Source organism: Phyllobates terribilis, unplaced genomic scaffold, assembly GCF_046119375.1.
Source record: "Phyllobates terribilis strain yellow unplaced genomic scaffold, ASM4611937v1 Scaffold_4__5_contigs__length_816908805, whole genome shotgun sequence".
Taxonomy (NCBI): Eukaryota; Metazoa; Chordata; class Amphibia; order Anura; family Dendrobatidae; genus Phyllobates; species Phyllobates terribilis.
In genome coordinates, this window is record NW_027362764.1 from 467,652,987 (window position 1) to 467,941,344 (window position 288,358).

At 45.0% G+C, this 288,358-nt stretch overlaps 1 protein-coding gene across 1 annotated transcript; it reads left to right on the forward strand.

The window, feature by feature from the left end:
- Positions 1-36,717: 36,717 nt before the first annotated feature.
- Positions 36,718-227,405, forward strand: LOC141264369 (ovalbumin-related protein Y-like). Its single transcript, XM_073676653.1, has 7 exons — positions 36,718-36,820; positions 38,442-38,617; positions 143,427-143,561; positions 147,417-147,534; positions 219,191-219,330; positions 219,702-219,860; positions 225,705-227,405. The coding sequence occupies exons 2-7, from the start codon at positions 38,450-38,452 to the stop codon at positions 226,107-226,109; spliced, it is 1,125 nt and encodes a 374-aa protein (XP_073532754.1). The 5' UTR covers positions 36,718-36,820; positions 38,442-38,449; the 3' UTR covers positions 226,110-227,405.
- The last annotated feature ends 60,953 nt before the right edge of the window (positions 227,406-288,358 follow it).

The following is a 288,358-nucleotide window of genomic DNA, read 5'->3' on the forward strand; positions in this document are numbered from 1 at the left end:
CCATCCCAAGGTCCGACTGGGTCCCGGCTTCCACTATGTTAACCCAGTGTTCCGTCAGCGAGATGTACTGTCCCTGCCCACAAGCACTTGTCCATATGTCCATGGTTAGGTGGACTTTCCCTGAAACTGCATTGTTGAGGACACAGCTAATGTTGTGGGACATGTGCTTGTGTAATGCAGGGATGGCACACCGGAAGAAATAGTGGTGGCTGAGGACCGAGTATCGAGGGATGGCCGCCGCCATCAGGTTACGGAAAGCTTCCATCTCCACGAGCCTAAAAGGCAACATTTCGAGCGCAAGCAGTCGCGAAATGTGGGAATTTAGTAGTGTGGCATGTGGGGTGTTGGCTGCGCATTTGTGCTTGCGTTCTAAGGACTGGGGTATGGACAACTGAATGCTGCACTGGGACAAGGATGTGCTTGCTGATGGTGATAGTTGAGAGTGTGAAATGACAGGTGCAGGGCAGGAGGCATCTTCGCATGCACTATGGACAAGGGATTGGCTTGCACGCACAACAGCGGAAGAAGCAGTGGTGTCACCCGCAGAATGTTCCTGGACCCTGGGGTTCAGACCACAAAGTCGTGTGCTCAGCTACCATTTGCCTGATCATGCTGGTGGTGGTCAGGCTGGTAGTTTTGCTACCCCTACTGATGCTGGCATGGCAGGTGGTGCAAATGGCCTTTTTGGGGTTATCGGCAGAGTCTTTAAAAAACAACCAGACTCGGGATGACCTAACAGTTGTACTGGCAACTTCCGTTGTGTTGGTGTTACGGGGAACGGTTGCCCGCCTTCTGTCTGCAGCCACCACACTGCTTCTTCCTGCCTGTTGGGGTGCTCTGCCTCCCTCCCCCTGTGTGCTGCGGTCCTCGCTCTGCATGTCCTCTTGCCAGGTTGGGTCAGTCGCTATATCATACACCACCTCGTCTGCCACTTCCGCACCCTGGTCCTCCTCCTGAATTTTTGGCAATTGTGTCTCATCATCATCCACCTCTTGTGACACTTTCCCACTGCCGCCTTTGTATAACCGTGGCTGCTCAAATATTTTGTCATCGCTACATGCGATATCCTCGTAAGCCCGCTTCAAGTGGACCAGGCGAGAGACCCGAATCTATAGATGGAAAAGTGAACAGCTCTTCTGAGTTTCCAAGTTTGGGATCAGTTGTCTCTGGGCACTCGCATGGTGGGAGGAAGGAGGATCAGGGTGAGGAATATGCAGTCCAGACTCACAGCTACTGAGACTTGACCATGTGGAAGACAGGATGGTGGTGGTGGTGGCTAAGTGACTGGAAACATTATTTGCTATCCAACCAATAACCATTTCACACTGCTCTGTGTTCAATAGTGGTGTTCTGCTGTCCATAATTAATTGGGACAGGAAGATCGAGCGAGATGTGGGTGTTTGTTGTGGCACAATTTCAGCTTGCCCACAGCCTCGGCCTCTGCATGCACCTTCACAATCACATCCAATTCCTCGTCCCTTGCCACGTGCCTTGCTTATTTTAAATGGAGGACAATATCTTCCACGCTCACTACAAATGGCTGAATTTGGAGTGAACTTATTTGTGATCCATGTGACGGACAAACCACAGTTTTAAATAGCTGGCCTCTATTTCACTATTCTTAACAGCGCTGACCTTGTGTCAATCAGTTCACTGACACACTGCAACAAAATTTCAATGGAGGCCAGAAATCTCTATATTTTTACTTCTTTGCTAATCTTTTGGGTGATTTTTCATATATTTTTTTTAGTTTTTCTTTTGTGTTGTGCATTGAGTTGGGAAATGGCAATCTTTTCAGTGCAATTATATATGATCCGTGTGACGGACAAACAACAGTTTTAAATAGCTGGCCTGTAGGTAACTATCTTTAACAGCAAACTGGTGTCAATAGCATCACTGACACACTGAAACAAAATTTTAATGGAGGCCAGAAATGGCAGAATTTTCAGTGCAATTATATGTGATCCATGTGACGGACAAACCACAGTTTTAAATAGCTGGATTTTTAGCGCTGTAATATGGAAAGGGTCTGGCTGTATTCTGCAGTGCCAGCAAGCAAATGGCGCAGATAAATGGTGTTCTCTGGATTGCTTTTTAAGCAAATAATCAGGATTAAGATAAAAAAAATATATTCCTGGCCCCTGATACCTGGGCCTATTTCTACAAATATCTGTAAAAGCACCAGCAGACAGAACTGGAATGGACCCTCTTGCTATGTGCACTGCAGTCTCCTATATACCCTGCCTGTCTGCCTAGCACTGATATCTCTGCAGCTGGATTAGTCCTCAGAAGGACTGTTAGTTGAGTACCGAGTAGTGGCGAGCACATTCGCTCATCACTAATGACTAACTGAATCCATAAAAAAATTTGAACACTTTTTTGGAGTGTTATATATCACCAAAATTTAACACAAGCACATAATACTCTGAAGATGACTAATTGAATATAGAAAAAAATTATAATGCTTTTTGGAGTGTTAAATACCACTGACATTTATCACAAAGCACATAATAGTCTATGGATGATTAATTTAATTCAGAAAAGTTCTTGAATGCCTTTTTTGAGCGTTATATACCACCGAAATTTGACACAAAACACTCTATGGCTGACTAATTGAATCCAGAAAAAAAATTGAACGCTTTTTTGGAGTGTTATATGACACCAAAATATAACATAAAGCACGCAATACTCTATAGATGACTAGTTGAATCCCCCAAAAAATGTAACACTTTTTTGTAATTTTATATACCACTGAAATTTAACATGAAACATGTAATACTCTATAGATGACTAATTGAATCCAGAAAATGTTTTCAATGCTATTTTGGAATGTTATATACCACCAAAATTTAACACAAAACACGTAATACTCTATGGATGACTAATTCAAACCAGAAACATTTTTGAACTTTTTTTTTGGAGTGTTATATACAACCGAAATGTAACACAAAGCACGTAATACTCTATAGATGACTATTTGATTCCTGAAAAACTTTTTGACGCTTTTTTGGAGTTATATACCACCAAAATTTAACATCAAGCACTTAATACTCTACAGATGATGAATTGAATCCAGAAACATTTTTGGACGCTTTTTTTGAATGTTATATGCCACTGTAATGTCAAACAAAACACGTAATACTCTATGGATGACTAATTGAATCAAGAAAAAAAATTTGAGTGCTAGATACCACTGGAATTTAACACAAGCCACGTAATTCTCTATTGATGACTAATTGATTTCATAAAAAATTTTAAATGCTTTTTTGGAGTATTATATACCACCAAAATTTAGCACAAAACACATAATACTCTATAGATGACTAATTGAATCCAGAAAAATTTTTCAATGCTTTTTTGGAATGTTATATACCACCGAAATGTAACACAAAACATGTAATACTCTATGGATGACTAATTGAATCCAGAAAAAAAATTGAACGCTTTTTTGGATTGTTATATTCCACCAACATTTAACACAAAATGTATAATACTCTGAGGATGACTCATTGAATCCAGAAAAAAATTTGAATGCTGTTTTGGAGTGTTATATGCCACCAAAATTTAACATAAAGCACACAATACTCTATGGATGACTAATTGAATCCAGAAACATTTTTTAATGCTTTTTTGGAGTGTTATATACCACCAAAATTTAACACAAAGCTCGTAATACTCTATGAATGACTAATTGAATCCAGAAAAAAAATATCTCTGTTTTGGAGTGTTATATACCACGGTAATGTACCAAATTTTTTGGACTATAAGACTCACCAGACCATTATTTTTTTATATGTTTTATAAGATAGGGGTCCGTCTAGTCTGAATAGGTATCTTATCTGAGGGGTGGAGGAGTGGGGGTCACAGGAGACAGGGTCCCTCAGGAAGCCGGCAGAAGTGGAGGAATGCTGCAGACCCGGTGTGCTACAGCAGAGGGAAGTTGGGTGGTGATGGAGCAAGATCGTAGGAAGCAGGGCCCTCCATTCCCCTACACAGAAACCCGGCGGCAGCAGCAAAAGAACTGAGATGCTGCGGGGCCGGTGTCTGGCTGTAGGCGGTGAGGCAGAGCGGCGTGCGTTGCGTTTCCGGTGGCCGCGGCCATCTTCCTGAAGCCGTGATCTGCAGGAAAATGGCCACCCGAGCCGGCGCAGACTGGAATCTAGGTGGCCATTTTTCTGTAGATCACGGCTGTAGGAAGATGGCTGCGGCCACTGAAAAAGCACCACTCTGACTCTCCGCCCGACAGCCAGACACCAGCATACATAATACTCTATAAATGACTAATGACTAATTGAATCTTTAAGAATTTTTGAACGCTTTTTTGGAGTTATATACCACCAAAATTTAACACCAAGCACATAATGCTCTGTAAATGACTAATTGAATCCAGAAACATTTTTGGACGCTTTTTTGGAGTGTTAGATACCATCGTAATGTCACACAAAACACATAATACTCTATGGATGACTAATTGAATCCAGAAAAAGATTGAACGCTTTTAGAGTGTTAGACACCACCAGAATTTAACACAAATCACATAATACTCTATGGATAACTAATTGAATCCAGAAAGATTTATGAACACTTTTTTGGAGTGTTATATACCAAAGAAATTTAACACAAAGCACATGATACTCTAGGGATGACTAATAGTAATGGGCGAGCACTAGTGTTGAGCGAGCATGCTCGACACTGCTCGGTACTCGCCCGAGCATCACGCTACTCGGGATGTTCGGCGAGCACCGAGCATTTCCGGATTACTCGGGCGGGAGCTCGGGTCTCCGCCCTGCAAGTTTGGCGCTCTTTACAGAGCCAATGAACATGCAGGGATTGCCAGCCAGTCACTGTAATGCCGCAGCCATGTTGTTTGTGGGCATTACAGTGTTTGGCTGGCCGCACAGTGTCACCTCGAGTATTTAAAACCGGGCGCCGCCATCTTGGACCCAGTCGCTCCAGATTAGACAGTGTAAGGACAGTGCTGCTGAGCTAGGGAGAGATTTATCCTGCGAAATAGTTAGTGTAGGGTCTGTAAAGGCTGCCAGATCAAACAAACAGTCCTTCTCAGGACTAATATCCATCCCAGATATCAGGCAGGCAGGCAGGCAGGCTGTATAGGAGACGCAGTGGTTATACCAGCAAACGCTGCATTACAGTCCTGTGTGCTCCTGTTTCTGAAATTGCTGTACTTAGCTCCAGGTCTCGGGGACCAGTAAAAATCTTTTTTTTTTCATCTAAATCCTCTTTTTTTTTTCCTCCTTCGCACTGTACAAATACCCGTCTTAATAACCTATTGGTGTCCCCCCACCCTCCCCCAAAAAAAAAGTGTGTCTCTGATTTTTCAGACACAAATATATCTGTTGAAAAGAGTCTGGTGTAGGCCCGACAAATCCAAGTGTGGTTTTGCAGTTCCACGGGTCAAATCTCTGTAGCATCCAGTTTTGGGCCTTTTGTATCTAAAAAAAACAGTTTGAGTGTGTCGCTCACTGTTCAGCCGCAAATCTATATTTTTAAAAAAGTCTGGTATACACCAGTAAATTAAAACTGTGGTTTTGCTGTTCCACGGTAAAAAATCTCTATTATCCTGTTTTTCGCATTTTTTGCCTTAAAAAAAAAGCAGTAGTGTCTCCTGACTGTTCAGACACAAAAATATATCTGTTGAAAATAATCTGTTGTAGGCCCGACAAATCCCAGTGTGGTTTTGCAGTTCCACGCGTCAAATCTCTGTAGTATCCAGTTTTTGGCCGTTTGTAGCTAAAAAAAAACAGTTTGAGTGTGTCGCTCACTGTTCAGCCGCAAATCTATATTTTTAAAAAAAGTCTGGTATACACCAGTAAATTAAAACTGTGGTTTTGCTGTTCCACGGTAAAAAATCTCTATTATCCTGTTTTTCGTATTTTTTGCCTTAAAAAAAAACAGTAGTGTCTCCTGACTGTTGTGACACAAAAATATATCTGTTGAAAATAGTCTGGTGTAGGCCCGACAAATCCCAGTGTGGTTTTGCAATTCCACGGGTCAAATCTCTGTATTATCCAGTTTTGGGCTGTTTGTATCTAAAAAAAAAACAGTTTGAGTGTGTCGCTCACTGTTCAGCCGCAAATATATATATTTAAAATTTTATGGCATACCCCAGTAAACAATAACTGTGGTTTTGCCATTCCACGGTAAAAAATCTCTATTATTCAGGTTTTGGTATTTTTTCCGTAAAGAAAAACAGTAATAGTTTCTCTCTGATTGTTCTGATTGTTTAAAAGATTCGGGTGTAGGCCAGAGAAATAGAACTGTGGTTTTCCTCTTCCACGGTTCTAATCTACTTTTTCTTACCCCTTTTCCATTGATAGTGCGAGTGTAAGCTATTTTACTTCCTTTACAATGGGCAAGGCGCGTGGCAAGGGACGTGGAAGTGGACGTTTTGGTGATGGTGCGTGCAGAGGACGGGGCCGTGGCCAAGGTGAAAATGTGCCACAACCAACAGCCACATCTTCTCGCTCCCACTTCTTGACCGAATTACTAGGGAAGCACAGAACAACACCAGTATTGCAAACTGTTCAGTGTGAACAGGTTATTAATTGGATAGCAGATAATACTTCCAGTTACCTGGGCACCACCACCTCCGGTCTGTCTTCCACATGGTCAACTCTTAGTAGCCATGAGTCTCGACCGCATACTCCTCCTCACCCTGATGCTCCTTCCTCCCACCATGCCGAGTGTCGTCAGACAGCAACTGATCCCACACTTGGACACTCTGAAAAGCTGTTCACTGGTCCATTTCCATATTTGTGCCCCTCGCCTGCTCTGCTTGAAGTGGTGGAAGAGGAGATCCCATGTAGCAATGCCCAAATATTTGAACAGCCACGGCCACAGGAAGTCGACGCTGGCAATTTGTCACAAGAGGTGGACGATGACTAGACACAATTGCCAGGAAGTGAGGAGGAGCATTGTGGTGCGCAAGTGGAAGAGGAGGAGGTGGTGGATGATCTAGTAACTGACCTAACGTGGCAGGAGGACATGCAGAGTGAGGCCAGCAGCACACAGGGGGAGGGAGGCAGAGTACCTCAACAGGCAGGAAGAAGCAGTGTGGTGGCCGCAGACAGAAGGCGGGCAACCGTTCCTCGTAACACCAACAAGAGGGACGATGACAGTACAAGCGGTAGGTCTTCCAGAGTCTGGAAATTTTTTAAAGACTCTGCTGATAACCCCAAAAAGGCCATTTGTGCCACCTGCCATGCCAGCATCAGCAGGAGTGACAAAACTACCAGACTGTTCTCCACCAGCATGATCAGGCACATGGCAGCAAAGCACCCGACTTTGCGGGGCGAACCCCAGGGTCCACGACCAGTGTCAGCGGGTGTCACCACTGCTTCTTCCGCTGTTGTGCGTGCAATAGAACCCCCTGTTGTGTGTGCAAGGCAATCCCCTGTCAATACTGCATGTAAAGATGCCCCCTCCTCTCAGTCTTCACTTGTTATGACAGTTTCTCAAGAAACAGCATCAACATCCACGTCCACGTCCCAGCGTTCAATTGTCCATATCCCAGACCTTTGAGCGAAAGCACAAATTCACAGCCAACACCCCACAGGCCACAGTCCTAAATTTGCACATTTCACGACTGCTTGCGTTGGAAATGCTGCCTTTTAGGCTGGTGGAGACGGAATCCTTCCGCAACCTTATGGTGATGGCTGTCCCTCGGTATTCGGTCCCCAGCCGACACTATTTTGCCCAGTGTGCCATCCCCGCACTACACAAGCAAGTGTCCCAAAACATCTGCCATGCCCTCAACAATGCAGTTACTGGGAGAGTCCACCTGACAACGGACTCGTGGACAAGTGCTTGTGGCCAGGGATGGTACATCTCTCTGACGGCAAACTGGGTAAACATAGTGGAAGCCGGTACCCAGTCGGACCTTGGGACAGAACACATCTTCCCCACACCGAGGATTGCGGGCCCTATGTCAGTCAGAGTTGCCCCCACAGTGTAAAGCTCCTGCGCATCATCCTCCTCCTCATGTTCAGCCTCCATCTCAGATAACACCACATCAGTTACAAGCTGGAAGCACTGCAGTACTGCCTCCGCCAAGCGGCAACAGGCTGTGCTGAAACTCATAAGCTTAGGTGATAAACCTCACACTGCTTGTGAGTTGTGGACAGCTGTGAAAGAGCAGGCAGATCTATGGCTGAGACCGCTGAACCTACATCCAGGCATGGTCATGTGTGACAATGGCCGTAACCTGGTGGAGGCTCTGAGGCGAGATCACAAATGTACCATGCCTGGCTCATGTGCTTAACCTCGTGGTTCAGCGGTTTCTTAAGTTGTACCCCGATTTGCCAGATCTGCTTGTGAAAGTACGCCACCTGTCAGCTCATTTTCGCAAGTCGGCTACAGCTTCCACCACCCTTGCTGTGTTGCAGCAGTGTTTGCAGCTTCCGGCACACCGACTGGTGTGTGATGTCCCCACACGTTGGAACTCTACCCTCCACATGTTGCAAAGGATTTGTGAGCAGAAGAGAGCAGTTGTGGAGTACCAGCTGCAACAAGGCTGTCGATATTCAGGTCAGACTCCACACATAAGACCTGAGGAGTGGGCCTGGATGTCTGACATATGTACCATCTTGACAAACTTTGAGGAGGCCACCAAGATGGTGAGTGGCGATGACGCCATCATTAGTGTCAGCATCCCACTTGTCTGTCTTTTGCAACGCTCTCTGCATATAATTAAAGAGGAGGCATTGCAGCCAGAGTATGATGAGATGGATCAAGAAGCCGTAGCGGGGGATTACACACAACCCAGCCTCATCTCATCCCAATGTGCATTGGAGGACAATGAGGGAGAGGAGGAGGAGGAAGAACAGGAGCTGGTGTCATGCGCTGTAGACGGTAGTACCTGAACAACTGTCATACCGTTGGTTCAGCGTGGGTTGCCTGAGGACAGGGGGAAGGAGGAGGAGGAGGAGGAGAGCATGGTCAGTCGTCATCTTGGTGAGGACGCGGAAATCTTGCCCGTTACCAGTCTGGCATGCATGGCTGACTTTAGGTTACGCTGCCTTAACTGTGACCCTCGCGTTGTCAAAATGTTGGGTGACAGTCATTACTGGTTGGTGACACTTGTAGACCCCCACTACAAGGAGAACTTTCACTCTCTTATTCCTGAGGTGGAGAGGTCTACAAAAATGGGGCAGTACCAGAACTGTTAAAAAAATTCCCATCTGAACACGCTAGTGGCAGAGGTCACAGTTCGTTGCCCAACCAAGGCGTACATGCGAGAGAGACGCAACTCCAATCCAGCAGAGGCAGGGGAACACTGTCAACATTCTGGGACAGTTTTCTCAGACCCTCCCTTCGGACAGACCCTGAGGCGCGGGGTACTCTCACAAGGAGTGGAAAGTTTCAAAAGATGGTGAGGGAGTACCTTTCCGACCGTACCAGTGTCCTCTGTGATTCCTCTGTGCCTTTAAATTATTGGGTATCCAAGCTGGACACTTGGAATGAGCTCGCTCTATACACCTTGGAGGTCCTGGCCTGCCCTGCCGCTAGCGTGTTATCGGAGCGTGTTTTTAGTGCCACTAGGGGAATTATAACTGATAAGCGCACTCGCCTGTCAACTGACAATGCTGAAAAGCTGACCCTTATCAAAATGAACAAGGGCTGGATTGGGCCAGACTTCTCATCACCACCAAATGACAGCAGAGTAACATAAAGTCAAATTCACTATGTTATTTCGGGAGGTGTATTCACATGCACAGCTTCACACCCTCACATAGGTATACGCTTCCTCATTCCGGCTGTTTTATGTTCTTCTCCTTATCCTCAGCCTCCACCACCACTATACCACGAGGGTGACCGTGGTCCGTGTTGCCATTATTGAAAGTTCCTCCATCCTGATTTTTGTCAGCTTTTGCTTGGAAGGCAAAAGCAAAGCCTGTGGGAGACCCACTCCCAAATAATGGGAATAATATTTTTAAGATGCTGTACTGTATGGCTCTTCCAAGGGGCATTAAAAGCGTCTTGTTATACCACTCTGACCTCCACGTCTCTTCTGAGGGGCATTAAAAGCGTCTTGTTATACCACTCTGACCTCTACGTCTCTTGTAAGGGGCATTAAAAGCATCTTGTTATACCACTCTGACCTCCTCGTCTCTTGAAAGGGGCATTAAAACCGTCTTGCTATACCACTCTGACCTCCACGTCTCATCTGAGGGACATTAAAAGCATCTTATTATACCACTCTGACCTCCACGTCTCTTCCAAGGGGCATTAAAACCATCTTGTTATACCTCTCTGACCTCCACGTCTCTTCTGAGGGGCATTAAAACTGTCTTGTTATACCACTCTGACTTCCAAATCTCTTCTGAGGGGCATTAAAATCGTCTTGTTATACCACTCTGACCACCACATCTCTTCCTCTGGGCATTAAAACCGCCTTGTTATACCACTCTGACCACCACGTCTCTTCTGGGGGGCATTAAAAGCGTCTTGTTATCCCACTCTGACCTCCACGTCTCTTCTGAGGGGCATTAAAACCATCTTGTTATACCACTCTGACCTCCACGTCTCTTCCAAGGGGCATTAAAACCATCTTGTTATACCACTCTGACCTCCACGTCTCTTCTGAGGGGCATTAAAACCATCTTGTTATACCACTCTGACCTCCACGTCTCTTCTGAGGGGCATTAATAGCGTCTTGTTATACCACTCTGACCTCCACGTCTCTTCCTCTGGGCATTAAAACCGCCTTGTTATACCACTCTGACCTCCACGTCTCTTCCTCTGGTCATTAAAAGCGTCTTGTTATACCACTCTGACCTCCACGTCTCTTCTGAGGGGCATTAAAAGCATCTTGTTATACCACTCTGTCCTCCACGTCTCTTCCAAGGGGCATTAAAACCATCTTGTTATACCACTCTGACCTCCACGTCTCTTCTGAGGGGCATTAAAAGCATCTTGTTATACCACTCTGACCTCCACGTCTCTTCTGAGGGGTATTGAAAGCGTCTTGTTATAGCACTCTGACCTGCAAGTCTCTTGTAAGGGGTATGAAAAACCGTCTTGTTATACCACTCTGACTTCCACGTCTCTTCTGAGGGGCATTAAAAGCATCTTGTTATACCACTCTGACCTCAACATCTCATCTGAGGGGCATTAAAAGCGTCTTGTTATACCACTCTGACCTCCACGTCTCTTCTGATGGGCATTAAAACCGTCTTGTTATACCACTCTGACCTCCACGTCTCTTGTAAGGGGCATTAAAACCATCTTGTTATACCACTCTGACCTCCACGTCTCTTCTGAGGGGCATTAAAAGCGTCTTGTTATACCACTCTGACCTCCACGTCTCTTCTGAGGGGCATTAAAAGCATCTTGTTTAGCTACTGGGACCTCCACGACTCTTCGAACGGGCATTGCATTTCCTCATCATTTTTGGAAGCTTTTGCTTGGAAGGCATAAGCAAATACTATGGGAGACCCACTCCCCAATAATGGGACTTATGTTTGTAATATGCTGTACTGCATGGCTCTTGTAAGGGGCATTGCAAGTTGCTCCGTCCTAATTTTTGGAAGCTTTTCCTTGGAAGGCATAAGCAAATACTATGGGAGACCCACTCCTCAATAATTGGACTAATGTTTGTAATATGCTGTACTGCATGGCTCTTGTAAGAGGCATTGCAAGTTGCTCCGTCCTAATTTTTGGAAGCTTGTGCTTGGAAGGCATAAGCAAATACTATGGGAGACCCACTCCCCAATAATGGGACTAATGTTTGTAATATGCTGTACTGCATGGCTCTTGTAAGAGGCATTGCAAGTTGCTCCGTCCTAATTTTTGGAAGCTTGTGCTTGGAAGGCATAAGCAAATTCTATGGGAGACCCACTCCCCAATAATGGGACTAATGTTTGTAATATGCTGTACTGCATGGCTCTTGTAAGAGGCATTGCAAGTTGCTCCGTCCTAATTTTAGGAAGCTTTTGCTTGGAAGGCATAAGTAAATACTATGGGAGACCCACTCCCCAATAATGGGACCAATGTTTGTAATATGCTGTACTGCATGGCTCTTGTAACAGGCATTGCAAGTTGCTCCGTCCTAATTTTTGGAAGCTTTTGCTTGGAAGGCATAAGCAAATACTATGGGAGACCCACTCCCCAATAATGGGACTAATGTTTGTAATATGCTGTACTGCATGGCTCTTGTAAGAGGCATTGCAAGTTGCTCCGTCCTAATTTTTGGAAGCTTGTGCTTGGAAGGCATAAGCAAATACTATGGGAGTCCCACTCCCCAATAATGGGACTAATGTTTGTAATATGCTGTACTGCATGGCTCTTGTAAGAGGCATTGCAAGTTTCTCCGTCCTAATTTTTGGAAGCTTTTGCTTGGAAGGCATAAGCAAATACTATGGGAGACCCACTCCCCAATAATGGGACTAATGTTTGTAATATGCTGTACTGCATGGCTCTTGTAAGAGGCATTGCAAGTTGCTCCGTGCTAATTTTTGGAAGCTTGTGCTTGGAAGGCATAAGCAAATACTATGGGAGACCCACTCCCCAATAATGGGACTAATGTTTGTAATATGCTGTACTGCATGGCTCTTGTAAGAGGCATTGCAAGTTGCTCCGTCCTAATTTTTGGAAGCTTTTGCTTGGAAGGCATAAGCAAATACTATGGGAGACCCACTCCCCAATAATGGGACTAATGTTTGTAATATGCTGTACTGCATGGCTCTTGTAAGAGGCATTGCAAGTTGCTCCATGCTAATTTTTGGAAGCTTGTGCTTGGAAGGCATAAGCAAATACTATGGGAGACCCACTCCCCAATAATGGGACTAATGTTTGTAATATGCTGTACTGCATGGCTCTTGTAAGAGGCATTGCAAGTTGCTCCGTGCTAATTTTTGGAAGCTTGTGCTTGGAAGGCGTAAGCAAATACTATGGGAGACCCACTCCACAATAATGGGACTAATGTTGTAATATGCTGTACTGCATGGCTCTTGTAAGAGGCAATGCAAGTTGCTCCATCCTAATTTTTGGAAGCTTGTGCTTGGAAGGCATAAGCAAATACTATGGGAGACCCACTCCCCAATAATGGGACTAATGTTTGTAATATGCTGTACTGCATGGCTCTTGTAAGAGGCATTGCAAGTTGCTCCATCCTAATTTTTGGAAGCGTTTGCTTGGAAGGCATACGCAAATACTATGGGAGACCCACTCCCCAATAATGGGACTAATATTTGTAATATGCTGTACTGCATGGCTCTTGTAAGAGGCATTGCAAGTTGCTCCGTCCTAATTTTTGGAAGCTTTTGCTTGGAAGGTATAAGCAAATACTATGGGAGACCCACTCCCCAATAATGGGAATAATGTTTTTAAGATGCTGTACTGCATGGCTCTTGTAAGGGGCATTGCAAGTTGCTCTGTTCTAATTTTTGGAATCTTTTGCTTGAAAAGCATAAGCAAATACTATAGGAGACCCACTCCCCAATAATTGGACTAATGTTTGTAATATGCTGTGCTGCATGGCTCTTGTAAGAGGCATTGCAAGTTGCTCCGTCCTAATTTTTGGAAGCTTTTGCTTGGAAGGCATAAGCAAATACTATGGGAGACCCACTCCCCAATAATGGGAATAATGTTTTTAAGATGCTGTACTGTATGGCTCTTGTAAGGGGCATTAAAACCGTCTTGTTAAGCTACTGTGACCTTCACGTCTCTTGCAAGGGGCATTAAAACCCTCTTGTTAAAACACTCTGAACTCTACAGCTCTTCCAAGGGGCATTAAAATCGTCTTGTTAAGCTACTGTGACCTCTCTTCCACGGGGCATTGATATTGTCTTTTTATTCCACTGCAACCTCCACCACTCCTCCAAGAGGCATTAAAACAGTCTTGTTAAGCTACTGTGACCTCCATGCCTCTTCCAAGGGGCATTGATATTGTCTTTTATTCCACTGCGACCTGCACCACTCTTCCAAGGGGCATTAAAACCGTCTTGTTAAGCTACTGTGACCTCCACGTCTCTTCCAAGGGGCATTGATATTATCTTTTTATTCCACTGCAACCTCCATCACTCTACCAAGGGGCATTAAAACCGTCTTGTTAAGCTACCGTGACCTCCACGTCACTTCCAAGGGGCATTAGCACCGTCTAGTTAAACCACTCTAAACTCCACAGCTCTTCCAAGGGGCATTAAAACCGTCTTGTTAAGCTACTGTGACCTCAACGTCTCTTCAAAGGGGCATTAAAATCGTCTTCTTAAGCCACTCTGAACTCCACAGCATTTCCTCCTAATTTTAGTCAGCTTTTGCTTTTCAATGCAAAGGCGAAAACTAAGGGAGACACACTCCCCAATAATGGGTAGAAGGTTTTTAGTACGCTGTAATCCACGTCTGTTTCAAGGGGCATTGCAGCTCCTCATAATTTTTGGAAAGCCTTCCATTCACTGCTTAAGCCAACAGTGCACAGGAGACCCAGTTGCTATAAATGGAAAAAAAAGTTTAGTTAAGGCCCTCTAACCTCCATGTCATTTCCAAGGGGCATTGGAGTGCCTCAAAATTTTTGGTAGGCATTGCACTCACTGTATGCCCTATAACTGTGTAGCCGAACCGCTCCTTTTGTTACCACATATGTCTTTGCTACCTACAAGACATATGTAGTTGACTGGCCTGATATTGATGTGAATGGTGCCTGTTCCTCCTGCTCTTTCTCCTTTGCCAATACCTCATCCATCATTTATCACCTGAAGCTTTGTTTTAACGGGAGTCATAGAACTTGGATAGTAGCAGGAAAACATCCAGCAATCCTCGGAGGAGGTAGGATATGCGCCAAAACGCTGACCACCTCAGGCCTAGCCGCTACTACATACATGCGCTTGCATTCCTTGAAAGCAAAGCAGATGCTAACTTCTATCATCCTCATCATGCTCCTCACCTTGGCACTCTCAACTCCCCCGATGGAAAAGCCAGGGCCCACCGGAGGAGTCTGGTTCTCTGGTGGGCTCGTCCAATGCTGCCCTAAAGCAGGCCAGTCTAAGAAAAGTGTGTGGGTCAGTAACAGGAGAAATAGGGGCGGCTGGGGACCGTTTATGGACACCCGGCAGCCCCCATTTGGCTGGGGACCGTGTGTGGACACCCGGCCGCCGGGCGGCTGGGGACTGAGTATGGATAAAAGGGCCGCCGACGAAGCCATGACATGGTGGCCGACGTCTGCCTCCACATGCCAAAAGGCCCAATTTCAAGTGCAAGCAAGCTAGCAGTATGGTATTGCAGCCTGGGGTTGGGTGGGTGGCAGGTTGCACACTTACGCTTGCATTCCAACAAAACAAAGCAGATGCTAACTTCTATCATCATCATGCTCCTCACCTAGGAACTCTCAACTCCCCTCATGGAGAAACCAGGGCCCACCGGAGGAGTCGGGTTCTCTGGTGGGCTCGTCCAATGCTGCCCTAAAGCAGGCCAGTCTAAGAAAAGTGTGTGGGTCGGTAACAGGAGAAATAGGGGAGGCTGGGGACCGTTTATGGACACCGGCCGCCCCCATGCGGCTGGGGACCGTGTGTGGACACCCAGCGGCGGGGCGGCTGGGGACCGAGTGTGGACACCCGGCCGCCCCCTGGCGGCTGGGGAACGAGCGTGGGCACCCGGCCGCTGGGCGACTGGGGACTGAGTATGGATAAAAGGGCCGCCGACGCAGCCATGACATGGTGGCCGGCGTCTGCCTCCACATGCCTAAAAGACCCAATTTCAAGACCCAATTGCAAGCAAGCTAGCAGTATGGTATTGCAGCCTGGGGGAGGGTGGGTGGCAGGTTGCACACTTACGCTTGCATTCCAACAAAACAAAGCAGATGCTAACTTCTATCATCATCATCATGCTCCTTACCTTGGCACTCTCAACTCCCCTGATGGAGAAGCCAGGGCCCACCGGAGGAGTCTGGTTCTCTGGTGGGCTCGTCCAATGCTGCCCTAAAGTAGGCCGGGCTAAGAAAAGTCTGTGGGAAAGTACCGCGGCGAAATCAGGGCGGCTGTGGACCGTTTATGGACACCCGGCCTCCCCAAGGCGGCTGGGGACTGTGTGTGGACACCCGGCCACCGGGCGGCTGGGGACCGAGTGTGAACACCCGGCCGCCCCCTGGCGGCTGGGGACCGAGCGTGGACACCCGGCCGCCGGGCGGCTGGGGACTGAGTATGGATACCTTGCTGCCGAAGCAGCCATGAGATAGTGGCCAGCTTCGGCCTCCTCAAAACTAAAAGGCCCCATTTCAAGTGCAAGCTAGCAGTATGGTATTGCTGCCTGCGGGTGGGTGGGTGGTTGGCTGCATATTTGCGCTTGCATTGCAAGGAAAGGGGGAGGTACAATTGAACACTGCCTTGGGACAAGAACTTGCACAGGGATAGTTGCAAGTCTGCATCTTCTGATGCGGCATGGATCACTTCTGATGGGTACACTTTTAGGCAGTGACCTGGGAGTCAGAGATGCTTCCAGGGGTCTTCCCCATGCTGTCCCCATGTCTTTTCAGCACTGTATGCATGTGTCACACAGCACATGGCCAGATAAGGTTGTAAAATGTTAAAATGACATTTCCCGGTGAATGCATTTGTCACTGTTGAAAGCAATACAAAAGTGCAAAAACGCATAAAAAATGCTAGTTGTGAACATAGCCCAAGGTGTGGAGGAGTATTTTTGTTTTTGGTTATTTATTTTACCTTATACACAAGTCTTTGTCCTGGAAAAGAAATTCCTTAACATATTTCACAGGATAAAAGTTTCACTTTCGTTTTTCAACGTTTTATTATGAGCCTGTAAAAGTGGCTTAATACCTCTGAACACGTTGTTGACAACAGTGACCTGGGGGTCACAAATGCTTCCTGGGGCGATCCCCATACTGTCCCCATGTAATTTTAGCACTGTCTCTATCGTTTTGGGCACTTTTAAGGCTTTCTACAGACTGCCGGGGATGCCGCCGCAAAAATGCTCGGGTCTCCCATAGACTAACATTGGGCTCGTTGCTTTGGTCGAGCACCCGAGTATCACGGCGAGCTCGGCCCGAGCTTCGAGCACCCGAGCATTTTAGTGCTCGCTCAACACTAGCGAGCACTAAAATGCTCGGGTGCTCGATGCTCTGGTCGAACAAATTGGAATGCTCGGGTGCTCGAACCGAGCAATGAGCCCAGTGTAAGTCTATGGGAAACGCGAGCATTTTTCAGGCGGCTCCCTACGGCGGTCTGCAGAGGGCCTAAAAATTGCCCAAATCGATGGGAACAGTGCTCAAATGACATGGGTACAGCATGGGGAAGAACCCTGGAAGCATTTATGACTCCCAGGTCACTGCTGTCAACAACGTTGTCAGAGGTCCACTTTTATGGACTCACAATAAAACATACAAAAACGAAACCAAAATGGATTTTCCTGGGAAATATGCTAAGGAACATCCTTTCCAGGGTAATGACTTGTATATAAGGCAAAATAAATAACCAAAACCAAAAATACTCCTCCACACCTTGGGCCATGTTCACACGTAGTGTTTTTGATGTGTTTTTGCACTTTTGCATTGCTTTCAACCAAGACAAATGCATTCACTGGGAAATGTAATTTTAACATTTTACAACCGTATCTGGCCATGTGGTGTGTGACACATCATCAGACACATGCATACAGTGCTGAAAAGACCAGGCAACAGCATGGGGAAGACCCCTGGAAGCATCATTGTCTCCCAGGTCACTGCCTAAAAGTGTACCCATCATAAGTGATCCTTCTCCTCCCGCCATGCACCTGTCGTTGCAGACTTGCAACAATCACCGTCCACAACCTTGTCCCTGTGCAGCATTCAGTTGTCTCTACCCCATTCCTTGGAATGCAAGCGCAAGTATGCAGCCAGCTAGCCACCCATCCACAGGCTGCAATTCTATACTGCCAAATTTTTGACAGCTGCTTGCACTTGAAATGTGGCCTTTTAGGCTCGTGGAGGCGGAAACTGTCAACAACCTTATGGCGGCGGCGACCAGGTATCCATACTCGGTTCCCATCCACCACTATTTGTCCTGGTGTCGTCTCCGCCTTTCACAAGCACGGGTCCTACAACATTACCCGTGTTCTCCCCAGTTTACATAGTTCAAAGGACCACCTAACCACAAACACGTGGACAAGTGAATGTTGCCAGGGACGGTACGGAGCCAGTCCACAGCTTGTCGGTGAGCTGTAATTCACCACAGCCATATTTTTTAACTCAGTGAAAGGACTGACTTTTGGGAAACTGTATCTACTCCAGCTGTTATTTCTCCCAGGAAGTCCTCTAAAACTGCTTGCACTTGAAATGTGGCCTTTTAGACTCGTGGAGGCAGAAGCTTTTCACAACCTCATGCCGGCGGCGGCCGGGTGTCCATACTCGGTCCCCAGCCGCCACTATTTCTCCCGGTATCATCTCCGCCTTCCACAAGCACGGGTGCCACAACATTACCCATGCCCTCCTCAGTGTACTTACTGGGATGGACCGCCTAACCTCAAACACGTGGACAGGTGAATGTGACCAGGGATGGTACGGAGCCAGTCCACAGCTTTTTTAGATGAGAGTTGTATTTCACCACAGCCATATACTTTAGCTTGGTGAAAGGACTTAGGAAACCATATCTACGCCAGCTGTCATTTCTCCCAGGAAGTCCTCTAAAGCTGATTTCACTTGAAATGTGGCCTTTTATGCTTGTGGAGGCGGAAGCTTTCACAATCTCATGCCAGTGGCGGCCGGGTGTCCATACTCTGTCCCCAGACACCACTATTTCTCCCGGTATTGTCTCCGCCTTCTACAAGCGCAGGTCCCTGAACATTACTGCTGGTACTTTTCTGTGGGAATCTGCTTGCCTCCTACCAGCCTGGAATATTTCCAGTAAACTATGGTACTCCGCCATGGTATTAGCACTGCACCCAGTAACAGAAGCAAAGCCATTCCCAATTTCCTTCTCAGGAATTTTATTTGGTAGACTGAGTGGCTGCCAAAATACAGTAGTTTCTAACATAGGAGCTGAAGATAGAGTGGCAGTAGGCGCAAGTTTCTCCAGCCTGTTAGATATCAGAGGATGAACGGCAGCACATTGGATCAGTAATTAGCACTGAAGCCTTGCAGCGCTGGGATCCTGGGTTCAAATCTCAGCAAGGACAGCATCTGCAAGGAGTTTGTATGTTCTCCCCGTGTCTGCGTGGGTTTCCACCTCAGTAAAAAGGCAGCCATAGAGTGTTCGGGAATCTTCCCACACACTTTTCTTAGCCAGGATTGCTTCTCGGCAGGGTTGGATGGTCCCACCAGAGAATCCTCTGGAGTGCCCTGGCTTCTACATCAGGAGAGTTCATGATAGCGCTAACCTTGCAGCTGCTATGGGCTATTGAGCGGGGGAGAAAGGTGAGCACTCAGAATCAAATCCTCTGGTGAACCCAATGTTTTTCAATCTAAAACAGCTTCTCAGTGGGAGTTGTATTATACCACAGCCATATTCTTTAGCTTGGTGAAAGGACTGGCATAGAGGGAAACCGTATTTTCTCTGCCTGTAATTTCTCCGTCACAAGGTTCCGCCCATTGTCACACACGACCATGCCTGGCTGTATGTTCAGCAGTGAGAGACACAGACCAGGCTGCTGTGTTACAGCTTTCAACAACTTTGCAGGGCTGGGCGGTTTGTCATCTAAGCATACAGCATGTTATCTTCAGCACAGCCTGTTGTCGCTTTGCCAAGGCAAAGTGAGTACTGGTGACTTCCATTTTTCCTTCCCATATGTATGACCTTTAACGAGGAGAAATGTAAGGTCATACATATGGGAAGGAAAAATGTAAGTCACCAGTACTCACTGAATGGGAAATCATTGGGGAATTCAGAGATGGAGAAGGACTTGGGCATCTTGATTGATAGCAAACTAAATTGGAGTGCCCAAAGTCAGGCCGCTGCTGTAAGGGCAAACAGGGTAATGGGATGTATCAGAAGAGGTATAGCTGCAAAGGATGAGAACATTGTTCTTCCACTGTACAAAGCACTGGTCAGACCATACTTGGAATACTGTGCTCAGTTATGGGCCCCAATATATAGAAAGGATATAAACGAGCTTGAAAAGGTACAAAGGAGGGCAACAAAATTAATAAAGGGAATGGAGGGACTGCAATACCCAGAGAGGTTGGCAAAACTAGGACTATTCAGCCTGGAAAAGAGAAGGTTGAGGGGGGACATAATAAATGTGTACAAATATGTTAGGGGACAGTATAGAGATCTTGCCCGGGATTTGTTCAAAAGGAGGGATATTACGGTAACAAGAGGGCATTCACTAAGACTGGAAGAGAAAAGGTTTCAGCACCAGCATAGGAAGGGGTTCTTTACGGTAAGAGCAGTGAGAATATGGAATTCACTGAGTGAGGAGACGGTAATGTCAGATTCACTACACCAGTTCAAGCGGGGACTGGATGCATTTCTAGATACCAGGCAGATTTCAGCGTATACTTAAAAATAAAATAAAATAGTAGGTTGATACAGGGATTTATTCTGACTGCTGGTTTCAGAGTCGGGAGGGAATTTTTCCTCAGGTGAAGATTGGCTAAATCATTTGGGGTTTTTGCCCTCCTCTGGATCAACTTTAGCAATTACAGAACTAACAGGTCAAACTTGAAGGACGCAAGTCTTTATTCGGCTTTACAAACTATGTTACTATGTTACTATGCTGCAGTGCTTTCAGCTTATGACTGATGTGGTCATTTCGGAGATGGAAGAGGAGGTGCAGGAGCTGAACAATGTGATTACATTGAGGTTACATTGGCGACTCTGTTTTTTATACTAAAGTTAGATCATACGGTTTTTTGTTTTTTTTCTACGTTATTTTTTAAGACAAATGCATTCACCAGGAAATGTCATTTTAACATTTTACCTTATCTGGCCATGTGGTGTGTGACACATCATCAGACACATCCTGTTTCATTTATGATGGAGGGACTCTGAAAGTAACAATGCCTATTTTTATAGGGCCATCAGGCGGCCCTTACTATTCTTAAAGGCCAGCAGTCAGCCCTCGCTATTGTTAGAGAGCCATAGAATCATAGAATCATAGAATGGTAGAGTTGGAGGGGACCTCCTGGGTCATCTGGTCCAACCCCCTGCTCAAAGCAGGATTCACTAAATCATCTCAGACAGTTGTCTGTCCAGCCTCTGTTTGAAGACGTCCATTGAAGGGGAACTCACCACCTCTCGTGGCAGCCTGTTCCACTCATTGGTCACCCTAACTTTCAAAAAGTTTTTTATAATATCTAATCTGTGTCTCCTCCCATTCAGTTTCATCCCATTGCTTCTAGTCTTTCCTTGTGCAAATGAGAATAAAGATGATCCTTCTTCAATGTGAGAGCCCTTGAGATATTTGTAGACAGCTATTAAGTCTCCTCTCAGTCTTCTTTTTTGCAAGCTAAACATTCCCAAATCCTGTAACCGTTCCTCATAGGACATGGTTTGCAGACCAGTCACCATTCTGGTCATTCTTCTCTGAACTTGCTGCAGTTTGTCGATGTCTTTTTTAAAATGTGGTGCCCAAAACTGGACGCAGTATTCCAGATGAGGTCTGACCAAAGAGGAGTAAAGTCCGATAATGACTTCAAGTGATCTAGACTGTATGCTTCTGTTAATACATCCCAGAATTGTATTTGCCTTTTTTGCTGCTGCATCACAATGTTGACTCATGTTCAGTCTATGATCTATTAGTATACCTAAGTCTTTTTCACATGTAGTGTTGCTTAGCTCTATTCCTCCCATTTTGTATATGCTTTTCTCATTTTTATTGCCCAGATGTAGTACTTTGCATTTTCCCTGTTAAAAAGCATTTTGTTAGATACTGCCCACTGCTCCAGTTTATTTAGGTCTTTTTGAATCCTCCCTCTCTCTTCTCTAGTGTTAGCTATCCCTCCTAGTTTTGTGTCATCAGAAAATGTAATCAGTTTACCCTAAATTCCTTCATCTAAATCATTGACAAATATATACTTTGTTGTTCCCATTATTAACGAGTGGGTCTACTATACTGTTATTGCGTATGCAGTGACTACAAGGGCTGACAAAAATTCGGACGCAACCCTATACCCCTTTGAAGAGAAGTAGTGGAGGGCCTCAGTAAAAAAATGTTCCTATTAAAAGGAGCAGGTCTCCTATAGTGGTAATGCCCATGCTGTGACTGCAAGGGTTGCCAAAATTTGGGAAAAACCCCACAAACAATATAAAGACACATAGAGCAGGGCCACAGTAATGACATGTTTCCATTACAAAGGAGCGGGTGTGCTATAAAGTTATATGGTATGCAGTGAGTCCAGCAGCTGACAAAATTTAGGAAAAACCCCACTAACAATTTAAAGACACATAGAGCAGGTCCACAGTAACAGCAATTTCCCATTAGAGAGGAGAGGGTCTCGCATAGTGTTGGCCTATGCAGTGAATGCAAGGGATGCTACAAATTGGTAGGCACTCCAAATCCCATTGGAAAAGACATAGTGGGCCTCATGAAAAATTGTTCCCATTAGAAAGGAGCGGGTATCCTATATTTGTAATGCCCATGCACTAAGTGTATGGGCTGACAAACATTTATCTCTGGGGGGTATACATGAACATACTGTATACATTTTTTTTACGGGCATCATCATAAAGACCCTTTAAAAAAATTATGTGGGTTTTGCATTACAGACCACGGTCACCCTGGTGATATGGTGGTGGAGGATGAGGATGAGGAGAAGGAGGAGGACAAGAACAGATAGCGAAATAGCCAAAATCAGGAAGCGTACACCCATGTGTGGGTGTGAAAAGGTGCATGGGAATACACCTCCCAAAAAAAGACATTGGATTTGAGTTTATGTTACGCTGCTATGATTCGGTGGTGTTGAGAAGTCTGGCCCAATCCAGCACTTGTTCATTTTTATAAGAGTCAGCCTGTCATCATTTTCAGTTGACAGGCGGATGCTTTTATCAGTTATAATTCCACCAGTGGCACTAAAAACCCGCTCTGATAAAATGCTAGCGGCAGGGCAGGCTAGGACCTGAAAAGCATAGAGAGCCAGTTCATTCCAATAATTATAAGGCACAGAGGAATCATGGAGGATGTTGGTATGGTTGGCAAGGTACTCCCTCAGCATCTTCCCAAACTTTGCACTCCTTGTGAGAGTACCCTGTGCCTCAGAGCCTGTACGATGGGAGGGGCTGAGAAAACTCTCCCAGAACTTTTACAGTGTTTCCCTGCCTTTTCTGGATTTGAGTTGTGTCTCTCTCGCCTGTACTCCTTGGTTGTCCAATGAACTATGACCTCTTCCGCCAGCATTTTCAGATGTGAATTTTTTTAATAGTTCGGCAAAAAGGGCCGTCTGGTACTGCCCCATTTTTGTAGACTTGTCTGCCTCAGGAATAAGAGATATAATGTTCTCCTTGTAGCGTGGGTCTAGAAGTGTCATCAACCAGTAATGACTGTCACCCAAAATTTTGAGAACGCGAGGGTTATGGGAAAGGCAGCGTAACATAAACTCAGCCATGCGTGCCAGACTGCTAACAGGCAAGACTTCCGTGTCCTCACCAAGAGGACAAGTGACCATGCTCTCCTGCTCTTCCTGATCTCTATCCTCAGGCCATCCACGCTGAACAGACAGTATGACAGTTGTGTATGTAGTACCGTCTATAGCGCATGAAACTAGCTCCTGTTCTTCCTCCTCCTCTTCCTCATTGTCACACAATCCACGTTGGGATGAGATAAGGCTGGGCTGTGTATATATTCACCCTGTATGGTTCCTTGCTCCATATCAACGTGCTCCGCCTGCAATGCATCTGTGTCACCCTGGCCTGGATGCCACAAGTGTAATTAAAGCTGTGTCTGAGAGCAAGGGGGAGGTTCTCTAGTCAGGGGAACATTAGCATGCAATGCCTCCTGTCTCAGGCCAGTAGGGGGAGCAGGCTGCCCCTATAAAAGCTGGTACTGAGGGCAGGGTTAGAGAGAACTGGATGGCCTATCTCAGCATTGAGACTTGTCCCAGAGCAGAACAGGGACAGACAGTTGCACTGCACCTAAGAAGAAGTGTGGCAGGAGGAGAGCCACAAGCCAGAGACAAGAGGCGAAGAGAGCCTGTCTTGGCAGAAAGAGGACTTAATTTACCAGACTTTGGTGTCTGAGGCTGGAAGGATTCCACATCCCCCAGCAGATAACCAGTCCGCAAGGGACTGTATATTCCTTGGCCTAAGAAGCCTGGAGGCCCTGCCATAACCGAAGGGACCAGTAAAGCCGTACAAGGCTGGGAGCAGAAAGGAACCCACGTCGCAGGCCATACAGGCGAGAATACACGGAAAGCTCGGAAACGTGGGCTGTTACCCTATAACGAGGAGATAGCCAGAAGGAGCGCAGAAAGCACGGTAGGCCTACACACTCACCCTGACCAGGGCCAATTTCCCCATTGCTCTCAGACATCCAGGTCCCCTCCTAGCTGGGACTGTTTATGGGTCAGTTTACCTGTTTCAGTAAAGACCCTGGACTGCAACCTATTGTCTGTGTGCTCCTTCGCGCCTCCAGCACTACCGGTACTGGGACTCTCACCACCATCACTCCCACCATCCACTACACTGCCCTGGGGCCGCACTCTTCCCGTGGGGAGTCACACCATCCCAGCTGCACATATCATCAGCCCCAGCGGTCTGCCCTGCAGCGGCGGTTCCTAATGACCGCAAATCCACGGGTGGCGTAGTCGGACATAATCAACAACACGTAACGGACTACCACTGGCCTGACCACCCTGAGCCACGGAACCGGGTTGCCACTACTACTCCCATCGTTCCCCCTATTGCCCGGATCCGAGTGCCCCACGGCCCAGGGGGCGAGTCAGCTTTGGCGTAGTCGGCAGGATTTCGTGCCCGCAACCACCGGGTACTGCGTGCCTGAAAAAGACTTTTGTAACTTACCTGTGGCGAAGTTTCCCGCCGTCCAGAGTCGTTTCCCGCCATCCGCAGCTGTTTCCCGCCATCGGACGCCATCTTCAGGACGCCGCGCGGGAAGAAGAGGGGCGTGGACGCCGAAAGCGCGCGAGACCCGAAGCTCCGCCCCACGCACCGACGCTGCGCAAGGTCCTGGAAGGGAGAGAGAGCGACGCTGACGTCATCAGGACGCGACGCCAGGTCCTCGTCCATAGCAGCAGCAGCAGAGCCGCGGCCTACAGAAGAGGATCGTCGGAAGGTAGGCCACGCTTAACTAGGGTGGAGGAAGATGTCGGACACGGAGGCGCCCACTACCACCAATGCAGCTGCAGCAGCGGTGATGCCCTTTTCCCTGCCCTACATCCCTGGAGCGGCCTGGCTGCCCAAATACTCAGGGGAGCCCCATGCCCTAACTGACTTCAAGGAAAGGCTATACAGTTTGTTCCACGTTTACCCCCTGACAGAGGAACAGAAGGTCAGCATATTGACAGGGCAGTTAACTGGCACAGCCCAAAGGGAGGTAAAATCATGGCCCACTGAGGAGAAAAGGACTGTGAAGGGTATTCTGGCCCGGCTGCGGGGTACCTTTGACACACGTACCTCCGCTGAAATTAAAATGAGGTTCTATGGATGTAAGCAGCGGGCACAGGACAGCATCAGAGACTATGCCCTAAATCTGCAGGAAGCCTTGAGGGCTATCCAACAAACTGACCCTGGCAGCGTGCAGAAAACGGATAAGTTACTAACAGAACAATTCATAGAAGGTCTGCTGTCCAGCACCCACAGGGCCCAGCTGCGCCTCATGTTCTTTCAGAACCCCGACCTGACCTTGGCCCAATTTAAGGACAGGGCCATAAGGGTGCTCCGTGAATCTGCAACCAGTAGCGCTATAAACCCCCGGCGCCCTGCTCTCACCTACCACCAGGAGGCGGCGCCCTCCTCTATGGACCTCGTGGGGGCTGATGCACAGGCCCTGAACCAAGCCCCGTCGAAAGACCTGCACCACTAAGTCCAGGAGCTGACCAGGAGCGTCGCGGAGTTGACCAGGACCGTCCAGGCGTTGCAAGTGGACCCGTCAAGACCCATCGAGCTGGCTTCAAGTCCGGAGGATGTCCCGTGGCGTCGACAGAGGAGGATCCCGTCGTTCCGAGGGAGGCCCACAGACCGCTACGCAGAGGATGGACAGCCCATTTGCCGTCGATGCAACCAGCCCGGACACATTTCCAGGTACTGTAATTTAAACGGGTCCAACCTGGGGCAGAGGGCCAACCCCCAGGCATAAGATCACCAGGCCCTTCTAATTGGCGTGATAAGTACGTTGGGGGGCGCCCGGTTTTACCCGTGGTGCTGGACGGTATCCCCATGAGCGCCTTGCTGGATACTGGGTCACAAGTAACCACTATCCCTTATGTACTTTTTAAGCAGTATTGGACTGATGCTGATATCACACGGTATCCAGACAGTAACTTGAGCATCATCGCCAGTAATGGCTTACCCGTGCCGCAGATGGGGTTCAAGGAGATGACCATTAAAATTGGTAAAGTTGAACTGCCGGCACAGGGAGTGATTATTGTGGACATTGACCGTCGTGAAAGTCACCCTAAAATAACTGTGGGTACTAACGTAATTGAAAATTGTCTTTCAGAGGTAATTGTAATTCTACAACAGGTGGCGGTGAATGCTAGTTCCAGCCAACAGAGAGTCCTCAACAAGGAGATAAAAGCCCTGATGAGACGGCAGCAGGTAGAACTGTCTGGTGGTGAGATCGGTAGCGTAAGACTGAGTGACCCATTCCCCATTTCCATGCCTCCCAAAAGTGAAATGATGATCTGGTGTCGGACTGCAATCGGGTTGAGAGGTAGAGACTACCAAGCCATGGTAGAACCCATGTACTCAGACAGCAGGCCCACCATTTTGACAGCCCGGGGGGTGGTTGATGTCAGTCATGGGAGGGTGCCCGTCCGCATCCTCAATATTGGGGAGAGGGAAGTACACTTACCCAGGTACGCTACACTCGCCAAACTGTTTGTTGTCAAACACAAAGCTATCAGGGCTGTGGAACCCTTGCCTCCATCTCCTCAGGCGGAGGGTAATGGCTCCCAGAAACAAAAGGAGGACTGGTGCCAGAAACTCCATGTGGGTGCTGACTCCACTCCCCTGCACCAAAAACAAGGAGTTTACCGGGTGGTACAGGAGTACGAGAGAGTCTTTAGTAAGCACCCGCTAGACTTCGGCAGAGTAAAAGGGATAGAACACCACATCCCCACAGGGAGCCACCCACCAATAAAAGAGAGACACAGGCCTGTACCCCCTGCACATTATCAGAACGCCAAGGGTATGCTGCGGGAAATGAAAGAAGCTGGGGTCATTAGAGATAGCTGTAGCCCCCCTGGTTCTGGTAAAAAAGAAAGACGGCACCATGAGAATGTGCGTGGACTATAGACAAATCAACCGTATCACCCACAAAGACGCATATCCGCTGCCTAGAATAGAGGAGTCTTTAGCCGCACTAAAATCTGCTAACTTCTTTTCTACTTTGGACCTTACTAGCGGGTACTGGCAGGTTCCTGTGGCAGAGGCTGACAAGGAGAAGACCGCCTTCACCACCCCGATGGGACTGAGCGAATTCAACTGCATGCCCTTCGGGCTCTGCAACGCACCAGGGACCTTCCAGCGGCTGATGGAATGCTGTCTAGGGCACCGAAACTTCGAGACGGTCCTCCTTTACCTGGACGACGTGATCGTCTATTCGAAGACCTACGAGGACCATCTCAAACACCTGGCTGAGGTGTTCGAAGCCCTGGCAGGCTATGGCCTGAAGGTGAAACCATCGAAGTGTCACCTGCTGAAACCAAAGGTCCAGTACCTAGGGCACGTGGTAAGCGCGGAAGGAGTGGCCCCCGACCCTGACAAGGTCACGGCAATCAAGAGCTGGCCAAGCCCCTCGAACATCAAAGAGGTGAGACAGTTTCTCGGGTTGGTAGGCTACTACCGAAGGTTCATCCCCGGGTTCACCAAGATGGCAGCTCCTATGCAGGACCTCCTGATCGGACAGTCTAAGTCCAGAAGTCAAAAGCCACCCTTCAAGTGGGATAAACCGGAAGAGGAGTCCTTCCGCCAGCTAAAGATGGCCCTCACCGGGGATGAGATCCTGGCCTACCCTGATTATGGCCAGCCTTTCATTCTCCACACAGACGCCAGTAATGTGGGACTGGGAGCCGTACTATCCCAAAACCAACAGGGCAGAGAACGGGTGATCGCATACGCCAGCCGAAAGCTGAGGCCCACCGAGAGAAACCCGGAGAATTACAGCTCCTTCAAGCTAAAATTCTTGGCGGTGGTGTGGGCCGTGACGGAACGCTTCAAGCATTACCTGGCCTCCGCAAAGTTCACCGTGTACACGGACAACAACCCGTTGACACACCTGGACAATGCAAGACTGGGTGCCCTGGAACAGCGGTGGATGGCCCGTCTCTCCAACTATGACTTCGTGATCAAGTACCGGGCAGGCAAAACCAACGCCAACGCGGACGCCCTATCAAGGATGCCTCACTTACCTGAAGGTGACGAAGACCCAGAAGAGCTGGAGGAGGTAGAACTACCCGCGTTTCACCGGTATGGAGCCGCTCAACACTCTCACCGCGTGAAGGAGGAGGATCTAACAACTGTGATGATGAATCCCCTACCTCACCACAGCTGGGCCGAGACCCAAAATAGTGACCCTGCAGTCCGCCTGGTGAAAGATCTGCTGACCCGGGAAGACGCCCGCCTAGATCCAGATGCCCCAGAGGAAGCCAAGCAGCTATGGAAGGAGAAGAGCAAGCTGTTCCTCTACGAAGGCAAGTTGTGCAGAAGGATTGTTAACCACCGGACGCACGAGCTGACCTGGCAAGTCGTGGTCCCAAGGCAGGATGCAGCTATGGTCCTGGGGGCTTACCATGACAGAGCGGGGCACTTCGGTTGGAAGAAACTGGAGTTCCTACTAAGAGGAAGGTTCTTTTGGGTCGGCATGAGAGGAGCAGTAGAAAAGTGGTGCAGAGACTGTGGCCCTTGTCACCTGAGGAGGAAGGACCGCACCAGCCAGAAGACACCCTTGAGGCCGATCGTCACCACGCAGCCTCTTGAGCTGGTAGCTCTGGACCATGTCAAATTGGCTCCCAGCCAGGTCAGGATACATCTATGCCCTGACAATCGTGGACCACTATTCCCATTTTCTAGTGGTGGTCCCGGTAAAGGACTTGACAGCCCAAACAGCGGCCAGAGCCTTCCAACAATACTTCTGCCGTCCTCACGGGTATCCGGAACAGGTCCTGACAGACCAGGGTCCAGCGTTCGAAGCTGAAATCTTCCAGGAGTTCTGCAACCTCTATGGCTGTAAGAAGATTCGGACAACGCCTTACCACCCCCAAACCAACGGGATGTGTGAGAAGATGAACAATATAGTCATTGATCTCCTGAAGACGTTGCCCCTGGAGGAACGCAGCCTGTGGCCAGAAAAATTGCCGGACCTGGTAGACATGTACAACAATATCCCGGTGAACGCTACAAACTGCACCCCGGCTTACCTGATGCGAGCTAGACCAGGTAAGCTGCCCGTAGACCTGGAGATGGGAGTCCTAATACCTGAGGACACCTCCCCGGATGCGGACTGGGATACGGAAAGGCAACTGCAGTACAAGAAGGTACAGGAGAGTGTGGAGAAGAGCCTGGCCCAGGTGAGAGAGAGGCAAGAAAAACTCTTCAATCAACACGCCCCTGCTGGTCCCCTAGAACCTGGTGAGCAAGTCCTAAAGCGAAAAAGAAGGCTACATAAGTTGGACGACCAGTGGGAAAGGGAACCCTACACCGTACTGCAGTCTGACCACGACAACCCAAAGGTGTGCGTAATCACCAAGGACGGAGGAGAAACCACTAGTGTCGTCTCCAGAGACCACCTCAAAAGATGCCCCGAGCAACTCCGTAGTGCAGAAGAAGATCAGAGTGACCTTGAACCCACAGAGGACAAGGAAGAAATGATCAGCACCGTTCTCGGAGAGTTCCCTCAGTCCTGGACTCGCATAAATGATGCCATAGTGGTACCCGTCCTGCATTTTCTGCAACCGGCACAGCAACAACCAACACCAGAGCTGGAAGGTGAAGAGAAGCAAGCGGTTCCAGAGGCAGAAGAGCCTGTACCAGCAGCCCAGGAGAGTCAACCCTCTGCTGACAGTGAGCCTGCCATGCCTGCGGTAAGTCAAAGGACCTGCAGACAGCTGCCTGCCCTACCTGTACACCCAGCTGGTAGCTGTACCCCTAACGCTAGTGGGGAAAGCCAGGTTGGTCCACCACCAGACAGTGGGCTACGTAGGTCAACCAGGAGCACAAAGGGGCAGATACCCGCTCGCTGGAGAATATAGAGCGCGCTAAGATTGTAAATAACCCTGTTGCCAAATGTTGAATTGTTTGCAAAGTTACATGCTTGTTTGGTAATTCTGTGTTTCAGTTTCTTGCAGTTACCGTAAGGACTCACAGGTTATGGACTTTTTATAACCGGGACCTGGTATGGACTGCGTTCAGAGCCTAACCCAGGAATGAACTAAGACTGTGAAGGACTTGGGGTAGGACAGACCCCCACCTGGTTAAGGCTCCCCGTTGTGTTGGTGATATGGACACCCGGTCACAGACCACACTGTGACCTTAAGAACTCAATCTGTGCGTCGCTTGTATACTAATGTTTTATGGTCATGCATATAATCCTTGTTTACTGTTTAGTCCCGGAGTAGTAAATTTCACTAGGGGGGAATGTGTCACCCTGGCCTGGATGCCACAAGTGTAATTAAAGCTGTGTCTGAGAGCAAGGGGGAGGTTCTCTAGTCAGGGGAACATTAGCATGCAATGCCTCCTGTCTCAGGCCAGTAGGGGGAGCAGGCTGCCCCTATAAAAGCTGGTACTGAGGGCAGGGTTAGAGAGAACTGGATGGCCTGTCTCAGCATTGAGACTTGTCCCAGAGCAGAACAGGGACAGACAGTTGCACTGCACCTAAGAAGAAGTGTGGCAGGAGGAGAGCCACAAGCCAGAGACAAGAGGCGAAGAGAGCCTGTCTTGGCAGAAAGAGGACTTAATTTACCAGACTTTGGTGTCTGAGGCTGGAAGGATTCCACATCCCCCAGCAGATAACCAGTCCGCAAGGGACTGTATATTCCTTGGCCTAAGAAGCCTGGAGGCCCTGCCATAACCGAAGGGACCAGTAAAGCCGTACAAGGCTGGGAGCAGAAAGGAACCCACGTCGCAGGCCATACAGGCGAGAATACACGGAAAGCTCGGAAACGTGGGCTGTTACCCTATAATGAGGAGATAGCCAGAAGGAGCGCAGAAAGCACGGTAGGCCTACACCCTCACCCTGACCAGGGCCAATTTCCCCATTGCTCTCAGACATCCAGGTCCCCTCCTAGCTGGGACTGTTTATGGGTCAGTTTACCTGTTTCAGTAAAGACCCTGGACTGCAACCTATTGTCTGTGTGCTCCTTCACGCCTCCAGCACTACCGGTACTGGGACTCTCACCACCATCACTCCCACCATCCACTACACTGCCCTGGGGCCGCACTCTTCCCGTGGGGAGTCACACCATCCCAGCTGCACATATCATCAGCCCCAGCTGTCTGCCCTGCAGCGGCGGTTCCTAATGACCGCAAATCCACGGGTGGCGTAGTCGGACATAATCAACAACACGTAACGGACTACCACTGGCCTGACCACCCTGAGCCACGGAACCGGGTTGCCACTACTACTCCCATCGTTCCCCCTATTGCCCGGATCCGAGTGCCCCACGGCCCAGGGGGCGAGTCACATCCTCTTTGATTATGAGCAGAGAGTGTTTCAGAAGACAGAGAAGCGGGATGGTGATGCTAATTATGGTGTCATCGCCGCTCATCATCTTGGTGGAGTGCTCAAAGTTTTGGAGGATGGTACATATGTCTGACATCCATGTCCACTCCTGAGGTCTTATGTGTGCAGTCTAAATTGAAAAACTACGGCCTTATTGATGCTGGTACTCAACAACTGCCCTCTTCTGTTCACAAATCCTTCCCAACATCTGCAGTGTAGAGTTCCAATGCGTGGGGACATCACACACCAGTTTGTGAGCCGGAAGCTGCAAACGCTGCTGAAACACGGCAAGGGCGGCAGAAGCTGTAGGTGACTTTCTAAAATGGCCACGCAGGCAGCATACTTTAAACAAGCAGATCCGGCAGCTACCGGTAGGATTTGAGAAATCGCTGAAACACGAGGTTAAGCACATAGGTCAGGCATGGTATGTGTGTGAGCTCGCCTTGCCTCAGAGCCGCCACCAGATTCCGGCCATTGTCACACACGACCATGCCTGGCTGTAGGTTCAGCAGTGTCAGCCACAGATCTGCCTGCTCTTTCCCAAGGTCCGACTGGGTCCCGGCTTCCACTATGTTAACACAGTGTGCAGTCAGCAAGATGTACCATCCCTGCCCACAAGCACTTATCCACTTGTCCGTGGTTAGGTGGACTTTCCTGGTTACTGCGTTGTTGAGGGCACGGCTAATGTTTTGGGACACGTGCTTTTGTAATGCGCGGACCGCACACTGGGAGAAATAGTGGCAACTAGGGACCGAGTACAGAGGAACGGCTGCTGCCATCAGGTTGCGGAATGCTTCCGTCTCCAGGAGCCTAAAAGGCAACATTTTGAGCGCAAGCAGTCGCGAAATGTGGGAATTTAGTAGTGTGGCCTGTGGGGCGTTGGCTGCTTATTTGCGCTTGAGATCCAAGGACTGGGATATGGACAACTTAACGCTACGCTGGGACAAGGACGTGGACGTGCTTCCTGATGCTGCTACTTGAAAGTGTGCAATGACAGGTGCAGGGCAGGAGGCATCTTCGCATGCACCATGGACAGGGGATTGGCTTGCATGCAGGACAGCGAAAGAAGCAGTGGTGCCACCCGCAGAAACTGTTCCTGGACCCGGGGGTTCGGCCCATTTAGTCGGGTGCTTTGCTGCCATGTGCCTGATCATGCTGGTGGTGGTCAGGCTGGTTGTTTTGCCACCCCTGCTGATGCTGGCCTGGCAGGTGGTGCAAATGGCCTTTTTCGGGTTATCAGCAGAGTCTTTAATAAACAACCAGACTCGGGAAAACCTAACAGTTGTACTGGCAACTTCCTTCGTGTTGGTGTTACGGGGAACGGTTGCCTGCCTTCTGTTTGCGGCCACCACACTGCTTCTTCCTGCCTGTTGGGGTGCTCTGCCTCCCTCCACCTGTGTGCTGCTTTCATCGCTCTGCATGTCCTCCTGCCAGGTTGGGTGAGTTACTATATCATCCACCACCTCGTCTTCCACTTCCGCACTCTGGTCCTCCTCCTGACTTTTTAGCAATTGTGTCTCATCATCGTCCACCTCTTGTGACACTTTCCCACCATCGCCTTCGTGTTGCCCTGGCTGCTCAAATATTTTGGCATCGCTACATGCGATCTCCTCTTGTCCCGCTTCAAGTGGCGAGAGGCCAGAATCTACAAATGGAAAAGTGAACAGCTTTTCGGAGTGTCCAAGTGTGGGATCAGTTGTCTCTGGGCACTCGGCATGGTGGGAGGAAGGAGGTTCAGGGTGAGGAATATGCAGTCCAGAGTTACAGCTACTGAGACGTCATCGTGTGGAAGACTGGGTGGTGGTGGTGGTGGCGGCTAAGTGACTGGAAGCATTATCTGCTATCCAACCAATAACCTTTTCACATTGCTCTGTGTTCAATAGTGGTGTTCTGCGGTCCCCTATTAATTGGGACAGGAAGGTCGAGCGAGAAGATGTGGGTGTTTGTTGTGGCACAATTTCAGCTTGCCCACGGCCTCGGCCTCTGCATGCACAATCACCATTATGCCCAATTCCCCGTCCTTTGCCACGTGCCTTGCCCATTTTAAATGGAGGACAATATCTACCATGCTCACTACAAATGACTGAATTTGAAGCGAACTTATATGTGATCCATGTGACGGACAAACCACAATTTTAAATACCTGGCCTGTAGGTAACTATTTTGAACAGTAAACTGGTGTCAATTGCTTCACTGACACACTGAAACAAATTTTAATGGAGATCAGAAATGCAGTATTTTCTGAAAACATATATATGATCTGTTTGACAGACAAACCACAGTTTTAAATACCTGGCCTGTAGGTAACTATTTTGAACAGCAAACTGGTGTCAATTGCTTCACTGACACACTGAAAGAAATTTTTAATGGAGGAAAGAAATGTCAGTATTTTCAGTGCAATTATACAGTGCCTACAAGTAGTATTCAACCCCCTGCAGATTTAGCTGGTTGACACATGCGGAATTAACTTGGCATTGTGACATTTGTACTGTAGATCAGCCTGGAAGTGGGAAATGTACTGCAGCAAATTTTGTTTTTGTTTTTTTTTTTGTTTTTTTTTTAAAACGTAAAAAGTTAATTCAGAGTGTCATTTATTATTCAACCCCTCAAACCACAAGAATTCTGTTTGGTCCCCCTAAAGTATTAAGAAGTAGTTCAGGCACCAAGAATAATGAACTTCACATGTGTGGATTAAAGATCTCTTTTGCCAGCCTTTACTGACTATTTAAGACCCTCCCCAAACTTGTGAACAGCACTCAGACATGGTCAACATGGGAAAGACAAAGGAGCATTCCAAGGCCATCAGAGACAAGATCGTGGAGGGTCACAAGGCTGGCAAGGGGTACAAAACCCTTTCCAAGGAGTTGGGCCTACCTGTCTCCACTGTTGGGAGCATCATCCGTAAGTGGAAGGCTTATGGAACTACTGTTAGCCTTCCACGGCCAGGACAGCCTTTGAAAGTGTCCTCCCGTGCCAAGGCCAGGCTTGTCCGAAGAGTCAAGGCTAACCCAAGGACAACAAGGAAGGAGCTCCGGGAAGATCTCATGGCAGTGGGGACATTGGTTTCAGTCAATATCATAAGTAACGTACTCCACCGCAATGGTCTCCGTTCCAGACGAGCCCGTAAGGTACCTTTACTTTCAAAGCGTCATGTCAAGGCTCGTCTACAGTTTGCTCATGATCACTTGGAGGACTCTGAGACAGACTGGTTCAAGATTCTATGGTCTGATGAGACCAAGATCGAGATCTTTGGTGCCAACCACACACGTGACGTTTGGAGACTGGATGGCACTGCATATGACCCCAAGAATACCATCCCTACAGTCAAGCATGGTGGTGGCAGCATCATGCTGTGGGGCTGTTTCTCTGCCAAGGGGCCTGGCCATCTGGTCCGCATCCATGGGAAGATGGATAGCACGGCCTACCTGGAGATTTTGGCCAAGAACCTCCGCTCCTCCATCAAGGATCTTAAGATGGGTCGTAATTTCATCTTCCAACAAGACAACGACCCAAAGCACACAGCCAAGAAAACCAAGGCCTGGTTCAATAGGGAAAAAGTCAAGGTGTTGGAGTGGCCTAGTCAGTCTCCTGACCTTAACCCAATTGAAAACTTGTGGAAGGAGCTCAAGAATAAAGTCCACATGAGACACCCAAAGAACCTAGATAACTTGGAGAAGATCTGCATGGAGGAATGGGCCAAGATAACTCCACAGACCTGTGCCGGCCTGATCAGGTCTTATAAAAGACGATTATTAGCTGTAATTGCAAACAAGGGTTATTCCGCAAAATATTAAACATAGGGGTTGTATAATAATTGACCCACACTTTTATGTTTAAAATTTAATAAAATTCAACTGAGCAACATAACTTTTTGGTTTGTAAGATTTATGCTTCTGTTCATAAAACCTACTCTCGTTTGCAGTTTGAAGGCTCTAACTTATTTGCATCTTATCAAACCAGCTAAATCTGCAGGGGGTTGAATACTACTTGTAGGCACTGTATGTGTTTGTGTGACGGACAAACCACAGTTTTCAATAGCTGGATTTTTGGCTCTGAAATATGGAAAGGACCTGGCTGTATTCTGCAGTGCCAACAAGCAAATGGTGCAGAAAAACGGTGTTCTCTGGATTGCTTTTTAAGCAAATAATGAGGTTTAAGATCTGCTATATACCCTGCCTGCCTATATACACTGCCTGCCTGATATCGCTGCAGATAGATTAGTCCTCAGAAGGACTGTTTGTTGACATGGATATGTGTCTCTAATATGGTTTGGTACACCTACACTAACTAGAAACAAGTAAATCTCTCCCTAGCTCAGCAGCACCTCTCCCTACACTGTCTGATTCCGGAGTGATTGTGACGAGCATGGCGGCGCCAGGTCTGATATAGACCTGATGATGCTATGCGGCCAGCCAATCTCTGTAATGCCACAACCAACATGGCTGCGGCATTACAGTGAGTGGCAGGCAATCCCTGCATGTTCATTGGCTCTGTAAAGAGCGCCAAACATGCAGGGAGCAGACCCAAGCTCCCGCCGAGCAACCACGGAAATACACGGCGAGTGCCGAGCATCTCGAGCAGTGAGATGGACAGGCGAGCACCAAGCAGTAGCGAACATGCTCACTCATCACTAATGTTTACTAGTTACTTCCCTTGTAACACACATTTGTGAGTTAAAAGAGAAATTTGTAAGTTGGGTGAAGGCAATTTACCAAATAAATGAATATAATTTTATGGATCCTTTTTTAAATAGATCTGAAACTACTGTGTGTATTCTTAAAATAGCACGTATCAAGCAGAAATTATCCACAAAATGTAACTGTCACCATTAGGCGTTTCTTAAGTAAATGTAAAATATGTTACACAATTGAGGGCAGGATGTACTTAATGAATAAGACATTTGATATTTTACAATGTCTTGTGTAAAGCTACCCATATATTGCCAAACCCTGTATAGCACCAGGGTGAGTAGGAGTGGCTGAGGTTTCAAATGTCACCTACAGCTCTGAATCCAAGACTCCTGCTTTGATAATCTAAGACACAAGATGTAAGTATGAGCTACATTTACCATAGTTCTATTCTTTGATTTTAATTTCTATTGTAGAACAGAGATTGATTTCTTGGTGTCGTGTGGAATTTTAGTAAAACGATTTACTCAATTGTAAATTTGACCGCTATTTGGCATTTATCCTCAGTTACATTTATAAAAGCTCCTCTTATTTTTCATATTGAATCTGAAATTTACATAATATAAATAACTTGAAAATCCAATCAGAAATTAGTTTAATCGAAATTCTGCAACTATATGCCACGCTAACGTCATATAAATATAGCAAGCTTCACATTAGTATTAGTGATGTCTAAGATTCACCAAAAATAGAACAGTAAACTTGGACAGCAAGATTTTTGTTTAGTGCTTATATGTAATGATTTCATTTTAAGTCATGGTTATAGCATATCCTCATCCATTTTAGTCTGTTGTAAAGTGCAATTATATTAAATACAGCAAGTAACAGTTTATAGGCGTATACTATTCAACTAATTTAAAATAAATACCATAAAATCTAAAACATTATAGTTACCAATGTGCAATATTTATTGCAATATGTATTCACAAATAAGTATTACAGTTATTCTTTATATTTCTTCCTTTTTGTATCACAGTTTGCTGCAACCTAATGTATTAATTAGTTATAGTAGAGATAGATAGATAAATAGATAGATAGATAGATAGATAGATAGAATGGAAAAGCAAATAAGTATAATTGTTTATTAGCAATACGTATAAAATAATTGCTGCCATAAATGCTTGTCAAATGTTCTCATCAAATACAGGCTGCTGAATTTACACTAACACTTTATTAAAGAGCTACAAGTTTTGACAGGGCGGTATGTAATTTGTTAAATTATTTATTTAGATACTGCCATAATTGCATTTAAATTGTGTTAGAATTGTTAAAGGACTTTCCTAAGTCTAGTGCAAGTTTCAGATAGAAGTGTTGTCAATTATTAGATTTTCCACTTCGATAATCCTATTTGGTAGAGAAGCCCATTGACAATAAACTGATTGCGATGTATGCTTCTGATGGAACTCTCAATAATCTCCTGTAATTTGTGGGGAAACAAAAATAATTTATAATTTGGAAATTAAAGTGATTGTCCAGGCTTGAGGTAGAAGCGGGCGGCCATGTGACCACAAGTATGCGATTTGCGTATTTCTAGCCACATTCTGACGAGATATGAACAGCCGTGCGTGTCTAGTCAGCACATGACTGCATGTATACAAATCACAAACTTAAGGTAACACATCCATCTGCTCCCGGCATCGGAACTGGAGAATCCTGACCTCTCACGCAGTACATGTTGTGAGGAGGATTCACAAGTCTGCAGTCACATATAGTGACTACAGACTTGTACCGCAAGCCTGGATAATTATTTTAAGGATTTACAGAAAAGCATTGGATATCTTGGCGTGCTCCCCTACAGCTAACTCAGCACAAGACTTTAACACTAGACATTTTCAAAGTATGTTTTCATTCTCTCATTGCTTCCATCATATTTTTTAGATCAAATCTTCAGATGCTTCTTTCTATGTTTTTTTTTTCACTGAAATCAACCTTACCATTTAGTAACAAAATTTAAAAACCCAATGTTTCATTTTTTTTTAGATAACGACATGTCCACTTTAGAGGATGTTGTTGCTGTAAATAACTATTTTACTGTGGAGCTAGGAGAAAAAATGAGCAGTGATGAGAATATTGTGATGTCCCCCCTTAGCATGCTAACTGCTCTAGCACTTGTTTGTCTTGCAGCCAAGGGTAAAACTGAAACCCAAATGAAGAAGGTAAACATTTTCCAAAAATACTGTGCATCTTGAGAAATCTATGAATTTCCTATTTCAGACTGGGGTAATGATGATATTTTTTAATATCGAAATGTTTCTGATTATACTACTTTGATTTTAAAGATATGCTCACTTATCTAATAGAGTAGACATATCTACTACACACTATATGAATTAAAAAGCATATCTGCAATCACATTTCTTTGGAATATGCATAACTAGTGACAAGCTTTGTGCATTTTATAAACCATTTAATTACCTTCTTGTGTTAAACCTGCTAAATGAAAAGATGACACTCTTGTATGAAGAAGACAATCGTTGCTGCTATACGGTGCACATTGAAAGGGGACTTTATTAAGGTTGGCCTTATTCCATTACTCCATGGATGATTAATTCATCTGTGCAGAGCTGACTTTCCTAAATGTGTCCTAAATTGCAAACTAGACCGGAGAGAACCAGCCTAAACATTATGAAACCTCTTCACCTACTAGATAATGGGTAGGGTGAGACTGAAAAATTCCAACCTAGGTGCTGCAAATTATGATGCTATGATTTTAAAAATATCAAGGCTGAATGACCTTTCTTTTTGTGATTTTTGATAAGAACAAATTCTTCTTCTCTTCCTAACCAATTATGTTAATAATAATAATTTATTTATATATACAGTACAGACCAAAAGTTTGGACACACCTTCTCATTTAAAGATTTTTCTGTATTTTCTTGACTATGAAAATTGTACATTCACACTGAAGGCATCAAAACTATGAATTAACACATGTGGAATTATATACTTAACAAAAAAGTGTGAAACAACTGAAAATATGTCTTATATTCTAGGTTCTTCAAAGTAGCCACCTTTTGCTTTGATGACTGCTTTGCACACTCTTGGCATTTTCTTGATGAGCTTCAAGAGGTAGTCACCGGAAATGGTCTTCACTTCACAGGTGTGCCCTGTCAGGTTTAGTAAGTGGGATTTCTTGCCTTATAAATGGGGTTGGGACCATCAGTTATGTTGTGCAGAAGTCAGGTGGATACACAGCTGATAGTCCTACTGAATAGACTGTTAGAATTTGTATTATGGCAAGAAAAAAGCAGCTAAGTAAAGAAAAACGAGTGGCCATCATTACTTTAAGAAATGAAGGTCAGTCAGTGCGAAAAATTGGGAAAACTTTGAAAGTGTCCCTAAGTGCAGCTGCAAAAACCATCAAGCGCTACAAAGAAACTGGCTCACATAAGGACCGCCCCAGGAAAGGAAGACCAAGAGTCACCTCTGCTTCTGAGGATAAGTTTATCCGAGTCACCAGCCTCAGAAATCGCAGGTTAATAGCAGCTCAGATTAGAGACCAGGTCAATGCCACACAGAGTTCTAGCAGCAGACACATCTCTACAACAACTGTTAAGAGGAGACTTTATGCAGCAGGCTTTCATGGTAAAATAGCTGCTAGATAACCACTGCTAAGGACAGGCAACAAGCAGAAGAGACTTGTTTGGGCTAAAGAACACAAGGAATGGACATTAGACCAGTGGAAATCTGTGCTTTGGTCTGATGAGTCCAAATTTGAGATCTTTGGTTCCAACCACCGTGTCTTTGTGTGACGCAGAAAAGGTGAACGGATGGACTCTACGTGTCTGGTTCCCACCGTGAAGCATGGAGGAGGAGGTGTGATGGTGTGGGGGTGCTTTGCTGGTGACACTGTTGGGGATTTATTCAAAATTGAAGGCATACTGAACCAGCATGGCTACCACAGCATCTTGCAGCGGCATGCTATTCCATCCGGTTTGCTTTTAGTTGGACCATCATTTATTTTTCAACAGGAGAATGACCCCAAACACACCTCCAGGCTGTGTAAGGGCTATTTGACCAAGAAGGAGAGGGATGGGGTGCTACGCCAGATGACCTGGCCTCCACAGTCACCTGACCTGAACCCAATCGAGATGGTTTGGGGTGAGCTGGACCGCAAAGTGAAGGCAAAAGGGCTAACAAGTGTTAAGCATCTCTGGGAACTCCTTCAAGATTGTTGGAATACAATTTCCGGTGACTACCGCTTGAAGCTCATCAAGAGAATGCCAAGAGTGTGCAAAGCAGTCATCAAAGCAAAAGGTGGCTACTTTGAAGAACCTAGAATATAAGACATATTTTCAGTTGCTTCACACTTTTTTGTTAAGTATATAATTCCACATGTGTTAATTCATAGTTTTGATGCCTTCAGTGTGAATGTACAATTTTCATAGTCATGGAAATACAGAAAAATCTTTAAATGAGAAGGTGTGTCCAAACTTTTGGTCTGTACTGTATATATATATATATATATATATATATATATATATATATATATATATTTATATATAGTGGCAATATATTCCACAGCCCTTTACAATTAAGAGGAGACATGTATAGAGAAAAAAGACATTACAGAGTAACAGATCAATATAGTTACATTCATCAATTAAAGGAGGAATGAGGGTCCCGAGTCGCAAGCTTACAATCTTTGAGGAAATAGGGGGGACACAATAGGTAAAAAGTGCTTGTCATATATGGTCTAGCCATCATTATAATAAATAGAGGTTATGATATGAAGCTGCATGAACCGGTCATAAGCCAGGATCTGTCTAAGTACATTTGCAAAGTTCTATAGGGTGCATGGAGAACGTTGAGACATATAATTAGGAGGGACTAGATTCTGATGAAAATTGGGAAGGGGAAAATAGGGAAGAGTTAGATTAATGAGGTATTGTGATAGACCAGTCTAAAGAGGTGTGTTTTTAGAACATGCTTAAAAATGTTGCAGCTAGGTATTAATCAGATTGTCTGAGGTAGTGCATTCCACAGAACTGATGCAGCACGAGATAATTTTTGGAGAAGGAAGTGGGAGGTTCAGATTATGGAGGATATTAGTCTTAGATCAGTTGTGGAACAAACAGCATGGGTACAGTGATAGACAGAGATCAGGGAGAAGATTAATATTATGCGGTGTAAAACTCAAACCTTGAGGGTTGTCAAACGAAGGCCCCAACTCAGTAAGTGGGATTTTGGTTGTGAAAGACAACATTAATTAATGACTTCAGTGAAACCTCTTACTAAATAAATAGATCACACTATAAAATATAAGTCACAGCTACACAGTTCTCCATTGACCATACATTTTTAAAATAAATCTGTCAATAGGCTTAGCCCTCTAGAGTCATATTTGTGGGCATGCAGGTCATAGAAAGTTAGTTAAAATGATACCCTGATATCTACAATCAGATAACTAATTCCAGAGAAATCAACGTTTTTCTTTAATATGAAAGTAAACCTCAAGATCTTCGGGCCGTACATAGATTTCCCTGAGAATCTACCACCAGAGCTTAATTAAAATGAAAGGGGGTATTAAACTAACACTTATTTATCTTTTATTTTATTTCATTTCAGAGCATTTGTCAATGTGAAATAAAAAAAAAGTTATGGCTCTGTGAAAGACTAGTGATGGGCAAGCACTAAAATGCTCGGGTGCTTGTTGTTCGAGTCGAGCAAATTGGAATACTCGGGTGCTAAATCTGAGCAACGAGCCTATGGGAAGCACGAGCATTTTTCAGGCGGCTCCCCCCAGCAGTCTGCAGATGGCCTAAAAATTGCCCAAAGAGATGGGAACAATGCTCAAATGACATGGAAACAGCATGGGGAAGACCCCTGGAATCATCTCTGACTCCCAGATCACTGCTGTCAACAATGTTGTCAGAGGTATTACGCCACTTTTACGGACTCACAATAAAACATGCAAAAACAAAACCAAAATGGATTTTCCTGGGAGAAATGTTAAGGAACATTCTTACCAGGGTAATGACTTAAGGTAAAATAAACAACCAAAAACAAAAATGCTCCTCCACACCTTGGGCTATGTTCACACATAGCGTTTTGGATGCTTTTTTGCACTTTTGCATTGCTTTCAACAGTGAAAAATGCATTCACTGGGGAATGTAATTTTAATATTTTACTACCCTATCTGGACATGTGGTGTGTGAGACATGATCAGATACATTCATACAGTGCTGAAAAGACATGGGAACAGCATGGGGAAGACCCCTGGAAGCATCTCTGACACCCATTTCACTGCTTAAAGCTGTGGTCATCAGGCGTTATCCTATATTACTGCAACAATAATGTAGACATTTTTGGCAACATGACAAATATTAAACTGCATTTAAAATGGGCAAGGTGTGTGGCAAGGGACGGGGAAGTGGACGTTATGGTGATGGTGATAGTGTACGCAGAGGCCGTGGGCAATATGAAACTATGCCTGCTGAGGGAGCATACAGTCATGGCCAAAAGTTTTGAGAATGACACCAAAATTATATTTTCACATGATCAGCTGGCCTCTGGTTTTTATTAGTATTTGTCTGATGTTTATATCACATACAGAAATATAATTGCAATCATATTATGAGTACCAATAGGTTATATTAACAGTTAGAATGAGTTAATGCAGCAAGTCAATATTTGCAGTGTTGCCCCTTCTTCTTCAAGACCTCTTATTCTCCCTGGCATGCTCTCAATCAACTTTTGGACCAAATCCTGACTGATAGCAGTCCATTCTTGCATAATCAATGCTTGCATTTTGCCAGAATTTATTGGTTTTTGTTTGTCCACCCGTCTCTTGATGATTGACCACAAGTTCTCAATGGGATTAAGATCTGGGGAGTTTCCAGGCCATGGACCCAAAATCTCTATGTTTTGTTCCATGAGCCATTTAGTTATCACCTTTGCTTTATGGCAAGGTGCTCCATCATGCTGGAAAAGGCTTTGTTGGGCGCCAAACTGCTCTTGGACGGTTGGGAGAAGTTGCTCTTGGAGGACATTCTGGTACCATTCTTTACTCATAGGTGTGTTTTTAGGCAAGACTGTGAGTGAGCCAATTCCCTTGGCTGGGAAGCAACCCCACACATGAATGGTTTCAGGATGCTTTACAGTTGGTATGAGACAAGACTGGTGGTAACGCTCACCTCTTCTTCTCCGAATAAGCTGTTTTCCAGATGTCCCAAACAATCGAAAAGGGGATTCATCAGAGAAAATGACTTTGCCCCAGTCCTCAGCAGTCCATTCCCTGTACCTTTTGCAGAATATCAGTCGGTCCCTGATGTTTTTTCTGGAGAGAAGTGGCTTCTTTGCTGCCCTCCTTGAAACCAGCCCTTGCTCAAAGAGTCTCCGCCTGACAGTGCGTGCAGAAGCACTCACACCAGCCTGCTGCCATTCCTGAGCAAGCTCGGCACTGCTTGTAGTCCGATCCCGCAGCTGAAACAGTTTTAAGATACGGTCCTGGCGCTTGCTGGTCTTTCTTAGGCGCCCTGGAGCCTTTTTGACAACAATGGAAGCTCTCTCCTTGAAGCTCTTGATGATGCGATAGATTGTTGACTGAGGTGCAATCTTTGTAGCTGCGATACTCTTCCCTGTTAGGCCATTTTTGTGCAGTGCAATGATGGCTGCACGTGTTTCCTTAGAGATAACCATGGTTAACTGAAGAGAAACAATGATACCAAGAACCAGCCTCCTTTTAAAGTGTCCAGTGATGTCATTCTTACTTAATCATGACTGATTGATCGCCAGCCCTGTCCTCATCAACACCCACACCTGTGTTAATGGATCAATCACTAAAACGATGTTAGCTGCTCCTTTTAAGGCAGGACTGCAATGATGTTGAAATGTGTTTTGGGGGTTAAAGTTCATTTTCTGGGCAAATATTGACTTTGCAAGTACAGTAATTGCTGTTAAGCTGATCACTCTTTGACATTCAGGAGTATATGCAAATTGCCATTACAAAAAATGAAGCAGTAAACTTTGGAAAAATTACTATTTGTCTCATTCTCAATACTTTTGGCCATGACTGTACACACATTATGTTGAACTACCTTCCTGTCCCAATTTATAGGGGGCTGCGGAACACCACTATTGAATCCAGAGCAGTGTGAAAAGGTTGTTGATTGGATAGCAGATAAAGCTTCCAGTCAGTTTGCCACCACCATCCCATGTTCCACATGGTCTAGTCTCAGTAGCTTTCAGTCTGGCCCACATTATTATTATTACTTTATCGCCATTTATTCCATGGCGCTTTACATGTGAAAAAGGGAAATACATTGCAAAAACAATTACAATAGTCATGAACAAAAATGTGACAGCGACTGGTACACAAGAGGAGAGGACTCTGCCCCCGAGGGCTCACAGTCTACAAGAGATAGGTGAGGATACAGTAAGTGAGGATAGAGCTGGTCATGCAAAGGTGTTGTGGAGCGAGGGTTACTGCAGGTTGTGCGCATGTCACAAGAGGTCGGTCTTCAGCTTCCTTTTAAAGGTTTCAACAGTAGACGAATGTCAGAAATAGTGGGGTAGAGAGTTCCAGAGAAGGGGGGATGCACGGGAGAAATCTTGTATGCGATTGTGAGAAGATGAGGGGTAGGGAAGGAGATCTTGTGAGGATCGGAGGCTGCGTGCAGGTAAGTACCGGGAGACTAGGTCACAGATGTATGGAGGAGACAGGTTGTGGATAGCTTTGCTTGCCAAGGTTAGGGTTTTAAACTGGAGTCTCTGTGCAATGCGGAGCCAGTGAAGGGATTGACAGAGAGGAGTGACCAGGGAATAGCGAGGGGACAGGTGGAATAGTAGGGCAACAAGGTTTAGCATAGATTGAAGGAATGCGAGAGTGTTAGAAGGGAGGCCACCGAGCAGGAGGTTGCAGTCGTCGAGACAGGAGGTGATGAGGGCGTGCACTAGTGTTTTTGTAGATTGAGGAATGTGCGGATCCGGGATGTTTTTTTTACTTGGAGTCGGCATCTTCCTCACCCTGATCCTCCTTTCTTACACCATTCCGAGTGCCCTGAGACAACTGATCCCACACTTGGACTCTCCCAAGAGCAGTTTGTTCATTTTTCCATTTATAGATTCTGGCCTCTCGCTCCGTCTTCTCGGAAATGGAAAGAGCTTGGATATGTGGTTTGAAGGAAAGATTAGAGTCCAGGGTTACCCCAAGAGCTGTTCACTTTTCCATCGATAGATTCGGGCCTCTTGGCCGGCCGGCTTTTGAGCAGATCAGCAGAAGATCAAATGTAGCAACTGAGCAGCCATGGTCACCCAAAGGTGACGGTGGGAAAGTCACTGACCCAACCTGGCAAGGGGACATGCAGAACGAGGACAGTAGAACACATGGGGAGGGACGCGTAGCACCACAACAGGTAGGAACAAGCAGTGTGGTGGCCAGAGACACAAGGCGGGCGACTTCTCCCCGGAACACCAACACGATGGACGTAGCCAGTACAACTGTTAGGTCTTCCCAAATCTGGCTCTTTTTTAAAGACTGTTCAGATAACCCTAAAATGGCCATTTGCAACATCTGCCAGGCCAGCATCAGCAAAAGCACCAAAACTACCAGCCTGACCACCACCAGCATGCTCAAGCACATGATAACAAAGCACCTGACTAGCTGGGCCGAACACCAAGGTCCAGAAACAGTGTCTGCAGGTGACACCACTGCCTCTTCCACTGTTGTGCGTGCATGCCAATCCCCTGTCCATGGCGCATGCAAAGATGTCTCCCACCCTGCACCTGTCATTGCTGACTTGCAACCATCTCCGTCACTTCGCAGTGTTCAGTTGTCCTTACCACAGTCCTTGGATTGCAAGCACAAGAATGCAGCCAAAGGGCCACAATACTAAGCTGTCACATTTCTGAACTGCTTGCTTGCACTTGAAATGTTGCCTTTTAGGCTCGTGGAGGCGAAAGCTTCCACAACCTCATGTTAGCGGCGGCCAGGTGTCCATACTTGGTCCCCAGCCACCACTATTTCTCCTGGTATTGTCTCTGCCTTCCACAAGCACGGGTCCCACAACATTACCCGTGCCCTCCCCAGTGCACATAAGTGGGAAGGACCACCTAACCACAAACACGTGGACAAGTGAATGTGGCCAGGGACGGTACATCTCACTGACGCATGTCACTGGATTAATATTGTGGAAGCAGGGACCTAGTGGGACCCTGAGACGTAATACCCGAGTGGGAGTTATTGTGGCACCACCTAAAGGATATTGCAAAGTCAGGTATAAATAGGTTAGTAGAGGAAGGAAACCGAAGGAGTTCATTTTTGGGGATATAAAGTTCAGGCTTTTGTTGAAGAATTATAACAAAAAAAAAACGCTGGCGGCAGAGGTCACAGACAGTTCATTGCACAACCAAGGAGTACAAGCGAGGGAGACACAAACCAAATACTGCAGAGGCAGGAGAATGCTGTAAAAGGTCTGGGACAGTTTTATCAGACCCTCCCAGCACCCAGGCCCTGATAAATGGGGTACTCTGACAAGGCGGGAAAAGTTTGGGAAGATGCTGAAGGACTACCTTGGCGACCATACCAGCGTCCTTCATGATTCCTCTCTGTCTCTGTGCCTTACAACTGTTGGGTATCCAAGCTGAACACGTGGCATGAACTGTCTCTCTACGCCTTGGAGGTCCTGGATGCTAGCATTTTGTCAGAGATGGTTTTTAGTGCCACCAGGGGCATTATAACTGATAGGCGTATCCGCCTGTCAACTGAAAATGCTGACAGGCTAACTCTTATAAAAATGAACAAGGACTGGATTGGGCCCGACTTTTCAACACCACCAGATGATAGCATTAAACATAAACTCAAATCCAGTGGTTATTTTTTGGGGGGTCTATTCCCATGCACCCCTTCACACCCAGACATGGGTATACGCTTCAGGAATTGTTCTATTTTATGTCACACTCCTCCTTCTCCTCATCCTCCACCACCATATCACCATGGTGACCATAATGCAACACCCACATAATTTTTTTGGAAGGGTGTTTATAATGCCCGTAGGACATTTTTTTAGACGCCTACCTCTAACATTCTGTATGTTATATAGTATGTTCATGTATACCATACATGGGTAAATGTAAATATTTTTCAGCCCATGCACTTAGTGCATGGGCATTACCAGTATAGGAGACCCACTCCTTAACAATGGTAACAATCATGCCATGCCCATATAATTTTTTTAAGGGTGTATCTGATTAGAGACGAGCGAATATTTCAATATTCATTTCGGATTACAATTGCTGTTTTTGTAATATTTGCCAATGTAAACGCCACTGGATTCAATGGGTGCAAAACCAAACGCATACACAACACCTTCAAACGGGACCAAAAGCTGCCAAAACACATCAATTTAGTGGCAGACACCAGGAAAGTGCCATCAATTGACCCAGAGTACAAGTAGTATAATTATTATTATTTATTATTATAGCATCATTTATTCTATGGCGCTTTACATGTGAAAAGAGGTCACCGAGTGGTCTAAGAGGAGAGAGGACCCTGCTCATGAGGGCGCACAAACAATCTATAAAGGTATGGGTGAGGAATGAGGATACAGTAGCTGAGGGTACAGCTGTACGTGCAGCGGTATGGTGGAGCGATGGTTACTGCAGGTTGTAGGCTTGTTGGGAGAGATGGGACATCAGCTTTCTTTTAAAGGTTTCAACAGTAGGCAAGAGTCTGATATGTTGGGGTACAGAGTTCAAGAGAAGAAGGGATGCACGGGAGAAATCTTGTATGCGATTGTGGGAAGAGGAGAGAAGAAGGGAGAAGAGAAGGAGATCTTGTGAGGATCGGTGGTTGCATGCAGGAAGACTAGGTCACAGATATATGGAGGAGACAGGTTGTAGATTGGCTTGCATGTCATGGTTAGGGTTTTAAACTGGAGTCTCTGGGCAATTGGGAGCCAGTGAAGGGATCTTATAGATTGCAATCCTATAGATTGCTGGAGCTAGTTCAAAGTAAAAAATCAGATATAAAGTGTCTGGGAACCTTCCCTCAGACTTTTCTTAGCTAGGGCTGCTTCTCGGCAGGTTTGGACGGGCCCACCAGGGAATCGGAGACTCCTCCGGTGAGCCCTGGCTTCTCCTTCAGGAGAGTTTATAGTGCAAACCTTGTAGGTTGTGATGATGATAGAGACCACCATCTCCTTAACTTGCTGCTGGTACTTTTCTGTGGGAATCAGCTTGGCTCCAGCCAGCCTGGAATATTTCCAGTGAATTATGCAATGACGCCATGGTATTAGCAGTGCCCCCATTACCAGTAGCGAAGCCATCCACAATTTTCGTCTCAGGAATTGTATTAGGTAGACTTGGTGGCTGCCCAAATACATTAGTTTCTCACAAAGGAGCTGAATATACTGAGTGGCAGTAGGTGCAAGTTTCACCAGCATATTAGATATCAGAGGGAGATCAGAGAGGGCAGCACAGTGGCTCAGTGGTTAATTTAGCACTGAAGCCTTGCAGCGCAGGGGTCCTGGGTTCAAATCCCACCAAGGACAACATCTGCAAGGATTTTGTATGTTCTCCCGGTGTTTGCGTGGATTTCCCCCTCAGTATAAAAGTAGCCATAGAGTGTCTAGGAACCTTCACACAGACTTTTCTTAGCCAGAGCTGCTTCTCAGCAGGGTTGTACAGACCCACCAGAGAATCCTCCGGTGGTCCCTGGCTTCTCGATCAGGAGAGTTCATGATAGCGCAAACTTTGCAGTTGCTATGGGGCTCTTGAGTGGAGGAGAAAGGTGGACCCTCAGAATCAAATCTTCTGGTGAGCCCAATGTTCTTCAGTCTGACACTGCTTCTCATGAGAGTTGTATTTCACCACAGCCATATTTTTTAGCTCAGTGAAAGGACTGGCATATAGGGAAACCGTATCTACTCCGGTGGTCATTTCTCCGCCACCAGGATCCGGCCATTGGCGGTTTGTCACCTAAGCATTAAGCATATTATCTTCAGCACAGCCTGCTGCCGCTTGGCCAAGGCAGTGCTGCAGTGCTTCCAGCTTGTGACTGATGTGGTCATTTCGGAGATGGAGGCCGAACAGAAGGAGGAGGAAGAGGTGCAGGAGCTGAACAATGTGATGTTTACATTGAGTTTACATTGGCGAGTCTGGTTTTTATACTAAAGAAAGATCCTACTGTGTTTTTATATATTTATTGTTTACGTCTTTTCAAATGTGTATTGGCGTGTGTCCTAATTTTTGGCAGCCATTGAAATTGCTGCATATGCAATAACAGTATAGGAGACCCACTCCTTAATAATGAGAAGGACAATTCAAATTGATTCTATATTCTAAAATATTAACTGGCTTATTTGAAATTCGTTTATGGGTAAGTTATCGCAGTATGGATAGCGTATTATACCGATCCAGCCAGGTATTATTGCCTTATACTGTGTGCTGCTGGTGCTGCCCAAAAAAATTTAAAATCTATTCTATTTCCAACCGATAGCACTGTTAGATGCATTTGCAATAGGGACAGGTGCTGCTAGGTGGTATCATCACCAGCTACAGATGAGTGTTCATTCTGGTGGCATAAATGTCTTCCACAGTCCATAACTTTTTTTTAAAAAAAATCTTTGGCCTTATATACAAGTCATTACCCAGTTACCCAGGAAAGAATGTTTCTTAACTTCTTTTCCATCGTAGCTTTTTTTTTCTATGTTTTTTTTTTTGTCAGTCCGTAAAAGTGGTGTAATATTCTGACAACATTGTTCACAAATATGCTATTTGTCAGCGGCCACCTTTGAATGGGTTTGAACCCACAACTGCAATACTTTAAATGGAGTGTAATATTAGACACACTCACAAAAAAATTGCTGGATTATTAGGGCAGTCATATGGAATAACGTCTGATGGCCACGGTTTCAGGCAGTCGCCTAATAGTATGGTGTTTGTCAGCGACCGAGTGTCAATTGGTTCAACAAAGCACAGTTGGCTGACTTTAAATAGAATTGAATATTTGGTACGCTCCACAAAATTCCTATATTATCACGGCAGTAATGGATCATGTGCGTCTGATCATTGAAAAAAGTTCCTCTCCTTTCACAATACAGTAATGTGAATAAAAGTAAAAAAAATCTGGCTGTATTCTGTGAACAAGCAAATGGACCAGTAAAATGGTGTACACTGACACACTGCTGCAAACTGTAAATGGAGGACAATATTTTCCACGTTCACTACAAATGGCTGGATTTGTACAGAAGTTACAGTGGGGAAAAAAGTATTTAGTCAGCCACCAATTGTGCAAGTTCTCCCACTTAAAAAGATGGGAGAGGCCTGTAATTGACATCATAGGTAGACCTCAACTATGAAAGACAAAATGAGAAAACAAATCCTAAAAATCACATTGTCTGATTTGGAAAGAAATTTTTTTCAAATTTTGGTGGAAAATAAGTATTTGGTCAATTACAAAAGTTCATCTCAATACTTTGTTATATATCCTTTGTTGGAAATGACAGAGGTCAAACGTTTTCTGTAAGTCTTCAAAAGGTTGGCACACACTGTTGCTGGTATGTTGGCCCATTCCTCCATGCAGATCTCCTCTAGAGAAGTGATGTTTTGGGGCTGTCACTAGGCAACTCCCTCCAAAGGTTTTCTATAGGGTTTAGATCTGGAGACTGGGTCGGCAACTCCAGGACCTTGAAATGCTTCTTACAAAGCCACTCCTTCATTGCCCTGGCGGTGTGCTTGGGATCATTGTCATGCTGAAAGACCCAGCCACGTTTCATCTTCAATGCCCTTTCTGATGGAAGGAGGTTTGCACTCAAAATCTCATGATACATGGCCCCATTCATTCTTTCATGTACACGGATCAGTCATCCTGGTCCTTTGGCAGAGAAACAGCCCCAAAGCATGATATTGCCACCTCCATGCTTCACAGTAGGTATGGTGTTCTTTGGATGCAACTCAGCATTATTTCTCCTCCAAACAAACCAAGTTGTCTTTCTACCAAACAGTTCTACTTTGGTTTCATCTGACCATATGACATTCTCCCAATACTCTTCTAGATCATCCAAATGCTCTCTGGCAAACTTCATATGGGCCCGGACATGTAATGGCTTAAACAGGGGGGCACGTCTGGCACTGCAGGATCTGAGTCCCTGGCGGCGTAGTGTGTTACTGATGATAGCCTGTGTAACGTTGGTCCCAGCTCTCTGCAGGTCATTCACTAGGTCCCCTCCCATGTGGTTCTGGGATTTTTGCTCACCGTTCTTAAGATAATTTTGACCCCACGGGGTGAGATCTTGTGTGGAGCCCCAGATCGAGGGAGATTATCAGTGGTCTTGCATGTCTTCCATTTTCTAATTATTGCTCCCACAGTTGATTTCTTCACACCAAGCTGCTTGCCTATTGCAGATTCAGTCTTCCCAGCCTGGTGCAGGGTTACAATTTTGTTACTGGTGTCCTTCGACAGCTCTTTCGTCTTCACCATAGTGGAGTTTGGAGTGTGACTGTTTGAGATTGCGGACAGGTGTCTTTTATACTGATAAAAGGTTCAACAGGTGCCAGTACTACAGGTAATGAGTGGAGGACAGAGGAGCCTGTTAAAGAAGAAGTTACAGGTCTGTGAGAGACAGAAATCTTGCTTGTTTGTAATTGACCAAATACTTATTTTCCACCAAAATTTCAAAAAAATTCTTTGCAGATCAGACAAAGTCATTTTCAGGATTTGTTTTCTCATTTTGTCTCTCATAGTTGAGGTCTACCTATGATGTCAATTACAGCCCTCTCTCATCTTTTTAAGTGGGAGAATTTGCACAATTGGTGGCTGACTAAATACTTTTTTTTCCCCCACTGTATATGTGATACATCTGACAGACAAGCACTGTTTTAAATAGCGGCCCTATAGTTTACTATTCTTCTCAGCGACCGCATGTGAATAGCTTCACACTGCAACAAGCTGTAAATGGAGGCCAGAAATGGCTGAATTTGGACCGCAGTTATATGTGATACGTCTGACGGACAACCATGGTTTTAAATAGCAGCACTGTAGTTTACTATTTTTCACAGCGACCTTGTGTGAATAGTTTCATTGACACACTGCAACAAACTATAAATGGAGGACAGAAATGTCTGGATTTCTACCGCAGATATATGTGATACATCTGATGGACACCCACGGTTTTAGATAGCGATCCTGTAGTTTACTATTCTTCACAGCGAACATGTGTGAATAGCTTCACTGACACACTGCAACAAACTGCATATGGAGGCCAATATTTTCCACGTTCACTACAAATTTCTGAAGTTTTATCGCTGTATGGAAAATATCTGGCTGTATTCTGCAGTGCTAACAAGTAGTGATGAGTGAACGTGCTCGCCACTGCTCGGTACTCACCCGAGCATCACGGTGCTCGACAAGCTCAGTATTTCTGGGTTGCTCGGGCAGGAACTCGGGTCCCTGCCCTGCATGTTTGGCGCTCTTTAGAGAGCCAATGAATATGCAGGAATTGCTTGCCACACACTGTAATGCCGTAGCCATGTTGGTTGTGGGCATTACAGTGATTGGCTGGCCGCACAGCATCATCAGGACTATATAAAACCTAGCGCTGTTATCCTCGTCCCAGTCTACCCCAGAACCAGGCAGATTAGGGAGAGCTGCTGCTGAGTCAGGGAGAGATTTGCTTGTTTATAGTTAGTAAAACTATTCCACAGCATATCTATATATCCATCTGAACTAACAGTCCTTCTGAGGACTAATCCAACTGCATATATTCAGTGGTGATAGCAGGAGTTAGGCAGGCAGGCAGTGTATGTGTCAGACTGCAGTGCATATAGCACAAGAGGGTCCACATTCCTGCTGCTGCTGTTCTTACAGATATTTGTAGACAAAGCCCCATATAACAGGGGCCAGGGCAAATTATTTTTTTTTTATCTTAATCCTGGATATTTGCTTAAAAACCAAGGCAGGCAGGGTATGTGACAGACTGCAGTGCATGATACAGCACAAGAGGCTCCATTGCATGTTAAACTTCTGAGTGATCCTGCTGTGACAAATATTTGTAGACATAACCCCAGGTATCAGGAACCAGGGCAAATTGTTTTTTTTATCTTAATCCTGGTTATTTGCTTAAAAAGCAATTCAGAGTACACCATTTTTCTGCTCCATTTGCTTGTTAGCACTGCAGAATAGAGCAAGATCTTTTCCATATTACAGCGATAAAAATCCAGAAATTTGAACTGAATGTGGAAAATATTGGCCTCCTTTTCCATTTTGTTGCACAGTGGTTCTTTGTCAGATGTACCACATATAACAGCATTCCAAATCAGCCATTTCTGCCTTCTATTTCATTGCAGTGTGTCGGTTAAGCTATTCACACTAGGTCTCTGTGAAAAATAGTATTAGTAAACTACAGGCCTACTATTTAAAACCGTGGTTCTCTGTCAGACGTATCACATATAACTGCGTTCCAAAATCAGTCATTTCTCATGAACGTGGAAAATATTAGCCTCCATTTAAAATGGGCAAGGTGCGTGGCAAGGGATGGGGACGTGGACGTGATGGTGATGGTGCATGCAGAAGCCGAAGCCGAGGACATGACCGTTGGCAAGCTGAAATTGTGCCACAACAAACACCCACATCTTGTCGCTCGACCTTCCTATCCCAATTACTAGTGGACCATAGCACAACACTATTGAACCCTGAGCAGTGTTAAAAGGTTGTTGGTTGGATAGCAGATAATGCTTCAGTGTCTTTGCCAACATCACCACCCTGTCTTCCACATGGTTAAGTCTCAATAGCCGTGAGTCTGGACTGCATATTACTCACCCTGATCCTCCTTCCTCCCACCATGCTGAGAGACAATTGATCCCACTCTTGGACTCTCAGAAGAGCTGTTCACTTTTCCATTTGTAGATTCAGGCCTCTCACCTGGCCAGCTTGAAGCTAGTCAAGAGGAGAATGCGTGTAGCGATGCCCAAATATTTGAGCAGCCACAGTCACACGAAGGCGATGATGAGTGCAATTATTGTCGCAAGAGGTGGATGATGATGATGATGAGACACAATAGCCAGAAAGTCAGGAGGAGGACCAGGGAGCAGAAGTGGAAGACCGGTGGTGGATGATATAGTAACTGATCCAACCTGGCATGGGGACATACAGACCGCAGACAGCAGCACACAGGGGGAGAGCGATATTGCACTACAACAGGCTGGAAGAAACAGTGTGGTGGCTGCAGACACAAGGCGAGAAAGCGCTCCCTGTAACGCCAACACAACAGAAGTTGCCAGTACAACTGTTAGGTCTTCCCGAGTCTGGTTGTTTTTTAAAGACTCTGCAAATAACCCCAAAAAGGCGATATGCACCACCTGCCAGGCCAGCATCATCAGGGGTAGAAAAATTAGCAGCCTGACCACCACCAGCATAATCAGGCACATGGCAGCGAAGCACCCAACTAAGTAGGCCGAACCGGAGGGTCCAGAAAGAGTGTCTGTGGCCCCACAGGCCACACTACTAAATTCACACATTTCGCGACTGCTTGCGCTCTAAATGTTGCCTTTTAGGCTCGTGGAGACGGAAGCTTTCCGCAAACTGATGGCGGCGGTCTTCCCTCAGTACTTGGTCCCCAGCCGCCACTATTTCTCCTGGTGTGCCGTCCCTGCATTACACAAGCACGTGTCCCACAACATTAGCCGTGCCCTCAACAACACCGTTACTGGGAAAGTCCACCTAACCATGGACACGTTGACAACTGCTTGTGGGTAGGGACGGTACATCTGGGTTAATATAGTGGAAGCCGGGACCCAGTCGGACCTTGGGACTAGAGTTGAGCCACCCCCGTAGTGTTCTGGTTCAGTTCGTCGAACACCGGTGTGTTCGCCGAACTGTTCGTCGAACTGTTCGTCGAACACCGTCAAACACCGTTAAAACCAATGGCAGGCAAACAAAAACACATAGAAACACATAGAAAACACCTTCAAAGGTGTCCAAAAGCTGACAAACTGCTCAGAAGAGGCAACTAACACATGGAAAAGTGGCAAGTACATATAGTCATGCGAAAAGAAAAGAGGTGGAGGAGTTAAAGGAGGGGGAGACACAGATATAAGCATGTCATGCCCTTCTAAAATCAAGAAAGGCTGGAGTAAAGATCTAAAATCAGCCTACCAACACCCAGATGTCGTGACAAGAAAATTAAAAAAATAAATATCTTTAGGTAGAATGGCGGTTCCATTCAGAACACTTTCCTTACAAGACGTAGTGGTATCCCCGTTGTGAGTTGTGCCAAAAACGGAACCCAATACATTCGGACTAATCCACCATTTGTCATATCCAAGGGGCAGGTCAGTAAACGACAACATCGACGCGGAACCAAGTACAGTAGTTTATACTGTACATCCTTTGACAAGGCAATCAGGCGGATCAAGAAGTTGGGAAGGGTCACCCTAATGGCCAAAACAGACATTGATGCGGCGTTCCGGTTACTTACTACCTGTGCCTCCGAATAGTGTCCACCTATTGGGCTGCTTCTGGGAAGGATCATACTATATAGATCGCTGTTTGCCCATGGGGTGGTCCAGATCCTGCTCACTATTTGAGGCATTTAGTTGCTTCCTTGAATGGGTTGTAATGGACGTTTCTAAGGGGGCACATATTATCCATTACCTCAACAACTTCTTATGCCTGGGCCCAAAAGATTTGCCACAGCGTGAATACACGCAGTAGTCCTCCTGTGAGCTGGAGAGAGCTGGAGGGAGAGCGGACACCACAGAGCCGAGGGGTTAGATGGAGAACGGAAGAAGGAAAGAGTGAGGTAAGGAAGTACAGTGGAAGGCCGACCAGAGCTCCCCCATGTTCCTGCTGGGCGGGGAACAACCCTGGGAAGAAAAGCCGCTTGCGCATCCCTTTGAGGTTAAGGGCGCGAGCGGGCAGAGGGACTACGCTGGAGTGCGAAGCCGACATGGCCAGTCCGTTCCTGACCGTGCCACCTCCGTGTTGCCGGGTTTGTGCCAGAACCGCGGTGGACCCTGACGGCCAGCCCCCCTCTCCCAATACTGGTGCCTGTCCGCTGGTGGGTCGAGCCCCCCCACGGTGGAGGCAGGTCTAAGCTCTGTAATTTAAATTGGCTCTGTAATTTGAATGAGTACACTTTAAATCCTGTTACAAGGATCTATTGGAGGGCAAGTCTGATGCCAGCAGCCACAGTAATTCCAGCTCCAGTAGCGTCCACTAAAGCTGCTGCAGTTAAAAAACTTTTATAAGGATCGAGCTTGGTGGTCCACTTCAAGGCGTGCTGCCGCCAGTCCCAGCCCCTCTGCCTTGGGGCGCCTCCCCGATGCTCTTCACTGAGTGTCCCGGGGGCTCGAAGCATTTCCTTTGAAAAAATTAAGTGTCCAAACCACAAGTGGTGTAGCTTGCTTAACAGCTGGGATACTCCGCTGACTAGCAGACACTGCTACTAGGCCCAAAGTATTGCCTGGACTAGATGCAGTTAAAAATTTGTAATTAGATCTACAGGCAGTGGCTACTCCGCTGACTAGCAGACACTGAAGCTTTGGATCAGACCTCTGATTCCCAGGCTATAGTATGAGTTAACAGCTCTTCAGACTCAACCATCTGTGTTACCCCAAGCCATAGTGTACAGTATGTAGTTTCTTACGGTTAAAAGGGGGGGGGAGACCCGATCCAGCTGGAATTGACGGTGCCAACGTCATGTAAAACACAGCAAGGGGACTCCAAAAAGAGTCTCCATTTTTTCCAAAAATTGTGGCACAGACACCACTTAAGTGGATTCAATTGTCCCAGAGTTGCTTAAAATGGTTGGTGAGGTGATTTTCCAAAATCCTCAAGCTTTTAGTCTCACCAGGATGACACAGGTGGGGCATATGGTGGTTGGCCCGGCCCGCTAGGCCGCATTGTAGCACAGTGAGCTTCGCACTGCAACTTATGCTTCATATCCATGTGACGGTTCAAGCATAAAGTACTCAAACTATTGTTTTTTTGGACTCTACTTAGCTTTTGGTGACAAATGTTACAGATAACATGAGTTGGGTCATCCTTAGCGATCTCAAAAAATGCCCAGGCTATGCAAGGTTTAGAACCCATGCGACACTGCTACTAGCAATACTAGCATATGAGTGGCTGGGTTAGATGCAGTAAAAAATTGTTATTAGATACACAGGCGGTGCAGCTTGTTTCACAGCTGGGCTACTACGCCCAAAGTATTGCCTGGGCTAGATGCAGTTAAAAATTCTTATTAGATACACAGGCGGTGTAGCTTGCATCACAGCTGGGCTACTACGCCCAAAGTATTGGTAGACTCTATACTAAATAAGGAAGGAGTCACTGACTGTGGTGGCCCCTGGGCTGGCCGTGGCGATTGGTCATCCCCTTTCACTGCCCCTTACTCAACGAATTCACAAACATCTCCCGTTGGTTTGGAGTCCCATTATGCCCAACAAAAACCATAGGCCCCACAACAAAGCTATTGTTCTTAGGCATCGAAATCGACACCACAGCAAGGTTGTTCTGACTCCCATGGGAAAAAATACCAAAACATTACACCTGATCGAGGGTTTTTGCGCAGTATGGAAAGTAACACTACAGCAGATGCAAGTATTACTAGGTCTCCTCGTGTTTGCGAGCCGGGTGATGCCAGTCTGAAGGGTTTTTTCTCATCATTTATCACCCGTAACAAAAGGGACATCAAAACCGAGTCATAGAATCAGAAACAGCAGGCAGCTACGGGCGGACTTAGAGGTGTGGAAAACCTTCTTATAATCATTCAACGGTCACATGTTATTTATGTCAGCAGAACAGTCCAACATTGAACTAAGATTATTCACCGGGGCGGCAGAATCAGGCGGATATGCAGCGATACTTAATAACCAATGGTACACAAGCTTATGGCCTCTGTATTGGGCAGAACAAGTGCTGACAAAAAAACAGACACTCCTGGAACTCTTCCCAATAGTGGTAGCAATAGAAATATGGGGCACGCGCCTGGCTAACAAAAATATACGCTTCATAACAAAAAACACCAGCCTAGCGCACTGCATTAATAAGATGGCATCATCGTCTCTCCCAGTGCTAGGCCTACTACGACGGCTAGCATTCCTGTGCCTAAAACACAATGTATGGGTCCGCGCTAGCCACGATGCTGAGGGGTCTAACGCTGCTGCTAATGCTTTATCACAATTCAAATGGCAGATTTTCACAGAGCTCGTCCCCAACGCCTACCCATCGGGCAACAGTTGCCCACCCTCCCTATGAGATCTAGCGAATAGTTGATGCCATCAATCAGAGCGTCAGTTGCCCCGTCGATGTGGCAAGCATACTGTAAGGCATGGGAAGAGCGGACACGACTAGTAGAAGGCAGACGGGTTGACCAATGTGAACAAGCCAGATTACAAGTCACCAAAGAATTTCTCCACCAGCTAATGATGCATTTCAGGGGCGTCAGCGCAGCGGTGTCTGACCGGAGTAGCATTTCACTTCCAACTACTGAATTGGGGAGATGTGACAAAGAGACTCATCATCAGACAATCCATAAAAGGGTGGAAAAGGGGTCAGCCAAGTCAGGAGTGTAGACGTCCCGTCCCGTGTCACTAAAACTGACTTCTCACATCATATCCCTAACACCATTAACATGACACTCACAATTTGAAGCAACACTACTGTCTACTGCATTTGCGATTGCCTTCTTTGTGGCGATATGCATAAGCGAATTAGTCCCTCAATCCAAAATTACCACCAGTGAAGGCTTATTACACCAGAACGTAGTCATAGCCAATAATGCAATAAGTCTACACATACGCAAATCAAAAACGGTTCCAGCGGGCAGGGACACTTGGGTACTTCTACAACCCACAAACGGTACACTGAGTCGGGTAACAATAGTAAAAACATATATAACCATCAGATCACAAAGTAATTTCTTCCTATCACACATTGATGGAACGTCATTATCAAGATACCAGTTCCAAGCTATATTTAATAAATGTCTAACATCGGCAGGGAACCACCCCAAAGATTACGGGATACACTCATTCCGCATAGGCATTGCCACGGAAGCAGCAAGAGCAGGACGGTCAGAAATAGAGATAAGCGTTGTTCAACTCGAACTGTTCGCCAATCTCAAATTCGAGCTGTTTTCGGCGGTGTTCGAGCCGTTCGGCGAACACGAACGATTTGAAAAAAATTCGGCTGTTCGAGGTTATGTTCGATAACTGTTCGTGCACCAAATCATAACTGGATTTTTTCTCAGTAATGATGAAAATTAATGTTAATACGCAGTTTGAGTGTACAGCGGGGCGGGGGGAGGGGCAGGGGATGGATCTCTGCAGGAATAATTTCTTTCCCGCATTTACAGTGGGGAGGGGCAATCTGTCAGCCTATCAGCAGCGCACACACGGAGCGAAGTGCTTTTTTTCACACAAGCAAGGGCATGTGTCATTGGCAGTGTATGTCACATGTCCTTGCCCTATAAGACCCAGCCATTTTCCCCGTCGCCACCATTTTCTCACTGCTGCAGCTGCATGTTAGACGGCACTGCTGTTGCTGTGTGCACTATACCTTGTTAATTTCAAGCCAATTTTCGCACAAATCTACAGATAGCTTGGGAGTAGGGAATAGTTGTGATTGCAGTCCTTTTAAGGACTAGGTTACAGCATTTCCTACGACTTTTATCAGGCAGGTCTGTGCTCTTAAATAGATAGGTTGGGAGTAAAGACTAATTGTAATTGCAGTCCTTTTCAGGACTAAGTTACATCAGTTCCTATCAGTTTTTGCCAGGCAGGTTTGCGCCAGTGCTGTGCAAGTTTTTTTCACAGCATTTGGCTAAATCTAGCAAAGCTAATCCTTTTTGGCCTATTGCAGAGTGTGTTAGTCAGTGGAGTAGCCTATCTGTGTTGCAAGCTACACCACCTGTGTATAGAATACCAATTTTTTTACTGCACCTAGTGAAGTAAAACCTTTTGGGCATAGCATCATTCTATTAGTCCATCTGTACTGACCTCCATCAGGTTGCAAATTGAATATAATTTTTTTCTGCATCTAGCTCTGAAAAAATATTTGGGCTTATAGCAGTGTGTGGGACTTGTTCTATTAGTCCATCTATACTGACCTCCACCAGGTTGCAAATTGAATATAATTTTTTTCTGCATCTAGCTCTGAAAAAGTATTTGGGCTTCTAGCAGTGTGTGGGACTTGGTCTATTAGTCCATCTATACTGACCTCCATCAGGTTGCAAATTAAAAATAATTTTTATCTGCATCTAGCTCTGAAAAAATATTTGGGCTTCTAGCAGTGTGTGGGACTTGGTCTATTAGTCCATCTATACTGACCTCCATCAGGTTGCAAATTAAAAATAATTTTTATCTGCATCTAGCTCTGAAAAAATATTTGGGCTTCTAGCAGTGTGTGGGACTTGGTCTATAAGTCCATCTATACTGAGCTCGATCAGGTTGCAAATTAAAAATAATTTTTATCTGCATCTAGTTCTGAAAAAATATTTGGGCTTCTAGCAGTGTGTGGGACTTGGTCTATTAGTCCATCTATACTGACCTCCATCAGGTTGCAAATTAAAAATAATTTTTATCTGCATCTAGCTCTGAAAAAATATTTGGGCTTCTAGCAGTGTGTGGGACTTGGTCTATTAGTCCATCTATACTGACCTCCATCAGGTTGCAAATTGAATATAATTTTTTTTTGCATCTAGCTCTGAAAAAATATTTGGGCTTCTAGCAGTGTGTGGAACTTGGTCTATTAGTCCATCTATACTGACCTCCATCAGGTTGCAAATTAAAAATATTTTTTTTCTGCATCTAGCTCTGAAAAAATATTTGGGCTTCTAGCAGTGTGTGGGACTTGGTCTATTAGTCCATCTATACTGACCTCCATCAGGTTGCAAATTGAATAGCATTTTTTTCTGCATCTAGCTCTGAAAAAATATTTGGGCTTCTAGCAGTGTGTGGGACTTGGTCTATTAGTCCATCTATACTGACCTCCATCTGGTTGCAAATTGATTATATTTTTTTTCTGCATCTAGCTCTGAAAAAATATTTGGGCTTCTAGCAGTGTGTGGGACTTGGTCTATTAGTCCATCTATACTGACCTCCATCAGGTTGCAAATTAAAAATAATTTTTATCTCCATCTAGCTCTGAAAAAATATTTGGGCTTCTAGCAGTGTGTGGGACTTGTTCTATTAGTCCATCTATACTGACTTCCGTCAGGTTGCAAATTGAATATAATTTTTTTCTGCGTCTAGCTCTGAAAAATTATTTGGACTTCTAGCAGTGTGTGGGACTTGTTCTATTAGTCCATCTATACTGACCTCCATCAGGTTGCAAATTAAAAACAATTTTTATCTGCATCTAGCTCTGAAAAAATATTTGGGCTTCTAGCAGTGTGTGGGACTTGGTCTATTAGTCCATCTATACTGACCTCCATCAGGTTGCAAATTGAATATAATTTTTTTCTGCATCTAGCTCTGAAAAAATAATTGGGCTTCTAGCAGTGTGTGGGACTTGGTCTATTAGTCCATCTATACTGACCTCCATCAGGTTGCAAATTAAAAATAATTTTTATCTGCATCTAGCTCTGAAAAAATATTTGGGCTTCTAGCAGTGTGTGGGACTTGGTCTATTAGTCCATCTATACTGACCTTCATCAGGTTGCAAATTAAATATAATTTTTTTCTGCATCTAGCTCTGAAAAAATATTTGGGCTTCTAGCAGTGTGTGGGACTTGGTCTATTAGTCCATCTATACTGATCTCCATCAGGTTGCAAATTAAAAATAATTTTTATCTGCATCTAGCTCTGAAAAAATATTTGGGCTTCTAGCAGTGTGTGGGACTTGGTCTACTAGTCCATCTATACTGACCTCCATCAGGTTGCAAATTGAATATAATTTTTTTCTGCATCTAGCCCAGCCAATAGTTTTGGCCTAATACCACAGTTTGGCCACTCAGCTCTGCTCGGTTCCCGTCCATTGTTTTTTTGTGCAAACGACTCCAGAGTTGTGAATTAGTTAACCACCAAAATGAGTGGAAAAAGGCCTGCTGCTGGTGGAAAGGGGAATAGGCGTGTTGGGAAGGGGAAAAAAGGTTGTGTCCATGGGGTAGGTGTTAAAGCAACAGTAACATCTGCAGAAGAAAGACCATCTTTCAGCCAAACTAAAATGTCTACTTCTTTTAGCGGACAATGTGATAAGATCCCTTCCTTACGGCCACGCCAATCACTACAAATTCCAGATAAGGAACAAAAACAGCAGGTGCTTCAACGGATATCAAGTGCTCCTTTAAGTGGGCTCTCCTCCACATCAACTTCAACATCACAAATACTCCAGTCCTCAGAGGTGTCACCCCAAACACACATACTTCCTCACAGCTCTCAAATCTCCAGCTGCCCGTCTGAGTATGGGGTAGAACAAATGGTTGAGTCTGCAGAGCTGTTTACTCATACTATAGCCTGGGAATCAGAGGTCGGCTCCAGCGCTTCTGTGAATCCAGACGAGGAAATGATCTGCACTGATGCCCAGAATCTTTATGAGTCGGATCCAGGACCAGACGCAGAAGGTTCTGACCATAATGTAGACCCTCATTCCCAAACTGTAACTCCTGTTGGTGGAGACAATGAGGAAGACGATGATGAGACTCAAATACCTGATTGGAGGGACAACTTTAGTTTTTTGTCAGGGCAGGAACAGGTTGGTTCTGAGGACGACGGGTGTGATAACACACAGGGTGATGATGATGAGGTTGGAGATCCCACTTACTGTCAACCCACAGTCAGCCAAGAGATGAGGTCAGCAGAGGAGGTGGAGGAGAATGCTAGTGACGACGAGGTCAGGTTGCGCCTTCCTGGACAGAGACGCGTAGTACTGGAAGCACGTCAACAACTGCATCCTCAGACACAACTCTGCTTCTCACCACAAGTCGTGGTGGCTCTTCAGGTCGCATGGGTGCTAAGCCTTGCATAGCCTTGGCATTTTTTCAGATCGATAAAGATGACCCAACTCGTGTTATCTGTAACATTTGTCAGCAAAAGCTAAGTAGAAGCCAAAAAATACATAGTTTGAGTACTTCATGCATGAACCGGCACATGGACATGAAGCATAAGTTGCAGTGGGAAGCTCACTGTGCTACAATGCGGCCTAGCCGGCCGGGCCAACCACCGTTTGCCACATCTTGTGCATCCACGGCTTCTTCATCCTCTGTGACTGGGGGGACAGCAGTCACACCTGTTTTGGGACGCAGACCTGAGATCTCTTTACCCACAACAGCCAGCGTGATTGGCAGGTCATCATTTTCTTTGGAGGTGGTAACACCAGCTGGTGTTGAGCGCTGTCCGACATCGATAGCACCACCTTTGGATCAAGGCAACCTAACATGTCCACCTGCACCTTCCTCACAGACCGGCAGTTTGCCGGGGACACCCTTATCAACCCCGTCTAAGCACAACAGCCAGCCCTCGGTCCCTCAGATGTGGACAAGTAAAAGACCATTTCCTCCTAGCCATGAGAAAGCTAAGAGGTTGAATTTCACGATCTGCAAGCTCTTGGCTACAGAAATGCTGCCTTTCTGCCTGGTGGACACAAAGGATTTTCGAGACCTTATGTCCGTCGCAGTGCCCCAGTACCAGATGCCCAGTCGGCACTACTTCTCAAAGAAAGGTGTGCCTGCGCTCCACCAGCATGTCGCACACAACATCACCGCTTCTTTGAGAAACTCTGTGTGTGACAGGGTGCATTTCATCACAGAAACTTGGACGAGTAGGCATGGACAGGGGCGTTACATGTCGCTGACTGGGCACTGGGCTACTATGGTGACAGCAGGACAAGGGGCTGCTGTCCAAGTCTTGCTGTCCCCACGAGTTGTGCGTCAATCCTCTTCATCTCAAAGTTCCTCCACTGCTTCTGCCTCCTCAACTTCCTCTCGGTCCTCCACCTGCACCCAAAGCCTGTCTGGTCATGTCACAAGCTTTCTAACTGCGCAGAAGGGATCCTGCACACCTCCTTACTATGCTGGCAGTAGGGCTCAACGTCATCAGGCGGTTTTTACTTTGAAATGTCTGGGAAATGTGAGTCACACAGCTGAGGAGTTGTGGTCAGCTCTGGAGAACCAATTTCATGAATGGTTGTCTTCACTGGACCTGAAACCAGGGAAGGCCGTGTGCGACAATGCTGCAAACCTTGGTGCGGCCCTTCGCCGGGGCAATGTCACACACGTGCCTTGTATGGCTCACGTGTTGAACCTGTTTGTCCAGCAATTTTTAGCCCACTAATCCGGACTAGATGGCCTTCTGCAGAGGGCACGGTCGCTGTGTGCTCACTTCCTCCGTTCGCATCCCGCAGCTCAGCGACTTACATCTCTACAGAAGTCGTTGGGCCTGCCACTTCACCAGCTAAAATGCGATGTGCCAACACGGTGGAATTCAACTCTGCACATGTTGCAGCGACTGTGGCAGCACCGACAAGCCCTGGTGCAATACGTTCTGATGTATAGCCTGGGCCAACGAGATCCAGAGGTGGGGCAGATCACGCTGGAGGAGTGGTCTCAGATCAGGGACCTATGCACCCTTCTGCACAGTTTTGAAATGGCGACGAAGATGTTTAGTGCTGACGATGCCATTATCAGCATGACTATTCCGGTGATTTACATGCTGGAGCACATGCTAAACAGAATTCGGAGTCAGGTTGTGGCACAAGAGGAGGTGGAGGAAGTATAGGAGGAGGAGTTGTGTGCGGAAGGGCTAACATCTGCAAGGTCCAGACGGTCGGCAGCACCAAGGCGGCAGGCATGTGTGGGTGGGGGAGATGGTTTTACCAGGGAGCATGGTAGCAGCCAAACTAGTGAGGAAGGTGCAGGAGCCCAGAAACAAGTGGAGGACGAACTGATGGAAGACTCATCAGATGAGGGAGACCTTGATCACATTTCTGTTGTGCGAGGTTGGGGGGAGAGGACAGAGGAAGGAAGCATGATTGTTACCTCGCCACCAACACAACAGGGACTTGGCGCTCCTGGATGCGCAAGACACATGAGTGCCTTCTTGCTGCACTACCTGCAACATGACCCTCGAATTGTGAGAATTAGAAATAATCCTGACTACTGGGTTGCCACACTGTTAGATCCCCGGTACAAAAGTAAATTTGCAGAAATTATTCCTGCCATAGAAAGGGATGCAGGCATGCAGGAGTAACAGCAGAGACTGTTGCAGAATCTTACATGTGCTTGCTGTGGAATACACGGTTCTTCTTCTTGAACCATCGCAGGAAGTGCTGTTTGAGAAACTCCACATACATTATGGAGTTCATCTTTACCCCTTCAGGGATCCTAAAGGGGCCGACAATCTCTCTCCCCATGATTCCAGCCCAAAACATTACTCCACCTCCTCCTTGTTGGCGCTGTAGCCGTGTTTGCGTGGGGTGTCCATCAACCAGCCATCCTCCACTCCATCCATCTGGACCATCGAGCGTTGCATGGCACTCATCCATGAACTAAACAGTTTTGAAATCAGTCTTCATGTATTGTTTGGCCCACTGGAGCGGTTTCTGCTTGTGTGCAGTGGATGGAGGAGGTCGACAGGATGGCGTACGCACAGCTGCAAACCTCTGAAGGACCCTGCATCTTGTTGTTCGGGGGCAATGGAGGCACCAGCAGCTTCAAAAACTTGTCTGCTGCTATGACAAGGCTTTTTTGCCGCTGCTCTTTTAACCTGATGTAATTGCCTGTAGGAAAGAGTCCTCAATTTGCCCTTATCAGCACTCACACGTGTGTACTGTGAATCAGCTACATACTTCTTGATTGCCAAGACACTTCATCCTGATCATCGCACAATGTTGATTGTAGTCATGCCTTGACCTAAACACTCCACAATTTGTTGCTTCTCAGCAGCCGACACATCCTTTTTCTTTCCCATATTGGCAGAAAATGTAGGCTGCTTAATAATGTGGGACAGCCTTCTTAAGTAGTCTTGCCTTTCATTGGACACACCTGCCAAACTAATTAGCACAGGTGTCTGCAATTGTTTACAGTGATACAAAGAGCCCTGACACACATCACCATCAATGAATTTAACTGACAAACAAACAAATTATTCCCTTATCACTCCTAAACACTTTTTGCATAATAATTTGGAACACAGTGTACATGTGCTTTTCCACAAAACACCAGTGGTTCACGTAGTGAATCTTACAGTTCTAACTTGCCAACCGTGGTCTGTATGGAGTTGTTCAATAAAGGGCCCAAAATTAAGATAACATAGATGGGAGAGGTCTCTATGAATAGGAATTCCTAAGTATTTGATACCCTGTGAGGACCAGGCAAAGGGAAAGTTGGACTGTATGGAATCCTGTATGGATTTGGGGAGGGAGACATCGAGGGCCTCAGACTTCGCTGCATTGATTTTAAAATTTGACCATGTAACAAAGTGATCTATTTCAGCCATAACAGCAGGGATGCATATATGAGATTGAGTGATATATACTAGGACATCATCAGCAAATTGAGAGCACTTGTACTCGGTGCCTCCCACCTCAATCCACCTAATATTGGGGTTATGGCGAATTGATGAGAGCAGGTGCTCCGTCACTAGCATGTATAAGAGAGGGGACAGAGGACATCCCTGCCTTGTCCCGTTGGTGATTATGAAAGGTGATGAAAATGTTCTGACGCGCCCCCTGGGCCTTAGGACACCCGGAGCCGGACCCTTTTTGGTGGATGCTGGTGGTTGTAGTCTCCGTGGCGGCGAGCCGGTTCCGTGGCTCAGGGCGGACAAACCAGTGGCGGAACTATTTATGTGGTTTTGATGTTTAAACGTCCGACTACGCCACCCGTGGATTGCGGTCAGAGTGAACCGCCGCTGCAGGGCAGACCGCTGAGGCTGGTGTTGTGGGTGCAGCAGAGCATAGCATAACTCCCCACGGGAGGAGTATAGCCTCAGGGCAGTGTATGCGGAGGATGGGGGTGATGGTGCAGGGCAGCAGCAGTAACGACACGGAGTTAGTGATGCAGTCCAGGGCCTTTACTCACAGTTCTTATTATCCAGACCACTTCTGCAGGTAACGGCTGCCCACGTCGTACTGTGCTCACCAGGTGAGGGGCTCAGACAACTCCCAGATAACTTTGGGGCGCTTCACAGGACCCCCTTTGTGTGTCCTTTGTCTGGTCTTTCTTACCAACCCTTCTGTCTGGCTGCCTCGGGCCTCCTCTTGGTAAACTTGGCGCCAGTTTCCCTGACCTTATGTGGTGCCTTCCTAGCGGGTCTAGCGAGGGGCTGCGCCACATAAAATGTCACAGCCTCCGGTTTCTAGCTGAGGGTCGTTTCCCGCCTCCACTAGTTTCGGGGACCGGTTTCCCCCTTTGGCCTGACCCCTCCACGCAGGTGGATTCGGGCGTGCGGTGGCGACTCGCCCGTCTGCACCCCTGGGATCCCTTCGTTCCTCATTCCTGGAGCCTTCTCCGCTCCTCTTCCTTCCTTCTCCCTCTTCCAGGACTGGGCCTCTGTTACTAGGCCTGCCTCCGGAGGAGAGCTCATGCAGAGCCCCTGCTCCCTGTCACTTATGCTCAGACTTCTCTGCACTGAACTAAGATGGTGCCCACCTTTTATACTCCCTTCTCAATGCACCCAGGAACTGCTTCCTCCCTGCTCCTGCACTACAGGGTTCCCCTTCCTCAGTGTTCCCTCCACCCACTCCAGCCAAGGACAGGGACTGTCGTGCCCATCTCAGGGGCATATTGGTCGCCCTGCCCCACGGCAATGTGGTGTAATGCATGCAGGTGTCGGGTCCTGATCCACACTCCATCCTTACCTGAGAGTGAGATATCACACCTCTGGGTGAGGTGCAATACGTCTTTAGCAACCGAGCCCTCAGGGTGCTACAGTTCCATTTATCTTCAGCCTAGGTGACGTATTGCGATACAGGGCCGTGATTTTGGCTATAAAAGGGTCCCCTAGACCCCTACCCCAAGCTTTTTAAGAGAATCATATATGGCGTGCCAGGAGACTCTATGGAATGCTTTCTCAGCATCCAACGAGAGTATCTAATTCCAAATTTTTAACTGCATCTAGCCCAGGAAATACTTTGTGCCTAGTAGCAGTGTCTGCTAGTAAGCGGATTATCCCGGCTGTTAAGCAAGCTGCACCACCTGTAGTTTAGACACTTAATTTTTTCAAAGGAAATGCTTCGGGACCATGGGATACTTAGTGAAGAGCATCAGGAGGCACCCCAAGGCATAGGGGCTGGGACTGGCAGTAGGATGCCTTGCGGTGGACAGCCGAGCTCGATCCTTATAAAAGCTTTTTAACTGCAGCAGCTTTAGTGGACGCTACTGGAGCTGGAATTACCGCGGCTGCTGGCATGAGACTTGCCCTCCAATAGATCCTTGTAAATGGATTTAAAGTGTATTCATTCAAATTAGAGAGACAATTTAAATTAAAAAGCTTAGAGCTGCCTCCACCACAGGGGGGCTCGCTCGACCCACCAGCGGACAGGCACCAGTATTGGGAGAGGGGGGCTGGCCGTCAGGGTTCACCGCGGCTCTGGCACAAACCCGGCGACACGGAGGTGGCACGGGCAGGAGCGGACTGGCCGTGTCGGCTTCTCACTTTTTGGATTTTAGAAGGGCATGACATGCCTATATCTGTGTCTCCCCCTCCTTTTACTCCTCCACCTCTTTTATTTTCGCATGACTATATGTACTTGTCACTTTTCCATGTGTTAGTTATGTCTTCTGAGCAGTTTGACAGCTTTTGGACACCTTTGAAGGTGTTTTCTATGTGTTTCTATGTGTTTTTGTTTGCCTGCCATTGGTTTTAACGGTGTTCGAAGGTGTTCGACGAACAGTTCGACGAACAGTTCGGCGAACACACGGGTGTTCGACGAACCGAACCGAACTCGAACACTACGGGGGTGGCTCAACACTAGTCCTGATCCACACTCCATCCTTACCTGAGAGTGAGATATCACACCTCTGGGTGAGGTGCAATACCTCTGTAGCAACCGAGCCCTCAGGGTGCTACAGTTCCATTTATCTTCAGCCTAGGTGACGTATTGCGATACAGGGCCGTGATTTTGGCTATAAAAGGGTCCCCTAGACCCCTACCCCAAGCTTTTTAAGAGAATAATATATGGCGTGCCAGAAGACTCTATGGAATGCTTTCTCAGCATCCAACGAGAGTATCTAATTACAAATTTTTAACTGCATCTAGCCCAGGAAATACTTTGTGCCTAGTAGCAGTGTCTGCTAGTCAGCGGATTATCCCGGCTGTTAAGCAAGCTACACCACCTGTAGTTTGGACACTTAATTTTTTCAAAGGAAATGCTTCGGGACCACGGGATACTCAGTGAAGAGCATCAGGAGGCACCCCAAGGCATAGGGGCTGGGACTGGCGGTAAGATGCCTTGCGGTGGACAGCCAAGCTCGATCCAAAGCTTTTTAACTGCAGCAGATTTAGTGGACTCTACTGGAGCTGGAATTACGCGGCTGCTGGCATGAGACTTGCCCTCCAATAGATCCTTGTAAAAGGATTTAAAGTGTATTCATTCAAATTAGAGAGACAATTTAAATTAAAAAGCTTAGAGCTGCCTCCACCACAGGGGGGCTCTCTCGACCCACCAGCGGACAGGCACCAGTATTGGGAGAGGGGGGAACCGGATCGCCGCCACGAAGACTACAACCACCAGCATCCACCAAAAAGGGTCCGGCTCCGGGTGTCCCAAGGCCCAGGGGGTGCGTCAGAACATTTTCATCACCTTTCACAATCCCCAATGGGACAAGGCAGGGATGTCCTCTGTCCCCTCTCTTATACATCCTAGTGACGGAGCACCTGCTCTCATCAATTCGCCATAACCCCAATATTAGGTGGATTGAGGTGGGAGGCACCGAGTACAAGTGCTCTCTATTTACTGATGATGTCCTAGTATATATCACTCAATCACATATATCCATCCCTGCTGTTATGGCTGAAATAGATCACTTTGTTACATGGTAAAATTTTAAAATCAATGCAGCGAAGTCTGAGGCCCTCGATGTCTCCCTCCCTAAATCCATATAGGATTCCATCCAGTCCAACTTTCCCTTTGCCTGGCCCTCACAGGGTATCAAATACTTAGGAATTCCTATTCATAGAGACCTCTCCCATCTATGTTATCTTAATTTTGGGCCCTTTATTGAACAATTCCATACAGACCACGGTTGGCAAGTTGGAACTGTGAGATTCACTACGTGCACCACTGGTATTTTGTGGAAAAGCACATGTAAGATTCTGCAACAGTCTCTGCTGATACTCCTGCATGCGTGCATCCCTTTCTATGGCAGGAATAATTTCTGCAAATTTACTTTTGTACCGGGGATCTAACAGTGTGGCAACCCAGTAGTCAGGATTATTTCTAATTCTCACAATTCGAGGGTCATGTTGCAGGTAGTGCAGCAAGAAGGCACTCATGTGTGTTGCGCATCCAGGAGCACCAAGTCCCTGTTGTGTTGGTGGCGAGGTAACAATCATGCTTCCTTCCTCTGTCCTCTCCCCCCAACCTCGCACAACAGAAATGTGATCAAGGTCTCCCTCATCTGATGAGTCTTCCATCAGTTCGTCCTCCACTTCTTCCTGGGCTCCTGCACCTTCCTCACTAGTTTGGCTGCTACCATGCGCCCTGGTAAAATCATCTCCCCCACCCTCACATGCCTGCCGCCCTGGTGGTGCCGACCGTCTGGACCTTGCAGATGTTAGCCCTTCCGCATACAACTCCTCCTCCTCTACTTCCTCCACCTCCTCTTGTGCCACCACCTGACTCCGAATTCTGTTTAACATGTGCTCCAGCATGTAAATCACCGGAATAGTCATGCTGATAATGGCATCGTCAGCACTAAACATCTTCGTCGCCATTTCAAAACTGTGCAGAAGGGTGCATAGTTCCCTGATCTGAGACCACTCCTCCAGCGTGATTTGCCCCACCTCTGAATCTCGTTGGCCCAGGCTATACGTCAGAACGTATTGCACCAGGGCTTGTCGGTGCTGCCACAGTCGCTGCAACATGTGCAGAGTTGAATTCCACCGGGTAGGCACATCGCATTTTAGCCGGTGAAGTGGCAGGCCCAACGACTTCTGTAGAGATGTAAGTCGCTGAGCTGCGGGATGCGAACGGCGGAAGTGAGCACACAGCGACCGTGCCCACTGCAGAAGGCCATCTAGTCTGGGATAGTGGGCTAAAAATTGCTGGACAACCAGGTTCAACACGTGAGCCATACAAGGCACGTGTGTGACATTGCCCCGGCGAAGGGCCGCACCCAGGTTTGCAGCATTGTCGCACACGGCCTTCCCTGGTTTCAGGTCCAGTGGAGACAACCATTCATGAAATTGGTTCTCCAGAGCTGACCACAACTCCTCAGCTGTGTGACTCACATTTCCCAGACATTTCAATGTAAAAACCGCCTGATGACGTTGAGCCCTACTGCCAGCATAGTAAGGAGGTGTGCAGGATCCCTTCTGCGCAGTTAGAAAGCTTGTGGCATGACCAGACAGGCTTTGGGTGCAGGTGGAAGACCGAGAGGAGGTTGAGGAGGCAGAAGCAGTGGAGGAAAAATGACATAAAGAGGATTGACGCACAACTCGTGGGGACGGCAAGACTTGGACAGCAGCCCCTTGTCCTGCTGTCACCATAGTTACCCAGTGCCCAGTCAGCGACATGTAACGCCCCTGTCCATGCCTACTCGTCCAAGTGTCTGTGGTGAAATGCACCCTGTCACACACAGAGTTTCTCAAAGAAGCGGTGATGTTGTGTGCGACATGCTGGTGGAGCGCAGGCACACCTTTCTTTGAGAAGTAGTGCCGACTGGGCATCTGGTACTGGGGCACTGCGACGGACATAAGGTCTCGAAAATCCTCTGTGTCCACCAGGCGGAAAGGCAGCATTTCTGTAGCCAAGAGCTTGCAGATGGTGAAATTCAACCTCTTAGCTTTCTCATGGCTAGGAGGAAATGGTCTTTTACTTGTCCACATCTGAGGGACCGAGGGCTGGCTATTGTGCTTAGACGGGGTTGATAAGGGTGTCCCCGGCAAACTGCCGGTCTGTGAGGAAGATGCAGGCGGACATGTTAGGTTGCCTTGATCCAAAGGTGGTGCTATCGATGTCGGACAGCGCTCAAGACCAGCTGGTGTTACCACCTCCAAAGAAAATGATGACCTGCCAATCACGCTGGCTGTTGCGGGTAAAGAGGTGGCAGGTCTGCGCCCCAAAACAGGTGTGACTGCTGTCCCCCCAGTCACAGAGGATGAAGAGGCCGCGGATGCACAAGATATGGCAGACGGTGGTTGGCCCGGCCGGCTAGACCGCATTGTAGCACACTGAGCTTCCCACTGCAACTTATGCTTCATGTCCATGTGCCGGTTCATGCATGAAGTACTCAAACTATGTATTTTTTGGCCTCTACTTAGCTTTTGCTGACAAATGTTACAGATAACACGAGTTGGGTCATCTTTATCGATCTGAAAAAATGCCCAGGCTATGCAAGGCTTAGCACCCATGCGACCTGAAGAGCCACCACGACTTGTGGTGAGAGGCAGAGTTGTGTTTGAGGATGCAGTTGTTGACGTGCTTCCAGTACTACGTCTCTGTCCAGGAAGGCGCAACCTGACCTCGTCGTCACTAGCATCTTCCTCCACCTCCTCTGCTGACCTCATCTCTTGGCTGACTGTGGGTTGACAGTAAGTGGGATCTCCGACCTCATCATCATCACCCTGTGCGTTATCACACCCGTCGTCCTCAGAGCCAACCTGTTCCTGCCCTGACAAAAAACTAAAGTTGTCGCTCCAATCAGGTATTTGAGTCTTATCATCGTCTTCCTCATTGTCTCCACCAACAGGAGTTACAGTTTGGGAATGAGGGTCTACATTATGGTCAGAACCTTCTGCGTCTGGTCCTGGATCCGACTCATAAAGATTCTGGGCATCAGTGCAGATCATTTCCTCGTCTGGATTCACAGAAGCGCTGGAGTCGACCTCTGATTCCCAGGCTATAGTATGAGTAAACAGCTCTGCAGACTCAACCATCTGTTCTACCTCATACTCAGACGGGCAGCTGGAGATTTGGGAGCTGTGAGGAAGCAAGTGCGATTTGGGTGACACCTTTGAGGACTGGAGTATTTGTGATGTTGAAGTTGATGTGGAGGAGAGCCCACTTAAAGGAGCACTTGATATCCGTTGAAGCACCTGCTGTTTTTGTGCCTCATCTGGAATTTGTAGCGATTGGCGTGGCCATAAGAAAGGGATCTTATCACATTGTCCGCTAAAAGAAGTAGACATTTTAGTTTGGCTGGAAGATGGTCTTTCTTCTGCACCTACCCCACGGACACAACCTTTTTTCCCCTTCCCAACACGCCTATTCCCCTTTCCACCAGCAGCAGGCCTTTTTCCACTCATTTTGGTGGTTAACTAATTCACAACTCTGGAGTTGTTTGCACAAAAAAACAATGGATGGTAACCGAGCAGAGCTGAGTGGCCAAACTGTGGTATTAGGCCAAAACTATTGGCTGGGTTAGATGCAGAAAAAAATTATTTTTAATTTGCAACCTGATGGAGGTCAGTATAGATGGACTAATAGACCAAGTCCCACACACCGCTAGAAGCCCAAATATTTTTTCAGAGCTAGATGCAGAAAAAAATTATTTTTAATTTGCAACCTGATGGAGGTCAGTAAAGATGGACTAATAGACCAAGTCCCACACACCGCTAGAAGCCCAAATATTTTTTCAGAGCTAGATGCAGAAAAAAATTATATTCAATTTGCAACCTGCTGGACGTCAGTATAGAAGGACTAATAGAACAAGTCCCACACACTGCTAGAAGCCCAAATATTTTTTCAGAGCTAAATGAAGAAAAAAAATATTTTTAATTTGCAACCTGATGGAGGTCAGTATAGATGGACTAATAGACCAAGTCCCACACACTGCTAGAAGCCCAAATATTTTTTCAGAGGTAGATGCAGAAAAAAATTATTTTTAATTTGCAACCTGATGGAGGTCAGTATAGATGGACTAATAGACCAAGTCCCACACACCGCTAGAAGCCCAAATATTTTTTCAGAGCTAGATGCAGAAAATTTTTTTATTCAATTTGCAACCTGATGGAGGTCAGTATAGATGGACTAATAGACCAAGTCCCACACACTGCTAGAAGCCCAAATATTTTTTCAGAGCTAGATGCAGAAAAAAATTATTTTTAATTTGCAACCTGATGGAGGTCAGTATAGATGGACTAATAGACCAAGTCCCACACACTGCTAGAAGCCCAAATATTTTTTCAGAGCTAGATGCAGAAAAAAATTATTTTTAATTTGCAACCTGATGGAGGTCAGTATAGATGGACTAATAGAACAAGTCCCACACGCTGCTAGAAGCCCAAATATTTTTTCAGAGATAAATGAAGAAAAAAATTATTTTTAATTTGCAACCTGATGGAGGTCAGTATAGATGGACTAATAGACCAAGTCCCACACACTGCTAGAAGCCCAAATATTTTTTCAGAGCTAGATACAGAAAAAAATTATTTTTAATTTGCAACCTGATGGAGGTCAGTATAGATGGACTAATAGACCAAGTCCCACACACCGCTAGAAGCCCAAATATTTTTTCAGAGCTAGATGCAGAAAAAAATTATATTCAATTTGCAACCTGCTGGAGGTCAGTATAGAAGGACTAATAGAACAAGTCCCACACACTGCTAGAAGCCCAAATATTTTTTCAGAGCTAAATGAAGAAAAAAATTATTTTTAATTTGCAACCTGATGGAGGTCAGTATAGATGGACTAATAGACCAAGTCCCACACACTGCTAGAAGCCCAAATATTTTTTCAGAGCTAGATGCAGAAAAAAATTATATTCAGTTTGCAACCTGATGGAGGTCAGTATAGATGGACTAATAGAATGATGCTATGCCCAAAAGATTTTACTTCACTAGGTGCAGTAAAAAAATTGGTATTCTATACACAGGTGGTATATCTTGCAACACAGATAGGCTACTCCACTGACTAACACACTCTGCAATAGGCCAAAAAGGATTAGCTTTGCTAGATTCAGCCAAATGCTGTGAAAAAAACTTGCACAGCACTGGCACAGACCTGCCTGGCAAAAACTGATAGGAACTGATGTAACCTAGTCCTGAAAAGGACTCCAATTACAATTAGTCTTTACTCCCACAATCTATCTATTTAAGAGCACAGACCTGCCTGATAAAAGTCGTAGGAAATGCTGTAACCTAGTCCTTAAAAGGACTGCAATCACAACTATTCCCTACTCCCAAGCTATCTGTATATTTGTGCGAAAATTGGCTTGAAATTAACAAGGTATAGCGCACACAGCAACAGCGGTGCCGTCTAACACGCAGCTGCAGCAGTGAGAAAATGGTGGCGACGGGGAAAATGGCTTGGTCTTATAGGGCAAGGACATGTGACATACACTGCCAATCACACATGCCCTTGCTTGTGTGAAAAAAAGCACTTCGCTCCGTGTGTGCGCTGCTGATAGGCTGACAGATTGCACCTCCCCACTGCAAATGCGGGAAAGAGAAAAAAAAATGGAGATCTTCATTGTTCCTGCAGAGATCCATCCCCTGCACCTCCCCCCACCCCGCTGTACACTCAAACTGCGTATTAACATTAATTTTCATCATTACTGAGAAAAAATCCAGTTATGATTTTGGTGCACGAACAGTTATCGAACATAACCTCGAACAGCCGAATTTTTCTCAAATTGTTCGTGTTCGCCGACCGGCTCGAACACCGCCCAAAACAGCTCGAATTTGAGATTGGCGAACAGTTCGAGTAGAACAACGCTCATCTCTACTCAACACTAGTCAGAAACGGAAGTTCAGAGGATAGGGAGATGGCGATTCACGTGTTTGGCGAGATACATAAGACTGGACTCGTTATCCTAACGTGGTTTGTTTGTTTTACAGGTGACACTAAGCCAACAGTGTGGGTGATAGGCCACTCGTATATACAGTACAGACCAAAAGTTTGGACACACCTTCTCATTTAAAGCTTTTTCTGTATTTTCATGACTTTGAAAATTGTACATTCACACTGAAGGCATCAAAACTATGAATTAATACATGTGGAATTATATACTTTAACAAAAAAGTGTGAAACAACTGAAAATATGTCTTATATTCTAGATTCTTCAAAGTAGCCACCTTTGGCTTTGATGACTGCTTTGCACACTCTTGGCATTCTCTTGATGAGCTTCAAGAGGTAGTAACCGGAAATGTGTTTCACTTCACAGGTGTGCCCTGTCAGGTTTAATAAGTGGGATTTCTTGCCTTATAAATGGGGTTGGGACCATCAGTTGTGTTGTGCAGAAGTCTGGTGGATACACAGCTGATAGTCCTACTGAATAGACTGTTAGAATTTGTATTATGCCAAGAAAAAAGCAGCTAAGTAAAGAAAAACGAGTGGCCATCATTACTTTAAGAAATGAAGGTCAGTTAGTCCGAAAAATTGGGCAAACTTTGAAAGTGTCCCCAAGTGCAGTTGCAAAAACCATCAAGCGCTACAAAGAAACTGGCTCACATGAGGACCGCCCCAGGAAAGGAAGACCAAGAGTCACCTCTGCTTCAGAGGATAAGTTTATCCAAGTCACCAGCCTCAGAAATCGCAGGACAGGCAACAAGCAGAAGAGACTTGTTTGGGCTAAAGAACACAAGGAATGGACATTAGACCAGTGGAAATCTGTGCTTTGATCTGATGAGTCCAAATTTGAGATCTTTGGTTCCAACCACCGTGTCTTTGTGCGATGCAGAAAAGGTGAACGGGTGGACTCTACATGCCTGGTTCCCACCGTGAAGCATGGAGGAGGAGGTGTGATGGTGTGGGGGTGCTTTGCTGGTGACATTGTTGGGGATTTATTCAAAATTGAAGGCATACTGAACGAGCATGGCTACCACAGGATCTTGCAGCGGCATGCTATTCCATCCGGTTTGCATTTAGTTGGACCATCATTTATTTTTCAACAGGATAATGACCCCAAACACACCTCCAGGCTGTGTAAGGGCTATTTGACCAAGGAGGAGAGTGATGGGGTGCTACGCCAGATGACCTGGCCTCCACAGTCACCAGACCTGAACCCAATCGAGATGGTTTGGGGTGAGCTGGACCGCAGAGTGAAGGCAAAAGGGCCAATAAGTGCTAAGCATATCTGGGAACTCCTTCAAGATTGATGGAAGACCATTTCCGGTGACTACCTCTTTAAGCTCATCAAGAGAATGTCAAGAGTGTGCAAAGCAGTCATCAAAGCAAAAGATGGCTACTTTGAACAACCTAGAATATAAGACATATTTTCAGTTGTTTCACACTTTTTTAAGTATATAATTCCACATGTGTTAAGTCATACTTGTGATGCCCTCAATGTGAATGTACAATTTTCATAGTCATGAAAATACAGAAAAATCTTTAAATGAGATGATGTGTCCAGACTTTTGGTCTGTACTGTATATTGGGCAGAAAAAAAGGCGAAAGTCCGCCCAGGCGGGAGGAAATTAGAGTTTCATAACACATATTTCAACTGGAGAGGTATTAGAGGCCTGTAATGGCCACAGGTGCTAATGGAGGTAATCAAGGTAGGGAGAGAGGCAAGAGGTCCGGTCATCTTAGTTATACAGGCCGGTGGAAACGACCTAGGTCATCACAAGAGCGCATAACTAATGGCAATAATGAAACTAGACACTGAGCGCTTCAGAGAATTTTTTACAAAACTAACTATAGTATGGTCAGAGATTGTGCTGATAGCGGTATGGCAAGGTGCGTGAGACATCACTGCCATCGAACGGACAAGGCGGGTAATAAATATTCGGATGGCAAAATTTAGAAGAGACAGAGGCGGTGTAGTGATACGACACCGACAACTGGAAGGAGATAAAACAGGCCTCATACGGCCCGACAGTGTTCACTTAATTGATATTGGACTGGACATATTCCTGTCAGGACTCCAGGACGGAGTGGAACAAGCGTTAAGAGTGATGGATGGGGGTCAGAGTCCTGCATACGAGTACGCAGGATCCTCCGTGGCCTGGAAATAGAAAGGACATGTTGGAGAGTTACACTTGTTGGCCAACTTGCCGGTGTGGAGACACAGGGCATGCTGCAACAAGCTGAATTATTTTAGAAATAAAATGCCTTTCTAATGGAATGAGTATAAAGAGTTAATAAAGCTGTGACCGATCCTCACCCATCCAGTTGTAAGAGTTACATTATTGTATTGTCAAGGAAACAGGGGCGGTAGGGGGGCTGAGCGTCTGGATTTGGTTGGGGGTCCCCACAGTCTGCCTAGGCTAGATGCAGTTAAAAATTCTTATTACATACACAGGCGGTGCAGCTTGCTTCGCAGCTGGGCTACTACGCCCAAAGTATTGCCTGGGCTAAATGCAGTTAAATATTCTTATTAGATACATAGGCTGTGCACCTTGCTTCTCAGCTAGACTACTACGCCCAAAGTATTGCCTAGGCTAGATGCAGTTAAAAATTCTAATTAGATACACAGGCGGTGTAGCTTGCTTCAGAGCTGGGCTACTACGCTGACTAGCAGACACTGAAGCTTTGGAGCAGACCTCTAGGTAAACAGCTCTTCAGACTCAACCATCTGTGTTACCCCAAGCCATAGTGTATGTAGTTTCTTACGGTTAAAGGGGGGGGGGCAACCCAACGAACCTGGAATTGACGATGACAATGTCACGTAAAACACAGCAAGGGAACTCCAAAAAGAGTCTCCATTTTTTCCAAAAATTGTGGCACAGACACCACTTAAGTGGCATCAATTGCCCCAGAATTGCTTAAAATGGTTGGTGAGGTGATTTTACCAAATCCTCAAGCTTTTAGTCTCCCCAGGATGACTCAGGGGTAGAAAAGTCTTTGCTGATCCATGATTTGTTCATCTTTATGAACGTGAGTCTGTCTACATTCTCAGTGGACAGCCATGTGCGCTTATCTGTCAGCACACCACCAGCAGTTCTGAACACACGTTCAGAGAGAACGCTGGCTGCAGGGCATGACAAGATCTCCAAGGCGTGAGTGGCGAGCTCCGGACATTTTTCCATATTGGAATCCCAAAATGAGCAAGGGTCCAGTGACACAGTCATGGCTTCGATGTTCACTTGGAGATACTCCTATACCATCCTCTCTAGGTGTTGACTATGTGTCAGACTTCTTGTCTCCTGTGGCCTTGCAAAGGATGGTCTAAAAAGTGGTGAAACGATTCCACAAAATTGCTGTTACCAGCAGATACTGTGTTACTGTTACTGTTTGAATGATGAAGACTCGACAGTCCCACAGTTGGCAAGTTAGAACTGTGAGATTCACTACGTGCACCACTGGTGTTTTGTGGAAAAGCACATGTAAGATTGTGCAACAGCCTTCTGACAATCCGAGGGTCATGTTGCAGGTAGTGCAGCAAGAAGGCACTCATGTGTCTTGCGCACCCAGGAGGACCAAGTCCTTGTTGTGGTGGTAGCGAGGTAAGGATCTTGCTTCCTTCCTCTGCCCTCTCCCCCCAACCTCGCACAACAGAAATGTGATCAAGGTCTCCCTCATCTGATGAGTCTTCCATGCCCATCGCCAGTTCGTCCTCCACTTCTTCCTCAGCTCCTGCACCTTCCTCAACAGTTTGGCTGCTGCCATGCGTCCTGGTTAATCCCTCTCCCCCACCCTCCCATGCCTGCCGCCTTGGTGCTGCCGACCGTCTGGACCTTGGAGATGTTATCCCTTCCGCATACGACTCCTCCTCTACTTCCTCCACCTCCTCTTGTCCCACCACCTGACTCCGAATTCTGTTTAACGTGTGCTCCAGCATGTAAATCACCGGAATAGTCATGCTGATAATGGCATCGTCAGCACTAAACATTTTCGTTGCCATTTCAAAACTGTGCAGAAGGGTGCATAGGTCCCTGATCTGAGACCACTCCTGCAGCGTGATTTGCCCCACCTCTGGATCTCGTTGGCCCAGGCTATACGTCAGAACGTATTGCACCAGGGCTTGTCGGTGCTGCCACAGTCACTGCAACATGTGCAGAGTTGAATTCCACCGTGTTGGCACATCGCATTTCAGCCGGTGAACTGGCAGGCCCAACGACTTCTGTAGAGATGTAAGTCGCTGTGCTGCGGGATGCGAACGGCGGAAGTGAGCACACAGTGACTGTGCCCTCTGCAGAAGGCCATCTAGTCTGGGATAGTGGGCTAAAAATTGCTGAACAACCAGGTTCAACACGTGAGCCATACAAGGCACGTGTGTGACATTGCCCCGGCAAAGGGCCGCACCCAGGTTTGCAGCATTGTCGCACACGGCCTTCCCTGGGTGCAGGTCCAGTGGAGACAACCATTCATGAAACTGGGTCTCCAGAGCTGACCACAACTCCTCAGCTGTGTGACTCACATTTCCCAGACATTTCAAAGTAAACACCGCCTGATGCCGTTGAGCCCTGCTGCCAGCATAGTAAGGAGGTGTGGAGGATTCCTTCTGCACAGTTAGAATGCGGGTGGCATTACCAGACAGGCTTTGGGTGCAAGTGGAGGACCGAGAGGAGGTTGAGGAGGCAAAAGCAGTGGAGGAACTTCTAGATAAAGAGGATTGACCAGTCAGCGACATGTAACACTCCTGTCCATGCCTACTCGTCCAAGTGTCTGTTGTGAAATGCACCTTGTCACACACAGAGTTTCTCAAAGAAGCGGTGATGTTGTGTGCGACATGCTGGTGGAGCGCAGGCACACCTTTCTTTGAGAAGTAGTGCCGACTGGGCATCTGGTACTGGGGCACTGCGACGGATTTAAGGTCTCGAAAATCCTCTGTGTCCACCAGGCGGAAAGGCAGCATTTCTGTAGCCAACAGCTTGCAGATGGTGAAATTCAACTTCTTAGCTTTGTCATGGCTAGGAGGAAATGGTCTTTTACTTCTCCACATCTGACGGACCGAGGGCTGGCTGTTGTGCTTAGACGGGCTTGAGTAGGGAGTCCCCGGCAAACTGCTGGTCTGTGAGGAAGATGCTGGCAGAAAAGTTAGGTTGCCTTGATCCAAAGGTGGTGCTCTCGATGTCGGAGAGCGCTCTACACCAGCTGGTGTTTCCACTTCCAAATGAAATGATGACCTGCCAATCACACTGGCTGAGGCGGATAAAGAGGTGGCAGGTCTGCGTCCAAAAACATGTGTAACTGCTGTCCCCCTAGTCACAGAGGATGAAGAGGCCGTGGATGCACAAGATGGGGCAGACGGTGGTTGGCCCGGCCCGCTAGGCCGCATTGTAGCACAGTGAGCTTCCCACTGCAACTTATGCTTCATATCCATGTGACGGTTCATGCATGAAGTACTCAAACTATGGATTTTTTGGCCTCTACTTAGCTTTTGGTGACAAATATTACAGATAACACGAGTTGGGTCATCCTTATCGATCTGAAAAAATGCCCAGGCTATGCAAGGCTTAGAGCCCATGCAACCTCAAGAGTAGTGTTGAGCCACCCCCGTAGTGTTCGGGTTCGGTTCGGTTCGTCGAACACCGGGATGTTCGAGGAACTGTTCGTCGAACACCTTAGAACACCGTCGAACACCGTTAAAACCAATGGCAGGCAAACAAAAACACCTAGGAACACATAGAAAACACCTTCAAAGGTGTCCAAAAGCTGACAAACTGCTCAGAAGACGCTTTCTTTAAAAAAGCCGGCCGGCAATTCAGCAGCGGCATACACCGGTACCCGACAATTTAGACATGAAGGAATAGAGCATCACACATAGATTAGATAGATAGAAACATGTCAGTCACATATATATGAAGTACAGTGACAGTGTTGCTTACTGTACTTGTCATTTACTGCAAAGGATTTATTAAAAAAAATAATAGTGTTTTCATGCACCGTCTCTTTAAAAAAGCCGGCTGGCAATTCAGCATCTGTACCCGACAATTTTGAATAGAAGGAATAGAGAATCACACATAGATTAGATAGATAGAAACATGTCAGCCACATATATACGAAGTACAGTGACAGTGTTGCTTACTGTACTTGTCATTTAGTGTAAAGGATTTATTAAAAAATATAATAGTGTTTTCGTGCACCGTCTCTTTAAAAAAGCCGGCCGGCAATTCAGCAGCGGTACCCGACAATTTATAACAGACAGAATAGAGCTTCACACATAGATTAGATAGATAGAAACATGTCAGTCACATATATATGAAGTACTGTGACAGTGTTGCTTACTGTACTTGTCATTTACTGCAAAGGATTTATTAAAAAAAATAATAGTGTTTTCATGCACCGTCTCTTTAAAAAAGCCGGCCGGCAATTCAGCATCTGTACCCGACAATTTATAACACACAGAATAGAGCTTCACACATAGATTAGATAGATAGAAACATGTCAGTCACATATATAATAAGTACAGTGACAGTGTTGGTTACTGTACTTGTCATTTAGTACAATAATAAAGGATTTATTATTAAAAAAAATTGGCGTGGGGTTCCCCGTAATTTTAGTCTCTAGCGGAGGTTAAGCAGACAGCTGGGGCAGATGTTTGAAGCCTGGGAAGGGGGTAATACCCTCGGAGCTTCCCAGGCTACTAATATCAGCCCCCAGCTGAATACCTAGCCTTTACTAACTATTAAAATGGAGGACCCCCCCAAAAAAAATGACGTGGGGTCCCCCCTAATTTAATAGCTAGCAAAGGCTAGGCAGACAGCTGGGGGCTGATATTAATAGCCCAGGAAGGGAGCCATGAATATTGGCCCCCTCCCAGGCTAGAAACACCAGCCGTCAGCCGCCCCAGAAATGGCGCATCCATAGGCTTATAATGCCAGCTGACATCAAGCCCAGGTTAGTAATGGAGAGGCGTCTATAAGACACCCCCATTACTAACCCCATAGTCAAAGTTAAAAGAAAACACCCAGGGGGGACCCCACGTCATTTTTTTGGGGGGGGTCCTCCATTTTAATAGCTAGTAAAGGCTAGGTATTCAGCTGGGGGCTGATATTAGTAGCCTGGGAAGCTCCGTGGGTATTACCCCCTTCTCAGGCTTCAAACATCTGCCCCAGCTGTCTGCTTAACCTCCACTAGAGACTAAAATTACGGGGAACCCCACGCCAATTTTTTTTAATAATAAATCCTTTATTTTAATACTAAATGACAAGTACAGTAACCAACACTGTCACTGTACTTATTATATATGTGACTGACATGTTTCTATCTATCTAATCTATGTGTGAAGCTCTATTCTGTCTGTTATAAATTGTCGGGTACAGATGCTGAATTGCCGGCCGGCTTTTTTAAAGAGACGGTGCATGAAAACACTATTATTTTTTTTAATAAATCCTTTGCAGTAAATGACAAGTACAGTAAGCAACACTGTCACAGTACTTCATATATATGTGACTGACATGTTTCTATCTACCTAATCTATGTGTGATTCTCTATTCTTTCTGTTATAAATTGTCGGGTACAGATGCTGAATTGCCGGCCGGCTTTTTTAAAGAGACGGTGCATGAAAACACTATTATTTTTTTTAATAAATCCTTTGCAGTAAATGACAAGTACAGTAAGCAACACTGTCACAGTACTTCATATATATGTGACTGACATGTTTCTATCTATCTAATCTATGTGTGAAGCTCTATTCTGTCTGTTATAAATTGTCGGGTACCGCTGCTGAATTGCCGGCCGGCTTTTTTAAAGAGACGGTGCACGAAAACACTATTATATTTTTTAATAAATCCTTTACACTAAATGACAAGTACAGTAAGCAACACTGTCACTGTACTTCGTATATATGTGGCTGACATGTTTCTATCTATCTAATCTATGTGTGATTCTCTATTCCTTCTATTCTAAATTGTCGGGTACAGATGCTGAATTGCCAGCCGGCTTTTTTAAAGAGACGGTGCATGAAAACACTATTATTTTTTTTGATAAATCCTTTACACTAAATGACAAGTACAGTAAGCAACACTGTCACTGTGCTTCTTATATGTGTGACTGACATGTTTCTATCTATCTAATCTATGTGTGAAGCTCTATTCTTTCGGTTCTAAATTGTCGGGTACCGGTGTATGCCGCTGCTGAATTGCCGGCTTTTCATGTTTCACTGTGAGCACTGTTCCCATCGATTTGGGCAATCACTGTAATGCCACAACCACCATGGCTGTGGCATTACAGTGAGTGGCAGACAATCCCTGCATGATTGGTGCTCTAAATAGCGCCAGACATGCAGGACACGCTTTTGGTGCACGAACAGTTATCGAACATAACCTCGAACAGCCGAATTTTTTGCAAATCGTTCGGGTTCGTCGAACAACTCGAACACCACCCAAAACAGCTCGAATTTGAGATTGGCGAACAGTTCTAGTCGAACACCGCTCATCTCTACTCAAGAGCCACCACGACTGCTGGTCAGAGTCAGAGTTGTGGTTGAGGATGCAGTTGTTGACGTGCTTCCAGTACTCCGTCTCTGTCCAGGAAGGCGCAACCTAACCTCGTCATCAATAGCATCCTCCTCCACCTCCTCTGCTGACCTCATCGACTGGCTGACTGTGGGTTGACAGTAAGTGGGATCTCCAACCTCATCATCACCCTGTGTTTTCTCACACCCGTCGTCCTCAGAGCCAACCTCTTCCTGCCTTGACCGAAAAGTCAAGTTGTTTCTCCACTCAGTATTTGAGTCTCATCATCGTCTTCATCATTGTCTCCACCAACAGGAGTTACTGTTTGGGAGCGAGGGTCTACATTATGCTCAGAACCTTCTTCATCTGGTCCTGGATCCGACTCATAAAGATTCTGGGCATCAGTGCAAATCATTTCCTTGTCTGGATTAACAGAAGCTCTGGAACAGACCTCCGTTTCCCAGGCTATAGTATGAGTAAACAGCTCTGCAGACTCAACCATCTGTGTTACCCCATACTCAGACGGGCAGCTGGAGACTTGGGAGCTGTGAGGAAGCAAGTGCTATTGGGGTGACACCTCTGAGGACTGGAGTATTTGTGATGTTAAAGTTGATGTGGAGGAGAGCCCACTTAAAAGAGCACTTGATATCCGTTGAAGCACCTGCTGTTTTTGTGGCTCATCTGGAATTTGTAGCGATTGGCGTGTCTGTAAGAAAGGGATCATATCACATTGTCCACGAAAAGAAGTAGACATCTTAGTTTGGCTGGAAGATGGTCTTTCTTCTGCAGATGTTACTGTTGCTTTAACACCTACCCCACGGACACAACCTTTTTTTCCCTTTCCAACATGCCTATTCCCCTTTCCACCAGCAGCAGGCCTTTTGCCACTCATTTTGGTGGTTAACTAATTGACAACTCTGTAGTTGTTTGCACAAAAAACAATGGATGGAAACCGAGCAGAGCTGAGTGGCCAAACTGTGGTACTAGCCCAAAAGGATTGGCTGGGTTAGATGCAGTAAAACAATTTTATTAGATACACAGGTGGTGTAGCTTGGTACAGATGGGCAACTCCAATGAGTAAGAGACACTGCTTCAGGCCCAAAAGGTTTTACTTGGCTAGATGCAGTAAAAAATTGTTATTAAATACAAAGGTGGTGTATCTTGGTACAGATGGGCTACTACAATGAGTAACAGACACTGCTACAGGCCCAAAAGTATTTACAGGGCTAGATGCAGTAAAAAATTGTTATTAAATACAAAGGTGGTGTAGCTTGGTACAGATGGGCTACTAAAATGAGTAACAGACACCGCTACAGGCCCAAAAGTTTTTACTGGGCTAGATGCAGTAAAAAATTGTTATTAAATACAAAGGTGGTGTTGCTTGGTACAGATGGGCTACTAAAATGAGTAATAGACACTGCTACTTTGTCCAAAAGGTTTTACTTGGCTAGATGAGGTAAAAATTGTTATTAAATACAAAGGTGGTGTAGCTTGGTACAGATGGGCTACTCCAATGAGTAACAGACACTGCTACATGCCGAAAAGTATTTACAGGGCTAGATGCAGTAAAAAATTGTTATTAAATACAAAGGTGGTGTAGCTTGGTACAGATGGGCTACTACAATGAGTAAGAGACACTGCTACAGGCTCAAAAGTATTTACTGGACTAGATGCAGTAAAAAATTGTTATTAAATACAAAGGTGGTGTAGCTTGGTACAGATGGGCTACTACAATGAGTAACAGACACTGCTACAGGCCCAAAAGTATTTACTGGGCTAGATGCAGTAAAAAAATTTTATTAAATACAAAGGTGGTGTAGTTTGGTACAGATGGGCTACTACAATGAGTAACAGACACTGCTACAGGCCCAAAAGTATTTACTGGGCTAGATGCACTAAAAAATTGTTATTAAATACAAAGGTGGTGTAGCTTGGTACAGATGGGCTACTACAATGAGTAACAGACACTGCTACAGGCCCAAAAGTATTTACTGGGCTAGATGCGGTAAAAAATTGTTATTAAATACAAAGGTGGTATAGCTTGGTACAGATGGGCTACTACAATGAATAAAAGACACTGCTACAGGCCCAAAAGTATTTACTGGGCTAGATGCAGTAAAAAAGTGTTATTAAATACAAAGGTGGTATAGCTTGGTACAGATGGGCTACTCCAATGAGTAACAGACACTGCTTCTATGCCCAAAAGGTTTTACTTGGCTAGGTGCAGTAAAAAATTGGTATTAGATACACAGGTGGTGTAGCTTGCAACACAGATAGGCTACTCCACTGATTAACACACACTGCTAGAGGCCCAAAAGGATTGGCTTAGCTAGATTTAGCAAAATGCTGTGAAAAACACTTGCACAGCACTGGCACAGACCTGCCTGGCAAAAAGTGCTAGGAACTGCTGTAACCTAGCCCTCAAAAGGGCTGCAATTACAACTAGTCCCTACTCCCTAAACCTATCTGTCTATTTAAGAGCAAATTCGCTTGCAATTCACACAGTTACAAAGTATAGCGCCCACAGCAGCAGCGGTGCCGTCTACCACTCAGCTGCAGCAGTGAGAAAATGGTGGCGACAGGGAAAATGGCTGGGTCTTATAGGGCAAGGACATGTGACATACACAGCCAATGACACATGCCCTGGCTTGTGCGCTGCTGATAGGCTGACAGACTGCACCTCCCCACTGTAAATGCGGGAACGAAAAAAAAAATGGAGATCGGCATTATTTCTGCAGAGATTCACCCCTGCCCCTCCCCCCGCCCACTCTACACTGAAACTGTCTATTAACAATGATTAACAGTATTACTGTGAAAAAATCCAGTTACGATTTTGGTGCACGAACAGTTATCGAACATAACCTCGAACAGCCGGATTTTTTGCAAATCGTTCGGGTTCGTCGAACGGTTCGAACACCGCCCAAAACAGCTCGAATTTGAGATTGGCGAACAGTTCGAGTCGAACACCGCTCATCTCTACTTGGGATGGAACACGCCCTTCAGACGCCGAGGATTGCGGGCCCTGGGTCAATCAGGGTTGCCCCCACATTCTACAGCTCCTGCACCTCCTCCTCCTCTTCAGCCTCCATCTCCGAAATGACCACATCAGTCTCAAGCTGGTAGCACTGCAGCACTGCCTAGGCCAAGCGGCAACAGGCTGTGCTGAAGCTAATATGCTTAGGTGACAAACCGCACAATACTGAAGAGTTGTGAACAGCTCTGAAAGAGCAGGCGGATCTGTGGCTGACACCTCTGACCCTGCAGCCAGGCATGTTCGTGTGTGACAATGGCCGGAACCTGGTGGTGGCTCTGAAGTGAGGTGTGCTCACACACGTACCATGCCTGACCCATGTGCTTAACCTCGTTGTTCATAGGTTTCTCAAAACTTACCCAGATCTGCTGGATCTGCTTGTCAAAATACGCCGCGTGTGTGCCCATTTTAAAAAGTCAGCTACAGCTTCTGCCGCCCTTGACGTGCTTCAGCATCCTTTGCAGCTTCCAGCCTGCTGGTGTGCGATGTCCCCACGCATTGGAACTCTACATTGCAGATGTTGGGAGGGATTTGTGAGCAGAAGAGGGCAGTTGTTGACTATCAGCATCAACAAGGCCGTCGGTATTCAGGTCAGACTCCACACATAAGACCTCAGGAGTGTACATGGATGTCAGACACATGTACCATCCTCCAAAACTTTGAGGAATCCACCAAGATGGTGAGCGGCGATGACACCATAATTAGCATCACCATCCCGCTTTTCTGTCTTCTGTAACGCTCCCTGCTCACATTCAAAGAGGATGCATTGCAGGCGGAGCACACTGAGATGGAGCAAGGAACCATACAGGGTGATTCCACACAGCCCAGCCTCATCTCATCCCAACGTGGATTGGGGACAATGAGGAAGAGGGGGAGGAGGAGGATGAACAGGAGCTAGTTTCCTGCACTATAGACAGTACTACCTGCACAACTGTCATACCATCTGTTCAGCCTGGATGGGTTGAGGACAGGAAAGAGGAGGGGGAGGAGGATGAGGGGGAGAGCAAGGTCACTTGTCCTCTTGGTGAGGACATGGAAGTCTTGCCTGTTAGCAGTCTGACACACATGGCTGAGTTTATGTTACGCTGCCTTTCCCGTGACCCTCGGGTTCTCCAAATTTTGGGTGACAGTCATTACGGGTTGGTGACACTTCTAGACCCACGTTACAAGGAGAACTTTCTATCCCTTATTTCCGTGCAGGACAGGCCTAATAAAATGGGGCAGTACGAGAAGGCCCTTGTTGTGGAACTATTTAAAAAATTCTCATCTGAAAGCCCTGGCGGCAGAGGTCATAGTTTGTTGGACAACAAAGGAGTACAGCCATTGCATTCACTGCATAGGCAACCAGTATGGGAGACCCACCTATTAATAATGGGAACATTGTTTTCAGGAGGCCCTCCGACCTCTACGTCTCTTGCAAGGGACATTGAAGTACCTCCAAATTTGTGACAGCTGTTGCATTCACTTCATAAGCATACAGTATGGGAGACCCACTTCCTAATAATGGGAACATTGCTTTCAGGAGGCCCTCCGACCTCTACTTCTCTTGCAAGGGACATTGGAGTTCGTCCAAATTTTTGGCAGCCATTGCATTCACTGCATGGGAAACAGTATGGGAGACCCACTTCCTAATAATGGGAGCATTGTTTTCAGGAGGCCCTCTGACCTCTACATCTCTTGCAAGGGACATTGGTGTGCCTCCAAATATTTGGCAGCCGTTGTATTCACTGCATAAGCAAACAGTAAGGGAGACCCACTTCTTAATATTGCGAACATTGTTTTCAGGAGGCCCTCCGACCTCTACATCTCTTGCAAGAGACATTGGAATTCCTCTAAATTTTTGGCTGTTGTTGCATTCACTGCATAGGCAAATAGTAGGGGAGACACACTTCCTTATAATGGAAACATTGTTTTCAGGAGGCCCTCCGACCTCTATGTCTCTTGCAAGGGGCATTGAAGTTCCTCCAAACTTTTGGCAGCCATTGCATTCACTGCATACCATATAGCTGTATAGCAGACCTTCTCATTTCTAATGGGAACATGTCGTTACTGTGGCCCAGCTCTATGTGTCTTAAGATTGTTAGTAGGGTTTTTCCTAAACTTTGGGAGCCGTTGGACTAAGGGCATACCCTATAACTGTATAGCAGACCCTATCCTTTCTAATAGGAACATGTCGTTACTGTGGCCCAGCTCTATGTGTCTTTAAATTGTTAGTATATTTTTCCTAAATTTTGGCAGCCCTTGCAGTCACTGCATGGGGATTACCACTATAGGAGACCCACTCCTTTATAATGGGAATATTTTTTTACTGAGGCCCTCCTCTGTCTTTTCAAAGGGGTATTGTGATGCTTCCAAATTTTTGACAGCCCTTGCAGTCACTGCATATGCAATAACAGTATAGGAGACCCACTCATTAATAATGGTAACAACAAAGTATAGCCGGCTGATGGCCCTATAACAATAGTGAGGGCCAACTGCTGGCCCTTTAAGAATAGTAAAGGCAGTCTGATGGCCCTATAAAAATAGTGTTTGTCACTTTCAGAGTCCCTCCTTCATAAATGAAACAGGATGTGTCTAACACACCACATGGCCAGATAACATTGTAAAATTTTAAAACTACATTTACTGGTGAATGTATTTTTCACCGTTGAAAGCAATGCAAAAACACATCAAAAACGCTACATATGAACATAGCCCATGTTGTGGAGAATCATTTTTGTTTTTGTTTATTTTGCCTTATATACAAGTCATTACTCTGGAAAGGATGTTCCTTAACATTTCTCACAGGAAAATCCATTTTGGTTTTGTTTTTGTATGTTTTATTGTGAGTCCGTAAAAGTGGCGTAATACCTCTGACAACATTGTTGACAGCAGTAACCTGGCAGTCAGAGATGCTTCCAGGGTTCTTCCCCATGCTGTTCCCATGTCATTTGAGCACTGTTCCCATCGATTTGGGCAATTTTAGGCCCTCTGCAGACTGCTGGGGGGGCTGCCAGAAAAATACTTGAGTTTCCCATAGACTTACATTGGGCTCGTTACTCAAACCGAGCACTCGAGCATTTCAATTTGCTCGACCCAAGCAACGAGTAGAGATGAGCGGTGCTCGACTAGAACTGTTTGCCAATCTCAAATTCGAGCTGTTTTGGGCGGTGTTCGAGTCTTTCGATTTGCAAAAAATTCGGCTGTTCGAGATTATGTTCGATAACTGTTCCTGCACCAAAAGCGTTTCCTGCATGTCTGGCGCTATTTAGAGCAACAATCATGCAGGAATTGTCTGCCACTCACTGTAATGCCACAGCCATGGTGGTTGTGGCATTACAGTGGTTGCTCAAATCGATGGGAACAGTGCTCACAGTGAAACATGAAAAGCCGGCAATTCAGCAGCGGCATACACCGGTACCCGACAATTTAGAACAGAAAGAATAGAGCATCACACATAGATTAGATAGATAGAAACATGTCAGTCATATATATAAGAAGTACAGTGATAGTGTTGATTACTGTACTTGTCATTTAGTGTTAAAATAAAGGATTTATTAAAAAAAAAAATTGGCGTGGGGTTCCCCGTAATTTTAGTCTCTAGCGGAGGTTAAGCAGACGGCTGTGGCAGATATTTGAAGCCTGGGAAGGGGGTAATACCCACGGAGCTTCCCAGGCTACTAATATCAACCCCCAGCTGAATTCCTAGCCTTTACTAGCTATTAAAATGGGGGACCCCAAAAAAAATGACGTGGGGGTCCCCCCTATTTTAATAGCTAGCAAAGGCTAGGCAGACAGCTGGGGGCTGATATTAATAGCCCAGGAAGGGTGCCATGAATATTGACCCCTCCCAGGCTAGAAACACCAGCCGTCAGCCGCCCCAGAAATGGCGGCACTTAGCCTCGCTCTTCCCACTGCCCTGTAGCGGTGTCAGTGGGGTAATAGGGCTGGGGTTGATGTCAGCTTATAATGCCAGCTGACATCAAGCCCAGGTTAGTAATGGAGAGGCGTCTATAAGACACCCCCATTACTAACCCCATAGTCAAAGTTAAAAAAAAACCACAAACACACAGAATAAAGTCCTTTAATTGAAATAAAGACACAATTCTTTATTGTTCTAAATTAAACCATACTTACCATCACGCCCATTGCAGCTGAAGCCAACGATCTCCTGCAATAAAAGTAAAATAGTGAAGCAACATCATCCTTACCTTTCCATGGTTCCCAGGACAGCTTCAGCTCTGCTACATTCCAATGACAGGCTGGACCGCAGCAGAACGCTGCCATCCAGCTTGCCATGCCGCAGAGACTGAGAAGCGCAGGCATGCTTGCGCTCCTCAGTGTCTGGCTGTGACGGCATAAAGATGAGCCGAGGTCATGTCCAATGAACTCAGCTCACCTCATGCATGTCACTGACAGCGTGGGAATATTCTCCTGCACATGCGGTGAGTGCAGGAGAATTTTCCCACGCTGTCAGTGACGTGCATGAGGTGAGCTCATGTCCAATGAACTCAGCTCACCTCATGCACGTCACTGACAGCGTGGGAAAATTCTCAGCGCTCAGCGCTTGAGCAGGAGAATTCTCCCACGCTGGGATGGCATTGAGATGACAGGCTGGATCACAGCTGAGCGCTGCCATCCAGCTTGTCATCCTTCAGAGACACTGCAGAGCACAAGCATGCCTGCGCTCTGCAGTGTCTATGAATGATGGCATGCTGGTTGGCAGCGCTCTGCTGCAATCCAGCCTGTCATCTCAATGCCATCCCAGCGTGGGAGAATTCTCCTGCTCAAGCGCTGAGCGCTGAGAATTTTCCCACGCTGTCAGTGACGTGCATGAGGTGAGCTGAGTTCATTGGACATGAACTCGGCTCATCTTTATGCCGTCACAGCCAGACACTGATGAGCGCAAGCATGCCTGCGCTTCTCAGTGTCTGCCGCATGGCAAGCTGGATGGCAGCGTTCTGCTGTGGTCCAGCCTGTCATGTGAATGTAGCAGAGCTGAAGCTGTCGTGGGAACCATGGAAAGGTAAGGATGATGTTGCTTTATTATTTTACTTTTATTGCAGGAGATCGTTGGCTTCAGCAGGAATGGGCGTGATGGTAAGTATGGTTTAATTTAGAACAATAAAGAATTGTGTGTTTATTTCAATTAAAGGACTTTATTCTGGGTGCTTGTGTTTTTTTTGTAACTTTGACTATGGGGTTAGTAATGGGGGTGTCTTATAGACGCCTCTCCATTACTTACCTGGGCTTGATGTCAGCTGGCATTATAAGCTGACATCAACCCCAGCCCTATTACCCCACTGACACCGCTACAGGGCAGTGGGAAGAGCGAGGCTAAGTGCCAGAATTGGCGCATCCTATGGATGCGCCATTTCTGGGGCGGCTGACGGCTGGTGTTTCTAGCCTGGGAGGGGGCAATATTCATGGCACCCTTCCTGGGCTATTAATATCAGCCCCCAGCTGTCTGCCTAGCCTTTGCTAGCTATTAAAATAGGGGAGACCCCATGTCATTTTTTTGGGGGTCCCCCATTTTAGTAGCTAGTAAAGGCTAGGTATTCAGCTGGGGGCTGATATTAGTAGCCTGGGAAGCTCCGTGGGTATTACCCCTTTCCCAGGCTTCAAACATCTGCCCCAGCTGTCTGTTTAACCTCCGATAGAGACTAAAATTACGGGGAACCCCACGCCAATTTTTTTTTTAATAAATCCTTTATTTTAACACTAAATGACAAGTACAGTAATCAACACTATCACTGTACTTCTTATATATGTGACTGACATGCTTCTATCTATCTAATCTATGTGTGATGCTCTATTCTTTCTGTTATAAATTGTCCGATACCGATGCTAAATTGTCTGCCAGCTTTTTTAAAGAGACGGTGCATGAAAACACTAATATTTTTTTTAATAAATCCTTTAACACTAAATGACAAGTACAGTAACCAACACTGTCACTGTACTTCTTATATATGTGACTGACATGTTTCTATCTATCTAATCTATGTGTGTGTGTGATGCTCTATTCCTTCTTGTCTAAATTGTCGGGTACCGGTGTATGCCGCTGCTGAATAGCCAGCCAACTGTTTTAAAGAGAGTGCCTTCTGAGCAGTTTGTCAGCTTTTGGACACCTTTGAAGGTGTTTTCTATGTGTTTCTATGTGTTTTTGTTTGCCTGCCATTGGTTTTAACGGTGTTCGACGGTGTTCGACGGTGTTCTAAAGTGTTCGACGAACAGTTCCATGAACATCCCGGTGTTCGACGAATCCGAACCGAACCCGAACACTACGGGGGTGGCTCAACCCTAGCAACGAGTACCCGAGCATTTTAGTGCTCGCTCATCACTACTAATAAGCAAATGGAGCAGTAAAATGGTTTACTCTGGATTGCTTTTTAAGCAAATAATCGGGATTAAGATCAAAAATAAAATTAGCCCTGGCCCCTGATATTTGGGGCTATGTCTACAAATTTCTGCAACAGCAGCAGCAACAGACAGAACGTGCAATGGACCCTGTTGTGCTGTATACACTGTCTGCCACAAACACTGTCTGCCTGCCTAACTCCTGCTATCACCACTGAATATATGCAGCTGGATTAGTCCTCAGAAGGACTGTTAGTTCTGATGGATATATAGATATGCTCTGGAATATCTATACTAACTATAAACAAGCAAATCTCTCCCTCATGCAACAGCATCTCTCCCTACTCTGCCTGTTTCCGGGGAAGACTGTGACAAAAACACTATTATTTTTTTTTTTTAATAAATCCTTTATTTTAACACTAAATAACAAGTACAGTAACCAACACTGTCACTGTACTCATTATATATGTGACTGACATATTTCTATCTATCTAATATATGTGTGATGCTCTATTCTTTATGTTCTAAATTGTCGGGTACCGATGTATGCCACTTATGAATTGCCGGCCGGCTTTTTTAAAGAGACGGGTGCATGAAAATCGGAGGGCACTAGTGTGTTCCAAGTGCCCTGCTATGTTTTTCATGCACCCTCCTATATACCCTGCCTGCCTGTCTGCCTATATATTCTGCCTGCCTGACGTTTAATTGAGCACTGTTCCCATCGATTTGGCCAATTTTTGACCTTCTGCAGACAGCCGGGAGGACCGGGAGAAAAATGCTCGAGTTTCCCATAGACTTACATTGGGCTCGTTGCTCGCGTCCAGCACCCAAGTATTCCAATGTGCTTGACCCGAGCTTCGAGCACCCGAGCATTTTAGTGCTTGCTCATCACTACTCATCACTACTGAAGACCTAACACAGAGACATACCACCACATGGCCACCATGGTTACTGTGAGTCGGGGGACCAGCTCCGAGCTCCCCTCCTCCACCTGGCATCGCACTTTCAACTTTGTCTGTATTTTGGATACAGTTGAAAGCAATGACGAAAGAAGTAGCTGTCTGTTCCTTCCTCCATCATTCTTCATTCTCCCTCTGCGTCTGAGCTCTAATCTCTCAGCGCAGCGGCGCAATAAAGTCACTTCATCACGCCCACTGTTCTGAGTGGTGAAGAGCTTCAGAACACATGCCGCGGAGACAGGAGAGGCGGGGGAACAAGGAGAGGTATTTTTTTAATCAATGAGCATATTGTGGGATCCATTATACTGTTTAGAGTGCCATAGGAGTGAATTTTAATGTTTGGAAGGCAAGGTAGGGCCCAATATACTGTATAGAATGCAATGTGGGGCCCATTATACTATATGGAAGCCAATGTTAGGCCCATTATACTTTATAAAAGGCAATGTGGAGCCCATTATACTATATGGAAGGCTATGTGGGTCTCAATATACTATATGGAAAGCTATGTGGGTCTTATACTTTATGGAGGACTATATGGGGCCCTTCATATCATTTGGAAGGCTATGTGGGGGCCATTATAATATTTGGAGGGCTATATGGGGCCATTTTAATATTTGGAGGGCTATGTGGAATCCATTATACTATTTGGAGGGCTATGGGGGCATTATAATATTTGGAGGGCTATGTGGGGGCCATTATACTATATGGAGGGCTGTGTGGGTGCCTTTATACTTTATTTTGGGCTATGTGGGGGCCATTATACTGTATGCAACCAATTATGCAGTGTGAAGGTATGTGTGGGGTCCACCATACTGCATGGAGGGCTGTGTGTGGGCCATTATACTGTTTGGAGGGCTAGTGGGGGCCATTATACCGTTTGTAGGCTCATTAAACTATTTGGAGGGCTGTGTGGGGATCACAGTTGCGGGATAATACTGTGCTGGGGTCGCCATACTTTGCCAGGGGAGTTTAGATTATTCATACTGTAGGTGTGGAGGGTACTGTTGGAGATTTTACTTTGGGGGTATCATACTGTGTTTGGGGGGAGCTTTTGTTGGCATCATACTTTATAGGTGCAATGAATGGGGAATCTAGGGGATTCAATATGAGGAAAATTAGTTTGCAAGATGAATCAGGAAAAGGGTAAATTAGGCACAATCAAGGTTGGAACCCATAGGAGCATTGTGATACGTGAAACGTCCATCATCCATAATGCACCACGCTTCCTCCTGTTTATATTTATAATGTCACAAAAATAAAGGAAGATATTACAGATGGTGAGTGCCACTTGATTTTTCTCACATTTCCTAATCGCTTTGTAAGTGCTACAAAGTTGAGAGATATGCTTTTCTGTGACCACGCCGAATAATTTTTTTTGGAGGAGGGGGTGAGAGCGGGGCAATTCGAGCTTCTGCTATGAGGCCCCATGATTTCTATGTATGCCCCTGGCCTACGATTAACTCACAATATTTGCATGACACTGTATGGTGGGCTGCTAAAGTCACTTCTACTGATAGGATCCAGGCACCACAGTTTAACCCTGATTGAGGTAGTTCAATGCTACATTTTCATATAGGCATGGTTGGTAGTTTGGGGCATTCACAAGTTTGGATGCTGAAGGACCCCAATAGGTTACTTCTTCCAGAAGAAGTCTCCATTACATTAGCTCATTGCATCATCTAGGACTATTTTTTGACCATGGCTTGTTTTTGCTGGCTGGCACTTAAACTACAATGATACACACTATGAGGTTGATTCATTAAGAGTGATGTAGTGCACATACGTCTTAATGAAGAGCGCACTGGAGTATTCTGATTCATTAAATAGCATGTGCCGCTTAATGAATCAGGCTTATCTGATTCATGATTACATGAACACCAGAAATATAGCTTATGATGAATTTGGCAGGCAGGCATGAAGATGTGCCACCCCGAGGGTTCGGTTGCCACAGGGGTATTGCACCTCAACCAGAGGTGAGATATTCCACTCCCAGGTAAGGATGGAGTGTGGACCAGGGCTCAGTTAGCTGCATACACACACTCACCCCATTTCCGGGGGACAGCTCAACGGTGCTCCCATTTATGAAAGCACGACTGACTAGGCTCGACGGTGCTCCCATTTATGCAGGCACAACTGACCATGTCCCTGGCTGGAGTGGGGAGGGGGGAAAGAACACAGTGATGTAGGAGCTGTAGGGGATGGTTTCTGAAGCATAGGAAGGAGCTCATTGGGTGCAGGTCACCTGAGCTCAGACACAGAGAAGCATATAAAAGGTGGGAGCCATCTTAGGAGGGAGTTCAGTCAGTCAGAGCAGCAGAGAGAGAGAGCTGACAGGGAGCTGTGGCTCAGCCTGAGCTTAGCTCCACGAGGCAGGCCTGGAGAGAAGGCTGGGGCCAGAGAGGAGAAGAGGAGAAGGAGAAGGAAAGAAAGAGGAGAGACAGAGGAGTAGAAAGGCTCCAGAAACAAGAAGGCAGAAGGGACCCTAAGAGAGCAGAACGGACAGCAACCGTTGCAAGCCCGCGTGATATCGGGTGAAGGGTCAGGCCGTAGAAGGGTACCGGATTCCCAAGTTGGTGGAGGTAAATCATCCCTCAGCCAAAAAACGGAGGTCGTGATCATTTATTGGTGCGACCCCTTGCTACACCCACTAGGAAGGCACCACATAGGGTCAGGGAAACTGGCGCCAAGTTTTACCAGAGAAGGCCCGAGGCAGCCGGACAGAAGCATGGTCACTGGTGGGGCACGCAAGGCCAGAGAAAGGATAGAAGGGGGTCCTGTGCCACACTCCTGAGTTGCCTGGGGGTTGACCGAGCCCCTCACCTGGTGGACGCAGCACGGCTTGGGCAGTCATTGCTGACAGAAGTGACTTGGATATCAACTGTGAGTAAAAGGCCTGAACTGCACCATTGGACTCTGTGTGATTTATCCTGCGCCTGCACCATCGCCCCCAGCATCCACCTACATTGCCCTGAGGCTACATTCTTCCCATGGGGAGTTATCCTATCCCTGTGCTGCACACCAACACCAGCCTCAGCGGTCTGCCTTGCAGCGGCAGTCATCCCTGACCGCAATCCACGGGTGGCGTAGTCAGACATTAACAAAACACTGATAAATAGACTGCCACCGCATTTGGTCTGACCACCCTGAGCCACGGGATCGGGTTGCCACTACTACCCCCAGCATCGCATAGAAGCCCGGTTCCGGGTGCCCCACGGCCCAGGGGGCGGGTCAATGACACCCTCTCTCCCCCATGTCCCACCAATGATACTCCTTTATTGGCATTGCTAGCTGGAATTGGTGAATAAACTGACAAGTTTCACAAAAATATTGTGACTTATTAAGATGTTTATGCCAGATATCTGGTGTAAACACCTTAAAGGGGTTGTCCACTATGATGCTAGTAAATGTAACTTCTCACAGACAAGCCATGAGGCAGGAAAGTCAAGAAGTCTAGCGTCAATTACCAAGAGAGTATGTCATAAACAGAGGAGCAAGACAAAAAAATAAACAGGTCAAAGTCCGAGGTCAGAATTCTGGGGAGGTCCAAGGGCAGGCAGAAAGAGATCAGAATAACAGAGCACTAGTGAACAAGGCACACACACCACCAAGTTAAAACTTTGTCTGGCAATCGTCTAACCATTGTCAGCCAGCTAAATAGCTAAGCAATCACACTGAAAGGTGTCAACTGGAGGAAACCCAGCAGACCATGCCTGGTTGAGCTGCTGGGCAATCCTATTAACAATGCTGACTGCCCAGCATGCCCCTGCATACTATAGGGTGGCTGAGCTGTCACTCACACTACTGGCAGTCAAGCACGTCCCTGCTATCCATACGGCAGCTGAGCTGTCACTCACTGCGTCCCTAGGATGCAGAGAATGTCGGGATTGTGACCTCCACCTTTGGGAACATTTTTTTCTTACTTAAAAGCATGCAATTGGGGCTAAAATCATTTTTCTAAACTGGTTTAATTAAAAATATTGCACCATGTGCCTCTTGTAGCCGCTGTCTTACACTTTCTATTGCTGGTTGCAGAATGAATTAATGGGGTTTGCCACATTATCTTTATTTTGTCAGATTTGTTGAGGACATGATTTTGTGGCACTTACTATTACTTAAGTATGACAGGTTCTACCCCCTGCTCTTGTTAGTGTAGCTTTCCTCACAGACTGCACAGCTCTCCACCATTTCAGAGTAAGGGCTCGCTCACACGAGTGTATAACACGACCGAGTGATAGCACTCGGCTCGATCTGAGGTCGAGTGCTAACAGGCGCTTTTTTCTCATCAGCATGAGAAAACAATCTCAGCATGCTGCAAGTGCATCCAATAATCGGATCACGTGCACCCAAACAAATCTATGGGTGCATGTGAAACATCAAACTGTACTCGGATGTTATTGCGGACACAGAGAATGGAGAAGATGGTGAAATTAAGTTCTCCATCTTCTTCGCACCTGTGCTCTGATTCTCTCATGCCAGGAAATTGGATCACACTAAGGTGTCACTCGGATCAAACTGACAGAGTTTGATTCGAGTGACATTAGCATAATTGGTCAGGTTCTCTTGCATAATAGACCCCAGCCATAAACATTCACTGCTGCAATAATGAAGACTGTGTCTGATTCATGCTGCCCTTGGTCCAGGCAGCATGCATCTCTTGTAAGGTTCCCTTTATGCCAAATAGTGTTAGCAACCTACAACAGTTGCTCAGAAACAACAACTTCTAGCAAGCTGTGCGTTAGGAGCGAAATGTTGAAGCACATACAGGATGCACATTGTTTGCCCTCAGTTTCAATATACCATAAGGCTATCTGCACACGGTGCGTTTTTTATGTATTTTTGATGCGGCAAATCCGAGTGGATTTGGCCCCAAAAACGCATTGCAAACCTTATACCAGCATTTCCTATGAGATTTGGCAAGATCTGTGCACATGATCAGAAATTTTCCTTACCGAATTTCATGTACGGAAAAAAAAGCAGCATGTCCATTCTTTGTGCGTTTTTGCCTGTGTTTTTCCTATACAGTGCATTGGAAAAAATGCATCTCAAATCCGCAGGCAAAAAACACACAAAAAATGCATGCAAATGCAAAAAAATGCATCAAAAACACGCAGAATCTTGCGTTTTTGCTGCCAAGAGGTGCAGAACTTTGCAGAAATGCTGCAGAAATTTCTGAAAGCAATTCATGATTGTACGCACATAACTTAAAGGGCTCGCTCACACCACCATGTACTTTGGACGAGTGCTATCTGATTTTTTATCAGATAGCACTAAAACCAATGTTATTTGACGGGGCAGTACTGATGCCCAATTTTTTTTCACTGACAGAATCTGGTCTATCTGAACACAGTCTGATTTCCTCTGTCTCTCACAGAATGGAGAAGCTGTAGAAATTTTGTTCTCTATCTTCTCCTGGCAGTGTGCTCTGACTCTAATCATCCAATCAAATTGGATCACACTATGCTGACACTTAGATCAAACTCTGATCAGAGTTTGACCAAAGTGTCATTTGTATAATTGACCCAATTCTCTTGGATGAAACAATCTTCTGCCGCCTACCATAGCCAAATGCTGATTATTTGGAAGGATTGAAATTCCTTAATCGTGGTAATTAGAGATGAGCGTTGTTCTACTCGAACTGTTCGCCAATCTCAAATTCGAGCTGTTTTGGGCGGTGTTCGAGCCGGTCGGCGAACACGAACAATTTGAGAAAAATTCGGCTGTTCGAGGTTATGTTCGATAACTGTTCGTGCACCAAAATCATAACTGGATTTTTTCTCAGTAATGATGAAAATTAATGTTAATACGCAGTTTGAGTGTACAGCGGGGCGGGGGGAGGGGCAGGGGATGCATCTCTGCAGGAACAATGAAGATCTCCATTTTTTTTTCTCTTTCCCGCATTTGCAGTGGGGAGGTGCAATCTGTCAGCCTATCAGCAGCGCACACACGGAGCGAAGTGCTTTTTTTCACACAAGCATGGGCATGTGTGATTGGCAGTGTATGTCACATGTCCTTGCCCTATAAGACCAAGCCATTTTCCCCGTCGCCACCATTTTCTCACTGCTGCAGCTGCGTGTTAGACGGCACCGCTGTTGCTGTGTGCGCTATACCTTGTTAATTTCAGGCCAATTTTCGCACAAATATACAGATAGCTTGGGAGTAGGGAATAGTTGTGATTGCAGTCCTTTTAAGGACTAGGTTACAGCATTTCCTACGACTTTTATCAAGCAGGTCTGTGCTCTTAAATAGATAGATTGTGGGAGTAAAGACTAATTGTAATTGGAGTCCTTTTCAGGACTAGGTTACATCAGTTCCTATCAGTTTTTGCCAGGCAGGTCTGTGCCAGTGCTGTGCAAGTTTTTTTCACAGCATTTGGCTGAATCTAGCAAAGCTAATCCTTTTTGGCCTATTGCAGAGTGTGTTAGTCAGTGGAGTAGCCTATCTGTGTTGCAAGATATACCACCTGTGTATAGAATACCAATTTTTTTACTGCACCTAGTGAAGTAAAATCTTTTGGGCATAGCATCATTCTATTAGTCCATCTATACTGACCTCCATCAGGTTGCAAACTGAATATAATTTTTTTCTGCATCTAGCTCTGAAAAAATATTTGGGCTTCTAGCAGTGTGTGGGACTTGGTCTATTAGTCCATCTGTACTGACCTCCATCAGGTTGCAAATTAAAAATAATTTTTTTCTTCATTTAGCTCTGAAAAAATATTTGGGCTTCTAGCAGTGTGTGGGACTTGGTCTATTAGTCCATCTATACTGACCTCCATCAGGTTGCAAATTAAAAATAATTTTTTTCTGCATCTAGCTCTGAAAAAATATTTGGGCTTCTAGCAGTGTGTGGGACTTGGTCTATTAGTCCATCTATACTGACCTCCATCAGGTTGCAAATTAAAAATAATTTTTTTCTGCATCTAGCTCTGAAAAAATATTTGGGCTTCTAGCAGTGTGTGGGACTTGGTCTATTAGTCCATCTATACTGACCTCCATCAGGTTGCAAATTAAAAATAATTTTTTTCTGCATCTAGCTCTGAAAAAATATTTGGGCTTCTAGCAGTGTGTGGGACTTGGTCTATTAGTCCATCTATACTGACCTCCATCAGGTTGCAAATTGAATAAAAAAAATTTCTGCATCTAGCTCTGAAAAAATATTTGGGCTTCTAGCGGTGTGTGGGACTTGGTCTATTAGTCCATCTATACTGACCTCCATCAGGTTGCAAATTAAAAATAATTTTTTTCTGCATCTAGCTCTGAAAAAATATTTGGGCTTCTAGCAGTGTGTGGGACTTGGTCTATTAGTCCATCTATACTGACCTCCATCAGGTTGCAAATTAAAAATAATTTTTTTCTTCATTTAGCTCTGAAAAAATATTTGGGCTTCTAGCAGTGTGTGGGACTTGTTCTATTAGTCCTTCTATACTGACCTCCAGCAGGTTGCAAATTGAATATAATTTTTTTCTGCATCTAGCTCTGAAAAAATATTTGGGCTTCTAGCGGTGTGTGGGACTTGGTCTATTAGTCCATCTATACTGACCTCCATCAGGTTGCAAATTAAAAATATTTTTTTTCTGCATCTAGCTCTGAAAAAATATTTGGGCTTCTAGCAGTGTGTGGGACTTGGTCTATTAGTCCATCTATACTGACCTCCATCAGGTTGCAAATTGAATAAAAAAAATTTCTGCATCTAGCTCTGAAAAAATATTTGGGCTTCTAGCGGTGTGTGGGACTTGGTCTATTAGTCCATCTATACTGACCTCCATCAGGTTGCAAATTAAAAATAATTTTTTTCTGCATCTAACCCAGCCAATAGTTTTGGCCTAATACCACAGTTTGGCCACTCAGCTCTGCTCGGTTACCATCCATTGTTTTTTTGTGCAAACAACTCCAGAGTTGTGAATTAGTTAACCACCAAAATGAGTGGAAAAAGGCCTGCTGCTGGTGGAAAGGGGAATAGGCGTGTTGGGAAGGGGAGAAAAGGTTGTGTCCGTGGGGTAGGTGCAGAAGAAAGACCATCTTCCAGCCAAACTAAAATGTCTACTTCTTTTAGCGGACAATGTGATAAGATCCCTTTCTTACGGCCACGCCAATCGCTACAAATTCCAGATGAGGCACAAAAACAGCAGGTGCTTCAACGGATATCAAGTGCTCCTTTAAGTGGGCTCTCCTCCACATCAACTTCAACATCACAAATACTCCAGTCCTCAAAGGTGTCACCCAAATCGCACTTGCTTCCTCACAGCTCCCAAATCTCCAGCTGCCCGTCTGAGTATGAGGTAGAACAGATGGTTGAGTCTGCAGAGCTGTTTACTCATACTATAGCCTGGGAATCAGAGGTCGACTCCAGCGCTTCTGTGAATCCAGACGAGGAAATGATCTGCACTGATGCCCAGAATCTTTATGAGTCGGATCCAGGACCAGACGCAGAAGGTTCTGACCATAATGTAGACCCTCATTCCCAAACTGTAACTCCTGTTGGTGGAGACAATGAGGAAGACGATGATAAGACTCAAATACCTGATTGGAGCGACAACTTTAGTTTTTTGTCAGGGCAGGAACAGGTTGGCTCTGAGGACGACGGGTGTGATAACGCACAGGGTGATGATGATGAGGTCGGAGATCCCACTTACTGTCAACCCACAGTCAGCCAAGAGATGAGGTCAGCAGAGGAGGTGGAGGAAGATGCTACTGACGACGAGGTCAGGTTGCGCCTTCCTGGACAGAGACGTAGTACTGGAAGCACGTCAACAACTGCATCCTCAAACACAACTCTGCCTCTCACCACAAGTCGTGGTGGCTCTTCAGGTCGCATGGGTGCTTAGCCTTGCATAGCCTGGGCATTTTTTCAGATCGATAAAGATGACCCAACTCGTGTTATCTGTAACATTTGTCAGCAAAAGCTAAGTAGAGGCCAAAAAATACATAGTTTGAGTACTTCATGCATGAACCGGCACATGGACATGAAGCATAAGTTGCAGTGGGAAGCTCAGTGTGCTACAATGCGGCCTAGCCGGCCGGGCCAACCACCGTCTGCCATATCTTGTGCATCCGCGGCCTCTTCATCCTCTGTGACTGAGGGGACAGCAGTCACACCTGTTTTGGGGCGCAGACCTGCCACCTCTTTACCCGCAACAGCCAGCGTGATTGGCAGGTCATCATTTTCTTTGGAGGTGGTAACACCAGCTGGTCTTGAGCGCTGTCCGACATCGATAGCACCACCTTTGGATCAAGGCAACCTAACATGTCCGCCTGCATCTTCCTCACAGACCGGCAGTTTGCCGGGGACACCCTTATCAACCCCGTCTAAGCACAATAGCCAGCCCTCGGTCCCTCAGATGTGGACAAGTAAAAGACCATTTCCTCCTAGCCATGAGAAAGCTAAGAGGTTGAATTTCACCATCTGCAAGCTCTTGGCTACAGAAATGCTGCCTTTCCGCCTGGTGGACACAGAGGATTTTCGAGACCTTATGTCCGTCGCAGTGCCCCAGTACCAGATGCCCAGTCGGCACTACTTCTCAAAGAAAGGTGTGCCTGCGCTCCACCAGCATATCGCACACAACATCACCGCTTCTTTGAGAAACTGTGTGTGTGACAGGGTGCATTTCACCACAGACACTTGGACGAGTAGGCATGGACAGGGGCGTTACATGTCGCTGACTGGGCACTGGGTAACTATGGTGACAGCAGGACAAGGGGCTGCTGTCCAAGTCTTGCCGTCCCCACGAGTTGTGCGTCAATCCTCTTTATGTCAAAGTTCCTCCACTGCTTCTGCCTCCTCAACCTCCTCTCGGTCTTCCACCTGCACCCAAAGCCTGTCTGGTCATGCCACAAGCTTTCTAACTGCGCAGAAGGGATCCTGCACACCTCCTTACTATGCTGGCAGTAGGGCTCAACATCATCAGGCGGTTTTTACATTGAAATGTCTGGGAAATGTGAGTCACACAGCTGAGGAGTTGTGGTCAGCTCTGGAGAACCAATTTCATGAATGGTTGTCTCCACTGGACCTGAAACCAGGGAAGGCCGTGTGCGACAATGCTGCAAACCTGGGTGTGGCCCTTCGCCGGGGCAATGTCACACACGTGCCTTGTATGGCTCACGTGTTGAACCTGGTTGTCCAGCAATTTTTAGCCCACTATCCCAGACTAGATGGCCTTCTGCAGAGGGCACGGTCGCTGTGTGCTCACTTCCGCCGTTCGCATCCCGCAGCTCAGCGACTTACATCTCTACAGAAGTCGTTGGGCCTGCCACTTCACCGGCTAAAATGCGATGTGCCTACCCGGTGGAATTCAACTCTGCACATGTTGCAGCGACTGTGGCAGCACCGACAAGCCCTGGTGCAATACGTTCTGACGTATAGCCTGGGCCAACAAGATTCAGAGGTGGGGCAAATCACGCTGGAGGAGTGGTCTCAGATCAGGGACCTATGCACCCTTCTGCACAGTTTTGAAATGGCGACGAAGATGTTTAGTGCTGACGATGCCATTATCAGCATGACTATTCCGGTGATTTACATGCTGGAGCACATGTTAAACAGAATTCGGAGTCAGGTGGTGGCACAAGAGGAGGTGGAGGAAGTAGAGGAGGAGGAGTTGTATGCGGAAGGGCTAACATCTGCAAGGTCCAGACGGTCGGCAGCACCAAGGCGGCAGGCATGTGAGGGTGGGGGAGATGATTTTACCAGGGCGCATGGTAGCAGCCAAACTAGTGAGGAAGGTGCAGGAGCCCAGGAAGAAGTGGAGGACGAACTGATGGAAGACTCATCAGATGAGGGAGACCTTGATCACATTTCTGTTGTGCGAGGTTGGGGGGAGAGGACAGAGGAAGGAAGCATGATTGTTACCTCGCCACCAACACAACAGGGACTTGGTGCTCCTGGATGCGCAACACACATGAGTGCCTTCTTGCTGCACTACCTGCAACATGACCCTCGAATTGTGAGAATTAGAAATAATCCTGACTACTGGGTTGCCACACTGTTAGATCCCCGGTACAAAAGTAAATTTGCAGAAATTATTCCTGCCATAGAAAGGGATGCACGCATGCAGGAGTATCAGCAGAGACTGTTGCAGAATCTTACATGTGCTTTTCCACAAAATACCAGTGGTGCACGTAGTGAATCTCACAGTTCCAACTTGCCAACCGTGGGACCGTCAAGTGTTCAGCACTCAAACCGTAACAGAACCACAGTATCTGCTGGTAACATCAATTTTGCGGAATCATTTCACCACTTTTTTAGCCCATCCTTTGCAAGGCCACAGGAGACAAGAAGTCTGACACATAGTCAACGCCTAGAGACGATGGTACAGGAGTATCTCCAAGTAAACATTGAAGCCACGACTGTGTCACTGGACCCTTGCTCTTTTTGGGCTTCCAATCTGGATAAATGGCCGGAGCTAGCCACTTACGCCTTGGAGATCTTGTCATGCCCCGCAGCCAACGTTCTGTCTGAACGTGTGTTCAGCGCTGCTGGTGGTGTGCTGACAGATAAGCGCACGCGGCTCTCCACTGATAATGTAGACAGACTCACGTTCATAAAGATGAACAAATCATGGATCCGAAACGACTTTTCTACCCCTGTGTCATCCTGGGGAGAGTAAAAGCTTGATGATTGGTTAAAATCACCCTACCAACCGTTTTAAGCTTTCAAATTACTAATCATGTTTATCTGTATCTTGACTGGAAAATAATTTGGGCTTTGTAGCAGTGTGCAGCACTGATCCTATTAGGCCATCTATAATAAGCTTCACCAGATTTAAAATTAAAAATAATTTTTAGCTGCATCTAGCCCGGAAAATAATTTTGGGGCTCCGAGATGCGCAAGACACATAAGTGCCTTCTTGCTGCACTACCTGCAGCATGACCCTCATATTGTCAGAATTCGAAGTAATCATGACTACTGGGTTGCCACACTCTTAGATCCCCCAAACTTTTCGATCAACCTTTTCATTTTAATAAAGACCAAAAAAATGGTCATTTTTGAAATTATAAGCATTAGCAGGTTGTTAGAAACTGAAATCAAACAGTTTTCAACTCAAAACTTTATTCTAGGTGATGTTACATTTTCACATAGGACCCCTTGTTCGAAAGGAGCTTCTGAACTCTCTCGTCCATTGAATTTGTCAGGTTTTGGATGGTTTCTGCTTCAATTGTTTTGCATGAGGACAGAATACCCTCCCAGAGCTGTTGCTTAGATGTGAACTGCCTCCCGCCATCATAGACACTCCTTTTAATGATGCTCCAAAGGTTCTGAATGGGGTAGAGGTCAGGGGAGCATGGGGGTCACACCATAAGTTTGTCCCCTTTTATGCCCATATCAGCCAGAGATGCAGATGTTTTATGTGCAGCATGAGATGGTGCATTATCATGCAGAAAAATGATCTTGCTGTGAAATACACGGTTCTTCTTCTTGAACCATGGCAGGAAGTGCTGTTTGAGAAAATCCACATACATTATGGAGTTCATCTTTAGCGCCTTCAGGGATCCTAAAGGGGCCGACAATCTCTCTCCCCATGATTCCAGCCCAAAACATTACTCCACCTCCTCCTTGTTGGCGCTGTAGCCGTGTTTGCGTGGGGTGTCCATCAACCAGCCATCCTCCACTCCATTCATCTGGACCATCGAGCGCTGCACGGCACTCATCCGTGAACAAAACAGTTTTGAAATCAGTCTTCATGTAATGTTTGGCCCACTGGAGCCGTTTCTGCTTGTGTGAAGTGGATAGAGGAGGTCGACAGGATGGCGTATGCACAGCTGCAAACCTCTGAAGGACCCTGCATCTTGTTGTTCGGGGGACGTTGGAGGCACAAGCAGCTTCAAAAACTTGTCTGCTGCTATGACAAGGCTTTTTTGCCGCTGCTCTTTCAACCTGACGTAATTGCCTGTAGGAAAGAGTCCTCAATTTGCCCTTATCAGCACGCACACGTGTGTACTGTGAATCAGCTACATACTTCTTGATTGCCAAGACACTTCATCCTGATCATCGCACAATGTTGATTGTAGTCATGCCTTGACCTAAACACTCCACAATTTGTTGCTTCTCAGCAGCCGACACATCCTTTTTCTTTCCCATTTTGGCAGAAAATGTAGGCTGCTTAATAATGTGAGAGAGCCTTCTTAAGTAGTCTTGCCTTTCATTGGACACACCTGCCAAACTAATTAGCACAGGTGTCTGCAATTGCTTACAGTGATATAAAGAGCCCTGACACACATCACCATCAATGAGTTTAACTGACAAACAAACAAATTCTTCCCTTATCACTCCTAAACACTTTTTGCATAATAATTTGGAACGCGGTGTACATGTGCTTTTCCACAAAACACCAGTGGTTCACGTAGTGAATCTTACAGTTCTAACTTGCCAACCGTGGTCTGTATGGAATTGTTCAATAAAGGGCCCAAAATTAAGATAACATAGATGGGAGAGGTCTCTATGAATAGGAATTCCTAAGTATTTGATACCCTGTGAGGGCCAGGCAAAGGGAAAGTTGGACTGGATGGAATCCTATATGGATTTAGGGAGGGAGACATCGAGGGCCTCAGACTTCGCTGCATTGATTTTAAAATTTTACCATGTAACAAAGTGATCTATTTCAGCCATAACAGCAGGGATGGATATATGTGATTGAGTGATATATACTAGGACATCATCAGCAAATAGAGAGCACTTGTACTCGGTGCCTCCCACCTCAATCCACCTAATATTGGGGTTATGGCGAATTGATGAGAGCAGGTGCTCCGTCACTAGGATGTATAAGAGAGGGGACAGAGGACATCCCTGCCTTGTCCCATTGGTGATTGTGAAAGGTGATGAAAATGTTCTGACGCACCCCCTGGGCCTTGGGACACCCGGAGCTGGACCCTTTTTGGTGGATGCTGGTGGTTGTAGTCTTCGTGGCGGCGATCCGGTTCCGTGGCTCAGGGCGGTCAAACCAGTGGCGGAACTATTTATGTGGTTTTGATGTTTAAATGTCCGACTACGCCACCCATGGATTGCGGTCAGAGTGAACCGCCGCTACAGGGCAGACCGCTAAGGCTGGTGTTGTGGGTGCAGCAGAGCGTAGCATAACTCCCCACGGGAGGAGTATAGCCTCAGGGCAGTGTATGCGGAGGATGGGGGTGATGGTGCAGGGCAGCAGCAGTAACGACACGGAGTCAGTGATGCAGTTCAGGGCCTTTACTCACAGTTCTTATTATCCAGACCACGTCTGCAGGTAACGGCTGCCCACGTCGTACTGTGCTCACCAGGTAAGGGGCTCAGACAACTCCCAGATAACTTTGGAGCGCTTCACAGGACCCCCTTTGTGTGTCCTTTGTCTGGCCTTTCTTACCAACACTTCTGTCCGGCTGCCTCGGGCCTCCTCTTGGTAAACTTGGCGCCAGTTTCCCTGACCCTATGTGGTGCCTTCCTAGCGGGTGGAGCAAGGGGCTGCGCCACATAAAATGTCAGAGCCTCCGGTTTCTAGCTGAGGGTCGTTTCCTGCCTCCACTAGTTCGGGGACCGGTCTCCCCCTTTGGCCTGACCCCTCCACGCAGGTGGATTCGGGCGTGCGGTGGCGACTCGCCCGTCCGCACCCCTGGGATCCCTTCATTCCTCGTTCCTGGAGCCTTCTCCGCTCCTCTTCCTTCCTTCTCCCTCTTGCAGGCCTGGGCCTCTGTTATTAGGCCCGCCTCCGGAGCAGAGCTCATGCAGAGCCCCTGCTCCCTGCCACTTCTGCTCAGACTTCTCTGCACTGAACTAAGATGGTGCCCACCTTTTATACTCCCTTCTCAATGCACCCAGGAACTGCTTCCTCCCTGCTCCTGCACTGCAGGGTTCCCCTTCCTCAGTGTTCCCTCCCCCCACTCCAGCCAGGGACAGGGACTGTCGTGCCCATCTCAGGGGCATATTGGTCGCCCTGCCCCACGGCAATGTGGTGTAATGCATGCAGGTGTCGGGTCCTGATCCACACTCCATCCTTATCTGAGAGTGAGATATCACACCTCTGGGTGAGGTGCAATACGTCTGTAGCAACCGAGCCCTCGGTGCTACAGTTCCATTTATCTTCAGCCTAGGTGACGTATTGTGATACAGGGCCGTGATTTTGACTATAAAAGGGTCCCCTATGGCGTGCCAGGAGACTCTATGGAATGCTTTCTCAGCATCCAACGAGAGTATCTACTTACAAATTTTTAACTGCATCTAGCCCAGGAAATACTTTGTGCCTAGTAGCAGTGTCTGCTAGTCAGCGGATTATCCCGGCTGTTAAGCAAGCTACACCACCTGTAGTTTGGACACTTAATTTTTTCAAAGGAAATGCTTCGGGACCACGGGATACTCAGTGAAGAGCATCAGGAGGCACCCCAAGGCATAGGGGCTGGGACTGGCACTAGGATGCCTTGCGGTGGACAGCCGAGCTCGATCCTTATAAAAGCTTTTTAACTGCAGCAGCTTTAGTGGACGCTACTGGAGCTGGAATTACGCGGCTGCTGGCATGAGACTTGCCCTCCAATAGATCCTTGTAAATGGATTTAAAGTGTATTCATTCAAATTAGAGGGACAATTTAAATTAAAAAGCTTAGAGCTGCCTCCACCACAGGGGGGCTCTCTCGACCCACCAGCGGACAGGCACCAGTATTGGGAGAGGGGGGCTGGCCGTCAGGGTTCACCGCGGCTCTGGCACAAACCCGGCGACACGGAGGTGGCACGGGCAGGAGCGGACTGGCCGTCTCGGCTTCTCACTTTTTGGATTTTAGAAGGGCATGACATGCCTATATCTGTGTCTCCCCCTCCTTTTACTCCTCCACCTCTTTTCTTTTCGCATGACTATATGTACTTGTCACTTTTCCATGTGTTAGTTGTGTCTTCTGAGCAGTTTGTCAGCTTTTGGACACCTTTGAAGGTGTTTTCTATGTGTTTCTATGTGTTTTTGTTTGCCTGCCATTGGTTTTAACGGTGTTCGACGAACAGTTCGACGAACAGTTCGGCGAACACACGGGTGTTCGACGAACCGAACCGAACTCGAACACTACGGGGGTGGCTCAACACTAGTGGTAATACACAGATACCTGACATTGTTATGCAAAATAGCTATCATTCCAGTCTGGAGAATTAAATTCCAACGTGTAATTCCAGACAATACTCTTGTATTTGTCCCCGAGTCATGCTCTAGACGCTAGTGTGCAGCACATTTGCAGCAGATTTTATGTTTCTGACACCCCACTTTTTTCCACAGTGGAATTTAATTTCAGTGCACAGCTGTACTCTCCATGGAAATTGTGGATTTCTCTTATGCAAACTTCATCCACATGTCTGACTTAACAGAGATTTAAGTGCAGAATCAGCTCCAAAATCTGACAAGCACTGACATACTCTAATGGTCAGACAAATCTGAATGATTGTTTAGTAGCAACTATAAAGTTTCTTAGAAAAGGGTCAATGACATGGGTGTTTTTTCAATGTCTGGAGCTCGTGCACCTTATTTTGCAGTGTAATCCATTTTGATATTTTCCCAAGACCTTTACATTATCCCTTATCACTCCCTAAATACTCATAAGATCATAAGTAAATAATATCAGATAATATAATATATAGTATTCATAAGGGTAATTAAAAAGTTTTACAAAGTTCATTTGTTAATTGCATTCTTTAGCATTTCAAATGGTTTCCCTATAAAACCTTTATACCTATAAGTTACATTGGATATCCGGGACTTAAAAAAATGTGCCTAAACACTATCAGGAATTTAGTTGCTAACAGAGGCAACAATCTGCTTGTTGTACCTGGCGCCAGTTATTGACCGCTCCTGCCGGAGATTCATTCAGCTGCTCCCTGTTAACAGAGCAGCGGTTTCTCTACCTGTTGACAGGGCGGTGCTACTGTCATCATGCTGACTGACAGCCTGTTCCGAAAAGAAACAGCCGCTCTGTTGATGTGACATCAGCGGATGTCTGTGACTGCTCTGTGCCAGCGTAGGACAGCGCCGGGCACAGCAGGCAGGTAGGTAGCAACTTCCTGTCTGTCAGTGCTTAGGCACAATTTTTTTAAAGTCCCGGATTTCCTCTTTAAGGTTCACACAGAGGTTTTTTTAGGAGGATTTTGAAGCGTGTCTATTCTACAACCTCTCACAAACTACTTTCAATTCTATTTCTATTCAATTAAATGAAAAATTGCTGTTGAGTGTTTTTACCTATTTTCGCCGATGAATCTTGCAGTGGATAAAAAGAAGTGGAATATCAAGTGAAATGTCAATGTCAATATTCCTCTTGGGATCTACTTACAAAGATTGAAAAATACTGTATGGAAAAAAAAACGCTTATAAAAAATCTATGAAACAACTTCAGAAAACACTTTAAGAAAAAATAAAAAGCCTCCAAAAAATGATGTGTTATGAAAAAAATTTGCCTCACCGGACACTTTTGGAAAGTGTTTAGAAAACAGGACTCATACAATGCTCCATATTTTATGATTGCCTGTGAAAAGATAATGAGAATCTGTCAGCACTTTGGACATACCTAAGCTATTAATATGGACATGCAGGTTCTAGAAACACTTAAAATAGTCATACCCGTATGCCTCATATCTGTGGTGTTGTTCTTCAGAACTTATCTTTTAATCCTGCGTTCCTCCAGGCTCTGGGTCGTGCAGTACCTGGAAGGAAACTCGGCTTCTGGTCTTCATTTGCATGCCTGTCGCCTACTATCAGCGTCACAGGGCCCTATGGGCATTGGTTATTTGTTTCTTCTGCCCAGGTGGCGACCAAGAAGCCAATGCCATAGAAGGACGGAAAAGTAATGTGGAATATCACAATTGCAGGGCGCAGACGTAGGAGAACCACTAGATGTCAGAGGGCCCTGTGATGCTGATGGGAGGCATCAGGCACACAAGTGAAGACTGGAGGACGAGTTTCCTTCCAGGCACCGCACGCCCCAGAACCTTAAAGAACTCAGGATTAAAAGATGATTTCTGAAGAACAAGACCAACTGCAGATATGAGGCATACAGGTTTGACTATTTTAAGTATTCTAGAACATATATGCCCATATTAATAGCTTAGGTACTCCCAAGGGCGTGACAGATTCCCTGTAAAAAGAAATACAAAAAATTGTCACACACGCTTCATCGATACAATACATTTGGAGCAGCTTCTTAAGACCGGGGTCAGATGAGAGTATGAAAAATTGTCCTAAATTCATCCATAAAACTCGGATGATATTCATCCTTATTGTCATCTTTGTGCCATCCGTGTGTCCATTTTTATGTCCATGTGGCATCTGATTTTATACATCAGCAGTTTAAAATGTACATGATCAAATACACTTTCCTACGTTAATAAAGGCAATGTAACTGTAAAAACCGGACACTACACAGATGGTCTATATGCGCTCCGCAGTGTCTCTGAAGGATGGCAAGCTGGATGGCAGCGTTCTGCTACCATCCAGCCTGTCATCTCAATGCCAGCGTGAATGCTCAAGCGCTGAGCGCAGGAGAATTCTCCCACGCTGTCAGTGACATGCATGAGGTGAGCTGAGTTCATTGGACATGAACTCGGCTCATCTGGATGCCGTCACAGCGAGACACTGAGGAGCTTCTCAGTGTCTGCGGCATGGCAAGCTGAATGGCAGCGTTTTGCTGCGATCCAGCCTGTTATGTCAATGTAGCAGAGCTGAAGCCGTCCTAGGAACCATGGAAAGGTAAGAATGAGGTTGGTTTATTATTTTACTTTTATTGCAGAAGACATTGGCTTCAGCTGGAATGGGTGATATGGTTAAGTAGAGTTTAATTTAGAACATTAAAGGAATGTGTGTTTATTTAAATTAAAGGATTTTATTCTGGGTGTTGGTGTTTTTTTTAAATACTTTACTAGAAATTCATGACGGTCATGTCTAATATTGGCGTGACCCCATGAATTTTGGGCTTAGAGCCAGCTGATAATACAAAGCTGGCCCTAACCCCTTTATTACCCAGTGAGCCACCGCACCAGGGCCCTGGATGAGCTGGATACAGCGCCAGAAGATGGCGCTTCTATGAAAGCGCAATTTTCTGGGGTGGCTGCGGACTGCAATTCGCAGCGGGGGGGAAGCCCAGAAAGCTTGGGCCTCCCTGCGCTGCGGATTCCAGCCCCCAGCTGCCTAGTTGAACCTGGCTGGACACAAAAATAGGGCGATGCCCCACGTATTTTTTTTTTAATTATTTCATGAAATTCATGAAATAATAAAAAAAAATAAAAAGGGCTTCCCTATATTGTTGTGTCCGGCCAGATTTTCTACCAGAGGTGTAGCTGAGCTGTGCGGCCGTGGGAAAGTTGATGTGAGTTCATGCAGTCAAGCATGAACTCACATGAACCCTCTGAGGGCACCGTGGCTACTTCAAATGAACAGCTGATCAGCATCAGCTGATACCTCAGCTGTTCATTTGAAATAACCAGCGGGAAAGCCGGCAGTGAAAAGACTTCACCGCCAGCTTTCACCTTCAGTTCTGTGCTCCCGCTCCCTGATGTACGCTCCCCGCTCCCCCGTCACCTCCCATCCCGATCCGCAGTTAGGACCGGGCGGAGAGTGAAGCACCAGGGAGCGGGAGCATACATCAGAGAGCTGGGAGCGCAGCACAGAATGGGAAAGCCGGCGGTGAAGTCTTTTCACTGCCGGCTTCCCCGCCCTGGTCCTTCGCTCCCCGCTCACTGGTGCTGCGCTCCCCACCCGGTCCTAACTTAGGATCAGGATGGGAGGCGGCGGGGGGAGCGGAGGATCGGGATGGGAGGCTGTGGAGAAGCCAGTATGGGGCTGAGTGATTGTTTAAAAGGAGGCAGCTTTTTACCTCCGGCTTTTAAACAATCATGCACCCATTTCAGCCTTTTCCTCAGCCCTCAGACTGCTTTATTGGCTCCAGCAGACAATTACTCGGCTTACTCGCATTTCCCATTGACTTACATTATTCTCGCTTCTTGCAACGAGTACCCGAGTATTGGGACCTACTCGTTACAAGTATAGCGAGTCCGATTATTTCACTACTCGCTCATCTCTAATGACACCATATAAACAAAAACCCAGGTTGGCTATTCAGACTCCACCTACTGCATCCCATGCAAACCCTCCTGCACAAGGTACAACTATGGATTTTTCAAATATCCATACAGAGAAACCTCCAATTACTCTATCCCCATCTAAGTTATATATTTGCAACTGCTTCAAATCCACAATATCACAAATGGATGCCAAATTAAACAAAAGATTTGATGCCCTACAAAATTCTATAAGGCTGTGTGCCCTCTATGTGTTTTTTAAGCATTTCCGCAGTGGCAATTCTGCTGCAGAAATGCTTAAAAACCACTTGGTAGAAGGTCTGCTATGTTCCCCAATGATAATCCGCATGTGCTGTGCACATGCCGCGGAAATTTCCGCTGAGGATTATCATTGCGGAAAAATCCACAGCACTACCAATTATTTTGTGGAATCGCTGCTTTGACTTGCATTGGACCGCATGACATCCGCATCACTGCATCTGCAGATGCGGATACCATGCGTTTCAATGTGGGGATGGTACCCGGGTTTGGAGAAGAGGAGACTCTCCTCCGGACCCGGGTACCATAGTACCTGTAAAAAAAAGAATAAAATAAAAAATATACATTATACTTACCTTCTGATGGCCCCCGGTGTCCTTAGCGATGCGTCCTGGCTTGCCGGCAGCTCGCGATGGTCTAAAAAGGACCTGCCATGACATCATTTAGTCATGTGACGGGTCACGCGACCGCCTACATCAGCGGTCGCGTGACCCGTCACATGACTAAATGATGTCATGGCAGGTCATTTTTAGACCATCGCGAGCTGTCGGCAAGCCAGGATGCATCGCTAAGGACATCGGGGGCCATCAGAAGATAAGTATAATGTATATTTTTTATTTTTTGCCATTCTTTTACGGACACACTATATAAATCCATGCTGGTTGCATGGATTTATATAGTGTGACCAAGTTGTCAAGCACTTTCCAAGTGATGCTAAAATCGCTTGGAAAGCGCTTGACAACCCACATGTGAAGAACGCTTCACTTACGCTTGTCCCTGGCAGGAAAAACGCATGTACAATCCAAATGCGTTCTTTCTGCCAGGGACATGCAGAAACGCTCAGGAAAAATTCGGAGCATTTCTGCATCGTGGGCACATAGCCTAACAGACATAAATCATAAAGTGAAAATTACAGAAAAAAGGGTGGATGACATCTTTTTTAGGCAGACAAATCTAGAAGAGACAAACTCTCTTTTAAAGATGGAAATTAAAATATTAAAAACTAAGATCATCGACCAAGAGGATAGAAATAGGAGGAACAACCTAAAATTCAGGGGTATTCCTGAACACATACCACCTGCTGAATTGTCTTCATATATTAAAAGTAGTGTTGAGCCACCCCCGTAGTGTTCGAGTTCGGTTCGGTTCGTCGAACACCCGTGTGTTCGCCGAACTGTTCGTCGAACTGTTCGTCGAACACCTTCGAACACCGTTAAAACCAATGGCAGGCAAACAAAAACACATAGAAACACATAGAAAACACCTTCAAAGGTGTCCAAAAGCTGACAAACTGCTCAGAAGACACAACTAACACATGGAAAAGTGACAAGTACATATAGTCATGCGAAAAGAAAAGAGGTGGAGGAGTAAAAGGAGGGGGAGACACAGATATAGGCATGTCATGCCCTTCTAAAATCCAAAAAGTGAGAAGCCGACACGGCCAGTCCGTTCCTGCCTGTGCCACCTCTGTGTCGCCGGGTTTGTGCCAGAGCCGCGGTGGACCCTGACGGCCAGCCCCCCTATCCCAATACTGGTGCCTGTCCGCCGGTGGGTCGAGGCCCCCCACGGTGGGGGGGGGAGTAACATCTGCAGAAGAAAGACCATCTTCCAGCCAAACTAAGATGTCGACTTCTTTTTGTGGACAATGTGATACGATCCCATTCTTACGGACACGCCCATCGCTACAAATTCTAGATGAGGCACAAAAACAGCAGGTGCTTCAACGGATATCAAGTGCTCCTTCAAGTGGGCTCTCCATCACCTCAATTTCAACATCACAAATACTCCAGTCCTCAGAGGTGTCACCCCAATCGCACTTGCTTCCTCACAGCTCCCAAGTCTCCAGCTGCCCGTCTGAGTATGGGGTAACACAGATGGCTGAGTCTGCCCAGCTGTTTACTCATACTATAGCCTGGGAAACGGAGGTCTGCTCCAGAGCTTTTGTTAATCCAGATGAGGAAATGATCTGATCCGATGCCCAGAATCTTTATAAGTTGGATCCAGGACCAGATGAAGAAGGTTCTGAGCATAATGTAGACCCTTGTTCCCAAACTGTAACTCCTGTTGGTGGAGACAATGATGAAGACGATGATGAGACTCAAATACCTGATTGGAGCGACAACTTGACTTTTCGGTCAGGGCAGGAAGAGGTTGGCTCTGAGGGCGACGGGTGTGATAACACACAGGGTGATGATGACGAGGTTGGAGATCCCACTTACTGTCAACCCACAGTCAGACAGTCGATGAGGTCAGCAGAGGAGGTGGAGGAGGATGTGACTAGCCCTGGGGATGGGGATGACTCGGTACCCGGGCATTTGCCTGGCCTTGGGGATGTCGCGGTGGTCGGCTCCCTGGCCCGTACCCTGGGGTCTCTCTTTAAAAGGGTGGATAATTGTTAATTTTATAAGAGTTCATGACGCCACCTGTGGTATCTGGTGACAAGCACCGGCGCTGCAGCAGTCCACTGAGGCCGGTGATAAGGCAGCTCGATGGTATAGCTCCCCACAGGTGGAGCTAGGTCTCAGGGCAGCGTATGCAGGGGGAATGCAGGACAGGCGAGACCCAGCTGGGTCAGAGCAAGAACGGGAAAGGACACGGTAGTCACTTCAGTACCTTTTACTGGTGGAAATTCAGGCACATCCCGGAGCACTGTAGGGTGAAGGGTGCATATCAGGATCCTCCCCAATGAGCGGGTGTAGGGCCTCCTGTTTCTTGCCTCTGCGTAGTAAGTTTCTGACCTGCCTGGAGCTAGGCCTAACTTTGTCTCTGTCCTGCGCTGGCTGACCTTGTGGTAGGGCCTTCTCTTGGAGTTCACGCTCCCAGTATGCGGGGCCTAAGCGTCTCCTGGCTCTGTTACATATCAGCACCTTAGCAATCCTGGGACTTGTAGTTCTCCAGGGATTCCGGTTATGCCTTACTGGGTCATAGAGATACCGGTAAGCTCGGATCCTGTGTCCGGTAAATGCTTCGGGGTGAGCTGGTTAAGCTCCTCTGCCCCTTATGTACTAACTCGCCACTCGCCTTCGGCCTACTCGGGCCCTCACTAGGCTATACACACTAACGGCAGCTTGCCGCGCTTCACTGATCTTACGGCACCGGCACACCTTAAGCTCTATCTGGGCTCCCTGAATCTAGCAAGCAGGAGCCTCGTGCTCCACTGCTGAACTATTAACTGCGTTCTCTAGACTAGACTGAGCTCCACTGCAGACTGACCTCTCTTAGGCTTCTCTACTGCAGGAACTCTTCAGAGGAACTGAACTGCCTAGCTCCACCTTCCCTATTTATATCCCTAACGGGCTCCCTCTGCTGTTCTGAGGTGGAAGGTGGAGATGTGTGAATGTTTATGGGGGCCTCTTGTGGAGGATTCCATCAATGCACTCTTGTAGGATCTGTGATACCAAGCGCAGCGGGGCATCACAGATGCTATTGACGACGAGGTTAGGTTGCGCCTTCCTGAACAGAGACGGAGTACTGGAAGCACGTCAACAACTGCATCCTCAACCACAACTCTGCCTCTGACCACAAGTCGTAGTGGCTCTTCAGGTCACATGGACTCTAAGCCTTGCATAGCCTGGGCATTTATTCAGATCGATAAGGATGACCCAACTCGTGTTATCTGTAATATTTGTCAGCAAAAGCTAAGTAGAGGCCAAAAAATACATAGTTTGAGTACTTCATGCATGTACCGTCACATGGATATGAAGCATAAGTTGCAGTGGGAAGCTCACTGTGCTACAATGCGGCCTAGCCAGCTGGGCCAACCACCGTCTGCCCCATCTTGTGCATCCGCAGCCTCTTCATCCTCTGTGACTGGGGGGACAGCAGTCACACATGTTTTTGGACGCAGACCTGCCACCTCTTTACCCGCAACAGCCAGTGTGATTGGCAGGTCGTCAGTTCATTGGGAAGTGGAAACACCTGCTAGTGTTGAGCGCTCTCCGACATCGAGAGCACCACCTTTGGATCAAGGCAACCTAACATGTCCGCCTGCATCTTCCTCACAGACCGGCAGTTGCCGGGGACACCCTACTTAACACCGTCTAAGCACAACAGCCAGCCCTCGGTCCCTCAGATGTGGAAAAGTAAAAGACCATTTCCTCCTAGCCATGAGAAAGCTAAGAGGTTGAATTTCACCATCTGCAAGCTGTTGGCTACAGAAATGCTGCCTTTCCACCTGGAGGACACAGAGGATTTTCAAGAGCTTATGTCCGTCACAGTGCCCCAGTACCAGATGCCCAGTCGGCACTACTTCTCAAAGAAAGGTGTGCCTGCGCTCCACTAGCATGTCGCACACAACATCACCGCTTCTTTGAGAAACTCTGTGTGTGACAGGGTGCACTTCACCACAGCCACTTGGACGAGAAGGCATGGACAAGGGCGTTACATGTCGCTGACTGGGCACTGGGTAACTATGGTGACAGCAGGACAAGGGGCTGCTGTCCAAGTCTTACCGTCCCCACGAGTTGTGTGTTAATCCTCTTTATCTCGAACTTCCTCCACTGCTTCTGCCTCCTCAACCTCCTCTCGGTCCTCCACCTGCACCCAAAGCCTGTCTGGTAATGCCACCTGCTTTCTAACTGCGCAGAAGGAATCCTGCACACCTCCTTACTATGCTGGCAGCAGGGCTCAACGCATCAGTGTTTACTTTGAAATGTCTGGGAAATGTGAGTCACACAGCTGAGGAGTTTTGGTCAGCTCTGGAGACCCAGTTTCATGAAAGGTTGTCTCCACTGGACCTGCAACCAGGGAAGGCCATGTGCGACAATGCTGCAAACCTGGGTGCGGCACTTCGCCGGGGCAATGTCACACACGTGCCTTGTATGGCTCACGTGTTGAACCTGGTTGTCCAGCAATTTTTAGCCCACTATCCCGGACTAGATGGCCTTCTGCAGAGTGCACGGTCGCTGTGTGGTCACTTCCGCCATTCGCATCCCGCAGTTCAACGACTTACATCTCTACAGAAGTCGTTGGGCCTGCCAGTTCACCGGCTGAAATGCGATGTGCCGACACGGTGGAATTCAACTCTGCACATGTTGCAGCGACTGTGGCAGCACCGACAAGCCCTGGTGCAATACGTTCTGACGTATAGCCTGGGCCAATGAGATCCAGAGGTGGGGCAAATCACGCTGGAGGAGTGGTCTCAGATCAGGGACCTATGCACCTTTCTGCACAGTCTTGAAATGGCGACGAAGATGTTTAGTGCTGACGATGCCATTATCAGCATGACTATTACGGTGATTTACATGCTGGAGCACATGTTAAACAGAATTCGGAGTCAGGTGGTGGGACAAGAGGAGGTGGAGGAAGTAGAGGAGGAGTCGTATGCGGAAGGGATAACATCTCCAAGGTCCAGACGGTTGGCAGCACCAAGGCGGCAGGCATGGGAGGGTGGGGGAGAGGGATTAACCAGGGCGCATGGTAGCAGCCAAACTGTTGAGGAAGGTGCAGGAGCCGAGGAAGAAGTGGAGGACGAACTGGCAATGGGCATGGAAGACTCATCAGATGAGGGAGACCTTTTCTGTTGTGCGAGGTTGGAGGGAGAGGGCAGAGGAAGGAAGCATGATTCTTACCTCGCTACCAACACAACAAGGACTTGGTCCTTCTGGATGAGCAAGACACATAAGTGCCTTCTTGCTGCACTACCTGCAACATGACCCCCGGATTGTCAGAATTCGAAGTAATCCCGACTACTGGGTTGCCACACTCTTAGATCCCCGGTACAAAAGTATATTTGCCAAAATAATTCCTGCCATAAAAAGGTATTGACGAATGCAGGAGTATCTGTTGCAGAATCTTACATGTGCTTTTCCACAAAACACCAGTGGTGCACGTAGTGAATCTCACAGTTCTAACTTGCCAACGGTGGGACTGTCGAGTCTTCATCACTCAAACAGTAACAGTAACACAGTATCTGCTGGTAACAGCAATTTTGTGGAATCGTTTCACCACTTTTTTAGACCATCCTTTGCAAGGCCACAGGAGACAAGAAGTCTGACACATAGTCAATGCCTAGAGAGGATGGTACAGGAGAATCTCCAAGTGAACATCGAAGCCATGACTGTGTCACTCGACCCTTGCTCATTTTGGTATTCCAATCTTGAAAAATCGCCGGAGCTCGCCACTCACGCCTTGGAGATCTTGTCATGCCATGCAGCCAGCGTTCTCTCTGAACGTGTGTTCAGCGCTGCTGGTGGTCTGCTGACAGATAAGCGCACGCGGCTGTCCACTGAGAATGTAGACAGACTCACGTTCATAAAGATGATCAAATCATGGATTCGCAAGGACATTTCTACCCCCGTGTCATCCTTGGGAGACTAAAAGCTTGGGGATTTGGTAAAATCACCTCACCAACCGTTTTAAGCAACAGTGGGGCAATTGATGACACTTAACCCTAGAACGCATGACCATAAAAATCTACACTTTCACATACCTGGGGCCCTTTAGGCCCGTGTGCAAATAATATGGAATAACTCAAACTCAAATGACAAACAACTATATACATGAAGAATACCTAGAGTTTCAAAATTCTAACTAAAGCAATCTTGCAGAAAATAGAAAACAATTAACTGGGCGGGCCTGCAAGGCCACAGGTATGCGTTCTAGGGTTAAGTGGTGTCTGTGCCACAATTTTTGGAGTCCCCTTGCTGTGTCTTACGTGACGTTGGCATCGTCAATTCCAGGTGGGTTGGGTCGCACCCCCCCCTTTTAACTGTAAGAAACTACATACACTATGGCTTGGGGTAACACAGATGGTTGAGTCTGAAGAGCTGTTTACTCAGAGGTCTGCTCCAAATCTTCAGTGTCTGCTAGTCAGCGTAGAATTTTTAACTGCATCTAGCCTAGGCAATACTTTGGGCGTAGTAGCCCAGCTGCGAAGCAAGCTGCACCGCCTGTGTATCTAATAAGAATTTTTAAATTAATCTAGCCTAGGCAGACTGTGGGGACCCCCAACCAAACCCAGATGCTCAGCCCCCCTACCGCCCCCCTTTCATGGACAACCCAATAATGTAACTCTTACAACTGGATGGGTGAGGATCGGTCACAGCTTTATTAACTCTTTATACTCATTCCATTAGAAAGACATTTTATTTCTAAAATAATTCAGCTTGTTGCAGCATGCCCTGGGTCCCCACTCCGGCAAGTTGGCCAACAAGTGTAACTCTCCAACATGTCCTTTCTATTTCCAGGCCACGGAGGATCCAGCGTACTCGTATGCAGGACTCTGACCCCCACCCATCACTCTTAACGCTTGTTCCACTCCGTCCTGGAGTCCTGACAGGAATATGTCCAGTCCAATATCTATTAAGTGAACACTGTCGGGCCGTATGAGGCCTGCTTTATCTCCTTCCAGTTGTCGGTGTCGTATCACTACACCGCCTCTGTCTCTTCTAAATTTTGCCATCCGAATATTTATTACCCGCCTTGTCCATTCGATGGCCGTGATGTCTCGCGCACCTTGCCATACCACTATCGGCACAATATCTGACCATACTATAGCTAATTTTGTGAAAAATTCTCTGAAGCGCTCAGTGTCTAGTTTCATTATTGCTATTAGTTATGCGCTCTTGTGATGACCTAGGTTGTTTCCCCCGGCCTGTATAACTAAGATGACCGGACCTCTTGCCTCTCTCCCTACCTTGATTACCTCCATTAGTACCTGTGGCCATAGCAGGCCTCTAATACCTCTCCAGTTGAAATATGTGTTATGAAACTCTAATTTCCTCCCGCCTGGGCGGACTTTCGCCCTTTTTTGTGCCCAATATATATACGAGTGGCCTATCACTCACACTGTTGGCTTAGCGTCACCTGTAAAAGAAACAAACCACGTTAGGATAACAAGTCCGGTCTTATGTATCTCGCCAAACACGTGGATCGCCATCTCCCTATCCTCTGAACTTCCGTTTCTGACAGTCCTTCTCTTGCTGCTTCCGTGGCCGCACCTATGCGGAATGAGTGTGTCCCGTAATCTTTGGGGTGGTTCCCTGCCGATGTTATGCATTTATTAAATATAGCTTGGAACAGGTATCTTGATAATGGCGTTCCATAAATGTGTGATACGAAGAAATTACTTTGTGATCTGATGGTTAGATATGTTTTTACTATTGTTACCCGACTCAGTGTACCATTTGTGGGTTGTAGAAGTACCCAAGTACCCCTGCCCGCTGGAACTGTTTTCGATTGGTGTATGCGTACACGTATTGCATTATTGGCTATGACTACTTCCTGGTGTAATAAGCGTCCACTGGTGGTAATTTTGGATTGAGGGACTAATTCGCTTATACATAGCGCCCCGAAGAAGGTGATCACAAATGCAGTAGACATTAGTGTTGCTTCAAATTGTGAGTGTCATGTTAATGGTGTTAGGGATAAGATGTGAGAAATCAGTTTTAGTGACACGGGACGGGACGTCTACATTCCTGACTTGGCTGACCCCTTTTCCACCCTTTTATGGATTGTCTGATGATGAATCTTCGTCACATCTCCCCAATTCAGTAGTTGGAAGTGAAATGCTACTCCGGTCAGACACCGCTGCGCTGACGCCCCTGATATGCCCCTCATCATTAGCTGGTGGAGAAATTCTATGGTGACTTGTGATCTGGCTTGTTCACATTGGTCAACCCGTCTGCCTGCTACTAGTCGTGTCCACTCTTCCCATGCCTTACCGTATGCTTGCCACGTTGACGGGGCAACTGACTCTCTGATTAATGGCATCAACTATTCGCCACTAGATCCCATAGGGAAGGTGGGCAACTGTTGCCCGATGGGTGGGCGTTGTGGAAGAGCTCTGTGAAAATCTGCCAATTGAATTGTTTTAAAGCGTTAGCAGCAGCTTTATACCCCTCAGCATAGTGGCTAGCGCGGACCCATACATTGTGTTTTAGGCACAGGAATACTAGCCTGCGTAGTAGGCCTAGCACTGGGAGAGACGATGATGCCATCTTATTAATGCAGTGCGCTAGGCTGGTGTTTTGTGTTATGAAGCGTATATTTTTGTTAGCCAGGCGCGCGCCCCATATTTCTATTGCTACCACTATTGGGAAAAATTATTTTCAGGGCTAGATGCAGCTAAAAATTATTATTAATTTCAAAGCTGGTGGAGCTTGGTATAGATGTCCTAATACAATGAGTCCAACACACTGCTAGAAGCCAAATATTTTTTCAGAGGGAGATGCAGATAAAAATTATTTTCAATTTGCAACCTGATGGAGGTCAGTATAGATGGACTAATAGAGAAAGTCCCACACACTGCTAGAAGGCCAAATATTTTTTCAGAGCTAGATGCAGATAAAAATTATATTCAATTTGCAACCTGATGGAGGTCAGTATAGATGGACTAATAGAACAAGTCCCACACACAGCTAGAAGCCCAAATATTTTTTCAGAGGTACTGTAGATGCAGATAAAAATTATTTTTAATTTGCAACCTGATGGAGGTCAGTATAGATGGACTAATACAAGAAGTCCCACACACAGCTAGAAGCCCAATATTTTTTCAGAGCTAGATGCAGACAAAAAATTATTTTGAATTTGCAACCTGATGGAGGTCAGTATAGATGGACTAATAGAGAAAGTCCCACACACTGCTAGAAGGCCCAATATTTTTTCAGAGGTAGATGCAGAAAAAAATATATTCAGTTTGCAACCTGATGGAGGTCAGTATAGATGGACTAATACAACAAGTCCCACACACAGCTAGAAGCCCAATATTTTTTCAGAGGTAGATGCAGAAAAAAATATATTCAGTTTGCAACCTGATGGAGGTCTGTATAGATGGATTAATAGAACAAGTCCCACACACAGCTAGAAGCCCAATATTTTTTCAGAGGTAGATGCAGAAAAAAATATATTCAGTTTGCAACCTGATGGAGGTCTGTATAGATGGATTAATAGAACAAGTCCCACACAAAGCTAGAAGCCCAATACTTTTTCAGAGGTAGATGCAGAAAAAAATATATTCAGTTTGCAACCTGATGGAGGTCTGTATAGATGGATTAATAGAACAAGTCCCACACACAGCTAGAAGCCCAATATTTTTTCAGAGGTAGATGCAGAAAAAAATATATTCAGTTTGCAACCTGATGGAGGTCAGTATAGATGGACTAATACAACAAGTCCCACACACAGCTAGAAGCCCAATATTTTTTCAGAGCTAGATGCAGACAAAAAATTATTTTGAATTTGCAACCTGATGGAGGTCAGTATAGATGGACTAATAGAGAAAGTCCCACACACTGCTAGAAGGCCACATATTTTTTCAGAGGTAGATGCAGAAAAAAATATATTCAGTTTGCAACCTGATGGAGGTCTGTATAGATGGATTAATAGAACAAGTCCCACACACAGCTAGAAGCCCAATATTTTTTCAGAGGTAGATGCAGAAAAAAATATATTCAGTTTGCAACCTGATGGAGGTCAGTATAGATGGACTAATACAACAAGTCCCACACACAGCTAGAAGCCCAATATTTTTTCAGAGGTAGATGCAGAAAAAAATATATTCAGTTTGCAACCTGATGGAGGTCTGTATAGATGGATTAATAGAACAAGTCCCACACACAGCTAGAAGCCCAAATATTTTTTCAGAGGTAGATGCAGATAAAAATTATTTTTAATTTGCAACCTGATGGAGGTCAGTATAGATGGACTAATAGAGAAAGTCCCACACACTGCTAGAAGGCCAAATATTTTTTCAGAGCTAGATGCAGATAAAAATTATATTCAATTTGCAACCTGATGGAGGTCAGTATAGATGGACTAATAGAACAAGTCCCACACACAGCTAGAAGCCCAAATATTTTTTCAGAGGTACTGTAGATGCAGATAAAAATTATTTTTAATTTGCAACCTGATGGAGGTCAGTATAGATGGACGAATACAACATGTCCCACACACAGCTAGAAGCCCAATATTTTTTCAGAGCTAGATGCAGACAAAAAATTATTTTGAATTTGCAACCTGATGGAGTTCAGTATAGATGGACTAATAGAGAAAGTCCCACACACTGCTAGAAGGCCAAATATTTTTTCAGAGGTAGATGCAGAAAAAAATTATATTCAGTTTGCAACCTGATGGAGGTCAGTATAGATGGACTAATAGAGAAAGTCCCACACACTGCTAGAAGGCCACATATTTTTTCAGAGGTAGATGCAGAAAAAAATATATTCAGTTTGCAACCTGATGGAGGTCTGTATAGATGGATTAATAGAACAAGTCCCACACACAGCTAGAAGCCCAATATTTTTTCAGAGGTAGATGCAGAAAAAAATATATTCAGTTTGCAACCTGATGGAGGTCAGTATAGATGGACTAATACAACAAGTCCCACACACAGCTAGAAGCCCAATATTTTTTCAGAGGTAGATCCAGAAAAAAATATATTCAGTTTGCAACCTGATGGAGGTCTGTATAGATGGATTAATAGAACAAGTCCCACACACAGCTAGAAGCCCAAATATTTTTTCAGAGGTAGATGCAGATAAAAATTATTTTTAATTTGCAACCTGATGGAGGTCAGTATAGATGGACTAATAGAGAAAGTCCCACACACTGCTAGAAGGCCAAATATTTTTTCAGAGCTAGATGCAGATAAAAATTATATTCAATTTGCAACCTAATGGAGGTCAGTATAGATGGACTAATACAACAAGTCCCACACACAGCTAGAAGCCCAAATATTTTTTCAGAGGTACTGTAGATGCAGATAAAAATTATTTTTAATTTGCAACCTGATGGAGGTCATTATAGATGGACTAATAGAACAAGTCCCACACACAGCTAGAAGCCCAATATTTTTTCAGAGGTAGATGCAGAAAAAAATATATTCAGTTTGCAACCTGATGGAGGTCTGTATAGATGGATTAATAGAACAAGTCCCACACACAGCTAGAAGCCCAATATTTTTTCAGAGGTAGATGCCGAAAAAAATATATTCAGTTTGCAACCTGATGGAGGTCAGTATAGATGGACTAATACAACAAGTCCCACACACAGCTAGAAGCCCAATATTTTTTCAGAGCTAGATGCAGAAAAAAATTATATTCAATTTGCAACCTGATGGAGGTCAGTATAGATGGACTAATAGAATGATGCTATGCCCAAAAGATTTTACTTCACTAGGTGCAGTAAAAAAAATTGGTATTCTATACACAGGTGGTATATCTTGCAACACAGATAGGCTACTCCACTGACTAACACACTCTGCAATAGGCCAAAAAGGATTAGCTTTGCTAGATTCAGCCAAATGCTGTGAAAAAAACTTGCACAGCACTGGCACAGACCTGCCTGGCAAAAACTGATAGGAACTGATGTAACCTAGTCCTGAAAAGGACTCCAATTACAATTAGTCTTTACTCCCACAACCTATCTATTTAAGAGCACAGACCTGCCTGATAAAAGTCATAGGAAATGCTGTAACCTAGTCCTTAAAAGGACTGCAATCACAACTATTCCCTACTCCCAAGCTATCTGTAGATTTGTGCGAAAATTGGCTTGAAATTAACAAGGTATAGCGCACACAGCAACAGCGGTGCCGTCTAACACGCAGCTGCAGCAGTGAGAAAATGGTGGCGACGGGGAAAATGGCTTGGTCTTATAGGGCAAGGACATGTGACATACACTGCCAATGACACATGCCCTTGCTTGTGTGAAAAAAAGCACTTCGTTCCGTGTGTGCGCTGCTGATAGGCTGGCAGATTGCACCTCCTCACTGTAAATGCGGGAAAGAGAAAAAAAAAATGGAGATCTTCATTGTTCCTGCAGAGATCCATCCCCTGCCCCTCCCCCCACCCCGCTGTACACTCAAACTGCGTATTAACATTAATTTTCATCATTACTGAGAAAAAATCCAGTTATGATTTTGGTGCACGAACAGTTATCGAACATAACCTCGAACAGCCGAATTTTTCTCAAATTGTTCGTGTTCGCCGAACGGCTCGAACACCGCCCAAAACAGCTCGAATTTGAGATTGGCGAACAGTTCGAGTAGAACAACGCTCATCTCTAATTAAAAGCATTCTCCAAAAGGTTCTCCCTTCTATTCCTAATCTAGAATTAATGCTAGACAGAACTCATAGGATTCAAAAACCTAAATCTCTTCCCAAAGACTTACCAAGGGACACCATCACCAGTTTCCAATTCTACGAAACAAAGGAACGTCTTCTTGGATATTTAAAGGATCATAAATCCCTTGCAGCTCTATATAATTCACTAAAGATATTCCCTGATTTCTCCAAAGAGACTTTGAATCTCAGAAAGTCTTTTGCAGTCATAACTACTTTTCTAAGGTGGAATAAGATTCCCTATAAATGGGGCTTCCCAGTAAAGTTACTTATTTTCTTCAATGGAACAACACATATAATCAGAGACCCCATGGAAGGCTGGGACTTTCTGAAGAAAAATAATTTTGCTGGGGTTGAATTTTTTTGTCTCATACTTTTTTTGGATCATTATAAGGAAGGCCACTCTAATATTCCTATATACTTATGGTATTATACTGATTTCATTTTTTTCTTTTCTGATAGGTACTGTTATAATTATTCCTTGTACAATTCCGGGTTTCCCTTGCAGATCTTTGCCGAACTTTTTTCCTCTCTTTTTAGGACAGGTTTTTGGGATATTTTTTCCCATCCTTTCCTCTCAGTCTATCTGTGGATTATCATTGGCTGAGTACTTTTTTAACATGTCCTTTTTCTATACATGTTTGTACAATTTGTTGCATGTTTTTATTATGCAATGTTGTAACTTGGTTTTCCTTAAGAACTCTGTAAGTATACGTTTTATTAAGAAGCGTCTGGCTACTGTTTTAATCGTTTTTATTTGTAACTATGGCTATAAAAATATTTTCTTTAGATGTCAAAGGTCTCAACAGTCCCATTAAAAGGTTTTCTGCATGGAAGGAAGCTAAATTATCAAATGCTGATGTTATAGCATTCCAGGAAGCAAAATTTGCAGATAAAAATCCTCCAAATTTTGCCCGTAAGTCTTTTCCACAGTCTTATAGATTGAGACTCAGTATCTTTCCAATTTATCAACGAAATTATAGATACCAACGGACGTTTTCATATTTTAATTTGTAAACTAGAATCGGTGACATACACACTGGTTAACATATATTCTCCCAACAAGGGGCAAATTTCTTTCCTTAATAGATTAATGAAAAAAGTGAATACGTTTAAGAAAAGGTTCATTAATCATGATGGAAGATTTTAATGCCATCTCTGACAGCAGTATTGACACTACAGCCTCTTCCAGAAGACCTAGGATTACATAAAAAATTGGATATTTAGGGAACAGCTTTTTGATGTATTTAGATGGTTAAATGCTTCATCTAGGGAAATCACTTTCTACTCTAATCTTCACAAAACATCTTCAAGAATAGATTTGATTCTCACAGATATTTCTTCTATTCATAAATTTTCAGAGGCCTTAATAGGTAACATAACCTGGTCAGATCATGCCCCAGTTTCCTGTAAAATAAAAACATCAGTTTCCAAAAACAGCCTCAGGGAATGGAAGGTCAGCTCCTTTATTTTAAACTGTCCACTATGCAGAAAAAAAATTGAAAAGGCCATTGAAATTTACATTAAAGAAAATTCTCTACCTGACATCTTTCCTTTTTGTTTATGGAATGCTCAGTTATTCGTTGTCTGCTTATACAATTTAACGCAATACACCAAAAGACAACAAATGAAAAAATTCTAGAAGTTTCTAGGAAAATCAATGATGAGGAAATAAGACAACAAAACAACCCGTCATGTTACACTCACTCTACCCTCTTGAAATTAAGAACAGAATTTAAAGCCCTTCTTATCAAGGATTATGATAAAATAATAAAAATCTCTAGAATGAATTACTATTATTCATTCAACAAAATGTCAAAGTTGATGGCGAATAGAGTGAGGGAGCACCGTATTAAATCTAGAGTGAAGGTTTTTAGAACGGCAGACGCTACAGTTTATCATCCTCAGTGTATTGCAAATCAGTTTCAAAAATTTTATTCCACACTCTATAATCTGAAAGATGACCCATATACTCCACAATCCAACACTGATGACATCAATAAATTTCTCTCTTCCGTAAACTTACCTCATTTTGACCCTAAACAATCCAACTCTCTAAATTCACCATTTAATGAGGAGGAAATTGCTTTCACAATTTCTAAATTAAAAGATAATAAGGCCCCAGGTCCAGATGAATGCCCAAATGAATACTACAACATTTTTAAACATCATTTAATACCACCATTGTTATCTTTCTTCAATTCTGCCGCTAACTCAAGTTCTTTTCCAAAGGAATCTTTACATGCTAATATTATTGTCATCTCCAAACAATATAGTAACCCCGAGCTCATGCAAAATTACAGACCCATTTCTCTCCTAAACTGTGATGTTAAAATATACGCTAAATTAATCTCCGAAAGGCTAAAAGACATTATCCCTCCATTAATACATTCTGACCAAGTCAGCTTTGTTAAAAAAAGACAGACCTCAGATGGGACAAGAAGGATTATAAATATTTTGTCTATCATAGAAAATAAGAAAATTCCATCTATCCTTCTATCACTAGATGCAAAAAAAGCTTTCGATCAAATTAATTGGAACTTTATGATTGCTACTTTAAAAAAATTGGATTTGAAGGCTATATTCTGAATTCCATATTAGCTTTATATTCTTCTCCCACAGCAAAAGTCATTGTTAACAACCATTATTCTTCCCCTTTTACTTTATCTAATGGAACCCGTCAGGGCTACCCCTTTTCCCCATTATTATTTATTCTACTAATGGAGCCCTTTGTTGAATGAATCCGGTTTAATTATTACATTAAAGGCATTCCATCAGGCATGAGGCAACACAAACTAGGACTCTTTGCGGATGACATCCTTATTTCCACTGCCGATCCTATAAACTCCCTTAGAGAGATTTCTGTCTTAATCAATAGGTTTTCTTTAGTCTCCTATTATAAAATAAATGAAATAAAGTCTAAAATTTTTAGCTTCCAATTGGATAAGGATTTACGGAATGATATAAAAGGTGAATTCCCTTACTCTTGGGAAGATTCTAACATCACTTTTTTGAGCATTAAAATCACAAACCCTTTAAGGAAGATTGTGGAAGTAAATTTTGGAGAAATCATTAAAGAAATTCAATCTATCCTTGATAAATATAATAAAGTAAATACCTCTTGGCTAGGTAGAATAACCATTTATAAAATGATGATCCTCCCAAAATTGCTGTATGTGCTTAGATCCGTTCTTCTTTCTGCTCCTGCTATATTGATTCAGAAACTCTATAAACAATTGTCAAAATATATTTGGCAAAACAAACCTCCTAGAATCTCAGAAGCTCTTCTGTTCAAGAGTAGGAGCAATGGAGGCATAGCCCTTCCAAATATCCAAGCATATTAAGAGGCAAATATCATCCTACAGAGTAGAAACTGGTTTCAAACAAATAATAAACCAAACTGGGTCTTTTTGGAAGAGGAATTATATGGAAACTCACCTTTATCATCCATTATTATGTTACACCTACTTGATTCTTCTTTTCCATTACCAGAACAGCCAACACTATTCTCAACAATTCTCTATTGGAGAAAACTATATAAGTTGGTATCAGATAATTTGTCCATATTTCCCCCTGAGAACGTACCCATCACTATTTTTCACACGATTTTTCCAAAGTTTCCATTTGGCAAATGGATAAAGCTAGGGATTAGTAATTGTTCCTTCCTGCTATCAGGTCCCAATAAAGACTCTATCATAAACTTCCAAGCTTTAAAAATGTCTTATGGTTTTCCAGATGAGGAACTTTTCAACCTACTGGATTTAAGAAAATATATAAGAAAAAAATTCTCACTACCTTTAGCTCTCCCAAGAGCTATTATTACATTGTTGGAAAACTCCTCATCTGACTTAATTTGGAACATGAAAAATCTTTACATGTTCTTTAACTCAGATCTCGAGTTTAAAAAACCTAAATCGATTATAAAATGGGAAACAGATCTAAATAAAAAATTTTCTTCCTATAATTGGCAACAAGCTTTTAAGCTCATGTACAAATTTAACGTTAATGCAAATATACATGAGAACTACTTTAAAATACTCTCTCTTTGGCATCTCACTCCTGTTAGGCTTAAAGAAGCCTTCCCAGCCTTGTTTGATCTGTGTTGGCGATATCGTGGGCAAACTGGTAGTATTATACATATTTTTTGGTCTTGTCCAAAAATAAGACTTTTATGGGAAGAGATCAGTATTCTACTATATAAAATAGGGAAAAGAAAGATACTCATCTCTCCTTATCTTTGTCTTCTCTCCCTTGAAACTGATTCATTTCCTAGGGAAATGAGATTTATATCTCTCCATATTTTTGCAGTAGCTAAACTGCTCATTGGAACCAGATGGAAATCTCCTGTTATCCCTACCATTAATGATATCATTGATAGAGTCTCAACAAATAACACTTTTGAACTAACCTTTGCTCTAAAAAATAATACTCTTCCAAAATATGAAGCCAGATGGTCTCTATGGAACCTACTCTTTCCTTTGAATGTAGAGTACCTTTCTTATGATAAATCCTAACTGTTAGCCAGTTGTTGCTTTTATTTTTGTTATATATATAGATATATATATATATCTATATATATTTTTTTTTTTCTCTAAAACATGAAATGTGTTTTAGGTATACTATAATGTACATTGCATTATTTGTGTTAATCACATCTCAGATAATTACTTTGTTATCCCCCTCCTTTCATTTCTTCTCCCTTCCCAGTTTATTCTTTCCTCATTTAACCTCTCCCCCTATTATTTCTCCTCTTTACCATCCCCCTTTCCTTTTTCTATTTTCATTCCCTTCCCTAACCCCTTTTCCTCTCCCCTCCCTTCCTCTTTTTTACTTCCTCTTCTCCTCTCCCTTTCATTACCTTTTCCTTTAGTTTAGATAGGTTAAAGTATAGCTTGTTTTTCTCATTTCCTAGCTAATATTCTTCCATTGTTTGGTTTTCTTCATTACTCTTATGTATTTTATCCCCTTTTTGCTTTTATTTCCCATTATGTAAAATTTCCCTTAATAAAAATATTGAGACAAAAAAAATTGATGATACAATAAAGACAGAAAAAAATATTTATAACTAGTGAGCAATGGATGGCAAATAGTCAATTAGCTGCAATATTTTTACTTTGCTTTCATACAAACATATGAATAACTTGGGTTATTCTTAGCTTGGAAAATTATCATCATTCCACAGACCTACTGAACTCCAATTCTCCTATTTCCTTTCTCTGTCTTAGAAAACTATACCTATTAGAGTGGTGCAAAAAAATAGAAGTCTCAATTTTTGTGCTTTGTTTTTTTCCCAAGCTTTTTCCAAGAGCCATCCTTTTTTTGTTTTGCCATTGAAACAGCAGTATCAGTGCTTATTTTTTTTCAGACGAGTAATATTTTTGAATAACACCATTCACTTTACCTTATAACGTGCTAAAAATGGGGGAAAACATATGAGTGGTACGAAATAGTGAAAAAAAATTCTGCCATTATTTTCTTGATTTTTGAGTTTTGTTTTTATGATGTTCATTGGGCGGTACAAATGACCTGGTAGCATGAATCTTCAGGTCAATATGAATACTGAAATACCAATTTTTTATTATTCTGTCTTTAGGTTTTAGCTGCTTAAAAGCATTTGCACATTGTAAATAAAGTAATTTTGTTTGTGTTACTATTTTCTGAGATCCATAAGATGTTCTTATTTTTCAGTGGATGTACCTGTATTAGGGCTTTTTTTTTATGCATGTTGATGTTTTCATAATACCACTTTGGGGAACCTACAATATTTGCTTTTTATTGCATTTCTAAGAGAAGTGTAGAAACAAAAAAACAACATTTCGGACATTTTGATTTTGATTTTTTTTGAGAGAGAGATATTTTTCTTTCAGAGTTTGGGCATCCTTTAATTTCAATGGGGTTTGAGTTCTAATTGAAGTTCGGGTACTGTTCTGGTACACGCACTGAACTTTCCCTTTTGCTCAGGGTAAATTTTTGTCTTTGACGTCAGAAACTACATAGATTAAATTAAACATGGAAACCCATAAAGTATGTGCACAGAACATCTTTAGATGCAAGCTCAGCCACCGAGTGTTGCCATGTTTTCTCAAGTGGTCGTTTTTCTGCGGCAGCTTTGCAGTTGTTCTTGCAGAGGCTCTACTGCTAGCAGATTTCACTCTATACTTTCAAACATAGAGAGAGGATGGCTTCCCCGAGGAAGCAGCCGGAAGAATGAGCATCTCACTTTTTTAACCTGATGTGGTTAAAATAAGTGACATAAGATGGAAGTGACATTTTTAGTTTTGACATTGCTGTGCACCACGTTCATTTTTGTAGGTAGCTTTTACAATGCTTTTTCAGGCTAATTCCATTCGGTATCTACCTGAAAAAGACAACAACTGCACATACCAATAGATTAAGATCCCATGATCCATGAGTTTTTGCTGGGTTTTTGATGCTGCACAAAAAAACACACTCCTTACAGTGACAGCAAAGTGGATGGAATTTGCAGAAATTTCTGGAACACAGGACTGAAACACTGGAACAGTGTGCCAATTGTGGCTGAAGTGCTTTTATTTAAATCCAAAGACATGTAGAAATTTCCATAGAAGTTCAACACACGTTTGATGTTGCAGATTGAATTACATTTTTGAGTGCATTTTTTACATGCTTTTTTATCGCGTTTTTTATGTTGCACTTTATGTCTTTTTTGGTGTGTAATGTTTTACATAAAACTGCTTTTTTTGGATACTTCCTGCTAATATGTTAATTACATTTGTCGTTAATGCCTTTTCGCATCGGAAACACAATATAAATGCATATATCTATAATATAATCGGCTAAGCGTGTCTCTATCTGAAGCCTTTATAGACTGCGCATGCGTGACGCGCTGTCTGGCTCCAGACAGAAGACCGCATCCAGCCGTTACAGGTAAGACTAGTGTATGGCACCGGAGATCTCTGTATGCGTAGACACAGAACGCATACCGCAATCTTCGGTGCCATACTTACATACTTACCTGACCGGAAGGAGCATTGCCGTGGTGCCTCTCTCTTCGCCGGAGACCAGGGCAGGAGTGAGGCGTCGGATCGGCGCATGTGCATAGCGCTATCAGGCGCCATTTTACTGAAGACACATTTGCAGTGTGTCTTCAGCAAAGTGGCGCTGGACAGCGCGGTTCTCCAGCACCGCACTTCTCCCCTGGCCTCCAGCAGAACAGGATACAGAAGCGCTGGAGCACAGAGAAGAAAGGTGAGTATAATTGTTTATTTTTTTGCATGCGTGTACAGCATGAAAGGGATGAGGGGGCCACACATACCAGGATTGGGGGGGTGAGGGGACCACACATACCAGGATTGTGGGGTGAGGGGACCACACATACCAGGATTGTGGGGTGAGGGGACCACACATACCAGGATTGTGGGGTGAGGGGACCATGCATACCAGGATTGGGGGGTGAGCGGACCATGCATACCAGGATTGTGGGGTGAGGGGATCATGCATACCAGGATTGGGGGGGGGTATGCATACCAGGATTGGGGGGTGAGGGGATCATGCATACCAGGATTCAGGGGTGAGGGGACCATGCATACCAGGATTGGGGGGTGAGGGGACCATGCATACCAGGATTGTGGGGTGAGGGGACCATGCATACCAGGATTGGGGGGTGAGGGGTGTCATGCATACCAGAATAGGGATGAGGGGTACCATGCATACCAGAATACGGATGAGGGGTACTATACATTCCAGGATAGGAATGCGGGGTACCATGCATACCAGGCTGAGGGATGGAGTGCCATGCATACCAGGATGAAGGATTGGGTGCCATGCATTCGAGGATGAGGGGTACCATACATACTAGAATAGGGATGAGAGGTACCATACATACCAGGATAGGGATGAGGGGTACCATACATACCTGGATAGGGATGAGGGGTACCATGTATACCTGGATTGGGGATGAGGGGTACCATGTATACCAGGATTGGGGATGAGGGGTACCATGTATACCAGGATTGGGGTTGAGAGGCCCATGCATACCAGAATAGGGATGAGGAGTGCCATGCATACCAGAATAGGAATGAGGGGTACCATGCATAACAGGATAGGAATGTGGGGTGCCATGCATACCAGGATGAGGGATTGGGTGCCATGCATTCCAGGCTGAGGGGTATCATACATACGAGGATAGGGATGAGGGGTACAATACATACCAGGAAAGGGATGAGGGGTACCATGTATACCAGGATTGGGGATGAGGGGTACCATGCATACCAGGATTGGGGATGAGGGACTCATGCATACTAGGATAGGGATGAGGAGTGCCATGCATATCAGGATTGGGGATGACGGAGCCATGCATACCAGGATTGGGGATGAGGGGTACCATGCATACCAGGATTGTGGGGTGAGGGGATCATGCATACCAGGATTGGGAGGTGAGGGGACCATGCATACCAGGATTGGGGGGTGAGGGTATGCATACCAGGATTGTGGGGTGAGGGGATCATGCATACCAGGATTCAGGGGTGAGGGGACCATGCATACCAGGATTGGGGGGTGAGGGGACCATGCATACCAGGATTGGGGGGTGAGGGGACCATGCATACCAGGATTGGGGGGTGAGGGGTGTCATGCATACCAGAATAGGGATGAGGGGTACCATGCATACCAGAATAGGGATGAGGGGTACTATACATACCAGGATAGGAATGCGGGGTACCATGCATACCAGGCTGAGGGATGGAGAGCCATGCATACCAGGATGAGGGATTGGGTGCCATGCATTCGAGGATGAGGGGTACCATACATACTAGAATAGGGATGAGAGGTACCATACATACCAGGATAGGGATGAGGGGTACCATACATACCAGGATAGGGATGAGAGGTACCATGTATACCAGGATTGGGGATGAGGGGTACCATGTATACCAGGATTGGGAATTAGGGGTACCATGTATACCAGGATTGGGGATGAGGGGCCCATGCATACCAGAATAGGGATGAGGAGTGCCATGCATACCAGAATAGGAATGAGGGGTACCATGCATACCAGGATAGGAATGCGGGGTGCCATGCATACCAGGATGAGGGATTGGGTGCCATGCATTCCAGGCTGAGGGGTACCATACATACCAGGATAGGGATGAGGGGTACAATACATACCAGGAAAGGGATGAGGGGTACCATGTGTATCAGGATTGGGGATGAGGGGTACCATGTATACCAGGATTGGGGATGAGGGGCCCATGCATACCAGGATAGGGATGAGGAGTGCCATGCATATCAGGATTGGGGATGACGGAGCCATGCATACCAGGATTGGGGATGAGGGGTACCATGCATACCAGGATTGGGGATGAGGGAGCCATGCATACCAGGATTGGGGATGAGGGGCCCATGCATATCAGGATTGGGGATGAGGGAGCCATGCATACCAGGTTGGGGATGAGGGGTGCCATGCATACCAGGATTGGAGATGAGGGAACCATGCATACCAGGATTGGGGATGAGGGGTGCCATGCATACCGGGATTGGGGATGGATGAGAGGTGCCATGCATACCAGGATTGGGGATGAGGGGTGCCATGCATAACGGAATTGGGGATGAGGGGTGCCATGCATACCAGGATAGGGATGAGGATTGCCATTCATCCCAGGATGGGGGTGAGGGGTGCCATGCATACCAGGATGTGTGTGAGGGGCCCATGCATACCAGGATGAGGGATACCATGCATACCAGGATTGGGGATGAGGAGTGCCACGCATACCAGGATTGGGGGTGAGGGGTGCCATGCCTTCCAGGATTGGGGTTGAGAGGTGCCATGCCTTCCAGGATTGGGGTTGAGGGGTGCCATGCATACCAGGATTATGGGTGAGGTGTGCCATACATACCAGGATTGGGGGTGAGGGGTGCCATGAATACCAGGATTGGGGATGAGGGGTGCCATGCATACTAGGATTGGGGGTGAGCGGTCCCATGCATACCAGGATTGGGGGTGAGGGGTGCCATGCATACCAGGATAGGGATGAGGGGTGCCATGCATACCAGGATGGGGATGAGGGGTGCCATGCATACCAGGAAAGGATGGTGGGGACAGGAGGGGGGCAGCACAAATACCAGGATGGGGTCAGCACATACCAGCATGGGAGACCATATACTAATAAAAATGCTCGCCACCCGGTCGTAGAACGGGTTCAATAGCTAATATATATATATGCCTTTCCTGTGACCCTCATGTTGTTATTACTGGTTGGTGACACTTCTAGACCCATGCTACAAGGAGAACTTTCTGTCTCTTATTCCCGCGCCGGACAGGTCTAATAAATTGGGGCAGTACGAGAAAGCCCTTGCTGTGGAATTATTAAAAAACATTCCCATCAGAAAATGTTGGCGGCAGAGGTCACCATTCGTTGGACAACCAAGCAGTACAGGCAAGAGAGACACAAATGCAATCCAGCAGAGGCAGAGGAACACTGTCAAAGTTCTGGGAAAGTTTTCTCAGACCCTCCCATCGCACAGGCCCTGAGATGGGGGTACTCTCCCAAGGAGGGAAAAGTTTCGTAAAATGCTGAAGGAGTACCTTGCCGACCAAACCAATGTTCTTCGTGATTCCTCTGTGCCTTATAATTATTGGATAATCAAGCTGAACACATGGCAGGAACTTGACTCTCTACGCCTTGGAGGTCCTGGCCTGACCTGCCGTTAGCGATTTGTCATAACGGATTTTTAGTGCCGCTGGTGGAATTATAACCGATAGGCGCATCTGCCTGTCAACTGAAAATGTTGACAGGCTGACTCTTAGAAAAATGAACAAGGGCTGGATTCGGCCAGACTTCTCAACACCACCAAATGATAGCAGCATAGCATAAACTCAAATACATTGTCTTTTTTTGTGAGGTCTTACTCTTTTCGCATGCACCTCTGTCTTCACACCCAGACATGGGTATAAGCGTCCTGATTTTGTCTATTTGCTCTTGTCCTCCTCCTTCTCCTCATCCTCCATCACCATATCACCACAATATCTACCATATCTACGTCTCTTACAAGGGGCATTGTAGTTCCTCCAAATTTTTGGCAGCCGTTGCATTCACTGCATAGGCAAACAGTATGGGAGACCCACTTCCTAATATTGGGAACATTTTTTTCAGGAGGCGCTCCAACCTCTACATCTCTTGCAAGAGAAATTGGAGTGCCTCCAAATTTTTGGCAGCCGTTGCATTCACTGCATAGGCAAACAGTATGGGAGACCCACTTTTTCCTATTGGGAACATGTCATTACTGTGGCCCAGCTTTATGTGTCTTTAAATTGTTATTGGGGTATTTCCTAAATTTTGGCAGCCGTTGGACTCACTGCATACCCTACAACTGTATAGCAGACCCACTCCTTTCTAATGGGAACATGTCATTATTGTGGCCCAGCTTTATGTGTCTTTAAATTAGTATTTGGGTTTTTCCCAAATTTTCCAAATTTTCAATGCATTGGCATTACCACTATAGGAGACCCACTCCTTTATAATGGGAACATTTTTTTTACTGAGACCCTCCTCTATGTCTCTTCAAAGGAGTATTGGGATGCGTCCAAATTTTCGGCAGCCCTTGCAATCACTGCATACCCAAACACAGAATAGGAGACACACTCTTTAATAATGGGAGCAACAAGAATAGTAAGGGCCGCCTGATGGCCCTATAAAAATAGTGTTTGTGACTTTCAGAGTCCTTCATAAATGAAACAGGATGTGTTTGATGATGTCTCAGACACCACATGGCCAGATAAGACAGTAAAACGTTAAAATGACATTTCCTGGTAAATGCATTTTTCACCGTTGAAAGCAATGCAAAGGTGCAAAAACGCATCAAAACGCTACATGTGAACATAGCCCAATGTGTGGAGGAGCATTTTTGTTTTTGATTATATATTTTGCCTTGTATACAAGTCATTACCCTGGAAAGGATGTTCTTTAACATATATCCCAGAAAAATCCATTTTGGTTTTGCTTTTGCATGTTTTATTGTGAGTCCGTAAAAGTGGAGTAATACCTCTGACAACGTTGTTGACGGCAGTGACCCGGTAGTCAGAGATTCTTCCAGTTGTCTTCCCCATGCTGTTCCCATGTCATTTGAACATTGTTCCCATTGATATGGGCAATTTTTAGGCCCTCTGCAGACCACCGGAGAGGGCCGCCAGAAAAATGCTCGAGTTTCCCACAGACTTACATTGGGCTCGTTACTCGGACCGAGCGCTCGAGCATTCCAATTTGCTCCACCCAAGCAACGAGTACCCAAGCATTTTAGTGCTCGCTCAACATTACTAAGGACCTAATGTTCAGTTTTATAATTTTTTGCCTAGTGGCATTAGATAAACGTAAGATTTTTGGATGTGCCATCCATGTGTTTTTCTACAGTTCTGGAATATCAATTGTCATGTATTCTACAATCCAATCCCACGGAATATAGCAAACAAGTTTATTACAGCAAGAAAAGCCTTGATATGATATTACTAGCAATGAATAATGACACATAGGCTTGCATGAAAAGCCTTGATATGATATTACTAGCAATGAATAATGACACATAGGCTCTCAACCACAACTAACATATTTACCCACTTAACTTGGGTAGCACACTTAGAAAACTAATGCTAGGGAAATTACTATTCTGTATTGCAGAAGTAGAATTTTCTCCCAGTGAATAATTACCTTTACTGCAGAATAACTGTACCATGATGCTGCACCAATACCATATCAGTCAGTCATATGCATGAAGAGGTTGGTCTTAGTTTCTGGGTGCAGTCTGAGATGTTTAGCAAGATTAGTAATGGTATTAGTAATAGATATACTCCAGTAATCTCCCATCTAAGATCTTCCTGCATGGTGTGATATTTTTTGCAGTCAACCGAAATATGGCTTAATGTACCGACATCTCTTTGATTTGAGATACCCATATCCGGAGGCGTACATAGGAATCATGGGGCCCCATAGCAGAAGTTCTATTTGGGCCCCCGACCCCAAAAAAAATATATATATATTTGTCTGTGTCACAGAAGAGCAGATTTCAAATTTTACAGCCTTTACACAGTAATTTTCCTCCTGCTGAAGTCCTAGATTCCTCTTTCATTGCCCCATAAAGTGTGATTCCAACAAAAGTGCACCCCAAACACAGTATGATACCCCCATGGTGCATTCCTCCACATTAGCCTCCACATGCACAGTATAATGACCCTATTGTACCCAACTTCAACTCCCAAGGCAAAGTATAGTGACCCCAACACAGTATAATCCCCCAACTGTGACCCCAAAGCTCTCCATACACTATAATGTGCCTACATACAGTATAATGGCCCGCACGAGCCCTCCAAACAGTATAATGGACCCCACACAACCCTTCACACTGTATAATTGCTTTTATACAGTATAATGGCCCCCCACATAGCCCTCAAAATATTATCATGGCACCACAGCCTTCCATAGAGTATAATACGCCACCCATAATCCTCCATATAGTATAATGCGCCCCCCATAATCCTCCATATAGTATAATGTGCCCCCCATAATCCTCCATATAGTATAATGCACCCCCCATAATCCTCCATATAGTATAGTGAACTTCCCATGGTCCTCCATAGAATATAATGCACTCCCCATAGTCCTCCATACAGTATATTACACACCCCATAGGATAAAATGCAGCCCCCATATAGTATAATGCCCCCCACAGTCCTGCAGTATTATGGGCACCACATCCTCACAGATTTTAAAATACCATATATTTTAAATAAGCCGACCCGAGTATAAGCAGAGGCCCCTAATTTTACCACAAAAAACTGGGAAAACATATTGACTTGAGTATAAGCCTAGGGTGAGAAATGCAGCAGCTATTGGTAAATTTCCCCATCCTGGTATGTGTGGCACCCCCTCATCCCCCAATCCTGGTATGTGTGGCCTCCCCAACCCTTGTATGTGTGGCCTCCACAATCCCCCAATCCTGGTATGTGTGGCCTCCCTGGTATGTGTGACCTCCCCAATCCCCAATCCTGGTATGTGTGGCCTCCCCAATCCCGATATGTGTGGCCTTCCCAGTCCCCCCAATCCTGGTATGGGTGGCCTCCCCAATCCCCCAATCCTGGTATGTGTGGCCTCCCCAATCCCCCCCCAATCCTGGTATGTGTGGCCTCCACAATCCCCCCCCCCAATCCTGGTATGTGTGGCCTCCCCAATCCCCCGCAATCCTGGTATGTGTGGCCTCCCCAATCCCCCCCCATTCCTGGTATGTGTGGCCTCCCCAATCCCCCCTCCCCAATCTCCCCAATCCTACTATGTATGGCCCCAATCACTGCACACATAAAATAATAAACACTTATACTCACCTTCCTTCCTCACCTCTGCTCCAGCGCTGCGTCCTGTCTGCTCCAGCTCATGTCGGCATCTGAGCAACGCTCGCTCTCAGATCCCGAGGTGAGCTGCTGCTGCCAGCACATTCACGCTTCTCCATGCTGGGAAGCATGAATATGCATTCTCTTTAGCAGCGGGCACTGACAGCAGGAGCTGGGGCTCAGCGCTCCTCCTTGGCCGCTACTTAAGAGAATGAATATTCCCTCTTCTCCACACCCATAGGTGTGGAGAAGAGGGAATATTCATGTCCCTTTAGCAACGGGCACACGAGGTAGCTGCAGCAGCTGCTACAACGTGTGCCCTGCTCCTCCACCGCCGCAACCTCCCTGCCCCCAATACTCACCCTGGTTCCCACGCTGTTTGGGGCCCTCCTGGCTCATGGGCCCCCTTCCGGTCATGGGCCCCATAGCAGTGGCGTGGCCTGCCGCCATTGGCGGTACACCACCGCCCTTATCTATAGTTCATACAGAGATATTTGCTAAATGTATTTTTTGTTCCAATTGTCTAAATTGTGCAGATATGTGGTAATCCACATTGACATTCACCGAAAAATTATTTTCTATCAAACACATACATAAAGTTATGAATAGCTATTTGCTGAAATAGAAATTATGAATGTTTTTTTGTTTCAGGTTCTTCACTTTGAAAGCTGTTCTGATATACATTCTGGATTTAAACAGCTGTTATCTACAATAACTGAGTCTGAGGAGTATATACTTAATATTGATAGTACGCTCTTTGTTGAAGAAACATTTCAAATATCTGAAGTAAGGTAACTCTTAATTAAAAAGTAGATATAACTAGAGATGAGTGATTACGTTTTGTTAACCCTTTCGGCGAGTATGCTCGGGTCGAGCACCGAGTAGTTACAGCTGCTCGGTGTTATGTTTGAATCACTCCCGTGTGCATGATTTGCGACTGTTTGACAGCTTTAGTACATGTAAGGAATGTCTATTTCTTACACATTCCTCACAAGTATTAAAGTTGTCAAACAGTCGCAAATCATGCACACGGGAGAGATTCAAACATAACGCCGAGCAGCTGTAACTACTCGGTGCTCGGCCCGAGCATACTCGCCGAAAGGGTTAACAGAACATACTCGCTCATCACTAGACATAACATGTACAGTACAGACCAAAAGTTTGGACACACCTTCTCATTTAAAGATTTTTCTGTATTTTCATGACTATGATAATTGTACATTCACACTGAAGGCATCAAAACTATGAATTAACACACGTGGAATTATATACTTAACAAAAAAGTGTGAAACAACTGAAAATATGTCTTATATTCTAGGTTCTTCAAAGTAGCCACCTTTTGCTTTGATGACTGCTTTGCACACTCTTGGCATTCTCTTAATGAGCTTCAAGAGGTAGTCACTGGAAATGGTCTTCCAACAATCTTGAAGGAGTTCCCAGAGATGCTTAGCACTTGTTGGCCCTTTTGCCTTCACTCTGCGGTTCAGCTCACTCCAAACCATCTCGATTGGGTTCAGGTCTGGTGACTGTGGAGGCCAGGTCATCTGGCGTAGCACCCCATCACTCTCCTTCTTGGTCAAATAGCCCCTACACAGCCTGGAGGTGTGTTTGGGGTCATTGTCCTGTTGAAAAATAAATGATGGTCCAACTAAACGCAAACCGGATGGAATAGCATGCCGCTGCAAGATGCTGTAGTAGCCATGCTGGTTCAGTATGCCTTCAATTTTGAATAAATCCCCAACAGTGTCACCAGCAAAGCACCCCCACACCATCACACCTCCTCCTCCATGCTTCACGGTGGGAACCAGGCATGTAGAGTCCATCCGTTCACATTTTCTGCATCGCACAAAGACACGGTGGTTGGAACCAAATATCTCAAATTTGGACTCAACAGACCAAAGCACAGATTTCCACTGGTCTAATGTCCATTCCTTGTGTTCTTTAGCCCAAACAAGTCTCTTCTGCTTGCTGCCTGTCCTTAGCAGTGGTTTCCTATCAGCTATTTTATCATGAAGGCCGGCTGCACAAAGTCTCCTCTTAACAGTTTTTGAAGAGATATGTCTGCTGCTAGAACTCTGTGTGGCATTGACCTGGTCTCTAATCTGAGCTGCTGTTAACCTGCGATTTCTGAGGCTGGTGACTCGGATAAACTTATCCTCAGAAGCAGAGGTGACTCTTGGTCTTCCTTTCCTGGGGCGGTCCTCATGTGAGCCAGTTTCTTTGTAGTGCTTGATGGTTTTTGCAACTGCACTTGGGGACACTTTCAACGTTTTCCCAATTTTTCGGACAGACTGACCTTCATTTCTTAAAGTAATGATGGCCACTCGTTTTTCTTTACTTAGCTGCTTTTTTCTTGCCATAATACAAATTCTACAGTCTTCTGCACAACACAACTGATGGTTCCAACCCCATTTATAAGGCAAGAAATCCCACTTATTAAACCTGACAGGGCACACCTGTGAAGTGAAAACCATTTCCGTTGACTACCTCTTGAAGCTCATCAAGAGAATGCCAAGAGTGTGCAAAGCAGTCATCAAAGCAAAAGGTGGCTACTTTGAAGAACCTAGAATATAAGACATATTTTCAGTTGTTTCACACTTTTTTGTTAACTATATAATTCCACATGTGTTAATTCATAGTTTTGATGCCTTCAGTGTGAATGTACAATTTTCATAGTCATGAAAATACAGAATTTTTTTTAAATGAGAATGTGTGTCCAAACTTTTGGTCTGTACTGTATATGCAAGTGTGAACAGAGCCTAATTCTGTAAATTGTAATAACTAAATTATATAAGTAGATATACTGGATATTTAGTTATTTATTTAGTACTGTTAAGTTACTTGCTCAAAAAATTTACTTAAATACCTCATAAAAATTCCTGAGCTCCCCTGATTTTGTCGCTCTTTTCTGTTTTGTTCTGCATCGCTCCTTTTCAGAAGTATTCACATTTGTTGCTTAAGAAGAGCACTATGTGAAATCTCTGCTTGCAGGAAAAAATGGACGTTTCTTCAGTCTTCTCTGGGGGCATGTGCTTTTAAACCTCTCAGATGCTGCAAATCACAGCTTAGCAGCACCCGTGACTGCTAATCAGCTGCTGACCTGTGACTGGCAGCATCTAGGAGAGAGGGGTGAAAGCACACACCCCCAGAAAAGAGAAGAATGAATAAATGTTCAGTTGGACTGCAAGTAGAGATTTCACATGATGTGCTCAAAAAGCAATACCAGTTAATATCCTTATGGAGTGACACAGTTCATTTTCAAACGAAAGACATTTCAATTATAAATGAGTAAAACTAATTAAATGAAGATTCATTATGATCTGTAAAATGCAGACACCATTTACAATACCAGTATTCTCTAAATGGACCAAATAGAGAAGGTATTAGAACATGGTCAAATACGGCTATGGCTAAATGGCAACTGTCATCATCCAATAGAAATTTTCAGACTGGTTTGAGTTGTGGTTTTCCCATTTGGAGTCACATACGAGCTTTAAGTTTGTGGCTAACATTGAAACCTATAGGGATAAAAGTAACAATTTATTTGTAACATGCACCCAAAAATCCAACAGGGTTGAGTTTCTTGCAATGGTTAGGGGAGTTCAAGGGTCCCAGTGTAACCCCATTACATGTCGTTGCACAAAACATGTCATTGTGTTCTCCTACACACTTGAAAATAGCACCTATATTTAGTTGACAGCTTGACACATTTTCTATTATTCTCAGCTGTTTTCTTTGTAAAGGTTTTCATCTGTATTGTCATTTGTATTCCATCTGTATGCATTCCATATGGAATTCACTTTTATACATGCGCAGTGAATAAAATTTACTAAAAGACCAAAAACAGTTTCCTATGATAATGGCAACGTATTCATAAATCCAATTTTTTTTGCATACCCATAGACTTAAATAGGTTAGCCTCATCAAAAATATGGAAGGGACTAGTGTATTCTGCAATTTATTTAAAGCATACATTTGGTCCCTGTAAAAAAAAAACAGTCATCTGAACAGCCCAACATTAGACTAGCCACATTAGTCTAAGTGCTGTTTGGTTTTCCAACGAACAACATTCATATGGAAAATATGGGAACATAGACTGAGCCAGAGCTGGTCTACAGATGAAGGAAACCTAACACATTCCTAACAAATTAAGCACTGGCGACCTAGTCAAGTTGCTGGCCAAAGGTGAGTTGACCTTAAGCTACAGTTGAAATATGTTCATTTGTTGTCCCAATGACCTGGTGAGTGGATGCCATAAGGTTTGTTCGATGCAGTGACGTGTATTGTGCATTCTATTGTTGAATACCATGCTTTGTTCAAATTCATAAAGGCTGTTAGCAGTTGAATAAGCTGCCAAGCTTATGGCTTTTTTTCTGGTAAAAGTGAAGTTGCTATTTGTTTACAAAAAGAAAGAGACAATCCATAATATTCTTGCAAAACATTCTTATTGCCCTAACTGCTTGGTTACACATTGTTACTAGTACTTGCACTAGCAGTAATTGCACTAGTAATGGTGAACATGTAGGGGCACATGGAATTCAAGAGTAATTAAACTATACAGTAAAAGGAAAAATATAAAAATGTGATTATTTATGTTCATGTAGTCAGAAGATATTACAATATATTATATTATTTTTATAGGCGTTCATCAATGTTTCTAAAATATACTACAACTCAAAACCAGAAGTAATTGACTTTAAAAGTAATCCAAGAGGTGCATGGGAATATATAGTTAATTACCTGAAAGGAAAGACAGAAGGTAAGACATAAAAACTGTTGCCACTAAATGAATATACAGTACTTTGAATTGCTTTACTGTTTGAATTTTAAAGGGAGCAATACAGCAGGATAGACAATTATACACTAAGTACATGGCAGCATTTTGTCTTTTAAAGCTGATTGCAGACAACCCCATTGTATGGGACATGTGCACAATATATATTCATACTTACCTTATCAAACTTCTTTCACTTTATTTTCAAATACCTTGGACTCCTCAGAAAAGTGTGCACTAATCAGGGACTAGTCCTGCCCTGTCTGTTGATAGCATGCCTACTGAGGCGTGACTAAGATGTCTTACATTCTCCTCATGGAACTGTAATGCTTGTGAATGTGACTTTGGGCATGCGATGTGGACTTCAAGCCTTTGGCGCATTGGCTGAGGTCCAGTGGACATGACCAAAGTTGCAGTGTTGACAAGTATTTGTGGGATTCAAAGTTCCTGGAAGAGATGCAGAAAAAGTTGTTCTAGCATATGTGGTACTTCTTAGTTAATATGTAAGAATCCCCCAAACTTCCACCATGCACAAGAATGCAGCAAAGAAGATGTCTCAAAATGTAATTGTTAGAAAACTTCTTGAGAGATACAAAGGGTAGAAGCTGTGATTCTTTTTTTTCCGTTGACAGAATTCAACATAGTGTGATACTGAAACATTTGTTAGTTCATAAGATTGTTTTATCTATTGTGTGAGTAAAATAAAACTAACTTAAAAAATAGCAGCACAGCATATCGCCAAATTACTGAAATGTTCCAAGGACTCTAATCAGAATATTTCAAATAATCCTAGGTTTTCCATTTTATTATTTTGCTAGCCAAGTTAACCAACTCCCAAGGCCCACATTCCAAGAGAATTACCACACGCAATATAGTAAACTTGTGTTGTGTATCAACTTGAGATATTAAACCTATAAATATGATGCACAACAATACTGTATATATAATATCAAATTTTTATTTATTTATCACATTAAAATAAAATAAAATCGCAAGGAAAAAACTGAACAAGAATAAAATTGACAGGAGATAGGGTTGTCACATGATATAAAAATTTCACAGTGATTGCTACTACACTGCTCAAAAAAATAAAGGGAACACTTAAACAACAGAATATACTGTAACTCCAAGTAAATCAAACTTCTGTGAAATCAAACTGTCCACTTAGGAAGCAACACTGATTGACAATCAATTTCACATGCTGTTGTGCAAATGGAATAGACAATAGATGGAAATTATTGGCAATTATCAAGACACCCTCAATAAAGAAGTGGTTCTGCAGGTGGGGACCACAGACCACATCTCAGTACCAATGCTTTCTGGCTAATGATTTGGTCACTTTTGAATGTTGGTTGTGCTTTCACACTCGTAGTAGCATGAGACCGACTCTACAACCCACAAAAGATGCTCAGGTAATGCAGCTCATCCAGGATGGCACATCAATGCGAGCTGTGGCAAGAAGGTTTGCTGTGTCTGTCAGCATAGTGTCCAGAGGCTGAAGGTGCTACCAGGAGACAGGCCAGTACACCAGGAGACATGGAGGGGGCCGTAGGAGGGCAAAAACCCAGCAGCAGGACTGCTACCTCCGCCTTTGTGTAAGTAGGAACAGGAGGAGCACTGCCAGAGCCCTGCAAAATGACCTCCAGCATGCCACAAATGTGTATGTGTCTGCACAAACGGTTAGAAACCGACTCCATGAGGGTGGAATGAGGGCCCGACGTCCACAGATGGGGGTTGTGCTCACAGCCCAATACCGTGCAGGACGCTTGGCATTTGCCACGGAACACCAGGATTGGCAAAGTCGCCACTGGCGCCCTGTGCTTTTCACAGATGAAAGCAGGTTCACACTGAGCACATGTGACAGACGTGACAGAGTCTGGAGATGCCGTGGAGAGCAATCTGCTGCCTGCAACATCCTTCAGCATGACCGGTTTGGCAGTCGGTCAGTAATGGTGTGGGGTGGAATTTCTGTGGAGGGCCGCACAGCCCTTCATATGCTCGCAAGAGGTAGCCTGACTGCCATTAGGTATCGAGATGAGATCCTCAGACCCCTTGTGAGACCATATGCTGGTGCGGTTGGCCCTGGGTTCCTCCTAATGCAGGACAATGCCAGACCTCATGTGGCTGGAGTGTGTCAGCAGTTCCTGCAAGATGAAGGCATTGAAGCTATGGACTGGCCCGCCCATTCCCCAGACCTGAATCCGATTGAGCACTTCTGGGACATCATGTTTCGCTCCATCCACCTACGTCACGTTGCACCACAGACTGTCCAGGAGTTGGCGGATGCTTTAGTCCAGGTCTGGGAGGAGATCCCACAGGAGACCATCCGCAACCTCATCAGGAGCATGCCCAGGCTTTGTACGGAGGTCATACAGGCACGTGGAGGCCACACACAATACTGAGCTACATTTTTACTTGTTTTAAGGACATTACATCAAAGTTGGATCAGCCTGTAGTGTGTTTTTCCACTTTAATTTTGGGGGTGACTCCAAATCCAGGCCTCCATTGGTTAATAAATTTGATTTCCATTGATGATTTTTGTGTGATTTTGTTGTCCGCACATTCAACTTTGTACAGAACAAAGTATTCAATGAGAATATTTCATTCATTCAGATCTAGGATGTGTTATTTGAGTGTTCCATTTATTTTTTTGAACAGTGTATATAACAATTGGATTAAATAGTAATAATACTATACAAAAAATCCTTGATAGCCAAAGCAGATGAATATAATGGGAAGTATTTGATAGTATTAATTCATATACACATGATTGGCATTAAATAACACATTCATCATGGAGATACTAAAAAGGAAAAAAAGGACCAAAATTGAACCAAAATAAGATGTACACTAGCTTGGTCAGCATATGAGAACATGATGGCACATAATAAATAATCAGATACAGACATGATTACATAATTAATTAAATGAGTAAAGTGAATCCATTATATAAATTACTATAATATAAGATGCAATTTATACTCTGATGACATAGTACATCAAAATGAAATCACACAGTGGTCAAAAAGACATTATATGAACCTCATGGTATACCTATAAAGTGACCTGTGCTATAAGGTGATAAGTGCTATGGAGTGATAAATATTAATAGTTAATAAGAGTAAAAGTGCCTGTATGAGAAGAAAAGGAAGGCGGACAGTTATGTACAAACTCTCTCTGTAAACCCCCCCAACACCGAATTTAGTGTAATGGTTAAAATATCAAAACACTAGGACTATGCGTTTTGAGCATTAAAACACTCTTACTCATAGTTTACACTGTGTTCCGAATTATTAGGCAAATGAGTATTTTGATCACATGATACTTTTTATACATGTTGTCCTACTCCAAGCTGCATAGGCTTGAGAGCGAACTACCAATTAAGTAAATCTGGTGATGTGCATCTCTGTAATGAGAAGGGGTGATGACTAATGACATCAACACCCTATATAAGGTGTGCTTAATTATTAGGCAACTTCCTTTCCTTTGGCAAAATGGGTCAGAAGAGAGTTTTGACGGGCTCTGAAAAGTCCAAAATTGTGAGATGTCTTGCAGAGGGATGCAGCAGTCTTGAAATTTCCAAACTTTTGAAGCGTGATCACCGAACAATCAAGCGTTTCATGGAAAATAGCCAACAAGGTCGCAAGAAGCGTGTTGGCCAAAAAAGGCACAAAATAACTGCCCATGAATTGAGGAATATCAAGCGTGAAGCTGCCAAGATGCCATTCGCCACCAGTTTTGCCATATTTCAGAGCTGCAACGTTACTGGAGTATCAAAAAGCACAAGGTGTGCAATACTCAGGGACATGGCCAAGGTAAGGAAGGCTGAAAAATTACCACCTTTGAACAAGAAAAATAAGATAAAACTTCAAGAATGGTTCAAGAAATATCTTAAGACTGATTTCTCAAAGGTTTTATGGACTGATGAAATGAGAGTGACTCGTGATGGGCCAGAGGCTGGATCAGTAAAGGGCAGAGAGCTCCACTCCGACTCAGAAGCCAGCAAGGTGGAGGTGGGGTACTGGTATGAGCTGGTATCATCAAAGATGAACTTGTGGGACCTTTTCGGGTTGAGGATGGAGTGAAGCTCAACTCCCAGACCTACTGCCAGTTTCTGGAAGACAACTTCTTCAAGCAGTGATACAGGAAGAAGTCAGTATGGTTCAAGAAAAACATGATTTTCATGCAGGACAATGCGCCATCTCATGCATCCAACTACTCCACAGCGTGGCTTGCCAGTAAAGGTCTAAAAGAAGAAAAAATAATGACATGGGCCCCTTGTTCACCTGATCTGAACCCCATAGAGAACCTATGGTCCATCATAAAATGTGAGATCTACAGGGAGGGAAAACAGTACACCTCTCGGAACAGTGTCTGGGAGGCTGTGGTGGCTGCTGCACGCAAAGTTGATTGAAAACAGATCAAGCAGCTGACAGAATCTATGGATGAAAGGCTGTTGAGTGTCATCATAAAGAAAGGTGGCTATATTGATCACTAATTATTTTGTTTTTTGCTTTTGCATGTCAGAAATGTTTATTTCTAAATTTTGTGCACTGATATTGGTTTACCTGGTGAAAATAAACAAGTGAGATGGGATTATATTTGTTTTTTTATTAAGTTGCCTAATAATTCGGGACAGTAATAGTTACCTGCACAAGCAGATATCCTCATAAGATAGCCAAATCTAAAAAAAGCCCACTCCAACTTCCAAAAATATTAAGCTTGGATATTTATGAGTCTTTTGGGTTGATTGAGAACATAGTTGTTGATCAATAATAAAAATAATCCTCTAAAATACAACTTGCCTAATAATTCAGAACACAGTGTATGATCGGCTATGATTAAAAGGGTATTCCCATTTCCAAAATCCTCTCCCAATATGGAGTAGGTGTAATAATGATAATATTAGCAAATACATCCGATTAGAAATGTAGAATAGTTTTTCTGATTCACTATGTCTCTTCCCTCATGTGCAGGCATTGCAGGACCTTAGCTATCCATGGTTTTAATGCTCAAAACGCATAGTCCTGGTGTTTTGATATTTTAACCATTTAATTCTTAGAGTATACCAAATAAAAAATGTTTTTATAGATATAATTTTTGCAGTATCTCGATATCCCTTTTTTCTACAATACACATATATACACATACGCCTTTAAATGTATTTTAATGCTTGAAATACATAGGCCTAGTGTTTTGATTTTTTTAACCATTTGATTTTTAGCATATATGTGAGGGGCACAGGATGGTAGTAGTGGCCAGGGGCTGCTGTTGTTCTTTCACACCCTGGCTTCCCATGAAAAAAAGATAGTGTCTAGTGTTGAGCCACCCCCGTAGTGTTCGAGTTCGGTTCGGTTCGTCGAACACCCGTGTGTTCGCTGAACTGTTCGTCGAACTGTTCGTCGAACACCTTCGAACACCGTTAAAACCAATGGCAGGCAAACAAAAACACATAGAAACACATAGAAAACACCTTAAAAGGTGTCCAAAAGCTGACAAACTGCTCAGAAGACATAACTAACACATGGAAAAGTGACAAGTACATATAGTCATGCGAAAATAAAAGAGGTGGAGGAGTAAAAGGAGGGGGAGACACAGATATAGGCATGTCATGCCCTTCTAAAATCCAAAAAGTGAGAAGCCGACACGGCCAGTCCGCTCCTGCCCGTGCCACCTCCGTGTCGCCGGGATTGTGCCAGAGCCGCGGTGAACCCTGATGGCCAGCCCTCCTCTCCCAATACTGGTGCCTGTCCGCTGGTGGGTCGAGCGAGCCCCCCTGTGGTGGAGGCAGCTCTAAGCTTTTTAATTTAAATTGTCTCTCTAATTTGAATGAATACACTTTAAATCCATTTACAAGGATCTATTGGAGGGCAAGTCTCATGCCAGCAGCCGCGTAATTCCAGCTCCAGTAGCGTCCACTAAAGCTGCTGCAGTTAAAAAGCTTTTATAAGGATCGAGCTCGGCTGTCCACCGCAAGGCATCCTACTGCCAGTCCCAGCCCCTATGCCTTGGGGTGCCTCCTGATGCTCTTCACTGAGTATCCCATGGTCCCGAAGCATTTCCTTTGAAAAAATTAAGTGTCTAAACTACAGGTGGTGTAGCTTGCTTAACAGCCGGGATAATCCGCTGACTAGCAGACACTGCTACTAGGCACAAAGTATTTCCTGGGCTAGATGCAGTTAAAAATTTGTAATTAGATACTCTCGTTGGATGCTGAGAAAGCATTCCATAGAGTCTCCTGGCACGCCATATAAGATTCTCTTAAAAAGCTTGGGGTAGGAATCTAGGGGACCCTTTTATAGCCAAAATCACGGCCCTGTATCACAATACGTCACCTAGGCTGAAGATAAATGGAACTGTAGCACCCTGAGGGCTCGGTTGCTACAGAGGTATTGCACCTCACCCAGAGGTGTGATATCTCACTCTCAGGTAAGGATGGAGTGTGGATCAGGACCCGACACCTGCATGCATTACACCACATTGCCGTGGGGCAGGGCGACCAATATGCCTCTGAGATGGGCACGACAGTCCCTGTCCCTGGCTGGAGTGGGGGGAGGGAACACTGAGGAAGGGGAACCCTGTAGTGCAGGAGCAGGGAGGAAGCAGTTCCTGGGTGCATTGAGAAGGGAGTATAAAAGGTGGGCACCATCTTAGTTCAGTGCAGAGAAGTCTGAGCAGAAGTGTCAGGGAGCAGGGGCTCTGCATGAGCTCTGCTCCGGAGGCGGGCCTAGTAACAGAGGCCCAGACCTGGAAGAGGGAGAAGGAAGGAAGAGGAGCGGAGAAGGCTCCAGGAACGAGGAATGAGGGGATCCCAGGGGTGCGGACGGGCGAGTCGCCACCGCACGCCCGAATCCACCTGCGTGGAGGGGTCAGGCCAAAGGGGGAGACTGGTCCCCGAAACTAGTGGAGGCAGGAAACGACCCTCAGCTAGAAACCGGAGGCTGTGACATTTTACGTGGCGCAGCCGCTCGCTACACCCGCTAGGAAGGCACCACATAGGGTCAGGGAAACTGGCACCAAGTTTACCAAGAGGAGGCCCGAGGCAGCCGGACAGAAGGGTTGGTAAGAAAGGCCAGACAAAGGACACACAAAGGGGGTCCTGTGAAGCGCTCCAAAGTTATCTGGGAGTTGTCTGAGTCCCTCACCTGGTGAGCACAGTACGACGTGGGCAGCCGTTACCTGCAGACGTGGTCTGGATAATAAGAACTGTGAGTAAAGGCCCTGGACTGCATCACTGACTCCGTGTCATTACTGCTGTTGCCCTGCACCATCACCCCCATCCTCCGCATACACTGCCCTGAGGCTATACTCCTCCCGTGGGGAGTTATGCTACGCTCTGCTGCACCCACAACACCAGCCTCAGCAGTCTGCCCTGCAGCGGCGGTTCACTCTGACCGCAATCCACGGATGGCGTAGTCGGACATTTAAACATCAAAACCACATAAATAGTTCTGCCACTGGTTTGACCACCCTGAGCCACGGAACCGGGTCGCCGCCACGAAGACTACAACCACCAGCATCCACCAAAAAGGGTCCGGCTCCGGGTGTCCCAAGGCCCAGGGGGTGCATCAGAACATTTTCATCACCTTTCACAATCACCAATGGGACAAGGCAGGGATGTCCTCTGTCCCCTCTCTTATACATCCTAGTGACGGAGCACCTGCTCTCATCAATTCGCCATAACCCCAATCTTAGGTGGATTGAGGTGGGAGGCACCGAGTACAAGTGCTCTCTATTTGCTGATGATGTCCTAGTATATATCACTCAATCACATATATCCATCCATGCTGTTATGGCTGAAATAGATCACTTTGTTACATGGTCAAATTTTAAAATCAATGCAGCGAAGTCTGAGGCCCTTGATGTCTCCCTCCCCAAATCCATATAGGATTCCATCCAGTCCAACTTTCCCTTTGCCTGGCCCTCACAGGGTATCAAATACTTAGGAATTCCTATTCATAGAGACCTCTCCCATCTATGTTATCTTAATTTTGGGCCCTTTATTGAACAACTCCATACAGACCACGGTTGGCAAGTTAGAACTGTAAGATTCACTACGTGAACCACTGGTGTTTTGTGGAAAAGCACATGTACACTGCGTTCCAAATTATTATGCAAAAAGTGTTTAGGAGTGATAAGGGAAGAATTTGTTTGTTTGTCAGTTAAACTCATTGATGGTGATGTGTGTCAGGGCTCTTTATATCACTGTAAGCAATTGCAGACACCTGTGCTAATTAGTTTGGCAGGTGTGTCCAATGAAAGGCAAGACTACTTAAGAAGGTTGTCTCACATTATTAAGCAGCCTACATTTTCTGCCAAAATGGGAAAGAAAAAGGATGTGTCGGCTGCTGAGAAGCAACAAATTGTGGAGTGTTTAGGTCAAGGCATGACTACAATCAACATTGTGCGATGATCAGGATGAAGTGTCTTGGCAATCAAGAAGTATGTAGCTGATTCACAGTACACACGTGTGCGTGCTGATAAGGGCAAATTGAGGACTCTTTCCTACAGGCAATTACGTCAGGTTGAAAGAGCAGCGGCAAAAAAGCCTTGTCATAGCAGCAGACAAATTTTTGAAGCTGCTTGTGCCTCCAACGTCCCCCGAACAACAAGATGCAGGGTCCTTCAGAGGTTTGCAGCTGTGCATACGCCATCCTGTCGACCTCCTCTATCCACTTCACACAAGCAGAAACGGCTCCAGTGGGCCAAACATTACATGAAGACTGATTTCAAAACTGTTTTGTTCACGGATGAGTGCCATGCAGCGCTCGATGGTCCAGATGGATGGAGTGGAGGATGGCTGGTTGATGGACACCCCACGCAAACACGGCTACAGCGCCAACAAGGAGGAGGTGGAGTAATGTTTTGGGCTGGAATCATGGGGAGAGAGATTGTCGGCCCCTTTAGGATCCCTGAAGGCGCTAAAGATGAACTCCATAATGTATGTGGATTTTCTCAAACAGCACTTCCTGCCATGGTTCAAGAAGAAGAACCGTGTATTTCACAGCAAGATCATTTTTCTGCATGATAATGCACCATCTCATGCTGCACATAAAACATCTGCATCTCTGGCTGATATGGGCATAAAAGGGGACAAACTTATGGTGTGACCCCCATGCTCCCCTGACCTGTACCCCATTCAGAACCTTTGGAGCATCATTAAAAGGAGTGTCTATGATGGCGGGAGGCAGTTCACATCTAAGCAACAGCTCTGGGAGGGTATTCTGTCCTCATGCAAAACAATTGAAGCAGAAACCATCCAAAACCTGACAAATTCAATGGACGAGAGAGATCAGAAGCTCCTTTCGAACAAGGGGTCCTATGTGAAAATGTAACATCACCTAGAATAAAGTTTTGAGTTGAAAACTGTTTGATTTCAGTTTCTAACAACCTGCTAATGCTTATAATTTCAAAAATGACCATTTTTTTGGTCTTTATTAAAATGAAAAGGTTGATCGAAAAGTTTGGGGGATCTAAGAGTGTGGCAACCCAGTAGTCATGATTACTTCGAATTCTGACAATATGAGGGTCATGCTGCAGGTAGTGCAGCAAGAAGGCACTTATGTGTCTTGCGCATCTCGGAGCCCCAAAATTATTTTCCGGGCTAGATGCAGCTAAAAATTATTATTAATTTTAAATCTGGTGAAGCTTTAGTATAGATGGCCTAATAGGATCAGTGCTGCACACTGCTACAAAGCCCAAATTATTTTCCAGTCAAGATACAGATAAACATGATTAGTAATTTTAAATCTGGTGGAGCTTATTATAGATGGCCTAATAGAATCAGTTCTGCACACTGCTACAAAGCCCAAATTATTTTCCAGCCAAGATACAGATAAACATGATTAGTAATTTGAAAGCTTAAAACGGTTGGTAGTTTGATTTTAACCAATCATCAAGCTTTTACTCTCCCCAGGATGACACAGGGGTAGAAAAGTCGTTTCGGATCCATGATTTGTTCATCTTTATGAACGTGAGTCTGTCTACATTATCAGTGGAGAGCCGCGTGCGCTTATCTGTCAGCACACCACCAGCAGCGCTGAACACACGTTCAGACAGAACGCTGGCTGCGGGGCATGACAAGATCTCCAAGGCGTAAGTGGCTAGCTCCGGCCATTTATCCAGATTGGAAGCCCAAAAAGAGCAAGGGTCCAGTGACACAGTCGTGGCTTCAATGTTTACTTGGAGATACTCCTGTACCATCGTCTCTAGGCATTGACTATGTGTCAGACTTCTTGTCTCCTGTGGCCTTGCAAAGGATGGGCTAAAAAAGTGGTGAAATGATTCCGCAAAATTGATGTTACCAGCAGATACTGTGGTTCTGTTACGGTTTGAGTGCTGAACACTTGATGGTCCCACGGTTGGCAAGTTGGAACTGTGAGATTCACTACGTGCACCACTGGTATTTTGTGGAAAAGCACATGTAAGATTCTGCAACAGTCTCTGCTGATACTCCTGCATGCGTGCATCCCTTTCTATGGCAGGAAAAATTTCTGCAAATTTACTTTTGTACCGGGGATCTAACAGTGTGGCAACCCAGTAGTCAGGATTATTTCTAATTCTCACAATTCGAGGGTCATGTTGCAGGTAGTGCAGCAAGAAGGCACTCATGTGTCTTGCGCCTCCAGGAGCACCAAGTCCCTGTTGTGTTGGTGGCGAGGTAACAATCATGCTTGCTTCCTCTGTCCTCTCCCCCCAACCTCGCACAACAGAAATGTGATCAAGGTCTCCCTCATCTGATGAGTCTTCCATCAGTTCGTCCTCCACTTCTTCCTGGGCTCCTGCGCCTTCCTCACTAGTTTGGCTGCTACCATGCGCCCTGATAAAACCATCTCCCCCACCCTCACATGCCTGCCGCCTTGGTGCTGCCGACCGTCTGGACCTTGCAGATGTTAGCCCTTCCGCATACAACTCCTCCTCCTCTACTTCCTCCACCTCCTCTTGTGCCACCACCTGACTCCGAATTCTGTTTAACATGTGCTCCAGCATGTAAATCACCGGAATAGTCATGCTGATAATCATCGTCAGCACTAAACATCTTCGTCGCCATTTCAAAACTGTGCAGAAGGGTGCATAGGTCCCTGATCTGAGACCACTCCTCCAGCGTGATTTGCCCCACCTCTCAATCTCATTGGCCCAGGCTATACGTCAGAACGTATTGCACCAGGGCTTGTCGGTGCTGCCACAGTCGCTGCAACATGTGCAGAGTTGAATTCCACCGGGTAGGTACATCGTATTTTAGTCGGTGAAGTGGCAGGCCCAACGACTTCTGTAGAGATGTAAGTCGCTGAGCTGCGGGATGCGAACGGCGGAAGTGAGCACACAGCGACCGTGCCCTCTGCAGAAGGCCATCTAGTCTGGGATAGTGGGCTAAAAATTGCTGGACAACCAGGTTCAACACGTGAGCCATAAAAGGCACGTGTGTGACATTGCCCCGGCGAAGGGCCGCACCCAGGTTTGCAGCATTGTCGCACACGGCCTTCCCTGGTTTCAGGTCCAGTGGAGACAACCATTCATGAAATTGGTTCTCCAGAGCTGACCACAACTCCTCAGCTGTGTGACTCACAATTCCCAGACATTTCAAAGTAAAAACCGCCTGATGACGTTGAGCCCTACTGCCAGCATAGTAAGGCGGTGTGCAGGATCCCTTCTGCGCAGTTAGAAAGCTTGTGGCATGACCAGACAGGCTTTGGGTGCAGGTGGAGGACCGAGAGGAGGTTGAAGAGGCAGAAGCAGTGGAGGAACTTTGACATAAAGAGGATTGACGCACAACTCGTGGGGATGGCAAGACTTGGACAGCAGCCCCTTGTCCTGCTGTCACCATAGTTACCCAGTGCCCAGTCAGCGACATGTAACGCCCCTGTCCATGCCTACTCGTCCAAGTGTCTGTGGTGAAATGCACCCTGTCACACACAGAGTTTCTCAAAGAAGCGGTGATGTTGTGTGCGACATGCTGGTGGAGCGCAGGCACACCTTTCTTTGAGAAGTAGTGCCGACTGGGCATCTGGTACTGGGGCACTGCGACGGACATAAGGTCTCGAAAATCCTCTGTGTCCACCAGGCGGAAAGGCAGCATTTCTGTAGCCAAGAGCTTGCAGATGGTGAAATTCAACCTCTTAGCTTTTTCTTGGCTACGAGGAAATGGTCTTTTACTTGTCCACATCTGAGGGACCGAGGGCTGGCTATTGTGCTTAGACGGGGTTGATAAGGGTGTCCCCGGCAAACTGCCGGTCTGTGAGGAAGATGCAGGCGGACATGTTAGGTTGCCTTGATCCAAAGGTGGTGCTATCGATGTCGGACAGCGCTCAACACCAGCTGGTGTTACCACCTCCAAAGAAAATGATGACCTGCCAATCACGCTGGCTGTTGCGGGTAAAGAGGTGGCAGGTCTGCGCCCCAAAACAGGTGTGACTGCTGTCCCCCCAGTCACAGAGGATGAAGAGGCCGCGGATGCACAAGATATGGCAGACGGTGGTTGGCCCGGCCGGCTAGTCCGCATTGTAGCACACTGAGCTTCCCACTGCAACTTATGCTTCATGTCCATGTGCCGGTTCATGCATGAAGTACTCAAACTATGTATTTTTTGGCCTCTACTTAGCTTTTGCTGACAAATGTTACAGATAACACGAGTTGGGTCATCTTTATCGATCTGAAAAAATGCCCAGGCTATGCAAGGCTTAGCACCCATGCGACCTGAAGAGCCACCACAACTTGTGGTGAGAGGCAGAGTTGTGTTTGAGGATGCAGTTGTTGACGTGCTTCCAGTGCTACATCTCTGTCCAGGAAGGCGCAACCTGACCTCGTCATCACTAGCATCTTCCTCCACCTCCTCTGCTGACCTCATCTCTTGGCTGACTGTGGGTTGACAGTAAGTGGGATCTCCAACCTCATCATCATCACCCTGTGCGTTATCATACCCGTCGTCCTCAGAGCCAACCTGTTCCTGCCCTGACAAAAAACTAAAGTTGTCGCTCCAATCAGGTATTTGAGTCTTATCATCGTCTTCCTCATTGTCTCCACCAACAGGAGTTACAGTTTGGGAATGAGGGTCTACATTATGGTCAGAACCTTCTGCGTCTGGTCCTGGATCCGACTCATAAAGATTCTGGGCATCAGTGCAGATCATTTCCTCGTCTGGATTCACAGAAGCGCTGGAGTCGACCTCTGATTCCCAGGCTATAGTATGAGTAAACAGCTCTGCAGACTCAACCATCTGTTCTACCTCATACTCAGACGGGCAGCTGGAGATTTGGGAGCTGTGAGGAAGCAAGTGCGATTGGGGTGACACCTTTGAGGACTGGAGTATTTGTGATGTTGAAGTTGATGTGGAGGAGAGCCCACTTAAAGGAGCACTTGATATACGTTGAAGCACCTGCTGTTTTTGTGCCTCATCTGGAATTTGTAGCGATTGGCGTGGCCGTAAGAAAGGGATCTTATCACATTGTCCGCTAAAAGAAGTAGACATTTTAGTTTGGCTGGAAGATGGTCTTTCTTCTGCAGATGTTACTGTTGCTTTAACACCTACCCCATGGACACAACCTTTTTTCCCCTTCCCAACACGCCTATTCCCCTTTCCACCAGCAGCAGGCCTTTTTCCACTCATTTTGGTGGTTAACTAATTCACAACTCTGGAGTTGTTTGCACAAAAAAACAATGGATGGGAACCGAGCAGAGCTGAGTGGCCAAACTGTGGTATTAGGCCAAAACTATTGGCTGGGTTAGATGCAGAAAAAAATTATATTCAATTTGCAACCTGATGGAGGTCTGTATAGATGGATTAATAGAACAAGTCCCACACACAGCTAGAAGCCCAATATTTTTTCAGAGGTAGATGCAGAAAAAAATATATTCAGTTTGCAACCTGATGGAGGTCAGTATAGATGGACTAATACAACAAGTCCCACACACAGCTAGAAGCCCAATATTTTTTCAGAGGTAGATGCAGAAAAAAATATATTCAGTTTGCAACCTGATGGAGGTCTGTATAGATGGATTAATAGAACAAGTCCCACACACAGTTAGAAGCCCAATATTTTTTCAGAGGTAGATGCAGAAAAAAATATATTCAGTTTGCAACCTGATGGAGGTCTGTATAGATGGATTAATAGAACAAGTCCCACACACAGCTAGAAGCCCAATATTTTTTCAGAGGTAGATGCAGAAAAAAATATATTCAGTTTGCAACCTGATGGAGGTCAGTATAGATGGACTAATACAACAAGTCCCACACACAGCTACAAGCCCAATATTTTTTCAGAGGTAGATGCAGAAAAAAAATATATTCAGTTTGCAACCTGATGGAGGTCTGTATAGATGGATTAATAGAACAAGTCCCACACACAGCTAGAAGCCCAATATTTTTTCAGAGGTAGATGCAGAAAAAAATATATTCAGTTTGCAACCTGATGGAGGTCTGTATAGATGGATTAATAGACCAAGTCCCACACACAGCTAGAAGCCCAATATTTTTTCAGAGGTAGATGCAGAAAAAAATATATTCAGTTTGCAACCTGATGGAGGTCTGTATAGATGGATTAATAGAACAAGTCCCACACACAGCTTGAAGCCCAATATTTTTTCAGAGCTAGATGCAGAAAAAAATTATATTCAATTTGCAACCTGATGGAGGTCAGTATAGATGGACTAATAGAATGATGCTATGCCCAAAAGATTTTACTTCACTAGGTGCAGTAAAAAAATTGGTATTCTATACACAGGTGGTATATCTTGCAACACAGATAGGCTACTCCACTGACTAACACACTCTGCAATAGGCCAAAAAGGATTAGCTTTGCTAGATTCAGCCAAATGCTGTGAAAAAAACTTGCACAGCACTGGCACAGACCTGCCTGGCAAAAACTGATAGCAACTGATGTAACCTAGTCCTGAAAAGGACTCCAATTACAATTAGTCTTTACTCCCACAATCTATCTATTTAAGAGCACAGACCTGCCTGATAAAAGTCGTAGGAAATGCTGTAACCTAGTCCTTAAAAGGACTGCAATCACAACTATTCCCTACTCCCAAGCTATCTGTAGATTTGTGCGAAAATTGGCTTGAAATTAACAAGGTATAGCGCACACAGCAACAGCGGTGCCGTCTAACACGCAGCTGCAGCAGTGAGAAAATGGTGGCGACGGGGAAAATGGCTTGGTCTTATAGGGCAAGGACATGTGACATACACTGCCAATGACACATGCCCTTGCTTGTGTGAAAAAAAGCACTTCGCTCCGTGTGTGCGCTGCTGATAGGCTGACAGATTGCACCTCCCCACTGCAAATGCGGGAAAGAGAAAAAAAAATGGAGATCTTCATTGTTCCTGCAGAGATCCATCCCCTGCCCCTCCCCCCACCCCGCTGTACACTCAAACTGTGTATTAACATTAATTTTCATCATTACTGAGAAAAAATCCAGTTATGATTTTGGTGCACGAACAGTTACCGAACATAACCTCGAACAGCCGAATATTTCTCAAATTGTTCGTGTTCGCCGAACGGCTCGAACACCGCCCAAAACAGCTCGAATTTGAGATTGGCGAACAGTTCGAGTAGAACAACGCTCATCTCTAATAGTGTCCCTTCTGTCATGTGATCTGCATTGCTCATCCTGAGCTCTCCCTTCATCTTCTGGTGCCCTAGGCCCCTGAGTTACTCTTCTTATCTTTATAGCTCCCATGCTTCCTGGCCCACCTTCCTGCTTCAGCATCCCACCTGGCTCCCCTTGGGAGATGAAAGAGGCACCCTTTACCATGCCTGATTCAGGCCGTAGGCACCGGATTTCCTGGAAGATACCACTGAAAGTACTGGCAGCTGTCTGCATTCTGTCTCTCCTTTCCAATCCTGTACTTTCCGTACTTTTCCAGGCCCACTGGCCTAATCTGCCTTTCCTCAGATCTCTTCCTCTCCAGCACTCTCTTAAATGTTGCAATTAACACTCACTTAACTCTATTTGACTAGAACCAGGAAATACTCCTCCTATTTATCACTTCACCCCCCTCCCATCTGGGAAATTCCCTGAACCTCATAACTATTACCTATCTTTCTTACACTACAGTGCCTCCTTCTGCACCCTCTGTTCCTAACCAACCGTATCTTGTTCCTACACCTATATCTTATCCTTCCCCTATATTATTACATCATAAAACATATTTTACGCCATTTTGTGCACATTACGTCTGGAGCCTGCATTCTACATGCATAGGGAGAGATTGCTGAGCTGCTAGGGAGAGTATTTAGGCCTCTTGATCAAACAAAAGCCCTTGTAAGGGCTACCTGCAGTGTGTACTAGTTCTTTGTTTAAAGGAGCCGCTCACTAGCTCCATAATACCACCAAAAAATAGCTCTTTTCAGAGCTAAAGACTCACAACAAAGTCAGAGTACAGGGGAGAGCTTGTGTATTAGCTAGGGAGAGGATAAAGTATTCTTCCAGTGTCCATCTTAAAACAGCTCTTGTCAGAAGCAAAGCAATATTTTTCCTGCACACACAGAGTTAGCATTGTGTGCTGCCTTTTTTTTACTTTTTATTTTTTTAGCACTGGTCTGTTTTCCCTGCTGTTTCAGGGGTCAGAGCCTACCTTCTGTCCGTATTAGTGTACGTAAAAAATCTTTGATTGACTTGCACAAACCAGTAGTCCAAACATTTCCTACTGCCTGCTACAAACAAGCACCAGGCCATTTTAACCACTATTCTGGGGTGTCAGCCTACCTTCTGTCCATATTAGTCTACGCAAAAAATCTTTGATTGCCCTGCACAAAGCAGTAGTCCAAACATTTCATACTGCCTGCTACAAACAAGCACCAGGCCATTTTAACCACTATTTTGGGGTGTCAGCTAGTGTTGAGCCACCCCCGTAGTGTTCGAGTTTGGTTCGGTTCGTCGAACACCCGTGTGTTCGCCGAACTGTTCGTCGAACTGTTCGTCGAACACCTTCGAACACCGTTAAAACCAATGGCAGGCAAGCAAAAACACATAGAAACACATAGAAAACACCTTCAAAGGTGTCCAAAAGCTGACAAACTGCTCAGAAAACACAACTAACACATGGAAAAGTGACAAGTACATATAGTCATGCGAAAAGAAAAGAGGTGGAGGAGTAAAAGGAGGGGGAGACACAGATATAGGCATGTCATGCCCTTCTAAAATCCAAAAAGTGAGAAGCCGACACGGCCAGTCCGCTCCTGCCCGTGCCACCTCCGTGTCGCCGGGTTTGTGCCAGAGCCGCGGTGAACCCTGACGGCCAGCCCACCTCTCCCAATGCTGGTGCCTGTCCGCTGGTGGGTCGAGCGAGCCCCCCTGTGGTGGAGGCAGCTCTAAGCTTTTTAATTTAAATTGTCTCTCTAATTTGAATAAATACACTTTAAATCCATTTACAAGGATCTATTGGAGGGCAAGTCTCATGCCAGCAGCCGCGTAATTCCAGCTCCAGTAGCGTCCACTAAAGCTGCTACAGTTAAAAAGCTTTCATAAGGATCGAGCTCGACTGTCCACCGCAAGGCATCCTACTGCCAGTCCCAGCCCCTATGCCTTGGGGTGCCTCCTGATGCTCTTCACTGAGTATCCCGTGGTCCCGAAGCATTTCCTTTGAAAAAATTAAGTGTCCAAACTACAGGTGGTGTAGCTTGCTTAACAGCTGGGATAATGCGCTGACTAGCAGACACTGCTACTAGGCACAAAGTATTTCCTGGGCTAGATGCAGTTAAAAATTTGTAATTAGATACTCTCGTTGGATGCTGAGAAAGCATTCCATAGAGTCTCCTGGCACGCCATATATGATTCTCTTAAAAAGCTTGGGGTAGGGGTCTAGGGGACCCTTTTATAGCCAAAATCACGGCCCTGTATCGCAATACGTCACCTAGGCTGAAGATAAATGGAACTGTAGCACCCTGAGGGCTCGGTTGCTACAGAGGTATTGCACCTCACCCAGAGGTGTGATATCTCACTCTCAGGTAAGGATGTAGTGTGGATCAGGACCCGACACCTGCATGTATTACACCATATTGCCGTGGGGCAGGGCGACCAATATGCCCCTGAGATGGTCACAACAGTCCCTGTCCCTGGCTGGAGTGGGGGGAGGGAACACTGAGGAAGGGGAACCCTGTAGTGCAGGAGCAGGGAGGAAGCAGTTCCTGGGTGCATTGAGAAGGGAGTATAAAAGGTGGGCACCATCTTAGTTCAGTGCAGAGAAGTCTGAGCAGAAGTGGCAGGGAGCAGGGGCTCTGCATGAGCTCTGCTCCGGAGGCGGGCCTAGTAACAGAGGCCCAGACCTGGAAGAGGGAGAAGGAAGGAAGAGGAGCGGAGAAGGCTCCAGGAACGAGGAACGAAGGGATCCCTGGGGTGCGGACGGGCGAGTCGCCACCGCACGCCCGAATCCACCTGCGTGGAGGGGTCAGGCCAAAGGGGGAGACCGGTCCCCGAAACTAGTGGAGGCAGGAAACGACCCTCAGCTAGAAACCGGAGGCTGTGACATTTTATGTGGCGCAGCCCCTCGCTACACCCACTAGGAAGGCACCACATAGGGTCAGGGAAACTGGCGCCAAGTTTACCAAGAGGAGACCCGAGGCAGCCGGACAGAAGGGTTGGTAAGAAAGGCCAGACAAAGGACACACAAAGGGGGTCCTGTGAAGCGCTCCAAAGTTATCTGGGAGTTGTCTGAGCCCCTCACCTGGTGAGCACAGTACGACGTGGGCAGCCGTTACCTGCAGACGTGGTCTGGATAATAAGAACTGTGAGTAAAAGCCCTGGACTGCATCACTGACTCTGTGTCGTTACTGCTGCTGCCCTGCACCATCACCCCCATCCTCCGCATACACTGCCCTGAGGCTATACTCCTCCCGTGGGGAGTTATGCTACGCTCTGCTGCACCCTCAACACCAGCCTCAGTGGTCTGCCCTGCAGCGGCGGTTCACTCTGACCGCAATCCACGGGTGGCGTAGTCGGACATTTAAACATCAAAACCACATAAATAGTTCCGCCACTGGTTTGACCGCCCTGAGCCACGGAACCGGGTCGCCGCCACGGAGACTACAACCACCAGCATCCACCAAAAAGGGTCCGGCTCCGGGTGTCCCAAGGCCAAGGGGGTGCATCAGAACATTTTCATCACCTTTCACAATCACCAATGGGACAAGGCAGGGATGTCCTCTGTCCCCTCTCTTATACATCCTAGTGACGGAGCACCTGCTCTCATCAATTCGCCATAACCCCAATATTAGGTGGATTGAGGTGGGAGGCACCGAGTACAAGTGCTCTCTATTTGCTGATGATGTCCTAGTATATATCACTCAATCACATATATCCATCCATGCTGTTATGGCTGAAATAGATCACTTTGTTACATGGTCAAATTTTAAAATCAATGCAGTGTAGTCTGAGGCCCTCGATGTCTCCCTCCCCAAATCCATACAGGATTCCATCCAGTCCAACTTTCCCTTTGGCTGGCCCTCACAGGGTATCAAATACTTAGGAATTCCTATTCATAGAGACCTCTCCCATCTATGTTATCTTAATTTTGGGCCCTTTATTGAACAACTCCATACAGACCACGGTTGGCAAGTTAGAACTGTAAGATTCACTACGTGAACCACTGGTGTTTTGTGGAAAAGCACATGTACACTGTGTTCCAAATTATTATGCAAAAAGTGTTTAGGAGTGATAAGGGAAGAATTTGTCTGCTTGTCAGTTAAACTCATTGATGGTGATGTGTGTCAGGGCTCTTTATATCACTGTAAGCAATTGCAGACACCTGTGCTAATTAGTTTGGCAGGTGTGTCCAATGAAAGGCAAGACTACTTAAGAAGGATGTCCCACATTATTAAGCAGCCTACATTTTCTGCAAAAATGGGAAAGAAAAAGGATGTGTCGGCTGCTGAGAAGCAACAAATTGTGGAGTGTTTAGTTCAAGGCATGACTACAATCAACATTGTGCGATGATCAGGATGAAGTGTCTTGGCAATCAAGAAGTATGTAGCTGATTCACAGTACACATGTGTGCGTGCTGATAAGGGCAAATTGAGGACTCTTTCCAACAGGCAATTACGTCAGGTTAAAAGAGCAGCGGCAAAAAAGCCTTGTCATAGCAGCAGACAAGTTTTTGAAGCTGCTGGTGCCTCCAACGTCCCCCGTACATTAAGATGCAGGGTCCTTCAGAGGTTTGCAGCTGTGCATACGCCATCCTGTCGACCTCCTCTATCCACTTCACACAAACAGAAACGGCTCCAGTGGGCCAAACATTACATGAAGACTGATTTCAAAACTGTTTTGTTCACGGATGAGTGCCGTGCAACGCTCGATGGTCCAGATGGATGGAGTGGAGGATGGCTGGTTGATGGACACCCCACGCAAACACGGCTACAGCGCCAACAAGGAGGAGGTGGAGTAATGTTTTGGGCTGGAATCATGGGGAGAGAGATTGTCGGCCCCTTTAGGATCCCTGAAGGGGTAAAGATGAACTCCATAATGTATGTGGAGTTTCTCAAACAGCACTTCCTGCCATGGTTCAAGAAGAAGAACCGTGTATTTCACAGCAAGATCATTTTTATGCATGATAATGCACCATCTCATGCTGCACATAAAACATCTGCATCTCTGGCTGATATGGGCATAAAAGGGGACAAACTTATGGTGTGACCCCCATGCTCCCCTGACCTCTACCCCATTCAGAACCTCTGGAGCATCATCAAAAGGAGTGTCTATGATGGCGGGAGGCAGTTCACATCTAAGCAACAGCTCTGGGAGGGTATTCTGTCCTCATGCAAAACAATTGAAGCAGAAACCATCCAAAACCTGACAAATTCAATGGACGAGAGAGATCAGAAGCTCCTTTCGAACATGGGGTCCTATGTGAAAATGTAACATCACCTAGAATAAAGTTTTGAGTTGAAAACTGTTTGATTTCAGTTTCTAATAACCTGCTAATGCTTATAATTTCAAAAAATGACCATTTTTTGGTCTTTATTAAAATGAAAAGGTTGAGCGAAAAGTTTGGGGGATCTAAGAGTGTGGCAACCCAGTAGTCAGGATTACTTCGAATTCTGACAATATGAGGGTCATGTTGCAGGTAGTGCAGCAAGGAGCAATTATGTGTCTTGCGCATCTTGGAGCCCCAAAATTATTTTCCGGGCTAGATGCAGCTAAAAATTATTATTAATTTTAAATATGGTGGAGCTTAGTATAGATGGCCTAATAGAATCAGTGCTGCACACTGCTACAAAGCCCAAATTATTTTCCAGCCAAGGTACAGATAAACATGATTAGTAATTTTAAATCTGGTGGAGCTTAGTATAGATGGCCTAATAGAATCAGTACTGCACACTGCTACAAAGCCCAAATTATTTTCCAGCCAAGATACAGATAAACATGATTAGTAATTTTAAATCTGGTGGAGCTTATTATAGATGGCCTAATAGAATCAGTGCTGCACACTGCTACAAAGCCCAAATTATTTTCCAGCCAAGATACAGATAAACATGATTAGTAATTTGAAAGCTTAAAACGGTTGGTGAGGTGATTTTAACCAATCATCAAGCTTTTACTCTCCCCAGGATGACACAGGGGTAGAAAAGTCGCTTCGGATCCATGATTTGTTCATCTTTATGAACGTGAGTCTGTCTACATTATCAGTGGAGAGCCGCGTGCGCTTATCTGTCAGCACACCACCAGCAGCGCTGAACACACGTTCAGACAGAACGCTGGCTGCGGGGCATGACAAGATCTCCAAGGCGTAAGTGGCTAGCTCCGGCCATTTATCCAGATTGGAAGCCCAAAAAGAGCAAGGGTCCACTGACACAGTCATGGCTTCAATGTTTACATGGAGATACTCCTGTACCATCGTCTCTAGGCGTTGACTATGTGTCAGACTTCTTGTCTCCTGTGGCCTTGCAAAGGATGGGCTAAAAAAGTGGTGAAATGATTCCGCAAAATTGATGTTACCAGCAGATACTGTGGTTCTGTTACGGTTTGAGTGCTGAACACTCGACGGTCCCATGGTTGGCAAGTTGGAACTGTGAGATTCACTACGTGCACCACTGGTGTTTTGTGGAAAATCACATGTAAGATTCTGCAACAGTCTCTGCTGATACTCCTGCATGCGTGCATCCCTTTCTATGGCAGGAATAATTTCTGCAAATTTACTTTTGTACCGGGGATCTAACAGTGTGGCAACCCAGTAGTCAGGATTATTTCTAATTCTCACAATTCGAGGGTCATGTTGCAGGTAGTGCAGCAAGAAGGCACTCATGTGTGTTGCGCATCCAGGAGCACCAAGTCCCTGTTGTGTTGGTGGCGAGGTAACAATCATGCTTCCTTCCTCTGTCCTCTCCCCCCAACCTCGCACAACAGAAATGTGATCAAAGTCTCCCTCATCTGATGAGTCTTCCATCAGTTCGTCCTCCACTTCTTCCTGGGCTCCTGCACCTTCCTCACTAGTTTGGCTGCTACCATGCGCCCTGGTAAAACCATCTCCCCCACCCTCACATGCCTGCCGCCTTGGTGCTGCCGACCGTCTGGACCTTGCAGATGTTAGCCCTTCCGCATACAACTCCTCCTCCTCTACTTCCTCCACCTCCTCTTGTGCCACCACCTGACTCCGAATTCTATTTAACATGTGCTCCAGCATGTAAATCACCGGAATAGTCATGCTGATAATGGCATCGTCAGCACTAAACATCTTCGTCACCATTTCAAAACTGTGCAGAAGGGTGCATAGGTCCCTGATCTGAGACCACTCTTCCAGCGTGATTTGCCCCACCTCTGGATCTCGTTGGCCCAGGCTATACATCAGAACGTATTGCACCAGGGCTTGTCGGTGCTGCCACAGTCGCTGCAACATGTGCAGAGTTGAATTCCACCGGGTAGGTACATCGCATTTTAGCCGGTGAAGTGGCAGGCCCAACGACTTCTGTAGAGATGTAAGTCGCTGAGCTGCGGGATGCGAACGGCGGAAGTGAGCACACAGCGACCGTGCCCTCTGCAGAAGGCCATCTAGTCCGGGATAGTGGGCTAAAAATTGCTGGACAACCAGGTTCAACACGTGAGCCATACAAGGCATGTTTATGACATTGCCCCGGCGAAGGGTCGCACCCAGGTTTGCAGCATTGTCGCACACGGCCTTCCCTGGTTTCAGGTCCAGTGGAGAAAACCATTCATGAAATTGGTTCTCCAGAGCTGACCACAACTCCTCAGCTGTGTGACTCACAATTCCCAGACATTTCAAAGTAAAAACCGCCTGATGACGTTGAGCCCTACTGCCAGCATAGTAAGGAGGTGTGCAGGATCCCTTCTGCGCAGTTAGAAAGCTTGTGGCATGACCAGACAGGCTTTGGGTGCAGGTGGAGGACCGAGAGGAGGTTGAAGAGGCAGAAGCAGTGGAGGAACTTTGACATAAAGAGGATTGACGCACAACTCGTGGGGATGGCAAGACTTGGACAGCAGCCCCTTGTCCTGCTGTCACCATAGTTACCCAGTGCCCAGTCAGCGACATGTAACGCCCCTGTCCATGCCTACTCGTCCAAGTGTCTGTGGTGAAATGCACCCTGTCACACACAGAGTTTCTCAAAGAAGCGGTGATGTTGTGTGCGACATGCTGGTGGAGCGCAGGCACACCTTTCTTTGAGAAGTAGTGCCGACTGGGCATCTGGTACTGGGGCACTGCGACGGACATAAGGTCTCGAAAATCCTCTGTGTCCACCAGGCGGAAAGGCAGCATTTCTGTAGCCAAGAGCTTGCAGATGGTGAAATTCAACCTCTTAGCTTTCTCATGGCTAGGAGGAAATGGTCTTTTACTTGTCCACATCTGAGGGACCGATTGCTGGCTATTGTACTTAGACAGGGTTGATAAGGGTGTCCCCGGCAAACTGCCGGTCTGTGAGGAAGATGCAGGCGGACATGTTAGGTTGCCTTGATCCAAAGGTGGTGCTATCGATGTCGGACAGCGCTCAACACCAGCTGGTGTTACCACCTCCAAAGAAAATGATGACCTGCCAATCACGTTGGCTGCTGCGGGTAAAGAGGTGGCAGGTCTGCGCCCCAAAACAGGTGTGACTGCTGTCCCCCCAGTCACAGAGGATGAAGAGGCCGCGGATGCACAAGATATGGCAGACGGTGGTTGGCCCGGCCGGCTAGGCCGCATTGTAGCACAGTGAGATTCCCACTGCAACTTATGCTTCATGTCCATGTGCCGGTTCATGCATGAAGTACTCAAACTATGTATTTTTTGGCCTCTACTTAGCTTTTGCTGACAAATGTTACAGATAACTCGAGTTGGGTCATCTTTATCGATTTGAAAAAATGCCCAGGCTATGCAAGGCTTAGCACCGATGCGACCTGAAGAGCCACCACGACTTGTGGTGAGAGGCAGAGTTGTGTTTGAGGATGCAGTTGTTGACGTGCTTCCAGTACTACGTCTCTGTCCAGGAAGGCGCAACCTGACCTCGTCGTCACTAGCATCCTCCTCCACCTCCTCTGCTGACCTCATCCCTTGGCTGACTGTGGGTTGACAGTAAGTGGGATCTCCAACCTCATCATCATCACCCTGTGCGTTATCACACCCGTCGTCCTCAGAGCCAACCTGTTCCTGCCCTGACAAAAAACTAAAGTTGTCGCTCCAATCAGGTATTTGAGTCTCATCATCGTCTTCCTTATTGTCTCCACCAACAGGAGTTACAGTTTGGGAATGAGGGTCTACATTATGGTCAGAACCTTCTGCGTCTGGTCCTGGATCCGACTCATAAAGATTCTGGGCATCAGTGCAGATCATTTCCTCGTCTGGATTCACAGAAGCGCTGGAGTCGACCTCTGATTCCCAGGCTATAGTATGAGTAAACAGCTCTGCAGACTCAACCATCTGTTCTACCTCATACTCAGACGGGCAGCTGGAGATTTGGGAGCTGTGAGGAAGCAAGTGCGATTGGGGTGACACCTTTGAGAACTGGAGTATTTGTGATGTTGAAGTTGATGTGGAGGAGAGCCCACTTAAAGGCACACTTGATATCCGTTGAAGCACCTGCTGTTTTTGTGCCTCATCTGGAATTTGTAGCGATTGGCGTGGCCGTAAGAAAGGGATCTTATCACATTGTCCGCTAAAAGAAGTAGACATTTTAGTTTGGCTGGAAGATGGTCTTTCTTCTGCAGATGTTACTGTTGCTTTAACACCTACCCCACGGACACAACCTTTTTTCCCCTTCCCAACACGCCTATTCCCCTTTCCACCAGCAGCAGGCCTTTTTCCACTCATTTTGGTGGTTAACTAATTCACAACTCTGGAGTTGTTTGCACAAAAAAACAATGGATGGGAACCAAGCAGAGCTGAGTGGCCAAACTGTGGTATTAGGCCAAAACTATTGGCTGGGTTAGATGAAGAAAAAAATTATATTCAATTTGCAACCTGATGGAGGTCAGTATAGATGGACTAATAGAACAAGTCCCACACACTGCTAGAAGGCCAAATATTTTTTCAGAGCTAGATGCAGAAAAAAATTATATTAAGTTTGCAACCTGATGGAGATCAGTATAGATGGACTAATAGAACAAGTCCCACACACAGCTAGAAGCCCAAATAATTTTTCAGAGGTAGATGCAGAAAAAAATTATATTCAGTATGCAGCCTGATGGAGGTCAGTATAGATGGACTAATAGATCAAGTCCCACACACTGCTAGAAGCCCAAATATTTTTTCAGAGGTAGATGCAGAAAAAAAATATATTCAGATTGCAACCTGATGGAGGTCAGCATAGATGGACTAATAGAGAAAGTCCCATACACTGCTAGAAGGCCAAATATTTTTTCAGAGCTTGATGCAGACAAAAAATTATTTTTAATTTGCAACCTGATGGAGGTCAGTATAGATGGACTAATAGAGAAAGTTCCACACACTGCTAGAAGGCCAAATATTTTTTCAGAGCTAGATGCAGAAAAAAATTATATTCAGTTTGCAACCTGATGGAGGTCAGTATAGATGGACTAATAGAACAAGTCCCACACACAGCTAGAAGCCCAAATATTTTTTCAGACGTAGATGCAGATAAAAATTATTTTTAATTTGCAACCTGATGGACGTCAGTATAGATGGACTAATAGAGAAAGTCCCACACACTGCTAGAAGACCAATTATTTTTTCAGAGCTAGATGCAGATAAAAATTATTTTTAATTTGCAACCTGATGGAGGTCAGTATAGCTGGACTAATATAGAAAGTCCCACACACTGCTAGAAGGCCAAATATTTTTTCAGAGCTAGATGCAGAAAAAATTATATTCAGTTTGCAACCTGATGGAGGTCAGTATAGATGGACTAATAGAACAAGTCCCATACACATCTAGAAGCCCAAATATTTTTTCAGAGGTAGATGCAGATAAAAATTATTTTTAATTTGCAACCTGATGGAGCTCAGTATAGATGGACTAATAGAGAAAGTCCCACACACTGCTAGAAGGCCAAATATTTTTTCAGAGCTAGATGCAGATAAAAATTATTTTTAATTTGCAACCTGATGGAGGTCAGTATAGATGGATTAATAGAGAAAGTCCCACACACTGCTAGAAGGCCAAATATTTTTTCAGAGCTAGATGCAGATAAAAATTATTTTTAATTTGCAACCTGATGGAGGTCAGTATAGATGGACTAATAGAGAAAGTCCCACACACTGCTAGAAGGCCAAATATTTTTTCAGAGCTAGATGCAGAAAAAAATTATATTCAGTTTGCAACCTGACGGAGGTCAGTATAGATGGACTAATAGAACAAGTCCCACACACAGCTAGAAGCCCAAATATTTTTTCAGAGGTAGATGCAGATAAAAATTATTTTTAATTTGCAACCTGATGGAGGTCAGTATAGATGGACTAATAGAGAAAGTCCCACACACTGCTAGAAGGCCAAATATTTTTTCAGAGCTAGATGCAGATAAAAATTATTTTTAATTTGCAACCTGATGGAGGTCAGTATAGCTGGACTAATATAGAAAGTCCCACACACTGCTAGAAGGCCAAATATTTTTTCAGAGCTAGATGCAGAAAAAAATTATATTCAGTTTGCAACCTGATGGAGGTCAGTATAGATGGACTAATAGAACAAGTCCCACACACAGCTAGAAGCCCAAATATTTTTTCAGAGGTAGATGCAGATAAAAATTATTTTTAATTTGCAACCTGATGGAGGTCAGTATAGATGGACTAATAGAGAAAGTCCCACACACTGCTAGAAGGCCAAATATTTTTTCAGAGCTAGATGCAGATAAAAATTATTTTTAATTTGCAATCTGATGGAGGTCAGTATAGATGGACTAATAGAGAAAGTCCCACACACTGCTAGAAGGCCAAATATTTTTTCAGAGCTAGATGCAGATAAAAATTATTTTTAATTTGCAACCTGATGGAAGTCAGTATAGATGGACTAATAGAGAAAGTCCCACACACTGCTAGAAGGCCAAATATTTTTTCAGAGCTAGATGCAGAAAAAAATTATATTCAGTTTGCAACCTGACGGAGGTCAGTATAGATGGACTAATAGAACAAGTCCCACACTCAGCTAGAAGCCCAAATATTTTTTCAGAGGTAGATGCAGATAAAAATTATTTTTAATTTGCAACCTGATGGAGGTCAGTATAGATGGACTAATAGAGAAAGTCCCACACACTGCTAGAAGGCCAAATATTTTTTCAGAGCTAGATGCAGAAAAAAATTATTTTTAAATTGCAACCTGATGGAGGTCAGTATAGCTGGACTAATAGAGAAAGTCCCACACACTGCTAGAAGGCCAAATATTTTTTCAGAGCTAGATGCAGAAAAAAATTATATTCAGTTTGCAACCTGATGGAGGTCAGTATAGATGGACTAATAGAACAAGTCCCACACACAGCTAGAAGCCCAAATATTTTTTCAGAGGTAGATGCAGATAAAAAATATTTTTAATTTGCAACCTGATGGAGGTCAGTATAGATGGACTAATAGAGAAAGTCCCACACACTGCTAGAAGGCCAAATATTTTTTCAGAGCTAGTTGCAGATAAAAATTATTTTTAATTTGCAACCTGATGGAGGTCAGTATAGCTGGAGTAATAGAGAAAGTCCCACACACTGCTAGAAGGCCAAATATTTTTTCAGAGCTAGATGCAGAAAAAAATTATATTCAGTTTGCAACCTGATGGAGGTCAGTATAGATTGACTAATAGAACAAGTCCCACACACAGCTAGAAGCCCAAAAATTTTTTCAGAGGTAGATGCAGATAAAAATTATTTTTAATTTGCAACCTGATGGAGGTCAGTATAGATGGACTAATAGAGAAAGTCCCACACACTGCTAGAAGGCCAAATATTTTTTCAGAGCTAGATGCAGATAAAAAATATTTTTAATTTGCAACCTGATGGAGGTCAGTATAGATGGACTAATAGAGAAAGTCCCACACACTGCTAGAAGGCCAAATATTTTTTCAGAGCTAGATGCAGAAAAAAATTATATTCAGTTTGCAACCTGATGGAGGTCAGTATAGATGGACTAATAGAACAAGTCCCACACACTGCTAGAAGCCGAAATATTTTTTCAGAGCTAGATGTAGAAAAAAATTATATTCAATTTGCAACCTGATGGAGGTCAGTATAGATGGACTAATAGAGAAAGTCCCACACACTGCTAGAAGCCCAAATATTTTTTCAGAGCTAGATGTAGACAAAAAATTATTTCGAATTTGCAACCTGATGGAGGTCAGTATAGGTGTACTAATAGAACAAGTCCCACACACTGCTAGAAGGCCAAATATTTTTTCAGAGCTAGATGCGGAAAAAAATTATATTAAGTTTGCAACCTGATGGAGATCAGTATAGATGGACTAATAGAACAAGTCCCACACACAGCTAGAAGCCCAAATAATTTTTCAGAGGTAGATGCAGAAAAAAATTATATTCAGTATGCAACCTGATGGAGGTCAGTATAGATGGACAAATAGATCAAGTCCCACACACAGCTAGAAGCCCAAATATTTTTTCAGAGGTAGATGCAGAAAAAAATATATTCAGTTTGCAACCTGATGGAGGTCAGCATAGGTGGACTAATAGAGAAAGTCCCATACACTGCTGGAAGGCCAAATATTTTTTCAGAGCTAGATGCAGACAAAAAATTATTTTTAATTTGCAACCTGATGGAGGTCAGTATAGATGGACTAATAGAGAAAGTCCCACACACTGGTAGAAGGCCAAATATTTTTTCAGAGCTAGATGCAGATAAAAATTATTTTTAATTTGCAACCTGATGGAGGTCAGTATAGATGGACTAATAGAGAAAGTCCCACACACTGCTAGAAAGCCAAATATTTTTTCAGAGCTAGATGCAGATAAAAATTATTTTTAATTTGCAACCTGATGGAGGTCAGTATAGATGGACTAATAGAGAAAGTCCCACACACTGCTAGAGGGCCAAATATTTTTTCAGAGCTAGATGCAGAAAAAAATTATATTCAGTTTGCAACCTGATGGAGGTCAGTATAGATGGACTAATAGAACAAGTCCCACACACAGCTAGAAGCCCAAATATTTTTTCAGACGTAGATGCAGATAAAAATTATTTTTAATTTGCAACCTGATGGAGGTCAGTATAGATGGACTAATAGAGAAAGTCCCACACACTGCTAGAAGACCAAATATTTTTACAGAGCTAGATGCAGATAAAAATTATTTTTAATTTGCAACCTGATGGAGGTCAGTATAGCTGGACTAATATAGAAAGTCCCACACACTGCTAGAAGGCCAAATATTTTTTCAGAGCTAGATGCAGAAAAAAATTATATTCAGTTTGCAACCTGATGGAGGTCAGTATAAATGGACTAATAGAACAAGTCCCACACACAGCTAGAAGCACAAATATTTTTTCAGAGGTAGATGCAGATAAAAATTATTTTTAATTTGCAACCTGATGGAGGTCAGTATAGATGGACTAATAGAGAAAGTCCCACACACTGCTAGAAGGCCAAATATTTTTTCAGAGCTAGATGCAGATAAAAATTATTTTTAATTTGCAACCTGATGGAGGTCAGTATAGCTGGACTAATATAGAAAGTCCCACACACTGCTAGAAGGCCAAATATTTTTTCAGAGCTAGATGCAGAAAAAAATTATATTCAGTTTGCAACCTGATGGAGGTCAGTATAGATGGACTAATAGAACAAGTCCCACACACAGCTAGAAGCCCAAATATTTTTTCAGAGGTAGATGCAGATAAAAATTATTTTTAATTTGCAACCTGATGGAGGTCAGTATAGATGGACTAATAGAGAAAGTCCCACACACTGCTAGAAGGCCAAATATTTTTTCAGAGCTAGATGCAGATAAAAATTATTTTTAATTTGCAATCTGATGGAGGTCAGTATAGATGGACTAATAGAGAAAGTCCCACACACTGCTAGAAGGCCAAATATTTTTTCAGAGCTAGATGCAGATAAAAATTATTTTTAATTTGCAACCTGATGGAAGTCAGTATAGATGGACTAATAGAGAAAGTCCCACACACTGCTAGAAGGCCAAATATTTTTTCAGAGCTAGATGCAGAAAAAAATTATATTCAGTTTGCAACCTGACGGAGGTCAGTATAGATGGACTAATAGAACAAGTCCCACACTCAGCTAGAAGCCCAAATATTTTTTCAGAGGTAGATGCAGATAAAAATTATTTTTAATTTGCAACCTGATGGAGGTCAGTATAGATGGACTAATAGAGAAAGTCCCACACACTGCTAGAAGGCCAAATATTTTTTCAGAGCTAGATGCAGAAAAAAATTATTTTTAAATTGCAACCTGATGGAGGTCAGTATAGCTGGACTAATAGAGAAAGTCCCACACACTGCTAGAAGGCCAAATATTTTTTCAGAGCTAGATGCAGAAAAAAATTATATTCAGTTTGCAACCTGATGGAGGTCAGTATAGATGGACTAATAGAACAAGTCCCACACACAGCTAGAAGCCCAAATATTTTTTCAGAGGTAGATGCAGATAAAAAATATTTTTAATTTGCAACCTGATGGAGGTCAGTATAGATGGACTAATAGAGAAAGTCCCACACACTGCTAGAAGGCCAAATATTTTTTCAGAGCTAGTTGCAGATAAAAATTATTTTTAATTTGCAACCTGATGGAGGTCAGTATAGCTGGAGTAATAGAGAAAGTCCCACACACTGCTAGAAGGCCAAATATTTTTTCAGAGCTAGATGCAGAAAAAAATTATATTCAGTTTGCAACCTGATGGAGGTCAGTATAGATTGACTAATAGAACAAGTCCCACACACAGCTAGAAGCCCAAAAATTTTTTCAGAGGTAGATGCAGATAAAAATTATTTTTAATTTGCAACCTGATGGAGGTCAGTATAGATGGACTAATAGAGAAAGTCCCACACACTGCTAGAAGGCCAAATATTTTTTCAGAGCTAGATGCAGATAAAAAATATTTTTAATTTGCAACCTGATGGAGGTCAGTATAGATGGACTAATAGAGAAAGTCCCACACACTGCTAGAAGGCCAAATATTTTTTCAGAGCTAGATGCAGAAAAAAATTATATTCAGTTTGCAACCTGATGGAGGTCAGTATAGATGGACTAATAGAACAAGTCCCACACACTGCTAGAAGCCGAAATATTTTTTCAGAGCTAGATGTAGAAAAAAATTATATTCAATTTGCAACCTGATGGAGGTCAGTATAGATGGACTAATAGAGAAAGTCCCACACACTGCTAGAAGCCCAAATATTTTTTCAGAGCTAGATGTAGACAAAAAATTATTTCGAATTTGCAACCTGATGGAGGTCAGTATAGGTGTACTAATAGAACAAGTCCCACACACTGCTAGAAGGCCAAATATTTTTTCAGAGCTAGATGCGGAAAAAAATTATATTAAGTTTGCAACCTGATGGAGATCAGTATAGATGGACTAATAGAACAAGTCCCACACACAGCTAGAAGCCCAAATAATTTTTCAGAGGTAGATGCAGAAAAAAATTATATTCAGTATGCAACCTGATGGAGGTCAGTATAGATGGACAAATAGATCAAGTCCCACACACAGCTAGAAGCCCAAATATTTTTTCAGAGGTAGATGCAGAAAAAAATATATTCAGTTTGCAACCTGATGGAGGTCAGCATAGGTGGACTAATAGAGAAAGTCCCATACACTGCTGGAAGGCCAAATATTTTTTCAGAGCTAGATGCAGACAAAAAATTATTTTTAATTTGCAACCTGATGGAGGTCAGTATAGATGGACTAATAGAGAAAGTCCCACACACTGGTAGAAGGCCAAATATTTTTTCAGAGCTAGATGCAGATAAAAATTATTTTTAATTTGCAACCTGATGGAGGTCAGTATAGATGGACTAATAGAGAAAGTCCCACACACTGCTAGAAAGCCAAATATTTTTTCAGAGCTAGATGCAGATAAAAATTATTTTTAATTTGCAACCTGATGGAGGTCAGTATAGATGGACTAATAGAGAAAGTCCCACACACTGCTAGAGGGCCAAATATTTTTTCAGAGCTAGATGCAGAAAAAAATTATATTCAGTTTGCAACCTGATGGAGGTCAGTATAGATGGACTAATAGAACAAGTCCCACACACAGCTAGAAGCCCAAATATTTTTTCAGACGTAGATGCAGATAAAAATTATTTTTAATTTGCAACCTGATGGAGGTCAGTATAGATGGACTAATAGAGAAAGTCCCACACACTGCTAGAAGACCAAATATTTTTACAGAGCTAGATGCAGATAAAAATTATTTTTAATTTGCAACCTGATGGAGGTCAGTATAGCTGGACTAATATAGAAAGTCCCACACACTGCTAGAAGGCCAAATATTTTTTCAGAGCTAGATGCAGAAAAAAATTATATTCAGTTTGCAACCTGATGGAGGTCAGTATAAATGGACTAATAGAACAAGTCCCACACACAGCTAGAAGCACAAATATTTTTTCAGAGGTAGATGCAGATAAAAATTATTTTTAATTTGCAACCTGATGGAGGTCAGTATAGATGGACTAATAGAGAAAGTCCCACACACTGCTAGAAGGCCAAATATTTTTTCAGAGGTAGATGCAGATAAAAATTATTTTTAATTTGCCACCTGATGGAGGTCAGTATAGCTGGACTAATATAGAAAGTCCCACACACTGCTAGAAGGCCAAATATTTTTTCAGAGCTAGATGCAGAAAAAAATTATATTCAGTTTGCAACCTGATGGAGGTCAGTATAGATGGACTAATAGAACAAGTCCCACACACAGCTAGAAGCCCAAATATTTTTTCAGAGGTAGATGCAGATAAAAATTATTTTTAATTTGCAACCTGATGGAGGTCAGTATAGATGGACTAATAGAGAAAGTCCCACACACTGCTAGAAGGCCAAATATTTTTTCAGAGCTAGATGCAGATAAAAATTATTTTTAATTTGCAATCTGATGGAGGTCAGTATAGATGGACTAATAGAGAAAGTCCCACACACTGCTAGAAGGCCAAATATTTTTTCAGAGCTAGATGCAGATAAAAATTATTTTTAATTTGCAACCTGATGGAAGTCAGTATAGATGGACTAATAGAGAAAGTCCCACACACTGCTAGAAGGCCAAATATTTTTTCAGAGCTAGATGCAGAAAAAAATTATATTCAGTTTGCAACCTGACGGAGGTCAGTATAGATGGACTAATAGAACAAGTCCCACACTCAGCTAGAAGCCCAAATATTTTTTCAGAGGTAGATGCAGATAAAAATTATTTTTAATTTGCAACCTGATGGAGGTCAGTATAGATGGACTAATAGAGAAAGTCCCACACACTGCTAGAAGGCCAAATATTTTTTCAGAGCTAGATGCAGAAAAAAATTATTTTTAAATTGCAACCTGATGGAGGTCAGTATAGCTGGACTAATAGAGAAAGTCCCACACACTGCTAGAAGGCCAAATATTTTTTCAGAGCTAGATGCAGAAAAAAATTATATTCAGTTTGCAACCTGATGGAGGTCAGTATAGATGGACTAATAGAACAAGTCCCACACACAGCTAGAAGCCCAAATATTTTTTCAGAGGTAGATGCAGATAAAAAATATTTTTAATTTGCAACCTGATGGAGGTCAGTATAGATGGACTAATAGAGAAAGTCCCACACACTGCTAGAAGGCCAAATATTTTTTCAGAGCTAGTTGCAGATAAAAATTATTTTTAATTTGCAACCTGATGGAGGTCAGTATAGCTGGAGTAATAGAGAAAGTCCCACACACTGCTAGAAGGCCAAATATTTTTTCAGAGCTAGATGCAGAAAAAAATTATATTCAGTTTGCAACCTGATGGAGGTCAGTATAGATTGACTAATAGAACAAGTCCCACACACAGCTAGAAGCCCAAAAATTTTTTCAGAGGTAGATGCAGATAAAAATTATTTTTAATTTGCAACCTGATGGAGGTCAGTATAGATGGACTAATAGAGAAAGTCCCACACACTGCTAGAAGGCCAAATATTTTTTCAGAGCTAGATGCAGATAAAAAATATTTTTAATTTGCAACCTGATGGAGGTCAGTATAGATGGACTAATAGAGAAAGTCCCACACACTGCTAGAAGGCCAAATATTTTTTCAGAGCTAGATGCAGAAAAAAATTATATTCAGTTTGCAACCTGATGGAGGTCAGTATAGATGGACTAATAGAACAAGTCCCACACACTGCTAGAAGCCGAAATATTTTTTCAGAGCTAGATGTAGAAAAAAATTATATTCAATTTGCAACCTGATGGAGGTCAGTATAGATGGACTAATAGAGAAAGTCCCACACACTGCTAGAAGCCCAAATATTTTTTCAGAGCTAGATGCAGACAAAAAATTATTTCGAATTTGCAACCTGATGGAGGTCAGTATAGGTGTACTAATAGAACAAGTCCCACACACTGCTAGAAGGCCAAATATTTTTTCAGAGCTAGATGCGGAAAAAAATTATATTAAGTTTGCAACCTGATGGAGATCAGTATAGATGGACTAATAGAACAAGTCCCACACACAGCTAGAAGCCCAAATAATTTTTCAGAGGTAGATGCAGAAAAAAATTATATTCAGTATGCAACCTGATGGAGGTCAGTATAGATGGACAAATAGATCAAGTCCCACACACAGCTAGAAGCCCAAATATTTTTTCAGAGGTAGATGCAGAAAAAAATATATTCAGTTTGCAACCTGATGGAGGTCAGCATAGGTGGACTAATAGAGAAAGTCCCATACACTGCTGGAAGGCCAAATATTTTTTCAGAGCTAGATGCAGACAAAAAATTATTTTTAATTTGCAACCTGATGGAGGTCAGTATAGATGGACTAATAGAGAAAGTCCCACACACTGGTAGAAGGCCAAATATTTTTTCAGAGCTAGATGCAGATAAAAATTATTTTTAATTTGCAACCTGATGGAGGTCAGTATAGATGGACTAATAGAGAAAGTCCCACACACTGCTAGAAAGCCAAATATTTTTTCAGAGCTAGATGCAGATAAAAATTATTTTTAATTTGCAACCTGATGGAGGTCAGTATAGATGGACTAATAGAGAAAGTCCCACACACTGCTAGAGGGCCAAATATTTTTTCAGAGCTAGATGCAGAAAAAAATTATATTCAGTTTGCAACCTGATGGAGGTCAGTATAGATGGACTAATAGAACAAGTCCCACACACAGCTAGAAGCCCAAATATTTTTTCAGACGTAGATGCAGATAAAAATTATTTTTAATTTGCAACCTGATGGAGGTCAGTATAGATGGACTAATAGAGAAAGTCCCACACACTGCTAGAAGACCAAATATTTTTACAGAGCTAGATGCAGGTAAAAATTATTTTTAATTTGCAACCTGATGGAGGTCAGTATAGCTGGACTAATATAGAAAGTCCCACACACTGCTAGAAGGCCAAATATTTTTTCAGAGCTAGATGCAGAAAAAAATTATATTCAGTTTGCAACCTGATGGAGGTCAGTATAAATGGACTAATAGAACAAGTCCCACACACAGCTAGAAGCACAAATATTTTTTCAGAGGTAGATGCAGATAAAAATTATTTTTAATTTGCAACCTGATGGAGGTCAGTATAGATGGACTAATAGAGAAAGTCCCACACACTGCTAGAAGGCCAAATATTTTTTCAGAGCTAGATGCAGATAAAAAATATTTTTAATTTGCAACCTGATGGAGGTCAGTATAGATGGACTAATAGAGAAAGTCCCACACACTGCTAGAAGGCCAAATATTTTTTCAGAGCTAGATGCAGAAAAAAATTATATTCAGTTTGCAACCTGATGGAGGTCAGTATAGATGGACTAATAGAACAAGTCCCACACACTGCTAGAAGCCCAAATATTTTTTCAGAGCTAGATGTAGAAAAAAATTATATTCAATTTGCAACCTGATGGAGGTCAGTATAGATGGACTAATAGAGAAAGTCCCACACACTGCTAGAAGCCCAAATATTTTTTCAGAGCTAGATGCAGACAAAAAATTATTTCGAATTTGCAACCTGATGGAGGTCAGTATAGGTGTACTAATAGAACAAGTCCCACACACTGCTAGAAGGCCAAATATTTTTTCAGAGCTAGATGCGGAAAAAAATTATATTAAGTTTGCAACCTGATGGAGATCAGTATAGATGGACTAATAGAACAAGTCCCACACACTGCTAGAAGCCCAAATATTTTTTCAGAGCTAGATGTAGAAAAAAATTATATTCAATTTGCAACCTGATGGAGGTCAGTATAGATGGACTAATAGAGAAAGTCCCACACACTGCTAGAAGCCCAAATATTTTTTCAGAGCTAGATGCAGACAAAAAATTATTTCGAATTTGCAACCTGATGGAGGTCAGTATAGGTGTACTAATAGAACAAGTCCCACACACTGCTAGAAGGCCAAATATTTTTTCAGAGCTAGATGCGGAAAAAAATTATATTAAGTTTGCAACCTGATGGAGATCAGTATAGATGGACTAATAGAACAAGTCCCACACACTGCTAGAAGCCCAAATATTTTTTCAGAGCTAGATGCAGATAAAAATTATTTTTAATTTGCAACCTGATGGAGGTCAGTATAGCTGGACTAATATAGAAAGTCCCACACACTGCTAGAGGGCCAAATATTTTTTCAGAGCTAGATGCAGAAAAAAATTATATTCAGTTTGCAACCTGATGGAGGTCAGTATAAATGGACTAATAGAACAAGTCCCACACACAGCTAGAAGCACAAATATTTTTTCAGAGGTAGATGCAGATATAAATTATTTTTAATTTGCAACCTGATGGAGGTCAGTATAGATGGACTAATAGAGAAAGTCCCACACACTGCTAGAAGGCCAAATATTTTTTCAGAGCTAGATGCAGATAAAAATTAATTTTAATTTGCAACCTGATGGAGGACAGTATAGATGGACTAATAGAGAAAGTCCCACACACTGCTAGAAGGCCAAATATTTTTTCAGAGCTAGATGCAGATAAAAATTATTTTTAATTTGCAACCTGATGGAGGTCAGTATAGATGGACTAATAGAGAAAGTCCCACACACTGCTAGAAGGCCAAATATTTTTTCAGAGCTAGATGCAGAAAATAATTATATTCAGTTTGCAACCTGACGGAGGTCAGTATAGATGGACTAATAGAACAAGTCCCACACACAGCTAGAAGCCCAAATATTTTTTCAGAGGTAGATGCAGATAAAAATTATTTTTAATTTGCAACCTGATGGAGGTCAGCATAGATGGACTAATAGAGAAAGTCCCACACACTGCTAGAAGGCCAAATATTTTTTCAGAGCTAGATGCAGATAAAAATTATTTTTAATTTGCAACCTGATGGAGGTCAGTATAGCTGGACTAATAGAGAAAGTCCCACACACTGCTAGAAGGCCAAATATTTTTTCAGAGCTAGATGCAGAAAAAAATTATATTCAGTTTGCAACCTGATGGAGGTCAGTATAGATGGACTAATAGAACAAGTCCCACACACAGCTAGAAGCCCAAATATTTTTTCAGAGGTAGATGCAGATAAAAATTATTTTTAATTTGCAACCTGATGGAGGTCAGTATAGATGGACTAATAGAGAAAGTCCCACACACTGCTAGAAGGCCAAATATTTTTTCAGAGCTAGATGCAGAAAAAAATTATATTCAATTTGCAACCTGATGGAGGTCAGTATAGATGGACTAATAGAGAAAGTCCCACACACTGCTAGAAGCCCAAATATTTTTTCAGAGCTAGATGCAGACAAAAAATTATTTTGAATTTGCAACCTGATGGAGGTCAGTATAGGTGGACTAATAGAACAAGTCCCACACACTGCTAGAAGGCCAAATATTTTTTCAGAGCTAGATGCAGAAAAAAATTATATTCAGTTTGCAACCTGATGGAGGTCAGTATAGATGGACTAATAGAACAAGTCCCACACACTGCTAGAAGGCCAAATATTTTTTCAGAGCTAGATGCAGATAAAAATTTTTTTTAATTTGCAACCTGATGGAGGTCAGTATAGATGGACTAATAGAGAAAGTCCCACACACTGCTAGAAGGCCAAATTTTTTTTCAGAGCTAGATGCAGATAAAAATTATTTTTAATTTGCAACCTGATGGAGGTCAGTATAGCTGGAGTAATAGAGAAAGTCCCACACACTGCTAGAAGGCCAAATATTTTTTCAGAGCTAGATGCAGAAAAAAATTATATTCAGTTTGCAACCTGATGGAGGTCAGTATAGATTGACTAATAGAACAAGTCCCACACACAGCTAGAAGCCCAAAAATTTTTTCAGACGTAGATGCAGATAAAAATTATTTTTAATTTGCAACCTGATGGAGGTCAGTATAGATGGACTAATAGAGAAAGTCCCACACACTGCTAGAAGGCCAAATATTTTTTCAGAGCTAGATGCAGATAAAAAATATTTTTAATTTGCAACCTGATGGAGGTCAGTATAGATGGACTAATAGAGAAAGTCCCACACACTGCTAGAAGGCCAAATATTTTTTCAGAGCTAGATGCAGAAAAAAATTATATTCAGTTTGCAACCTGATGGAGGTCAGTATAAATGGACTAATAGAACAAGTCCCACACACAGCTAGAAGCACAAATATTTTTTCAGAGGTAGATGCAGATAAAAATTATTTTTAATTTGCAACCTGATGGAGGTCAGTATAGATGGACTAATAGAGAAAGTCATACACACTGCTAGAAGGCCAAATATTTTTTCAGAGCTAGATGCAGATAAAAATTAATTTTAATTTGCAACCTGATGGAGGACAGTATAGATGGACTAATAGAGAAAGTCCCACACACTGCTAGAAGGCCAAATATTTTTTCAGAGCTAGATGCAGATAAAAATTATTTTTAATTTGCAACCTGATGGAGGTCAGTATAGATGGACTAATAGAGAAAGTCCCACACACTGCTAGAAGGCCAAATATTTTTTCAGAGCTAGATGCAGAAAATAATTATATTCAGTTTGCAACCTGACGGAGGTCAGTATAGATGGACTAATAGAACAAGTCCCACACACAGCTAGAAGCCCAAATATTTTTTCAGAGGTAGATGCAGATAAAAATTATTTTTAATTTGCAACCTGATGGAGGTCAGCATAGATGGACTAATAGAGAAAGTCCCACACACTGCTAGAAGGCCAAATATTTTTTCAGAGCTAGATGCAGATAAAAATTATTTTTAATTTGCAACCTGATGGAGGTCAGTATAGCTGGACTAATAGAGAAAGTCCCACACACTGCTAGAAGACCAAATATTTTTTCAGAGCTAGATGCAGAAAAAAATTATATTCAGTTTGCAACCTGATGGAGGTCAGTATAGATGGACTAATAGAACAAGTCCCACACACAGCTAGAAGCCCAAATATTTTTTCAGAGGTAGATGCAGATAAAAATTATTTTTAATTTGCAACCTGATGGAGGTCAGTATAGATGGACTAATAGAGAAAGTCCCACACACTGCTAGAAGGCCAAATATTTTTTCAGAGCTAGATGCAGAAAAAAATTATATTCAATTTGCAACCTGATGGAGGTCAGTATAGATGGACTAATAGAGAAAGTCCCACACACTGCTAGAAGCCCAAATATTTTTTCAGAGCTAGATGCAGACAAAAAATTATTTTGAATTTGCAACCTGATGGAGGTCAGTATAGGTGGACTAATAGAACAAGTCCCACACACTGCTAGAAGGCCAAATATTTTTTCAGAGCTAGATGCAGAAAAAAATTATATTCAGTTTGCAACCTGATGGAGGTCAGTATAGATGGACTAATAGAACAAGTCCCACACACTGCTAGAAGGCCAAATATTTTTTCAGAGCTAGATGCAGATAAAAATTATTTTTAATTTGCAACCTGATGGAGGTCAGTATAGATGGACTAATAGAGAAAGTCCCACACACTGCTAGAAGGCCAAATATTTTTTCAGAGCTAGATGCAGATAAAAATTATTTTTAATTTGCAACCTGATGGAGGTCAGTATAGCTGGAGTAATAGAGAAAGTCCCACACACTGCTAGAAGGCCAAATATTTTTTCAGAGCTAGATGCAGAAAAACATTATATTCAGTTTGCAACCTGATGGAGGTCAGTATAGATTGACTAATAGAACAAGTCCCACACACAGCTAGAAGCCCAAAAATTTTTTCAGACGTAGATGCAGATAAAAATTATTTTTAATTTGCAACCTGATGGAGGTCAGTATAGATGGACTAATAGAGAAAGTCCCACACACTGCTAGAAGGCCAAATATTTTTTCAGAGCTAGATGCAGATAAAAAATATTTTTAATTTGCAACCTGATGGAGGTCAGTATAGATGGACTAATAGAGAAAGTCCCACACACTGCTAGAAGGCCAAATATTTTTTCAGAGCTAGATGCAGATAAAAATTATTTTTAATTTGCAACCTGATGGAGGTCAGTATAGCTGGACTAATAGAGAAAGTCCCACACACTGCTAGAAGACCAAATATTTTTTCAGAGCTAGATGCAGAAAAAAATTATATTCAGTTTGCAACCTGATGGAGGTCAGTATAGATGGACTAATAGAACAAGTCCCACACACAGCTAGAAGCCCAAATATTTTTTCAGAGGTAGATGCAGATAAAAATTATTTTTAATTTGCAACCTGATGGAGGTCAGTATAGATGGACTAATAGAGAAAGTCCCACACACTGCTAGAAGGCCAAATATTTTTTCAGAGCTAGATGCAGAAAAAAATTATATTCAATTTGCAACCTGATGGAGGTCAGTATAGATGGACTAATAGAGAAAGTCCCACACACTGCTAGAAGCCCAAATATTTTTTCAGAGCTAGATGCAGACAAAAAATTATTTTGAATTTGCAACCTGATGGAGGTCAGTATAGGTGGACTAATAGAACAAGTCCCACACACTGCTAGAAGGCCAAATATTTTTTCAGAGCTAGATGCAGAAAAAAATTATATTCAGTTTGCAACCTGATGGAGGTCAGTATAGATGGACTAATAGAACAAGTCCCACACACTGCTAGAAGGCCAAATATTTTTTCAGAGCTAGATGCAGATAAAAATTATTTTTAATTTGCAACCTGATGGAGGTCAGTATAGATGGACTAATAGAGAAAGTCCCACACACTGCTAGAAGGCCAAATATTTTTTCAGAGCTAGATGCAGATAAAAATTATTTTTAATTTGCAACCTGATGGAGGTCAGTATAGCTGGAGTAATAGAGAAAGTCCCACACACTGCTAGAAGGCCAAATATTTTTTCAGAGCTAGATGCAGAAAAACATTATATTCAGTTTGCAACCTGATGGAGGTCAGTATAGATTGACTAATAGAACAAGTCCCACACACAGCTAGAAGCCCAAAAATTTTTTCAGACGTAGATGCAGATAAAAATTATTTTTAATTTGCAACCTGATGGAGGTCAGTATAGATGGACTAATAGAGAAAGTCCCACACACTGCTAGAAGGCCAAATATTTTTTCAGAGCTAGATGCAGATAAAAAATATTTTTAATTTGCAACCTGATGGAGGTCAGTATAGATGGACTAATAGAGAAAGTCCCACACACTGCTAGAAGGCCAAATATTTTTTCAGAGCTAGATGCAGAAAAAAATTATATTCAGTTTGCAACCTGATGGAGGTCAGTATAGATGGACTAATAGAACAAGTCCCACACACTGCTAGAAGCCCAAATATTTTTTCAGAGCTAGATGTAGAAAAAAATTATATTCAATTTGCAACCTGATGGAGGTCAGTATAGATGGACTAATAGAGAAAGTCCCACACACTGCTAGAAGCCCAAATATTTTTTCAGAGCTAGATGCAGACAAAAAATTATTTCGAATTTGCAACCTGATGGAGGTCAGTATAGGTGTACTAATAGAACAAGTCCCACACACTGCTAGAAGGCCAAATATTTTTTCAGAGCTAGATGCAGAAAAAAATTATATTCAGTTTGCAACCTGATGGAGGTCAGTATAAATGGACTAATAGAACAAGTCCCACACACAGCTAGAAGCACAAATATTTTTTCAGAGGTAGATGCAGAAAAAAATATATTCAGTTTGCAACCTGATGGAGGTCAGCATAGGTGGACTAATAGAAAAAGTCCCACACACAGCTAGAAGCCCAAATAATTTTTCAGAGGTAGATGCAGAAAAAAATTATATTCAGTATGCAACCTGATGGAGGTCAGTATAGATGGACTAATAGATCAAGTCCCACACACAGCTAGAAGCCCAAATATTTTTTCAGAGGTAGATGCAGAAAAAAATATATTCAGTTTGCAACCTGATGGAGGTCAGCATAGGTGGACTAATAGAAAAAGTCCCATACACTGCTGGAAGGCCAAATATTTTTTCAGAGCTAGATGCAGACAAAAAATTATTTTTAATTTGCAACCTGATGGAGGTCAGTATAGATGGACTAATAGAGAAAGTCCCACACACTGCTAGAAGGCCAAATATTTTTTCAGAGCTAGATGCAGATAAAAATTATTTTTAATTTGCAACCTGATGGAGGTCAGTATAGATGGACTAATAGAGAAAGTCCCACACACTGCTAGAAGGCCAAATATTTTTTCAGAGCTAGATGCAGATAAAAATTATTTTTAATTTGCAACCTGATGGAGGTCAGTATAGATGGACTAATAGAGAAAGTCCCACACACTGCTAGAGGGCCAAATATTTTTTCAGAGCTAGATGCAGAAAAAAATTATATTCAGTTTGCAACCTGATGGAGGTCAGTATAGATGGACTAATAGAACAAGTCCCACACACAGCTAGAAGCCCAAATATTTTTTCAGACGTAGATGCAGATAAAAATTATTTTTAATTTGCAACCTGATGGAGGTCAGTATAGATGGACTAATAGAGAAAGTCCCACACACTGCTAGAAGACCAAATATTTTTACAGAGCTAGATGCAGATAAAAATTATTTTTAATTTGCAACCTGATGGAGGTCAGTATAGCTGGACTAATATAGAAAGTCCCACACACTGCTAGAAGGCCAAATATTTTTTCAGAGCTAGATGCAGAAAAAAATTATATTCAGTTTGCAACCTGATGGAGGTCAGTATAAATGGACTAATAGAACAAGTCCCACACACAGCTAGAAGCACAAATATTTTTTCAGAGGTAGATGCAGATAAAAATTATTTTTAATTTGCAACCTGATGGAGGTCAGTATAGATGGACTAATAGAGAAAGTCCCACACACTGCTAGAAGGCCAAATATTTTTTCAGAGCTAGATGCAGATAAAAATTAATTTTAATTTGCAACCTGATGGAGGACAGTATAGATGGACTAATAGAGAAAGTCCCACACACTGCTAGAAGGCCAAATATTTTTTCAGAGCTAGATGCAGAAAAAAATTATATTCAGTTTGCAACCTGATGGAGGTCAGTATAAATGGACTAATAGAACAAGTCCCACACACAGCTAGAAGCACAAATATTTTTTCAGAGGTAGATGCAGAAAAAAATATATTCAGTTTGCAACCTGATGGAGGTCAGCATAGGTGGACTAATAGAAAAAGTCCCACACACAGCTAGAAGCCCAAATAATTTTTCAGAGGTAGATGCAGAAAAAAATTATATTCAGTATGCAACCTGATGGAGGTCAGTATAGATGGACTAATAGATCAAGTCCCACACACAGCTAGAAGCCCAAATATTTTTTCAGAGGTAGATGCAGAAAAAAATATATTCAGTTTGCAACCTGATGGAGGTCAGCATAGGTGGACTAATAGAAAAAGTCCCATACACTGCTGGAAGGCCAAATATTTTTTCAGAGCTAGATGCAGACAAAAAATTATTTTTAATTTGCAACCTGATGGAGGTCAGTATAGATGGACTAATAGAGAAAGTCCCACACACTGCTAGAAGGCCAAATATTTTTTCAGAGCTAGATGCAGATAAAAATTATTTTTAATTTGCAACCTGATGGAGGTCAGTATAGATGGACTAATAGAGAAAGTCCCACACACTGCTAGAAGGCCAAATATTTTTTCAGAGCTAGATGCAGATAAAAATTATTTTTAATTTGCAACCTGATGGAGGTCAGTATAGATGGACTAATAGAGAAAGTCCCACACACTGCTAGAGGGCCAAATATTTTTTCAGAGCTAGATGCAGAAAAAAATTATATTCAGTTTGCAACCTGATGGAGGTCAGTATAGATGGACTAATAGAACAAGTCCCACACACAGCTAGAAGCCCAAATATTTTTTCAGACGTAGATGCAGATAAAAATTATTTTTAATTTGCAACCTGATGGAGGTCAGTATAGATGGACTAATAGAGAAAGTCCCACACACTGCTAGAAGACCAAATATTTTTACAGAGCTAGATGCAGATAAAAATTATTTTTAATTTGCAACCTGATGGAGGTCAGTATAGCTGGACTAATATAGAAAGTCCCACACACTGCTAGAAGGCCAAATATTTTTTCAGAGCTAGATGCAGAAAAAAATTATATTCAGTTTGCAACCTGATGGAGGTCAGTATAAATGGACTAATAGAACAAGTCCCACACACAGCTAGAAGCACAAATATTTTTTCAGAGGTAGATGCAGATAAAAATTATTTTTAATTTGCAACCTGATGGAGGTCAGTATAGATGGACTAATAGAGAAAGTCCCACACACTGCTAGAAGGCCAAATATTTTTTCAGAGCTAGATGCAGATAAAAATTAATTTTAATTTGCAACCTGATGGAGGACAGTATAGATGGACTAATAGAGAAAGTCCCACACACTGCTAGAAGGCCAAATATTTTTTCAGAGCTAGATGCAGAAAATAATTATATTCAGTTTGCAACCTGACGGAGGTCAGTATAGATGGACTAATAGAACAAGTCCCACACACAGCTAGAAGCCCAAATATTTTTTCAGAGGTAGATGCAGATAAAAATTATTTTTAATTTGCAACCTGATGGAGGTCAGCATAGATGGACTAATAGAGAAAGTCCCACACACTGCTAGAAGGCCAAATATTTTTTCAGAGCTAGATGCAGATAAAAATTATTTTTAATTTGCAACCTGATGGAGGTCAGTATAGCTGGACTAATAGAGAAAGTCCCACACACTGCTAGAAGGCCAAATATTTTTTCAGAGCTAGATGCAGAAAAAAATTATATTCAGTTTGCAACCTGATGGAGGTCAGTATAGATGGACTAATAGAACAAGTCCCACACACAGCTAGAAGCCCAAATATTTTTTCAGAGGTAGATGCAGATAAAAATTATTTTTAATTTGCAACCTGATGGAGGTCAGTATAGATGGACTAATAGAGAAAGTCCCACACACTGCTAGAAGGCCAAATATTTTTTCAGAGCTAGATGCAGAAAAAAATTATATTCAATTTGCAACCTGATGGAGGTCAGTATAGATGGACTAATAGAGAAAGTCCCACACACTGCTAGAAGCCCAAATATTTTTTCAGAGCTAGATGCAGACAAAAAATTATTTTGAATTTGCAACCTGATGGAGGTCAGTATAGGTGGACTAATAGAACAAGTCCCACACACTGCTAGAAGGCCAAATATTTTTTCAGAGCTAGATGCAGAAAAAAATTATATTCAGTTTGCAACCTGATGGAGGTCAGTATAGATGGACTAATAGAACAAGTCCCACACACTGCTAGAAGGCCAAATATTTTTTCAGAGCTAGATGCAGATAAAAATTATTTTTAATTTGCAACCTGATGGAGGTCAGTATAGATGGACTAATAGAGAAAGTCCCACACACTGCTAGAAGGCCAAATATTTTTTCAGAGCTAGATGCAGATAAAAATTATTTTTAATTTGCAACCTGATGGAGGTCAGTATAGATGGACTAATAGAGAAAGTCCCACACACTGCTAGAAGGCCAAATATTTTTTCAGAGCTAGATGCAGAAAAAAATTATATTCAGTTTGCAACCTGATGGTGGTCAGTATAGATGGACTAATAGAACAAGTCCCACACACAGCTAGAAGCATAAATATTTTTTCAGACGTAGATGCAGATAAAAATTATTTTTTATTTGCAACCTGATGGAGGTCAGTATAGATGGACTAATAGAGAAAGTCCCACACACTGCTAGAAGACCAAATATTTTTTCAGAGCTAGATGCAGATAAAAATTATTTTTAATTTGCAAACTGATGGAGGTCAGTATAGCTGGACTAATATAGAAAGTCCCACACACTGCTAGAAGGCCAAATATTTTTTCAGAGCTAGATGCAGAAAAAAATTATATTCAGTTTGCAACCTGATGGAGGTCAGTATAGATGGACTAATAGAACAAGTCCCACACACAGCTAGAAGCCCAAATATTTTTTCAGAGGTAGATGCAGATAAAAATTATTTTTAATTTGCAACCTGATGGAGGTCAGTATAGATGGACTAATAGAGAAAGTCCCACACACTGCTAGAAGGCCAAATACTTTTTCAGAGCTAGATGCAGATAAAAATTAATTTTAATTTGCAACCTGATGGAGGACAGTATAGATGGACTAATAGAGAAAGTCCCACACACTGCTAGAAGGCCAAATATTTTTTCAGAGCTAGATGCAGATAAAAATTATTTTTAATTTGCAACCTGATGGAGGTCAGTATAGATGGACTAATAGAGAAAGTCCCACACACTACTAGAAGGCCAAATATTTTTTCAGAGCTAGATGCAGAAAAAAATTATATTCAGTTTGCAACCTGACGGAAGTCAGTATAGATGGACTAATAGAACAAGTCCCACACACAGCTAGAAGCCCAAATATTTTTTCAGAGGTAGATGCAGATAAAAATTATTTTTAATTTGCAACCTGATGGAGGTCAGCATAGATGGACTAATAGAGAAAGTCCCACACACTGCTAGAAGGCCAAATATTTTTTCAGAGCTAGATGCAGATAAAAATTATTTTTAAATTGCAACCTGATGGAGGTCAGTATAGCTGGACTAATAGAGAAAGTCCCACACACTGCTAGAAGGCCAAATATTTTTTCAGAGCTAGATGCAGAAAAAAATTATATTCAGTTTGCAACCTGATGGAGGTCAGTATAGATGGACTAATAGAACAAGTCCCACACACAGCTAGAAGCCCAAATATTTTTTCAGAGGTAGATGCAGATAAAAATTATTTTTAATTTGCAACCTGATGGAGGTCAGTATAGATGGACTAATAGAGAAAGTCCCACACACTGCTAGAAGGCCAAATATTTTTTCAGAGCTAGATGCAGAAAAAAATTATATTCAATTTGCAACCTGATGGAGGTCAGTATAGATGGACTAATAGAGAAAGTCCCACACACTGCTAGAAGCCCAAATATTTTTTCAGAGCTAGATGCAGACAAAAAATTATTTTGAATTTGCAACCTGATGGAGGTCAGTATAGGTGGACTAATAGAACAAGTCCCACACACTGCTAGAAGGCCAAATATTTTTTCAGAGCTAGATGCAGAAAAAAATTATATTCAGTTTGCAACCTGATGGAGGTCAGTATAGATGGACTAATAGAACAAGTCCCACACACTGCTAGAAGGCCAAATATTTTTTTCAGAGCTAGATGCAGAAAAAAATTATATTCAATTTGCATCCTGATGGAGGTCAGTATAGATGGACTAATAGAGAAAGTCCCACACACTGCTAGAAGCCCAAAAATTTTTTCAGAGCTAGATGCAGACAAAAAATTATTTTGAATTTGCAACCTGATGGAGGTCAGTATAGGTGGACTAATAGAACAAGTCCCACACACTGCTAGAAGGCCAAATATTTTTTCAGAGCTAGATGCAGAAAAAAATTATATTAAGTTTGCAACCTGATGGAGATCAGTATAGATGGACTAATAGAACAAGTCCCACACACAGCTAGAAGCCCAAATAATTTTTCAGAGGTAGATGCAGAAAAAAATTATATTCAGTATGCAACCTGATGGAGGTCAGTATAGATGGACTAATAGAACAAGTCCCACACACAGCTAGAAGCCCAAATATTTTTTCAGAGGTAGATGCAGAAAAAAAATATATTCAGTTTGCAACCTGATGGAGGTCAGCATAGATGGACTAATAGAGAAAGTCCCATACACTGCTAGAAGGCCAAATATTTTTTGAGAGCTAGATGCAGACAAAAAATTATTTTTAATTTGCAACCTGATGGAGGTCAGTATAGATGGACTAATAGAGAAAGTCCCACACACTGCTAGAAGGCCAAATATTTTTTCAGAGCTAGATGCAGATAAAAATTATTTTTAATTTGCAACCTGATGGAGGTCAGTATAGATGGACTAATAGAGAAAGTCCCACACACTGCTAGAAGGCCAAATATTTTTTCAGAGCTAGATGCAGATAAAAATTATTTTTAATTTGCAACCTGATGGAGGTCAGTATAGATGGACTAATAGAGAAAGTCCCACACACTGCTAGAAGGCCAAATATTTTTTCAGAGCTAGATGCAGAAAAAAATTATATTCAGTTTGCAACCTGATGGAGGTCAGTATAGATGGACTAATAGAACAAGTCCCACACACAGCCAGAAGCCCAAATATTTTTTCAGAGGTAGATGCAGATAAAAATTATTTTTAATTTGCAACCTGATGGAGGTCAGTATAGATGGACTAATAGAGAAAGTCCCACACACTGCTAGAAGGCCAAATATTTTTTCAGAGCTAGATGCAGAAAAAAATTATATTCAATTTGCAACCTGATGGAGGTCAGTATAGATGGACTAATAGAGAAAGTCCCACACACTGCTAGAAGCCCAAATATTTTTTCAGAGCTAGATGCAGACAAAAAATTATTTTGAATTTGCAACCTGATGGAGGTCAGTATAGGTGGACTAATAGAACAAGTCCCACACACTGCTAGAAGGCCAAATATTTTTTCAGAGCTAGATGCAGAAAAAAATTATATTCAGTTTGCAACCTGATGGAGGTCAGTATAGATGGACTAATAGAACAAGTCCCACACACTGCTAGAAGGCCAAATATTTTTTCAGAGCTAGATGCAGAAAAAAATTATATTCAATTTGCATCCTGATGGAGGTCAGTATAGATGGACTAATAGAGAAAGTCCCACACACTGCTAGAAGCCCAAAAATGTTTTCAGAGCTAGATGCAGACAAAAAATTATTTTGAATTTGCAACCTGATGGAGGTCAGTATAGGTGGACTAATAGAACAAGTCCCACACACTGCTAGAAGGCCAAATATTTTTTCAGAGCTAGATGCAGAAAAAAATTATATTAAGTTTGCAACCTGATGGAGATCAGTATAGATGGACTAATAGAACAAGTCCCACACACAGCTAGAAGCCCAAATAATTTTTCAGAGGTAGATGCAGAAAAAAATTATATTCAGTATGCAACCTGATGGAGGTCAGTATAGATGGACTAATAGAACAAGTCCCACACACAGCTAGAAGCCCAAATATTTTTTCAGAGCTAGATGCAGAAAAAAAATATATTCAGTTTGCAACCTGATGGAGGTCAGCATAGATGGACTAATAGAGAAAGTCCCATACACTGCTAGAAGGCCAAATATTTTTTGAGAGCTAGATGCAGACAAAAAATTATTTTTAATTTGCAACCTGATGGAGGTCAGTATAGATGGACTAATAGAGAAAGTCCCACACACTGCTAGAAGGCCAAATATTTTTTCAGAGCTAGATGCAGATAAAAATTATTTTTAATTTGCAACCTGATGGAGGTCAGTATAGATGGACTAATAGAGAAAGTCCCACACACTGCTAGAAGGCCAAATATTTTTTCAGAGCTAGATGCAGATAAAAATTATTTTTAATTTGCAACCTGATGGAGGTCAGTATAGATGGACTAATAGAGAAAGTCCCACACACTGCTAGAAGGCCAAATATTTTTTCAGAGCTAGATGCAGAAAAAAATTATATTCAGTTTGCAACCTGATGGAGGTCAGTATAGATGGACTAATAGAACAAGTCCCACACACAGCTAGAAGCCCAAATATTTTTTCAGAGGTAGATGCAGATAAAAATTATTTTTAATTTGCAACCTGATGGAGGTCAGTATAGATGGACTAATAGAGAAAGTCCCACACACTGCTAGAAGGCCAAATATTTTTTCAGAGCTAGATGCAGGCAAAAAATTATTTTGAATTTGCAACGTGATGGAGGTCAGTATATATGGACTAATAGAACAAGTCCCACACACTGCTAGAAGGCCAAATATTTTTTCAGAGCTAGATGCAGAAAAAAATTATATTCAGTTTGCAACCTGATGGAGGTCAGTATAGATGGACTAATAGAGAAAGTCCCACACACTGCTAGAAGGCCAAATATTTTTTCAGAGCTAGATGCAGACAAAAAATTATTTTGAATTTGCAACCTGATGGAGGTCAGTATAGGTGGACTAATAGAACAAGTCCCACACACTGCTAGAAGGCCAAATATTTTTTCAGAGCTAGATGCAGAAAAAAATTATATTCAGTTTGCAACCTGATGGAGGTCAGTATAGATGGACTAATAGAACAAGTCCCACACACAGCTAGAAGCCCAAATATTTTTTCAGAGGTAGATGCAGAAAAAAATTATATTCAGTTTGCAACCTGATGGAGGTCAGTATAGATGGACTAATAGAACAAGTCCCACACACAGCTAGAAGCCCAAATATTTTTTCAGAGGTAGATGCAGAAAAAAAATTTATTCAGTTTGCAACCTGATGGAGGTCAGTATAGATGGACTAATAGAGAAAGTCCCACACACTGCTAGAAGGCCAAATATTTTTTCAGAGCTAGATGCAGACAAAAAATTATTGTTAATTTGCAACCTGATGGAGGTCAGTATAGATGGACTAATAGAGAAAGTCCCACACACTGCTAGAAGGCCAAATATTTTTTCAGAGCTAGATGCAGACAAAAAATTATTTTGAATTTGCAACGTGATGGAGGTCAGTATAGATGGACTAATAGAACAAGTCTCACACACTGCTAGAAGGCCAAATATTTTTTCAGAGCTAGATGCAGAAAAAATTATATTCAGTTTGCAACATGATGGAGGTCAGTATAGATGGACTAATAGACCAAGTCCCACACACTGTTAGAAGCCCTAATATTTTTTCAGAGCTAGATGCAGAAAAAAATTATATTCAATTTGCAACCTGATGGAGGTCAGTATAGATGGACTAATAGAATGATGCTATGCCCAAAAGATTTTACTTCACTAGGTGCAGTAAAAAAATTGGTATTCTATACACAGGTGGTATATCTTGCAGCACAGATAGGCTACTCCACTGACTAACACACTCTGCAATAGGCCAAAAAGGATTAGCTTTGCTAGATTCAGCCAAATGCTGTGAAAAAAACTTGCACAGCACTGGCACAGACCTGCCTGGCAAAAACTGATAGGAACTGATGTAACCTAGTCCTGAAAAGGACTGCAATTACAATTAGTCTTTACTCCCACAACCTATCTATTTAAGAGCACAGACCTGCCTGATAAAAGTCGTAGGAAATGCTGTAACCTAGTCCTTAAAAGGACTGCAATCACAACTATTCCCTACTCCCAAGCTATCTGTAGATTTGTGCGAAAATTGGCTTGAAATTAACAAGGTATAGCGCGCACAGCAACAGCGGTGCCGTCTAACACGCAGCTGCAGCAGTGAGAAAATGGTGGCGACGGGGAAAATGGCTTGGTCTTATAGGGCAAGGACATGTGACATACACTGCCAATGACACATGCCCTTGCTTGTGTGAAAAAAAGCACTTCGCTCCGTGTGTGCGCTGCTGATAGGCTGACAGATTGCACCTCCCCACTGTAAATGCGGGAAAGAGAAAAAAAAATGGAGATCTTCATTATTCCTGCAGAGATCCATCCCCTGCCCCTCCCCCCGCCCCGCTGTACACTCAAACTGCGTATTAACATTAATTTTCATCATTACTGAGAAAAAATCCAGTTATGATTTTGGTGCACGAACAGTTATCGAACATAACCTCGAACAGCCGAATTTTTCTCAAATCGTTCGTGTTCGCCAAACAGCTCAAACACCGCCCAAAACAGTTCGAATTTGAGATTGGCGAACAGTTCGAGTCGAACAACGCTCATCTCTAGTGTCAGCCTGCCTTCTGTCCATATTAGTCTATGTAAAAAATCTTTGATTGCCCTGCACAAAGCAGTAGTCCAAACATTTCCTACTGCCTGCTACAAAGCAAGAACCAGGCCATTTTAACCACTATTTTGGAAGCCACCATCCCAAGGGCCACCAATCACAAATAGTAGTTAGGCTGGAGTAGGAATACTGTCCTTGTTTGTCCACTGCACAATCTGCGTAGGTTTTGTAAAAATTAGCCCTATGGGCTGAGTCATGGTTGACACAGGAAACCACCATCCCAAGGTCCTCCAATCACAAATAGTAGTTAGGCTGGAGTAGGAATACTGTCCTGGTACCCACTGCACAATCTACATAGGGTTTGTAAAAATTAGCCTTATGGGTTGAGTCATCATTGACGCAGGAAGCCACCGTCCCAAGGGCCTCCAATCACAAATAGTAGTTAGGCTAGAGTAGGAATACTGTCCTGGTGTGTCCAGTGCACAATGTGCATAGGGTTTCTAAAAATTAGCCCTATGGGCTGAGTCATGGTTGACGCAGGAAGGAAACGGGATCTTATGGGAAGGGGTTGGCGTTAACAGCAGTAGCATGAATCAGCATTTTTGGTGAATTTAGGTTGGCTTCCTCACATCTGGAGGGATTGCAAACTGTGGAGATATCCAGCCCTTGTTGAATTTAATCAGAGTAAGTCTGTCTGCATTTTCCATGGAGAGGCGGGTGCGCCTATCAGTGATGATTGCCCCAGCGGAACTGAAAACACGCTCAGACACCACACTAGCAGCCGGGCAGGCCAGCACCTCCAAGGCATATAATGAGAGGTCAGGCCAAGTGTTCAGCTGAGACACCCAATAATTAAAGGGAACTGAAACATCAGAAAGGATGCACGTATGGTCACTTAAGTACCCCTTGACCATGTTCTGCAACTTATCCCTCCTTGACATTGTTACAGGCCCAGATAGCCTTTACTGTTGTGCTGGTCTATTGAAAATTGCCCAATTTGTGCATAATTTTCCCCCCACCTCTGTTGGAGCTGGTGTTCTTGTCTCTCCCCATTATCCCTTGGTGTTGAAAAGAGTCGGTACCTCTGCCACCAGCATTGTCTGAGGGTGATGTTTTCAGCAACTGATCTACAACGGCCCTATTGAACAATTCAATTGTAAAACTCTTTGTTGACTCCAAAAGGAGAGAAGTAAATTTCTCCTTGTACCGTGGATCGAGAAAGGTGGCCAACCAGTATAGGTTGCTCTTGTCACCTGCACCTTAAAAACATCTACAGAATAAGACCTTTTCTCTCCTTTGAAACTGCTAAAAATTTAACTGTTGGTCGTATTCACTCTGGTCTGGACTAGTGTTGAGCCACCCCCGTAGTGTTCGAGTTCGGTTCGGTTCGTCGAACACCCGTGTGTTCGCCGAACTGTTCGTCGAACTGTTCGTCGAACACCTTCGAACACCGTTAAAACCAATGGCAGGCAAACAAAAACACATAGAAACACATAGAAAACACCTTCAAAGGTGTCCAAAAGCTGACAAACTGCTCAGAAGACATAACTAACACATGGAAAAGTGACAAGTACATATAGTCATGCGAAAATAAAAGAGGTGGAGGAGTAAAAGGAGGGGGAGACACAGATATAGGCATGTCATGCCCTTCTAAAATCCAAAAAGTGAGAAGCCGACACGGCCAGTCCGCTCCTGCCCGTGCCACCTCCGTGTCGCCGGGTTTGTGCCAGAGCCGCGGTGAACCCTGACGGCCAGCCCCCCTCTCCCAATACTGGTGCCTGTCCGCTGGTGGGTCGAGCGAGCCCCCCTGTGGTGGAGGCAGCTCTAAGCTTTTTAATTTAAATTGTCTCTCTAATTTGAATGAATACACTTTAAATCCATTTACAAGGATCTATTGGAGGGCAAGTCTCATGCCAGCAGCCGCGGTAATTCCAGCTCCAGTAGCGTCCACTAAAGCTGCTGCAGTTAAAAAGCTTTTATAAGGATCGAGCTCGGCTGTCCACCGCAAGGCATCCTACTGCCAGTCCCAGCCCCTATGCCTTGGGGTGCCTCCTGATGCTCTTCACTAAGTATCCCATGGTCCCGAAGCATTTCCTTTGAAAAAATTAAGTGTCTAAACTACAGGTGGTGCAGCTTGCTTAACAGCCGGGATAATCCGCTTACTAGCAGACACTGCTACTAGGCACAAAGTATTTCCTGGCCTAGATGCAGTTAAAAATTTGTAATTAGATACTCTCGTTGGATGCTGAGAAAGCATTCCATAGAGTCTCCTGGCACGCCATATATGATTCTCTTAAAAAGCTTGGGGTAGGGGTCTAGGGGACCCTTTTATAGCCAAAATCACGGCCCTGTATCGCAATACGTCACCTAGGCTGAAGATAAATGGAACTGTAGCACCCTGAGGGCTCGGTTGCTAAAGACGTATTGCACCTCACCCAGAGGTGTGATATCTCACTCTCAGGTAAGGATGGAGTGTGGATCAGGACCCGACACCTGCATGCATTACACCACATTGCCGTGGGGCAGGGCGACCAATATGCCCCTGAGATGGGCACGACAGTCCCTGTCCCTGGCTGGAGTGGGGGGAGGGAACACTGAGGAAGGGGAACCCTGTAGTGCAGGAGCAGGGAGGAAGCAGTTCCTGGGTGCATTGAGAAGGGAGTATAAAAGGTGGGCACCATCTTAGTTCAGTGCAGAGAAGTCTGAGCAGAAGTGGCAGGGAGCAGGGGCTCTGCATGAGCTCTGCTCCGGAGGCGGGCCTAGTAACAGAGGCCCAGGTCTGGAAGAGGGAGAAGGAAGGAAGAGGAGCGGAGAAGGCTCCAGGAACGAGGAATGAAGGGATCCCAGGGGTGCGGACGGGCGAGTCGCCACCGCACGCCCGAATCCACCTGCGTGGAGGGGTCAGGCCAAAGGGGGAGACCGGTCCCCGAACTAGTGGAGGCAGGAAACGACCCTCAGCTAGAAACCGGAGGCTCTGACATTTTATGTGGCGCAGCCCCTCGCTACACCCGCTAGGAAGGCACCACATAGGGTCAGGGAAACTGGCGCCAAGTTTACCAAGAGGAGGCCCGAGGCAGCCGGACAGAAGTGTTGGTAAGAAAGGCCAGACAAAGGACACACAAAGGGGGTCCTGTGAAGTGCTCCAAAGTTATCTGGGAGTTGTCTGAGCCCCTCACCTGGTGAGCACAGTACGACGTGAGCAGCCGTTACCTGCAGACGTGGTCTGGATAATAAGAACTGTGAGTAAAGGCCCTGAACTGCATCACTGACTCCGTGTCGTTACTGCTGCTGCCCTGCACCATCACCCCCATCCTCCGCATACACTGCCCTGAGGCTATACTCCTCCCGTGGGGAGTTATGCTACGCTCTGCTGCACCCACAACACCAGCCTCAGTGGTCTGCCCTGTAGCGGCGGTTCACTCTGACCGCAATCCACGGGTGGCGTAGTCGGACATTTAAACATGAAAACCACATAAATAGTTCCGCCACTGGTTTGACCGCCCTGAGCCACGGAACTGGGTCGCCGCCACGAAGACTACAACCACCAGCATCCACCAAAAAGGGTCCGGCTCCGGGTGTCCCAAGGCCCAGGGGGTGCGTCAGAACATTTTCATCACCTTTCACAATCACCAATGGGACAAGGCAGTGATGTCCTCTGTCCCCTCTCTTATACATCCTAGTGACGGAGCACCTGCTCTCATCAATTCGCCATAACCCCAATATTAGGTGGATTGAGGTGGGAGGCACCGAGTACAAGTGCTCTCTATTTGCTGATGATGTCCTAGTATATATCACTCAATCACATATATCCATCCATGCTGTTATGGCTGAAATAGATCACTTTGTTACATGGTAAAATTTTAAAATCAATGCAGCGAAGTCTGAGGCCCTCGATGTCTCCCTCCCCAAATCCATATAGGATTCCACCCAGTCCAACTTTCCCTTTGCCTGGCCCTCACAGGGTATCAAATACTTAGGAATTCCTATTCATAGAGACCTCTCCCATCTATGTTATCTTAATTTTGGGCCCTTTATTGAACAACTCCATACAGACCACGGTTGGCAAGTTAGAACTGTAAGATTCACTACGTGAACCACTGGTGTTTTGTGGAAAAGCACATGTACACTGCGTTCCAAATTATTATACAAAAAGTGTTTAGGAGTGATAAGGGAAGAATTTGTTTGTTTGTCAGTTAAACTCATTGATGGTGATGTGTGTCAGGGCTCTTTATATCACTGTAAGCAATTGCAGACACCTGTGCTAATTAGTTTGGCAGGTGTGTCCAATGAAAGGCAAGACTACTTAAGAAGGCTCTCTCACATTATTAAGCAGCCTACACTTTCTGCCAAAATGGGAAAGAAAAAGGATGTGTCGGCTGCTGAGAAGCAACAAATTGTGGAGTGTTTAGGTCAAGGCATGACTACAATCAACATTGTGCGATGATCAGGATGAAGTGTCTTGGCAATCAAGAAGTATGTAGCTGATTCACAGTACACACGTGTGCGTGCTGATAAGGGCAAATTGAGGACTCTTTCCTACAGGCAATTACGTCAGGTTGAAAGAGCAGCGGCAAAAAAGCCTTGTCATAGCAGCAGACAAGTTTTTGAAGCTGCTTGTGCCTCCAACGTCCCCCGAACAACAAGATGCAGGGTCCTTCAGAGGTTTGCAGCTGTGCATGCGCCATCCTGTCGACCTCCTCTATCCACTTCACACAAGCAGAAACGGCTCCAGTGGGCCAAACATTACATGAAGACTGATTTCAAAACTGTTTTGTTCACGGATGAGTGCCGTGCAGCGCTCGATGGTCCAGATGGATGGAGTGGAGGATGGCTGGTTGATGGACACCCCACGCAAACACGGCTACAGCGCCAACAAGGAGGAGGTGGAGTAATGTTTTGGGCTGGAATCATGGGGAGAGAGATTGTCGGCCCCTTTAGGATCCCTGAAGGCGCTAAAGATGAACTCCATAATGTATGTGGATTTTCTCAAACAGCACTTCCTGCCATGGTTCAAGAAGAAGAACCGTGTATTTCACAGCAAGATCATTTTTCTGCATGATAATGCACCATCTCATGCTGCACATAAAACATCTGCATCTCTGGCTGATATGGGCATAAAAGGGGACAAACTTATGGTGTGACCCCCATGCTCCCCTGACCTCTACCCCATTCAGAACCTTTGGAGCATCATTAAAAGGAGTGTCTATGATGGCGGGAGGCAGTTCACATCTAAGCAACAGCTCTGGGAGGGTATTCTGTCCTCATGCAAAACAATTGAAGCAGAAACCATCCAAAACCTGACAAATTCAATGGACGAGAGAGTTCAGAAGCTCCTTTCGAACAAGGGGTCCTATGTGAAAATGTAACATCACCTAGAATAAAGTTTTGAGTTGAAAACTGTTTGATTTCAGTTTCTAACAACCTGCTAATGCTTATAATTTCAAAAATGACCATTTTTTTGGTCTTTATTAAAATGAAAAGGTTGATCGAAAAGTTTGGGGGATCTAAGAGTGTGGCAACCCAGTAGTCATGATTACTTCGAATTCTGACAATATGAGGGTCATGCTGCAGGTAGTGCAGCAAGAAGGCACTTATGTGCCTTGCGCATCTCGGAGCCCCAAAATTATTTTCCGGGCTAGATGCAGCTAAAAATTATTTTTAATTTTAAATCTGGTGAAGCTTTAGTATAGATGGCCTAATAGGATCAGTGCTGCACACTGCTACAAAGCCCAAATTATTTTCCAGTCAAGATACAGATAAACATGATTAGTAATTTGAAAGCTTAAAACGGTTGGTAGGGTGATTTTAACCAATCATCAAGCTTTTACTCTCCCCAGGATGACACAGGGGTAGAAAAGTCGTTTCGGATCCATGATTTGTTCATCTTTATGAACGTGAGTCTGTCTACATTATCAGTGGAGAGCCGCGTGCGCTTATCTGTCAGCACACCACCAGCAGCGCTGAACACACGTTCAGACAGAACGCTGGCTGCGGGGCATGACAAGATCTCCAAGGCGTAAGTGGCTAGCTCCGGCCATTTATCCAGATTGGAAGCCCAAAAAGAGCAAGGGTCCAGTGACACAGTCGTGGCTTCAATGTTTACTTGGAGATACTCCTGTACCATCGTCTCTAGGCGTTGACTATGTGTCAGACTTCTTGTCTCCTGTGGCCTTGCAAAGGATGGGCTAAAAAAGTGGTGAAATGATTCCGCAAAATTGATGTTACCAGCAGATACTGTGGTTCTGTCACGGTTTGAGTGCTGAACACTTGACGGTCCCACGGTTGGCAAGTTGGAACTGTGAGATTCACTACGTGCACCACTGGTATTTTGTGGAAAAGCACATGTAAGATTCTGCAACAGTCTCTGCTGATACTCCTGCATGCGTGCATCCCTTTCTATGGCAGGAATAATTTCTGCAAATTTACTTTTGTACCGGGGATCTAACAGTGTGGCAACCCAGTAGTCAGGATTATTTCTAATTCTCACAGTTCGAGGGTCATGTTGCAGGTAGTGCAGCAAGAAGGCACTCATGTGTGTTGCGCATCCAGGAGCACCAAGTCCCTGTTGTGTTGGTGGCGAGGTAACAATCATGCTTCCTTCCTCTGTCCTCTCCCCCCAACCTCGCACAACAGAAATGTGATCAAGGTCTCCCTCATCTGATGAGTCTTCCATCAGTTCGTCCTCCACTTCTTCCTGGGCTCCTGCACCTTCCTCACTAGTTTGGCTGCTACCATGCGCCCTGGTAAAACCATCTCCCCCACCCTCACATGCCTGCCGCCTTGGTGCTGCCGACCGTCTGGACCTTGCAGATGTTAGCCCTTCCGCATACAACTCCTCCTCCTCTACTTCCTCCACCTCCTCTTGTGCCACCACCTGACTCCGAATTCTGTTTAACATGTGCTCCAGCATGTAAATCACCGGAATAGTCATGCTGATAATGGCATCGTCAGCACTAAACATCTTCGTCGCCATTTCAAAACTGTGCAGAAGGGTGCATAGGTCCCTGATCTGAGACCACTCCTCCAGCGTGATTTGCCCCACCTCTGAATCTCGTTGGCCCAGGCTATACGTCAGAACGTATTGCACCAGGGCTTGTCGGTGCTGCCACAGTCGCTGCAACATGTGCAGAGTTGAATTCCACCGGGTAGGCACATCGCATTTTAGCCGGTGAAGTGGCAGGCCCAACGACTTCTGTAGAGATGTAAGTCGCTGAGCTGCGGGATGCGAACGGCGGAAGTGAGCACACAGCGACCGTGCCCTCTGCAGAAGGCCATCTAGTCTGGGATAGTGGGCTAAAAATTGCTGGACAACCAGGTTCAACACGTGAGCCATACAAGGCACGTGTGTGACATTGCCCCGGCGAAGGGCCGCACCCAGGTTTGCAGCATTGTCGCACACGGCCTTCCCTGGTTTCAGGTCCAGTGGAGACAACCATTCATGAAATTGGTTCTCCAGAGCTGACCACAACTCCTCAGCTGTGTGACTCACATTTCCCAGACATTTCAATGTAAAAACCGCCTGATGACTTTGAGCCCTACTGCCAGCATAGTAAGGAGGTGTGCAGGATCCCTTCTGCGCAGTTAGAAAGCTTGTGGCATGACCAGACAGGCTTTGGGTGCAGGTGGAAGACCGAGAGGAGGTTGAGGAGGCAGAAGCAGTGGTGGAACTTTGACATAAAGAGGATTGACGCACAACTCGTGGGGACGGCAAGACTTGGACAGCAGCCCCTTGTCCTGCTGTCACCATAGTTACCCAGTGACCAGTCAGCGACATGTAACGCCCCTGTCCATGCCTACTCGTCCAAGTGTCTGTGGTGAAATGCACCCTGTCACACACAGAGTTTCTCAAAGAAGCGGTGATGTTGTGTGCGACATGCTGGTGTAGCGCAGGCACACCTTTCTTTGAGAAGTAGTGCCGACTGGGCATCTGGTACTGGGGCACTGCGACGGACATAAGGTCTCGAAAATCCTCTGTGTCCACCAGGCGGAAAGGCAGCATTTCTGTAGCCAAGAGCTTGCAGATGGTGAAATTCAACCTCTTAGCTTTCTCATGGCTAGGAGGAAATGGTCTTTTACTTGTCCACATCTGAGGGACCGAGGGCTGGCTATTGTGCTTAGACGGGGTTGATAAGGGTGTCCCCGGCAAACTGCCGGTCTGTGAGGAAGATGCAGGCGGACATGTTAGGTTGCCTTGATCCAAAGGTGGTGCTATCGATGTCGGACAGCGCTCAAGACCAGCTGGTGTTACCACCTCCAAAGAAAATGATGACCTGCCAATCACGCTGGCTGTTGCGGGTAAAGAGGTGGCAGGTCTGCGCCCCAAAACAGGTGTGACTGCTGTCCCCCCAGTCACAGAGGATGAAGAGGCCGCGGATGCACAAGATATGGCAGACGGTGGTTGGCCCGGCCGGCTAGACCGCATTGTAGCACACTGAGCTTCCCACTGCAACTTATGCTTCATGTCCATGTGCCGGTTCATGCATGAAGTACTCAAACTATGTATTTTTTGGCCTCTACTTAGCTTTTGCTGACAAATGTTACAGATAACACGAGTTGGGTCATCTTTATCGATCTGAAAAAATGCCCAGGCTATGCAAGGCTTAGCACCCATGCGACCTGAAGAGCCACCACGACTTGTGGTGAGAGGCAGAGTTGTGTTTGAGGATGCAGTTGTTGACGTGCTTCCAGTACTACGTCTCTGTCCAGGAAGGCGCAACCTGACCTCGTCGTCACTAGCATCTTCCTCCACCTCCTCTGCTGACCTCATCTCTTGGCTGACTGTGGGTTGACAGTAAGTGGGATCTCCGACCTCATCATCATCACCCTGTGCGTTATCACACCCGTCGTCCTCAGAGCCAACCTGTTCCTGCCCTGACAAAAAACTAAAGTTGTCGCTCCAATCAGGTATTTGAGTCTTATCATCGTCTTCCTCATTGTCTCCACCAACAGGAGTTACAGTTTGGGAATGAGGGTCTACATTATGGTCAGAACCTTCTGCGTCTGGTCCTGGATCCGACTCATAAAGATTCTGGGCATCAGTGCAGATCATTTCCTCGTCTGGATTCACAGAAGCGCTGGAGTCGACCTCTGATTCCCAGGCTATAGTATGAGTAAACAGCTCTGCAGACTCAACCATCTGTTCTACCTCATACTCAGACGGGCAGCTGGAGATTTGGGAGCTGTGAGGAAGCAAGTGCGATTTGGGTGACACCTTTGAGGACTGGAGTATTTGTGATGTTGAAGTTGATGTGGAGGAGAGCCCACTTAAAGGAGCACTTGATATCCGTTGAAGCACCTGCTGTTTTTGTGCCTCATCTGGAATTTGTAGCGATTGGCGTGGCCGTAAGAAAGGGATCTTATCACATTGTCCGCTAAAAGAAGTAGACATTTTAGTTTGGCTGGAAGATGGTCTTTCTTCTGCACCTACCCCACGGACACAACCTTTTTTCCCCTTCCCAACACGCCTATTCCCCTTTCCACCAGCAGCAGGCCTTTTTCCACTCATTTTGGTGGTTAACTAATTCACAACTCTGGAGTTGTTTGCACAAAAAAACAATGGATGGTAACCGAGCAGAGCTGAGTGGCCAAACTGTGGTATTAGGCCAAAACTATTGGCTGGGTTAGATGCAGAAAAAAATTATTTTTAATTTGCAACCTGATGGAGGTCAGTATAGATGGACTAATAGAACAAGTCCCACACGCTGCTAGAAGCCCAAATATTTTTTCAGAGATAAATGAAGAAAAAAATTATTTTTAATTTGCAACCTGATGGAGGTCAGTATAGATGGACTAATAGACCAAGTCCCACACACTGCTAGAAGCCCAAATATTTTTTCAGAGCTAGATGCAGAAAAAAATTATTTTTAATTTGCAACCTGATGGAGGTCAGTATAGATGGACTAATAGACCAAGTCCCACACACCGCTAGAAGCCCAAATATTTTTTCAGAGCTAGATGCAGAAAAAAATTATATTCAATTTGCAACCTGCTGGAGGTCAGTATAGAAGGACTAATAGAACAAGTCCCACACACTGCTAGAAGCCCAAATATTTTTTCAGAGCTAAATGAAGAAAAAAATTATTTTTAATTTGCAACCTGATGGAGGTCAGTATAGATGGACTAATAGACCAAGTCCCACACACTGCTAGAAGCCCAAATATTTTTTCAGAGCTAGATGCAGAAAAAAATTATTTTTAATTTGCAACCTGATGGAGGTCAGTATAGATGGACTAATAGACCAAGTCCCACACACCGCTAGAAGCCCAAATATTTTTTCAGAGCTAGATGCAGAAAAAAATTATATTCAATTTGCAACCTGCTGGAGGTCAGTATAGAAGGACTAATAGAACAAGTCCCACACACTGCTAGAAGCCCAAATATTTTTTCAGAGCTAAATGAAGAAAAAAATTATTTTTAATTTGCAACCTGATGGAGGTCAGTATAGATGGACTAATAGACCAAGTCCCACACACCGCTAGAAGCCCAAATATTTTTTCAGAGCTAGATGCAGAAAATTTTTTTATTCAATTTGCAACCTGATGGAGGTCAGTATAGATGGACTAATAGACCAAGTCCCACACACTGCTAGAAGCCCAAATATTTTTTCAGAGCTAGATGCAGAAAAAAATTATTTTTAATTTGCAACCTGATGGAGGTCAGTATAGATGGACTAATAGACCAAGTCCCACACACTGCTAGAAGCCCAAATATTTTTTCAGAGCTAGATGCAGAAAAAAATTATTTTTAATTTGCAACCTGATGGAGGTCAGTATAGATGGACTAATAGAACAAGTCCCACACGCTGCTAGAAGCCCAAATATTTTTTCAGAGATAAATGAAGAAAAAAAATATTTTTAATTTGCAACCTGATGGAGGTCAGTATAGATGGACTAAAAGACCAAGTCCCACACACTGCTAGAAGCCCAAATATTTTTTCAGAGCTAGATGCAGAAAAAAATTATTTTGAATTTGCAACCTGATGGAGGTCAGTATAGATGGACTAATAGACCAAGTCCCACACACCGCTAGAAGCCCAAATATTTTTTCAGAGCTAGATGCAGAAAAAAATTATATTCAATTTGCAACCTGCTGGAGGTCAGTATAGAAGGACTAATAGAACAAGTCCCACACACTGCTAGAAGCCCAAATATTTTTTCAGAGCTAAATGAAGAAAAAAATTATTTTTAATTTGCAACCTGATGGAGGTCAGTATAGATGGACTAATAGACCAAGTCCCACACACTGCTAGAAGCCCAAATATTTTTTCAGAGCTAGATGCAGAAAAAAATTATATTCAGTTTGCAACCTGATGGAGGTCAGTATAGATGGACTAATAGAATGATGCTATGCCCAAAAGATTTTACTTCACTAGGTGCAGTAAAAAAATTGGTATTCTATACACAGGTGGTATATCTTGCAACACAGATAGGCTACTCCACTGACTAACACACTCTGCAATAGGCCAAAAAGGATTAGCTTTGCTAGATTCAGCCAAATGCTGTGAAGAAAACTTGCACAGCACTGGCACAGACCTGCCTGGCAAAAACTGATAGGAACTCATGTAACCTAGTAATGAAAAGGACTGCAATTACAATTAGTCTTTACTCCCACAACCGATCTATTTAAGAGCACAGACCTGCCTGATAAAAGTCGTAGGAAATGCTGTAACCTAGTCCTTAAAAGGACTGCAATCACAACTATTCCCTACTCCCAAGCTATCTGTATATTTGTGCGAAAATTGGCTTGAAATTAACAAGGTATAGCGCACACAGCAACAGCGGTGCCGTCTAACACGCAGCTGCAGCAGTGAGAAAATGGTGGCGACGGGGAAAATGGCTTGGTCTTATAGGGCAAGGACATGTGACATACACTGCCAATCACACATGCCCTTGCTTGTGTGAAAAAAAGCACTTCGCTCCGTGTGTGCGCTGCTGATAGGCTGACAGATTGCACCTCCCCACTGCAAATGCGGGAAAGAGAAAAAAAAATGGAGATCTTCATTGTTCCTGCAGAGATCCATCCCCTGCCCCTCCCCCCGCCCCGCTGTACACTCAAACTGCGTATTAACATTAATTTTCATCATTACTGAGAAAAAATCCAGTTATGATTTTGGTGCACGAACAGTTATCGAACATAACCTCGAACAGCCGAATTTTTCTCAAATTGTTCGTGTTCGCCGACCGGCTCGAACACCGCCCAAAACAGCTCGAATTTGAGATTGGCGAACAGTTCGAGTAGAACAACGCTCATCTCTAGTCTGGACTACTGCAACTCTCTTCTGATCGGTCTCCCTCTTACCAACTTTCTTCACTTCAATCCATCCTGAATGTGGCAGCCAGGGTCGTATTTCTGTCCAGCCACTTCACCGATGCCTCCATCTTGTGCCAGTCATTACACTGGTTGCCCATTTGCTACAGGGTCCAATATAAACTCATCACTCTCACCCACAAAGCTCTCCACAGTTCTGCACCACCTTATATCTCCTCTCTCATCTCTGTCTATTGCCCTACACGTGCCCTCCGTTCTACAAATGACCTAAGACTAACATCCCCCATAATCCGAACCTCGCACCTCCGTCTCCAAGACTTCTCTCGTGCTGCACCAGTTCTCTGGAATGCTGTGCCCCAGACGATCCGACTGATGCCTAGCCACCACATCTTCAAGCGCGCTTTCAAAGCCCATCTAAATTAAACAAGCCTACCACCTCAACTACTCAGTAAACTAACTTTCCCCTGTTCCCTCCTTCTAAATATTAATCAGAATCTGCACCCTACTATTCATCTATCTCCACGCCCTCTATGCACACAATAACTACACTTGATACTTGATTATTGCACTTAAACATATTGGCTGATGACCAGATCACGCAGTCTCATATGAAAATCCCTACTTATTTTAATTGCCTGACCAGAAATAAGAAGCACTTTTCATCTATTGTGTCCACCCATTGCCTTGCTGAATGTAAGCTTAAAAGCAGGGACTTCACTCCTAATGTAACTGTTTAAACTGAATTTATTGTATGCACATGTCTACTCTTAATTGTAAAGTGCTGCGGAATATGTTGGCACTATATAAATAAAAATTATTATTATTACTGTTGGATAAAATGTGTATCACTCAAGGGTCTTGCCACAGACACTTACACATGAACGGTGCCATGTGGGCCAAGTTGCAAAAAGGCAAATGTTCTGTGTCCCCAACAGTAGAAACAGTACCCATCCTCTCCTCATGCTGACTCGCCTCCTCCTCCTCCTCTACCTCCTCCACCTCCTCCTCTCCTGCCCATCCAGGCTGAACAGACATGAAGCTTTGGTTGGGTGTCCCCTCTGTAGCATTATGAGTCCCCTCGGTAGCACAGAAAAACAAGTCCTCTCCCGCCTCATCTTCCTCCTCATCACCCAATGTTGCCTCAGAATATTGGCTAGACTGGGTAGTATCACCCATTGGGAAATCTGGTTCCATACCAACATGCTGGGAACTCAAAGCTTCTTCTTTGAGATTATGCAGTGATTGCTTCAAGAGACACAGCAGCGGGATGGTTACGCTGATAATATCCTGATCACCGCTCACAAGGTTGGTGCAGTACTCAAAATTCTCAAGAACTTCACAAAGGTCAGTGATCCACACCCACTCGACAGTTATTGTCTGTGATGGCTGACTCTCAGTCTGACTGGCATGCTGAAGCTGGTATTCAGCTACTTCCCTCTGCTAACTAATCCTCGCCAACATATGATAAGTGGAGTTCCACCGCGTGGGCACGTTGCAAATGAGTCGATGACTTGGCAAATTCAAGTGCTTTTGCAGCTCTGTAAAAGCAGCAAAAGCAGTAGAGGAAAGGTAGAAATGGGCACTAATATGGCTCACCTTCTCAAGTAGGTACGGCAAGTCACGGAAAGTTTTCAGAAATTTGTAAACAACTAGGTTCAGCACGTGAGCCATGCATGGCACGTGTACCAGCTTGTCGATCTTTAAAGCCGCCACCAGATTACGCCCATTATCGCAGACGACCAGACCGGGTTGGAGGTGCAGCGGGGAGAGCCACTGATTGGTCTGTTGTTTTAAAGCTTGCCACAGCTCTGTTGCAATGTGTGCTTTCTGACCTAAACAGATCAGCTTCAGCAGAGTGTCTTGCCACTTTGCCGATGCGCTGCTGCACAGGTCCCAGCTTGGCAGTGATGGGTAGGGTAATTCAGAAGAGGATGCGGAGCAGGAGAAAGGGAGAGAGGAAATGTAATATGAAGAGGTGGAAACCCTGACAGAAGTTGGGACCGCAATTCTTAGCGTGGGTGGGATGTGTGATGTTCCAGTTTGCGCCTTTGTCCCACCCTCCACCAGGTTCCCCCAGTGTGCCATGACAGAAATGTATAGTCCCTGTACACAACAATTTGTCCAGGTGTCTGTTGGTAGGTGGACCTTATGGTTTACGGTGTTGGTGAGAGCACGGTTCAGATTGTTTAACATGTGCTTGTGTAACGCAGGGACGGCACACTGGGCAAAATAGTGGCAGCTGGGAACACTGTATCGTGGGGCAGCCACAGCCAAGAGATCACGGAAGACTGTGCTCCCAAAAGCCTTAACGACAACATCTCCACAGCTAGCAATTTGGCAATGTGCGAGTTTAGTATTAGTGCCTTTGGGTGCGTGGCAGGGTATTTGTGCTTTCTTTCCAAGCTCTCAGGCACGGACAATTGGACGCTTTACTGGCACAAGGAAGTGGATGTGGTTGATGTTTGCTGTGTGTAAGCAACCGCAGCTTGTGAGCAGGAGGTATGAGCACCTGCTTCTTGAACAGCAGATTTTGAAGGACACAGCCTAGGTGACATGGCATAAGTCTCCACCGAACCCAAAAGCACTACAGATACTGGCTGGTGATGAGCTCATGCAGTCTTTATCTATCCCTCATCCCCTCAAGATGGCTGGACCATAATTGTAAATAAGCCCCTGTCCTTTGTGTCACCCCCACCTCATTGTAGATCGTAAGCTCTTATGAGCAGGGTCGTCATTATTTTTGCTTTAATTATTGTATTATCTTTAGCTATGTTACTTATGATTGTTGAATATGAACCTCTGAATTGTAAAGCACTGCGGAATAGGTTGGCCCTATATAAATAAAGAGAATTATTATTGGTTTGACCCGCATGACGCAGATTTGGTACCCTGGTGTTTCGCCCACCTACTGGGGTGCTTGACTGCCCTGACTTGGCACACAGCGGGGGTGCTCTTGGGAACAGTTGACCCAGTTCTCACTCTGGGCAAACCACGACTCCTTCGTGCCTGTGTTGGTGCTACATGTCCATTTTCCTGTGTGTTGCTGTCATGGCTATGTATGCCAAAGCTCCAGGTCAGATCATTGGACTCATCATCGACCACCTCATCTTCCATCTCATCCTCCTTCCCAGTTGACATTGTAGGCTTACCTGATGGCAACTGTGTCTCATCATCATCAGCCTCCACCTCTGGAGACAGTAAATGACGTTCCTCCAAGTGGCTTTCTTCTGGCCGTAGGTCCTCAAATACTTGAGCATCAACGCACGCCACCTCCTCTTGTCCCTCTTCAATGCTGCATGGTGATAGGCCAGAGCCAACCAAAGGATATGTACCAAACAGATCCTAGGAGTGGCCAAGCTTGGGGTCATATGTCTCCTGTGACTGATAATGACGGGAGGAAGGAGAACCAGCTTCAGGATTGGAAGGGCCAGCCTTCTGTGTATCCAGAGTAGACTGTGTGGTCATGGAAGATTTGTTGCTGCTTGTCAAATGCGTAGATGCCTTGTCTGCTATCCAAGACAGAATCTGCTCTCACTCTTCTGGCTTCCACACACGTTTACGTTCCAGACCGGGAACTTTTTCCAGGAACATAGTGGATGCATCAAGCTTCTTCTGACCTGACACAGACTGAGTGCCTTCTCACGCACCACTGACAACACCACATCTACATGCCTTAACTACAGGCTTTTTTGGCATTTTGGGTTTTGTTGACAGATTTTCAGATGTTGATAGCACAAGCCAAGCTAGCTGTAACAGGCACAGCCAAAATAGTGAGTCAACCATGACACAGCCCATAGGGCTAATTTTTACAAATCCTGTGCACATTGTGCAGTGGACAAACCAGGACAGTATTCCTGCTCCAGCCTAACTACTATTTGTGATTGGAGGCCCTTGGGATTATGGATTCCTGCGTCAACCATGACTCAGCCCATAGGGCTAATATTCACAAACCCTATGCACATCGTGCCGTGGACAAATCTGGAATGTACAGTAGTCCTACCAAACTAATATTTGTCTTTGGAGGCCCTTGTCACAGGTTGTGCCATATTGTGACTGAGATAAGGGATACATAATCAATAGAAATTTACACTGACTGTTGATGATCGACTGATGGCCCTCTGAAAACTTGAATTGAGGGCCACAACTACTACAGTACTCCATCGTAGATAATTTTTTTCAAGGAAGGTCCTTGTCATTGAATCTTCCTGCACCTATGACACAGCCTCCCGCCCTAGGAGTAATTTTTGGAAATTCTGCACTGGACCAAGTAGTACAGTATCAAGAAGTCTTCTCTTGCTATATAATCTGGGGAATATTGACAATCAAAATCTCTAAGCCATTTGGAAAAGCTTCTCCAACCCATCCTGGAGGGGGGAGGCACCATATATCCTTTGTCCATTGACTTGCACAAGTAATATATTTGAGCTCGTCATCCAGTTGACTAGTGCAGCTTTATTTTTCCGGTTCACAGAGTTCAGCCATACCTGAGGATCATAGGCCGCACTCACTGCTACTGTCTAGTACTCCATGTCTCTTGGACATTTTCTCTGTAGTCTCTGCCCTTAAATGAGTTAAATAATAGTGAGGGCCCTACAATATGAATAAGTGAGGGCACTCTCAAATGTACACAAGAGGCACCTCCAAAATTTCTAGAGGGCACTTCAAAATGTATCTTATAGGGCCACACGAGGGCTCTCATAAAACTCAGCTTTCCTGCCTACTGCAGGCCCTCTGAACATTTGAATTTAGGGCCGCAGTATCACATGGTTGTGGAGAAGGAGGAGGGTCAAGCCCAACGCTGCAAAGGGCACATTGTAAACTGCTATGGAATATGTATTTCACTATCTGAGTGTCAATGATGGAGGGACCGCCCAAATGTCTAAGTAACAGCTGTCCCTCCAAAATGCAAGTTACAGAGCCACCTGAGGCCTGTCAGGTCAAAGATCAACATACCTACTGGTGCATTCTAGCTGTGCTTGTAAAGTGCAGGGGAATAGCAAACTAAAAATGATGTATGACAGAGGGACCTGCAAAATGTATAAGTCAGGGCCCTCCCAATTGTAAAAGGCGATTGTAAAAAAGCCACAACAGTATGTATGAACAAAGGCTAAAAGGGATTTTTTTTTTGTTTCTCTGGTTTATTTAGCCTTATATACAAGTGATTATGCTGGAAAAACTGTTTCTTAACCTTTTTGACCTGTTAAATGCAATTTAGGTTAGGTTTGGTAGTTGTTCTTGTGTGTCTGTAAAAGTGGCATAATACTGAGACAAACTTATTCCCAGAAACCATATGTGAGTCAGAAATGCATTCAGGTATATTCTCCAGGCTCTTCCCATTCTGTTTGATCACTTTCCCATCTGTTTCAGCCTTTTCCTCAGACCCCTTTGTAGGGTCCAGCAGAAAATTACTCGCATTTCCCATTGACTTACATTGTACTCGCTATTTGGAACGAATACGCGATTATTACAAAGTACTCGTTACGAATATAGCGATTACGAGTATTACGGTACTCACTCATCACTAGTTAGTACCTCAGAATGATAGTGATATCAATTGAAAACATCAAAATTCCTGAAATGCAAATGAAATTAAAGTGGTTTTCTAGGATTTTTAACATTTGCCTAGGTGTATGGAATGTTCAGAAATAGAAAATAAGCAATACTTACCCCTTGTGGTGTCCCGAGGAAATACAGTGAGAGCATACAAATTCCTTTCAGATGCTGTTTTTGATGGGATTTGAACCCAGACCCCAGTGCTGCAAAGCAACGTGCCGCCCCATATGATATAGTATATTCTGTTTGTTTTTTGTTGCACAGCTATTTAATGTTTATGTTCTGTATCTGCTTATTAAATAATCACTCCCATCAAAGTTTTTATCCTCTTAATATATTGCAATCATCATATTATATAGCACTGTGTACTTACAATTGCTCATTTTGCCCTTCGACCTAGTTATTTCATCTCATTTCAATTAAATCTATGACATCACATGCTTTTACATCACTGCAAAGTTCCTGACTACCCAGCTCCACTTCTTCTTCAGCTCCTGACCCAAGCTGCTCTGCTCCTCCCCTTTCCAGGGACTGCAGTGATGTAGAATTGCAGTTCTAATGATGCCTCACCTATGGAAAAGATACTTCCTGTTTGTACCAAGAGCTGAGAAGAATTCAGCTAGTTTGTTTTTAATCATGTGATGCTATAGACCTAATGGAAAAAAAGAATTAACAGGGCAGAAGAGCAAAATGAACAATTATAAGTATATAGTGCTATATAATATGACTTAATATATTAAAAGGATAGAAATTTTGATGGGGGTGCTTTTTTAAGATAACATGGTATTGCCAACCCTGTGGCTATGAACTGCTAACTGGACTACATTTATTGGTGATTGCTTTACCATCCAATAGCCAATGTAAAAAAAATGTATAGTGATGAGGAGGTGAGGAATCACTGTCAAAGTGCTTAACTACATGAAATACAAGAACTCTTGGGAAGACCTGTTGCCTCCTACAAAGTAACAAATGCACCCTCTCTTGGTTTGTTAGGAGGGAATGCTTTGTGGTAGAGTGTATCTACTCTTCAATACAGCTACTGCTGCTCAACATTTGTGTTATCTTGAAGGTATCTCTGAGTTCCTAATTCATCATCACTTATAAATTTGGTACTGTGGGTTATATCATTTATATAAAGGCCCTGTAGTTTTAAGAATACATTACAGATCTCTACTAAATTGTAATGAACATAGTGCTGTGTAAACTACCAAACCATGTTCACACATTCAGTGATGTATAGGGGACCACACTAGCCTGTATGACCTATAAGAGACATAAGCTATGTGCTCTTTTTTAGGTACTTTTCAAAACATGCCTGACAGTTCCATTAATAATGATACAAAGCTTATAGTTATTAACACGGCATATTTATCGGCCAACTGGACACAGAGCTTTCCACGAGTCAAAACCGAAAATGAATCATTTACTCTGAGCACTGTAAGTAGTATCTAATGATATCTGTTGCTGCATCACTCGGGAGATAATTCCTGTGAGAGGACAGTACACAAGGGGAAATTGTATCAACTCAACCAATGTTTTTGTATTTTCTGTATTTTTTTAAACTCTCAGATTACAGACTTTTCTATAATCTGCTGAATCTGTTAGTACAGAAGTAATGTCTTTCTAAGCCCCCATGATGCAGATTGTACAGGAATGACCGGAAAAAAGCAACAACTATTGTTTGTTAAAATGTTCTACTATTTTTAACTAATAGAAGAGAAATTCCTTTTTTATAGCTTTATACTTATGTCAGAACCTATCAATGTGAATGTAATCTATATTCAGCTTTCAACATCTATCCCTTTTAGAATAAAACAGTGTATACAGAGTTGATGTGTGTCGAAGGCAGTTTTAATATCCGTGAAATAAAGGATGAAATGCTAAGCATTATCGAGCTTCCATATGGAAAAAGTAAAAATCTGCGTATGTATGTCATACTACCAGATACTTACGATGGTATAGAAAAGGTAAGTGTATGGTGTTACAAACTTGAGAAGTACAAAGAAAATTGCATGGTACCTACAATGAAACATGGTGGTGGCAGTGTTCTTATGTGGGGCTCCATGAGTGCTGCTGGTGTCTGTGAATGATATTTCATTGAAGGTATCATGAATTCACAGATATACGGCTCTATATTGAAAGAGAAGATGCTGCAATCACTCTGTGCCCTTGGTAGATGTGCACTTTTTCTACATGATAAAGATTCAAAACACACATCTAAGGCCACTGTTGCATTTCTGAAGATAAACAAGGTGAAAGTAATTTTGTGGCCAAATTGTCTCCTGATCTGAACACAATCAAACACATAAAGGAAATTCTGAATTGGCATGTGGAGTATAACTGCATCCAGCCTCTAAAAGAGGTCATCCTAGAAGAATGAAAAGAGATAAATGTTGCAGTATGTCGCCAACTTGTTCATTCCATGCCTAGAAGACTTGGTTTTGTCATTATAAATAATGGAGGTTATACAACATACTAGATGTAGGTGTTTTTCAAGTGAGGTGTATTCATTTTTCCATTAACAATTTGAGTAAAAATGAAGATTTTGTAATGAAAGTTAGATTATTAACCTTACTGTAATGTTATAGGTTAAAAAATGTTCAATGAAACTAAGTTTTACCAAAAGTTTGAAAACTGTTTTTGTGTTCTGTGAGATATTGCTTAAAATCTTACTTTTCAAAGGGGTGCACTCATTTATTCTGAACTCTACATAAAATAAGAAAATTCTAATACATTACTTACACTTTTGCACATTATGCATGCACATACATAGTGCACACATGCACACAAGAACATACATAAAATGCTCACTTATACAGTGGGAACGGAAAGTATTCAAACCCCTTTAAATTTTTCACTCTTTGTTTCAATGCAGCCATTTGGTAAATTCTAAAAAGTTATTTTTTTTTCTCATTAACGTATACTCTGCACCCCATTTTGACTGAAAAAAAAAACAGAAACAGAAATGTAGAAATTTTTGTAAATTTATTAAAAAAGAAAAACTGACATATCATATGGTCATAAGTATTCAGACCCTTTGCTCAGTATTGAGTAGAAGCACCCTTTTGAGCTAGTACAGCCATGAGTCTTCTTGGGAAAGTTTTTCACACCTGGATTTGGGGATCCTCTGCCATTCTTCCTTGCTGATCCTCTCCAGTTCCATAAGGTTGCAAAAACGCTGCAGAAACGCTTAAAAAATGCATGGTAGAAGGCCCCCAATGATAATCCGCATGTGCTGTGCACATGCTGCGGAAATTTCCGCTACAGATTATCATTGAGAAAAAAAACGCAGCACTACCAATTATTTTGCGGAAATGCTGGGTTTTCGCCGCCATTGACTTGCATTGAAACGCATGGATTACGCATAACTGCATATGTAGATGCGCAATCTACACGTTTCAATGTGTGGATGGTACCCGGGTGTTGAGGACAGGAGACTCTCCTCCGGACCCGGGTACCATAGAACCTGTGAAAAAAAGAATAAAATAAAAAATAAATGTTATATTTACCTTCTGATGGCCCCCGCTGCGCTCGTCCTCCCATGCCAGCAGATCGCAGTGGACTGAAGGACCTGCGCTGACGTCACAGTCATGTGACGGCAGGTCCTTCAGTGTAGTGTACCGCGAGCTGCCGACAAGGGAGAACGGAGCGAAGCAAGACTGCGGGGGCCATCAGAAGGTAAGTATAGATTTATTTTTTATTTTTAACCATTCTTTAAGGCCACAGTATATAAATCCATGCTGTTTGCATGGATTTATATAGTGTGATCTAGTTGACAAGCACTTTCCAAGTGATGCTAAAATCGCTTGGAGAGCGCTTGTCAACCCGCATGCGGAAATGCATGTGAAGAACGCTTCACTTCCGCTTGTCCCTGGCAGGAAAAACGCCTGTACAATCCGCATGCTTTTCTTCTGCCAGGGAGATGCAGAAACGCTCAGGAAAAATCCGGAGCATTTCTGCATCATGGGCACATAGCCTTAATTAGAATGTAGAAATATTTTCCATGACACTTTAGCTGCAATGTTTTATAGGGGTTGTAGAAAATAAAAAAAAACTTTAAAGCTGAGATTAGTTGAACAGGCAAATTTTGAATTGGCCAGTTTGCGTGGATTTTCCTGAAAAATTGGGGAATTTAATGTCCCTTATAATGCTCTTGGGTCTTTAAGATGTAATATGAAAAGGATAAAAAAGATCCTTTTGTTCAAGTTACTACTCACCTCTCCGGCCCCTCTGCTCCTCACCGTCCCCCATTCATACCTTACCACATCTTCTGATCTATGGCATAAGCACTGAAATCCCTGGGCCACTAACACTGAGCCATTATTTTCATCACTTATAAGGCTCAGGAGAGTTCTGCAATTGTGCAGAACCTTCAATCATGTCATCATGACATTACAACGTGCCCCATGACCTTGCACTCGCATGTGCAAAACCGTTCAAGAAGCCCTGGGGAGTTCAATGCTTGCTACGGGGATCAGAAGATGTGACCAGGACTGGACAGGTGATGGTGAGGAACAGAGAGGCTGGAGAGGTGACCAATAAGGTGAGAATACGGATTTTTTTTCATCTTTTCACCTTCTGATAGCACTTTATGTTTTTTGATGTATTTGAATTAGAAAAAATCCACATTTTGGCGAATGTGGATTTTTGTAAAATTTGAATAGAATTCAAATCCACTCAAATATATTCTCTCATTTCTACTCTATAGAATACAAATGTATGATTTCTATCTATTACAAAAAAATAGTATGTGTTTAGTGTAATTAAGTATTTATGCAAGGAAATGCAAGTGTCATTGCAATATATTGTATCAGATAAATGAGTCCAGTATTAGGTGAAATATCTGAGATTTTAAAAAAAAGTTCAAGTTTTTTTTATAATATTGAATTGGAAGCTAAAGAAAAAATCTGAAACACCTTTTTTACATTACCAATCTACATTATAATATGAAAGTGAAAATTACCAACATTTAGATGAATTTTTAAAAGAGGTTGTTCATTCCTGACCCAGAAGACAAGTTTCCTCTCTGGTGGTTTATTGCCTCATTCCATGGGTTGACGTACTATCTTTAGTGACTAAGTGAACAGTTTTCAAACCTACAACTGCATGATGTTCACATCTGACCTGGCAAAGAACAGAAGGTGAGTGTATTGCTACAGCAGGCTGCTTTCCTTCCAGAGATGGCATCTGCAGACATTGAGAAGTATGGGCATAAAAAAGGCAGAGGAAACTTGCCTTCCTGTGTATTTCCTCTTCTAAACATTCATTCAATAATGTTCACATTCATTTGAATATATTTATAAGGTAAAATAAGTCTAATGCTAGTTCTACATGGTATGACCGTGGCCATTAAAATACATTCAAGCCATTTAGTAGTTGCTTAATGGCCAGTTTAGAGAAGACTACCAGAATTCTATGTGCACAGAATAGTCTGTTAAGAGAATATGTCAGCAAGTTTTTGCTATGAAATCTGAGAGCAGCAAAATTTAGGGACAAATACCCTGATTCCAGCAATGTATCACTTACTTGACTGCTTAGTGCAGTTTTGATAAAATCCCTGTTTTCTCTGCTGTAAATATAGCAGTGCTATGAGTGCTAAGCTGTGTATAAACTCGCCCACATCACTGATTGACAGCTTCCTGTGTACACTTTGCATTGTCAGCAAGCTGCCAATCAGTGGGCTACTCAGAGCTGGACTGCCTGTCATGCTACACGTACTCCTAGTTCTTATCTCCTGCTGATAAAACACTGATTGTATTGAAACTACAACAAGCAGTCCCTACATTATGCTGCTCTCAGATTAAATAGTAAAAACCTGCTGACAGATTCTCTTTAATACAACTGCTCTGTGCATATAAAATTTCATGTTATCGGCAACTCATCACCTGTTTACACAGACTGATGTGTTACCAATAATGATGATTTTTAAGCCTGCTTGCTTGTTTAGATGGGCCAATAGTCATAAACTAGTATTCCTATAAACGCTTACTCTTTGATTATTAGCCTGCCTAAATGAGCCTTAACAGTTTTTTCTTTGTATTTTTGGTTACAAAATTGGAAAAAAACAATGTTTAAGACTTTTTTTTTAATATAAGAAATAATGATGTGTTAGATTTTGTAGTAAATATTAATATTAACTCAACTGTGCCCCTATAGATAACTAACAAACAATATATTTTTGTTGGAGATGATTATGTACATGTATAGTCATAATTTTATGTCTCCTGTTTGCTGTAAATTGGATATTGCTAATAATTTTTCTGTAGCCAGACATAGAGTATCTCCTGTACCTCTGCATGGCTCCTAGTTCATACAGAGGCAAAAAATGTCTTTGAAATTCAACATGCCCAAAATTTCTAAATGCCTGATTTTATTTCCATCATCTGCCTTTGGAAAGACTCAGGAAGCCCCAAACACATTAGATGATGAGTTGGTCTGACCTAAACTTCAGGGGTCAGCAAGGATAAAGTTGTAAGGGCACATTTAAAGATTTTATCTCAACAATCTATTTTCTTAATATTACTTGTAAAGGACACACCAGGGGGAATCACGCAGATCTGCCAGCTTGTACCAACTTGTCAGGGGAACACAGTCACACACCCCCAATCGCCAGGACAATTAGAAAATTGACTGAAGAGTGCTGGATGAGGACACGGCTGTTTTCACTACTAGGCCAGTTAATTGAGAACTCACAGTGAGCGTATAGTATATTCACCACTGATTCCAACACATGGAATTTATATATATACCCGGGTACAGTCACTGCTAACTTTACAATAACAAAAGGAACTACTAGCTGCCACCACCAATTGCTCATACAGGTCGATTGGACAACCATTACAGATAGCATATTGTTTCAGGGGTGCAGTTCATTGAGTAAGAGGAACAAAGCTATTACATTTTTATATATTTAATCCAAAAAGTTGGAAGTGTTTATAAAAATATACAAAGATGTTATACAGTATATACATTTACATAAAATAAAAAGGATAAACTGAAGAAATGTACTAAACCTGATGACACAAGGTTGGCTGTGTCTCTTGAAGAGGAGCTCCTTGTTTTTTGGGGGGGTAACGGCACAGCACCACAGCGCACTGTGTCTCCTTGGACTGACAATGATCATTGTTCGGCATTTGCTTTTATTAACACAAGTCAGGACAACATACCTCCCATTCAGTGACTCATAATTGGTCTGGTCATGGGATGTGGCTATGCCTTAGAAAATTATGGAATCTCCAACTACCATGACATCTTCGCCTCTAGAGGTCCCAGGCGAGAGATATTACTGTCATGTTTCCTATCATGATTATACCTTTCTATAGATAGGAAACATGGTATGAATAGCATCATCCACCTTTCCGATATTAGTTTGGAGGCGCTACTGCAATCGGCCAGTGATGTTAGACAATTTGTTATGCTCACCACTTCGTCACAATGTCGAAAACATATCTCTCATGACCGTAGGACCCTTGCTGTTCATAAAAAAGCAATATTCATAACTGTAATAAAACAAAGGAGCCCAAAGTAATCTGCTTGCCTTTTTGTTCCAGCTGAGGCTAGAGGTGATGGGCTATCTCTACCAGCCATAAATCTTCATATCCCAAAATTCCTTTGTTAGCATTGCCTGGCCTGTGATCCATCAGATAATCCTCTTTAATTACCTATTCACATCAGGGTTGTTCCCTTTCATCGGGGTCATCTGGAGTGTCATAGCCTTTTTTTAATATTCACTATCAACTATGAAATGGCTTATAGATTTTACAATTCCATCTATGATATTACTCATTATTGTCAATCCATTTATATTACAGATAAAGCATAACATATCATATGAGCAACTGGATGACTGGACCAACCCTGACAAGATGAACAAAACATTCACTGAGGTTTATCTCCCCTACTTTAAGATAGACAGTAGCTATTCAATGAAAAAAGTCCTGCAACACATGGGGATGACTGATGTTTTTAGTGGGACAAAATCAAACCTGTCTGAGATATCCCAAGATAATCTACATGTGTCAGACATCATTAATTTGGTAACTATGGAGGCAGATGAGGATGGTACAAAAGAGTCAACTAATGCTGAAGATCATCTTGGATTTCTGGCTTTAAGGCTTCCACAAATTAGCTTTAAAGCAAATCATCCATTCACTTTTATTGTACGGGATATGTTAAGCAAGTGTATTCTTTTTTACGGACTGTTTCAAAAGCCATGATATAAAAAATATGAGTAACATTTATAAAGTTAACAGATTAGAAGACAAAATGTACAGAAATTTTCAGTTCTATGTTTTCACCTTAAATTTCATAATTTCGAATGATAGAGGTTGTCCACCCATTAATACTTCCTATTCCTAGTATTGCATGGTCTGTATTTAGGGCAATAGTTGAATATGTAACTATGGTAACATTTATATTGAATGACAAGATTTACTCTAAGGAGCAGAACTTTATTCTAGCTTAAAAGGATCCTTGTCCTTAGGATATGTCATCAATATTTGCTCAGTAGGGGTTTGACTCACCGTACACCTGTTGATCAGCTGTTCCTGGACCTGCGACTGGAAGTGATCAGGTGTGGACCTGCATAGCCCCCCCCAATGGTTTAGTGGTCGAGGCCAGGTACTGCACATCCACCCCCTATTCAAATTAATAAAAGGCAGATATGCTTTGTAACTTCCACAACTGCATTTCCGGCTATTGCCAACAACAACTGATCAACAGGGGATATCATGTGTTCCAACCCCACCAATCAGATGTTGATAGCCTGTACTAAGGATAGGTCATCAATGTAAAAGATGGAGGACTCAATTGGGCAAATAATAAATGTGAAGCATTTTGATAAAAACAGAGTATGTAGTAAAAATAAACATGAGAAGAGATGGTGATTCGTGTGTCTTTTGCATGTAAATTACAACTTTAAAATGAATTTAAAAAAATTTTCAACATTCTTTGCATTAATCAATAGTGTAATGTATAATGGTTAGATCTGTCTCTTTAAGAAAACGAAGTCTTGTGACAGGAAGTGAGTTGGGGAGGTTTTCAGTTTTAGTTTTTAGCCTGAAGAGAAACATGTTATGCGGTGTGCTGGAGGAAGAAGGAGAGTAATAAAATACAGTTAAAATCTACTCTCTTGAATTCTTTGTACCGTGAGGACATTACAACTGGCGATGAGGATGGGATTGAATCACCTGCTGCTGTGAGTACTGACCCCTACTTTACCGCTTCACACGCCTGCGTCACTGAGAGACTCTATCATGGCTGACTACTTGCACACCTTCCCACAGTTTGATATGACTGATGTTATTAATCTCTCTCATAACTGGAGAAAATGGCTAAACTGGTTTGAGAACTTCCTGGAAGCTATGGACATAAAAGAGGAGAAAAGAAAGAGAGACGTGCACCTGCATTGCGCAGGACATATACATGACATATACAGCACGTTACCTGCAGCAGAGACAGACACGTACAGCAACTGCACCAAAGCTCTCACTGACTACTTCAACCCCAAACAAAACATCAGATATGAAAGATACAAGTTCAGGATTGCTAAGCAGCTTCCAGAAGAATCCATAGACACCTATGTCACACAGCTAAAAGAGCTAGCACATGGATGTGCATTTACGGACGTAGATGATGAAATTCTAACTCAAATAATTGTCACCTGCTCGTCTAATAATATAAGACGTAAAGCTTTGCAGCAGGATCTCTCTCTGCATGATTTGCTCAAGATGGCCCGTGCTATAGAGATAGCAGATCATCAGGCCACCGCAATGGAGAATAGGGATAATTTACATGTGCATAATCTCAAACATAAAAGTGCACAAGACAAGCAAGCCCGAAAACAGAAGAAATGCTATAGATGTGGACAAGATTTCCCTCAACACCTCATCAAATGTCCAGCTATGGGAAAAACATGCAGTAAATGTGGAAAAGAGAACCATTTTGCAGCTGTCTGCAAGTCAGCGCACAACAAGTCTCCTCTACCTATGACAAAGTCCGCAAATGTAAAGATGGTGAATCAGGATATAGAAGAAATGTCTGCGGCTGAGAATTATGTGTTCACTACCTCTGTCACTGGCTCAGTACAGTCTCCCTGTATCACGCTCGCCCTCTGCAACACTGATATCACCTTTACAATAGATACTGGAGCTTCAGTGGATATCATAGACAGCAATGCATATGAACAATTGTAAACAAAGCCAGTCTTACAGCAAGTGCATACTAAGATCAATGGGACAATTTGATGCTGAACTTAGCTATAAAGAAAACAGGCAGAAAACCACTTTTCACACATTGCAAGGATCGGGAGGCTGTCTTCTCAGCTATCACACTACCTTGAAACTAGGACTCATCCAGATTATTCATACCATAACTGACCCTGCGGATCTGGATGTACAAGCCATGGTGAACAGCTTTCCCTCCCTATTTAGTGGGTTGGGAAAACTAAAGGACTCTCAAGTGCATCTTCATGTGGATGACACTGTTCGTCCAGTAGCCCAGGCTCACAGGCGTATTCCATTTCACCTGAGAAAGAAGGTAGAACAGGAACTCCAATTGCTCATGGATGAGGACATTATTGAAACTGTTACTGGTCCCACTCCGTGGGTCTCTCCACTTGTGGTGGTTCCAAAAGCAAAGACTCCAGAGCAGGTGAGACTGTGTGCTGATATGCGCCTGCCCAACACCGCTATTCAGAGAGAAAGACATATCTCACCCACAATTGATGACATCATTCACTTATTAAATGGAGCAACAGTCTTTTCAAAGCTCGACCTCAATAAGGGCTATCATCAATTAGAACTGAGTCCAGAATCCAGATACTTGACAACATTTTCCACCCATGTGGATCTCAGAAGTTACAAGAGATTGACTTTTGGGGTCTGCTCAGCAGCGGAAATTTTTCACGATACGATAAGAAGCATCATCCAACACATTCCAAATGCCTTTAATTACAGTGATGACATATTAGTTTTTGGGAAAACTCAAGCTGAACACAATCGTGCTCTATATGCCATTTTCGAATGCCTGGTCTCTGCTGGGCTCACTTCAAACATAGAGAAATGCGAATTTGATAAAAGTTAATTGGAGTTCTATGGTCACATCTTCCCAGCGGAAGGAGTACAACCTGATCCCAAGAAAGTGGAATCTATCAGAGGAGCCGCAATTCCACAGAATGCCAGTGAAGTGCGCTCTTTTCTTGGAATGGCAAGCTAATGTGCTAGATACATTCCAAATTTTTCAACAATCACCACTCCATTAAGGGAACTTACGAAACAAAGTTGTGTTTTTCAATGGTCCCAAGACTGTGAGGCCTCTTTTGACACAATTAAGAACGAACTCTGCTCAACAACCACCATTGCCTATTTTGATCCAGCTCTTCGAACCGAACTGATTGTGGACGCCAGTCCCGTGGGACTGGGTGCCATTTTAGCACAATACAAGGATGACAATCAAAATCCCCACATCATTTCTTACGCTAGTAAAACCTTAACAAACACTGAAAGAAAATATTCACAACCTGAAAAAGAAAGCTTGGCAGTCGTTTGGGGATGTGAACACTTTCACTTATTTCTCTATGGAGCTCCCTTCACCATTGTCACAGATCATCAAGCCCTTCTCACAATTTTTGGAAATCCCAGAGCTAAAATGCCTGCATGGATTGAACGATGGGGTCTACGTCTACAGGACTACAATTATAAAATTGTTCACAAACCTGCAAAATACAGTAATCCGGCTGATTATCTCTCAAGGCATCCTACGAAAGATGATCTACCTGTACATTCCTCCATTGAAGAATACATACATTTTGTTGCAGCTCACGCCATGACAAAATCACTTTCTGTTGATCAGTTTGTGAATACAACAACAAGTGACAAGACACTCTGTGCCTTAATAAAAATCATTCAAAATCAAAGCTGGCATGAAATTCAAAATGAAAAATTTCCCGGTTCTGGGATTTATCTGAAAGAATTAAAATTATTCTCAAATGTACGTGAGGAATTGTCAGTCAAGGGAAGAACACCTCATCCTTCGAGGCACCAAACTGGTTGTGCCTAAGGCCTTGCGCAACTTAGTCATACAAATAGCACATGAAGGTCATCTAGGAATTGTTGGCACAAAAAAGTTACTCAGAGAAAAAGTGTGGTTCCCAAATATGGATAAATTGGTGGAAGAGAAGATTAGACACTGCTCCACTTGTCAACTAATTACTCCATCATCAAGCTTAGAACCATTACAAATGTCTCCGTTACCCACTGCTGTCTGGGAGGAAGTGGCAGTCGATATATATGGACCATTACCAAATGGCCAATACATTCTAGTAACAATTGATGAATATTCTAGATACCCTGTCATTTCATTCATCTCTACAACGTCTTTTAATAGTGTCATACCAGAACTGGACGACATATTCTCTGCATATGGCATTCCAAGAGTGGTCAAAACAGACAATGGACCTCCATTCAATAGACATGTGTTCACACAGTTTTCTGAATACTTGGGGTTCAGCCACAGAAAAATCACACCTTGCTGGCCGAAAGCCAATGTAATCGTAGAGCGTTTCATGCGCACTATGGGGAAGTGAATCAAGGCAGCTAGTCTGGAGCACACCCCACTAAAACAGTTATTATACAAATTCATGCGCAATTACCGCAATGCGCCACATTCCACCACTAATGCTGTTTCATCTCATCTAATGTTCAGCAGAACACCTCGTATACGGATCCCTGATGTGACCAGCCATCCCTTACCAAATGACTCTTCAGTGCGATCAACAGATTTCTTTAACAAGCAAGCCATGAAACATTATGCAGACAGACGGCGAAGGGCACAGCCAAGTGCTATCAAAAGAGATGATATCGTTGTTGTGCGTCAACGATCAACCAACAATACTTCAGCTGTATATAGTCCTGCAAAATATAATGTTACTGAGAGAAAAGGCAACATGTTCACGGCTGAGCGGGAAGGACACTCCATAACCAGAAATTCCTCACATTTTTAAATCATACCACAGAACAATGGTAATGGGCTCCCACTGATGGAAGATTTGGTACCTGACGGTGGAGAGGACCAACAGGAGGTACAATAGCTGATCAGTTGGTGATCGACACCCCCAATGAACACAGACATTACCCTACACGAGAAAGAAGGGCTCCATCGAGACTCATTGAAGAGATGTAATTAACCCCTTTAAAGTCCATGACGTACTATTCCGTACCTGCGCCCTGGGCTTTAAGAGCCAGGTACGGAATAGTACGTCATGGCGATCGTGCCCGCTCAGCACAGCAATCGCCGCCGGGTGTCAGCTGATTGTCACAGCTGACACCCGGTACTATGTGCAGGGAGCGGTCCCGCACCACTCCCGGCACATTATCCCCCGCAATGCTGCGATCGAAGTTGATCGCTGCATTGCGGTGGCAAGGGGAGGTTATCGGGATACTCACCTCCTCTTCCGGCCTCCAGCGCTGTCTGCCGTGGCTTCCCGGATGTTGCCATGACGATCCGATGTCGCCATGACAACATCTGGGTCACCAGACAGCAGTAAGATAGTTTGGTCATGCGCAGTGCATGATCAAACGATCTTCTCCCTGTGCAGCGCTGACAGCCTGCATAGCACAGGTATGGTGCTCCATTCCTGTGCTATGCAGGCGATCAGAATAAAAAAAGTGAAAGTCCCATAGTGGGACAAAGTATACAAGTAAAAAAAAAGTATCAGAAAGTGAAAAAAAAAAAAATTTTTAAAAATATATATATATAAAAAAAAAATAATCCATCAAAAATAATAATATAATATACCCAACAATAAATATTATTATGAAAAAAACAAAACAATAAAAGTACACATATTTGGAATCACCGCGTCCGGAACGACCTGACCTATAAAACTGTCCCACTAGTTAGCCCCTTCAGTGAACACGGTAAAAAATAAAAATAAAAAACAATGCTTTATCACCATACTGCCAAACAAAAAATGGAATAACACGCGATCAAAAAGACGAATATAAAGAAAAATGGTACCGCTGAAAACATCATGTTGTCCCGCAAAAAACAAGCTGCCATACAGCTCCATCAGCCGAAAAATAACAAAAGTTATAGCTCTCAGAATAAAGAAATGCAAAAAAATATTTTTTTCTTTAAAATAGCTTTTATTGTGTAAAAGCTCCAAAACACAGAAAAATGATATAAATGTGGTACCATTGTAAACAGACTGACCTGAAGAATAAAGCTACCATATCAATTTTACCACACGCAGAACAGCATAAAAAAAATTGAAAAAAAACAAGTCCTGAATTGTTGGTTTTTATTTATTCTGCCTCCCAAAAATCAGAATAGAAATAGAAAGTGATCAAAAAATGTCACGTGCCTGAAAATGGCACCAATAAAAACGTCAACTCATCCCGCAAAAAACAAGCCATCACATGACTCTGTCGGCCAAAATATGGAAAAATTATAGCTCTCAAAATATGGCGATGCAAAAACTAGATTTTACAAAAAATGCGTCTTTTAGTGTCTGACAGCTGTCAATCATAAAAACCCGATATTATTCTGGTATCGCTGTAATCGCACCGACCCGAACAATAAAGACGTCTAATCACTTATACCGCATGAGGAATGGCGTAAAAAATAAACTCTCGGGTTAGGGTTGTGCTAGAGTTAGGGTTAGGGTTGGGATTTTTTTCAAGAGTAAAAAAAAAAAAAGATGATGATATGGTGACTAGTGTTGAGCTCAAGTGCTCTCTTCTTGAGTTTGCATCGGGTACTTGGGTATGCACGGAGTATCGCGGGTGCTCGAGTCTCCGCCTCATATGCTTCGCGGCCAAAAGATCCTTGCGGGGATTGCCTGCCATGCACGAGCAATCCCCTGCATGTTTTTTTTTTTGGGTGTCTAATAACCGTGAAACATGTGGGTGGGGACTCGAGCATGTCACTTGAGCACTGGCAATATGTGGTGTATACCTGAGTACCTGATGCAAACTCAAGTAGCAAGCACTTTGTGCTCAAAAAGTCACACAGTGCTCCTTCACTCCTGAACCCTGCCGTGCGCCCAAACACTGTATTTTCCCCACATATGGGGTATTGGTGTACTCAGGAGATATTGTACAAAAGTTTTTGGGGTCCTCTTTTTCTCCTCTTACCCTTGTGAAAATAAAACAATTGGGGCTAAAACATTATTTTTGTGGAAATTGATTTTTTATTTTCATAGCTCCATGTTCTAAACTTCTGTAAAGAACTTGGGGGTTCAGGGTGCACTACACACGGCTAGATAAGTTCCCTGAGGGGTCTAGTTTCCAAAATGGTATCAGTTGTGGGTTTTTTCTACTGTTTAGGCACATCAGGAGCTCTCCAAACGCAACATGGCATCCGCTAATTATTCAAGCAAATTTTACAATCAAAAAGTCAAATGGCGCTCCTTCCCTTCTGAACCCTGCCGTGCGCCCAAACAGTGGTTTTCTCCAACATATGAGGTATCTTCTTACTCAGGAGAAATTGCACAACAAACTGCATAGTGCAATTTCTCCTGTTACCCTTATGAAAATGCAAATTTGGGGGCTGAAAAATATTTTTGTGGGAAAAATGTGAAATTTTTTTTTTTACGGCTCAATGTTATACACTTCTGTGAAGCACCTGGGGTTAAAGGTGCTCAACACACATCTAGATAAGTTCCCTGAGGGGTCTACTTTCCAAAATGGTGTCACTTGTGGGGGGTTTCCACTGTTTAGGCACATCAGGGGCTCTCCAAACGCAACATGGCATCCGCTAATTATTCAAGCAAATTTTACAATCAAAAAGTCAAATGGTGCTCCTTCCCTTCTGTGCGCCCAAACAGTGTTTTTTCCCCACATATGGGGTATCTGCGTGCTCAGGGGAAATTGCACAACAAATTTTGGGGTCCATTTTTTCCTGTTACCCCTGCGAAAATAAAAAAATTGGGTTTAAAATAACATTCACAGGAATTCCAAAAATTCCAGTGAAGCACCTGAAGGGTTAATAAAGTTCTTGAATGTGGTTTTGAGCATGTTGAGGGGTGCACTCTTTAGAATGGTGTCACTTTTGGGTATTTTCTGTCATAAAGACCCCTCAAAGTGACTTCAAATGTGATGTGGTCCCTAAAAAAATGGTTTTGTAAATTTTGTTGGGAAAAATAAGAAATCGCTGGTCAACTTTTAACCCTTATAGCTCCCTAATAGAAAAAAATTTTGGTTCCAAAATTGTGCTGATGTAAAGTAGACATATGGGAAATGTTATTTATTAACTGTTTTGTGTGACATATCTCTCTGATTTAAGGGCATAAAAATTCTAATTTTGAAAATTGCAAAATTTTCAAAGTTTTTGCCAAATTTCCGTTTTTTTCGCATATAAACACAAGTCATATCAAAGAAATTTTACCACAATCATGAAATACAATATGGCATGAAAAAACAGTCTCAGAATCAGGGGGATCCGTTGAAGCGTTCCAGAGTAATTACCTCATAAAGTGACAGTGGTTAGAATTGTAAAAATTGACCTAGTCATTAACGTGCAAACCACCTTGGGCTGTAAAGGGGTTAAAAAAAAAAGATTTTTTTTCCTGAGTTGGAAATTAACAAATAAGACAATACAGATATATGGGTTTTTTTCTTGGACCTTCTTTTGCACTGTTGCATTATAAATTTTCTTCTTAGCTTGTTAGTATGTAAAAAAAAAGAGAGGGATAATGTAATGTATAATGGTTAGATCTGTCTCTTTAAGAAAACAAATTCTTGTGACAGGAAGTGAGTTGGGGAGGCTTTCAGTTTCAGTTTTTAGCCTGAAGAGAAACATGTTATGCAGTGTGCTGGAGGAAGAAGGAGAGGAATAAAATACAGTTAAAATCTACTCTCTTGAATTCCTTGTACTGTGTGGACACTACAAATAGTACAGGTGATTATAGGAAGCACTGCAATACATCTTATCAGAGAAATCAGCTACCTTTCACACTTATCAGCTACAGCTTCCTCATCCCTACCCTCGCCGCTCACCTCCTGAATCTGTCATCCACTCTAAAATAATTTACCATGTGCACAGAACTTGCAGAATATCATAGGAAGTCATGGGATAAGGTATGCAATGCGTTTCTGGAGCGTTTACGCGCTGCAAATACGCACCAAAAAACGCACCAAAAACGCATCGTGGGCACACAGCCTTAATCTGCTTTGTTCAGATAAGATGAACTTCTAGCTCTCTATGGTGTCATGTATGTTACACAGCTCACTATACTCTATGGAGAGGGGAGGGGGACTGAGGAGCAAACTGAGGAAACAGGCAAAGTTAAATATAGAAAAATGGTGGTGAACTTTCTAACAAGTCTTTTACCTCATCTCAGAGCTGATTCACATCCAGACAGCTCAGCACTGCTGTATAATACCCTCCATAACAATTTTGCTTGTCTCTGTGTGCTAAAAATGAGTGAAGAGCAGTAATCCCTCTCAGTGTGCTCTGCTCTGTATGGTACAGATCACTGCAGCTAGTTTCCTCCCACTCACTCCAAGTAAATTGCAAATTATTGAAAAAGAATGCAGAGGTGAAATCTGGTGAAAATACAGGATAGAAGTACTATAATGACCAAAAATAGTATTATTCCTCACGTACACACGATAGCTTATTACTTATTCTAAAAAGTTACTTGAAAGTACAATTACCCTTTAAATGTGGAATTAGCATGTAAAACAAACATTAACTGTAATAATGAAAAACACATTCAGGTGATAGCAGGGGGGACATTAAGAATGATAACAAGCATTACAATAAAGAGCAAGTAAGTGTAGTAAGGCAACATGCTTATATAGTCTATTGGGGCTGGTAGTCCACCTCTACTTTGTCCCTGCAATAGCAGGGGTTGACGTACTATTAGAACTGAAGGAAGAGTACTGTGTTCTTCATTAACTTTTTAAGAAATGCAGAAGATGCTCACAAAGAATAGAGATATTGCTTGTAATATGCACCATTCAATTCATCTACTTTACAGGCCTCCCCTGACCAAGAGTAGGAAATTTAGACCTCTATGATGGCATGACTCAACATTAGTGAAGGGCGAGCATTAAAATGCTCGGGTACTTGTTACTCGGTCGAGCAAATCATAATGCTCCGGTGCTCGACCCGAGTAACAAGTATAATGGAAGTCAATGGGAAATTCAAGCATTTTTCCGGCAGTTCTCTCCCCGGAGTTCTGGAGGGGGTCTAAAAATTGGTCAAATCGATGGAAACAGCACTGAAGTTGCATGGGAACAGCATGGGGAAGCATCTCTAAATCCCAGGTCGCTGCTGGTAACTATGTTGTCAGAGTATTACGCCACATTTATGGACTGATAAAAAAACATACAAAAATGAAGCTAAAATGGATTTTCCTGGAAAAAATCTTAAGAAACAGTCTTTCTAAGATAATGACTTGTATACAAGGTAAAATAACTAAGAGAAAAAATGCTCCTCCACACCTTGATCTATGTTCACACATAATGTTTTTGCTGCATTTTTGTACCATCACAGTGCTTTCAATAATGAAGAAAACATTCACCAGTAAATGAAATTATAACATTTTAATACCTTATTTGGCCATGTGGTGTGTGAGACATGATCAGACACATCCTGTTTCATTTATGAATGATGGACACTGAATGTCCCATTTTTTTTTGTTTCAGTGCCATCAGGTTGCCCTCACTATTTGTAGAGGGCCATCAGGCGGCCCTTACCATTGTTAGAGGGCCAGCAGTCAGCCCTCACTATTGTTAGAGAGTCATTTGGTGGCCCTCACTCAAACTTTAGAGGGCCAGCAGCTGGCCCTCACTCAACATTTTTAGACGGCCAGCAGCAAGCCCTAACTAAGCATTTTTGGAAGGCCAGCAGCTGTCTACTCTTTGCATAGCATGCTACTGTAATATAATGTATCTATCTGAGGTTGTCAAATTTTCTTCTTCATATATATTTTGTAAAGTTTGAAACTTGGAGTGCCAGCAGGCAGCTCTCAGAATTTATAAAGTGCCAGCAGGTGGCCTCCATTATTTTTAGAAGGCCAGCAGTCATCAAAGCAAAAGGTGGCTACTTTGAAGAACCTAGAATATAAGACATATTTTCAGTTGTTTCACACTTTTTTGTTAAGCGTATAATTCCACATGTGTTAATTCATAGTTTTGATGCCTTCAGTGTGAATGTACAATTTTCATAGTCATGAAAATACAGAAAAATCTTTAAATGAGAAGGTGTGTCCAAACTTTTGGTCTGTACTGAATGTGACTACAATGAACCCTCATTTCCAGATGATACTTAGCATATTTTTTTTTCCGTTGCAGCAGCACTCTAGTGCGATAGCTCTCCGTACATGAATTGCAGATAAGAGTGGTAATATAGTAATATTATAGAAAATATAATAGATTTGAATCGGCCCTGAAAAGATTTTTTTTTGGTACGTGGTAGCCCCAAGCTGTCGAGAAATGCAAGCAACCCTGCTTACTTTGATGAATGTCTGAGTACAGATCACCCTAAAAATTATGATCCTGTCAATCAATGTTTTGAAAAAACAATAAAGTTATATACAGTGAAAGAGATGTATGTGACCACAATAAATACTCATTTCCACCAGATGATACCTATCACCTATCTCTATGCTAAGTGTAGCTAATAGCGGTATTAATAGGGAATGGAATAGACATTTTTTTTCTTTTTTTTTAGGTTGCAGCATCAAGGACTATAAGGCAATAATCCCTGAGTATATGCCTGTAATATGCTAACCTTTGTGCATCAGTTCACCATACACGAATTGCAGAGAAGAAAGATAATATTGTAAAATATAAAATAGATTTGAAACAGCCCTGAAAAGAGTTTTTTTGGACATGGCAGCACCAAACTGTGGACAAACGCAAGCAATCCTGCTTGCTTTGATGAATTTCTGAGTGCAGATCACAGTAAAAAACACAAATCTATCAATGAGTTTTTGTATAAAAGCAATCAAATTATAGACAATGGAAGAGATGTATGTCACCACAATCAACACTCATTTCCAGCAGATGATACCTAGCTCCTGTCACTATACTAAATGCAGCTAACAGCGGTATTAATAGGGAATAGAATAGAATTTTTTTTTGCGGTTGCATTTCAGCTCCGTTAAAGATTCCTCTTTAATTGTGAGTATTGAGCGTTCCAGAAGACAGAGAAGTGGGATGTTTACACTGATTATGGTGTCATCGCCGCTCACCATCTTGATCGAGTCCTCAAAGTTTTGGAGAATGGCACAGATGCCAGACATCCATGCCCACTCATCAGCTTTTATGTGCGGAGGCTGATCAAAGATATACAAACGGGCATGTTGTAGCTGATATTTAACTCCTGCCCTCTGCTGCTCACAAAGGCTTGTCAACATATGTAATGTTGAGCTCCAACGCGAGGTGACATCGCACACCAGTCGATGAGCTGGAAGTTGGAAACGCTGATGAAGCACTGCCAGGGCGGCGGAAACTGTAGTTGACTTGTGGAAATGGGCACACATGTGGCATACTTTTGCAAGCAACTCAGGCAGATCAGGGTAGGTTTTGAGAAACTACTGAACCAGTAAGTTGAGCTTGTAGGCCAGGCATGGTGTGCAAGGTTGCCAAGCTTCAGAACCATCACCAGGTTACGGCCATTGTCACACACGACCATGCGTAGCTGTAGGTTCAGGGGCGAGAGCCTTTCAACAACTCTGCAGTGGTGTGCGGTTTGTCAACTAAGCAGATTAGCTTCAGCAGAGCCTGTTGCCTCTTGGCCGAGACAGTGCTGCAGTGCTTCCATCTTCCAACTGATATTGACGTTTCAGAGATGGAGGGTGAGGAGGAGGTGTAGGAACTACTGAAGAATGTGGGGGCAACCCTGATAAGGAATAGAATATACTTTTTCTTGTTTCTTGTTTGGTTGCAGCAGCAAGGACGTTCAGTAATCCCTGACTAGATGCCTGTAATATGCTATCCCTAGTACGACAGCTCACTGTACACAAATTGCAGATAAGAGAGGAAATATTGTGGAATATAGAATAGAATTGAATTGGCCCTGAAAAGTTTTTTTTTACATGCCAGCACCAAACTGGGGAGGAACATTAGCAACCCTGCCTGCTTAGATGAATTTCTCAGTTCAGATCACCGTAAAAATCACGAATCTGTCAATGATTTTTTTTAAATAAACAATTGAGTTATAGACAGTGGAAGAGATGTATGTGACAACAATGAACACTCATTTCCATTAGCTGATACCTAGCACCTATAACTATATTAAATGCAGCTAACATTGGTATTAATAGGGAATAGAATAGTTTTTTTTTCAGTTGCAGCATCAAGGACTATAAGGCAATAATCCCTGACTTGATGACTGTAATAAGCTAACCCTAGTGCAACAGCTCACCGTACGTACACAAATTGCAAATAAGAGATTAAATTGTAGAATACAGAATAGATTTGAATTGGTCCTGAATTTTTTTTTTTTCACATGCTAGCGCCAAACTATGGAGGGACGCAAGCAACCCTGCCTGCTTACAGCAGTGTTTAAAATTATAGCAGTGTGTTAAAAAAATGAGTTAATAACAAAATCTTTATACTAGTTTTTATTTCCATGCATTGAGAACATTTGACATTGTTTTCTAATTCAAAACATAAAGAGAACGGTATATAATTTTTAACTACTTTACAGAAAATAACAAGGCAGGGTATAGATATTTCTAGAAATAGTCCCAGGTCTCAGGGGCCAGGGATAATTTTTTTTGGGTTCTTAATCCTCATTATTTGCTTAAAAAGTAATCCAGAGAACACAGTTTTTCTGCGCCATTTGCTTGTTGGCACTGCAGAATACAGCCAGGTCCTTTCCATATTACAGTGCTAAAAATCCAGGTATTTAAAACTGTGGTTTGTCCGTCACACGGGTCACATATAATTGCGCAGAAAATACTGCCATTTCTGGCCTCCATTAAAAACTTTTTCAGTGTGTCAGTGAAGCAATTGACACCAGTTTGCTGTTCAAAATAGTTATCTTCAGGCCAGGCATTTAAAACTGTGTTTTCTCTGTCACACGGATCACATATACGTTTTGTGACAGTGTCACTGGTTTTATATGTGAGGGGAGGTATGTGTCACTCAGGATGCTCTCCTGTGTGAACTAAGACCTACTTTATTTTTCTGCCTGCATGTTATATGCTGGTAGATTTACTCTGTTAAAGGGTGTGCGGTTTTATTGGAATGGCAAAGAGGGCGGGACACCATTCCCCCTACCTCCCCTCAGGGTGTGGCTGAGCAATGTGTAAAAGCTCAGTCCTGTTTTTTTTCCAGCGGAGTGTGGTCTGGAGAGGGAAGTCTCCAGACAGTATTGTGGAAGCTGCAGAGCTTTTCACAAGGACTTTAGCAGTGCAGTTTATGCTACCGAGAGCGGGCGGAACCCGCTCATCTATGGACTGAGTTATACTTTGTTTTTGTTTTTTTTTTCGTTTAACCCAGAGGGGTCATGTTTTTTTTTCCTGTGAAACCTGCATGAGTTTATGGCTGATAATAAACCAGCAGAAAGGAAACCTGGGAACTTGTGTCCTGAGTCTGCCTCCAGGAGAGCCAAGCGAGTCGTCTTGCCACAGTTTTCAGAAAATACTGCCATTTCTGACCTCTATTAAAAACTTTTTCAGTGTGTCAGTGAAGCAATTGACCCCAGTTTGCTGTTCAAAATAGTTACCTATAGGCCATGCATTTAAAACTGTATTTTCTCAGTCACACGGATCACGGTGCCTACGGAAGTGCTCACCAGTAGTGTTGAGCCACCCCCGTAGTGTTCGAGTTCGGTTCGGTTCGTCGAACACCCGTGTGTTCGCCGAACTGTTCGTCGAACTGTTCGTCGAACACCTTCGAACACCATTAAAACCAATGGCAGGCAAACAAAAACACATAGAAACACATAGAAAACACCTTCAAAGGTGTCCAAAAGCTGACAAACTGCTCAGAAGACATAACTAACACATGGAAAAGTGACAAGTACATATAGTCATGCGAAAATAAAAGAGGTGGAGGAGTAAAAGGAGGGGGAGACACAGATATAGGCATGTCATGCCCTTCTAAAATCCTAAAAGTGAGAAGCCGACACGGCCAGTCCGCTCCTGCCCGTGCCACCTCCGTGTCGCCGGGTTTGTGCCAGAGCCGCGGTGAACCCTGATGGCCAGCCCCCCTCTCCCAATACTGGTGCCTGTCCGCTGGTGGGTCGAGCGAGCCCCCCTGTGGTGGAGGCAGCTCTAAGCTTTTTAATTTAAATTGTCTCTCTAATTTGAATGAATACACTTTAAATCCATTTACAAGGATCTATTGGAGGGCAAGTCTCATGCCAGCAGCCGCGTAATTCCAGCTCCAGTAGCGTCCACTAAAGCTGCTGCAGTTAAAAAGCTTTTATAAGGATCGAGCTCGGCTGTCCACCGCAAGGCATCCTACTGCCAGTCCCAGCCCCTATGCCTTGGGGTGCCTCCTGATGCTCTTCACTAAGTATCCCATGGTCCCGAAGCATTTCCTTTGAAAAAATTAAGTGTCTAAACTACAGGTGGTGTAGCTTGCTTAACAGCTGGGATAATCCGCTGACTAGCAGACACTGCTACTAGGCACAAAGTATTTCCTGGGCTAGATGCAGTTAAAAATTTGTAATTAGATACTCTCGTTGGATGCTGAGAAAGCATTCCATAGAGTCTCCTGGCACGCCATATATGATTCTCTTAAAAAGCTTGGGGTAGGGGTCTAGGGGACCCTTTTATAGCCAAAATCACGGCCCTGTATCGCAATACGTCACCTAGGCTGAAGATAAATGGAACTGTAGCACCCTGAGTGCTCGGTTGCTACAGACGTATTGCACCTCACCCAGAGGTGTGATATCTCACTCTCAGGTAAGGATGGAGTGTGGATCAGGACCCGACACCTGCATGCATTACACCACATTGCCGTGAGGCAGGGTGACCAATATGCCCCTGAGATGGGCACGACAGTCCCTGTCCCTGGCTGGAGTGGAGGGAGGGAACACTGAGGAAGGGGAACCCGGTAGTGCAGGAGCAGGGAGGAAGCAGTTCCTGGGTGCATTGAGAAGGGAGTATAAAAGGTGGGCACCATCTTAGTTCAGTGCAGAGAAGTCTGAGCAGAAGTGGCAGGGAGCAGGGACTCTGCATGAGCTCTGCTCCGGAGGCGGGCCTAGTAACAGAGGCCCAGGCCTGGAAGAGGGAGAAGGAAGGAAGAGGAGCGGAGAAGGCTCCAGGAATGAGGAATGAAGGGATCCCAGGGGTGCGGACGGGCGAGTCACCACCGCACGCCCGAATCCACCTGCGTGGAGGGGTCAGGCCAAAGGGGGAGACCGGTCCCCGAACTAGTGGAGGCAGGAAACGACCCTCAGCTAGAAACCGGAGGCTCTGACATTTTATGTGGCGCAGCCCCTCGCTACACCCGCTAGGAAGGCACCACATAGGGTCAGGGAAACTGGCGCCAAGTTTACCAAGAGGAGGCCCGAGGCAGCCGGACAGAAGTGTTGGTAAGAAAGGCCAGACAAAGGACACACAAAGGGGGTCCTGTGAAGTGCTCCAAAGTTATCTGGGAGTTGTCTGAGCCCCTCACCTGGTGAGCACAGTACGACGTGGGCAGCCGTTACCTGCAGACGTGGTCTGGATAATAAGAACTGTGAGTAAAAGCCCTGAACTGCATCACTGACTCCGTGTCGTTACTGCTGCTGCCCTGCACCATCACCCCCATCCTCTGCATACACTGCCCTGAGGCTATACTCCTCCCGTGGGGAGTTATGCTACGCTCTGCTGCACCCACAACACCAGCCTCAGCGGTCTGCCCTGTAGCGGCGGTTCACTCTGACCGCAATCCACGGGTGGTGTAGTCATACATTTAAACATCAAAACCACATAAATAGTTCCGCCACTGGTTTGACCGCCCTGAGCCACGGAACCGGGTCGCCGCCACGAAGACTACAACCACCAGCATCCACCAAAAAGGGTCCGGCTCCGGGTGTCCCAAGGCCCAGGGGGTGCGTCAGAACATTTTCATCACCTTTCACAATCACCAATGGGACAAGGCAGGGATGTCCTCTGTCCCCTCTCTTATACATCCTAGTGACGGAGCACCTGCTCTCATCAATTCGCCATAACCCCAATATTAGGTGGATTGAGGTGGGAGGCACCGAGTACAAGTGCTCTCTATTTGCTGATGATGTCCTAGTATATATCACTCAATCACATATATCCATCCATGCTGTTATGGCTGAAATAGATCACTTTGTTACATGGTCAAATTTTAAAATCAATGCAGCGAAGTCTGAGGCCCTCGATGTCTCCCTCCCCAAATCCATATAGGATTCCATCCAGTCCAACTTTCCCTTTGCCTGTCCCTCACAGGGTATCAAATACTTAGGACTTCCTATTCATAGAGACCTCTCCCATCTATGTTATCTTAATTTTGGGCCCTTTATTGAACAACTCCATACAGACCACGGTTGGCAAGTTAGAACTGTAAGATTCACTACGTGAACCGCTGGTGTTTTGTGGAAAAGCACATGTACACTGCGTTCCAAATTATTATGCAAAAAGTGTTTAGGAGTGATAAGGGAAGAATTTGTTTGTTTGTCAGTTAAACTCATTGATGGTGATGTGTGTCAGGGCTCTTTATATCACTGTAAGCAATTGCAGACACCTGTGCTAATTAGTTTGGCAGGTGTGTCCAATGAAAGGCAAGACTACTTAAGAAGGCTCTCTCACATTATTAAGCAGCCTACATTTTCTGCCAAAATGGGAAAGAAAAAGGATGTGTCGGCTGCTGAGAAGCAACAAATTGTGGAGTGTTTAGGTCAAGGCATGACTACAATCAATATTGTGCGATGATCAGGATGAAGTGTCTTGGCAATCAAGAAGTATGTAGCTGATTCACAGTACACACGTGTGCGTGCTGATAAGGGCAAATTGAGGACTCTTTCCTACAGGCAATTACGTCAGGTTGAAAGAGCAGCGGCAAAAAAGCCTTGTCATAGCAGCAGACAAGTTTTTGAAGCTGCTTGTGCCTCCAACGTCCCCCGAACAACAAGATGCAGGGTCCTTCAGAGGTTTGCAGCTGTGCATACGCCATCCTGTCGACCTCCTCTATCCACTTCACACAAGCAGAAACGGCTCCAGTGGGCCAAACATTACATGAAGACTGATTTCAAAACTGTTTTGTTCACGGATGAGTGCCGTGCAGCGCTCGATGGTCCAGATGGATGGAGTGGAGGATGGCTGGTTGATGGACACCCCACGCAAACACGGCTACAGCGCCAACAAGGAGGAGGTGGAGTAATGTTTTGGGCTGGAATCATGGGGAGAGAGATTGTCGGCCCCTTTAGGATCCCTGAAGGCGCTAAAGATGAACTCCATAATGTATGTGGATTTTCTCAAACAGCACTTCCTGCCATGGTTCAAGAAGAAGAACCGTGTATTTCACAGCAAGATCATTTTTCTGCATGATAATGCACCATCTCATGCTGCACATAAAACATCTGCATCTCTGGCTGATATGGGCATAAAAGGGGACAAACTTATGGTGTGACCCCCATGCTCCCCTGACCTCTACCCCATTCAGAACCTTTGGAGCATCATTAAAAGGAGTGTCTATGATGGCGGGAGGCAGTTCACATCTAAGCAACAGCTCTGGGAGGGTATTCTGTCCTCATGCAAAACAATTGAAGCAGAAACCATCCAAAACCTGACAAATTCAATGGACGAGAGAGTTCAGAAGCTCCTTTTGAACAAGGGGTCCTATGTGAAAATGTAACATCACCTAGAATAAAGTTTTGAGTTGAAAACTGTTTGATTTCAGTTTCTAACAACCTGCTAATGCTTATAATTTCAAAAATGACCATTTTTTTGGTCTTTATTAAAATGAAAAGGTTGATCGAAAAGTTTGGGGGATCTAAGAGTGTGGCAACCCAGTAGTCATGATTACTTTGAATTCTGACAATATGAGGGTCATGCTGCAGGTAGTGCAGCAAGAAGGCACTTATGTGTCTTGCGCATCTCGGAGCCCCAAAATTATTTTCCGGGCTAGATGCAGCTAAAAATTATTTTTAATTTTAAATCTGGTGGAGCTTATTATAGATGGCCTAATAGGATCAGTGCTGCACACTGCTACAAAGCCCAAATTATTTTCCAGTCAAGATACAGATAAACATGATTAGTAATTTGAAAGCTTAAAACGGTTGGTAGGGTGATTTTAACCAATCATCAAGCTTTTACTCTCCCCAGGATGACACAGGGGTAGAAAAGTCATTTCGGATCCATGATTTGTTCATCTTTATGAACGTGAGTCTGTCTACATTATCAGTGGAGAGCCGCGTGCGCTTATCTGTCAGCACACCACCAGCAGCGCTGAACACACGTTCAGACAGAACGCTGGCTGCGGGGCATGACAAGATCTCCAAGGCGTAAGTGGCTAGCTCCGGCCATTTATCCAGATTGGAAGCCCAAAAAGAGCAAGGGTCCAGTGACACAGTCGTGGCTTCAATGTTTACTTGGAGATACTCCTGTACCATCGTCTCTAGGCGTTGACTATGTGTCAGACTTCTTGTCTCCTGTGGCCTTGCAAAGGATGGGCTAAAAAAGTGGTGAAATGATTCCGCAAAATTGATGTTACCAGCAGATACTGTGGTTCTGTTACGGTTTGAGTGCTGAACACTTGACGGTCCCACGGTTGGCAAGTTGGAACTGTGAGATTCACTACGTGCACCACTGGTGTTTTGTGGAAAAGCACATGTAAGATTCTGCAACAGTCTCTGCTGATACTCCTGCATGCGTGCATCCCTTTCTATGGCAGGAATAATTTCGGCAAATTTACTTTTGTACCGGGGATCTAACAGTGTGGCAACCCAGTAGTCAGGATTATTTCTAATTCTCACAATTCGAGGGTCATGTTGCAGGTAGTGCAGCAAGAAGGCACTCATGTGTGTTGCGCATCCAGGAGCACCAAGTCCCTGTTGTGTTGGTGGCGAGGTAACAATCATGCTTCCTTCCTCTGTCCTCTCCCCCCAACCTCGCACAACAGAAATGTGATCAAGGTCTCCCTCATCTGATGAGTCTTCCATCAGTTCGTCCTCCACTTCTTCCTGGGCTCCTGCACCTTCCTCACTAGTTTGTGTAGCATCGGCGTCTCTGCCCCGTTCTAGGCAGAGACGCCGTCCCTCTCACCTCCCCGCTCCTGGCGCGGCGTCCTCCAGCGCTGCTCTCCCCGCTGCTTCCGGCGCGCGCTCCTTCCCCGGCAGTGTGCTTAGGGCGCGCGCGCGCGCGCTCCCCCTCTCTTAAAGGGACCGCGCGCGCCGTCCTAAGGAGTCCCCGGCCAATTGCCGGAGGACCTCCCATATAAAGGGCACCTCCTCCAAAATGGAGGTGCCCGAGCAATGTTGTTTGCACCTGTGTCTCACCTGTGCTTCAGCCCTCAGGTCCCGTTGCCAGTTACCTGCCAGTTACCTGCCAGATTCCTGCCAGCTTGCTGCCTTTGTCCTGCCTGATATCCAGTCACCTGCCTGCTAGCCTGAGGTCCGACGGTCTGCCTTCCAACTCCTGTCAGTCTGTCTATGGACCAGCTTGCCCGCTCACCTGGGAGCGCACATCTGTTACCTGCCTGCTAGCCTACCTGGAGGCTCCGCCGTCATGTGCTGTGACCATCTGCCTTTCCAGAGACTGCTGCCCGCTCACCTGGGAGCGCCCACCTGTTACCTGCCTGCTAGCCTACCTGGAGGCTTCGCCGTCACGTGCTGTGACCACCTACCATTCCAGAGACTCTCGCTTGCTCACCTGGGAGCACACATCTACCATCTGCCTGCTAGCCTACCCGGAGGCTCTGCCATCACAGGTCGTACCTACCCTTTACCCAGAGACTGCCCCGGTCACTTGCCGTAACTCCCTGCCCGTTCATCCAGAGACTGCCCCGGTCACTTGCCGTAACTCCCTGCCCGTTCATCCAGAGACTGCCCCGGTCACTTGCCGTGACCTCCTGCCCGTTCTTCCAGAGACTGCCCCGGTCACTTGCCGTGACCTCCAGCCCGTCCACTCAGAGACTGTCCCGGTCACCTGCTGTGACTGCCTGCCCGTCATCCCTGATTGCCACCCGCTCCCTTACAAGGACCGCCCCCTTGTATAGTAGCTCAGAGGTTACGCCTCCCAGACCCGTTACAGTTTGCTCGGGCCATGGAACCCGGTGGCACCCAAGCTCCCTCGCTCTCGGACCTGTGTCATGAACTGTCCCGCCAGAGGTCCCAACAGGAGTCCATCCTGGGTCACCTGCGGAATGTCAATTCTCACCTGGACACTCTGACTGCTCCGCCAGCAACCTCCGCCAGCGCCATGATTCGCAATCCGACAGCTCCGCTGTCCACCAACACTATGGTATCCTACCCCGGACCCCGGCTTTCTGCACCTCCTCGCTTCGGAGGCGACTCCGCTCAGGCTCGGGGCTTCATAAATCAGTGCAACCTGCACTTTGAACTCCTGTCCCACCAGTTTAACTCCGACCGGGCCAAAATTGCCTTCATCATGTCCCATCTCACCGGAGAGGCTCTGGCCTGGCTAAATCCTCTATGGGAGAGAGGAGACCCCCTGGTGTCCAACTTGTCTGCCTTTCTCACGGCCTTCCGGAAAGTCTTCGATGAACCCGGACGGAAGACCTCATCCGCATCGTCACTGCTACGCCTCCGTCAGGGAAGCCTCACCGTGGGCCAATATGCCATACGGTTCCGTACCCTTGCCTCGGAGCTGGCCTGGGATAATGACGCTCTGGTTTCAGTCTTCTGGGAGGGTCTGTCCGGCCGTATTAAAGATGAACTTGCCGGTCGGGACATTCCTACTACCCTCGATGACCTGATAGCTCTTGCCACCCGGACTGACCTGCGGTTCCAGGAGCGTGCCAAAGAGGTCACCCGTGAGAGGAGGTTTCCACGCCTAGCTCCTACTTTTCAGCAACCCGTCACTCCCTCCGTCTCTCCTGAGCCTATGCAGGTCGACCAGACCAAGATGGTCGGTTCTCGCCAAGAATTTCGCCGAGCCGAGGGAAGCTGTTTCTATTGTGGCAGTAAGAAGCACTTCATCCGTTCCTGCCCGGAAAAGCCGGGAAACGCCAGTGTCTAGGACCACTCGGAGAGGTCGTCCTAGACAAAAGTAAGTCCTCTCCGTCTCTGACCTTACCGGTCTCTATTGCTTGGGGAGAAAACCGTCTCTTCAAACTCGCCCATCTGGATTCTGGAGCTGCTGGAAACCTCATCGCCCAGTCTCTGGTAGAGAGATACCATATTCCCACCAAGTCCCTGGCGGAGCCATTGTCAGTTGCTTCGGGGGATGGAAGACTTCTCTCGGAGACCATCCTGCTCGTCACCGAACCTATAACCCTACAGGTGGGAATGCTGCACTCTGAGGAGATCTCATTCCATGTGCTGTCCGGACTTTCTCACTCCTTGTTGCTAGGTCTACCTTGGCTCCAGACACATGAACCCGTATTGAACTGGCGGTCCGGTGAAGTACTCCGATGGGGTCCTGACTGCCATAGGACCTGCCTGGTTCCGGTCCGTCCACTTCGCCCTCAGCCTACTCCAGCTAACTTACCTGGTCTCCCGGCTCCCTACTGGCCCTATGCGGACGTCTTCGGTAAGAAGGAAGCTGAGACGTTGCCGCCCCATAGGCCATACGATTGCCCGATCGACCTGGTACCTGGCACCACTCCTCCCCGTGGGCGTATCTACCCGTTATCTGCAGCCGAGACCCGAGCCATGTCTGAGTACATTGAAGAGAATCTGGCTAGGGGATTTATCCGAAAATCTACCTCCCCGGCTGGAGCCGGATTCTTCTTTGTCAAAAAGAAAGACGGCTCGCTACGTCCCTGTATTGACTACAGAGGACTCAATCTCATTACGGTAAAAAACAAATATCCCCTGCCACTCATCTCCGAATTGTTTGACCGGCTCAAGGGCGCCAGGATCTTCTCCAAGCTGGATCTTCGAGGAGCGTATAATCTGGTCCGTATCCGTCAAGGAGACGAGTGGAAGACGGCATTCAATACCCGGGACGGTCACTACGAGTACCTTGTGATGCCCTTCGGTCTCTGTAATGCTCCCGCGGTCTTTCAGGAACTAGTCAATGACATCTTCCGTGACCTCCTGTACTCCTGCGTAGTGGTATACCTGGACGATATCTTGGTCTTCTCTCCGGATCTCCCCACACACCGGAGGGATGTTCGTCAGGTCCTGCTTAGGCTTCGGCAGAACCACCTTTACGCCAAATACGAGAAGTGCCTCTTCGATCAGACCTCCCTTCCGTTCTTGGGCTATGTCATCTCCCAAACAGGTCTGCAAATGGATCCCGAGAAGCTCTCTTCCGTTCTAAAATGGCCTCGTCCTGAAGGTTTGAAGGCGATACAGCGATTCCTGGGCTTCGCTAATTATTATCGTCTTTTCATCCCACACTTCTCGTCTCGGACTGCTCCCATATCTGCACTTACCCGTAAGGGGGCTAACCCCAGGATATGGTCGCCTGAAGCCGAGGAGGCCTTCCTTTCCCTAAAGAAAGCCTTCGCCTCTGCTCCCGTCCTGCACCGTCCGGACTGTAATAAACAATTCTACCTGGAGGTTGATGCTTCCTCCTCCGGAGCCGGAGCGGTGCTCACCCAGAAGTCTTCTACCGGGAGAATGGTAACGTGCGGCTTCTTCTCCAAAATCTTCTCCTCGTCGGAGCGCAACTACTCCATTGGAGACCGGGAATTGCTAGCCATCAAATTGGCACTAGGAGAGTGGCGCTATCTGCTTGAAGGGGCTCTCTACCCGGTAATTATCTACACGGATCACAAAAACCTGGCATATCTCCAAAATGCCCAGAGGCTCAATCCTCGCCAGGCCCGGTGGTCGTTGTTTTTTGCCCGCTTCGACTTCACTCTTCATTTCCGTCCGGCGGACAAGAACGTCAAAGCTGATGCCTTGTCTCGGTCTTTCCTGTCCTCCGATCAAGAGGAGGAACCTACGCACATCATCGACTCCTCCAAGGTGATGAATGTGGCTCCCTTGGATCTAACTCGTCTTCCACCCGGTAAGACGTTCATAGCTGTGCCAGATCGGGAGAGGGTTCTTCGCTGGGGACATTCTTCTAAACTAGCTGGCCATGCTGGCCAAAAAAAGACCTTTCAACTTATTGCCCGGCATTACTGGTGGCCTACCCTACGTAAGGACGTGGTAGACTTCGTCGCGGCCTGTTCATCCTGTGCTCGTAACAAAGTTCCCCGACATCTACCTGCCGGCCATCTCCTGCCCCTTCCCGTACCTGCTGCTCCTTGGCAACACATCGCTATGGACTTTATCACCGACCTTCCAGTTTCTGCCGGTTGTACCGTCATTTGGGTTGTCGCTGACCGTTTTTCTAAGATGGCCCACTTCATTCCCCTGCCTGGTCTTCCGTCTGCACCCGAGTTGGCTAAAGACTTTATCCGCCACATCTTCCGTCTCCATGGTCTGCCCCTCCACATCGTGTCGGATCGTGGGGTTCAGTTCACCTCTCGTTTCTGGAGAGCCACTTGTAAGCTGCTGGACATTACCCTGGATTTCTCCTCCGCTTACCACCCTCAGTCCAATGGTCAAGTGGAGCGGATCAATCAGATCTTGTCCAGCTACCTCCGGCACTTCGTGGATGCTCACCACTCGGACTGGGTGGATCTTCTACCGTGGGCCGAGTTCTCTTATAACAACCATGAGAGCGAGTCCTCTTCCAAATCCCCGTTCTTTATAGTTGGTGGCCAACATCCCCGGATTCCACTTCCTGTCTCCGTTTCGGTGGACAACCCTGCTGCGGAGTCTCTTGTCAGCGAATTTTCTACTATTTGGGAGAGCACCAGGTCCGCTCTTCTTCTCTCCTCTGAGCGGATGAAGAGATATGCTGATAAGAGACGTCTGGATCCGCCCCAATTCCGTCCGGGAGACAAGGTTTGGCTCTCATCCAAACATGTGCGGCTCAAAATACCCTCCTACAAGTTGGGTCCTCGATTCATCGGCCCCTTCGAAGTCCTCAGGCAAATTAACCCTGTGGCCTACAAATTAAAACTCCCGGCCACCCTACGGATCCCCAACTCCTTCCACGTATCTCTCCTCAAACCTGTTGTCTTTAACTCTTTTTCCAAAAATCCAGGTGCCCCTCCTGCTCCGGTTTCCGCTGATGACATCTTTGAGGTAGAGAGTATTCTGGCCTCCAAGAGGGTAAGAGGAAAAACCTTTTTTCTGGTAGATTGGAAGGGGTTTGGTCCTGAGGAGAGAACTTGGGAACCCAGGGAGAACATCAACGCCCCGCTTCTCCTTGAAAAATTTCTTTCTGGCCTAAAAAAGAGGGGGCCTAAAGGGGGGGGTACTGTAGCATCGGCGTCTCTGCCCCGTTCTAGGCAGAGATGCCGTCCCTCTCACCTCCCCGCTCCTGGCGCGGCGTCCTCCAGCGCTGCTCTCCCCGCTGCTTCCGGCGCGCGCTCCTTCCCCGGCAGTGTGCTTAGGGCGCGCGCGCGCGCGCTCCCCCTCTCTTAAAGGGACCGCGTGCGCCGTCCTAAGGAGTCCCCGGCCAATTGCCGGAGGACCTCCCATATAAAGGGCACCTCCTCCAAAATGGAGGTGCCCGAGCAATGTTGTTTGCACCTGTGCCTCACCTGTGCTTCAGCCCTCAGGTCCCGTTGCCAGTTACCTGCCAGTTACCTGCCAGATTCCTGCCAGCTTGCTGCCTTTGTCCTGCCTGATATCCAGTCACCTGCCTGCTAGCCTGAGGTCCGACGGTCTGCCTTCCAACTCCTGTCAGTCTGTCTATGGACCAGCTTGCCCGCTCACCTGGGAGCGCACATCTGTTACCTGCCTGCTAGCCTACCTGGAGGCTCCGCCGTCACGTGCTGTGACCATCTGCCTTTCCAGAGACTCCTGCCCGCTCACCTGGGAGCGCCCACCTGTTACCTGCCTGCTAGCCTACCTGGAGGCTTTGCCGTCACGTGCTGTGACCACCTACCATTCCAGAGACTCTCGCTTGCTCACCTGGGAGCACACATCTACCATCTGCCTGCTAGCCTACCCGGAGGCTCTGCCATCACAGGTCGTACCTACCCTTTACCCAGAGACTGCCCCGGTCACTTGCCGTAACTCCCTGCCCGTTCATCCAGAGACTGCCCCGGTCACTTGCCGTAACTCCCTGCCCGTTCATCCAGAGACTGCCCCGGTCACTTGCCGTGACCTCCTGCCCGTTCTTCCAGAGACTGCCCCGGTCACTTGCCGTGACCTCCAGCCCGTCCACTCAGAGACTGTCCCGGTCACCTGCTGTGACTGCCTGCCCGTCATCCCTGATTGCCACCCGCTCCCTTACAAGGACCGCCCCCTTGTATAGTAGCTCAGAGGTTCCGCCTCCCAGACCCGTTACAGTTTGGCTGCTACCATGCGCCCTGGTAAAACCATCTCCCCCACCCTCACATGCCTGCCGCCTTGGTGCTGCCGACCGTCTGGACCTTGCAGATGTTAGCCCTTCCGCATACAACTCCTCCTCCTCTACTTCCTCCACCTCCTCTTGTGCCACCACCTTACTCCGAATTCTGTTTAACATGTGCTCCAGCATGTAAATCAGCGGAATAGTCATGCTGATAATGGCATCATCAGCACTAAACATCTTCGTCGCCATTTCAAAACTGTGCAGAAGGGTGCATAGGTCCCTGATCTGAGACCACTCCTCCAGCGTGATTTGCCCCACCTCTGGATCTCGTTGGCCCAGGCTATACGTCAGAATGTATTGCACCAGGGCTTGTCGGTGCTGCCACAGTCACTGCAACATGTGCAGAGTTGAGTTCCACCGGGTAGGCACATCGCATTTTAGCCGGTGAAGTGGCAGGCCCAACGACTTCTGTAGAGATGTAAGTCGCTGAGCTGCGGGATGCGAACGGCGGAAGTGAGCAAACAGCGACCGTGCCCTCTGCAGAAGGCCATCTAGTCTGGGATAGTGGGCTAAAAATTGCTGGACAACCAGGTTCAACACGTGAGCCATACAAGGCACGTGTGTGACATTGCCCCGGCGAAGGGCCGCACCCAGGTTTGCAGCATTGTCGCACACGGCCTTCCCTGGTTTCAGGTCCAGTGGAGACAGCCATTCATGAAATTGGTTCTCCAGAGCTGACCACAACTCCTCAGCTGTGTGACTCACATTTCCCAGACATTTCAAAGTAAAAACCGCCTGATGACGTTGAGCCCTACTGCCAGCATAGTAAGGAGGTGTGCAGGATCCCTTCTGCGCAGTTAGAAAGCTTGTGGCATGACCAGACAGGCTTTGGGTGCAGGTGGAAGACCTAGAGGAGGTTGAGGAGGCAGAAGCAGTGGAGGAACTTTGACATAAAGAGGATTGACGCACAACTCGTGGGGACGGCAAGACTTGGACAGCAGCCCCTTGTCCTGCTGTCACCATAGTTACCCAGTGCCCAGTCAGCGACATGTAACGCCCCTGTCCATGCCTACTCGTCCAAGTGTCTGTGGTGAAATGCACCCTGTCACACACAGAGTTTCTCAAAGAAGCGGTGATGTTGTGTGCGACATGCTGGTGGAGCGCAGGCACACCTTTCTTTGAGAAGTAGTGCCGACTGGGCATCTGGTACTGGGGCACTGCGACGGACATAAGGTCTCGAAAATCCTCTGTGTCCACCAGGCGGAAAGGCAGCATTTCTGTAGCCAAGAGCTTGCAGATGGTGAAATTCAACCTCTTAGCTTTCTCATGGCTAGGAGGAAATGGTCTTTTACTTGTCCACATCTGAGGGACCGAGGGCTGGCTATTGTGCTTAGACGGGGTTGATAAGGGTGTCCCCGGCAAACTGCCGGTCTGTGAGGAAGATGCAGGCGGACATGTTAGGTTGCCTTGATCCAAAGGTGGTGCTATCGATGTCGGACAGCGCTCAACACCAGCTGGTGTTACCACCTCCAAAGAAAATGATGACCTGCCAATCACGCTGGCTGTTGCGGGTAAAGAGGTGGCAGGTCTGCACCCCAAAACAGGTGTGACTGCTGTCCCCCCAGTCACAGAGGATGAAGAGGCCGCGGATGCACAAGATATGGCAGACGGTGGTTGGCCCGGCCGACTAGGCCGCATTGTAGCACACTGAGCTTCCCACTGCAACTTATGCTTCATGTCCATGTGCCGGTTCATGCATGAAGTACTCAAACTATGTATTTTTTGGCCTCTACTTAGCTTTTGCTGACAAATGTTACAGATAACACGAGTTGGGTCATCTTTATCGATCTGAAAAAATGCCCAGGCTATGCAAGGCTTAGCACCCATGCGACCTGAAGAGCCACCACGACTTGTGGTGAGAGGCAGAGTTGTGTTTGAGGATGCAGTTGTTGACGTGCTTCCAGTACTACGTCTCTGTCCAGGAAGGCGCAACCTGACCTCGTCGTCACTAGGATCTTCCTCCACCTCCTCTGCTGACCTCATCTCTTGGCTGACTGTGGGTTGACAGTAAGTGGGATCTCCAACCTCATCATCATCACCCTGTGTGTTATCACACCCGTCGTCCTCAGAGCCAACCTGTTCCTGCCCTGACAAAAAACTAAAGTTGTCGCTCCAATCAGGTATTTGAGTCTTATCATCGTCTTCCTCATTGTCTCCACCAACAGGAGTTACAGTTTGGGAATGAGGGTCTACATTATGGTCAGAACCTTCTGCGTCTGGTCCTGGATCTGACTCATAAAGATTCTGGGCATCAGTGCAGATCATTTCCTCGTCTGGATTCACAGAAGCGCTGGAGTCGACCTCTGATTCCCAGGCTATAGTATGAGTAAACAGCTCTGCAGACTCAACCATCTGTTCTACCTCATACTCAGACGGGCAGCTGGAGATTTGGGAGCTGTGAGGAAGCAAGTGCGATTTGGGTGACACCTTTGAGGACTGGAGTATTTGTGATGTTGAAGTTGATGTGGAGCAGAGCCCACTTAAAGGAGCACTTGATATCCGTTGAAGCACCTGCTGTTTTTGTGCCTCATCTGGAATTTGTAGCGATTGGCGTGGCCGTAAGAAAGGGATCTTATCACATTGTCCGCTAAAAAAAGTAGACATTTTAGTTTGGCTGGAAGATGGTCTTTCTTCTGCAGATGTTACTGTTGCTTTAACACCTACCCCACGGACACAACCTTTTTTCCCCTTCCCAACACGCCTATTCCCCTTTCCACCAGCAGCAGGCCTTTTTCCACTCATTTTGGTGGTTAACTAATTCACAACTCTGGAGTTGTTTGCACAAAAAAACAATGGATGGTAACCGAGCAGAGCTGAGTGGCCAAACTGTGGTATTAGGCCAAAACTATTGGCTGGGTTAGATGCAGAAAAAAATTATATTCAATTTGCAACCTGATGGAGGTCAGTATAGATGGACTAATACGACAAGTCCCACACACAGCTAGAAGCCCAATATTTTTTCAGAGGTAGATGCAGAAAAAATATATTCAGTTTGCAACCTGATGGAGGTCAGTATAGATGGACTAACAGAGAAAGTCCCACACACTACTAGAAGGCCAAATATTTTTTCAGAGCTAGATGCAGAAAAAAATTATATTCAATTTGCAACCTGATGGAGGTCTGTATAGATGGATTAATAGAACAAGACCCACACACAGCTAGAAGCCCAATATTTTTTCAGAGGTAGATGCAGAAAAAAATATATTCAGTTTGCAACCTGATGGAGGTCAGTATAGATGGACTAATACAACAAGTCCCACACGCATCTAGAAGCCCAATATTTTTTCAGAGGTAGATGCAGAAAAAAATATATTCAGTTTGCAACCTGATGGAGGTCAGTATAGATGGACTAATACAACAAGTCCCACACACAGCTAGAAGCCCAAATATTTTTTCAGAGGTACTGTAGATGCAGATAAAAATTATTTTTAATTTGCAACCTGATGGAGGTCAGTATAGATGGACTAATAGAGAAAGTCCGACACACTACTAGAAGGCCAAATATTTTTTCAGAGCTAGATGCAGAAAAAAATTATATTCAGTTTGCAACCTGATGGAGGTCAGTATAGATGGATTAATAGAACAAGACCCACACACAGCTAGAAGCCCAATATTTTTTCAGAGGTAGATGCAGAAAAAAATATATTCAGTTTGCAACCTGATGGAGGTCAGTATAGATGGACTAACAGAGAAAGTCCCACACACTACTAGAAGGCCAAATATTTTTTCAGAGCTAGATGCAGAAAAAAATTATATTCAGTTTGCAACCTGATGGAGGTCAGTATAGATGGATTAATAGAACAAGACCCACACACAGCTAGAAGCCCAATATTTTTTCAGAGGTAGATGCAGAAAAAAATATATTCAGTTTGCAACCTGATGGAGGTCAGTATAGATGGACTAACAGAGAAAGTCCCACACACTACTAGAAGGCCAAATATTTTTTCAGAGCTAGATGCAGAAAAAAATTATATTCAGTTTGCAACCTGATGGAGGTCTGTATAGATGGATTAATAGAACAAGACCCACACACAGCTAGAAGCCCAATATTTTTTCAGAGGTAGATGCAGAAAAAATATATTCAGTTTGCAACCTGATGGAGGTCAGTATAGATGGACTAATACAACAAGTCCCACACACAGCTAGAAGCCCAATATTTTTTCAGAGGTAGATGCAGAAAAAAATATATTCAGTTTGCAACCTGATGGAGGTCAGTATAGATGGACTAATACAACAAGTCCCACACACAGCTAGAAGCCCAAATATTTTTTCAGAGGTACTGTAGATGCAGATAAAAATTATTTTTAATTTGCAACCTGATGGAGGTCAGTATAGATGGACTAATAGAGAAAGTCCGACACACTACTAGAAGGCCAAATATTTTTTCAGAGCTAGATGCAGAAAAAAATTATATTCAGTTTGCAACCTGATGGAGGTCAGTATAGATGGATTAATAGAACAAGACCCACACACAGCTAGAAGCCCAATATTTTTTCAGAGGTAGATGCAGAAAAAAATATATTCAGTTTGCAACCTGATGGAGGTCAGTATAGATGGACTAACAGAGAAAGTCCCACACATTACTAGAAGGCCAAATATTTTTTCAGAGCTAGATGCAGAAAAAAATTATATTCAGTTTGCAACCTGATGGAGGTCTGTATAGATGGATTAATAGAACAAGACCCACACACAGCTAGAAGCCCAATATTTTTTCAGAGGTAGATGCAGAAAAAAATATATTCAGTTTGCAACCTGATGGAGGTCAGTATAGATGGACTAATACAACAAGTCCCACACACAGCTAGAAGCCCAATATTTTTTCAGAGGTAGATGCAGAAAAAAATATATTCAGTTTGCAACCTGATGGAGGTCAGTATAGGTGGACTAATAGAACAAGTCCCACACACTGCTAGAAGGCCAAATATTTTTTCAGAGCTAGATGCAGAAAAAAATTATATTCAGTTTGCAACCTGATGGAGGTCAGTATAGATGGATTAATAGAACAAGACCCACACACAGCTAGAAGCCCAATATTTTTTCAGAGCTAGATGCAGAAAAAAATTATATTCAGTTTGCAACCTGATGGAGGTCAGTATAGATGGATTAATAGAACAAGACCCACACACAGCTAGAAGCCCAATATTTTTTCAGAGCTAGATGCAGAAAAAAATTAGATTCAGTTTGCAACCTGATGGAGGTCAGTATAGATGGACTAATAGAATGATGCTATGCCCAAAAGATTTTACTTCACTAGGTGCAGTAAAAAAATTGGTATTCTATACACAGGTGGTATATCTTGCAACACAGATAGGCTACTCCACTGACTAACACACTCTGCAATAGGCCAAAAAGGATTAGCTTTGCTAGATTCAGCCAAATGCTGTGAAAAAAACTTGCACAGCACTGGCACAGACCTGCCTGACAAAAACTGATAGGAACTGATGTAACCTAGTCCTGAAAAGGACTCCAATTACAATTAGTCTTTACTCCCACAACCTATCTATTTAAGAGCACAGACCTGCCTGATAAAAGTCGTAGGAAATGCTGTAACCTAGTCCTTAAAAGGACTGCAATCACAACTATTCCCTACTCCCAAGCTATCTGTATATTTGTGCGAAAAATGGCTTGAAATTAACAAGGTATAGCGCACACAGCAACAGCGGTGCCGTCTAACACGCAGCTGCAGCAGTGAGAAAATGGTGGCGACGGGGAAAATGGCTTGGTCTTATAGGGCAAGGACATGTGACATACACTGCCAATGACACATGCCCTTGCTTGTGTGAAAAAAAGCACTTCGCTCCGTGTGTGCGCTGCTGATAGGCTGACAGATTGCACCTCCCCACTGTAAATGCGGGAAAGAGAAAAAAAAATGGAGATCTTCATTGTTCCTGCAGAGATCCATCCCCTGCCCCTCCACCCACCCCGCTGTACACTCAAACTGCGTATTAACATTAATTTTCATCATTACTGAGAAAAAATCCAGTTATGATTTTGGTGCACGAACAGTTATCGAACATAACCTCGAACAGCCGAATTTTTCTCAAATTGTTCGTGTTCGCCGAACGGCTCGAACACCGCCCAAAACAGCTCGAATTTGAGATTGGCGAACAGTTCGAGTAGAACAACGCTCATCTCTACTCACCAGCTCCCCTCTGATCCCCCTCTCCAACCGGTTCCATGCCCTCGATAACTCTGCTGTGTCGGAGGTCGGGGGTGAGGGACCGGCGGTAACATCTGAGGTGCCTTCAGGGAGTGGCGGGGTCCGTCCTCCGGGGGCCTCACTTTCCTCTGGGGGGACGGACTGCCCCGAGGTCCAGGGGTGAGGAACCCAGTACTGGGAAGGAGGTGTCGTGTGCTATGGACACCTCTGTGTCACTGAAGTGGAGGGGAGAATCTGGCTCCTCCTCTGAAAGTGAGAATAAAAAATCGGGGAGGAACGGTCAAAAAGAAGGCCGTCTAACTCAATCACCCATGATGGCGGAACCTACCCCGTTGACTCTGGCGTTGATTAATGTCGCCAGTATAAAGTCAGATGCGGCCAGATTTGTGGCCTTTGATTTTTTCAACCGAGTTGAGGTTGACATTTTATTTTTGCAGGAGACCAGACTAACGGACATGGGGCCATTTACAAAGCAATTAGGGAGTGGAGGTGCGGGCCCTCATACTGGTTTCTTGCGGCCGAGCCGTATAGCGGGGTAGCGGTCCTTTTTAAGGCCGCTTCGGTGGAATGCAGATGGGTGATCGAGGTAGAAATGGGGAGGTGCTTGGTCCTTGACGTCTTCATTAGGGGACAGGAGCTCCGGCTCATTAATATCTATGGTCCACAGTCAAAGTGGGACAGTAAAGGTCTCTTCCTGAAGATCAAGCCCTATCTTTTTACGAGCCAGCAGGTGGTCTTCGGTGGGGACTTTAATACTATAACTAGATCCCGTGAAAGGGGAGGCCCCGGAGACCGAAGGCTGGCTTTTGATAGTAATACCCTTAATAGCATAGCAAGCGAAGCTCGCCTGGTGGATGTCCACATCCGGTACACCCCAGGTCACGGGGGTTTCACCTTTCATAGGGGTAGTTGTAGGTCTAGGATACATAGGTTTTTTTTAAAGGAGGAAGCTGTCTCTTCTGCAGTGTCCGCTGTTGAGGTGGAATTCTCCGATCACTGTTTCATTTTCTTTTCCATGAATGTTACAAAGACTCCCCGGATAGGGAGGGGCCTATGGAAGCTGAATTTGTCCCTGTTGGAAGAAGCGTATGTAATACAATCCTTTGAGGAATTTCTTCAGAGCCAGGTACCTCTCTTGAGTCTCTGTAGCAGTAAGTCTGAGTGGTGGGAGATCTTCAAAAGAAGGATTGCAGGGTGCTTCCGTCAGCTCTCAAGCCTCAAAGGAGTGAACAGGTACTGCCTGTATCGGGAGCTGGGGAGGAAACTCGAGAAGCTCGTCTCGACTTGAGGGAACCGTGAGGAAATCTCCAGGGTGAAGGCCTTGCTCAAGGGGTGCCAGTACGATAGGCACACATCCTTAGTTTTTGAGAGGGATTTCAGGAGGTACCGCTCACCCGACCCCTACAGGAACTGCAGGATGTCAGTGAGTTGTAAGATGGTAACAGGACTGATCGACAGTACGGGTTCCCTGAACAGATCCAAATCAGGGACCCTGGAGGTGGTCAGATCCTTCTACTCGCACCTCTTGGGACGGAGGGATCCAGATCGGAATGAGATGTCGGCTTTTCTGGCTGAAACCATCCCTGTGCCAGGCGATGACCCCTCTCTTCATGTTTTGGCAGAAGCAATCAGGGAAGAGGAAGTGAGACTGGCCATTGATGGGCTCCGGCCCAAAAAATCGCCCGGTCCGGATGGCTTAACATCCGAGTTTTACAGGACTTTTAGGGACTCTTCGGTCCCCCTCATGACTGAGGTTTTTATTGAATGTCTCTCCTCGGACATTCTGCCCGGTTCAATGAGGAAGTCCGCCCTGATTATTCTGTCGAAGGGTAAGGACTCGTCCCGTATTGAGAATTGGCGTCCCATAGCGCTTCTCAATACGGACCGAAAGGTTCTGGCAAAGGTGCTTTTTAATCGGTTGGTGAAGTTTGCGCCCTGGCTCCTTTCGGGGGCCCAGCACTGCTCTGTTCAAGGCCGCAGTACTTTTAGTGCTGTGCTCGGTGTCCGAGAGGCAGTGGAGCAGGGCAAGGCAGGTCACTGGAAGGGGTACTTGCTGTCCTTAGACCAGGCGAACGCCTTTCACCGGGTTAACCATGAGTACCTCTGGTCCGTCCTTCTGAGGTACGGTCTGCCCAGGAGGTTTGTTGATTGGTTGAGAGTGTTATACAATGGGGCAGAGACTTTTCCGCTTGTGAACGGTTGGGTCGGACACCCTTTTGAGGTGAAGTCTGGTGTCCGCCAGGGCTGTCCTCTGAGCCCACTGTTATACGTGTTCGCGATCGACCCCTTTTTAAGGAGGGTGGAGCGCGGTACATTGGTGGGAGTCGGGATGGACTAGCGGAGCCAGAGGCCACCTTGAGGGTAGTGGCGTACGCCGACGATGTTTCCCTTTTAGTATCCTCGAGAGAGGAGGCAGACTGGGTCATGTCTGAGGTTGAGCGCTACTCGGTGACATCTGGGTCCATGATCAACCGAGATAAGTGTGAGAGTCTCTGGCTGGGATGGGGAGATCCAAGTTTTGATCTCCCGGACACCCTTCCAGGGCCTCAGGCCACAGCAAAAATTTTAGGCATCAGTTTCGGCCCGGGGGACTATCCCCAGCAAAACTGGGAGGGCAGACTTAAGATCGACGCCCAGAAGGTGGATCAGTGGAAAGGTTGGTTCTTGACCCTGAGGGAAAGGGTTAACTTGGCCAAGGGGTATTTGCTCCCTTTATTAATATACCTGGGCAGCGTCTGCATCTTGCCAGAGCCTCTTTGGACACGGGTCTACAGTCTGTTCTTCCAACTATTGTGGGGGAATAGGATGAACCTAATCAAGAGGGAGGTCACGTACCGCACGAGGAGACTAGGAGGGTTGGGTATGGTCAACCCAGTGTTGTTTCTAGTAAACACCTTTCTTAAGGCAAACATCACCAACCTCTGGTTAGAGAGGGCTCCTCCGTGGGTATTCTCTTGTAGGGGATGGTTTCAACCTTTCTTCCAGGAATGGGAGACAGGAGGGTGGGTGAAGGACCTTTGAACGCCTCATGGGCATCTTCCGGCTTATGCTACCCTGGTTGTGAAGGTGGTCCGCAGGTGGGGTCTGGGAGTGTGGGAGATCAGGACCTTGTCAAGGAGGGTACTTGACAATTGGGTTCTGTTGACCCACTTCCAGAAGCCCCTGGCGCTCAAGGATTGCCCAAGCCGGGATCTGGAGGTGGGGCTCGGGTTATTAAACTCTAAGCGGATCCCCTTGAAGTTTTGGGACTTAACTTGGCACTGCTTCCATGGGAGACTGTATGTGAGGGACAACCTGAAGTACAGGAACTCTGATGACCGGAATTATCCCCGCGAGGAGTGTGGCGGCATGCTTGAAAGTATGGAGCACTTCCTGCTTCAATGTCCCATTAATACAGAGGTCTACAGTAGGGTGGGTGCTTCCATTGGCTGGCCTAGGCTGGCAGGCCTGTCCTATGTGGTGTGGACCTATGGGGCATTCAGGTCCCTTGGTGGCCGAGATCGGGGCACTGTTTTCTTAGTTAGTTTAGTGACTAGGTTCTACACGTGGAACGCACGGTGTTTAGTGTCCACCCAGCAGAAAGTCCTCCCCCGGGAAGAGGTGATTAGGAGCATCCTGGGTGACCTGGCAAAAGTGCGCTCGCTGGAGTATGAGAGGCTGGGTGCAGGGAGGGCCTCCCTTCTATGGAGGGGGTTCTCATTTAATGTGCCCTAGGGAGAGTTAGGTTCTGTGTGCTTGTGATAGGGTGAGTTTAGTCTTTTTATCTTTATTTGTAGGGTCAGATAGATGTGTAGGGACAGGGAGGGACAGATAGGGACAGTCTTTAGGGACAGGTAGTTAGTATTAGGTTGGTAGTGAGGGACAGGTAGGGACAGGTAGAGAAAGATTGGTAGGGACAGTTTTTTCTTTTTCTTTATTAGAGAGGGATAGGGTGCTGTGTGGTAGATTAGGGTGAGAGCCTCTGTAGTTTCCAGTTCCCGGTGGTGGGCTGTTACCCTCACTTGTAGTTTTTTGTTCTATGGTATTGGAACCCATATATAGGGCTAGCAAGCACCGAACTTGAGTCTGATTTTGGTTCATGGTTGTTGTTTATGGTAATGTGATTACGTTGTTAGGTTTATTGTAATGTTATAAAGTTGTGTATATTATTTTTTATATGTATGTGTATTATGATGTGTGTGTGTGGGGGGGGATTTAGTGTAGGTTGTGTGGGGGGTTTCAGGGAGGAGGGGGGAAGGGTTTGGTGGATGGTTTGGTGATATGGACATCCTAAAATGGATGGAAAAAAGGCAAAAGGACCTGGTATCTTTGTGGGCCACAAACTTTAGTGGGACCCTGGTGTGATGAGGCCACAGACTGTTGTGGGACCTTGGGTGTCGGGAGTGGGAACAGAGAAAAGAAAAAAAAATATATATATAAAAAAAAAAAAAAGTTTGCTGTGTATTAAGTTTTCGGCCAGGTGGCCTATTTCTTTATATTTTTGGCAGTGGGCCAGTTTGTTGTTTTCTTTTGGGGGTTAGGTATACATGTATGGGTATGAATGTGAGTTAATGTTGGAAGGGGATATTTTTGGATAAAAAAAAAAAGGTTAAGGTCTTCCCTTGCTGGGGGGGATTTTGGGAAAATGGACATTTTATGTTCTATGAACATTGCAGGACATTTTTTGCTTTACAAGTTTTACTGGACATTATAATTTTGGACTTGTTGGGGTTTCCTTTGGGTTGTGGTTTGTTGGGGTTTTGCATTTTGGTTCTTTGTATAATGTGTATTTATGGTTTGTTTTATACTTTTATAATAAAAGAGTTCCAGTTCTGTTTGCTGCAGCTCCAGACAGGAAGAGGTGGAGGTGGAGCCTGCAGTGTGCTGCTAGGACTGTGTTTGGTGTGTGGAGAGAGCTCCTGGGAAGGGTTTTTTTTTTCCATCTGGGACTTTTGCCTGCCCCCTTCCCAGGAAAGCAGGCTTACTTGTGGATTGGCCTCCGGGGCTGGACCCCCGGCTCCTGCCCCCCGGTCCAAACCGGCGGGGGGTGGGAGGAATACCATCCCGGCTAGGATGACCAGGTCCAGACAAGGCAAGGGGTCCGGCATGAAGACCAGAAGTACCACCGAGGCCATGGCCACAGCGGCTCCTCCCCCGGAGGTAGGTTGAGTACAAGCAGGGGTGCTGCAGTGGTGCCCCATCAGTGGGGCACCAACTTGGCGAAGGAGTCCACTGGTCATTCCAGGAAAAACTTGAAAATGACGACCGGTTCAGAGCTATGGCCGGTGGATCTCTGGAGGGGTCACGGAGTTCCAGCCAGGTGATGGTGGTGGAGGATTAGGAAGAGGTCTGCAAGGAGGAGGTCGTGCCCTACCCGCCATCTGGATGCCTGGTAAGTGATCTTCAGGCATCGCATAGCGGGATATCCCCTGAGCAGATGGCTCTCCCGTCTGATTCTAGTCCTTCAGAGGGCAGCAGGAGCGAAGGGGAGGATGAGGATGGCGGTAGTAGTAGTGATGTGGCGCCCCTGAGGGTTCGACCGCCACAGGGATGCTGCACTTCTCTAATGGAGTGTAGTGTTCCTCCTCTGAGGTAAGAACAGTGCGATGGTCAGGATCCTTCCCTCACATCCAACACCACACTTCTCCCACCAGAGGGGGCTAATAGGCACTAGGTGCTGCCCCTACTGGCACTCGGGAGACTGGGGAACCAAGAGATAGGGGAACCAATTAGTGGGTGAGGGTGGAGGAATCACATTTTAGTGACACTTCAAAATTCATATTTAATAAAAAGCCATTTTTGGTTCTGGGTTCTTTGATCGTTCTGTGTCCGTGACCTACCTCCCTGAGCGTGGATCCTGTGTGGACCTGCAGAGGAGGGAGACACGGCCCTCGTACCCCGGCCTTGGGTCGAGGGGCAGGCTGCAGACAATGTATGTCTCAGCCCGGTCAAGGACCATGATCAAGAAGGCCCGGAGCTCAGGAGTGTAGCTCCACCGCAAATGGATCCCAGGGAGGATGCAGACGGAGCGGTATACGCCACCTGTTCTCACGTACCTGATCTATTCAGAGGGATTCCGGCTGCAAGAGGGGTACCGGCCCCCGACACCTGACCTCGCTACTCTACGTCCTGGTCAGGGAAGCCTGGTAGGCCCTGAGGATTCCACCGGGTAACGGAAGGAGCAGAGCTGCCACCCGTACCTTTTTTCTGAGAGAAGTTCAGAGGGAGACCCGGCCTATCTATCCACACACACAGACAGGAAAGTACCCGGTCTAAAGTCTAGGAACACTCTGGTGCGAGGTCCTGATTGAACACTGGACTTACTCGGAGGTTGTCAGACCCCCCCCCCCGTCTCTGGTGACCGCAGAACTCCGTGAGGAGCAGGGAGACGCCCTCCTACTGCATCTCCATCGTGAGTAAAAACCCTGGAAGTTAACCCCTATGGCCTCCGGACTCTTTATTCTGCATTACACCGCACTACGCAGCACCAGACCTCCTAGACTACTACCCCCTCCATCCTGTCCCTCTGCCCTGAGGCCCTGCTCCGCCTGTGGGGAGTAGTACCAACGACGGCTGCCGTAACACCCTGCCTCAGTGGACTGCAGCAGCGCTGGTGGCCTTCACCAGGTGCCACAGGTGGCGTAGTCGAGATCAGCCACTCAACCCGGATAAGCCTGTACCATCCCTTTTTTTAGTGTGACGGCCCTGGGCACGGAGCGGGTCCGGGCCACGGCTGCACCCCATCGACAACATAGGACCCGGCTCCGAGTCCCCCATCTCCCAGGGTAGGGCTTTCGAGTGTCACACAGTGAGGGGTCTGCCTTATCATGAAGCAGATCAGGCAGATTGAGTCCCGGGGACATTTTAACAAGCTGATGTTCGGGGACGAGATCTGCGAGGACGAGGCAACCGGGAGGGGGGTGAAGAGGAAGAAAAGAAAGCTAAGAAAAAGAAAACATCGGTATCACATAAATTTGTGTATGTCCCCCACTCTGGGGCCCCCCGGCCCCGTTGTGCGGCACCCGCTACCCACCCCAGCTGGGCTCTGTTGTGGGTCCACAGCGAGGGAGCGGGGAGACTGTAGACCATGTCACGCAGAGCACCGCCTCTGTTTGTAATAATGAAGGTGGTGTGTCGGATGTGTCTGACATGGAATATGACACGGAGGGCTGCCCGGCGGGCAAAACCAGTGGAGGTGCACAGGCTGGGTCCCCTGTGAGAGAGGGGGCTGGCCTGGCACCTGGTGTGTCTGCTGGTGAGCGCGGGGTGACGAGCGTAACTGCCGCTGCCACCCGCACTGCTGGCGGCACTCGGGCAGCCGGGGCCGCATCTCCGGCGGCGTGTGCTTGGGTGTCTGAGTCCCCCACTCACAGATCCGTTAAAACTGGATCACCTTTGGGGACCCAGGCACGTGGTAAAGCACCTGGAAAGGCAAAGAGTGCGGGGCCTGCGGCTCCGGCAGAGCTGGCTCGCAATAAGAAGGTGGTGGGGCCTGCTCCCCTGGCGGGGTCCGCAGTGAAGTCGGGGTCCCCGGCGCAGGGGCCCAGTAATGGGTCAGCGCTGGGGGCTCTGCCACTGGTGGACACTGAGGAGGAGTGGCCTATCTTGGGGCCGGCCGCTGGAGTTGCCGTGGCCAAGCTCTTTGTGGCCAAGGGTGTGACGCTAGGGAGTGCTGTGCCCCTGGGAACTGGTGCCGCTGGATCAGGGACCCCTGAGAGTAGACCCTGCTCCGGGTCGGCTTTGGAGGTCCCGGCGTGGCTGGTTTCAAGGAGTGTGGCCTCCCTGGCGTCCCCTGCCCATGTAGGAGTGGCCTCAGAGGGCCGCACTGTGCAGCTGGGTGCAGGGGGCGTGGCTTCCAGGGCGGGGTCCGCCCATGGGGGAGTGGCTCTAGAGAGCTGTGCTGCCGTGTGCTGGGGGCGTGGCTTCCTGGGTGGGGTCTTCCCCCATGTGGCCGTGGCTACTCCCGGTGCGGGGCTTGCCGGCGGCAGCTCCTGGAGCAACAGAGACCATAGCTGCGGTTAATACCAGCGGGGGGGCTGCGGTTGTGGCTGATGGGGGGGTCTGCCTGTCGGGGTCCCCTGTGTCTGGGGGCTTACCTGGGTCAGCGGCTCCGGCAGTGCGGGTCTCCAAGAGTGCTACAGCAGGGCTGGATGTTGTTGGAGGAGGAGGAGGAGCTACACCTGGCTCTCTTCCTGCCAGTAAGGCAGGAAGCTCCAGGAGTGCTGGGAGCAGTGGTGCTGCGCTCCTTAAGACATGCAGTGTTGTTCTTAAAGGGCCAGCAGCACTCAGTGCACACAACCCCCCGGCAGGGAAGATGCCACCAGTGGCGGGACTAATAGTACCAATAACACCGGTAATATGAACACTGATAATAGTGTAATGGTGCATAAAAAGTGTACCCAAAAGACAAAAAACACCAACCCCAGTGCGCATGGGAGTGAGAGCGGGGTGAGTGGGGTGATTGTGGACACAAATGGGGATGGTGTGGGTATGGATGTGTCTGTGGTTGGGGATGCAAATGGCGGTGTGTCTGCAGTAGGGGGCGTGAATGGAGTGTCTGTTGGTAGCAGGGAGCATGGGGAGGGGGCTGGTCCATCTGCCCCCCGGCCTCAAGCCCCCAGAGTTTTGCGGGGGTAGTGGCCGGGGGCTCGGGGTCCTCTCGGGGGGTTTCCTCGCCTCTGGATTTCAGGGACGGTGACTTGCGATGCCATTTTCTGGAGGCTCTCAAGAAGGGAGAACGGACAATCATGGTAGAGGGAAGAGAGGTGGACCTGGCCTTTTGGCTGGACAGGCACGGCCTGGCTGCCTTCCAAGATAAAAGGGAGGGGGAAACGGTATGGTCCCTCCCAACAGCCGGGCAAGGGGTGGCCAGGTGGAATGTGGTCCGTCTTAGGTGGAGGGGCAGTGAAGCGTGCCTGCCTAGAGCGAAGGTCGTGGAGCTTCTCCTGAAGATGGATTTCAGGGCAGTTGACATCTTTGCCCTGATCCATCCTTTTGGTACCTCCATCTTCGACATCAGTTTTGTTCGGCCGGAGGGCTTAGAGCTTTTCTGGTCGAATTTCGAACTGGTGAAGGGGGAGCCCGGCTGGCGAGACTTTGCCATGCAGGCGGTGTCTCGCCAAAATGGCGTAAAGAGGGTGACAGTTCTGACCAATAATGAGTCACTCTTGGGGATCGATATCAGTCACGGAGGTCCCAAAAAGAACAGGGACGAGTTTGGCATTTGGTCGGGGGCTGGACCTTCATGATGAAGTTGAAGGTTTCAGGTGGTACTGTCACTCACATCCCCTCCTCGGCATTCCTGGGGAGGGACAGGATCCTGATCTTCTACCAGGGGCAACCAAAGGTATGCCACAGGTGCGGTGACCCCCGACACTTCAGCGCGGGCTGCGAGGTGCAGAAATGTGCCTTATGTGGTGGGGTAGGTAATCTGGCCGCGGCCTGTGGTGACATTAGGTGCCACCTGTGTGGTGATCTAGGTCACCCGTATAGCCGCTGCCCCCGTTCCTTTTCCAACACCATCTCTGGTCAGGCGGGGGAGAGCCATGGGGGGTCCCCAGCGGTGCATACTCTGCTGGAACTGGAGGTGGGGGCGGGAGGGGAGCTGAGGGGTCAGGGAGGAAAGGTGAGGCAAATACACCTGCCCACCAGTGGCAGCAGGTGAGGCGCCGAAGGGACAGGGGGCAGGATAAACCTCAGGCGACTGGGGTGATGACTGTCCCCTCCCCGGAGGCAGCAGCCGGAGCCTCTGAGGCCCTAGGGGAGAAGGCAGTGAGCGAAGAGATCAGGAGGATGGAGAGGGAGGAGGCGGCTGCTTCCGATAACTCCTCTCAATATGAAAGTCTGGATGAGGAGGTGGTGGAGCAGCCAAAAAAAAAATCGGGTGACAAAAGTACCAGTAATCGGAGGAAGAAGAACAGGAGGAGGGCAAAAAAATCTAAAGCCCCCCCCCGACCGCTACAGTGCCTACGGAAGGGCTTACTGGCTCCCCTCTGATCCCCCTCTCCAATCGGTTCCAAGCCCTCGATGACTCTGCTGTGTCGGAGGTCGGGGGTATGGAGCCGGAGATAACATCTGAGGTGCCTTCAGGGGGCGGCGGGGTACGTCCTCCGGGGGACTATGTTTCCCCTGGGGGGGGGGACTGCCCCGGGGTCTAGAGGCGAGGAAACCTGTACTGGGAAGGAGGTGTCCGATGCTGGAGGGGTGGGCATGGACACCTCAGTATCCCTAAAGAGGAGGGGTGACTCGGGCTCCTCCTCAGACGGCGAGAGGAAGAAGGAGGGTATGGTGAAAAAGAAGGCCATCTAACTAAATCACCCATGATGGCGGAACCTACCTCGTTGACTCTGGTGTCGATTATTGTCGCCAGCATAAAGTCAGATGCGGCCAGATTTATGGCCTTTGATTTTTCACCCGGGTTGAGGCTGATATTTTATTTTTGCAGGAGACCAGACTAATGGACATGGGGGCCATTTATAAAGCAAAAAGGGAGTGGAGGAGTGGGCCCTCATACTGGTCTCTTGCAGCCGAGGCATATAGCGGGGTAGCGGTTCTTTTAAAGGCCGCTTCGGTGGAATGCAGACGGGTGATTGAGGTAGAAATGGGGAGGTGCTTGGTTCTTGACTTCTTCATGAGAGGACAAGAGCTCCAGCTCATTAATATCTATGGCTCACTGTCTAAGTGGGACCATAAATGTCTCTTCCTGAAGGTCAAGCCCTATCTTTTTACAAGCCGGCAGGTGGTCTTCGGTAGGGATTTTAATACTCTAACTAGATCCCGTGATAGGGGAGGCCTTGCTGACCGGCTGGCTTATGATAGTAATCCTCCTAATAGCATAGCAAGCGAAGCTCACCTGGTGGATGTCCACATCCGGCACACCCTAGGTCACGGGGGTTTCACCTTTCATAGGGGTAGCAGTAGGTCTAGGATAGATAGGTTTTTTTTAAAGGTGGAAGCCGTCTCTTCTGCAGTGTCCGCTGTTGAGGTGGAATTCTCCGACCACTGTTTTATTTTATTTTCCTGGAATGTTACAGAGACCCCCCCCGGATGGGGAGAGGCCTATGGAAGCTGAATTCGTCCCTGTTGGAAGAAGCGGATGTAAGACAATCCTTTGAGGAATTTCTTCAGAGCCAGGTACCTCTCTTGGGTCTCTGTAGCACTAAGTCTGAGTGGTGGGAGATCTTCAAAAGAAGGGTTGCAAGGTTCTTCCGTCAGCTCTCGAGCCTCAGGGGCCTGAACAGGTACCGCCTGTATCGGGATCTGGGGAGGAAACTCAAGCAGCTCGTCTCGACTGGAGGGGACCGTGAGGAAATCTCCAGGGTGAAGACCTTGCTCAAGGGGTGTCAGTATGATAGGCACACATCCTTGGTTTTTGAGAGGGATTTCGGGAGGTACCGCTCGCCCGACCCATATAAGATCTGCAGGACTGATCGACAGTACGGGGTCCCTGAACAGATCCAAATCAGGGATCCAGGAGGTGGTTAGATCCTTCTACTCACACCTCGTGGGAAGGAGGGAACCTGATCGGGATGAGATGTCGGCTTTCCTGGCTGAAACCATCCCTGAGCCAGGGGATGACCCCTCTCTACATGTTTTGGCAGAAGCAATCAGGGAAGAGGAAGTGAGACCAGCCATTGATGGGCTTCGGCCTAAAAAATTGCCTGGTCCTGATGGCTTAACATCTGAGTTTTACAAGACTTTTAGGAACTCCTTGGTCCCCCTCTTGACTGAGGTGTTTAATGAGTGTCTCTCCTCAGACGCTCTGCCCAGCTCAATGAGGAAGTCAGCCTTGATTATTCTGTCAATGGGTAAAGACTAGTCCCATATTGAGAATTGGCGTCCCATAGCACTTCTCAATATGGACCAAAAGGTTCTGGCAAAGGTGCTTTTTAATTGGTTGGTGAAATTTGCACCTCGGCTCCTTTCGGGGGCCCAGCACTGCTCTGTTCCAGGCCGCAGTACATTTAGTGCTGTGCTCGGTGTCCGAGAGGCAGTGGAGCAGGGCAGGGCAGGTCACTGGAAGGGGTACTTGCTGTCCTTAGACCAGGCGAAAGCCTTTGACCGGGTTAACCATGAGTACCTCTGGTCAGTCCTTCTGAGGTATGGTCTGTCCGGGAGGTTTGTTGATTGGTTGAGAGTGTTATACAATGGGGCAGAGACTTTTCTGCTCGTGAACGGTTGGGTCGGACACCCTTTTGAGGTGAAGTCTGGCGTCCGCCAGGGCTGTGCTTTGAGCCCACTGTTATACGTGTTCGCGATCGACCCCCTTTTAAGGAGGGTGGAGCGTGGACCGTTGGTGGGAGTCGAGATGGACCGGGCGGAGACAGAGGCCACCTTGAGGGTAGTGGAGTACGCCGATGACGTTTCCCTTTTTGTATCCTCGAGAGGGGAGGCAGATTGGGTCATGTCTGAGGTGGAGCGCTACTCGGGGGCATCCGGATCCATGATCAACTGGGATAAGTGTGAGAGTCTCTGGCTGGGATGGGGAGATCCTAGTTTTGATCTCCCAGACACCCTTCCAGGGCCCCAGACCACAGCAAAAATATTAGGCATCAGTTTCGGCCCGGGGGACTATCCCCAGCAAAACTGGGAGGGCAGACTTAAGATCGCCACCTAGAAGGTGGATCAGCGGAAGGGTTGGTCCTTGACCCTGAGGGAAAGGGTTAGCCTGGCCAAAGGGTATTTGTTCCCTTTATAAATATACTTGTCCAGTGTCTGCATCTCACCAGAACCTCTTTGGACACAGGTCTACAGCCTGTTCTTCCTGCTATTGTGGGGGAATAGGATTTTCGTCAGCTAAATGACAGAGTGACATATGAAAAGTTATCGCATTGCCCCATCTCTCTTCACAAATCTAAATTACACTCTGTACTCCAGAAAGCATTTGAGGAAGGTATAATCACCAAAAAAGCCTTGGACGGTTTATTGGTGGAGTATCCCAAAATACCAACGTTCTACCTGCTATCGAAGGTTCACAAGGATCCAGTCAATCCACCGGGATGTCCTATCGTCTCGGGGATTGACGGACTTTGTGACCCGGTATGTAAATTCATTGAATTTTATTTGAGACCTATAGTGGAAACTTTACCATCATATATCCGGGATACTACCGATATCCTGTCCAAGATGGATGGTATTGGGTTGGAACATGATATGTGGTTAGTCACAGCTGATATTGAATCTCTCTATACGTGCATCTCACATGAGGATGGACTTAACGCTGTCCGCTTCTTCCTGGGGACTTCCAACTGGGACACACCTATCTGTGAACTAATTTTGGAACTGCTAAATTTCATTCTTACACATAACATGTTTGTGTTCAAGGACCGGTTTTTCTTGCAGAAACGAGGATCAGCAATGGGGGCGGCTTGTGCCCCATCCTATGCCAACTTGTTTCTTGGCCTCTGGGAGAGATCCATCTTTCATACAGAGGGGGTCTCGACCAGCGACCGGGTGCACTGTTGGCATAGGTATATTGATGACATTCTATTTATATGGCAGGGAACCGAACTTGGACTGGCATATTTTGTGGAGGATTTGAATGGTAACCCATATAATATTAAGTTAACTTACAAGGCACACCAGCAAAAAATTGAGTTTTTGGATGTGCAATTCGAAATTGATAATATGGGCATGATCCAGACTGACGTATACAGGAAGGACACTTCAGTAAATGCATTATTGCATGCGTTGTCGGCTCATGCCCATCATATTATCAGGGCTGTCCCAGTTGGTCAATTCCTCAGGATGAAGCGGATATGCTCAACTAAGGAGAGATTTGAATAACAAGCTGTTGACTTGAGAGAAAGATTTAAATCTAGGGGCTATAGCAATCATGTCATTAAAAACGTATATATTAGAGCTAAAAAAGCCTCTAGACAAAATCTATTATTTAAACCTAAGAAGATCTTACTGACGAACCCTGAGACGAGATTTATCTCCACTTACAATTGTCAGTGGAAGAATATGCAGGAGATCATTTTCAAGCATTGGCCAGTGTTACAAACGGATCCGGTCTTAGCGTTACACCTGTCTGAAACACCACTATTCTCATCAAGGAAAGGGAAAAACCTGAAGTACATACTGGTAGATAGCCATTATATTGCCAAAACAAAAAACCTGTTAAATCCTAATATCAGCAAACAAAAATGGGGATGCTTCCCTTGTGATGAGTGTTTGGCCTGCAAGGAAAAGAATATTATTAGAAGTAATAGTTTTAAATCTGTTGATGGCAGTAAAACTTTTGATATTATTCATCACATTTCTTGCACTAGTACATATGTGATCTACTATGCTACTTGTCCCTGCCAGAAAATCTATGTGGGCCTTGCCAGTAGGCAGCTGCGTGTCCGCATTCGAGAACATGTTAGAGACATCCTGAACGCACAAAAGGCTGACGATGTATCAATGTTAAAAACCCTGCCCAAACATTTTTTGATCCATCATGGCAGTGATCCACGGTTTCTTAAGGTCAGAGGCATTGACCGCCTGCACTGTGGCATCAGAGGTGGAAATTTGAAACGCACGTTGGCACAAAAAGAATGTAGGTGGATTGCTGTTTTAGACACCATGTCCCTGACAGGACTAAATGAAAAACTTAGTTTTGCTCCCTTTTTATGAGGTAATTGTCCTTATGTGGGGTTTTAATTTTATTTTGTATTAAGTTTGTCTCTGTTTATGTTTTGGATTTTAGCTGTGCTTATTAAGTCCTTTTTGTATGCTGCAAGTCAAGTCTTGGAAAGAGGATGAAGATTTTGAATGATGGTGTACATTCTTTCTCTGAAAATGAAGGAAGACTTCTTTGTATAATGGAAGTAAAAGATTGGAGAATATGTCCCTACTGCGGCATCAAGAATAATTTATACTGGTGCTAATGGACATTATTGATCTTATATATGTATTATTAGTTTTCCTTCCCTTCTTTTATCTTTTATGAATTATCTATTGTGTTCCATACAGTGATATCAATGTGGGGTTTCATCTTGACATAATCTAGACAATTCTGCATGTAAGCATATATTTATGTGTGCTTGTTCGTATGTGCTTACGCAGGTAGTATGTGCATATGGTACTTGCACTCTCCTACACATTTTTTTGCTTTTGGAATCATCCGAAAGCCATACATTTTGGGTCTTAGGGTGGTATTATCTCAACATTTTTTACATTGTTGTAGATCACTTTTACGTTTTGTATTGTGTCCTCATTAGTGTTGAGCGAACATGCTCGACACTGCTCGGTACTCGCCCGAGCATCACGCTACTCGGGATGTTCGGCGAGCACCGAACATTTCCGGGTTACTCGGGCGGGAGCTCGGGTCTCCGCCCTGCATGTTTGGCGCTCTTTACAGAGCCAATGAACATGCAGGGATTGCCAGCCAGTCACTGTAATGCCGCAGCCATGTTGTTTGTGGGCATTACAGTGAATGGCTGGCCGCACAGCGTCACCTCGAGTATTTAAAACCGGGCGCCGCCATCTTGGACACAGTCGCTCCGGATCAGACAGTGTAGGGACAGCGCTGCTGATTTAGGGAGAGATATATCCTGCAAAATAGTTAGTGTAGGGTCTGTAAAGGCTGCCAGATCAAACAAACAGTCCTTCTCAGGACTAATATCCATCCCAGGTATATCAGGCAGGCAGGCAGGCTGTAGAGGAGACGCAGTGGTTATACCAGCAAACGCTGCATTACAGTCCTGTGTGCTGCTCCTGTTGCTGAAATTGCTGGACTTAGCTCCAGGTCCCGGGGGCCAGGAAAAATCCTTTTTTTTTATCTAAATCCTCTTTTTTTTTCCTCCTTCACAATGTACAAATATCTATCTTATTAACCTTTTGGTGCCCCTCCCCACAAAAAAAAAAATGTGCCTCTGATTTTTCAGACACAAATATATCTGTTGAAAATAGTCTGGTGTAGGCCAGAGAAATAGAAGTGTGGTTTTGCAGTTCTATGGGCCATTTGTATCTAAAAAAAAACAGTTTGAGTGTGTTGCTCACTGTTCAGCCGCAAATATATATATATTTTAAAAAACCTGGTATACACCAGTAAATTATTACTGTGGTTTTGATGTTCCACGGTAAAACATCTCTATTATCCTGTTTTTGGCATTTTTTGCTGTATAAAAATAATAAGTGTCTCCCTGATTTTTCAGACACAAATATATCTGTTGAAAATATTCTGGTGTAGGCCAGAGAGACAGAAGTGTGCTTTTGCTGTTCCACGGTAAAAAATCTCTATTATCCTGCTTTTTGCATTTTTTGCTGTAAAAAAAAAAAAAATAGTGTCTCCCTGATTTTTCAGACACAAATATATCTGTTGAAAATAGTCTGGTGTAGGCCCGAGAAATACAAGTGTGGTTTTGCAGTTCCACGGTACAAACCTCTGTATTATCCACTTTTGGGCCATTTGTATCTAAAAAAAGCAGTTTGAGTGTGTCGCTCACTGTTCAGTCGCAAATATATATATATTTTAAAAAGCCTGGTATACACCAGTAAATTATAACTGTGGTTTTGATGTTCCACGGTAAACATCTCTATTATCCTGTTTTTGGCATTTTTTGCTGTATAAAAACAATAATAGTGTCTCCCTGATTTTTCAGACACAAATATATCTGTTGAAAATAGTCTGGTGTAGGCCAGAGAGACAGAAGTGTGCTTTTGCTGTTCCACGGTAAAAAATCTCTATTATCCTGCTTTTTGCATTTTTTGCTGTAAAAAAAAAAAATAGTGTCTCCCTGATTTTTCAGACACAAATATATCTGTTGAAAATAGTCTGGTGTAGGCCCGAGAAATAGAAGTGTGGTTTTGCAGTTCCACGGTACAAACCTCTGTATTATCCACTTTTGGGCCATTTGTATCTAAAAAAAACAGTTTGAGTGTGTCGCTCACTGTTCAGCCGCAAATATATATATATTTTAAAAAGCCTGGTATACACCAGTAAATTATTACTGTGGTTTTGATGTTCCACGGTAAAACATCTCTATTGTCCTGTTTTTGGCATTTTTTGCTGTATAAAAATAATAATAGTGTCTCCCTGATTTTTCAGACACAAATATATCTGTTGAAAATAGTCTGGTGTAGGCCAGAGAGACAGAAGTGTGCTTTTGCTGTTCCACGGTAAAAAATCTCTATTATCCTGCTTTTTGCATTTTTTGCTGTAAAAAAAAAAAAAATAGTGTCTCCCTGATTTTTCAGACACAAATATATCTGTTGAAAATAGTCTGGTGTAGGCCCGAGAAATACAAGTGTGATTTTGCAGTTCCACAGTACAAACCTCTGTATTATCCACTTTTGGGCCATTTGTATCTAAAAAAAACAGTTTGAGTGTGTCGCTCACTGTTCAGCCGCAAATATATATATATTTTAAAAAGCCTGGTATACACCAGTAAATTATTACTGTGGTTTTGATGTTCCACGGTAAAACATCTCTATTATCCTGTTTTTGGCATTTTTTGCTGTATAAAAATAATAATAGTGTCTCCCTGATTTTTCAGACTCAAATATATCTGTTGAAAATAGTCTGGTGTAGGCCAGAGAGACAGAAGTGTGCTTTTGCTGTTCCACGGTAAAAAATCTCTATTATCCTGCTTTTTGCATTTTTTGCTGTAAAAAAAAAAAAAATAGTGTCTCCCTGATTTTTCAGACACAAATATATCTGTTGAAAATAGTCTGGTGTAGGCCCGAGAAATACAAGTGTGGATTTGCAGTTCCACGGTACAAACCTCTGTATTATTCACTTTTGGGCCATTTGTATCTAAAAAAAACAGTTTGAGTGTGTCGCTCACTGTTCAGCCGCAAATATATATATATTTTAAAAAGCCTGGTATACACCAGTAAATTATTACTGTGGTTTTGATGTTCCACGGTAAAACATCTCTATTATCCTGTTTTTGGCATTTTTTGCTGTATAAAAATAATAATAGTGTCTCCCTGATTTTTCAGACACAAATATATCTGTTGAAAATAGTCTGGTGTAGGCCAGAGAGACAGAAGTGTGCTTTTGCTGTTCCACGGTAAAAAATCTCTATTATCCTGCTTTTTGCATTTTTTGCTGTAAAAAAAAAAAATAGTGTCTCCCTGATTTTTCAGACACAAATATATCTGTTGAAAATAGTCTGGTGTAGGCCCGCGAAATAAAAGTGTGGTTTTGCAGTTCCACGGTACAAACCTCTGTATTATCCACTTTTGGGCCATTTGTATCTAAAAAAAACAGTTTGAGTGTGTCGCTCACTGTTCAGCTGCAAATATATATATATTTTAAAAAGCCTGGTATACACCAGTAAATTATTACTGTGGTTTTGATGTTCCACGGTAAAACATCTCTATTACCCTGTTTTTGGCATTTTTTGCTGTATAAAAATAATAATAGTGTCTCCCTGATTTTTCAGACACAAATATATCTGTTGAAAATAGTCTGGTGTAGGCCAGAGAGACAGAAGTGTGCTTTTGCTGTTCCACAGTAAAAAATCTCTATTATCCTGCTTTTTGTATTTTTTGCTGTAGAAAAAAAAAAATAGTGTCTCCCTGATTTTTCAGACACAAATATATCTGTTGAAAATAGTCTGGTGTAGGCCCGAGAAATACAAGTGTGGTTTTGCAGTTCCACGGTACAAACCTCTGTATTATCCACTTTTGGGCCATTTGTATCTTAAAAAAACAGTTTGAGTGTGTCGATCACTGTTCAGCCGCAAATATATATATATTTTAAAAAGCCTGGTATACACCAGTAAATTATAACTGTGGTTTTGCTGTTCCACGGTAAAAAATCTGTATTATTCAGGTTTTGGTAGTTTTTTCCGTAAAGAAAAACAGTAGTGTCTCCTGACTGTTGTGACACAAAAATATATCTGTTGAAAATAGTCTTGTGTAGGCCCGACATCCCAGTGTGGTTTTGCAGTTCCACGGGTCAAATCGCTGTACTATCCAGTTTTGGGCCTTTGGTATCTAAAAAAAAAGCAGTTTGAGTGTGTCGCTCACTGTTCAGCCGCATATATCTCTATTTAAAAAAGTGTGGTATACCCCATTAAACAATAACTGTGGTTTTCCTCTTCCACGGTTCTTAACTACTCTTTATTACCCTTTTTCCATTGATAGTGCAAGTGTAAGCTATTTTACTTCATTTACAATGGGCAAGGCGCGTGGCAAGGGACGTGGAAGTGGACGTTCTGGTGATGGTTCGTGCAGAGGACGGGGCCGTGGCCAAGGTGAAAATGTGCCACAACCAACAGCCACATCTTCTCGCTCCCACTTCTTGACCGAATTACTAGGGAAGCACAGAACAACACCAGTATTGAGAACTGATCAGTGTGAACAGGTTATTAATTGGATAGCAGACAATACTTCCAGTTACCTGGGCACCACCACCTCCGGTCTGTCTTCCACACGGTCAACTCTTAGTAGCCGTGAGTCTCGACCGCATACTCCTCCTCACCCTGATGCTCCTTCCTCCCACCATGCCGAGTGTCGTCAGACAGCAAGTGATCCCACACTTGGACACTCTGAAGAGCTGTTCACTGGTCCATTTCCATATTTGGGCCCCTCGCCTGATACGCTTGAAGTGGTGGAAGAGGAGATCCCATGTTGCGATGCCCAAATATTTGAACAGCCACGGCCACAGGAAGTCGACGTTGGCAATCTGTCACAAGAGGTGAACGATGATGAGACACAATTGCCAGGAAGTGAGGAGGAGGATCGTGGTGCGCAAGTGGAAGAGGAGGAGGTGGTGGATGATCTAGTAACTGACCCAACGTGGAAGGAGGACATGCAGAGTGAGGCCAGCAGCACACAGGGGGAGGGAGGCAGAGTACCCCAACAGGCAGGAAGAAGCAGTGTGTTGGCCGCAGACAGAAGGCAGGCAACCGTTCCCCGTAACACCAACACGAGGGACGTTGCCAGTACAAGTGGTAGGTCTTCCAGAGTCTGGAAATTTTTAATGACTCTGCTGATAACCCCAAAAAGGCCATATGTTCCACCTGCCATGCCAGCATCAGCAGGGGTGACAAAACTACCAGCCTGACCACCACCAGCATGATCAGGCACATGGCAGCAAAGCACCCGACTTTGTGGGGCGAAACCCAGGGTCCACGACCAGTGTCAGCGGGTGTCACCACTGCTTCTTCCACTGTTGTGCGTGCAATAGAACCCCCTGTTGTGTGTGCAAGGCAATCCCCTGTCCATACTGCATGTAAAGATGCCCCCTCCTCTCAGTCTTCACTTGTTATGGCAGTTTCTCAAGAAACAGCATCAACGTCCACGTCCACGTCCCACCGCAGTGTTCAATTGTCCATATCCCAGACCTTTGAACGAAAGCGGAAATTCGCAGCTAACACCCCACAGGCCACAGTCCTAAATTCGCACATTTCACGACTGCTTGCATTGGAAATGCTGCCTTTTAGGCTGGTGGAGACAGAATCCTTCCGCAATCTTATGGCGGTGGCCGTCCCTCGGTACTCGGTCCCCAGCCGACGCTATTTTGCCCGGTGTGCCGTCCCTGCACTACACAAGCACGTGTCCAAAAGCATCTGCCGTGCCCTCAACAACGCAGTTACTGGGAGAGTCCACCTGACAACGGACACGTGGACAAGTGCTTGTGGCCAGGGATGGTACATCTCTCTGACGGCACACTGGGTAAACATAGTGGAAGCCGGGACTCAGTCGGACCTTGGGACGGAACACATCCTCCCCACACCGAGGATTGCGGGCCCTATGTCAGTCAGAGTTGCCCCCACAGTGTACAGCTTCTGCGCATCCTCCTCCTCCTCCTCCTCCTCATGTTCAGCCTCCATCTCAGATATCACCACATCAGTTACAAGCTGGAAGCATTGCAGTACTGCCTCCGCCAAGCGGCAACAGGCTGTGCTGAAACTCATAAGCTTAGGTGATAAACCTCACACTGCTTGTGAGTTGTGGACAGCTGTGAAAGAGCAGGCAGATCTGTGGCTGAGACTGCTGAACCTACATCCCGGCATGGTCGTGTGTGACAATGGCCATAACCTGGTGGCGGCTCTGAGGCGAGGTGAGATCACACACGTACCATGCCTGGCTCATGTGCTTAACCTCGTGGTTCAGCGGTTTCTTAAATCGTACCCCGAGTTGCCAGATCTGCTCGTGAAAGTACGCCGCCTGTCAGCTCATTTTCACAAGTCGGCTACAGCTTCCGCCGCCCTTGCTGTGTTGCAGCAGCGTTTGCAGCTTCCGGCACACCGACTGGTGTGTGATGTCCCCACATGTTGGAACTCTACCCTCCACATGTTGCAAAGGATTTGTGAGCAGAAGAGAGCAGTTGTGGAGTACCAGCTGCAACAAGGCTGTCGATATTCAGGTCAGACTCCACACATAAGACCTCAGGAGTGGACCTGGATGTCTGACATATGTACCATCCTGACAAACTTTGAGGAGGCCACCAAGATGGTGAGTGGCGATGACGCCATCATTAGTGTCAGCATCCCACTTGTCTGTCTTTTGCAACGCTCTCTGCAGAGAATTAAAGAGGAGGCATTGCAGCCAGAGTATGATGAGATGGATCAAGAAGCCGTAGCGGGCGATTACACACAGACCAGCCTCATCTCATGCCAACGTGCATTGGGGGACAATGAGGGAGAGGAGGAGGAGGAGGAGGAAGAACAGGAGCTGCTATCATGCGTTGTAGATGGTAGTACCTGTACAAGTGTCATACCGTCGGTTCAGCGTGGGTGGCCTGAGGACAGGGGGGAGGAGGAAGAGGAGGAGGAGGAGGTGAGCATGGTCAGTCGTCATCTTTGTGAGGACACGGAAATCTTGCCCGTTACCAGTCTGGCACGCATGGCTGACTTTATGTTACGCTGCCTTAACCGTGACCCTCGCGTTGTCAAAATGTTGGGTGACAGTCATTTCTGGTTGGTGACACTTGTAGACCCCCGCTACAAGGAGAACTTTCACTCTCTTATTCCTGAGGTGGAGAGGTCTACAAAAATGGGGCAATACCAGAAGGCCCTTGCTGCAGAACTCTTAAAAAAATTGCCATCTGAACACGCTAGCGGCAGAGGTCACAGTTCGTTGCCCAACCAAGGCGTACAGGCGAGAGAGATGCAACTCCAATCCAGCAGAGGCAGGGGAACATTGTCAACGTTCTGGGACAGTTTTCTGACACCCGCCCAGCTTACAGGCCCTGAGGCGCGGGGTACTCTCACAAGGAGTGGAAAGTTTCAAAAGATGGTGAGGGAGTACCTTGCCGATCGTACCAGCGTCCTCCGTGATTCCTCTGTGCCTTTTAATTATTGGGTATCCAAGCTGGACACTTGGAATGAACTCGCTCTGTACGCCTTGGAGGTCCTGGCCTGCCCTGCCGCTAGCGTGTTATCGGAGCGTGTTTTTAGTGCCGCTGGGGGAATTATAACTGATAAGCGCACTCGCCTGTCAACTGACAATGCTGACAAGCTGACCCTTATCAAAATGAACAAGGGCTGGATTGGGCCAGACTTCTCATCACCACCAAATGACAGCAGAGTAACATAAAGTCAAATCCACTGTGTTATTTCGGGAGGTGTATTCACATGCACCGCTTCACACCCACACATGGGTATACGCTTCTTCGTTTCGGCTGTTTAATCTTCTTCTCCTTATCCTCAGCCTCAACCACCACTATACCACAAGGGTGCCAGCATTGCAAGTTACTCCGTCCTAATTTTTGGCAGCTTTTGCTGGGAAAGCATAAGCAAATACCATGGGACACCCACTCCCCAATAATGGGACTTATGTTTGTAATATGCTGTACTGCATGGCTCTTGTAAGGGGCATTGCAAGTTGCTCCGTCCTAATTTTTGGCAGCTTTTGCTGGGAAAGCATAAGCAAATAATATGGGAGACCCACTCCCCAATGATGGGACTTATGTTTGTAATATGCTGTACTGCATGGCTCTTGTAAGGGGCATTGCAAGTTGCTCCATCCTAATTTTAGGCAGCTTTTGCTAGGAAAGCATAAGCAAATACTATGGGAGACCCACTCCCCAATAATGGGACTTATGTTTGTAATATGCTGTACTGCATGGCTCTTGTAAGGGGCATTGCAAGTTGCACCGTCCTAATTTTTGGCAGCTTTTGCTGGGAAAGCATAAGCAAATACTATGGGACACCCACTCCCCAATAATGGGACTTATGTTTGTAATATGCTGTACTGCATGTGACGCGCCCCCTGGGCCATGTGTACACGTGTGTGGGATACCCGGTGCCGGGTCTCTGGGGTCTGTAGTCTCCGTGGCGGTGACCCGGTCCCGTGGCTCAGGCTGGTCAAACCAGTGGCAATCTTTCTTAGGTTTTGAGGTTAATTGTCCGACTGCGCCGTGGATTGCGGTCAGGGAGTACCACCGCTGCGAGGCAGACCGCTGAGGCTGGTGTTGTGTGCGCAGCATAAAATGGGATAACTCCCCTAGGGAGGAGTATAGCCTCAGGGCAGTGAGTGTGGATGATGGGGGTGATGGTGCACGAGCGCAGCAGGAATGACTCAGAGTCTTTGCAGTGCAGTTCAGGGTCTTTACTGATGATTATAAGGTAGACCCTCCCGGGAGTACTGGCTAGCATAAGAGGCCTGGTCAGTCTGTGAGCAAGCAGGAGTTCCCCTGGCCAGGTGGAGTTGTAGGCCTCCCCGTCTGTCTGCACTCTTCCTGGCTACCTTGCTGTAAGCGGGTAGAAGTAGCCCACGTCCCTGAGTGTACCGTGTAGTGCTCACCCGTATGGCTGGTGACTTGGGGCCTTCTGTTAGCCTCCGCTCGACGACGGCGGTGCTGGTCCCTTGCTTGTGACTGAGCCTCCGGGCTTCTATGGCCAGAGGACCTGAAATCCCCTGCCGGCTGGTTTCTGCTGCTGGATATATAAGTCCTCACAGCTTCGGACTCCTGTGTCCGGTTCCTATTGTCTTCTGCCAGGGCGAGCTCTGCTCAGCTTCCAGCCCCTCGTCTTTAGCTCCTAGCTCCTACAGAGCTCCTTGCTGTTACTTTCCCTTGCTCTCACTCTGACTCTGACTGTTCTCTGTTCTCTGACTCACTCAACCCCACCCCAGATCCAGTTTATAAGGGCAGAATTCTCCCCTCCCAGGACTGGGGCAGGAGGATGTTGCATGTTTAAGGGATCCTGACCAGGAAACCTCCCACTTGCTCTCCGACGTAATCTCTATTATTGTGGTGACCCGACCCCTGGGGTGCCACACATGGCTCTTGTAAGGGGCATTGCAGTACCTCATAATTTTTGGAAAGCCTTCCATTCACTGCTTAGGCCAACAGTGCACAGGAGACCCAGTTGCTATAAATGGAAAAAAAGGTTTAGTTAACGCCCTCTGACCTCCATGTCATTTCCAAGGGGCATTGCAGTGCCTCGAAATTTTTGGTAGGCATTGCACTCACTGTATGCCCTATAACTGTGTAGCCGAACCGCTCCTTTTGTTACAGAAACATATCCTACAAGACATATCTGGTTGACTGGCCTGATATTGATGTGAATGGTCCCTGTTCCTCCTGCTCTTTCTCCTTTGCCACTACCTCATCCATCATTTATCACCTGAAGCTTTGTTTTAATGGGAGTCATAGAACTTGGATAGTAGCAGGAAAACATCCAGCAATCCTCGGAGGAGGTAGGATATGCGCCAAAACGCTGACCTCCTCAGGCCTAGCCGCTACTACATAAATGCGCTTGCATTACAACAAAACAAAGCAGATGCTAACTTCTATCATCCTCATCATGCTCCTCACCTTGGCACTCTCAACTCCCCTGATGGAGAAGCCAGGGCCCACCGGAGGAGTCTGATAGTCCGGTGGGCTCGGCCAATGCTGCCCTAAAGCAGGCCAGGCTAAGAAAAGTGTGGGAAAGGTTACCGGTACAAATAGGGGTGGCTGGGGACCGAGTATGGACACCCGGCCACCCCCTGGAGGCTGGGGAGCAAGCGGGGACACCCGGCCACCAGGCGGCTGGGGACTGAGTATGGATACCAGGCCGCCGACACAGCCATGGCGTGGTGGCCAGATTCCGCCTCCACATGCCTAAAAGGCCCAATTTAAAGTGCAAGCAAGCCAGCAGTATGGTATTGCAGCCTGGGGGTGGGTGGGTGGCAGGCTGCATACTTGCGCTTGCATTGCAAGGAATGGGAGAGGTACAATTGAACACTGCCCTGGGACAAGGACTTGAATGGGGATAGTTTCAAGTCTGCAATGACAGGTGCAAGGTGGGAGGCATCTTCGCATGTACCATGAACAGGGGTTTGGCATGCACACACTACAGCGGAATAGGCTCTCCTTCCCACTAAATGCACTGGGGAGGGCACAGGTAATGTTTTGGTATACGCGCTTAATCTTATGTATAAGGCACACCAGGACAAATAGGGGCGGCTGGGGACTGAGTATGGATACCTCACTGCCGAAGCAGCCATGAGGTAGTGGCCAGCTTCGGCCTCTTCTAAACTAAAAGGCCCCATTTCATGTGCAAGCTAGCAGTATGAATTGCAGTCTGGGGGTGGGTGGGTGGCAGGCTGCACACTTACACTTGCATTAAAAGAAAACATAGCAGATGCTAATTTCTGTCATCATCATCATGCTCCTCACCTTGGCACTCTCAACTCCACCGATGGAGAAGTCAGGGCCCACCGGAGGAGTCTGGTTCTCTGGTGGGCTCGTCCAATGCTGCCTAAAGCAGGCCAGGCTAAGAAAAGTGTGTGGGGGGATGTTCCAAGGAGAAATGGGGGCGGCTGGGGACCGTTTATGGACACCCGACTGCCCCCAGGCGGCAGGGGACCGTAAGGACACTCGGCCGCGGGGCAGCTGGGGACTGAGTATGGACACCCGGCCGCCGGGCGGCTGGGGACTGAGTATGGATTCCAGGCCGCCAACACAGGCATGACGTGGTGGCCAGATTCCGCCTCTACATGCCTAAAAGGCCCAATTTCAAGTTCAAGCAAGCAAGCAGTATGGTATTGCAGCCTGGGGGTGGGTGGGTGGCAGGCTGCATACTTGCGCTTGTATTGCAAGGAATGGGGGAGGTACAATTGAACCCTGCCCTGGGACTAGAACTTGCATGGGGATAGTTGCAAGTCTGCATCTTCTGATGCGGCAAGGATCACTTATGATGGGCACACTTTTAGACAGTGACCTGGGAGTCAGAGATGCTTCCAGGGGTCTTCCCCATGCTGTTCCCATGTCTTTTCAGCACTTTATGCATGTGTCACACAGCACATTGCCAGATAAGGTTGTAAAATGTTAAAATGACATTTCCCGGTGAATGCATTTGTCATAGTTGAAAGCAATACAAAAGTGCAAAAACGCATAAAAAATGCTACTTGTGAACATAGCCGAAGGTGTGGAGGAGTATTTTTGTTTTTGGTCATTTATTTTAACTTATACACAAGTCTTTTCCCTGGAAAGGATGTTCCTTAACATATTTCACAGGAAAAAAGTTTCACTTTCGTTTTATTGTGAGCCTGTAAAAGTGGCTTAATACCTCTGACCACGTTGTTGACAGCAGTGACCTGGGGGTCAGAAATGCTTCCTGGGGCGATCCCCATGCTGTCCCCATGTCATTTGAGCACTGTCACTATCGTTTTGGGCACTTGTTAGGCTTTTAAAAGACTGCCGGGGGTGCCACCGCAAAAATGCTCGAGTCTCCCATAGACTAACATTGGGCTCGTTGCTCGGGTCGAGCACCCGAGTATCACAGCGAGCTCGGCCCGAGCTTCGAGCACCCGAGCATTTTAGTGCTCGCTCAACACTAGTCCTCATGAATTTTAGTGAGGAATTTAATCTAAGCACTTATTCACACACTGGTGTTATTGTTGTAACACTTTAATCGAGGAATGGGATACGGTTGATATGTCTTCTATCCCATGTCCGGCAAAGGTCTATGTTGGACATGGGATATCAGTATATCTGCTGTGTCTGACTGGTCTATGAGGGGTAATATTTTATCATATTTTTTATTATTTATTATTTTTTATTTTTTAACTTTGTTTTTGTTTTTTTACTCTGATTGCACATATATTTACACCTGTTTTTTGTCATTTCACTTCAGGTGTGTTTTCACTGCATCATGCATATTGGATAATCTCAGGATTGTGTAATCATGCTTTATATTTTAAACTTTTGTTTATTGTTATATATAAGATATCTACATACCCCCTGCGCTGTATGGGACCCTAATTGTTGAATATTGAATATGGTACCTGTCAATAAGAAGGGATGTCCATGCATTATCCTTTGTTCCTCCTGCAGCGCAACTTATATTGGACACTGACGATTGGTCCGCGCATGCGTGTTGCACTCTCACAGAGGAATCCATTGATGGCTTCAACATACCTAGTGCGCATGTCCGTGACGTCAATATGGGATTTCCCTATGACGTGTGCGCTGGATGAATGCCGGAAGTGGATTCATTCCTTCCGGGGGAGCAGGGCGACGCACATGCGCAATGAGGATCAATCAGTGTGAATTGTACTATAAGTGTTATGATAGGCTACAAGCACTAAGGAAAGACAGGAGATCTGTCCCTACAATAGAACTAAGCTAGATCCCTACGATGTAATGGGGAACCTGATCCTGCGATCAGACCCGCTAAAGTCCTCAGCTAGTCTGAACGAAGACCTATAGATGTGAGGGAGGGATCCCTACAAGAACTAGGGACTGGGAGAAAGATGGACACCTCCTAGAAGAAATTGTAGCAGTAATAAGACAAACACACAACATAGAACATAAAGGTCAAAAGACCTAGCTAAGCTGACTGAGAAAGGTTACAAAGCACCTGGCTAGCTTAAGAGTAGAAACTACAATGAAGTCCAGCATGGCCAGAAGGGCGGAGCAGGATTAAATAGGCAAAAAGGTCATGAGACCAGCAAAATAGAAAAAACCTAACAGGAGAGTTCTAACAATACCCCCTCTTCTATGAGGATCCTCCGGATCCCCTAGGCCCAGGCTTATCAGGAAACCTCTTGTGAAACGCTCTGACAAGTCTGGAAGCAGAAACATCATCCGCCCTCACCCATGAGTTATCCTCGGGACCGAAACCCTTCCAAGCGCCGAGATACTGCAAACTCCCCCTATACCGTCTAGAATTAAGGATGCGGGAAATTTCATATTCCCCATCCTCCACCACCGGAGGAACAGTGGCAGTGGCGTCTCTATCTGATACATCAGCTTTTTCAATAGAGAAACATGAAACACCGGATTAATCTTCCAGGAGGTAGGAACCTCCAACCTAACAGCAGATTGGTTAACTACCTGAAGCACCTTAAAGGGCCCTACAAACTTGGGACCCAATTTTTTAGAAGGAATCCTCAACCGCAGATTCTTAGTGGACAACCAAACCATGTCACCCACCGTAAACAAAACCTCTTGACGTTTCCTGTCAAAGTACCTCTTAGATTTTTTGTTAGCCTCCTGAAGATTACCACGCACATCCGTCCAAACTCACTCCAAATCACCGGAAAAACTCTCCTCCTCAGGCACAGCCGATACCAATTTGGAGAATGACCCAAAAGACTGATGTCTCCCAGAACAACAAAAAAAAGGCGAACACCCAGCAGAAGAGGATGTATGGTTGTTAAGAGCAAATTCAGCAAGCGGCAGAAACTCAGACCACCCCTCTTGATTGTCTGCCACAAAACAACGCAAGAACTGCTCAACATCCTGATTCTTCCTTTCTGTCTGGCCATTAGACTTAGGATGATATCCAGATGAAAACGCCAAATGAACTCCCAACCTGTCACAAAAGGCATGCCAAAAACGAGCCACGAACTGAGGTCCCCTATCAGAAACAATGTCAGTAGGAATACCATGGAGTCTGACAATTTCCTTGACAAAGGCCTTAGCGAGTGTCTTGGCGCAGGGCAGTTTGATGAAGGGAACCAAGTGACACATCTTGCTAAAACGGTCCACGACAACCCAGATGACCGTGAAACCCTCAGAGGAGGGAATGTCAGTAATAAAGTCCATAGCCAGATGTGTCCAAGGTGCACTAGGAACCTCCAGAGGGCAAAGCAACCCCGCAGCAGGAGTATGAGAAGACTTAGATCTAGCACACACAGTACATTGACGCACCCACTTAATGACTTCCTTCTGCCATCCAGGCCACCAAAAACTGCGACCCACAAGTCTCTTGGTCTCAGAAATTCCTGGATGACCAGCCAACCGAGACTCATGACACTCAACAAACAAATCTCTCCTAAAGGTCCTAGGCACAAACAACCTCCCATGGGAAGTGTTAGATTGGGCATTCTCCTGTGCTTTAAGAATCTCATCTTCCAAAACAGAGTCCAATGCAGCAATCACAACACCTTCTTGTAAAATGCTCTCCTCCTCCTCAGCACCGACCATGGGAGAAAAGCTGCGAGACAACGCATCAGCTTTAACATTCTTGGTACCCGGGATGTAAGTAACGGAAAAATTAAACCGCGAAAAAAAAAGTGCCCACCTAGCCTGACGGGCATTCAAGCGCTTGGCAGCATCAAGATAGATCAGATTTTTATGATCAGCAAAAACCTGAATGGGAAATTCAGCAACTTCCAAGAGATGACGCCAGTTTTCAAATGCGAGTTTAATAGCCAGCAATTCCCGATTACCAATATCGTAATTAAGTTCAGTCTCAGAAAATTTTTTTGAAAAAAAGGCACAGGGATGTACTCCATCCTTGTTTTCCTGAGACAACACCGCACCGACCCCCACAGAAGAAGCATCAACCTCAACCAAAAACAGCTTAGTCACATCAGGCTGCATAAGGATGGGGGCAGAGCTGAACCTCTCCTTTAGAAACACAAATGCTTCAATGGCCTCAGTAGTCCACTGAACCGTATTAGCACCTTTCCTGGTGAGATCGGTCAGTGGTTTAACAATAATATAAAAATTTTTAATGAATTTTCTG

Coding starts and splice junctions, on each gene's coding strand:
- LOC141264369 (XM_073676653.1), top strand. CDS start 38,450: ATGTCCACTTTAGAGGATGTTGTTGCTGTAAATAACTATTTTACTGTG. Junction 38,618..143,426: donor CTGAAACCCAAATGAAGAAG/GTAAACATTTTC, acceptor TTTTTGTTTCAG/GTTCTTCACTTTGAAAGCTG. Junction 147,535..219,190: donor CCTGAAAGGAAAGACAGAAG/GTAAGACATAAA, acceptor GCTCTTTTTTAG/GTACTTTTCAAAACATGCCT.